The 288,358-nt window shown below is 41.7% G+C and overlaps 13 protein-coding genes and 3 long non-coding RNA genes across 27 annotated transcripts; 14 read left to right on the top strand and 2 right to left on the bottom strand.

The window, feature by feature from the left end:
- Window positions 1–58,337: 58,337 nt before the first annotated feature.
- krt222 (keratin 222) lies at window positions 58,338–67,167 on the top strand. The gene is made up of 6 exons (XM_062989810.1): window positions 58,338–58,503; window positions 60,479–60,583; window positions 60,939–61,159; window positions 61,460–61,632; window positions 65,697–65,799; window positions 66,187–67,167. Exons 1-6 carry the CDS (start codon window positions 58,360–58,362, stop codon window positions 66,398–66,400), a joined length of 960 nt encoding a protein of 319 aa, XP_062845880.1. The 5' UTR covers window positions 58,338–58,359; the 3' UTR covers window positions 66,401–67,167.
- Window positions 67,168–68,744: 1,577 nt separating this feature from the next.
- Window positions 68,745–71,529, top strand: mettl21a (methyltransferase 21A, HSPA lysine). Its single transcript, XM_062989770.1, has 4 exons — window positions 68,745–68,825; window positions 69,652–69,799; window positions 70,047–70,158; window positions 70,819–71,529. The coding sequence occupies exons 2-4, from the start codon at window positions 69,653–69,655 to the stop codon at window positions 71,214–71,216; spliced, it is 657 nt and encodes a 218-aa protein (XP_062845840.1). The 5' UTR covers window positions 68,745–68,825; window position 69,652; the 3' UTR covers window positions 71,217–71,529.
- A 1,100-nt stretch (window positions 71,530–72,629) lies between these two features.
- Window positions 72,630–95,384, top strand: dpp4 (dipeptidyl-peptidase 4). Its single transcript, XM_062989284.1, has 26 exons — window positions 72,630–72,656; window positions 78,630–78,714; window positions 79,342–79,437; window positions 79,535–79,629; window positions 80,419–80,493; window positions 80,570–80,622; window positions 81,023–81,092; window positions 82,544–82,664; window positions 83,340–83,494; window positions 83,897–83,994; window positions 84,550–84,679; window positions 85,012–85,050; window positions 85,168–85,266; window positions 86,026–86,096; window positions 86,277–86,330; window positions 86,534–86,661; window positions 87,168–87,218; window positions 87,893–87,991; window positions 88,479–88,548; window positions 88,925–89,119; window positions 90,761–90,815; window positions 91,134–91,233; window positions 91,639–91,697; window positions 91,856–91,928; window positions 93,229–93,302; window positions 94,120–95,384. Exons 1-26 carry the CDS (start codon window positions 72,630–72,632, stop codon window positions 94,210–94,212), a joined length of 2,265 nt encoding a protein of 754 aa, XP_062845354.1. The 3' UTR covers window positions 94,213–95,384.
- A 1,033-nt stretch (window positions 95,385–96,417) lies between these two features.
- Window positions 96,418–103,275, top strand: gcga (glucagon a). The gene is made up of 6 exons (XM_062989731.1): window positions 96,418–96,443; window positions 96,691–96,791; window positions 98,702–98,857; window positions 100,017–100,133; window positions 102,483–102,623; window positions 102,918–103,275. The coding sequence occupies exons 2-6, from the start codon at window positions 96,700–96,702 to the stop codon at window positions 102,931–102,933; spliced, it is 522 nt and encodes a 173-aa protein (XP_062845801.1). The 5' UTR covers window positions 96,418–96,443; window positions 96,691–96,699; the 3' UTR covers window positions 102,934–103,275.
- Window positions 103,276–105,787: 2,512 nt separating this feature from the next.
- On the top strand, window positions 105,788–115,701 carry pcyt2 (phosphate cytidylyltransferase 2, ethanolamine). The gene is made up of 13 exons (XM_062989491.1): window positions 105,788–105,943; window positions 107,083–107,171; window positions 107,755–107,916; window positions 108,347–108,413; window positions 108,545–108,629; window positions 109,072–109,113; window positions 109,982–110,120; window positions 110,578–110,660; window positions 111,085–111,162; window positions 112,888–112,953; window positions 113,257–113,322; window positions 113,817–113,905; window positions 114,864–115,701. The coding sequence occupies exons 1-13, from the start codon at window positions 105,837–105,839 to the stop codon at window positions 114,970–114,972; spliced, it is 1,182 nt and encodes a 393-aa protein (XP_062845561.1). The 5' UTR covers window positions 105,788–105,836; the 3' UTR covers window positions 114,973–115,701.
- Window positions 115,702–118,115: 2,414 nt separating this feature from the next.
- On the top strand, window positions 118,116–144,700 carry gnav1 (guanine nucleotide binding protein (G protein) alpha v1). The gene is made up of 10 exons (XM_062989395.1): window positions 118,116–118,290; window positions 121,002–121,157; window positions 121,564–121,655; window positions 128,225–128,317; window positions 130,359–130,519; window positions 136,757–136,885; window positions 140,362–140,491; window positions 141,021–141,092; window positions 142,511–142,598; window positions 142,711–144,700. The coding sequence occupies exons 2-10, from the start codon at window positions 121,028–121,030 to the stop codon at window positions 142,899–142,901; spliced, it is 1,086 nt and encodes a 361-aa protein (XP_062845465.1). The 5' UTR covers window positions 118,116–118,290; window positions 121,002–121,027; the 3' UTR covers window positions 142,902–144,700.
- A 1,007-nt stretch (window positions 144,701–145,707) lies between these two features.
- npb (neuropeptide B) lies at window positions 145,708–149,739 on the bottom strand. The gene is made up of 2 exons (XM_062989394.1): window positions 149,454–149,739; window positions 145,708–146,423 (listed from the first exon to the last, which is right to left on the bottom strand). Exons 1-2 carry the CDS (start codon window positions 149,727–149,729, stop codon window positions 146,295–146,297), a joined length of 405 nt encoding a protein of 134 aa, XP_062845464.1. The 5' UTR covers window positions 149,730–149,739; the 3' UTR covers window positions 145,708–146,294.
- A 1,319-nt stretch (window positions 149,740–151,058) lies between these two features.
- Window positions 151,059–155,609, bottom strand: sgsh (N-sulfoglucosamine sulfohydrolase (sulfamidase)). Its single transcript, XM_062989519.1, has 7 exons — window positions 155,386–155,609; window positions 154,245–154,405; window positions 154,024–154,129; window positions 153,206–153,540; window positions 153,036–153,117; window positions 152,029–152,232; window positions 151,059–151,869 (listed from the first exon to the last, which is right to left on the bottom strand). The coding sequence occupies exons 1-7, from the start codon at window positions 155,474–155,476 to the stop codon at window positions 151,310–151,312; spliced, it is 1,539 nt and encodes a 512-aa protein (XP_062845589.1). The 5' UTR covers window positions 155,477–155,609; the 3' UTR covers window positions 151,059–151,309.
- A 2,216-nt stretch (window positions 155,610–157,825) lies between these two features.
- On the top strand, window positions 157,826–165,344 carry slc26a11 (solute carrier family 26 member 11). The gene is made up of 16 exons (XM_062989282.1): window positions 157,826–157,840; window positions 159,011–159,334; window positions 160,298–160,490; window positions 161,145–161,230; window positions 161,339–161,418; window positions 161,507–161,649; window positions 161,976–162,154; window positions 162,521–162,593; window positions 162,923–162,973; window positions 163,145–163,205; window positions 163,669–163,724; window positions 163,870–164,010; window positions 164,110–164,237; window positions 164,502–164,601; window positions 164,721–164,854; window positions 164,995–165,344. The coding sequence occupies exons 1-16, from the start codon at window positions 157,826–157,828 to the stop codon at window positions 165,097–165,099; spliced, it is 1,869 nt and encodes a 622-aa protein (XP_062845352.1). The 3' UTR covers window positions 165,100–165,344.
- Window positions 165,345–167,164: 1,820 nt separating this feature from the next.
- Window positions 167,165–183,556, top strand: tspan7b (tetraspanin 7b). Of its 2 annotated transcripts, none has more exons than XM_062989461.1 (8): window positions 167,165–167,245; window positions 178,860–179,048; window positions 179,450–179,524; window positions 179,626–179,721; window positions 179,801–179,956; window positions 180,414–180,497; window positions 180,798–180,876; window positions 181,417–183,556. In XM_062989461.1, the coding sequence occupies exons 1-7, from the start codon at window positions 167,165–167,167 to the stop codon at window positions 180,864–180,866; spliced, it is 750 nt and encodes a 249-aa protein (XP_062845531.1). In that variant the 3' UTR covers window positions 180,867–180,876; window positions 181,417–183,556. The 2 variants fall into 2 exon arrangements, with proteins under 2 accessions (XP_062845531.1, XP_062845530.1); XM_062989460.1 differs by having other exon boundaries at window positions 181,413–183,556.
- A 1,458-nt stretch (window positions 183,557–185,014) lies between these two features.
- Window positions 185,015–190,313, top strand: LOC134304143 (uncharacterized). Its single transcript, XR_010007767.1, has 2 exons — window positions 185,015–185,103; window positions 187,597–190,313. It is a non-coding gene; the product is annotated as an uncharacterized LOC134304143 (long non-coding RNA).
- A 1,566-nt stretch (window positions 190,314–191,879) lies between these two features.
- On the top strand, window positions 191,880–198,167 carry LOC134304170 (uncharacterized). The gene is made up of 2 exons (XR_010007772.1): window positions 191,880–191,966; window positions 196,151–198,167. It is a non-coding gene; the product is annotated as an uncharacterized LOC134304170 (long non-coding RNA).
- An 837-nt stretch (window positions 198,168–199,004) lies between these two features.
- On the top strand, window positions 199,005–202,791 carry LOC134304081 (protein PFC0760c-like). Its single transcript, XM_062989629.1, has 2 exons — window positions 199,005–199,451; window positions 200,082–202,791. The coding sequence occupies exon 2, from the start codon at window positions 200,227–200,229 to the stop codon at window positions 201,379–201,381; it is 1,155 nt and encodes a 384-aa protein (XP_062845699.1). The 5' UTR covers window positions 199,005–199,451; window positions 200,082–200,226; the 3' UTR covers window positions 201,382–202,791.
- A 1,534-nt stretch (window positions 202,792–204,325) lies between these two features.
- On the top strand, window positions 204,326–206,960 carry LOC134304250 (uncharacterized). The gene is made up of 2 exons (XR_010007791.1): window positions 204,326–204,446; window positions 205,623–206,960. It is a non-coding gene; the product is annotated as an uncharacterized LOC134304250 (long non-coding RNA).
- Window positions 206,961–224,974: 18,014 nt separating this feature from the next.
- LOC134304334 (keratin, type I cytoskeletal 13-like) lies at window positions 224,975–236,639 on the top strand. Its single transcript, XM_062989943.1, has 9 exons — window positions 224,975–225,050; window positions 231,814–232,333; window positions 233,151–233,233; window positions 233,378–233,534; window positions 234,383–234,547; window positions 234,642–234,767; window positions 234,906–235,123; window positions 235,930–235,982; window positions 236,119–236,639. Exons 2-9 carry the CDS (start codon window positions 231,938–231,940, stop codon window positions 236,232–236,234), a joined length of 1,314 nt encoding a protein of 437 aa, XP_062846013.1. The 5' UTR covers window positions 224,975–225,050; window positions 231,814–231,937; the 3' UTR covers window positions 236,235–236,639.
- Window positions 236,640–239,825: 3,186 nt separating this feature from the next.
- cep70 (centrosomal protein 70) lies at window positions 239,826–264,958 on the top strand. Of its 11 annotated transcripts, none has more exons than XR_010007723.1 (17): window positions 239,826–239,920; window positions 243,332–243,390; window positions 244,296–244,392; window positions 244,688–244,811; window positions 247,011–247,191; window positions 247,719–247,867; window positions 251,159–251,288; window positions 251,376–251,464; window positions 255,240–255,312; window positions 255,701–255,850; window positions 257,504–257,672; window positions 257,811–257,910; window positions 262,005–262,090; window positions 262,188–262,266; window positions 262,862–263,025; window positions 263,177–263,512; window positions 264,750–264,840. XR_010007723.1 is itself a non-coding variant. In XM_062989383.1 (16 exons), exons 2-15 carry the CDS (start codon window positions 243,382–243,384, stop codon window positions 263,015–263,017), a joined length of 1,602 nt encoding a protein of 533 aa, XP_062845453.1. In that variant the 5' UTR covers window positions 239,826–239,920; window positions 243,332–243,381; the 3' UTR covers window positions 263,018–263,025; window positions 263,177–263,269. The 11 variants fall into 11 exon arrangements, 8 of the variants coding, with proteins under 8 accessions (XP_062845453.1, XP_062845452.1, XP_062845458.1 ...); XR_010007722.1 differs by having other exon boundaries at window positions 244,293–244,392; XM_062989383.1 differs by lacking the exon at window positions 264,750–264,840 and having other exon boundaries at window positions 244,293–244,392; window positions 262,005–262,095; window positions 262,860–263,025; window positions 263,177–263,269.
- Window positions 264,959–288,358: the final 23,400 nt, after the last annotated feature.

Here is a 288,358-nt window from a genome sequence, read left to right as displayed (position 1 = left end):
GAGTTATATTCAAACAAAAAAATTCCAATAAACCCAAATTTTTAAGGCAGCGCTCCCCAACCTTTTTTGCACCACGGACCGGTTTCATATAAGATATAATTTCAGGTGGGAGGATTTAAAATAGAATAACTATAGAATGGAAAATCAGTGTGAATCCTGAGCTTTTTTTTTGCTGCAAAGAGACGCTGCTCCCACCTAGTGGTGATTGGAGACAATAACACTCGAATAGTTTTGGAAAAGTAATTGCTCTTGCAACGATCTCTAATTATTTATTCTTTCTGTGCAGCCCAGTAATAAATGACCGGTACCGGTCTGTGGCCCGATGGTTGGGGACTACAGATCTAAGGGATCAATTTTCCTCCCAATCTAGTCATATCCAATTACCTGATTGCGTTACGCTTCATCTCTACTGAAGCTGATCTCCACTTCTGATTGAGGAGAGCGAGACTGACACACGCCCCCTCTGCCCCAGCCGGATGGCAGAGCTAGGTGTCGAACTGACAAGTTTGAAATGTCAGCTCTGGTGTGCTAGCGTGTTTTACCGGTGCACCACCTGAGTGAGCGCTGTCTTTGGATTTCAGTAGGATTTCATGATTTCTGTAACTTTTTTGTGAGTAAATGATTAATACAAATTTTAGAGAGTTAATTCAGACAAATGTACGTGTATATAAAAGAGGAACACTTCACCAATCACAACAGCACGTGCACAAATGAAATAACAAATAATCAGATCAATACAATAAAATACACCCATGTCTGATTAATTTTAGTACGATCAGCAACTCTAGCTTCAAACAGCTAGAGGAGAAAACGAGAAAATGAGCGAGATTAAGAGACTAAAGCAACAGCGCTGTGTGTGTGTGTGTGTGTGTGTGTGTGTGTGTTTGTACCCCTGTGAGCTTCTTAGCCCCTGAGGCGTTTTGTTCCCTGTCCCCGACGTGGCCCTCCGGCTTTGCTAATTCTCTCAAGACACGCGGAAGCGCACACACATAGCACTGACGAGGCCCCGAGACATACCACACTGCTGCTTATCTCCACACTCCACTGAACTCCGCCACACACACACACACACGGGCGCGCGCTAAGCAGCGGAGCCGAGCGCTGCGGCGCTCACACTTAGCTAGCACAGCGCAACGCTGCCTAATCTTCCGCTCAACACTGATGAAGAAATTCACACCTGCAATTTGTGACTCTTGGGAGAAATACACAAATTAGCATTAGCATTGTTTGTACATATTGTAATTACAGCTGGAGATGGAGCTGTAGTCAGAAGTTTACATACACTGTGTAAGAGACGTGTACGTCATGTCAGTTCTGGAATTTTAAATGCTGTGTGTTAGGTGGGTAGCACTGTCACCTCACAGCCAGAAGATCCTGGGTTCGATTCCCAGGTGGAGCGGTCCGGGTTCTTTCTGTGTGAAGTTTGCATGTTCTCCCCAAGTACAATGTAATATGAAGTCCTGTACAAAGAACTGAGTTTGAGGGCGTCGCCCAGTGGCCCGATGCTGGCAGCTTGGCTGGGATGTGGCTTGAATCCTCAATTTTCTGATTAGTAATCTAGTAGGGCGGCACAGTGGCTTGGTGGGTAGCACTGTCGCCTCACAGCAAGAAGGTCCCGGGTTTAATTCCCAGGTGGAGCGATTCGGGTCCTTTCTGTGTGGTTTGCATGTTCTCCCCGTGTCATGACATGCAAGTGAGGTGAATTGTAAATTGAACTGGGTTTGACACAAGACTTGAACTGATGAATCTTGTGTAACCAGTAACTACCTGTCCTGTCATGTATGTAACCAAAGTGAAGGTTTTAAAAAAGACTAAACAACAAGACTAACTAAACAATAAGAGCCCTAGAACAGAACCTTGTGGGACACCATCTTGCAGACCTTTAGACTCTGAGGAATTTTTAATGATGAGAGACGTTGAAACTTGTCTGTCTAATTTGTGTTACACCATGAGGGACTGGTAAAAAGTGCAGAAACATTTTGAAGAACCCTCGTACATAGACCAGGTTTGGGGTGGGATGCACAGTGCCGCCAAATGCCAAGGTCCTAGAACCAGCTTTTAATCACTGTGTGTGAGGTTTGGTATGTTCTGTGTTCTGTCCATGTGGTGTTCCCACCAGGAACTTCCAAAAGTCCCCCTCGTTCGTGTGAGTTAATGTGTGAGTGTGTGATGGGTAGCTCAGTGGTTAGGGTACATGACTAGTAATACGACGGTTGCTGGTTCAAGCCCCACATCTGCCAGCTTGCCACTGTTGGGCCCTTGAGTAAGTCCCTTAACCCTCAATTGCTTCTGTTGTAAGTCACTGTGGATAAAGGTGTGTGCTAAATGCTGAAAATGTAAATGTGTTCCTGCAGCTGCCCGAACCTTCCACCTAGTGGTTCTGGGTGGTGCCCGACTCGACGTGACCACAGCTGGTCAGTTTTGCAGGCAGTTCTGGCTGAACTGGAACAGTCAGAGAAAGTGGATTAGCCAGCAGATGATTAGTAATAAACATTCAAAGCTAGCAGTTTCATGAAGCACTTTTTTCAGAGATGTCAAACAGGATGAGATCTGTAGGATTGAATTAGAGTCATTAGGGGTCAAAGTTTAACTCTTCTGTTCAGTGGATTCAGTAAATGAATCAAATCAATTTGCTGGCAGATTAAAGTGGCTGATGTTTAGATCCTGTGGCGATTCTGAAATGAGCCTGACGGTAACTTTAATTCACCCCTTCAACAGGATTTCCGAGGAATCTTAGCGTAAATATAAATAAAGCGGCCATGTGGAGATCAGATTCCGAAATCCTAAGCCTCAGCTCACACACACACATACACACACACACACACACACACACACACACGGAGGCACGTACACACAAGCCCTCTGTACGGTCCTCAATTAAAGTCTTGGCACTCTTTGTGCTATCCCATAATCCTCTTTGATGTCAGGAGTAAAGGTCAGAGAAGGGTCATTGCCAGGGCAAATACGCCCGCACACACACACACACTTGCACGCACATGCAAGCAAACACTGGAGATTTATTACTCCTGCACTTTATGTGACCGATCGAGGCTGTTTTGCCTTTCACAATCATTTCAGTCTCTCTCGGCTCTTTCTCTTTCACTCTTCCTCGCTCTCGCTTTCTTCTTCTCTCTCCCTCTTTTGGAACATCTGTGTGCAATTGAAGCGGCACATAAATTATTCCTCCGCAGCGCCACGTCTTTCTCTTTCGCCCTTTTTACCGGTTCTACCCCTCTCTCTCTCTCTCTCTCTCTCTTTCTCTTTCTCTCTTTCTTCACTTTGTCTGCGAATGCACGCTGCTTCTGCCGGCGTGCCGTTCGTTAGGAGCCAGAACGACAACAAACGCTGAGGCTCGTCAGCTGCTCACGTTGTTTTGGGTGCACACACACACACACACACACACAAGGGTGTAACCATAACCCATATTAATACGATCCTTAAACCCACCTTCCCAAAACTGGGCGGCAATACAATTACAGCAAATCCAATGAAGTTAGTGGCTCCCCCACACGACATCATAATTGTGAGACGTAAAAATTAAATTAGGATATAAACGCGGTCAGATTTGTTGTATAAAAATGTTGTGTCCTGGAACTTTAAACCAGTGTCCCAATACTTTTACGCTCCTCTTTTACAGCCTCGACCTGTCAAAGAAATCAAGCGTGGATCAGGATGTAAGGCGCTGTAAGCTGGCTCAGGCAGCAAGCAGAACCCTGCAGTTCCAGGTATGTTTAGCTTTTCTGTTTATTGTTTATTGTTGTTTAAACTTTAAACATAAAGACTAAGTAAAATAAAAAGGTTTTAGCGTATCTGTTTTTAGGTCCACATCACCTGTCACCAAAATAAAAAAACATATATTTGAGGACGGGAGGTTATATATACACACCAGTCAAAATGTTTACATGTGTGTCCACTCTTGTGTACTTATTTACCCACTCCTGTCCACCGGTCTTTTCCTCACATTTTATCTGTCAACAAACCACAATCCACCTGCTACACCCCCCACCGCCACCCGTCAACAAACCTCACAGCCTGACACTGAATATAGACACGGCACTGATTAATTAGAAGTCCAGATTTTACCCAGTTCTTTACCACGTTTCTCTTGTGTTCAAGTTGTCTATACAGTGGGCTGTGCACCACCACACCCAGAGTCTGTTCTCTATCTAGGTGTTTATAAGGTCTTTGTATAGGATTGGAGCACAACCCGAAAATTCTGCTTGCAATGTAACAGCATCTGTTCTCTGTGACAGACAGAAAGGCAGACAGAAACAGAGACAGACAGAGACAGATTGACTGACATAGACACAGACAGAGACAGACAGAGACAGGCTGACAAAGACAGACTGACTGACCTACAAACAGAGACAGACAGAGTGACTGACGGAGACAGACAAAGGCAGATTGACTGACAGACTGACAGTGACTGACTGACAGAGTCAGACTGACAGACTGACAAAGACAGACAAAACTGATAGGGACAGACAGATACAGACTGACAGAGACAGAGCCACTGACTGATAGAAACAGTCAGACTGACAGAGACAGACAGACAAAGATTGACCGACAGATACAGACTGACAGAGACGCTGACTGACAGAGACAGACAGATACAGACTGACAGACAGAGACACTGACAGACAGAGACAGACAGACAGAGACAGGCAGGCTGGCAGAGACAGACTGACAAAGACAGACTAACAGACAGACCGACAGAGACAGACTGACTGACAGACAGACAGACGTGTATTTTCATGTCGACTGCTGTGGAATTCTAATGTTTATGGACTCTGGTCTGAAATGATTGTTTTCCGTCACCTCTAAAGTAAAAGGGACGGAGGCTGAGATGATAAATCCTCTTCCTCATAAATACATTTCATCCTCACTCAGAGAGGCTAACGCAGCTGCCTGATTTAAAAAATACTGACAAACACATGCAGGTCAACAACTGACTGATTGTGATCTACAGCTGATCTGATCCCTGCATTAAGAATCTCTGAGTCTGTCGACGTGTCCAGAACGAGAGACAGAAACAGAACTGCCAGCGTGATGCAGACTGAGCCCGACCGCGACCGTTTGTCTTTGTTTCCCACTGTTTTCTCCCAGTCTACTCATTCACAATTCCTGATTGTACCTCCTGTGCTGCGGGCACCGCCCCGCCCTGACCCAGAGCTTGTGCGCTGTTGCCAGCTGCTTGTTTTTACTTGCCGGATTCTCACGTACGGAGAGTTCCTTTATTCCCTCCAAACCGCCACTCAAACAAGTGCCTGCACCAGCCAGCAGGGGTCAAATTTGCAGCGGCAATGAGAAACCCAGTCGACCTCTCACCCTCAGGCACTGCCAAATGTGCCTGATAGATGCCCGGCCAGGTTGATAGCACAGCTGAGATTCGAACTCAAAATCCTAATGTATAGAAATCCTAATCTAGTGGTATAAGTAAACTTTTGGCATTAATTGTAAATTGGCAGGGCAGGTTGGTATACCTTTGCCAGACTGGCGTTTTCAGGTGTGTGTGTGTGCGCATAAGTAATGAGCCAGCAAGCATTTGAGTCTGCGTTTACTGCCTCTGCGAGCAACCCAGGACTAACAGTACAACCCAGCTAATGAATATTTAACGTGTGTGTGTGTGTGTGTGTGTGTGTGTGTGTGTGTGCGTGCGCGTGTGTGCACGAGCACTGAGTAGCTAGAATCATTTATTAATGCCGGCTGAGGGAGAGATGAATAGATCGGCTGTGTACTCAGCGCCAGGGCTGGGCGGATGGCGGCTTAGTTCTGTGTGTGCACCATTTCACACTGGCAGTCATGCGTCACTGTAGGCCTTTGTTTGTCTGGGTGAGCCGGACTTTGTGTTCGCGTTTTCGGGTGTGTGTGCGTGCGTGTGTGTGTGTGTGTCTGTGTGTGTGTGTTGCTGTGGCGGCTATGCTGTATATAGACACGCATCTATTATTAATCACTTCATCCAGCATTGATGAAAGGTGTACCGTCGCCTGAGTAACCAGGCGCACCAAACACACACACACACACACACTTTTACCATATACCGGGTACATACACCATTTTTGGTTGCTTTGTACACACATCCAACCACACCCTCTATCACACATCTGAAAAAAACGCAAGGTAAAATGTATGTAGCGCTTTATTCTAATTGGTGGATTTGTTTCCTTTAACCACGCCCATTACCAACAGGTGCATCAAAGTAAGCATGCAGCTCTGCAGCCCTGCAGTCTCTGTTTACACACAATGGCAGTCGCACGTTGTAGTAAATATGGTGCTGTCATATTTTACCAAGCTGCAGAGGTGGACAGCTGTTAGCCTGAAGTGAAAAAGTCCTGGAGCAACAACAGCTCAGCATGAGCAGGACCACCTCATAAAATCCGTCCGAAAACCGAGTGATCTCTCTACACAGACACATCTTACGTCATCCTTCACTTTCCTGAGAAGAGGGCATGTCTAAATTCTTTGATTCCTTAAAATGCTGCCTTATGAGGCGCCTTAATTCTGAGTGATAATCTGACTGAATGACGAGGGAGCGTCCGATGTTTCCTTAGCGCTGAAGGCAATCCCAGCATTCAGTGCGGCACGACTTTTCTCACAAAAATGACAAACATGGCGGACGAATGTGAATGCAGAGCAACCAGCGGAGTTCTCGTATTTGTATAAAAAGTGTATATAAAGTGTCGTTTATTTGTAAATTCAGGCTCGTCAGGGACAGTCTAACCGTTTATGGTACACTGAGGGATACGTTAGCTGGCGTGCTAGCGGGTTGTGCCGCCTCAGCCCATTGGTTTGAACGGCCTGAGGCTAACCGTGTGACGTAATGTAGTGTGTCTAAATAACCTGCCTTATGAGTTCGATTCGTCGTCTTATTAGAATCCTCTTCTTTTAGGCAGCTGCTCAGGTAGGCAGTAGGCAGCAGGGCAGCTCACTAGGTTTTCGGACAGACCCTGTGTGAATAGTTTGCTTGCACCTTTATTTGGGACTCTGCGTACTTGTATGAGCACAGCAACTGAGGTCCAGAAAGAAGAGTCAGTTGTCGAGGAACTTTACCCCAACAACAGCTTTGTGATGGACTTGAAGACCTCACACTAACGGGCACACTAAGGGCCTAATTGCCCAACATTACCTTACTAATGTTTTTGATGCTAAGCTAAAGCAAATCCCCTTAGTCATAGTAGCCTGGTATAGCAGATCTATAGGTGTGGAATAAGTCCTGGTTCCTGTATGGTTTCATTCTTGGTGAAGTTGGTTTTTCTTACCGTCGCTATGCTGATAACACTCGGCGAATCCTGTTACTTCCTCTCTCAGTCACCCAAGTCTCAGCTGGTGTCTCAGCATGTCTGGCACAGATCTCCATATTGATGCCAGCTCATCATCTGAAACTTAACCCCAGTAAAACCGAGCTGATACAGGCCCTAACCTTTAACCTTTGTCCATGCCAAGATCTTGTGGTTTTAACTGATGACTCTCCAGTCAAACCCTCTGACAATATTTGGAAACATGGTGATGTTCTTGGTGGAGAAGATCCAGACGTGTCCAATTCCTGATTTTATTTCCACTGCCCCTGCACCACCTACATCCTGGACATGGAAATCCACAGATTATCACCCTCTACGCAATCACCGACTGCTTCTTATCATCTGCCAGTGATGGCTTCTCAGTGATGCCCTCCCCCCCTCTTCCCACACACACTCACGCTCTTGTGCTGGTGCCCAGACTAGTCCGGGAGATTGCATATCGCAGCGGCAGCAAGGAGAAACCCCATCTGACCTACGCAATCGTGTCTGATGGACGACCGGCCAGCTCGTAGCACTGCTGAGATTTGAATTTGGGAGCTAAAACACTCTGCAGCGGTGCGCTAGCGTGTTAGATTGCTGCACCATCCCGGCGCCTCTTGGTTTTTAATCAAGCCCCAGCCCGAACGCTGGCACATCACTCCACCTCCACCGCTGCGCTCTCTTTGCTCGCTTCCTGCAGCTCTCCCTTCAAGCCACAAGTCTGGCTCATCTTGTTCCCTCCCTTCCCCCGAATACATAGCCAGTCATGTCTGTGTTGATGCCTGACTGGCTGATAGCACTGCACACATTCGAACCCTGGTTCTCAGCAGTAGTGGGCTGGTGTATTTTTCCGCTGCATCACCTGAGCATCCTCAAACGTTTAATTCAGAGGCAAAAGGTCAACTCTTGCTCAAGGGAATGTCATCTAAAATTTAAACAAGAATAATAAAGCTGAATAAATGTTCTTCAAATAAAAATATAATACAAATGCACCCAGGTGACACAGCGGGATATTCTGCTAGCACACCAGCGCAGAGATTCTGAACTCCTCGGTTCAAAAGACGACATTGCCACCGGTCGGCTGGGTGCCATCTAGCGGGCATAATTGGCAGTGCCTGCAGGGTGGGATGGCCGGACTATGCATAAAAAATATAATAAAAAAATATATAATACATTTAGCTTATATAAATTAATTAATATAAAGTAATTGTAAACTGTTATTACTCACCTCTGGTACTGGATTACAGATTGATACGTGCTCTGTAGACGGTGCAGTCCTGTACACTCGTATTGCTTTGCGGCGTAACGTTCACCCATAACCACGGAGCGCTACAGTAGTCCGGGATTTTCCCTTTTTACCCCTGAGAGAGAAAGTGTGTGTGTGTTTGTGTTTATGTGTGTGTGTTTATGTGTGTGTGGAGGTGTGACTGAGTCATTTCAAACCAGAGAGAAGCTGATGAGTAAAAGTGAGAGCAGGAACAAGTGCAGCTGCAAAAGAAGAAAAACAAACTGCCGTCGAGGCTCCGTCCATACAAATACAAACAGTTTTAAAAACGTTACTCTCACAAGCATGCATTTCGTTTTTCTATTCACGTAACACAGTCCGGCGTGGAGATTTAGGAAGAATTTGTGTTGCCCTTGTTTTCTTGTGGATGGGCAAATCACAGCATTTTGAAAGCGCTAATCACACGGCATCAGCTTGCTCATGCCCACTGCTGTTGTTTTAAATAGTGTTTTTTTTTTAAAACCACTTTTTGTGTGCTGGAGGACAAGCGGTGTACGCGCTTATGTGTGTGTGTGCCCATGTGTGTGCGAGGCCAGTTCTTGGCATAGGCCAAACATGTCCAAAGTCCAGTTTGGGACCAAATACGGCCTGCGGACGGATTTCATCTGTCTGTCTGTTATGATACTGGCGCTGTTGCCTCACAGCAAGAAGGGCCTGGGTTTGATTCCCCGGCCAGCCAGCTGAGGTCCTTTCTGTTTGGAGTTTGCATGTTCTGTGTGGGTTTCCTCCGGGTGCTCCGGTTTCCTCCCACAAGTCCAGAGACGTGCAGTCAGACCAGTTGGAGCCACTAAATATTGTTCTTAGTGTGATTGTGTGTGTGTGTGTGTGTGTGTGTGTGTCTGCCCTGTGATGAACTGGCATCCTGTCCAGAGTGTTTACTACCTTTCGCCAAATTAATCAGACCCACCACAACCCTGTGAGTTCAACCATGGCAGCCAAACACCCACAGGCGATAATGCCGCTGCCGGTGTGAACACAGTGATGTGCGATCAGCGATTCGAGCATCAAGAGGTGAGAAGTCACTGCAATGTCTGCAAACTTTTGGCCATGTACTGTAGCCTCATACTCTGGACGGCTGACATGCGGACACCATTAGGTTGTTGGACATCTGGTTCCAGAACCGTGGACGTTAATATACTTGGATTATAATGGATTATGATGACGTCATGCACTAAAGTCCCAGTCGCAGCAGCTTTTTGGATGTTAAGTGCATTTATAGAATCGTGCTCCTGAAAGCACTGAGTCGCTGAGGCTTGCTAATGTTCGTACTGAAGAATTTTTCACATAACGTGTCTGCCTGGATATAAGACAGTAAATTAAAACAAAAAACATCCACTAATGAGGATTTTATTAGTCATTTCTGACGTAAGCAGTGAATAGATTGTAGCACGTTTGTGCGTTAATACTCGGGACTTGCTGCGGCACGTGACGTGGCGTCGTTTCCATTTTTGTTGGAACACGAGCGCTAAAAAGACGTGAATATCTGCGATCTGCTCCTCGCGCTGTCTCAGCTCGCACGCCACGTTTCTGATAAATGGTTGCATTTGGGAGTAATGGATTAGCGTCATTATGCGGATGAGTGAAGCGCAGGATGGAGGGGAGGAGGGTGGGGTGTCGACGCAAAGCCTGCTAGATCCGTGCGCTCGCGAGTAGCGGTAGCGAGAGAAAGGAAGTGAAGGAAAATGTGTGTGCGTGCGTGTGTGTGTGTGTGTGTGAGTGATGAAGGGAGGAGGTGTGCATGCTGGGAGATTAAGGAGAGCCGTTTTGGTGGAGCTCCGCTCGCCTCCTCCCCCCCGCCGCGATGTTAAGAGTTGCCGCTGTTGCTCAGAGACGGCGCTAGCGCTGCACGAGGTGCTTTTCCGCCTAAAATACTGCACGCTTTTTTATCAACTTTAGCTGTGAGATCTGGATTATTATTATTTTTTTGTTGTATTTTTTGCTGTGTCATTTGTTTGTGTCCTTAGCGTTCACCCAGGTGCTCCTTCTGTTAAACGCAACTTAAATATCTCAACAACAACAAAGTTATAATCTGAATGAAGGACGTTGGCATTACAAAAACGAATATAACGTCACTTTTCCATCGCGCGGTACCCTACAGAACAACACGGTAAACATCCGTATTCAGACGTCTCCATGCCGTATCTAATGTGCTATTGTGCTTTTCCAGTTACACAAGGGTACTCGTGAAATCAGAAGGAGTTTACTGAAGGTGAGGCTGTGACGCCTTCTACAAAGCCGCCTCACTGAGCGCAAACTCACCATGGTAACCGAAAGCAACAGCACCTCGTCCCGCGGTGGTTGTTGTGGTGCTTATGTTTGTGTATTTATTTTAGTTTATGCATGTTCTCCCTTTTTCTCCCGAATTTTAGCGTACCTAATTACCCGATTGCATTACGCTTCCTCTCTACTGATGTCGATCCCCGCCCTGATTGAGGAGAGCGAGACGTGTGCAGTAGCAGACTGCATCTTTTCACCCGCACGAGGCGAGTTCATATGCGACTTACTTATCCAAAGCGACTTACAGTTGTGAATGTATACAATCTAAGCAATTAAAGGTTAAGGGCCTTGCTCATGGGCCCAACAGTGGCAACCTGGCAGTGCTGAGGCTTGAACCGGCAACCTTTTGATTACTAGTCCAGTACCGTTACCACTAGGCTTCCACTGCCCTGTCTATGTACAGTTTATTTCTTACTTTATAAACTGTCTCTGTGCTGTCTCACAGTGTGACGTCTTTCTCTGTGCTGTCTCACAGTGTGACGTCTTTCTCTGTGCTGTTTTACTTCTTTGTTTTAGTTTCTCTGTGCTGTCTACACAAAATCTGGATTTTCTCTGTGCTGTTTCACTGTGAGATCTTTCTCTATGCATTCTCGTTTATTTTTTAGTCACTGTGCTGTCTCACAGTGTGACGTCTTTCTCTGTGCTGTCTCACAGTGTGACGTCTTTCTCTGTGCTGTTTTACTTCTTTGTTTTAGTTTCTCTGTGCTGTCTCTACACAAAATCTGGATTTTCTCTGTGCTGTTTCACTGTGAGATCTTTCTCTATGCATTCTTGTTTATTTTTTAGTCACTGTGCTGTCTCACAGTGTGACGTCTTTCTCTGTGCTGTCTCACAGTGTGACGTCTTTCTCTGTGCGGTTTTACTTCTTTGTTTTAGTTTCTCTGTGCTGTCTCTACACCAAATCTGGATTTTCTCTGTGCTGTTTCACTGTGAGATCTTTCTCTATGCATTCTTGTTTATTTTTTAGTCACTGTGCTGTCTCACAGTGTGACGTCTTTCTCTGTGCTGTCTCACAGTGTGACGTCTTTCTCTGTGCTGTTTTACTTCTTTGTTTTAGTTTCTCTGTGCTGTCTACACAAAATCTGGATTTTCTCTGTGCTGTTTCACTGTAAGATCTTTCTCTATGCATTCTTGTTTATTTTTTAGTCACTGTGCTGTCTCACAGTGTGACGTCTTTCTCTGTGCTGTCTCACAGTGTGACGTCTTTCTCTGTGCTGTTTTACTTCTTTGTTTTAGTTTCTCTGTGCTGTCTCTACACAAAATCTGGATTTTCTCTGTGCTGTTTCACTGTAAGATCTTTCTCTATGCATTCTTGTTTATTTTTTAGTCACTGTGCTGTCTCACAGTGTGACGTCTTTCTCTGTGCTGTCTTGCTTCTTTGTTTTAGTTTCTCTGTGCTGTCTCTACACAATACCTGGATTTTCTCTGTGCTGTCTCACTGTGTGACGTCTTTCTCTGTGCATTCTTGTTTATTTTTTTGTTTCTCTGTGCTGTCTAACTATATGTCTCATTTTCAGCATTAGACCTGAGAGTCAGTAGCTTACACACCTAAAACACACATGTACACACACATGCACACATACACACACACACACACAGAAACAATGGAGTCAGCAGCTGTCAGTGGGTGTGTTAATAGAGGTGGAGGGGATGTTGTTTTTATTGGGGGGGGGGCACTTTTCCTCAGACGTGTGTGTGTGTATACATATATGCTAAGGGCAGAAACATGTGAAGAAAATTGCCTGTGTCAGAGCGTGACTGTTGCGCATTAGTGATTAATAAGCGTGTGCGTGTTTGGGTTTATATGTGATTGAAAGAAGGATGGTGGCGCTCTGCGTACGTGTTGCTTAATTTAGCAGGCGACGGGTTTCACAAGCCCTGTTTAGTGAGAATAATCTGCAGCACCCGAAAGAGTGGAAGAGAGAGCGCAAGAGAGAGAGAGAGAGAGAGAGAGAGAGAGAGAGAGAGAGAGAGAGTGACGGCGGGAATGCGAGTGCAGAGAGACAAAGCGGTGGGGAAAGAGGAGTGGAAGCTGTAAATCTTATTTGCGTACTTTTCCTCAGCCGTGGGAGAGCACAGAGGCAGAAAGAAAAAAGGAAGTGATATTTTCTCCTTCCTGTCTGTAAAATGTTGTAAGATGCTGCCGTGTATTATTTTAGATCCATTTAGGATGACTTAGTACCCGAGTTTTTAATCTTATCTCCCTGTAAAATGTAAATCTTTTTAGATATACAGCGTTACCTTGAAACTTTTCCAGGAGTGGCATTGATTTTGAGTTTCAAGGTATTTCTTCCCATAAGGATGTATGGAAAACCTGTTAATGCGTTCCATGGTCCCATAGAACTGCATATATTTTAGGCTAATGTAAAATAATGAGGTTGTTTTAGACACTTATACACTGAAAATAACACAAATATAATAAAAACACTGAAATAAAAATCTGATTCTCACAATTACTCAGAAGCTCGAGCTGTAACACAAGTTTAAAAGTGAAACAGTGAGGAGAATTCAGATAACGTGGAGATAACACAGATACACGTGGAGCTTTCAGACTGGATTTGACGGTTATTCCACACAAATGCAGATTCGTCTCATATGCACACTTTGATGATGTTGAACTGCACCGCATCTTAATTTCCCTTAAACTATGAGCATAAATGATCATCACAGCTGTAAACAATGTTTAAATTTTGTTTTCCTGTTTGAATAGTTCAAACTCAACCGAAGCCTTTTAATATTCCTGATCGATCCTGAAAACTGCTCCATGTGCCAGGGGTGTGGTTTTACATCCCAGGTGAGTGAATTTGATTACATAGCAGGTAAAATGAAGTAATGTTAGGTAAACAACAGCGATCAGACTAACCGCGATTATCTCAACTGTTACTACTTAATACCAGATCCTAATGAATATAAATCACTAGTGTGTGAGTGAGTGAGTGTGTGAGTGAGTGAGTGTGTGAGTGAGTGAGTGAGTGAGTGAGTGAGTGAGTGAGTGTGTGAGGGTTATTGGAGTGTTGAGGTTCCACACCTTTGGTGCACAACATGCAACTGCCTCCTATTTGATTTCTCTGGGTAAGTCCTAACTCTCTTACTCACTCACTCACTCACTCACTCACTCACTCACTCTCTCTCTCCTACACACACACAGAGGCACAGTCTTACGCTGCTGATTAGAAAATACATTATTCATAACATATCTGTGGCCCTGAATGAACAAGTAAGAAGAGAGTGTGTGAGAGAGTGAGCGAGTGAGTGAGGGGGTGTGTGAGAGAGTGAGTGAGGGGGTGTGTGAGTGAGAGTGAGAGAGTGTGTGAGAGAGTGAGCGAGCGAGTGTGTGAGCGAGTGAGTGTGTGAGAGAGTGAGCGAGTGTTTGAGAGAGTGAGCGAGCGAGCCAGTGTGTGAGAGAGTGAGATAAAGAATTGAAGTCTGAATGGTACAGCTATCACCTGTTATTGGAATCAAATCTTTGGATGTAGCACTGGACCCACTGTGATCTTGACCAGGATAAAGTCAATTGAGGAATTGAGGAGAACTCAATGTAGTTACATGAAATAAGGCAACACAAAAATGAATACTGGCATGCGTGGTGTGTTTGTAGTGTTCGTTGGGAGGAGTGTGTGTGTGTGTGTGTGTGTGTGTGTGTGTGTGTGTGTGTGTGTGTGTGTGTGTGGGTTGGAGGTGTTAACCCATGTGACTGACCCCGGTTCGCTCACACCCCCCTCCATCCGACATAGGAGATTCACTATAACTAATTGCCTGGCAACCTGACTGCCTGCCAATCACACGCTTACCCACCTGGTGATATTCACAACAAGTGTGTGTGTGTGTGTGTGTGTGTGTGTGTGTGTGTTGGTGGTGTTTACCCGTGTGACTGACCCCGGTACACTCACCATTCCTCTCTCCTTTCCTGACATAAGAAAAATCACTACAGCTAATGGCCCAGCAATCGCCTGCCAATCACATGCTAACCGACCTGGTAATAGAGAGTGTGTGTGTGTGTGTGTGTGTGGGAGAGACAGAGAGTTTGTGTGTGTGTGATAGAGCATGTGAGTGTGTGTGAGTGAGAAAGAGGACCATGTGTGTGTGAGAGAGAGAGAGTGAGAGTGAGACCATGTGTGTGAGTGTGTGAGAGAAAGAGTGTGTGAGAGAGAGTGCGTGTGCGAGAAAGTGAGCGAGAGCGTGTGAGTGTGTGTGTGAAAGAGAGAGAGCATGTGTGTGTGTGTGTGTGTGTGTGTGTGAGAGAGAGAGAGAGAGAGAGAGAGAGACACGTGTGTGTGAGAGTGTGAGCAGCGGGCGTGTGCACAAGCGAGGGCAGAGCTGCGATAGAGCACGGAAAACCCGCCGGCACAGAGAGACCTTGACTACTACCATTACTGACCTTCTGTCAACGCGCGCACACACACACACACACACACACACACACACACACACAGAATTGAAAACATTCTCTCTCAGGGCTGCGCTCTGTTTTGGCACCCTAAGTGGAAAAGGTTACGTCAGTAGATACGCGTGGTGAGGATTTCGGCCCCGTGCTTCCTGACTGTGTGGGTTCGTTCTCTGGGTGACATCCGTATTATGGAAATACCTGCGTTCTTTCAGGTTGCCAGATTTTTCATGTGTTGCACGCTTGACGACATTCTTGACTTTTTTACAGACAGACCTGGGTCACTTTTAGAGAAGAGTGGGGGCGGCATGGTGGCTCGGTGGGTAGCACTGTCGCCTCACAGCAAGAAGGTCCCGGGTTCGATCCCCAGGTGGGGCGGTCCGAGTCCTTTCTGTGTGGAGTTTGCATGTTCTCCCCGTGTCTGCGTGGGTTTCCTCCAGGAGCTCCGGTTTCCTCCCACAGTCCAAGGCCATGCAGATGAGGTAAATTGGATATATTAAAATGTATATGACTTTATCCTCAAAGTTGATGTTAGAAGCAGGAAAAATGGGCGAGTTTGAGGATCTGAGCGGGTTTGACGAGGGCCAGATTGTGATGGCTAGACGACTGGGTCAGAGCATCTCCAAAACTGCAGCTCTTCTGCGGTGTTCCCGGTCTGCAGTGGTCAGTATCTGTCAAGTGGTCCAAGGAAGTAACAGTGGTAAACCAGCGACAGGGTCATGGGCGGCCAATGCTCATTGATGCATTGCTCAATGCTACTGTAGCTCAAACTGCTGAAGAAGTTCATGCTGGTTCTGATAGAAAGGTGTCAGAATACACAGAGCAGCACAGTCGCAGGGCTGATTTGGCAGCAAAAGTGGGACCAACACATTAATAGGAATAGGTCATAATGTTATGCCTGATCAGTGTAATAAACTGTATTGTCAAAGGTTTCTGCTCAGTTGGCCACGTGCTTGTTGGACGCCCTGTTTAAACCGTGAGCGATCATATGGATCTGAGGCGGCGTCCACTCATCCGGAAAGCTTTTCCCAGGATTTGAGTCTGTTAGGCTCAGCTCACACGGCACCATTTTAGCTCTGATTTTACGCTCGCTCGCCGACAGACACGCCAGCTCCGAGGCAAATCGGCCTCCGCTCAGGATCTGTAAGATCGCCTCTGTGCGACTGTGGGTCTGTCTGAAAACATAGTGAGCTGCCTTGCTGCCTACTGCCTACCTGAGCGGCTGCCTCAGTAGAGAGGATTCTAATAAGACGACTGATCATACTTATGAGGCAGATTATTTAGACACACGACTTAGACGGAGATTATTGCGATTAAGTTAAAGCTTACTAAGCCAATACAGTTAGCCTCGGGTCATTCAAGCCAATGGGCTGAGGCGACACAACCCACTAGCACACCAGCTAACATCTCCCTCCGTGTACCGAAAACTGGTTTAATGTGCCAAAAGCCACGCCCCTTACACGGCATTGAGAACACCACCCCCTTTTAGTCCGGGCTTTTTCCACCCAGCAGACTAGAGGCCGGTTTATTCTGCTGCAGGCACTGCCAATTATGCCTGCTAGGGGGAGCCCAGCCGACCGGTAGCAGAGCTGAGAAGAGTTTAGAATCCCAGAGCTGATGTACTGCGTCCCTGTGCACCCGTTGGTTAGGTAATATTGTACTAAATTTTAGTCCCTACACTGGCACAGTACTTCACTGTTTTTTTAGTAAACGGTGTATAAATGTGAAGCTGTCTCCAACACCAGAAAATTATAATAGAAAATTATAATAGCTTCTTGCTAATTGCTCCAAATCTTACGTTGAAAAACTTGGTATGACCGGATTTTACTTACACGCGCACACACACACACAATCTCAACCACATGTCAGTGAACTCACACGTTCCATAAAGCTACTAGACGGAGAAATTTTCCACACACACACACACACACACACACACACACACACACATAAACAGCCACAGACCGGCGGCTGCTCTGCGGGGAAATAATGACATCATACTCATGGCAGGTTCGTTGGCAGTGCACGCTTCAGATGTGGGAGGTGAAGAGGAAACACGGCCGTTGATGTGTGTGTGTGTGTGTGTGTGTGTGTGGCTGCGGGTTGGTGAAAGGAAACGCTGCTGTTTATGTGTGTGGGATGGATTAAAGAGAAGAACCGCTGTGTGTGTGTGTGCGCGCCTGTGTGGGTGTGCGTGCCTGTGTGTGTGTGTGTGTGTGTGTGTGTGTGCGCGCCTGTGTGGGTGTGCGTGCCTGTGTGTGTGTGTGTGTGTGAGACAGTCTGACGCTGGGTCACCTTTCTATGGCGGCGGCTGCCTGACATTTTAAGAGCACCAATTAATCTAGAAGTACTCAATACACACACACACACACACACAAGCGTTGCGGGCATCGTCCTCGCACACAGGTACGGTATGTCTCACAGTCTGGCACACACAGATAGTCCAGAGTTTTCTCAGTAAAAGAATGACAGTGACACACACACACACACACACACACACACACACATGATTTCATATTACTTTTTCACTCTGGTTTCCTAACCAGATATAAAACTAGGAATCTGGATGAATGTGATTTGTTGTCTAGGTCATGACCGATGAGACCAGACCATCTAGTCCATGACAAACGTTCTACAGCGGCCAACTTGTAACCTAATCCGACCTATTTTGTTACCCAACCAAGCAGTCCGTAACATTAGATTTGGCGTGCATCAACAAGCTCTCGCAGCCACCTGAGCTCGGGACGATATGGAGTGATCTGAACGTAGAGGGATATATGTAGGGCCCTACTAAATTCACAGGGAAATTCACTCATAAATTAAATGATAGAATAAATGAAAGCTATAATACACAGCATAGCATTACCTTAACGGTTGAATGTAAACATAGTGCGAGGCTCTATCTCAAATACTAAAATACTCGTCCGTGTTTTAACAACCAGATTACCTGAGTCGTGTTTTTAGCTGCTTTACACTTCGACATTTTGACTAACTGATTGCTAACTGAATTGCCGTAGGATCGCTAGGATCACCTCATACTTAAATCGCTAAACACAAACACAAAGCAAATTGCATATTACACGGGAAAAGGCTCGTTCCACGGCCCATGGCGTGATTTTCCCAGCCGTGAATTAGGTAGGGGCTTATATGGTATCTATATGATAAATGTATTCAATATTTAATATAATTACTCAGCAGCAGTGCTCACACTCACACGAGCAGCATTTCACACAGTGAACGCTCATGACTGCAGTGATGAGACCCCTAATGCACTGATTATACATGATTATTTAGTCTGGCAGTATGTGGTATAAAACACATCATGGTGATTTAAGACAACTACAGTCATTGACTGACCATTCAACTGGGATCAATACGATTTCAAGCATGTTTTAAAACAAGTAAATCAAATCGTTTCTTCTCTATATGAGAGAAGCCGAATGAGGAATTATATTTTGTACTGGTAGAAAGGAAGCATTTCTCCTTATGAATCCCCTGTCGTGGTGCAATGCCATCTGTTATAGAAAAATAACGTCTTCTTAATGTGAGAATCAGTCTCGGCTCCTGTACGTGAGGCCTAATTTAAGAGACGGACTCGAGGAATGGCTGCTGTCCTGCTTATTGGTCAGTGGAGTTCTGATATCAGCCACAAACCCTGAATTAGACTTGTCCGGTAAAGGTGCTTCGGTTTGTATTGTGTGTTTCTTACTCGAATCTCAGCCACCACAAGCAGCATCCTTAGTATTTATTTATTTCTTTATTCAAAGGGCCTTAGCTGTATAATACAGAGCTGCTCTCCGCTACTTTTTGGACACAGTCTATGTAAGAAATTTAATAAATGTCCTTCTCGTACTTCTTGAGGTCTGTGGATGTTTTTCTCACTCCGGCCGCTCCCAGTCGTCCCGTAGTAAACACGACATGACTGATGAGTGCTAGTCTCACGTGCTGGAAACAATCTTAGACTCGACAACTGATTGGAAACCGGAGAAATCAGGTCAGCGAGCCGCGCGCAGGTTGAGACAGACTGAACTGCTGAACTCCGGTGGGCCGCAGCTGCGTCTGTCTGCAGAGAGAAAACCACTCAAACACACAGTGTGTGTGTGTGTGTGTGTGTGTCCCAGGCTGTGTCACAGCTTTTGATTGACAGTTGTGATAAGCAGTGAGTCAGGCGGCAAACACTGCCAACGTACGTCACGCTCGGCGCCCTCAAAGAGAGAGAGAGCGTGTGTGTGTGTGTGTGTGTGCGCGCGCGTTTGGGAGCTTGTTTTTGAGGCAGCCGTTGCAAACTGCCAACGTACATCACGTTCCTCGTGTTGGCCTCCTACCATGCAGCTAGAGAGCAGGGGAGGGAAAAGTGCTGGCAGCTTGCGAGAAAAACAGACAGAGTGAATCAGAGAGTGTGTGTGCGCCGTGTGTGTTAGCATTAACGTTTGTGTGGTGGGGGGGCAGACTGCTGGGAAAGCACAGCGGATAGAAATGAGGCTGAGAAGATGCCAGACCGAGAGAGGGAGGAACGCTAGGAAATTGGTTGGCCGAGGCGTGTGCATGTGTGTGTCTGTGTGTGTGTGTGTGTGTGTGTGTGTGAGACTCTCAGCAGGCCAGTTTACTGCCCTTCACCTGCAGGCTGTGGGTTTTCCCAGGAGCCTTTGCTCGACCACATCACACCAGTGGGGAAGATCCCTCTGTGCGTGTCATTAATTTATTTCCACCAAGCGCTTGGTCAGTGTCACTTGTGTCCAGTCAATTATTTAGAGCAGCCAGTCCAGTCCACCTTCTGCATGTGTTAGAAAATAGGAGGAAACCGGAGAACCTGGAGGAAAGCAATACAAGCGTAGCAAGAATGTGTGAAATTTTACACGGTCAGTGACTGGAAGCCTAAATCAGCCTAAGGTCCACAGGATCTATGTGCAGCATTCACACTTGCACCAGTTATTTAGGGCACGTGTTTGCCTCCACACAGTCCCTTTGCAGTAATAACTGGCTTGTTTGAATCTATTTATTTATCTATCAGGATTTTTAACGGCATGTTTTACACTTTGGTTATATTCCTGACAGGACAGGTAGTTACTGGTTACACAAGATTCATCAGTTCTAGTTTAATCTCAAACACAGTCATGGACAATTTCGTATCTCCAGTTCATCTCACTTGCACGTCTTCATACTGTGGGAGGAAACCAACGCAGACACGGGGAGAACATACAAACTCCACACAGAAAGGACTTTGAGCACTCCACCTGGGAATCGAACCCAGGACTTTCTTACTGTGAGGCAAAAGTGCTACCCACCGAGCCCTATTTAAAATCTGATTCAGGCCACTAAGTGCGAGACGTGGCAGTGAAACCTGGCACTGAGCAATAGCTTATCAAATTTGGATGCGTGGTAATTTCTTCAGTCATGCTTTTCTTTTCTGCCTCAGAGAGTCGCCAGGCCTTGGCTTTTGCCAGCTAGTTTCTCATACGGCTTAGCAGGGTGATCCCAAAGCATTCAGACGATCCTGCCAACTCACTCTTGGTTAGATTTGTTTTGGTTTGAGGTTTTATTAATAGCGAAGTAAGAGAATCACTCACAAACACACATGTAGAGGAGGAATCATGAATCTCATATCGTACTGGTTAAAGCTCCAGTGCTGATCAAGAAAAACCGGCACAAGAAAACAAAAGCAGTTTGTCACCAGTTTCCTTCACCATTATCATGATGTCCTCCATGTCACAGAGTGAAGATAATTTCATAACATGATTAACGTTAAATATGTAGGGCAGTGAGAGCTCAGTGGTCAAGGCACTGGACTAGTAATCATAAGGTTGCCGGCTCAAGCCCCACCACTGCCAATTTACCCCTGTTGGGCCCCTGAGCAAGGCCCTTAACCCTCAATTGCTCAAAAATGTGTTCAGTCATGACTGTAAGTCACCTTGGATAAAAGAGTCTGCTAAGTGCTGAAAATGTAAATATGCAATTGTTTAATTCATGTAATTATATTCAGTAACAGCTTTATCCTGTTGAAGGTAAAACACGCTAGCCTATCAGAGCTGACGACTGTAAATCGGGGGTTTTAATCTCAGCTCTGCTAGGGTCAGTCCGGGCGAGGGTGTGATTGCCGGAGTGGATTCCACATAACTGCTGCAGTTACGACCTCTGCTGGCTGATCGATGGACGGGGGGTAATGGAGATCAGTGCGTGACTCTCCGTACGTGATATGGATCTCCATACTGACCTGCCTTGTGCACACATGTCTGTGGGGGTGTGTTAGTCACACTCATCGGTCAGGAGTGAAGGTCTGCAGCAGTAGAGGAACGACGAGATCAGGAGGAAAATTGGGGGGGGGGGGGGGGGGGGGGGGATGCATATAAATGATCACAGGTCATCATGCACTTTCATTTCCATTCCATTCTGGCATTTAGCAAATGCTGACAGTACTGTGACAGTATATTGTCTGAGCAATTGATGGTTAACAATCTTTTGATTACTAGTCTTAACGACTAGGCTACAAGTGGCTACACTTCCATATTTACATACATCTTAAGGCTGTTTAGAGACATTTATGACAGTGAGAGACTGTAGACTAGGTTTAAACACAGGTCCCCAAAACCCTGAAATGAATGCTGAACATACGCTTTACCCTATTTTTGTATTCCCCTCACCTCAAGAGGCCAAAGTACAATAATATGATTTTCACTGGTATCAGTCATGGCTGTGTGCGCGTGTGCGTGCGTGTGCGTGCGTGTGCGTGCGTGTGTGTGTGTGTGGTGTGTGTGTGTGCGCATGTGTGTGTGTGTGTGTGTGTGTGTGTGTGTGTGAAAGGACCATACACTTCCACAACCATATGCACATTTCTGCATGGCAACCAAATCACAATAATTAAAATTCAGCGGTGGCAATGTGGCCTCTGTGTAGATAAGAGCCGAGCGGAGGGGACTGATGAACGACGACTAACCACCTGTACACACACACACACACAGCCTAACCACACACTGACACACACACACCTACATGAATTTAAACATAACAGACAGGTAATATGTGAATTAGGAAAACAGTTCACTGTGTTGAGTGTCTGTCCTGCTTTTCTTTCTCCTTCCGTCCAGACAGCGGTGCACTGAGATCTGTTCACGGTTAGAGGGACAGTAAGACAGGTGAGGTGATCAGTGAGATGTTCCAGGCAGGTATCGGGGCAGAATTTAGGAGAGGTGATGAAATAAGAGAGATGATCAGGTGACGGACAGACCGACTTTAAATCAAACAAGGCCTGGTAGAGAGGCAGACAGGTCAGTGCGAGCTGGACGAGTAGTGAGGCGTATACAGATTAGAACAGAAGCAGTGAGAAGTAACCAGGTGTGATTTTGATAAGTGCTGGACAGTCTAGCGGTCAGAATACATTACGCAGGAAGACAAAATGTAGGAGGTAGGAAGGCGAATTGTAAGTAGTGGTCAGGAGGTCAGTGAGTCAAGAGAGATACTCGAAGCAAGAAGAATGTTAAAAAGCGAGACAGGTGGAGAGGTAGAGAGGAAGTAGGGCAGGTGATTAGTGAGGTAGAGGCACTTTTCTCTTTATTTTTGCACATTTGTCTTAATAAATTGTTTCTTTTTTATGCATTTTCACCTCATTTTCCCAAACAATCTAGTCAAACCAATCACCTGATTGCATTTATCTTCCTTTACTGCTGCTGACCTCCACTTCTGAGGCGAGTTCATACGGAGATCCGTATCGCGCACTGAGATTTACACACTGAGATTTACACACTGAGATTTACACACTGAGATTTACACACTGATCTCCATTATCCCTCGTCTCCGTGCAGGCACATCACTCAGCCAGCAGAGCCGCAACTGCAGCAGTACTCATTATAAGGAATCCATTCTGGCAATCCCATTGTCCTGTATAGGTGCCTGACCACGCTAGTTCGAGATGTCCGCTTTAGTGTGCTAGTCTCAATGAATCATTTCAGATTGTTGAGCAAAATTTACCACTGACCCTGTGGAATTAATAGTCTGGGTTATTCAATCGATTAATCGAAAGATGAACTGATGGCAAACTCCTTTTGTTTTGAACTTGCTTGTTTTCTTGTGCTGGTTTTTCTTGATCAGCACTGGAGCTTTAACCAGTACGATATGAGATTCATGATTCCTCCTCCACATTTGTGTTTGTGATTGACTCTCTTCCTCTGCTATTAATAAAACCTCAATAGATAATTGGATTTAAATTGACTTGACACACCCAGGCTTAATTACTTAAATACAAAAGTTATTTGAATATATCATCCAAGAAATAATATTTCTAGAGCTCTGTGGATCCAGTGAACCACAGTAAGTGACATATCTCTAAACATCTGCAGGACTTTTATGATTCCTCAATAAGAAAAAGACCAAAAATTGCGAAGAGACAGCTGCTGCTTACCAAGAGGAACATAATACTGTCTCACATCTGGCAAAGTAGTATTTTGGTGACGCCCAGGCGTACTGGAATAATGTCCTGTGATGAGGCAGCATATCAAAAGTCAAACCTGGTGATGGTGTGATAGTGGGAGAACGTCTCACTGCTTTAAAGCCTGTGTGAATTCTGCTCTCAACCAAAACTTTCTGAAGGAATATGTCCGGTTATCAGTCATGTGAAGCTTAAGAGCAAACGGGTTCTGCAACAAGACAGCAATCCAAACCACAGAAGCTGTTCCACCTGTAAAAGACTCTAAAGGAACAAAATGTGGTTCTTGGAGTGGCCAAGTCATGATCTGAACCCTATTAAGATGATATGCTGTTTATGCTGGAATGCCTTTCAGTGTGGCTAAATGAAATCTATTTTACTGACGTTGTCTTTATCTTATACGGGTAAGTTTAAAGATCTGAAGTGTGTAGTATGATAAACAGGGCTAATATTTTCCACAGCGCTGTAGGTTCTCAGATCGTAAGACCTGTACTTAGACAAACAGTGAGACCTGCGTGCAGCGAAACAGGTTTTCAGTGAACGAGATAAGCACACGGACAGGTAAGCACAGGAACAGAGCGGTTATATACAGATAAAGACAGACAGGTGATCAGGGCGACGTCCGAGCAGTGAGACAGGTATGCTTTCGAAAGGAAAGTGTAAGATTAGTGCTGATGTAGTTGAGCAGTAAATGGGGGTGTGTGGAGGGTGTTGGATTGAAATAGGTGGACAGGTAGAGAGGACAGAGTGAGACAGGCTACTTGTGACAGGTTAGTTATTTTCATTTTCTTTTTCAGCATTTAGCAGACGCTTTTATCCAAAGCGACTTACAGTACAGTTACAGTATACAGTCTGAGCAATTGAGGGTTAAGGGCCTTGCTCAAGGACCCAACAGCAGCAGCCTGGCAGTGGTGGGGCGACCTTCGAGTTACTAGTCCAGTACCTTAACCACTAGGCTACGGCTCCAGGAATGGGAGGTAATCAGTGCGTCAGAAGATGCCGGTGCAGACATGACAGACAGTGCAGTGTGTAGTTTGGTACGCACTGAGTCAGAAGACAAAAAGTCAGACAGGAAGTCAGTAGTCTGAATAAGTGATGGACAGGTAATCAGTGAGTCATGAAACGGAGATCTGGGTAGTAATCGACCGAATGTGAGGCAGAGCGTACGGCCGGTAGTCTGCAAACTAGACCATCGGGTAATCAGTGAGTCAATATCTGAAGCAGGTAATTCTGGGACAGCTGGAGAGATGAACTGTGAGACAGGTGATCAGCGAGGTAGATCATCATCATAGAGACAGGTGTGCATTCAAGCAAAAGCAGTAAGACAACTGCTGAGGTACATGAGACACCAACGTCCACAGAATCGGTTGGGAGTTTTCCAGGCTCGGTTCCCTGAGTCGTGTTTTAGCTGCTGTAGACTTCCACATCTTGGGCATTTTGACTAACTGAACATTTTGCTAACTGAATTGCTGTAGGATTGCTAGTGTAACAGACTTTTCTGTGTTTGATGTGTGTGTTTACGTATTGAGTGCATTTTGTCCTTTTATGGATTCCATAATCAATGGAAAAGAGTGCTTCTCTACACACGTGATCATCTCTGTGCTGTGCCTCAAAAGAACAAACAAGTAAAGTTTTCTGCTCCTGATAGTTTGTCTATGTTCAGTTTATTTCTTACTTTATAAACTCAGGCAACTCTAAAGATGTTCGGTTACACTAGAACCGCCTTATTGTACAAATTAACCAGTAAACCTGAGGCACTTAAATGCTACACGAATACAAAATGTTAAATCTACACGGTAAGCGGCTCATTTCACGGTCTGTGACGTGATTTTACAGTCGTGAATTAGGTAAGACCTTACACACAGGTAGTTGGTGAACTAGATAGCTCAGACAGACAAATAATGAGAGAGTATGTGAGACGAAAAACGAGAGACAGGTAAGACATGCTGGACAGGCAATCTGTAAGTCAGGCAGAGAGACGAAATATGAGACAGGGAGTCAGTTTAAGAGAAAAATGATGTGCGGTTGATGAATAGGTCAGAATGTGGGAGATACTGGCATTGGACTGGTAGGCTCAGTGATAAATGCACAGCTGAGCGGTGAGGCCCGGTGGTAGAGAGACAGGTGATGATTGAGGTACATAAACAATGGTAGCTAACCATGGGGACAGAAATGGTGAGACAGGTAGGTAAGCACTGAGACGTGCACAGGAAAGAAAGTGACGAGAAGTGAGGTAAGAGACAGGTGATCACTAGGGTGAATTAACAGTGAGACAGGTGTGACAGTAAGACAGGTGTGGCAGTAAGATAGGTGTGGCAGTGAGACAGGTGTGACAATGATTCAGACAGCACAGTAAGACAGGTGTGACAGTGATTCAGACAGCACAGTAAGACAGGTGTGACAGCGGTTCAGACAGGACGGTGAGACAGGTGTGGCAGCGATTCCGACAGGATGGTGAGCCAGGTGTGACAGTGAGACAGGTGTGGCAGCTATTCCGACAGAACAGTGAGATAAGTGTGTGAGTGAGACAGGCGTGACAGCGATTCAGACAGGACAGTGAGACAGGTGCGACAGCGATTCAGATAGGACAGTGAGACAGGTGTGAGAGTGAGACAGGTGTGACAGTGAGGCAGGTGTGACAGCGGTTCAGACAGGACGGTGAGACAGGTGTGAGAGTGAGACAGGTGTGACAGCGGTTCAGACAGGACGGTGAGGCAGGTGTGACAGCGATTCTGACAGGATGGTGAGCCAGGTGAGACAGGTGCGACAGTGATTCCGACAGGACGGTGAGACAGGTGTGACAGTGAGACAGATGTGACAGCGATTCAGACAGGATGATGAGACAGGTGTGACAGTGAGACAGATGTAACAGTGGTTCAGACAGGACGATGAGACAGGTGTGACAGTGAGACAGGTGTGACAGTGAGACAGATGTGACAGTGAGACAGATGTAACAGTGGTTCAGACAGGACGATGAGACAGGTGTGACAATGAGACAGGTGTGACAGTGAGACAGATGTAACAGTGGTTCAGACAGGACAATGAGACAGGTGTGACAGTGAGACAGGTGTGACAGTGAGACAGATGTAACAGTGGTTCAGACAGGACTATGAGACAGGTGTGACAATGAGACAGGTGTGACAGTGAGACAGGTGTGACAGTGAGACAGGTGTGACAGTGAGACAGATGTAACAGTGGTTCAGACAGGACTATGAGACAGGTGTGACAATGAGACAGGTGTGACAGTGAGACAGATGTAACAGTGGTTCAGACAGGACGATGAGACAGGTGTGACAGTGAGACAGGTGTGACAGTGAGACAGATGTAACAGTGGTTCAGACAGGACGTTGAGACAGGTGTGACAATGAGACAGGTGTGACAGTGAGACAGATGTAACAGTGGTTCAGACAGGACGATGAGACAGGTGTGACAGTGAGACAGATGTAACAGTGGTTCAGACAGGACAATGAGACAGGTGTGACAGTGAGACAGATGTGACAGTGGTTCAGACAGGACGATGAGACAGGTGTGACAGTGAGACAGGTGTGACAGTGAGACAGATGTAACAGTGGTTCAGACAGGACGATGAGACAGGTGTGACAGTGAGACAGGTGTGACAGTGAGACAGATGTAACAGTGGTTCAGACAGGACGTTGAGACAGGTGTGACAATGAGACAGGTGTGACAGTGAGACAGATGTAACAGTGGTTCAGACAGGACAATGAGACAGGTGTGACAGTGAGACAGGTGTGACAGTGAGACAGATGTAACAGTGGTTCAGACAGGACGATGAGACAGGTGTGACAATGAGACAGGTGTGACAGTGAGACAGATGTAACAGTGGTTCAGACAGGACAATGAGACAGGTGTGACAGTGAGACAGATGTGACAGTGAGACAGATGTAACAGTGGTTCAGACAGGACGATGAGACAGGTGTGACAGTGAGACAGGTGTGACAGTGAGACAGATGTAACAGTGGTTCAGACAGGACGATGAGACAGGTGTGACAGTGAGACAGGTGTGACAGTGAGACAGATGTAACAGTGGTTCAGACAGGACGATGAGACAGGTGTGACAGTGAGACAGGTGTGACAGTGAGACAGATGTAACAGTGGTTCAGACAGGACGATGAGACAGGTGTGACAGTGAGACAGATGTGACAGTGAGACAGATGTAACAGTGGTTCAGACAGGACGATGAGACAGGTGTGACAGTGAGACAGGTGGGGCGGTGCTTTACCTGCTGTACCTCAGACAGACGGTGTGCTTTGATGATTCCCCGGCTGTATTAAGTGGAGAAGCGTGCTCGCTCTTCTGTTTTTCTGGCTCCGCGTCTCCGCCCCTCTCTCTGTTTCCTGTCTACACATAAAAGCTAACGACCCAACAACGAAAACAAACAACGCCGGTGGCGGGCACCGTCCTGCCCGCGCGTATGTAGCGCATGTGGAGTGGGAGGCCGGACGCGCGGCTTCGTCCCGCTCCGTGGCCTGATCCGGCTGTCTCTCAGAGCAACGGAAGCCAATTACCGAAACAGCCGCGTGACCTTTAGCATGCAGATGAGCGCTTCCCCTTTTATTACTTTTTTTCCCCCGTAGCCTGCCGGTAAACGGTAACGGCAGAGTGAGCGTGTACAAGAGGATGGTCATAATAGCGCGTGGATCGTTAGGCGCTCATTAGGGAGAAACGAGAGCGCAGATATTAAAGAGCAGTTAGAAACCGAGAGCGGCCCTGCAGTGTGTCACACACACACACAGAGCACGCTGAGCCGGGGATGAAATGCTGTGCACGGGTGCCGCCTGTGTGCGTGTGTGTGTGTGTGTGTGTGTGCGCTTGTGGAGTCCTTGCACGAGCTGTCATTAGTATTCAGAGCATGCTCTCCCCCCTCCATGCCGCCTGAATTAATTTTCCACTCTGAGCGCGTGCGGGCATGCGAGCGCGCGAGCGTCTGTGTACGTCTCGGAAAAAGCACTCGAGAGGCAGCGCTGAACGCGCCCTTCTTCCCTCTTGAACTCGCACACTCCCTTTTCCCCAAATTCTCTCTGTTCTGAGTGATAGATTAGACAGATAGGTGTGTGTGTGTGGGGGGGGGGGGGGTGATGTTGGGGGTTCGGAAAGTATTCAGACCCCTTTGACTTTTTGTGCAATTGTCTGGTGTTTTATGGTGATTTGAATTAAAAATGCACATAATACAATTAATCACTAATATTGATAAAGAGTTTTTGGAGTTAAAAAAATAAAAAAATTGACATCTCATATTTCTTGTTGAAGTGCCTTTGGTAGAAATTACTGCTGCAAGTCTTCTGGGATTTGGGGTTTGGGCAGTTTATCCCGTTCTTCATGGCAGATCCTCTCACACTGTCAGATTGGATATTGAGCATCTGTGAACTTACATCTCCAAGTCTCTCCACAGAAATGTAATGGGGTTTAATCTGGGCTCTGGTCGGGCAGTCAGAGGACTTGTTCTGAAGCCATTTCTTGGGTCACTGTTGTGTTGAAGGTATGTGCTCTGGAGGACGTCCTCTACAATACTGTTTCAGTATTCAGCGTCATCATGCCCCTCAACTCTTACCAGATTCCCCGTCACTGAAAAGCCCCCACACAGCACGATGCTGCACGCTGATGGTGTGAGTCAGGTGATGTTCAGTGCCTCTGACCAGACAGTTCAGTTCTTATCTCATCAGACCAGAGTCCTTCACATGCCCTTGGCGAACTCTAAATGGGTTTTTGCATGTCTTTTACTCAAGAGCTTCTTCTTCTGTTTCTAAAGTGAGGCCTGAGAGCACTCAAAGTCTTATTATTTTATATAACATGGTAACAGTGTTTTTTTAAATTAATTTAAATCCCAACAACACTGCTGCACCTGATACGAGTACCAGAACAACACACACCACTATGACTACAGTCATTACTGTGTTAGTGTCATTGCAGTCCATTGGATGGATGGATGGATGGATGGATGGATGGATGGATGGATGGATGGATGGATGGATAGATAGATAGATAGATGGCCTATGAGTGGTTATAAAGTTTTGACTTGTATGTAGAGTTGTTAGTTGTTGTTCTATCTAATTGGTAGATGGATGGATAAATAGACGATTTGTAGATGGTTGGATGAATGGATGCATGGATGGATAAATGATTTATATATGGACGGATAAACGATTGGTAGATAGATGGATTGGGTGGATAAATGGATGGATGGATAGATAGATGATTGATAGATGGATGGATGAATAGGCAATTGTTGGGTGGATGGATGAATGGATAGATAGACGATTGGATGGATGGATGGATGGATGGATGGATGGATGGATGGATGGATGGATGGATGGATGGATGGATGGATGGATGGATGGATGGATAGATAGATAGATAGATAGATAGATGGCCTATGAGTGGTAATAAAGTTTTGACTTGTATGTAGAGTTGTTAGTTGTTCTTTGCTAGATTTTTTACTACCAAAGTTTTCATTGAAGAACTAGTTTTTGGGCAGGAGCGCTTCATCAGCCTCACAAGCACAGCACTTCCAAAAGTTCACCCTGCTTTACTCACTAAATTCGTCTATATATAGAACGCAATATTCTGTCCGCCAGCAGATGAACAAAAAAAACTAAAAAATCAAATAACACTAGTGAGGAGTGAAATGCACTATCTGTGAAATAACACGTAACGCTTTAGGATAAAGACGCTAATTTATTATCACAGCCGATAAGTGTCTCATTTGTAGTGGCGAGACTCTTCAACAGCAGTGGCTATAACATTAATGACTTTGCAATTAGCATTGCTTGTTGTTGCCATGGCAGTGATTGAAGTAAAGGAACTTTACTAGACCTGGCGTGTGGACACGCTCCTCGTGAGGAAGCTAGCATGAACTTTTGTCATGTACAACTTTGTGTACGTGTAGTTACATTTAATTCACACGCGCGCACACGCACACACACACACACACACACACACACACACACAGATCCTCTCAGTCTCCATGTCTCTCCACACGTTCGGTGGGGCTTAAATCTGGGCTTTAATTGGGCCACTCGAGGTCGTTCAGAGACCTCCCAGAAGCCACTACGGTGGTGTTTTAGCTGTTCACGTTGGGTCATGTTGAAAGGGGAACTGTTGCCGCCGTCTGCGTTTGAGCTTTTCTTCAAGGATATTCCTGTATCTGCTGGTATTAATCCGTCCCTCAGTTCTTACCAGTTACCGCTGACCCTTCTCCTGAGGAACATTCCCACAGCCTGGTGCTGCCACTGGCATTTTTAACCGTAGGGATGGTATTAGCCCGGTGATGTGTAGTGCCAGTGTTTTCACCAGACGTTGAGCTTTCTGTTCTGCCCAGAGACTTTAATTCTCATCTGATCTGATCTGATCTGATCAGAGAACCTTTTCCTCAGGTCACCAGAGTCCTTTACATGCTGTTTAGCAAAAACTCCGAGCAGGCCGTCATACCACCGTCATGGCAGAGAGGCTGTTTACGCATTTTAGCGTCAGTTCTTCGCTGCTGGAGACTCCGGTCGTGTCTGAGGAGGGTATTTTTGCCTGCCTCACGCTCCCTCTGATGCATGCACAGCCCACCAACCCCTTCTTATTCACCCACCCGGTTTATTCACGCGTAAGGCCAGTATTCGTGTGTGGAGAGCCACCACTGATCTACCTGCTCCTCCACTTTCTGTACTAATAATGGGTGTACAGCGTTAAAGACCCCACCCACTATCAGTCCGGTCTGTTTCCACCCGGCAGACTTTTTAATGGCCAATTTTGTATGCTGCAGGCACTGCTAATTATGCCCGCTATGGAGCACTTAAACTCAGGGGAGTTCAGAATCCCAGCGCTGGTGTGCTAGTGGATTATCCCGCTGCACCACCTGGGCGCCCAATGGAAGTCATTTTTAAATAAAAGTCAGATTTCTGGAGTGCTGGAGGTGGTTGTTCACTCTGTCCCTGCCCCCGAGAAGCATTCTCTTATCATGATGCTTCCGCCATCAATTTTGAATCTAGGGATGAAGTTAGCCGGACTGAGAGCGCTTGCTGTTCTGCCCAAACAATTCAATTCCACTCTTCTATAAAGGCCAGATTTACAGAGTTCCACCAAGGTGGTTGTCTATCCAACAAGTTCTCCCATCTCAAAGTGACCCTTGGGTTCTTTCGTCTTTCTTTGCCAACCTTCTTGCCCAGAACGCCAGTTTGACTGGACACCCAACTCTAGATAACTTCTAGGTTGTCCCAAGCTTCTTCCATTTCAAAATTCTTGAGGTCACTGTGGGTCTGTGGAAGACTTAAAGCCTTAGATGTTGTTTTCTATCCTCGCTATGATCTCTGACTTCCACAGTTTGATCGATCCACACAGATCCTTGAAGTTCATCGTTTGGTTGTTGTCGTGACAATGCAGTGGAAATTGTGGGACCTTATAGATCAAGGTGTGGGCCTTTGCAGGAATTGTGGACGCTTTTACTCAAAGTGACTTGGGGGCCTTGTTTGAGGGCCCAACAGTTGCAGTTTCTGATCTTTGATCTAGAATATTAGCTGCTGAGCTACCACTGACGTTTAAATGTTGGGTTTAGTGCCACACATGGCCTTCGTTATTTTTTAAATGTATAAAATGAATCGAATTCAAACTAAGTTCTACAGTTTCACACGTATGAAATTCACATGTAATTAAGTTAATTTTTTAAACTAAGACCACATTTTCACGTACGCTGTTTTATCATCACTGCATAATTTTTGGAAACGCGCCTTTGCGTTTGACATACCATTTAACACTTGTTTAGTATGCACAGCCCGCAAATACATCATCGTGCAAATGTGTGGGATTTTGTATTCTCCACTCGCGCACAGCGCGCCAGATAATTTGGCCCCCCTTCCACCCCCTCTTCCTCTCATTTTGATATATGCCGCCCCTGAGTCAGCGCGCCTCCACGGACCCGACGCTTTTATTGCGCTCGCGCTCTCTCTCCTCGCTGGTCTGTGCAGTGAAATGCCTTGTGGAGCGCACATTATTCATTCGGCTGCCGGTTGACGCGAGAGCGGGAGAGAGAATAATGAAAGGAATGGTGATTCCTCCTGCGCTCTCTCTCTCGCTCTCTCTCTCTCTCTCGCGCGTTCCTACTCTTCCTCCCTCTCTCGGCTCCGTGTGATTGAAAAGCTCCGGCGGATCTGAACACCGCCGGCTAATTAATTGATCGATGCGGCGCGGGTGCGAGTGCGGCGCGAGGCCCCGCTGTCTCGTGCTAGCAGAACGCAGGGAACGCGCTGATTGAGATTCCGCGTGCGTCCGCGCTTCATCTGACTGACGCTCTTCCCTTTTTTCTCGGCGGTTTGTTGTTTTCCGACGCCGGCTTTATACGCGTGTTTGGCGGAAGAGATTGAGGGATAGAGATTTGTCGCGCCCACCCCCACTCCCTCCTCCTTGTCCTCCCACGTGCCTCCGTGCAATTGATTTATGTGTCATGGGGAGCAGCGAAGCGTCTCTCGCGCGGATTAAACGGCGCCTGTTTGAAGACGGGGAAATGCTTCACGGTTAGGCGCGGATTTAATTTGGCCTTAATTTCTCTGGCACAGCTCGGTTTCTCTCCCTCCCCCCTTCATATCCCACCACCCCCAACCATCAGGCACTATTAGCACCCCGAACCCAAGTGCACGAGAGAGAGAGAGAGAGAGAGAGAGAGAGTGTGTGTGTGTGTGTGTGTGTGTGTGTGTGTGTGTGTGTGTGTGTGTGTGTTTATGACCAGTTTAAGATTGTAAGCCCATTTGGCTCGTGCCACGTCCTCATAAGTAAACATGGGTGGCTTTATTGGGAGAAAGGTGATTAGTCAGGCATTACCAGGTGTCCAAGAGAGCATAGCTGTTCTGTAGCGGTCTGTGGGTGGTAGCAGTTTGAGCCCTAATGATTCTATAGAAGTGGTGGGCAAACTATGACTGCTTAAACATCCAGGCCCGTCCAGTATTTACAGAATTGTCATTCATTTCACCTTTTTCCTGCGATACTCTGCGTTTCAGTTCCTTCCACTAGATGGCGCACTCCAAACACTACCGAGAATTGTGAGAATTTATTTTTAATGCATTTTATCCCCTTTTCCTCCCAATTTAGCATACCCAATATACATCTGTGGACCCCGACAACGTCCAAGGAGGGTGTATATTCGCCTGACACTCACTCCCTCCGACGTGTGCGTAGTCCACCGATCACTTTTTATTCTCCCCTCCCGTACTTCATTGGATTTGAATGAGAGGTCGCCTTCGCCTATCGGAGAGCCACGCCCTGATATCTGTTCTCCTCCGCTATCTGTACAGGTGCGCTGGGCAATCAAGGTCCTTACACTGCAGTGACAACCCCACCCCTTAGTCCGGTCTTTCCCACACAGCAGACTGAAAGCCTATTGTGTCTGCTAGATGGCGCCCAACCGACTGGTAGCAGAGCCGAGATTCAGATAGCGGATTATTAAGTAAGAATTTATATTAGTTTATCTTTTCATCTGCTTCTGGCCTGGCCCGCCAGTCATATTTTAAAACCCAGCGTGGCCCTTGAGCCGAACAGTTTGCCCGTCCCTGTTCTATAGTCACCTGTGGCTGGGTGTTAATGAAAACATAAAGCAACACTTTAAACCAAAGTGATTTAGTTGCAGTTTATGCTCAGGAGTCCAAAAGAGCATAAAGAAGCAAATTGGAACCTCTGTGATTCCATATCACTCCATAGATTGTAGTCCACGAGAGTTTAACGATATAGTTTTAACCCTAAATGATTCCAAACTAATCCGGTCCAAGAAAGTGATACGATTGGTCATTGTTTAGATTTTCCATCACTAGCCACAGTGAGAAGTTTAGGAGTGAATTAAAGCAGTTCAGGATTTATTTATACTGAAACGATTCATGGCTGAAAGTCTAAGAGAGCATAAATTAGAAGTTTGAGGCTTAAAGATTTATCGACTACCAGTTTGAGTCTCAGTTAGCACGTAGTCATTCATGATCGAGTGTGCATGAAAGTGTTAAGATGCAGCACGAGCCTCAATGATTCCATGACCAGGAGTCCAAGAGAGTGGTCCGGGTGATAGCACAGATTAGCGCTGGAGATCTCAGTGGTGGTGGGTTAGCGCATTAGGCCGCTGCACCACTCGAGCTCCCCAAGCAATTAGATCCTTAATGATTTTATAGTCACCTGCATTCAGGAGGCCATGAGAACATGAGGAAGCAGTTCTGCCGTTAATTATTCCACAGCTCAGAGTTTATAAGAGCCAAAAATGCCACGTTAGCATCATTGATTTCATAGCTGTCTGTTTTTGGGAGTCCAAAAGAGCATAAAAAGCTTTTTCAACCCTTATTATTTTATAGCTATTTTCATATCAATGCCTGTGAGTCCAAGAGAGCATCATAAAGCGCTGAAGGTAAACATAAAGGAAATTAAAAGTCCTTCAAAAGTCCAAGAGAGCATAAAGAAGCAATCTGAGTCGCATTGATCACGTCCTGAAACACTGGGTTGAGTGGGTGCCACGCGGCACTGTGTTCGCCTGCAAAGTGACTGGAGACGGTTCAGTTTTGCATGTTCGCATGTTCCCATGTCTTGGTTTGCTTAATAATTAAAAAGAAATATATTAACTAAATAACAATACGTGTGTGTGTGTGTGTGCTTGCAGAAGAAGGCATAATAATTCTTGGCTTAGCGCTTAAACATTCCACGTGTCGCCCCACACTGAGAGTTCAGCCACTGGGAGAGATAAAATCAGCCATGTGAACGTGTGTATGTTGATTTATACTTCTGCATTCACACATCCTGTCCCTATGAGGACACCACAGTGGTGTTACAGGTGGTGTAAATGCCCCAAAGCACCAAAGCTCTGGAGACCTGTGTCTGATTCTCCACCCTAATCAGGATAAACTGTGCTGTGCATCAAACAAGTTTAGATGTGATAAAGAGTTTAAGAATTCCTGAACAAAACAAAATAACGAAAGCCGCGGTGCGATAATATCAACAATGGTCACGCCAAGCAGTGATCTTAACGTGGTGAAGCCAAGTGATGATTTGGGTATGTTCATACCTGGCATTTTTCTAATGTGGTCAGTCCTAGCAGTGGTCTTAATGTGGTCAGTCCTAGCAGTGGTTTGGTTCTTATGGGAAACGGTGGCCTCTGTGTGGTCACAGTGTGCGGTCGTCTCTCTGTAATCGGACAAAGCAGTAAACCTGATGTGATAGCACGGTCACACCAAGCAGTCGTCTCTGTGTGGTCACACCATGCAGTCATCTCTGTGTGGTCACACCGAGCAGTGGTCTCTGTGTGGTCACTTCAATCAGTCCTCACTGTGTGGTCACACCAAGCAGTGGTCTCTGTGTGGTCACTTCAATCAGTGGTCTCTGTGTGGTCACACCGAGCAGTGGTCTCTGTGTGGTCACACCGAGCAGTGGTCTCTGTGTGGTCACTTCAATCAGTCCTCACTGTGTGGTCACACCGAGCAGTGGTCTCTGTGTGGTCACACCAAGCAGTCCTCACTGTGTGGTCACACCAAGCAGTGGTCTCTGTGTGGTCACTCCAAGCAGTCATCTCTGTGTGGTCACACCAAGCAGTCCTTACGACTTCTGCTGGCCGTTTGATGGCGTCTGGTAATAGAGATCAATGTGTGACTGTGTGTGCGTGTCAGGATCCCCATATGAACCCACCTCGTGCAGGTGAAAAGCAGTCGGTACTGCACAGGTGTGTTAATTACAGCCCTCGTCGGTCAGGAGTGCAGGTCAGCAGCAGTACAGGAAGTGAAATACAGTCGGGTAATTAGATACGACCAGATCTGGAGGAAAACTGGGAAAATGCATTAAAAGAAAAAGGAAAATTACTGGGGCATAACAAAGAAAATGTGTGTGACTGATTAAACTGATCATCAAAGATAAACAGGTATTTTACACACACACGCACGCACACACACACACACACACACACACACACAGTTCTGAGGGGCAGGTACGTTCATTAAACAGGCTGATTGTGCTGAAGGCAGCACAGCAAGTGCATGGGGGTCGAGGGGGGCAATTAGTGGCAAATTAAATTTAACTTATCATGCTTTGAGACTCATAAGAGCTTAAATGCCAACGCTGTCATATGGAAAATTACACAGGTGTGTGTGCGCGTGTGTGTGTGTGTGTTGTTTGTGCGTGTGTGTGGCCGCTGAGAGAGAGTGAGAGAGAGTGAGAGAGAGTGAGAGAGAGTAGGAGAGAGCTTGTTTGTTGTTTCCTTCAGCCTCCAGAAACGTCCTGAAATGTGTGTGTGTGTGTGTGTGTGTGTGTGTGTTGAGGACTCTGGCAGCACTGATTTCTTTTGGTCGGCTGCTGGAAAGGATTTGGCAGATTCACTCACACACACACACACACACACACACACACACACACAGATAATAATTCACATAGATCCAGGCGTTCCTCCTGCAGACACCTGTGTTCCATTGGTGTGTGTGTAGCATTGCTGTGTGTGTGTGTGTGTGTGTAGCATTGGTGTAGATTAGATCTTGTCCTGTTCTCGACCCCCTTTAGATTAGATCTTTAGATTAGATCTTGTCCTAGACTTAACCATCTTTAGATTAGATCTTGTCCTGTTCTCGACCTCCTTTAGATTAGATCTCGTCCTGAACTTGACCCCCTTTAGATTAGATCTCGACCTGGACTTAACCCCCTTTAGATTAGATCTTGTCCTGTTCTCGACCCCCTTTAGATTAGATCTCGTCCTAGACCCGACCCCCTTTAGATTAGATCTCGTCCTAGACCCGACCCCCTTTAGATTAGATCTCGTCCTAGACCCGACCCCCTTTAGATTAGATCTCGTCCTAGACCCGACCCCCTTTAGATTAGATCTCGCCCTAGACTCAACCTCCTTTAGATTAGATCTTTAGATTAGATCTTGTCCTAGACTCGACCCCCTTTAGATTAGATCTCGTCCTAGACTCAACCTCCTTTAGATTAGATCTTGTCCTGGACTCAACCCACTTTAGATTAGATCTTGTCCTGGACTTAACCCCCTTTGGATTAGATCTCGTCCTGAACTCGACCCCCTTTAGATTATATAATTAGATTAGATCTTGTCCTGGACTTGACCTCCTTTAGATTAGATCTCGTCCAGGACTCAACCCCCTTTATATTAGATCTTTGGATTAGATCTTTAGATTAGATCTTTAGATTAGATCTTTAGATTAGATCTTTAGATTAGATCTTGTCCTAGACTCGACCACCTTTAGATTAGATCTTGTCCTAGACTCAACCTCCTTTAGATTAGATCTTGTCCTAGACTCGACCCCCTTTAGATTAGATCTTTATATTAGATCTTTAGATTAGATCTTGTCCTGGACTCAACCTCCTTTAGATTAGATCTTGTCCTGGACTTAACCCCCCTTAGATTAGATCTTGTCCTGGACTTGATCCCGTTTAGATTAGACTCAATCCTTTTTAGTCTCTGTCTCGACTCCCTTTAGTCTTGAATTGAACTTGATCTTCGTTAGACCTCATCTTTGCTGTTGGACTCGTGTTAGAACGAAATTTGGTCTCGACTACATTCCTTGAAAAGAAGGACAGTAAAGTCGTGTGTGTGTGTGCGTGTGTGTGTGTGTGTGTGTGCGTGTGTGCATGTGTGCGTGTGTGTGTGTGTGTGTGTGTGTGTGTGTGTGCGCGTGTGTACGTGCGTGCGTGTGTGTGCATGCATGTGTGTGTGTGCGTGTGCGCGTGTGTGTGTGCGTGTGTGTGTGTGTGTGTGCGTGTGTGTGTGTTAAGCTCTTATCCTGGTAAGTCCCTCGCCAATTGCTTATTTACCTGTTGGCAACCATGGGATTCATTTCCTACAAAGCCTTGCTATAAGGCACTGAAGGTGCCAACTTCTCTGTGTGTGTGTGTGTGTGTGTGTGTGTGTGGGTGGGTGGGTGGGTGGGTGGGTGTGTGTGTGTGTGTGTGTGTGTGTGTGTGTGTGTGTGTGGGTGTGTGGGTGGGTGGGTGGGTGGGCGGGTGTGCACGCATATGTGTGTTTGTGTGTGTGTGTGTTTAATCGATAATCAGGCTGGAGGGCAGGCCTTGGTGTAAATCTCATTATTGATGCTTTGTTTTAACGGCCAGAGATTAACACGACCCGCCGACCTTATACACGCGCACACACACACACACACACACACACACAAACGCTCTATCCGACCCCTCCCTGACCTTTGTGTGATTGATAGTGAAAGGCAACTGCCCTTACCATAGGGATGCTTGAAAGAAGCGGTTGCCGTGGGGATGGGGCGAGGTGGGATCTTTATGCCATCCAGTTCGTGCAGCCTTCCTCCACACACACACACACACACACACACACAGGCGCAAGCTAAGGTGTGAGGGCGAGCGTGCACTGTTGTCGATGCACAAATCGATGGAGCGTCTCTTCGCTGACGAGATAGATAAATAGATGAGTGGAGCAACAGAGCGGAGAGAATCATTTAACCCTGGGGAGGAGAGCGAGAGACTGACGTTTAAAAGAGAGAGAGAGAGAAACGACCGTGAGGAATCAGACCAAACCGCCGTCCTGTGGAATTCCTTTTATTTCCTCGCTCCTGTTTTCTGACTCCTCAGTCGGGTTGCCACGGCTTTAGAATCTAAAATGTGAAATTTGAGGCGCCCAGGTGGCGTAGCGGGATTACACTAGCACACCAGCGCCGAGATTCTGAACTCCTTGGTTTGAAATGAATTGGCCACTGTGTCTGCTAGGGCGGGATGACCGGACTATGTGGGTGGGGTCTTCAAACGCTGTGTACGGACCCTGATTAACAGATAGAGAGGTGAAAAAGGGTTCCGCTAAGGGCTGCGCGTGGGTCGGAGGAGGCGTGAGCAGCAATATACCCACCTCGACTGTGACTGTAGCTCTGTGCCCATATAAATAGGACTAACCACAGTCACTAATGAGGTATTAGGAAGCCCGGCCACCAAGATAAATCATTTTATATCATTTACTGGGCGGCGCCGCGGCTTGGCGGGTAGCACTGTTGCCTCACAGCAAGAAGGTCCTGGGTCCGATCCCCAACTGAAGCGGTCCGGCTCCTTTCTGTGTGGAGTTTGCATGTTCTCCCCGTGTCTGTGTGGGTTTCCTCTCAGGAGCTCTGCTTTCCACCCACAGTGAAGTGCTTGTTCTTAGGAGATCAAGCTGTGACACACACACACACACACACACACACACACGGTGATCAAAGTTAGCAGGGATCATGGCTTGGTTGCCAGGTGGACAAGAAATGCACGAGGGACTTGGCAGGAAAAGAGTTCAACATGTACACACACTCTCTCTCTCTCTCTCTCACACACACACACACACACACACACACACACACACACTGCTAGCTAGGTTATCACTCTTCTTCTCAGTCGCTGTAGTCCAACATAAATCCCAGACCACAAATTTACAGGCTTCACTTACACGCACATGCATATACACACACACACACACACACACACACACACACACGTACACACACACACACGCGGTTGCTAGGGTTGGAATGCAGGATGGACGGGACAAGGTGTTGTGCTTCCAATTCCAAATAACATATTATACACTGATTTATTCACTGTCTGTTTTATCTCGGCTTTATCCTGGTCAGGGTTGCGGTGGGTGTGATTCATTGGACAAAAGGCAGGAAGCGCCATGGACAGGTTGTCAGTTCATTTCAGGACACACACACACACACACACACACACAATCACACTTAGGGAAATTTTAGTATCTCCAGTTGACCTGACTGCACGTCTTTGGACTTGTGGGAGGAAACCGGAGCACCCGGAGGAACCCCACACTGCCACAGGGAGAACATACAAACTCCACACAGAAAGGACCCAGGACCTTCTTGCTGTGAGGTTATAGTGCGACCCACTGTGCCAATGTTCACGAATGCGGGCGGCGCAGTGGGTCAGTGGGTAGCACTGTCGCCTCACAACAAGAAGGTCTTGGGTTCGAGTCCCAGGTGAAGCGGTCCGGGTCCTTTCTGTTTGCATGTTCTCCCCATGTCTGTGTGGGTTTCCTCCCACAATCAAAATTGTCCATGACTTTGACATTAAAGACTTGAACTGATTAATCTTGTGTAAGCAGTAACTACCTGTCCTGTCATGAATGTAACCACAGTGTGTAAAACATGACGTTAAAAACCTAATATAAATAAATAAATAAATAAATAGCAAGGCTTGGGATCAGCACTGAGAAAAATCAAGCATCAAGACTGTGGACAAGTGACCATGCACTTGAAGATGACCACTCGAATGATAGAGGATGTCAGCAGTCCAAGAGGTTCTGAACGGGACTTATAGAATTTTATTCATCAGCCTATCTGCTGTAAAATTGTGTGTGTGAGAGAGAGAGAGAGAGAGAGAGAGAGAGAGAGAGAATGCATGGCGGGTAAAGCTCTCGGCCGAGGCCGCCTCCATTAAACCCGACCACTTTTCACCAATTAGACGAAGACAGAGAGGGAAGGACGAGAGAAAAAAATTAAGAATGAAGAAGAGCTGTAAAGCGAGCGTGCCAGCCATGCAGAAAATTCAGGAAATGTGAAGCACGTGAGAGGGAAGATAATGCAGCAGGACGGAGTGAAGGAGAATTTTTAAAACATCGTTACAGATTTTGTGCTGTATTGATGCGTGAAATATACAAAACTGGGGCACGGTGGCTCGGTGGGTAGCACTGTCACCTCACAGCTAGAAGGTCCCGGGTTTGATTCCCAGGTGGAGCGGTCCGGGTTCCTTCTTTTTTTCTCTCTCTATTTTATTTATGCATTTTCTCCCAATTTAGTTTAGTCAGTTTATCTTCCGCTGCTGGTGGATCCCTGATTGCAGTCGAGGAGGGTATATTACTGCTCACGCCTCCTCCCACCCGCTCGCAGCCCTTAACGGATCCCTTTTCACCCATGCATTCTACACAGGCGCCTCTCTATCTGCTAATCAGGGTCCTTACACAGCGTTTGAAGACCCCACCCACACAGTCTGGTCATCCCGCCCTAGCAGAAAAGTACTGCCAGTTATGCCCGCTAGATGGCACCCAGGCGACCTGGGCGCCTGGTCTGGGTCCCTTCTGTGTGGAGTTTGCATGTTCTCCCCGTGTCGGAATGGGTTTCACAATGTACAAACATTCACTGATTTTCTTTGAAGCCACACCTACTGTACAGATTGTGTGGTGTGGGTATACAATAACTGACTGCCCCTATATGTACCCCATTTATAAATCAAAAGGGACCCCATAGGACCCCCATTGACCAGATGATGTTTGGGTGGTGGAGCGTTCTCAGTACCGTAATGACACTGTCGTGTGTGTTGTGCTTGTATATGTGTAGCAGGTGTAGCAGTGTTGTTGGGACGGTCAGTGCTGAGAGGATAAGTGGACACTGTTTGTATATGTAAAAAAATACTAACTAATAAATCTACAAAGCAACAGATATTTAAATGAATGAATGAATCATTAATATTCTGTAAATAAATGTAAACAGAATGTGATATACAGGTCAAAAATGGCTTAAAGCAATGCATCATGGGAAGCGTGGCGTCTCTGTCAGAGCGCTAAGAGATAACGACAGCGCAGGCTCTCGTTCCTTCTTTCATATTTCATCCTGCGCTCTAAAACCTGTCTGATCTCCCCGCACGCTTACATCAGTCTGTCTGATACCGCTGTGTGTGTGTGTGTCTGTCTGTCTGTCTGATACCGCTGTGTGTGTGTGTGTGTGTGTGTCTGTCTGTCTGTCTGATACCTGTGTCTGTCTGTCTGTCTGTCTGATCTCCCCGTACGCTTACATCAGTCTGTCTGATACCGCTGTGTGTGTGTGTGTGTCTGTCTGTCTGTATGTCTGTCTGATACCACTCTGTGTGTGTCTGTCTGTCTGATACCTCTGTGTGTCTGTCTGTCTGATCTCCCAGTACGCTTACATCAGTCTGTCTGATACCGCTGTGTGTGTGTGTGTCTGTCTGTCTGATACCGCTGTGTGTGTTTGTCTGTGTGTCTGTCTGATACCTCTGTCTGTTTGTCTGTCTGTCTGATCTCCCCGTACGCTTACATCAGTCTGTCTGATACCGCTGTACCGCTGTCTGTCTGTCTGATACCGCTGTATCTGTCTGTCTGATACCGCTGTGTGTCTGTCTGTCTGTCTGTCTGTCTGATACCCCTGTGTGTGTGTGTGTGTGTGTGTCTGTCTGATACCGCTGTGTGTCTGTCTGTCTGTCTGATACCCCGTGTGTGTCTGTCTGTGTGATACCACTTTGTGTGTGTGTCTATCTGTCTGATCTCCCAGTACGCTTACATCAGTCTGTCTGATACCGCTCTGTGTGTCTGTCTGTCTGTCTGTCTGTCTGTCTGTCTGTCTGTCTGATCTCCCCATACACCTACATCAGTCTGTCTGATACTGCTCTGTGCGTGTGTCTGCCTGATACTGGTGTGTGTGTGTCTGTCTGATACCGCTGTGTGTGTGTGTGTGTGTGTCTGATACCACTCTGTGTGTGTGTCTGTCTGTCTGTCTGTCTGTCTGTCTGATCTCCCCATACGCTTACATCAGTTTGTCTGATACCGCTGTGTGTGTGTGTCTGTCTGATACCGCTGTGTGTGTCAGTCTGTCTGTCTGTCTGATACCGCTGTGTATGTGTGTCTGTCTTTCTCTCTGATACCGCTCTGTGTGTGTGTGTGTGTGTGTGTGTGTGTGTGTGTGTGTGTGTGTCGTCTGTCTGTCTGTTGCCTCCGCTCACACAAAGACAGTCAGAGTATTTCACGGACATTGCGTTCCCCCTCACACACACACACACACACACACACACACACACACAGCGGTATCACACAGACACACACACACACACAGGTACATACACACACACATACACACACACACACAAACACACACTGTTCCAGCTGTCTGATGATGTTACCCACAGTTTTCACTGTGAAAGTCATTCATACGTTTATCACTTAACCACTTTGTGCTGGTCAGGGTTGTGGTGGGTCCAGCATTACTAGACCCACCACAACCCTAGGCACACACACACACACAAAGCACTGCTGTGCTATCACCCCACTGCTGTCATAATCACCCCACTGCTGCCATAATCACCCCACTGCTGCCATATCATCCCACTGCTGTATTATCACCGCATCGCTGTGTTATCAGCCCACTGCTGCCACATCAACCCACAGATGCCACATCACCCCACTGCTGTCATAATCACCCCACTGCTGCCACATCACCCCACTGCTGCCATATCATCACTCATGATATGAGAAAAAAATGACCTACCTGTGATTTAGAGTGAGCTCTGCTTAGGAAAAGTCTGGTAAACTCGGGAGGTAACGACTGGTCTGAACATGGATTACGCAGCTGTGAATTTTAAATACAGCTGTTTACTCTGTTTATCTGTTGAGAGATTTTTAAAAAAAGAATTAGGATGTAAATTTATCCTTTACTGTGCTGTGAAAAAGTAATCACCCCCCTCTGATCTGCTGTTTTACATATTTATCACAGTTTGTACGACTTTAACATGATCTTACACAAACAGAACTTGAGTGTAAAACACAATTAGAATTATTTAAGAGACTAAGTGTGTAAGTTGTGTTTTTAAACTTATGCGAGACTCACATTACTCCTGTCAGAAAGTGGTCGCGTCCTGATCTAAATAATCCCAGAAGCTGTGGGAATCATCCGGGTGCTTTTCTGCACGTGTCAGACGAGTGCTGTCAGACAAGCTCTGATGTTGCTCTCGGTTATTCCTACGCATGAATTCCGTTTCATTCTGGTCTCTTTGAATTTTTCCGCCGTATGCTAAGGTCAGTGTTCACGACTCCACAATGCGATGCTAAGAAAGTACGAATTTTTTAGATCTTTTTCTTTTTCTGACTGTTATAATTGGCATCTCATGATTTCCACAGTGCGTTCCTCGTGCTCTCTGTGAATCTCTTTCATCTTCTACGCTCCTCTTTTTTTCCCCTCGTTTTCCCCCTATCTCTCGTGTTTTTAACTTACCTCCTCCCTTTTCACTCCGCTCTCGTCTCCCTGCATTTTCCGTGTGGAAAATTGCTCCATTTAAATACGTGTTTTGGAGATAAAAGCAGCCGCAGAGGTGTGATGATGCACCCTGCTCTGACATCAATTTCTGTATTGCATTGTTTGTGGGGACCGAGTGTCAGTGGCTTTGTGGGGACCTTTGTTTGTACTTGTGTTTTATTGTATTTGAATAAAGAAAGTTCTGTTCTGTTACTAATGTTTAAAACATACATTTGTTGTCTAAAAACAACTTTAAGCAATAAGTCGTTATACAAATGAGTCATGAATCTCTTAATTAAGGCTCCTAAGACCAATTCATGACCCTGAAAATCATGTCACAGACTTAATTCACTGTAAAAATTCAAACTTTAAGGTTTGTGTTTAGCGATTTAACATTTTTCATTCGTGTAGCGTTCAAGTGCCTCATGTTTACTGGTTAATTTGCACTATGAGGCGTCCTAGCGATCCTATGGCAATGTAGTTAGCAATCGGTTTGTCAAAATGTCCAAGATGTCGAAGTGTAAAGCAGCTAAACACGACTCTGGTAACTTACTCTTGTACGCAGGATTGAAATTAGTAGGACCCTAATAATAAATATCATCAGTTTTTTATTTTGCTCTCTACCAAAAAATCCTGACGGAGAACGTCTGTCATTAGTCTGTGATCTGAAGCTCAGCTGGGTTTTGGAACGGGGCGACGGCCCACTGTGGTTCAGAGGTGGACTTTTTACAAGATTTTGGAGTGTGTATGTGAAGATTTGTACCCACTTGTGAGGTCAGGCACTGGTATAGAATATTATTCCAGAGGGGGGCCGAGGACGGGGATCTGTACTGGAGTTCCTACACACCAAACTCATCAAACCGTGTTGTTGTGGTCCCTGGAGCAAAAAAGGCCTTCCCCAAATTGTTTATAGAATTGATTGTATTCATGGTAAAAATGGGCGTGGCTACAAGTGAAATTAGAAAGTGTCCTCACCAAGTCACAAGTTATTGTTAATTAGTTCTGATTTTAATCATTTTAATTTTAAATAATTTTAATTGTCTGTTCTAAGGTCTCTGTCATTCACTCATTCACTCTGTTTTATCCCAGGGCGGGGGGTGGGGTGGGGGGGTTGTTTTTAGGGATTTTTTGTCTGGACTGCAGGCAGGCCAGTCTATCACCAACTCTCTCTGACGTGTTGAATGTGACTTTTCGTTGTTATAGTACAAACGTCCCTGAAGAAAGATGCCGTATGGAAGGCAGCATGTTGTGTAAAATGTGCCACGGACACAAGTACCCCTCAGTACCATCACAGACTCTGGCTTTTGTACTTTATGCTAGTACATTAAATCTAAAATGGTCTGCTTCTTTTTTGGCTAAGAAACCACAAGGTTCATTATCCAAAAGGTCAGCTCCTCAGACCACAGCTCACGTTCTCAGTTCATTTCAGGAGAACTTAAGCTCAGAGAAGTCAGCGCTGTTTGGAGAAGGTTGCACTGTGCATTTTACATTCTTAACCTGCATTTCTAGATGCACAGTGAGGAAGATTGTTTTAACTATAGAATTATTTGTTGACTCGCTTTGGCAGTGACGTGGTAACCCTTGACCCATCGGATTGCTGGGCACTAAGCCTTTTCTGGATGCTTCTTTTTAAATTCCTGGTCTTTAACTGGTCTGGTCATTTACAAATCTCTGCTCTTTATCTGAATTTCACATACGGTCCCAACTCCTCTGGAGCTGAGGTGTGTAGATGGAGAAAGTGCGTATCTACTGCGACCCCGGACAGGATGAAACGTTCGTTCCTTGGCCAGGGACAAAATGTTTGTTTATGTGCATAATCAAAAAAACAAACAAGAGCAGGTATTGATCAACACCTTTCAGTGTAGAAGTAGTGATCGGGAGCCCCAGTGGATTGTGGGTTAGGAGTGCCAGACTGAACGATTAACCCCGCGTGCTGAGGGTTTTTTATCTCCACACACGTCACTGAGTCGCTCTCTTCGGCAGGGGATCCGTCAGTGGGATTTGCGGCCCCTGAGCCTCTGCCCTGTTCACTGACCCCAGCGCACACAGTCTGCCCCCTTCGCAGCGCTCCTGGTCTCTCCCCGCTCTGCCCGGCCTACATGCCCTTTCTCAAAGCGTGTGTGTGTGTGGTGGGGGTGAAGGGTAGGGGGTGGAACAGTCCACGGCTTTGATCTGCAGCTGAAGGGCACTCGGAGGCCACATCTCCAACTATGTGAGAGTCTGCAGCCCAGCTGGAACACCAGAAGACAGCGAGGGAGGGGGAATTCCTCTGCTGCTCTGGGAATTGGGACGCAGCGGCTCACGCTATTAATATATCGAGAGCTGTAGACCCCGGAGAGAAAGAGCGGTGGTGAGAGAGAGAGAGAGAGAGAGACAGCGAGCACGGGAGTGAGAGGGAGGAATGGTGGGCGTGATTGATTTTCGCAGCGCAGCTAACATTTCCGCACATCATCAATACAATCGATAGCTGTGATTAATGCCACTGCCCCTATGTTTAAAAGAAATGTGCCTATGTTCCCTAAAAAAACCTTTTCTCTGTCATCATGATGTGTCAGGAATTTGCTGAAAACTGTAAATGATTTAATTTCACTATTCTGATGAACAGGATGGGTTATGTTCAAATCATTTTAAATACAGAGGTAACATTAGGCCAGTGGTTTATTTAATAGGATTGTGTGCTTGGACGCAGCATGTGATGGGTTCTTAACCATAAAGCGAATCCCAGAAATGCTCGGCTGTATTTTTGGACTGTTGTTTGGGACTTATGAGATAAAACGTTTTTCTGAACAATAATCTGGACTAACGAAGTAGACCGGTACAACAGCCCACAATCGCCAAGGATCAACGCTCGAGTTTGAGATAATATGACCGTGTCTGAAAGAGTGGAGGCCAGATGTGGATTCGCTTCCTTGCTACTGGCTGGTCTTGGTGGAGAAATGTGGGGGTAGCGTGTTCCTCCATATGTGCTAAACCTCTGTGAACATGTCACAGGTTGTTAGAGATCGGCTCAGTGGCTTCACATGGGTTTGAGGAGAGCGGATTCTAGACTGGTTCTAGAGGGGTTATAGACTGGTTCTAGATGGGTTACAGACAGGTTCTAGATGGGATATAGACTGATTCTAGACAGGTTCTAAATGGGTGCTAGACAGGTTCTAGACTGGTTCTAGACAGGTTCTATACTGGTTCTGGTAAGGGTTATAGATGGGTTCTAGACAGGTTACAGACAGGTTCAAGACAAGGTTCTAGACTGTTCTAGACAGGTTCTAAATGGGTTCTAGACAGGTTCTAGACTGGTTCTAGTCGAGTTATAGATGGGTTCTAGACGGGTTCTAGACTGGTTATAGGCGGGTTGTAGATGGTTCTAGGTGGGTTATAGACTGGTTTTAGACTGGTTTTGGATGGGTTTTAGATTGGTTATAGACAGGTTCTAGACGGGTCCATCTCCTTTGCAGAGCTGTTTTACATCGGACCCACTGCTGGGTTTTCAGACACACACTGCTCACCACTTCATCTCTACTCGGTTGAGCTCAGGACTTTTGTTTATTTCCAGTCACATGAACGTTCTTGTACTTGTCGTTCTGCTGAATAATCAAACTAGTTCTCAGCTTCAGATTATGAGTAAATGACCCTAAATGATTGAGAGTGAGATTTATTCTTTCTTAAAAACCATGAACACCTGTAATATTATGGAGTCGCTCCACTCAGTAAAAATCTAGCAACCTTGGAGGCACAAACTGTGTAGAAACCAGCACATTTCCTCTAAAGTGAAGAACTTTAACAGTGATGTTGGTTTATGTTGTTGCCACATTTACAGATTCTCAGACTGACCGTGTGATTAAAAGAGGTGAGAAAACCAAGTTAGAAACTATTTTTTGTCACCACACTTGTTTGTGCTTAACCAGAGAGAGAAAGAGAGAGAGGGAGAAAGAATACATAGAGAAGGGGAAGAGAACATGAAGGAGAGAGAACATGAAAATGAATAGGGCGTAATAAGGGTGAGAGAACATGGGGAATAAGAGAACACGGAGAGGAAGAGAGAACGTGAAGAAGGGTGAGAGAACATGGGGAATAAGAGAACACGGAGAGGAAGAGAGAACGTGAAGAAGGGTGAGAGAACATGGGGAATAAGAGAACACGGAGAGGAAGAGAGAACGTGAAGAAGGGTGAGAGAACATGGGGAATAAGAGAACACGGAGAGGAAGAGAGAACGTGAAGAAGGGTGAGAGAACATGGAAAAGAAATGTAGAGAAAGAACATAGAGAGAGAACATGGAGAGAGAACATTCAGAGGGAGAGAGCGGGTAGTGAGAGGACGTAGAGAGAGAGAACATGGAGAGAAAGAGAACGTGGAGAGAGAGGACGTGGTATGAGAGAGAGAGAGAGAGAACGTGGAGAGTGAGAGAGAGGACATGGAGAGAGAGAGGATGTGGAGAGCAAGAGAACGTAGAGAGAGAGGATGTGGAGAGAGAGAGGATGTGGAGAGAGAGAGGACATGGAGAGAGAGAGAGAGAGAGAGAGGACGTGAAGAGAGAGCGAGGGCGCATGAGAAAGATGAGCGCATGAGAAAGAGAGCGCGAGAGCAGGCGAGGGATTTGGCTCTTTATCTCGCCGCCGCTCTGCTTCGCCAGTAAGCAGGATTAATGGGGCTGTCTGAGCGGCAGCCAGGTACACACACACACACACACACTCGCACACACACTCACACACACACACATACGCACACACATAGGCACTGAGACAGCCTGCAGGCTGACACACGCACCCATACACACATGCCAAAAGTGTGTGCGCGCGCACACACACACACACACACACACACACACACACAGACTTCAGGCTGATATACACACACACACACACCACAAACATGTATACACACAGTACTGTCCAACCAGTGTCTCACACACACACACACACACACACACATTCTGGACCTGAACCACTACACCTCAGGTCTGGTCCATTTGGGCCAGTTTGTCCGCCACTGCTGGAGACCCTGATTGCGCCTGAGGAGGGGATATTTGCCCGACACATGCTCCCTCAGACACGTGCGCAGTCCACCGACCCCCTCTAATTTTCCCACACTTCACTGGAGTTGTGCATGAGGCCAGTTTCACGCATGGAGAGTCACGCACTGATCTCCGCTTTCCTTTTATTAAGCATGATGGTCTCCAGGGTCCTTACACAGTGTCGAAGACCCCACCCTCTTTAGTCCAGTCTGGTGACTGAAGTTCAGGTATGGTGACTGAAGTGGCTCGGTGGGTAGCACTGTCGCCTCACAACAAGAAGGTCCTGGGTTCGATTCCCATTTGGAACGGTCTGGGTTCTTTTTGTGTGGGGTTTGCATGTTCTTCCCGTGGCCACATAAGTTTCGTCCGGTTGTGCAGTCAGGCTGTGTGTGTGTGTGTGTGTGTGTGTGTGTGTGTGTGTGTGTGTGTGTGTGTGTAGGTGTGTAGGTGTGTGTGTGTGTGTGTGAAGGTGTGTGTGTGTGAAGGTGTGTGTGTGTGAAGGTGTGAATGTTGGACTGGTGCCCTGTCCAGGGTGTTTTTATTTGTGCCTCCGCCCCCAACCTTAATTAGGATAAGTGGTTTAGAAAGTGAGTGATTGAGATCTGGTGACTTTAGAAAACATAAAGAAATCTTTATTATTATTATTATTTGATTTATTATTATTAATATTAGATTACTACTATTGTTATTAGATTATTATTAGTAGTAGTATTAGATTATTATTATTATTATTATTAGATTATTATTATTATTATTATTAGATTATTATTATTATTATTATTAGATTATTATTATTAATATTAGATTGTTATTATTATTATTAGATTATTATTATTATTATTGTTATTAAATTATTATTATTATTATTATTATTATTATTGTTATTAAATTATTATTATTAATAGATTATCTTCTTAGATATTAGGTTCTTCATTTTATTCTGTTGTATGTTTGTATTTTGTCTTTGTGCTGCTCAGTGTGTTTGTATTATGTACATACATGGTAACAGAATCTACATAATATAAATACATTTATAAATATACGTAATAATAAGTGTTGGGGAGCTAGGTTCGATTCTATACACACACACACACACACACACACACCAACACTGAGTGAAACACGGCAAACGTACATTTAGCATAAATAATCTTCTTTTTAATTCAGAAGACATAAAATTGTATTTAATTAATTTAAAAAATCATCAGCCATTAAAACCAGCAGCCGTGTGGGTGTGGGTTAGGATGGATAAGGTTGGCTCTGTGTGTGTGTGTGTGTGTGTGTGTGTGTGTTTTAGAGGCTGTGTACACCGATGCTTAGTCCTATCAATAGTCTTCCAGCTCTGTCTGGTATGGATTAGATAACCACCTTTTCTCTCTCGTCCTCCTTCTCTCATATTTCATCGATCGTCGCCTTTAGAGCACACAGCGACAGAATCAGCACCCGCTCAGAGATTTAATCCTCGCGACTCTCTGCGTTTCCTTCAGCGCTATTAGCATAGCTGGCACACCAGCACACTATAAAATGTATAGAACAGCTCAACAGTACCGAAAGGTTCGGTGCAACACACACAAGCATTTCAAAAGTCAGGAACATCCTGAACTCAGAGCATAAATCTGACGTCTGAAACTGCATAAACAAAACCAAATTTATTAACAGAATGTTTAGCATAGCTCAGAAAATTGCATTAAAAATTATTAAATCTTAATCTGCGGTGTTTTGATGAATGCAGTTCTGAATTGTTGATTAATTGTTTTTGAAATTTGGATGTAAATGATGAAGAGTAGGTGCAGTGGTCGCTCAGCGGGAAGGGATCTGGGCTGTTAATCAGAAAGCTTGAATTTTCTATTACAGGCTCTACCAAACAGCCACTACCCGAGTACGGTTCTTGACGCTTTCACCTTTAGGGACTCTGTATAGGGGCAGAAACTGCACTGTGACCTGAGTTATTTTATTTATTAGGATTTTAACGTCATGTTTTACACACTTTGGTTACATTCATGACAAGACAGGTAGTTACTGCTTACACAAGATTCATCAGTTCACAAGTTTAAATATCAAACACAATTTTGTATCTCCAATTCACCTCACCACTTGCATGTTTTTGGACTGTTGGAGAAAACCGGAGCTCCCGGAGGATGGGGAGAACATGCAAACTCCACACAGAAAGGACCCAGGACCTTCTTGCTGTGAGGCATTAGTGCTACCCACCGAGCCACCGTTCCGCCCCTTGTGTAAGGCTTAGAGAGAGGGGTTAGGTTTGACCCATTTTTCTGTCCAGTGTATTCTCAATCTTCTCAGCATCGATATGTAGCGTTTAAAAATCACTCATTCCCATGAACCTCATTAAAACGAGAGTAATTCTCTGGATTGAACACGTGTGTGATCCGGACTGTACTGGTGCAGCGGCGTCATGATCAAGCACGGACTGGAAGAGGAAAGAAGATCTGTGAGAACAAGCAGATGAAGTTTGAACTTTCACTTTCACTTTTGCTTCTTCTCTTTAAAGTTCATATCAAAGATCAAAAGGACGTGATTCATCACACCGACTCCCTCATCTAATACTGAACTGTTCTGACAGATGTCATGTCCACTGCGGTCCGGGTCCTTTCTGTGTGGAGTTTGCATGTTCTCCCCGTGTCTGCGTGGGTTTACTCCCACAGTCCAAAGACGAGCAAGTGAGGTGAATTAGAGATACTAAATTGTCCATGACTGTGTTCGATATAACCTTGTGTAATGAGTAACCCGTTCCTGTCATTAATGTAAACAAAGTGTAAAACATGACATTAAAATCCTAATAAATAAATAAATACTGAATGTGTGCAAGGGTATGAAGGTTTGTAGGAGTTCGACAGCTAATAAGCACACTTAGGTCTGGGGGCACCTAAACACTGGATACAAGGCAGTTATAACCTGGCGAGGGCACTAGTTTATCCCAGGGTACCACTTGTTGCTTTGTGGACTCCACCCCAGAGCCTACATTAGTACATTGTTTCACCTAATTACAGCTAAACTATGCAGTCATGCTTTTATTTATTTATGTTTTAGCTGCTCCTGTATTTAGGGGTCTCCATAGTAGATCTGGTCAGCATACCAGGAAACAGACATGAGGAGAACATGCAAACTCCAGACAGAAAGGACCCGGAGCGCTCCACCTGGGAATCAAACCCAGGACCTTCTTGCTGTGAGGCGACAGTGCTACCCACAGAGCCACCGTCCCTCCCCGAGCCTGTGTAGTTCACGAGAGGGCAGGTGTTTGCAGATTTGGGATCCAAGTCTTACAAGTTCCCTGACCCGGGTCTGTTCCTCGCCCCCGGTTGCTCTTCGTGAGTCCCCGAACTCCCCCTATTTGTGAGTGTGATGCCCTTTAATGGCTTCCAGGCCTGTATAGGATATAATCTGGGTCCTTTCTGTGTTTGCATGTTCTCCCCTTGTCTCCATAGCAGATCTGGTTACACGAGGAGAACATGCAAACTCCAGACAGAAAGGACCCGGAGCGCTCCACCTGGGAATCAGTGCTACCCACAGAGCCACCGTCTTGCCCCGAGCCTGTGTAGTTCACGAGAGGGCAGGTGTTTGCAGATTTGGGATCCAGGTCTTACAAGTTCCCTGACCCGGGTCTGTTCCTCACCAACCTCTCCGTGAGTCCCCGAACTCCCCCTATTTGTGAGTGTGATGCCCTTTAATGGCTTCCACGCCTGTATAGGATATAATCTGCTTTGCCCCCGAGCAGGGTGGACAAGCTACTGAAGATGAATGGATGAATAATTATAAGCACATGAATCATGGATGTGTGACTGGCTGGATGAAACCATAGCCAGACCCCCCCTCTCGCTCTCATTAATCTGATGACAGGATGAAGGTTTCACAGGCAGCTGGAATTTCATCTCCTGCTGCCGTCTTTATAACGCGCGCACGCACACACGCGCGCTCCGTTTATTACGCACCCCTAATCGCTTCCTCGCGGGTAACCCAACACCACGCGCTCACAGCAGCACTTCAACACCTCACACACACACACACACACACACACACACACACACACACTAGTTCGTGCGTCACAGCCACACACACACACACACACACACACACATCCTTTCACTTGCATGCACACACATGCGCGTATTTCTCTCTCACACGCACGTACACATCACGCACACACCGAGTCCCCGACTAATACACAGCGGATTCTGAGGCAGGATGGTGGTGGCGGTGGAGGGGGAGGGCGGGTGGTGCGGGGGTTGTCAGCGGAGTGATAAAGAGAGGCAGACAGACGCTCGAAGCGAGCGCGAGTGCGAGATCGTGAGCGCAGTAGAAGCGGAGCGCCGGATGATGATCGGAGAAGAGCGGCGCACCAGCTCCTCCTGCTGCCGAAAAACGGAGCTGCAGCACCGGCCTCGCGCGTCCACGCACCGACCCGTGGTGTGCAAAAGTTTAGACCCCCCCGGTTAAAAAAGATGGTGCAGGGGGTGCAGGTGTACTGGAAGTCAACCCCCCACTGAACTGCCTCCCCCATTGGCTGCACTCGCCAGGTTGTTATCATTATATTACAATATTTTCGTATCATGATTTTGCTGAGCGCAAATATATATATTTAAATTTTTTTGTTGCACTGGGGCCCATGAGCTCCTAGTTACGCCACTGTTTAGACATTGTTTGCAAACAACAAAATTCTGCACATTTTAATGCACAATTACTGATTCATTCCAGGTTTGGCAGTTACAAAACGTTCATTCATGTATTCACTGTGAGGAAGCATTTCACTATGATCTGGGTCTCTGTGGGTGTTGAGCCACTTGCAGTGCACTCACCTTAACTCAACTCAGCTCAAAAGAAGCTTTATTGGCATGACAAAATAGGACATTCGTATTGCCAAAGCTCAGTTACAGAGAAATAAAAAATAAAAATAACAATAAGAACAAATATATACAAAACAGTTACAATAGGTGCAGTGCAAATAATAACAATTAAAAAGGTAATATTTACAATATTGAGGTAGTAAAAAAACTTTTGTTGTGTGTGTGTGTGTGTGTGTGTGTGTGTGCATGCGTGTGTGTATGAGACATGGTCACCCACTGTCCCTCACCTGGTGGCAGGTGTGTGTATAGAGTGCTGCTAGTGTGCAGCTCTCTCTGTGCTCCCCCAGTAGGTGGGGCAGTTTGTCGGGGTCTGGGAGGGAGGTAAAGTCGGGGATGATGGTGTTAAATTTGGGGAAGAATTGGGAGCGGGTGTGGTGGTACCTGGTACACTGGGTGAGGAAGTGCAGCTCCGTCTCTACTGTACTGAGAGTGCAGTGCTGGCAGCCAGGACCGGGTGTGTCGCCCCGTCTCCACGGCCAGGTCGTGTGCGCTCAGTCTGTACCTCCTCACTCACTCTTTCTCCATTTCGTTCAATCTTTCTCTTAGGTGCTCATTCATTCATTCACTTACTCACTTACTCGCTCACTAACTCACCCACCCTCTCTCTCACTCACACTCACTAACTCCCTGTTACTCTCGCACTTACTCACCCTCTCTCTCACTATTTCCATTTCTCCCTTTCGTTCACTCACTCACACTCACTAACTCAATCCCTCACTCACTCACGTCTTATCTCTCTCCCTTTCACTTACTCACTATCTCACTCACACTCTCTCTCTCCATTACACTCACTCGCTCAATCCCCCACTCACCTCTGATTCCTCTCTCTCACACTCACTCACTCTATCACTCTCTCTCTCACTGGCTCACTTACTTGCTGACTAACTCACCCACCCTCTCTCTCACTCACATACTCTCTCACTGACTCACTTACTTGCTGACTAACTCGCCCACCCTCTCTCTCACTTACATGCTCTCTCACTGACTCACTTCGCTCACTAACTCACCCACCCTCTCTCTCACTCACATACTCACTCACTTACTCGCTCACTAACTCACCCACCCTCTCTCTCACTCACATACTCTCTCACTGACTCACTTACTCGCTCACTAACTCACCCACCCTCTCTCTCACTCACATACTCTCTCACTGACTCACTTACTCGCTCACTAACTCACCCACCCTCTCTCTCACTCACATACTCTCTCACTGACTCACTCGCTCACTAACTCACCCACCCTCTCTCTCACTCACATACTCTCTCACTCACTTACTTACTCGCTCACTCACTCACCATCTCACTTACTCTCTTCCTATCTCTCTCCCTTTCACTTACTCACTGACTCACTACCTCTCTCACTCACTCACTCATTCACTCACTCTCTTTCTCTCTCACTCACTCTCTCACTCACCCACTCTCTTCTTATCTCTGTCTCCCTTCCACTCACTCTCTCACTCACTCACTTCCTATCTCTCTTACTCACTGACTCACTATCTCTCTCACTGACTCACTCACTCACTCACTCACACCTATAGCACAATTCGTTGTTGTCGGTTCACCTTTTTCATGTTTTGGAAGGTAAATTACAGTCGAAGCCTAATAGGCTATCAGTAGAGAGATTGTTGGTTCAAATCCAGGTTCTGCTATGCAGCCACTGTTGGGCCCTCGAGCAAGGCCCTTAACCCTTTCTGCTCCAGGGGCGCCATACAATGACTGACACTGCGCTCTGAACCAATCTTCCAAACAAGCTGAATTTCAGACCAATTTGCTTTTAAAATAAAAGAAAATCTAATATGGCCCATTTTACCACATGACACATTTTACTGGAACCCACCCTTTTTATATTTAAGTGTGTGTGTGTGTGTGTGTGTGTGTGTGTGTGTGTGGTTGTATTGTTTCCTCACTGCTTGGTCCCGTGGACGCTGTGTTCTGTGTGTTCTCGGTTGATTTTGGGCCGTTTGAACCTCTGGTTTTGGTTCTGAATGTTTAACGAGCTTTTGATCAGTGTGATCTATAATCTCTTAGCGCTGCAGGGTCTAAGCTCAGCTCGCGCTCCGCTGCCTGCGCTCTCGTTTCCTGCTGAATGGGGAAAAGTGCTCCACATGGGGATCATTAGACTGAGGAGTGTAATTAGATCAGACAGCAGGATGTGTGTGTGTGTGTGTGTGTGTGTGTGTGTGTGGGATAGAGACGGCTTTATCACTGTGTGTGCGTGTGCGCACAGCACTTCTGGCTAAATTGAAATCGTAGGTAATACCGCAAGCTTTTAGCACGAGCATGGTCATAACGTCAGGGTTATATATGCTGTGTGGCTACACGTATGTGTCTGTGTGCATCGTGGGTGTGAGCAGCACTGATGTACTTACCTTTTGTGTGCTTGGAGAATTACATTTACACTCCACTAGAGGACAGAACAGCACCAAAACCTCCTGTTCACTAGGGGTAAACATCAGACTGCATTTATGTGGTCATGCTCTCATGCTGTCCAACACTCACAGGCACTTATCGGGTCTGTCCGAAAACCTACTGCCTACCTGAGCAGCTGTCTCATAAGGCAGATTATTTAGACGATGGTTGACCAGGACTTTTTTCGAGACGTCTTCGTGATTCTTTCTTACCTCCCTGACTAAGACCCTTCTAACTCAAATGCCTTGGGTGGCACGGTGGCTCGGTGGGTAGCACTGTCGCCTCACAGCAAGAAGGTCCTGGGTTCAGATCCCTGGTGGGGCGGTCTGTGTTCTTTCTGTGTGGAGTTTGCATGTTCTCCCCGTGTCTGTGTGGGTTTCCTCTGGGAGCTCCGGTTTCCTTCCACAGTTTATCCAATTAGGGTTGCGGGGGGTACTAGAGCCTATCCCAGCTTTTCAATGGGCGCAAGGCACACAGTAACACCCTGGAGGGGGCGCCAGTCCATCGCAGGGCAGACACACACACACCCACCCATTCACCTATAGGGCAATTCAGTGTCTCCAATTAACCTGACTGCATGTATTTGGACTGTGAGATTAAACCCACGCAGACACGGTGAGAACATGCGAACTCGGCACAGAAAGGACCCGGACCGCCCAGCTTGGGGATCAAACCCCTGGGGATCAAACCCAGGACCTTCTTGCTGTGAGGCAACAGTGCTACCCACCGAGCCACCATGCCGCCCGTGAGGTGAATTGAAGATACTTAATTGTCCATGACTGTGTTTGATATTAAACTTGAACTGATGGATCTTGTGTAAGCAGTAATTTCTTGTCCTGTCATGCATGTAACCAAGGCGTGTAAAACATGACGTTAAAATGCTCAATTTGGCCATACGACCAAATCTAGAAAGGTTGTGCCAAGCTTATTTTTCTATTTCAAAATTTAAGTAACACCCAAAGCCTTAAAAATTGTTTTATAATCTTGACCTGATCATAATCTGATCACAGAGATCCACAAACTCAGGTGTATGTGCATTTTCAAACCACGTCCCATCAATTCAGATGAGAATAGATTAATTCCAATTACGTTCTACACACATCTCAGGGATAATTAAGCAAACAGGCTGCACCGGACCACCATTTGGAGAGCCACAGCAAAGGGGTGTGAATACTTGTTCAGCTCTCTCTTATACACTTGCATCCCTGCAGTTAAAGTCTCCAGGTCCCATGTTAGCGTTTACGTTAATGCAGCACTACTGAAATATTGAAGGTGGGTGAATTTGCTCTCGGCACTTAACAAACAAACCTGGATTCTCATCCAGCGCTCAGGCTCTCTCCCCTCCCTCATTATTTTTCCTCCGCTCTCTCTCTCACTCTCTCTCTCATGCGCTCTCTCTCTCTCTCTGGTGTAGTTGCGAGTGCCACAGCAGCAGCACAGCGAGAGTCAGCAGTAGGGGAGGATGGCAGCGGAATGGAGCGCCGGCGTTTCGGCCCAGCAGACAGTGACCCCCGCTTAGCAGGCGTTGCAAATCGAGTACCAGGATTTAGGCCTGCATCACTCGGCAGACCATGGCGGGGTACACCAATGACGAACAGAGATGAAGAAGCACCACAGGTAACACCGTCATGTAAATAAGCCTCGTTCTCGATTAACGTCGTTCATCTGTTTTTCTGTTTAACATACGTCTCGTCTTCTCTGTGTGTCTTCATCTGTAACCCTGATGAAGGGTGTCCACTGCACAGAGCACTGCAGATAAGTGTGTGTGTGTCTGTGTGTGTGTGTGTGTGTGTGTGTGTGTGTTTTAAGATTGTTTAGGAACACATGGTAGCTCTTATTTAAATAATACACCAATCAATAGCTATTGTTTACTGATACTGGTGTTTTTGGAACTCGTTCTCTCTCTCTCACACACACACACACACACACACACACACACAAACACACACGTATACTGCATCAAACGATTTATGCCCTGGTACAAGAAACTGGCAGCAGGCCATGTGTGTCATCCGCACCGGACACTCTTAAACAATGGAAAAGATGAAATACACCTTTGTCCTCTAGCTGTACTGTAGCATCTTATCAAACCTTTAATGGTCTCACCAAGAAAATCATTTTTAAAAATGATTTATTTGCATTTCTTGGTTTCCTGGGACTAAACCAACAACAAACAATTCATATTTTATAGTGCGTTATTTTTTAATGAGCTTTAGAGTGTTGGAGGAAACCGGAGCTCCCGGAGGAAACCCACACAGACACGGGGAGAACATGCAAACTCCACACAGAAAGGACCCGGACCGCCCCACCTGGAAATCGAACCCAGGGCCTTCTTGCTGTGAGGCGACAGTGCTACCCACCAAGCTTTGTATTAAAACTATATTTAATGATGTATTTCCTGAATGAATCCAGAACTGATTGTCAGACCAGACTTAAATTTAGGATTGACCCTGACAAACTGGAAGTCTTTATGTACAATCAAAAAGAGTAAGGGATCTTTTTCAAATTGGGTTCTAAATTGGGTAAGTATTCATTATATCTTATTTTAAAGATCTTGTTTTAGATGTAAAACCTCGTTCTGTATTTTTAAAAAGAAAACTAAAGGACTCTTTCATTTTAATTACATTACACTAATTAATCCCACCTAACAGCTTGATTTACATTCAGACCGAGTCTTTGCTAGTAAGGCTTAGACTGCAAAATCTCGGGCCAGTCAGGGGTCGACACCGAGCGAACGGCGCGGTACACACCATTTGTTCAGGCTGGTCGAGGTGAATCAGAGTAAATCAAACTATTGATTTTTTCAGCCGGACACTAAAGGTCGTCTAAATCCTGTTATGGACCGTGTGATTTCAGTGGTCGTACATGATTATAACATGTCAAACTGTATATGACCGGTATATGACAGGTATAACATTGTAGCCAGATTTGTATAGCAGTTTGTGATCATGTAAAGTTCATCTTAAATTCTATAATGGAGATTTTAGATTCCGGTTTATTTCTGATAATGTTGGGTAAACAAAATCAGTGGAAACATTATTCATAAAAAAAAAACGTGACTGAAAGAAGAAGAAGAGTTGGGCGCATAGGTGGCACAGCGGTAAAACACGCTAGCACACCAGAGCTGACATCTAGAACTCGTCGGTTCGAATCTCAGCTCTGCTATCCAGCAGGCTGGGCGCCTACACGAACGACGATTGGCTTATGCAATTACAGCCTCTGGTAGCTGATTGATGGCGCCTGCACAGAGACGAGGGATAATGTGTTGATCAGGGTGCGGCTCTCCATACACAAAGCTGATCCACATATGAACTCTCCTTGTGCAGGTAAAAAGATGCAGACGGCTACTGCACACGTGTCGGAGGGGGCGTGTGTCAGGCGAGTGGAGATCAGCATCAGTAAAGAGTAAGCGTAATGCAATTTGGTAATTGGATGCGCTAAAGTCGGGAGAAAAAGGGGAGAGCATGCATAAACAAAATAATTAAAAAATATATATATTAGGAATGTCATACATTAGTCCTCTTTTTTGGATTTTAATTGGAATAAAATCTGTAAATGGCTGAAGTCTGTGTGTGTGTGTGATTGTTGGCAGGTGAGTTGTGGTGACGCGGCCTTGCGAGAGGCGAGGGCGGAGCTTACAGAAGTCCGAAAACGCTGGCAGACTTTCCAGGTGGAGATCGAGTCCCTACATGCCGTGGTGAGTTTACAAACACTCATACACACTCTGGTGGAACTATCGACCACAGCAGTGACTGGGATCATTAACTGCACCCTTCCATTTATTCTATTATTTAATTTATGAGTGTAATTTAATAACTGCCGTGAAACGTGACACTTTTCTCAAAAAATCTGTGAAATCTGTGATTTCGGGCAAACAAGGTCCGTGAAATTAAGCACATTTTACCATGAATTTAGTAGGACCCTGATTATAGTGAATTATGAGCTACAATGTACTCTCCTCTGAACATTAATGAGTGACGTGAACCTAGACTCCTCCACCCCAAACCTAGAGCTTTGCTTATACACCACTGACCGTGTGTGTGTTGGTGCAGGAGCGCAGTCTGCAGAGCTCTCTACGACACACACAGCGTCAGTACTCACATCAGCTGAGGGATCTGTCCCGATCTGTGTCCCAACTGGAGACTGAGCTGGAGGAGGTGCGTGAAGGACTCGCCACTCAAAAACAACACCACAGTCAGCTGCTTAACACCAAAATGAGGCTGGAGACAGAGATCGCCACCTACAGGAGACTGCTGGAGCATGAGGAGGGCAGGTGAGGAACATTTAACATCTTTATATAGGATGGTAGAGTGGTAGTAGTTAGTGGTAGTACTAGTAATGTCTAGTAGTTTTAGCAGTAGTAAAAGAACCACTCCTAGAACCAACTGACGTTGAGTTTCAAGGTACCACTGTAATTCCTAATTGACTCAGTAAGCTATGGAGGTAGAGCTTTGCTGAAACATAAAGACAAATGAACAGTTTTTCATTTGTAACAGCCTCCAAACTGTTCCTAGCACTGAGCCACCTTCGACTTGTGCTAGCTCAGTAAAAGTCCTGTTTTCTCTCTCGGTAGGTTCCTAAGTGTGGACAGTCAGGCACAGAAGCTGAAGCCCTGGAGACCCTCGACTCAGCAGAATGGGGTTTGTAACGGGTTTGAGATGGATGTCGACCAAATCACCTTCACTGTCAAATCAGCCAATCAGAGCCCATCGTTGCACCGCCCGGACGGTCTCGTCATCCGCACAGGTCTTTACTCGCACACATACAGTCCCTGACAGAAGTCTTGTCGCGTAAGGACATAGTAACTTAAAATGGTATATAACTTTATTTGTAATCAATCAATTGTTACAATAAATGGTTCACTTTAATGTCAAGGGCTTTCACATTAATAACTGGGTGCAAAATGAAACTGTCAAAAAGTGTCCTGATGTCCACAGCTTGATAAAGCCCATAACATCTGTTACGACAAAGTCTTGTCGTGTCTTTAAATGATTCAACCAATCACAGATTAGAGCTTCACCTGGGACAAATAATGTAATTAACACATTCCCAGGTGTGTATAAAAAGAACCCCAGCACACCAGACTTTCATGTGAAGTGCAACCTGACCTCTGACAACATGCCAAAGATTCAACCACAAACCAAAGTGCTGATCATCAAGACCTTAAAGACCAAGTCTGCTGCTGAGGTGGCAGACATCTTTAATGTATCCAAACGTCAAGTGGAGAGAATAAGAAAAAGATTTCAAGAAACTGGGGACGTTCATGACAAGCCCAGGTCAGGCAGACCCCTTAAGACAACTGTTCGAGAGGACCGTTTGTTGCTTCGACAGTCTAGGGCCAGCCCTTTTTCAACTGCAGCGGAGCTACATGAGAACTGGTCACCAGAAAATGCTGTATCTACAAGAACAGTTTGTCGAATTCTTTCACGCAGTGGTCTTCATGGCCGAATTAGTGCTCAGAAACCAGCATTAAACAGAAGACAACAAAAAAATCGTGTCGCATTTGCCAAGGCCCACAGCTTGCAGAAAGGATGGACAGTGGAAAAGTGGCAGAAGCTTGATTTTTCTGATGAATCATCCATTGAACTGCATCCCAATCGCCGCAAATACTGCAGAAGACCTGTTGAAACCCGCATGGACCCAAGATTCACCCAGAAAACAGTCAAGTTTGGTGGAGGAAAAATCATGGTTTGGGGTTACATCCAGTATGGGGGTGTTCGAGAGCTCTGCAGAGTGGATGGCACCATCAACAGCCTGAAGTATCAAGACATTCTTGCTGCCCATTACATTCCAAACCACAAGAGAGGGCAAATTCTGCAGCAGGATGGCGCTCCTTCTCATACTTCAGCATCCACATCAAAGTTCCTGAAAGCAAAGAAGATCAAGGTGCTCCAGTATTGGCCAGCCCAGTCACCAGACATATACATTATTGAGCATGTCTGGGGTAAGATGAAGGAGGAGGCTTGGAAGATGAAACCAAAAAATGTTGATGAACTCTGGGAGTCCTGCAAGACTGCTTTCTTTGCCATTCCAGATGACTTCATCAATAAGTTATTTGAGTCATTGCCAAGACGTATGGATGCAGTCCTCCAAGCCCATGGAAGTCATACACAATATTCATTATTTTTTCCAAGGCACCATGACTTTATGTTCTAATGTTATTGTAGCATGTTTGTGTATTCAAAATAAAGTATATGTATAATTTCAACATTATTTTTGTATACGACAAAACTTATGTCCAAGCAAAATCTGACCTTTCTGTCCTAATTAAATGATAAAACTCAATGAATGATACAAAACTTTCTTTTGGTATAATAAGCATAATCTAGAGGGCTTTGCCTTTCATATAAGCCAGTTCTGATTTCAATTGACCAACTACAAGTCAAGTTATTATTTGTTGTTCCTACAACTTGGATAAGCGACAAGACTTCTGTCAGGGACTGTACAGAGATTATTTATACAGGGTGCTTATAATGCGTACATAAACAGTTACACATTACAAGCCTTGGACGCTCCCTCGTTATTCAGTCGTTATGCAGTCAGATTATCATTTTGAAATAAGGCACCTCATTAGGCAGCATTTTAAGGGGTCTAAGAATTCTTCGAGAGAGAGAGCACAGAGAATGGTGTAAAACGCATCTATGTAGAGAGATCACCAGGTTTTCGGACACACCCCGGGGACACTTATGTTGCTTGTACACTGGATGTTTTTCTGAAGTCTCTGGTTCGAATCTCAGCTCGGCTGGGCGCCCTCTAGCAGGCACACAGTGTGTGCATCAGACAACATTGGCTTCTAATCTGATGGAAGGCAGCATGTGTCAGGCAAATATACCCTCCTCAGATGAGATCAGGCTCCCCAGCAGCGGAAGACTAATTGGATATGCTAAACTGGGAGAAAAAGGGAGGAAATGCATAAATAAAATAGCAAAAAAAAAATTGATTTTAACCTGCATTAGTATAATGTTTGGAATAGTGTGTCCTAAGTGGACAGTGAGTGTATTTTACTCTAATTAATAAACAAGTGTATTCATTCTTTATACAGGGGTATTTCATTGACATTTTAGCCAGAAAGTGCTGCTAAAATGACTTTCAATTTATAAAAATTTAGAAAAAAAATGTTTACAAGTGGAATTAGAGCCTCTTTCCATCGGCTGGTATTTTACAACACAATATGGTACGCATCCAAATCCAGAACTAGCCGTACCCCACCTAATGCGCTATTGTTCGTTTCCAGTTGTGCAGGCGAACCCGTGAAAGTTCCCTGAAGGTGAGGCTGTGATGACGTTCTCCACCAGAAGCTGAGAGCAAACACACCATGATAACTGTAAACAGCAGCAGCCACAACAACAGGACGGTTTTCAGTTTGCCTCACTGGTGCTGTCTCACTCCAACGCTGATTCTCTTTGACCGATCAGTGGTCTGCCCTGTTCCTCGCCCTATTTATACAGCCTGCTTCGGTACACTTGTTCCTTGGTCAATAAGGCTAACCGAATTTAGCACAGGTACTTGGGTACAGTACGGGTCACTGGACAGTGGAAACAAGCAGTAAATGTGTGATTAGGGATTTAAACCCTTGCCGTAGCAGAGTGTACCGTTGTTTTCATTTTTTTAGAGTTTAGCTCTTATACTCTGTATGCACGAAAGCCAATTGCTGACAAGCATCACTGGCTGTGTCCCAATCTACCTTATTCTTTAGTAAACCGTTGTTATTGTACAAATGACAACACACAAACAAACTCCATCCTTTGTCTACACAATCACCTTCTGATGCATTTTTCCAGCGTCGTACCAACTTTTTAATGCCGTCAGCAAAAAATGTTTTTGGTTGAGCGCGTAGCAACTGATGCAGCGCTGCTTTCACATCATCGTCACATTATAATCTTCTTCCCTCTAAAGCTTCTTTATTACACACAAATACACACATCAGACCACACAGGGCTACAGAAACTCCAGGATCACCCTTCATAATATTATTACCTCAAACACACCCACACACGGTTCACTGAAAAGAAAATAACAACACACAGTTATTTATATTTCAAATAATCAAGCTGTCAACACTAAACAGCATCATAAATATATACAGATTAGAAACAAAGACAAGATACTTCATCAAATTAAATCCATTCAGGTCACTAACGGGATGCAACATGCATAATTAAATGAATTCAACTAAAAATCAACTAATTAAATTAAACGTTGGTGCATTATCAGTTTCACCGCAGGCTCACAGGCAGACTGGATGTAAGGGCTGCTGTCTTACCTTTAGATGTATTTTCTTATTTTAATAGACTAGAAATATCCTACATTAAAACCATTTCTATTCAGGCTGTGTTAGTGGCTTTGAAGGTAAATGAAGACTTGTGGGTACACTGGTAGCAGACAGGCTGATGTAAATTTGCAGGGCTGTTAGTGGTGCCTCTACCAGATGTTTGTAGTTTTACACAAAAATATTAGTCGTAATAATGAATAAATAATAATACTTCACTGATAATCATTTTGTTTCTGTATGAGCCACGTCTTTAAAATCCTGTTTAGAAAGTGGTGAGACCCACAGCCTGAAGATCCTCCATCCTCGCTCCACCTTTCAATCATTCAGCAGTACTGGACAGCTTACCTTTCCTCCTCAGCCAATCAGCAGGCTCCTGTGTGTCTGGTCCCACTGGCTTTATTTATATTAAATCCTTAACTTTAATTCACCCACACACACACAGGTCTTAGCTCTCACACAAGCGGTACCGATAGCTTGATCTGCAGATACTCCTACCCTAAAAAGTGTGTGTGTGTGTGTGTGTGTGTGTGTGTTCTAGAGCCGATAGAATGCAGTAATGGTGAGATCAGCACAGTGAAGACCAAGGAGATCGTGAAGGGCGATGTGGTCCAAGAGAGTGCAGAGGGACACGGGCGAGTAGAGTGAGTAAAACGCATCCTAAATACTATAGTACTTACCTATGTTACTGTCATATACTACACATCACCTTACTCAGTTAGTGTAAAATACTCCCAATAGCTGGGCGGCACGGTGGGTCGGTGGGTAGCACTGTCGCCTCGCAGCAAGAAGGTCCTGGGTTTGATTCCCAGGTGGAGCGGTTTGGGTCCTTTCTGTGTGGAGTTTGCATGTTCTCCCCATGTCTGCGTGGGTTCCTTCGGGAGCTCGGGTTTCCTCCCACAGTCCAAAGACGTGCAAGTGAGGTGAACTGGAGATAGTGATATAACTCCAAAAAATGGCTGAGGTACGAGGGTTTAGTAAGTGCTAATACTGTATAATAAGTGTGTCCACCTTTTCTGTTTATGTAACAGGACGGAGAAGATCGATAAAGTGATTAAACAGTGGGAAGGATCGTTTTTTCAAGGCAACCCCAAACTGAGGAAGAAATCGGTGTCTCTGCGCTTCGACCTCCACATGGCCGTGGCAGATGAGGGACGAGCTCAGAGTGAACAGTACAGTTTACCAGATGTAGAAGTTCGTCTGGTGATGAAACGATCTCGGAGCATCCCTTCTATAACACAGTGACCTTATATAGAAAGCCAATGGGGTCAAAATGTGTGCAGGTTAATATCACGTATACTTACACACCTGAATCGTGTGTGCCAATGTGGGAAATGTGTTCGCCTAAAAAAAAAGAACCTGATCATGTTACACTTGGGTTTTATGCCTGTGTATGGTGGCAAAAAAAAAACCTTCAGTATTTATCATTAGGACGAGAAAAGTAAATCATTCAAGTACATCGAACGACATGCTGAAAGGTTTATTTTTTCTGCCTGGCCGCAAAACGCCACCATACCGTGCAGTTCCACCTGACATGATGAGATTCTACTGGAGGTTATGAGAAATACTGACTGTTCCTTCCTACAGTGCAGTCTGATACTGTAATATTTTATTAATGCTTCAGCTTTTGTGTTGTAGGTTTTCATTTAAAGTCGCAGCCGGCGTGAGTATTATGTTTCTGGTTTGCTTATAAGTTGTTTTAACCAAAGAGAAAATGAACATGATTGTGCATCTGTTTATTCTAACAGCAAATCTGCTAAAGCTATTATATGGAAAGCCATTGGGGTCAAACTGTGCAGAATTATCCATGTTGAATACAGATACAGACGCGTGTAGCAGTTAGGACTGGATATATGTGCTTCTTATGCCTTATACATATCAAATATAATTAGGAAATGACTTCTCACTGCAGAATAACGTCTTGGATGGCAGGACTTGACTGTGCTGTGTCTGATTACATTTTGACTCTTGATTGTAAATGTTAATGGCAATATTAAAATTAGCTTTTCAAATCATAAGCCGCATTCTTTTTTTACGCCCAGTGTTTCCCAGGACCCGCTGCAACCCTGACCAGGATAGAGGTAGATTAAATAAAATGAAAATACATGTTTTGTGCTACATCATATTCTGTCAGTTTATCCTGCTGACCTGCATATAAGATGTGGATTAAGACATTACAATTAATATCTGAATTTATTTTCTATTAAAAAATAGTAAAAAATACTTAATTCTGGGTCACCTCTCACATTAAAAACATCAGTATTATTTACTTAACATCAGGTAGGTACTTTTAAGATTTTTATCATATATAACATGACATATTTGTCTAATAAATTGCATGAATTAACAGTCGATTTATTCTTAAAATTCTAATAATTTTTTAGCTTTTTTTAAATTGGAATCTTCACAGAAACTGTCACTTCATTTAAAATGAATTGTACAGATCGTGGGTATCTGAGCTGATTAGTCGGTGCTTTAGTCAGTGTTTGAATTTAATAATTTAGACCGTTCCATCTGCTTGGTAAATGACAAACTGTGACCACCCCAACTACAGAATCTGCATGAAAAATCAGGAGACAAAGCCATGTCTGCAGAAGTAGAACAATTGCACCCCAGCAAGGAGCTTTTCTAGAGCCTGTAAGGTGAGTTCCATAAACATTTTAATATGAACATATGAGCAATTGATAGATCAATTACATCAGGATTTTTTATTTATTTATAGGCCGTACACAACAGAACTAAGTGATTCATTTATTACAGGATGATTATTTGTCTGTAGCATTATAATAATCATTAGAAATTAAGCTGATACTTAGATTTTTGCAGACCAGAGAAATTAAATACATACAAATTAAAATATATTTGTTTTACATAAACAGATGGGGGGTAACTTTATTGTATGGGGGTTAATTTTATACTTATGTTCACTGTGCTTGTAAATTTGCTGTTATATTATTATAGGGATTTTTATTGTGGTGTACAGACTGCACACTCAGTCCCTGGAGCTCATCACACATTTCTTGTGTTTTAACGCCATCTGGTGGCTCTGATTGGAATTCCAGTTTAAGAAAAAAAACTCGTTTATGTTAATACTGGGTAGAAAAGCCTCTATGGCGTGAATTCTACTGTACAAGATTATGGAAACATTCTCTTGTCATTTAGTTCTGGATGGATTATGCCTGGCATCCCAGTGTGGCAACAAGCCACGTTTTGAATAGGACATAGTGTTAGTAAAGGTAAATGAATGAATGTTATTTTGTTAATATCTAAAATATTGATGATGTGTTTACTTGGTTTGTAGTTTTTGTGGTAATACATTAGATTCCCCACATCCCCTAGTCTAAACTAATCATGATGTTAAATCTAGCAATCGTATTTAGTGTAATAATTCATGAGTTTCTGTATGAATTTGCTATTAAATATTTATACAGTATATTTATTTATTTACATATAAAATTATTTATATATATATATATATATATATATATATATACCGTATGTAGTTACATTAGTTACATTAAATTAAACGTTTTCTTCCTCCTGACCGCTAGATGGCGCGCATGCGCTTTAAGGTGCATTGAAATGCACTATTTACTACACGTTGTTGTGTTGGGACACATTGAGCTTCTGATCTAAACTCGGACCCTCCAGTTTACCTTCTGTTTTACCTGTAAGTGCAGTAAATCAACTAATCTGTGTAATAAAGTTGTTTGGAGTCCAAACAGAACGTGTAATAATCATGTATAAAGCGGGATTTTAACCGACACGCTGGATTCATGTTGAATAAGACTGGTAATGATGGTCTGCTGACTGTTCAGCTGGTCTGACCAGCGATTAAACCCCCTGCAGAGCCACCAAAACCAGTCTATTACCAGCTAAACCAGCTTGGCTCATGCAAAAGTTTTAGCTTCAATGGGGTGATATGATAATAACATAATACCAGTATGTCAGTACATGGTGGTACAATTCTGGGATTGATTTCCACCATGTTTTGGAACAAGACTGCTGGGATTCACTTTTATTAACCGTAGAACATTAAGGAGATTGGATACTGTTGTTGCATATATGATCTGGTCACTGTCAAAGTCTTTATTCGAGTGCTTCAGTGTCCAGTAGTGGTGTACTTTACACCAAGAGTTCTCAACAGAAATCCTAAAGACCATAGCTCAGTTCTGTGCTGTGTCTCTTTTTTGTTGCCGTTATTGAAGTACTGACACCTAAATACACTTACTAAAAATGTACAGTAATGCTTATATTAGAGTATTAATTTATATCAGTTCTAATGAATCTATTCAAATATATCATAGTGTAACTAACTGCATAGTTAAATTACATATGAAATTAAATTTTCATATTTCTACTTTACAAGGCTACGACAATAAGCATTGTGGGATATTAGAGGGATCCTGGTTACTGTCCAGGCCTTCAGACCCAATTTCTAGTCATGAAACTTCACAGCATCTTCACTCATGTAGTCTAATTGATTTTCTTTTCAGTATGGCGTTGGTGCCTTATGATGAGAACGTCCTGCCTCCTCTCCTCAAACTCCACTCAACTTCAGCCGAGTTCTCGTTTGCCAATCGCCAAATCCGATTAGTTCAAGACTGGAGCAGACTGGGTGTGGCTGCCGTCGTCTGGGATGCGGTGAGTTGAAGGTTAATGATTAATATTAATGATTTATAAAATAAATTATATAAAAAAGTAAGGTGCACTTGTACACATCACATATAAAAGAACTGTGGATAAACGTTGAAATTAAAATGTTTACGTGCAGATCTTGTGTGCAGGTTTTATTTAGAATTTGCACCAGTAGCTACAGTGTCCTGTGCTCATATGTGTTTCAGTTCTTCAGTCTGACTGATGAATCTGTTTCTGTCTCGTCGTCTCTCAGGCGGTGGTCATGTGCATGTACCTGGAACTGGGTCACGTGGATCTGAAGGGCAAAACTGCCATCGAGCTTGGAGCGGGCACAGGACTAGTGGGCATTGTTGCAGCGCTACTTGGTGCGAGCTTTTTTTTTTTTTTTTTTTTCATTTTTGTAATTGGGACGTTGTAGCCTAGTGGTTTAGGATTTTTGTATTGGACTAGTAATCGAAAGGTCTGATTAAATAAGGTACTGCTATTGACCCCCAGTGCCCAACCTCCTGATGCTCTGAAGTGTGTAACGGCGTGTTTGGAGGAACACACTGCTCTCTTAGTGTTCTTTAATCAGACAGTGGATGTGGCTCCTGAAACAGCAAGGATGTGATTCCCAGTCTGTCCTTCCCTTCCTCAGGCGCAGTCAATCGTGCCAGTTAAGTGGTGGGCTAGAGCAGGAAACCCTGGGTGGGTCGCAAGCCAAACAAAATGAGTCGCAGAGAAAAATAATAATAATTAAACAAATTAATTTTAACAGGAACTTTGACATGAACACCCCCTAGTGGAGGCTTTACATTACAACTTGTAAACAACAGTGGGACCAGATTGCCGCCATTGTCATTAATTGAATATATTTTGTTTTGTGTTTCGTTTTGATAAACAAAATGTAGGTTGCTTGAAAGAAAGTATTAGAGTATTAGACGGCTGCACCCCATGAGACCTCAGAAAGTTATTTTAATTATGTGAGTATTTAATTGCAGCCCCTTTTACAACAAAAATGTATTTTCACCGTGCCTGTGTTTCAGGAGCTGATATAACGATCACAGACCGGAGGCCAGCACTCGAGTTACTGGAGGCTAATGTAAAAGAAAACGTTCCTTCCCACCGGCGCGTGGCGGTTCAGGTATCCGAGCTCACCTGGGGAGAGGGATTAGCACCCTACCCCTCGGGAGGTTACGACCTCATCCTGGGAGCGGACATCGTTTACCTGGAGGAGACGTTCTCCGCCCTGCTGCGCACTCTGGAATATCTGAGTTCGGAAAACACGGAGGTCCTGTTGTCGTGTCGAATTCGGTACGAGCGAGACGAGCGCTTTCTGAGCATGCTGGGTAAACGCTTCTCAGTGCAGGAGGTTTATTACGATTCACAGAGGGACGTTCACATCTACAGAGCTGTGAAACTGAAGATCAAGACTGAACTGTAAAGATGCAAAACCATTTAATATAATGATCACGGTGGCTCGGTGGGTAGCACTGTTGATTCCTAGGTGGGGCGGTCTGGGTCCTTTCTGTGTGGAGTTTGCATGTTCTCCCTGTTTCCGCGTGGGTTTCCTCCCACAGTCCAAAGACGTGCAAGTGAGGTGAACTGGAGTTACAAAATTGTCCATGACTGTCTGATATTAAACTTGAACTGATGAATCTTGTGTAAGCAGTAACTACCTGTGCTGTCAGGAATGTAACCACAGTGTGTAAAACATGACGATAAAATGCTGATTAATAAATAAATAAATAAATTCAGTGCTTTGGATAACTGCCCATTATGTCTCGGCTTAGGCTCATGGACAGATGATTTTCCATTTTTCCTATGAATCCTCTAGAAGTGGAACTCATTGTTTACTGAAAGATTCCACAATAATCAGCCATTGTTAGATTGTTTTATCAGCAGTATAAATGAGACGTTGTTGTGATCAAATATGATCATATTTTTGATCAATAAGTATAAAATTGCCTCATGTTTGTTGACTCATACAAACCATCTAATGTCCACAAGATGGCATACTTTACTATTATGGGCACCAGGCACTAAATCTGTATGGTTGTAGGAAATATGGGGAAAGCTGATTCATAAGACCTTGTATTTCCATTGCTTAGGGGTCCAAGTTTTGTGCTTTTATACCATTATTGCCATGAATTCCAACTTTTCAGGGGTTCAGTTGTGTGGTCCAGTTGTGTGATTCAGTCGTGTGATTCAGTCGTGTGATTCAGTTGTTCGATTCAGTCGTGTGATTCAGTCGTGTGGTTGCTCTTGTGGCTGTGCTACTTTTGGTGCATTTATTAACTACCCTCTATAATGATTTCCATTCCTTTCATTGAACTTTCACCTTTACTCTTTGCTCATGATGTTTCTCTGTGGTTTATTTGTGACCTTTAGATTTAAAAAGCTTTCTACACTTGTCCAACACTTGTATTAGATCAGGTTGTAAATACCCAGATCAGTGCTAGGACCAAGTCTAAGATTCTTATGTAGACCAATAACATGCATTTACATTGTTTGGTTATCTGAGCTGTTCAAAATACTTAAAAATACATTTAAAAATCAGTAGCCATCCTTGCAGATGTAGTTTGACCTCATGGAAACTCTAATCCAACAGTGTAATGCTCAAAGTAATGAGCCTTTCCTTTCCTGGCAATGCCAGCACTGTTTGTGCGTTCAGTCAATACCGTGATAAGACGTATGAAAGTAACACCTAACACCCCGACAACTAAACATTAGCTTGAGCCAGAAACTCAATAACGGTGTTTGGAACAGCACCTTCCACCTGAAGACACACGTCCATGAGCAGTATGACATGACGCACTAGACAACCACGAGTGTGCGTTTACAGAGGAAGTCCGCTATGGAGAAGATGAGCCCGGACAAGATCGTAAAGACTTGCCACACTATTTGTTGAGCTTTTAACAGGCTTTTAGTCACCGTGTTTCATCCCTTAAAGGATCAATAGTCTTTCTACCTGATCTCACCTTTACCTCAGTGTCAAGTTCAGAGAAAAGCAGGAAGAAAAACTTCAACATCTGTTTCCACATTTAGGTCAAAACAAAATTATCATGATTCTGTTTGTTCCCATAGAACAAAACGTGCTGCAGTTTCAGTCTGTGGAGGTTCCCTAGATAGGGCAGTAACAATAACCTTCTCTACCTTATGTAGTGTTGACGTGGTGGTGCAGTTGTTATTATGGCTGCTGATTTGATTTGGAATTGGTCCCTTTTGGTCGATCCATTCTAAGGCAACTCTGACTCGCCTATTTACTTACTAGAAAATGTATTCCAGCCAATCCACCTTCTGTATTGTTCTGAAGTGAGAGGAAACCCACATGGACACTTTTTTATCATTCATTTTTACTGCCTTTGTGTTATTAAAATGACAAATGAAATATAATCAGTGTAATAAAAAGCCCTAACCATACATCAAGGACTTGCTTTTGAGAAGCTCTTCTAAGACGAAAAGGAGTGAACTTCTGTAACTTGCATACCAAAGCAGCACATCATGCCCAGTCACAGCCACATGAATTACATCAGTTCACAGGAAGGAAGAAAACAGCCCAACATATGGGTGTATTTTGTTTTCCCTATTTTGTAATCTTAGTCCCTATTGCCCCAGACTAGCTCAGATGTTGTTGCTTGGGGTGACTAAACTACGTTCAGATATTTCCATGCACGAATGACTTTTGTGTTAACCAGATTGAAAAGAACTTTAATTATTGATAAAATACAACCTACAACATCGAACAAAAACCTCTCACCGCAGACCTGCACTGATTCCGATGATACGAGGAATTAAAAAAGACTCTAAACAACAAAACAAGTTGAATGAAATGAATTTCTTTTGAGGGCGAGGTTACTATTACACATGGGTTGGATTTCCACGGGTGACTCAGAACATCTGGCGAACGTATTGCATTGCTGGATCCTGATTCAACGCTGCCCTTTCAGCAGCTGGATGAGGCGAGCTGTCCTTGCTTAGCTGGTCTCCCTGACGTTATGCTTTTTAAAATGGTCCTTCAGTGGTTTGATTCGTATCACGTCTTTATGTTTTGTCCTGAACAAGCTGCAGCCATGCAAAACCTTTACCTTGTCTTGTTAAGACGTCCAGATTTAGTTTCTTGGCTAACAGGGTGAACTTTTCCTCCTGTGATGTAATTGTTCATCTCTGTTTACATTTTATTTGGTGAACAGAGAATCGGCCCAGTCACTGATTAAAGGAAAATGATTCTGCTGCAGTTTGTTGTGTTTTGTATTCTGTGTACATGTTGTTCTTGATGCTTTCGGGTTGTCCTGCAATTCGTGACCACTTGTCAATAGTGTGTTTGTTGTGTTTAAAGGGGGCTAACAAAGCATGCAGAGAAACAGATGGACTACAGTCAGTAATTGTAGAACTACACAGTGCTTCTAAATGGTAAGTGGAGCTGATAAAATGGACAATGTGTGTAGGTGGTTTAATGTTATGGATGATCGATGTATAAAGCCCTTGTTGAATCTCTCCAGCCCTCAGGAAAGGTACAGCACAGAACTAAGTTTTTGAGATTGAGCAACGTTACAAAAGCATGCACAGGAACACACGCTGGTAAAAAGCCAGTGCCACATGACTGTCATAAACAATTACTAAATCCGAAGTTATAGGACTTATAAACATTGCACTTGCTCCTCTGCTGCACATAAAATGTCTAATTCGACCCGTTATTCAAAATAAAAGTATAAATAAATGAGAAATGTTAAAGTAATACAGGATGAGGGTGAACTCCTGCACACACATGCATGCAAACTTCACTCCGACACGTGGAGCTTTCAGTGTGTGCGTGCATGGTTCTGGATCCTGCGCGCGGCTTTGGTTTGGTCAGAGCGCGCGGGCGCACGAGCTTTAATCAGCTGCGCGTTTTATTGTCCCACCATACGGTTTAGGACGAGCTAATATTTAACACACAGAATTGGAACTTCACCTGTGATCGTTAATAGATCCGCTCAGTCAAGAGGAATAAACACACACACACACACACACACACACTCTGTGCTCGCGCTCGCGGGATCCACTTCAGAATCTGCGCTGTTACCGAGCAACGGATCAGGGACGTTACCGCGCGCGCAGGAATGGTCAGTACTGTACCTCACTACTTATTAAAGCTGCTCATGGTGGCACCTGGTGCATTCCGAAAACTTCTGTGTGCATGTGAGTTTGCATGTTCTCCCCGTGTCTGCGTGGGTTTACTGCGGGAGTACCGGTTTCCTCCCACAGTACAAAGACGTGTAAGTGAGATGAATAGTGTGTATGTACATAAAGAACGCTCTCCATGGCTCATATTGAGATACATTTCGGAGTCTTGCGACAAAGTTAGGAACTCCAACAATCAAATGTAATGTTTGATGAGTTTCTTAGTTTGGAACAACCGTAAACATGACAAAGAGCTCATTGGCCCAAGTGCAAAAAGAAATTTTGGGGCCCCTCAACAAATGTCATATATATATATATATAGTTATATATTATGTCAAGCTAAATAGGAAATATATATAGCAAACACACACACACACACATATATATATATAGTTATATATTATGTCAAGCTAAATAGGAAATATATATAGCAAACACACACACACACACACACATATATATATATATATATATGTTATAAATGGTTTATTTCATATATATATATATATATATATATATATATATATATATATATATATATATATATATATATATATATACAGTGTATCACAAAAGTGAGTACACCCCTCACATTTCTGCAGATATTTAAGTATATCTTTTCATGGGACAACACTGACAAAATGACACTTTGACACAATGAAAAGTAGTCTGTGTGCAGCTTATATAACAGTGTCAATTTATTCTTCCCTCAAAATAACTCAATATACAGCCATTAATGTCTAAACCACCGGCAACAAAAGTGAGTACACCCCTTAGTGAAAGTTCCTGAAGTGTCAATATTTTGTGTGGCCACCATTATTTCCCAGAACTGCCTTAACTCTCCTGGGCATGGAGTTTACCAGAGCTTCACAGGTTGCCACTGGAATGCTTTTCCACTCCTCCATGACGACATCACGGAGCTGGCGGATATTTGAGACTTTGCACTCCTCCACCTTCCGCTTGAGGATGCCCCAAAGATGTTCTATTGGGTTTAGGTCTGGAGACATGCTTGGCCAGTCCATCACCTTTACCCTCAGCCTCTTCAATAAAGCAGTGGTCGTCTTAGAGGTGTGTTTGGGGTCATTATCATGCTGGAACACTGCCCTGCGACCCAGTTTCCGGAGAGAGGGGATCATGCTCTGCTTCAGTATTTCACAGTACATATTGGAGTTCATGTGTCCCTCAATGAAATGTAACTCCCCAACACCTGCTGCACCCATGCAGCCCCAGACCATGGCATTCCCACCACCATGCTTGACTGTAGGCATGACACACTTATCTTTGTACTCCTCACCTGATTGCCGCCACACATGCTTGAGACCATCTGAACCAAACAAATTAATCTTGGTCTCATCAGACCATAGGACATGGTTCCAGTAATCCATGTCCTTTGTTGACATGTCTTCAGCAAACTGTTTGTGGGCTTTCTTGTGTAGAGACTTCAGAAGAGGCTTCCTTCTGGGGTGACAGCCATGCAGACCAATTTGATGTAGTGTGCGGCGTATGGTCTGAGCACTGACAGGCTGACCCCCAACCTTTTCAATCTCTGCAGCAATGCTGACAGCACTCCTGCGCCTATCTTTCAAAGACAGCAGTTGGATGTGACGCTGAGCACGTGCACTCAGCTTCTTTGGACGACCAACGCGAGGTCTGTTCTGAGTGGACCCTGCTCTTTTAAAACGCTGGATGATCTTGGCCACTGTGCTGCAGCTCAGTTTCAGGGTGTTGGCAATCTTCTTGTAGCCTTGGCCATCTTCATGTAGCGCAACAATTCGTCTTTTAAGATCCTCAGAGAGTTCTTTGCCATGAGGTGCCAAGTTGGAACTTTCAGTGACCAGTATGAGAGAGTGTGAGAGCTGTACTACTAAATTGAACACACCTGCTCCCTATGCACACCTGAGACCTAGTAACACTAACAAATCACATGACATTTTGGAGGGAAAATGACAAGCAGTGCTCAATTTGGACATTTAGGGGTGTAGTCTCTTAGGGGTGTACTCACTTTTGTTGCCGGTGGTTTAGACATTAATGGCTGTATATTGAGTTATTTTGAGGGAAGAATAAATTGACACTGTTATATAAGCTGCACACAGACTACTTTTCATTGTGTCAAAGTGTCATTTTGTCAGTGTTGTCCCATGAAAAGATATACTTAAATATCTGCAGAAATGTGAGGGGTGTACTCACTTTTGTGATACACTGTATATATATATGTATATGTGTGTGTGTGTGTGTGTGTGTGTGTTTGCTATATATATTTCCTATTTAGCTTGACATAATGCATGCATAAAACCTGCAGCCAATGGGTGGGGCAGTGAGGTGGGTGGTTGAGTTCATGTCATGGAGGGGCCCCCACTGCCATGGGCCCCAGTGCACCCGCCCCCCCTGTAGTTACGCCACTGATGGGAAAGGAAGGAACTGTGGGGATACTCTGACACCCGCCACATTTCTCCACTGTGTTAAAATGTTAGTTGTTTTTATTAGTGCAAAGTTGAAGTATCTGGAGAACAGAGAACAGCTGCTGAACAACTACTAAAACAATTATTAATTATTAATCAAACTACGTCAATAATAAGATAAGATTATCATCGCGGGGTGCTTACATTCCTTTCCTTTACCACAATCAAATCACAAACGAAAACACAGCAGACTCCTGTGCTAAATAAATCCTGAGCATCTTATGACACTATTAAGTGTGTAACATTTGTCACACTAAAAGATTTTAGATCAATAAACAAAACACAGATTGTAAAAGCAGACACTTTTATTTAAAGGGATTTTAGTGTAAGCTTTTAAGGATTAAAAGTCTTGCTCAGGGGCCTAGCAGTGACAGCTTGGTAGTGGTGGGGCTTGAACCAGCGACCCTACAATAAATAGTTCAGTATCTTAAAGATTGAGGTAACACTAAGCTGGTTTCTCGGAATATATCTCCATTTGATTACATTTATTGTCAACATGTGGCAGTTATTTATGGGTTTCATTTATGATCTTAGATTTATGGCAGAGAAAACGGCTGTTTCAAACTGGGCTTAATTATTTATGACTTAACTTGTCTGATACACACAACTTGTGTATAATTTACCTCACCATTATTTACTCAGTACCATGTACTAACCAACACTTGTCTCTAGTCTCGTCTTCCTTTACTTATTTTAAGCATTCTCGTATTAATGTGATGTCGTCTACCTGCACTGTACTGTACTGTCTTACACTTTGTTCTATGTTGCACCTTGGACCTGGAGGAACGTCGTTTCGTTTCAATATGTCCTTGTATATAGCTGAAATGACAATAAACCTCTCTTGACTCTTGACCAACTCAAGACAGTCATAATCAGAATGCTACAAAGTGAAATATAAAACTTTCTACACCACCAAATAAATCATGTAAGAAGTTGTATGTGAATAGGTTTATAAAACACATGAAAAATAATAATTAACAAACGTTTTCTAATTGATCAGTTACAAGAAACCAGAATGTTCCAGGTTAATGTAAATAAATAACAGGACACAGCAGATGCTAGACGAGGCAACAGGTTACTTGTATGCACTAAGCTGACATTCAATCATGTGTGTTGTATACATTTGACATTGTGTGACTTTTAACAACATGATATAAAATAACTAGATCAGGTTTCCTTTATTTTTGTCCAGATGTACATGCTCTTATAATAAAACATTTTAATTCTTCTTTCAGCATGTTGGGAAGATACTCCTCGCTGTCTTCGGTGCAGCAGTGGTGATCACCTTAATAGCCGTCCCAACAGCTATATTCCTCAATGGTATGTCTCATTCACAAACGATAGGTTATTATTAAACGATCTGGTTATTATGGCCAAGTAACTTAATCTTTGTTTTACTTAATCACAGAGATATCTTACAGTTTTTCTCCTGGTCCATTTGATCAGTAACACACTTCAGTCCAGTTGAAGGTGCTAATTTCTTGGATAATTCATGAAAGATCTGATTTTTAGGGATTCTTGGATCACAAGAACTCCAACAATGTTGTTTTTAGCCTCAGGTTTGAGTTCTTCCCAATTTAACAAAGCAACCACTGTTGTATGTACCTTGTACTTGTTGTCAGTTGTTTGTACACATCCTGGGACCTAAATATCTTCAGAAATGGTTCCAAAAGACTTTTCTGTTTTCCAAAAATCTGCTTCCTGAGACCTGTACTGAGCTTTCAGGACCTTCTGATTGTAACCCTATTTATATGAGCACAGAGAAGTCACCAGCTGTTATCCATAATCATCAACCATAATCATTAGTCATTCATTAATCATATTTGTGACCAAGACATACTTAGTTTCATTTATAGCAAATCCATTAAATACAAGTGCGCATAAACTTTTACCTTGTGTGTGATGTTTGTATTCAGTTGTGTTTTAAAACTCTTTATGGTTTCACAGAAAAGAAGACAGAAGACCCCAAGAGGACCTTTACACTTCATGACTACTTCAACAGCACCATCAGAACCAGATCCTACAACCTGCGCTGGCTTTCTGGTGAGCAAGCAATGTTCAAATCCCCCAGTGCTCAGGTTGTACGGTGTGGTCCTGAGAGCTGAGGTCAATAATCACATTCCTTTGTTTTGTTCTACAGATAACGAGTATCTACATAAGACACGAGAGGGCTCTGTTTTTCTCTTTAATGTGTCCTCAGGGACTGGACAGGAGTTTCTGAGCCGTGAGCTGTTTGTAAGATCAATTCTGTTCTGTTTGTGTTGAATTGCAGCACAAAGTATATGGCCAGAAGTATGTGGACACTTTATTATGAGCTTACTGGACATTCCATTCCAAAACCATGGTCAGGAATATGAAGTTGATGACCTCATAGACACACAATAACAGCCTTAATGATTTGGGGAAAGTTCTTCACAAGATTTTTTGCTCATTTTGTCAAAAAAGCATATGTGAGGTCGGTCACTGATGCTGGATCGCAGGGCCTGAATAACAAATGAGTTTCAGTTCATCAGTTCAATCAGTTAATTCCAAAAGGTGTTAATTGGGGTTTAGGTCCGGGCTCTGTGCAGGTTGCTGTAGTTCCTCTACACCAAATTTGTCAAATCATGTCTTTATGAAAGTCTTTTTGTGCGCAGTAGACCAGTCCTGCTGGGAGAGAAAAAGGCCTCCCCACTGTTGTCAAAGCATGTAGACTAAAACACCTAAACCCAATAAGTAAAAGGGGTGTCCACATACTTTTGTGTTTGTAACTGAACAAAATGGTGTATTTATGAGCATAAACAAACGATATTTTACTAAACAAAGAGGAAAATCAATGGAAAAGTGAATAAAAAAAATCATACAGAGCCTCTACAAACACTTTAAACATCCATGTTCATACAACAGCTTTTGTTAATCTGCTATTAAAAACCCCCACAGAACCACTAATAATCCCTGGAAAGCCTCACATCTTTGATTTTCAAATTTCAAATGCGAGATGTAAATAATGGCCAGATCACAGCAACAATGCTTTACTCTCTACAGGACTCCGTCATGGCCATAGATTACATGGTGTCAGCGGATCACAAGTTTGTGTGTTTGCTGAATAACTACAGAAAGGTGAAGTGCTGAATGCAATCATTATTCATCTGTAGCTCCTGCACTTTCTTCATCTGTGTTATCTGTTCTCCTTCAGGTCTGGAGACACTCATATACCGCGTCTTACCAAATCTACAACCGCGAGAACGGGTCAGTGACTGTTTCAAACAGATCTGATTAGGCTCACTAATAATCGTCAAGTAATTAAATGTCAAGCAACATTTCTACAAAAGCAATCAGTTTGTTTCAAACCATAAAATTCATTAAATTCAGAGAAGTTGTAATTAGGTTTGAAAGTCCAGTGTGTTTATTCTTTTAAATATGTGATCAACAATCTGAAGTATGAACAATACTTTGATTTTAAAATATATAGTATTAATATAAAGGTAATAAAAGCTACATTAGCTGTTACAGAACACTGGTGTTAATTCACTCGTCATTTTATCTCGATAATTTTGTGATTAGAAAGTGTCCACTATTTAAAAACGTACTTGTTAAATACTTGTTTCCTCTCACTATACCTGTTACGAGGGTTTTGCTCTGTGTTCAGGAGTTTCATCACTACAGATATCCCGGATATGGTTCAGTACTTGGCTTGGGCTCCAACTGGCCACAGTCTGGTAAGCATCACTAAAAATATTAACACTAAAAACATTAATATAGATTGTAGATGTTAAGCATGTGCTAATATTTAGTCATGCTTCATGTCTATAATATTTAGTGATTTATTTAAGGTACAAAAATCACACTGAACATGTAACAGATGTTGAACCTTTAAGTCTGTTTCCATTTATATTACTTTTTTGTTCACCTTAATAGTGTGGTGTCAATTTGAGGTGCCATAAAGGCCAAATTCCAATATTTCTATTTTTTATATACGAATATTTTTTACCTCTATAATTAAACAATGACTGTAAAATAGCTACACAACTGAAAATGCCCATATACTCTTGGAGCAATACATAGAAAGTTTACAACAACATTTGCTGTAATTAACTTGCGAAGAGGATACAGAGGATGATAAAAAGGTCAGATAAAACAGAAACATTACACTGTAATGGTGAACACAGCACCAGTCAGGAAGACTTTGCTTCACATGTTCCATGTGCCTCAGCTCCTCCCATAACTGTAGTGCTGTAAAGGTTAAAGATCTTTACGATCGTTCCTAGTACAGACGTTATCTCCGTTTGTGCTGACTGCTGACCTTTAATCACCCTCATCAGCTACAGTATATTTATCCTTATCAGTGTGTGAATAATCTGTCACGGACTTCCCACATTATAAAAAAACTGAAATATCTCACCTCTCTGGTATGTATGTGTGTGTGTGTGTGTGTGTGTGTGTGTGTGTGTGTGTGTGTGTGTGTGTGTGTGTGTGTGTGTGTGTGTGTGTGTGTGTGTGTGTGTGTGTGTGTGTGTGTGTGTGTGTGTGTGTGTGTGTGGCAAATCTGCACATTACAAGTAACATGACCAGAGACTTCTGTCCTGTAAAAGGGGGGGTAGAAGCTGTATTTGCTGCTTTAAATTGCCCATTGGATGGTGTGTGTGTGTGTGGTGCCTTGCCCCGGGTCAGTTACTCTCTTGAGCCCAGTGTACGCTTATGGCTGGTGGACTCTGACCAGTATAAAGTGGATAGAGAAAATAAAGGAACAACGGATGTTTGTGTTTACTTGATTTTTATACATTACTTTTTTAATTCATTTCTTTATTTAAATACCTGACAAATGAAATAATATGTCTGAGATTTGTAGTAAAATATTACTATACCATAAACACTACAGCACAATGAATGAATGAATGAATGAATTAAATCATAATCATGCTCCTCCCTCTTTATTGCTATAACTGCCTTCACATCCTGCTGGCAAAGCTGGAGTTAATCCACACCAAACTTTTCGAACCATGACTTTTATTTTGGACCTTCAGAAAATGTCCTCAAGTTTAAAACATATAAAATATTAAATATAAGGGATTTTTTAAAGTCAGATTGTACTTCTTAATGTTGATATTATGTAGATTATATAAATAAAAATGTTGTAATATTTATTTTCTTTATTTGTCTTTAATTCCAGGCGTATGTATGGAAGAATAATGTTTATGTAAAGTCCAGCCCCACTTCACCATCAGAAGAAGTCACAGACAAGGGAGCTGAAAATCTGCTCCTCAACGGCATCCCTGACTGGGTGTATGAGGGTAAATAATGTGTATGAGGGTAAATAATGTTAGTGTAGCTGTGGGAAAAAGTTCTGTACAGATCTACAGCACACAAATCTTTCACTAAAACATTTATTTGGGACAGATTAATTATTACAGTGAAAGTAACATTTTCCTTTTTTTAAATCAGGTCAAAGAAAACCAAATCATGTTTTAGCTTAGAAGTGATGTGACTGAGCTCCACAACTTTCAAACAAGACCAGTAGGTCCCTGAAAAGTCTGGTGCCGGTTATTTAACCCTTTTGGACCTGCTTCTTCCTCTGTTTGTCTGATTTCACTTTTCAATTCGTCTTGTTTATCATTCTCAGTCGGGTGTTTCTAGCAACAGGATGAATGTCTGAAAGCATTTCCTCTGTGGTGGTGCCGGTATAGATACCATCAGCTAGCTAAATACATTTCATCTATAATTTCCTCTAAAATGTAAATCATTTTGGTCAAAAGAGTCAATGTACAGTATACTGAAATACAGTGCTGTGAGTATTTGTCCCCTCACACCAAATGGGTTTAGATTCTTATACAAAGTGTAAAATAAGACTAGAGCACACAGATAAACAGTACTTTAATAGTAGTGTGTATGTGTAATGTAAGTATTTGATATACCAACAGAATGTGGTGAATCAGAACACTGAAAGTCATGTTTTCTGTAACCAACAGAGGAGATGTTTTCCACCAACCATGCCATGTGGTGGTCTCCAACAGGAAAATACTTGGCCTTTGCCGAGTTTAACGACACAAATGTACAAACCATCGAATACTCCTGGTATGGAACAGGCCAGTACCCTGAAACAGTATTCATCCCGTATCCCAAGGTAAGACCGCAATTTATAAACCAGATTTGTTTTTATTTCGTCCGGTAAGATGCTTGTGCAGCAGGCAGGGGTCGCCAGTGTGCACAGAGAAATAAAAAATAGTAAAATTTAATTGAAAGAAAAACATGTAAAAATAAAAATGCTTAACCAAGAACTAAACAATGTGGATGAATACAAAATGATTGTTTATATAAGTTATATCAGTTCATTTTTAAAATAAAGGTTTGAGGACTACATGGTGCATAACTGGTCTTAAATGTGTGTGTGTTTTTCCAGTAAAGAGATTACTGGCATTAAAAAAAGCACCCAGCGTCACAAACCTAACCATAGAACATACCGATTTGTTTTTAACTAACTGACCTTCATTTTTTAAAATGTTTCTGTTTTTGTATTTTGTTCCAGGCAGGAACGCCAAACCCAACAGTGCGGCTTTTTGTAGTAGACGCATCAAATGTATCCAGAATTATGGAAATTATTGTGCCAAGTCCTCTTGGCGCAGGGTAATATGAACAGAACACGTGCTTGTGGTTTATGGTTTACCGGATCTTTTTTGAGTCTTATGCAAAAGTTTGGACATCCCTGGTCGAATACTGTCATCATTTCCCTTCACCAATCCCCCTTTTATTTGCTTAAAAAACATATTGAAAATTATGTTGTAAAAAGATAAGGCATTTGTGAAATTTATGGCACAATTAATATTGAATATTTTGTTTTTGTAATATAAATGCAATATAAATGTAACAATAACCATGTAAACTCGTGAAACATTTCTTCCAGCATGTTGACTTCTTTTTTTTTCATTCTGGTGACACTTGTAGCCTAGTGGATGGAGCTTTGGGCTATCAGTCAGAAGGTTGTGGGTTTAAATCCAGGCTACTGTTGGGTCCTTGAGCAAGGTCCTTTACCCTCTTGGCTCCAGGGGTGCTGTACAATGCCTGACTCTGTGCTTTGACCCCAGTGGCTTCCAAGCTTTTGCATAAGACTGTACAGAGTTAAAATTTGAATAAGGATTGATGGGACTTTTGTTGACATTATTATTGTTATCCTTTTGTTAGAGATCACTACTTGAGCACCGTGACATGGGCCACAGATGAGAGAATCGCAGTCCAATGGCAAAACCGGACTCAAAATTATGTGGTTCTGCAGATGTACGAACTCGATGGAGACTCCTGGAGAGAAAGCTCAGTAAGTGTTATGTAGTGAATCTAGTGTTGATAACTGGTAATGTAAGGGTGTTCGTATGGCACTCTGTTTTGGGTGTATACTGCCCTGTGTACAGTCAGGCAAGCTTTACATGGACTGGGCTTAGAGGCTGTAGGTTGTTACTCATCTCATAAATAAAGACAGCAGCATCTAAGTCCATACAGCAATGTACCCATATTTCAGCAGCTTTAAATTTAAATCTATTTGGTTGTTCTTGATTTACTGTTGCTATACACCTCTGATAAATTGGTAATATTTTTCTTTAATATACTTTATATAAGTTTAATATACTTGTTTATTGCTGTTTTTTTCAGCCAATAGTTTTGAGGAGCACTACAGGTTGGGTTGGTCGGGTATGTAATGCATTTTCTCTAGCTTACAGAATCCTTTTCTTTTCTTTATTATATCTTATTATATCTTTCTCTTTTTAAAATGAAAAACTCACATCTTTGTCTTTTTTCTTCTGTTAGTTCTCTCCGAGTGACCCAGTGTTTCGGCCTGATGGTTCCAGCTGTTACTACATTCTGAGCGACTCGAAAGGCTTCAAGCACCTTCATCACATCAGTGGAGTGAGTTATCAATGCTTTATTCACACAGTTTAACACGCAGAACTCCGGTGGCGCTGATTTTAAATCATTGTGCTGCTGTTAATGATGGTTGGATTGACAGGTGGGCTGTGTGGGACTGCTGATTGGCTGGGAGGGAACAGAGGATGTTAATTGCTTTATTATATTTATTTATTAAGATTTATTTATTAAGATAACATCATGTTTTACACTTTGGTTACATTCCTGACAGACACGGTAGTTACAAATACACAATTTACCTTAAACGTCTTTGTACTGTGGGAGGAAACCCACACAGACGCAGGGAGAAAATGTAAACTGACCTTGCTGCTGTGAGGCGACAGTGCGAGCCACCGAGCCACCGTGCCAGTGACCAGTAAAAAGCAGATTTAGTATCGGAATTAAAAATGATTTACATTTGTTTTAAATGCTTTTTTCATTCATGAGAATAAGAGTAGATGGTTTGGTTTCGAGATTGGGGTACACATAGACAAAATGCTGCCAAAGTGTGGACACCTGCTTGTGATCCTATTCAAAACAGTGAATTTAAAATGGCTTTACTGTTTCCCTCACTTTTTAAATGGCTGCAATTCTGGTCATTTGTTTTTCTTTTAAGATCTCTAATTACTTACACTGTGTCCTTGTTTTTGTTCTGTTTCCAGATGTTTTTTTTAATTTCTTGCTTACCCATTTACACATTAATTAATGAATGTACGCACATGATGTACTTGAATGCCGTTAATTAGTGACTCTTTGTTTCAGAACACTTACACACCCATCACATCTGGAGAATGGGAGGTTACTGACATCCTTAAAGTAACCAAAGATACCATGTAAGTTTACACCTCATTTCTAAGAGTAAAAATATGTGTACAAATCTGACAGCTTTAGAGAACAAGTACAGGACTGAACAGAGGCTCTTTTGGGCTTTTGGGATCAGAACTAAGGGAAAACTTTGACTGCTGATCTCTTACTGATTATATTTACATTCATATTTTTGTATTTGTTCACAGATACTACGTAAGTAATCAGCACAACGGGCATCCAGGGCAGAGAAATGTTTACAGGTGAGACGGCAAATCTCAATCACAAGATATCTTCACTTTTATCAGGTCATTCTGTAAAATCAGGGTTAATAAAACATCATGTATCAGTTTTTATGTATTATGTATCATGTATTATTTTATAATCCCATTGTGACATCATTAATCATAACCAGCTGTTTTCATGCACTTCAGTGATTATTGTGACTGTGTTTTGTCTTTTTTAGAATCACTCTTGATGGTGCTGATTATTCCCAACCCGTCTGTCTCACCTGTACACTGATGGAGAACAGGTGTAATTATAACTCCGCCTCCTTCAGCACAGACGGTACCTACTACCGGATGGACTGTTCAGGTACGTCCTGATGCACTTATACTCATCTACACCTCAACAAGCTTAATAATCTGAAGTTATGTTTGCTTTAATAAGTATGTAAGCTGTGTGCATTTCATGAACTGCATTACTTGGACAATAAAAACCAAGAAGCAGTGCAGGACACTCTGTTTAAAATATGATCAGCTTAGTTTGTTAATGCACAAATTAAAAAGCTATAGAACTGTGACGTCTAAATAATTTCCCCCTCTTTTATTTATGCACATAAATACCCACATGAAGTGTACAGTATGTATGCACTGGGGTACACGACATGGCCAAAATGGGCCATGAGGGGGCAGCCTTGTAGTATCACTCACGGTAGTAAAATTGGATGCCCAACAGGTTCAGATCAGAACACTTTAGGTCATGTAGACAGAAGTGGTTGAATATAATCCATAAAAACATCTGTGTTTAGACTTTAGAGACCTGTCACTAATATGTTACCTTCCTGTTACATTTCTTATTTTATTTTTTTATTTTTGAAGGTCCTGGACTGCCTTTGTACACTTTAAGAGACACTCGAGGTGCTGGATCAGGTAAACTCACTTTAAACCAAATAAATAAATTTCATTTTACATTGTACCTACCCTGTTTACGAATAGAGTGAATAGAGTGTCTTGGTGGCAAAGCAAGAAATTAAAAGTGCCACACAGCATCACTTGATCCTCACCTATGATTACTGGCTTTAGGAAGTTTTGGATGTTCTCCCCATGTCTGTGTGGTTTCTCAGTGTGTTCATGTGGGTCTTCGCCAGTTACTTGGAATTTCTCCCAGTTTTCAAAACCATGAAGAAGGTGAATTGACTTTTCCAGATTGCCACCAGTTGTGTGGGTCTTCAAGGACATAATTGGCTATGTCTCAATGCTGGCCGAAGCCCTGCGATGGATTGGTGCCCTGGTATTCCTGCCTTGCGCCCAGTGTTTTCCTGTGTAACAGGACCTGCCAGGACCTGAACCAGAATAAAGCAGATGATGGCCACTATGTTTTTAAAATCATTTGAAAATAGATATGGGCCTTATTGCCAGCAGGCTGCACAGAATGAAACAATTCTGTAGTACTACAGTATACTATGGTTTGTGACACAGCCTATCAGTTCATTTTTATACTCTGTTGTAGACATACTGGACGAGGAGTCAAAATCTTTTGGCTCGTCGGTGTAAAATACAAGCGTAGTAGTCAAACGTGTCTGTAAAAATGGTTTCTTTTTCAGAGGTCAGGGTCCTAGAGGACAATAAGAATTTAGGACTGATTCTTCAAGATATCGCCATGCCAGTGGTAACACATGGCAAGCTGAAGATTGGCGAGTTTGGTGAGTTTACATCTAATAAAGTTTGTGTGTGTGTGTGTGTGTGTGTGTGTGTGTGTGTGTGTGTGTGTGTGTGTGTGTGTGTGTGTGTGTGTGAGAGAGAGTTCTATCAGTGAAGTGAAACAAGTATTCAAAAACATTTGTTTTTTTAATATACTTGCAGTATCAGTATTTAAATGAACGTATTAACACTTTTTTGGCAGAGAAGTTTTTATGCAGTTCATACTCTTAGTACTTATTATTCACTGTGTAACTGTTGTTCCTGCTGCTTTCTGGTTGACCTGCAACTTTTTTCAGACTACTGTTGTTTTCTTTTACCTTTCTTATCATTAATGTAACAGGACATTGTAAAATCTTACCTGAAGCACCTGTTAGAGGACTGTTTATGGTTCCATAAGCTTGATTTCTGCACTGCAAGTATATTCAGTAAAACAAATGTGATTTTTTTACTTGTAGATAACGTTACTGAACTTTAACTATTTTACCTTAGACCTCTGGTACCAGATGACCTTGCCTCCTAACTTCGACAAGTCTAAAAAATATCCCCTTCTTATTGATGTGTGAGTAATTTTAATATTATTTTATCTGTTATAAATATCATTAAGTATACTAAGTCAACCACGCCCTAAAATAGCAGCAGCTTTTAGGAATCTGTTTCTAACAGGGTTGTTTTTTATTTGCTAGTAACAGGTACGGTGACGTGCTCATGGCTAAAAGTATGTAGACACCCAAACAGCTACTCTATAATAAAGCCTCAGTGAGCTTTATTACCCCCCATTCTTTTCAAAAAGCATTTCTATAACTAAGCATTTTAAAACTAGACTGTGGGAATTTGCTTTCATTTAGCCCCACAAGGTCACTAATGATGGGCAACACTTGGCGTTACAACTGTGTCCACTGGTGTTGCCATCTAATATCTTGGCTTGTCATTGTTAGCTACGCAGGTCCATGCAGTCAGAAGTCAGACTCACGTTTCCGGATCAGCTGGTCCACGTATCTAGCCAGCACAGAGAACATCATTGTGGCTAGTTTTGATGGCAGAGGCAGCGGGTATCAAGGGGACAAGATCATGCACTCTATTTACAAACGCCTCGGTACCTACGAAGTGGAGGACCAGATCACCGCTGCCAGGTAAAAAATACCAGGATGTTATCAGAGTGCATCAGAGTTGTGTTGTAGGTCATACTAAATAGTCATATTAACGTAGTGACTTATTTAATGGCTTAGATTTCAATAATACTGCAAGTGTTCCTTCTGTTTTTAACTACATACATGGAAATAATAATAGTAATAATGTCCAAAAATTGGTTTATCATCAGTTTACTGTGGAATTAAAAAAAATACACTAGATCTACAAAAATATATCACCCATAAAGTAACAGTTTGTAAAGTTTCTCTTAATAGAGCTGTGATCATGATTTTTGGCCACTCTAAAAGCTTATTATTAGTATTATGTAGCCATTCCAAGCCATCAACTTTCTGCACCCAACCAGTTTCAGCAGCAGCAAAACAGCCCAGAACTTGTCGGTGTTAGCATTAAGTGGCACATGTTTAAGGAGTTTATATTAAGGAGCCTTTAATTGTAGATTTGAACAGACAAACATAAAGTATGAAACGTGAAATCTCTCGCTTTCTTAAGCAGAGAAAGTGTGATATATCCACACATCTCCACACATCTGTGTCAAGTATTTCAACTATTTTAAAAATACGTAAAGCATCTCAAACGACTTCATCATGACGGCAGGTTTACTCAACAGAGGGATTACGTATAGATGTTCTTGCCCTACATGGTGATCTTATGGAGGAAACAGAATTTGAGATTCAGCCACAGATGTAGATGTAGAGCATTACTGCCCACCTTTAAGCATTTCTCATCAGCTGAAGCACTTTGTTTGCACATGAAACGGTTCTGGTGTTAAATTTGGAAACTTAAATCACTGCTCATAAACTGACGAGTGTTGAAGAGCTCAGTCATGACGCCACAGATCAGAATAATGATAGCTGAACGCAGGGAGATGTAGGATAAAGGTCTTCGGTGAGGAATGGTACAGATATTAAGTTTAAGCTTATATACAGCTGAATCTTAAGATTATGTAGGCCTGTAATGTACCTTTAATGATTTCTGCCAATGTTCTTATTCTGTTACTGAATGTCTGTTACTTAATGGTGAGAAACCATTTCCAGTTCCCAGATGTTCCCAGTTCCTTGTCTGCTGCCACACCTCTGCTTTGACTGAAAAGATCTGCGAGGTCACCAACCACTTCTTTTCACCCACCAGAGATAGAGTCTCACAGAAAGCCATATTGTATACAGCCACGCCCTGCTGTCTGTGAATCTGTAAATCACAGAAGTAATCTTACTTCATAATACCCCAGAGCGTAATATTACCACCACACATGCTTGACAGGAGGTACAGCATTGTAAAATCTAAATGCATTACATTACCTTTTATCCTCCAAACACTGTTCTGTTTATTGTGGTAATATATTTAAATATGTATTTTGTCTGACCAAAAAACTCTCCCTCGGAAGGCTTTGTCCATGTGATCAGCACCAAACTTTAAACATGCTTTGAGACGCTGATTTGCTTGATGGTGGGCTGTGAGCACTGTACAATTCATGACAGAATTTATAAAAAGAAGTGCAATTTAATCTCTCAGTCACATATAGAAAAGCTTGAGGCAGGGTTTGAACCCAGGACCCTGGTGATGTGGTGTTTTAAAATCATTTGTTTGATTTTATTATTACATTCTATTATTGTTCCTATTTGCAGACGTTTCATTGATTTTGGCTACGTTGATAAGAACAGAATTGCAATCTGGGGTTGGGTAAGTGCACAAATATGCATATACTGTAGCTGCAGACATTCAACCACTTTATTGTTGTTAATAAATATACTGCATATATTTATTTCAAATATTCAAACAATACGTTTTGATTTTGTACTGAACAATTGAACAGTAAAGTGTGTACTTATAAGAATTCATAAGTGTATAGTGGGATTACTTGTTTGGTAATCACCAACCTGTGCTCATTTTAGGCTTTTTTGGTGTGTAATTGGTACTGTTATAGATTGTTATATATTGTGTTTATCATAATGAAAATGTCACAAGCTCACTATTACTGATGGTAAAACTGTGTTTCAGTCCTACGGTGGTTACGTCACCTCCATGGTTCTCGGAGCAGGTAGCGGCGTTTTCAAGTGTGGCATGGCTGTCGCACCAGTTTCAAAATGGGAATATTATGGTATGGAATCGATATAACAATATACTCAACCAAGTCGTGTTTTTATCTGCTTCAGACTTCCTCATCTTGGACATTTTGACTTACCGATTGCTAACTGAATTGCCGTAGGATTGCTAGGACGCCTCATAGTGCAGATTAACCAGTAAAATGAGGCACTTGAACGCTGCACGGATAAAAAAATATTTTAATTGCTAAACACAAACCTTACATTTTCAATTTCACAGAAAATTGCATATTACATGAGAAAAGGTTCGTTTCATGGTCCGTGACGCGATTTTCACGATCGTAAATTAAGTAGGGCCTTAATTATAACCCTATGAATCGATGCACATCAGACCGCAGCACTGCTGATTATTTCTACACATTTGGTTTATTTCTGTATTTTGTTCATCTTTTGCTAAACAGACTCCATTTACACCGAGCGCTACATGCTAACCCCGGCGGAAAACCTGGCCTTCTATCAGGTACGTTAGCACAGATTTATGTTACGCAGCATCAGATTTTCCCAAACTGACTCTGTAGAGAACGTGAGTCAGCGTGGAGCTCGGGGTTCTGATTTATACACTAGTACTTCTGCGTTCATGGTTGATAAGTGTGTATAAACGTGTTGTGATCTTTACAGAATTCCACAGTGACGGGAAGAGCGAAGAATTTCAGCTCAGTTCAGTACCTGCTGGTACACGGCACAGCTGACGGTGAGGCTTTTCTCCTATACGTCACACATACACACACACACACTTCCATGACAGTCAGTTACAATCAACACTTTTGTGTAATACATTCTTATTTTCAGATGCACACAAACACGTTTACGGGTGCACACACACACACACACATACATGCTTATTTATTGATTCTCACTTACAGCTGCATCCTGGTCAAGATCCCTGTAGATGTGGTGCTGTCTGGAAACACTGGGTGCAATGCGGGAATCCACCCTGGGCAGACTCACACATTTACTCACTTGCTCACTCACTCATTTAATCACTCACTCACTCATTTAATCACTCACTCACTCACTCATTTACTCAATTACTTATTTACTTACTCATTCACTCACTCACTCACTCACCCACTCACTCACTCACTCACCCACCCACTCACTCACGTACCCACCCACTCACTAACTCATTCACTTATTAAGGGGCAATTAGGAGCAACCAATCTAACTTCTGCATGTTTTTGGAAGGCAGGAAGGTATTCTGTTTGAATAGTAAAAACCAGTCTGTGTTTGCAGCACATCAGCTTGGGTCCTGAGGACCTGGGTTTAAACCTTGCTATTTGGTCACCTTCTGTGTCCATGTATGCTGCTCCAAATTGCCCCCTGCAAACCTGACCAGAGAGAAGCAGCTAGTGGAAATGAATTGTTACTTATGGTCAAAAATGACATTTTTATGATGTGATTACCTCACTAAAACACTCAGACTATTAACTGGCGACTACTTTTGTAATTACTTACAGAGGAGTGATCATCGGCCACATTCCTTCATCACCAAGTTTTTTACTCTTACTGGCATTTCGGCGGTAACACCAGAAAACGCAGTTTATGACTTGATTGTTTAAACAACTGAGAGACTGAGAAACTGTTACTTAGGCAGAAACCGCTGTATGTACTGTATTTTTGTAATATTATTATGATGAAAGGGGTTTCTTCTCTATTCTCGCATAAATAAAATTAATTATAATTTTAATTTTAAATGATAAGTAAGTGATGTGCTTCCAACTGTATGGCAGTTATCTGGGAAAGGCCATTTCCTGTTCCAACATTTCTATACCTGTGTGTGCAAAGTTAACATCAGTGCCTGACCGCTCGGATTTTAACTAAATGGGCACACATGTACACAGACACATTCCAAAGTACACGTTACACATAAACTGTTAGTCAAAGCGTTGTTCTGTTATGCATGTTGCAATAATCAGTATTTATACTGCAGACACTTAATAATATCATGTTTCTGAATATATTAATCCTAATTATTTTGTATCTTTTTACAGATAACGTTCACTTCCAACAAGCGGCGCAGATCTCCAAAGCTCTCGTTGATGAACAAGTGGATTTTGAGTCAATGGTAAACAATGATGAGCCACAAATACATTTTTAATATGCACTTACTGGTCACTTATTAGGATCACCTTAATAATACGGGGTAGGGGCGCCCAGGTAGAGCAGCGGGGTAATCTGCTACCACACTAGTGCCAAGATTGACCAGCCGGCTGGGCGTCCTCTAGCAGCAGACAAAACTGGCCTCCAGTCTGCTGTGTGGGTGGAGTGGAGTACATTTACATTTACATTTTCAGCATTTAGCAGACGGAGTGGAGTGGAGTACATTTACATTTACATTTTCAGCATTTAGCAGACGGAGTGGAGTGGAGTACATTTACATTTACATTTTCAGCATTTAGCAGACGCTTTTATCCAAAGCGACTTACACAATGAGCGGAACACGATGAGCAATTGAGGGTTAAGGGCCTTGCTCAGGGACCCAACAGTGGCAACTTGGTGGTGGCGGGGCTTGAACCGGCAACCTTCTGTTTACTAGTCCAGTACCACTGAGCTATCACTGGCCCTGGAGTACTGATGGATTACTGATGGATTGATTACTGTATTGATCCCCAAAGAGAAGTTGGGGATTAATAAAGTAATAAGATGCCACCTCCATGCCAACCATCTTTGTAAGAAGAAAGCATTTTGTTTAGTTACAAATCTACATGCCTTGAGTTTACTAGATGTAACTGTGAGTGGTTTATAAAGCTGGATGGTTTAACCAATAAAAAAAAACATCTGTACTCTTAAGATTCTACATTAAGGTGTTGCCAGTTCCTCTAGAATGGACCGTTTTAACTGATTAACGTTTGTCGCATCCCTTTTCTCCCTCTTTCTGTCAGTGGTACACCGATGAGGATCACAGCCTCGGAGGATCAGCCAATCAGCACGTCTATACCCACATGAGTCACTTCCTTAAAAGCTGCTTTGCATAAGATGAAGCTTAAAATGTTGAAACATCTTGACATGAGTCAGTTCCTGGAAATCTACTTCTCATGAGACGTCTATCTAATCAAAACTGATCTTTACTTGGATTCTTACCCAGACTGCCTTTCCAAAAATACAGCAGCCAGTAAATTCCTCCTCTGCTCCTTAATCCTGCAGGAATGCTTGTGCTTCCTTGTACAGTTAAGGAACATCTACGTCAGGGCAGTTCTGGAGTTTAATGATTGTTGCAACTCTTGTTTTTCTGTGATTAAATTATACTTATAAAAATTAAGTTAATATCTGTATGTACAACACAGTGGGAGTCTGAGTGACCTCAGAACAGTACAGTACAGATCTGAGAAAGAGAATTATAGACTTTCACAATTTCTAAGCAACTTAATGTTGCAAGATAATTTAAAACCAAGACATGTTTATGAAAAGTATGTGGAACAGTAGTCCATGTAGAGCCTAAAGATGTGGAAGGTTTGAGATTCATGTGCTACAGCCTGATCAAGTGATAAGGTGCTTAACATTGCCCTGTTTTCAATTTTTAAAAACTTGAAAGTTGCGTTTAAGTGCCTTGTCTAAGTATCCACACTCCATGAACATTTTGAAGTTGGAATTGAAATGACTTGCCTTGTATCTAGCTCCCTCCATGCTGCTTCAAATATCCCCACAACTTGATGCTGCCACCACTATACTTCACCTGCAGCAAGGCCAGTAAGTCTTTAACTTGCAATGCGTCTTCCATCTGGACTAAACTGTTCTGCTCTTTATTTTCTGATCTTTATTTTACCTCCCCAAACGACCACTTTACATGTTTGTGTTGTTTGTGTAGATTTATACATATAATTTCAAAACACTGATCAGTTTAAGAATTTACTAATTGCAATCCACAATCCATACTTATTGAGATTTTTGCCGTATTGCTTTACTGTATGGATTATTCAGCATTTCTAGGACATATTTTGTGTAAAACATCAGGATATAAATTCTGTTTGCTGTCGATATAATGTAAGAAAATCAAAGCCAACTAAATATCTATTTTTTAGTAGAGAAAAAGCTGGAGTAAGCATCAGTGTGAATGCGGGTCTGTGTATTTTTACAGAAGATCAACATTGTACATTTCTAAGTAAAATTATTTATTATAAAATATATGTGTGTCATTTTGCACAAATAATTTAATATACATGTAATTAAATGTATACCTACACCGATCAGACATAACATTATGACCACCTTTCTATCAGAACCAGCATTAACTTGCTTCAAATCAGCAGTTTGAACTACAGTAGCTCGTCTGTTGGATCGGACCACACGTGCCAGCCTTCGTTCCCCACATGCATCAATGAGCCTTGGCCGACCATGACCCTGTCGCCAGTGTACCACTGTTCCTTCCTTGGACCACTTTTGATATTTATGGTACTCGGTCAAATAGCAGGAGTTTCAAATGCCTAGACACAGGGGTTCATTTGTCTATTAATGTTGGAATGTTCTGGTGGACCATGGTCCATTATTATGAGGGGTCTTCAAAAAGTTTCCACACTTTTATAATTTGATTGGAAGCGGTGAGGGTGGGAGGAGTAGTAATCGGTCGTGTCTGAGAGAGCTTATAGTCTGGATTTAACTCCATCTGATGTCATCTTTTTAGACTCTCAAAGAAGCTTTAAGGGGAAGAAGATTTTCATGTGATGATGATGTGAAAACATTTTTTGCTGACAGCATTAAAAAGTTGGTACAATGCTGGGAGAATGCACCTGAAGGTGACTACGTAGAACCCTCGAATAATATGGAACTTCATCTGCACATACCTAAAACATCATTTAGGCCTTACTGTCTTCGTCAGCATCTGGAAAAGAAGGCCAACGAGGCCCTAAGTCACACTCACTACCCCTAATAAGCGGTAACACCAGGCTGACGAGTGTGTACAGTAGCACTTCGTTCTGTTTTTTCGCTTTCTTTATTTGCCAGGATGCTTTCCGACACCTCAGAAAAAATGCTTTATCTTCCTGTTTAAAGCAAACACTGAGACTTGGGTTGGAAGACTAAGAGCAGGGTAATGGATTGGGAGTAATGAATGAGCTGGAGCGTGCATCAGTGCACGTATAGAGTGTGTGTAGGGGTAAATGAGGGGGGTTGTCTGATACCACTATAAAAGAGGGAGGCAAAACCACCACAGGCCAGAAGAGAAAGCTAGAGGAAAGACGACGACGCTCACACACACTCGTCTACACACCCGGTGAGTACTGAGGACCTCGCACGACCTCTTGCACCCACACACATGATGCGTAACACATCTGTACTGAGGACCTCAGATAACTTCATACACACACAACTTTATACAACCTCACTCATGTACTCTCCCACACTAGTCTACATACAGGTCAGTACTGATGATCTCACACTACCTCACACACACAGGATATAAATATAAGAATTCAAAACACCAGCTATAATGCTCTCAATTTGTGTGTTTGTGTCCGCAGGTGGTCAAGATGAACTACACACACTTTGGTGCTGGTCTCATCCTCATCCTCGTCCTCATCCAGAGCAGCCTGGAGAACCCGCTACAAGACAACATGATCAGGTGAAACACTTTTAATGTACTAAAAATTACTACTCAGAATTAGATGAATCAGAATCATCAGAGTTCAGATATGTTTAATGCAGCTGTTTATTCTTTGTTAACCTGAAGCAAATACATTTGAATCATGTAAGGTTTGTTCTAGAATCAGAATGACAATCAGAAAAAGTCATCAGAATAGTTTTTAATTTTTTTTACTTGATAAAATGTCCTTATGAGGAGTTTGAATCAGTAATTGTTTGCATAAACTCAAAAAGTGTAGAAGGTAAAATTAGTATTAAAAAAGCTTCAGTAAGTAAAATTGAAAGTGTTTATGGGTTCACAGCTGTTTCATCTCAGCTGAACCTTGGAAAATCATGCTTAACTTCATGCTTAACAGTATCACTGATACCGGTATAACGTTCATTCTTGGTGGACTCTGAAGGATTTAGTAATAATAATTAAATTATTAATAGTAATTTATTAATTTATATAGATATATAATATAAAATTAAAAATTAATTTTGTGGCTTTAACAGCTGTTTGTTCTAAGCTATTGAATGTTTTATACCTTGTGGAACTGATTTATATCTAGAAATATCTCTAAATATGTGAAATGAAAAGAATGAAAAATTAAAAGAATAAAAAGATTTATAGATTTAGATAAAGATTTATTAATTTATATATATATATATATATGTAATATACACTTTTAAATTTTAAACAAATTTTGTGGGTTTAATGGCTGTTTATTCTTATATGTTTTAGACCTTGTGGAACTGATTTATATCCAGAAATATCTCTAAATATGTAAAATTAAAAAAATATATATCAGATGATTAGAATTTAAATCAGAATCATAAGAATTATATGTATGCCAGTTTAAAAGAACTGAAAAATGAAGAGTACATGTATTCATTATTTAATCGATTAAACTCCATGGTACCTTTTGGGGGGGGAATTACGAAGTACAAATGTTAATATAACAGCCCATCTGGAGAACTGTGGGTCACAGATGGCTGATGTAGTGTTTTAAAGCCTGAAATAATTGGACTAATTTGGACTAATAATGTTTATGAAGCCATATTTTTCCAAGTGTGGACATTTCATAAACCAGTGTCCAAAAATCATTCATGAATCGAGTCTTACTTGCAGAATTGTGTTTGAATTTACAATCTAAAAGCAATAAGTCTACAAACTGGTCTGGGTTTGATCTCACCTCGGAGGAGCTTTACTGGGGTTTTTGGTGTCCCTGTTGTTTTACCTCTGGCTCCTTGACTTTGGTTAGAGAATGTTGTTCATGTAAGTGTATGTTCATTAAATATACATTATAGACACAAAACCTGAGCACCTAAAACTAAATATTGAAATCATTTGTTCATCTGAACTCATTGATGTTTTACTGTTTGACGGGAGATCATTTAGGTTCATTTAAAGGTCATAAAACATCCTTCAAAACAAAGCAATGAACCGTGTGTTAGTCATCCCATTTTAGAAATAAGTGAAGGAGAAGCACTGAGCCTGAGCATAACCATAAAACTCTTACATCATTTCCTCATAAAACACTCAAATTTAAAGCTGTTGGTCATAAGAGCTACAAGTAAAACACAGAACATGCTTAATGTTGGTCAAGCTTTGCACTGGGTGATGGTTTTTAAGGTAATTGTTGATCTCTTAACATGTGTGAATATTTTCTTTAATAAAAAACAGAACTAAACTTGTATATTATGTATAAATGTAAAATATGACTTGATTATTAAGTTCCCATGTTCATCAGAATCCTAAGAAATTAGCACCATTACATCAAAGTAAATTGTTGATATGTACTTAAACACCCAGATCTGCTTCTAAGCACCACAGCACATTATTTACATTATTTAAAACTTATTTGGGGTTTAACGTGTCCCACTCAACGTATTTCATACTTTTTGTAGTTCAGAGACAGATTCGGGTTTCCTGGAGGAAAGAAAAGACGTGGCACGGGCAAAGCGGCATTCAGAGGGCACTTTCTCCAACGACTACAGCAAATACCTGGAGACACGGCGGGCGCAGGATTTTGTACAGTGGCTAATGAACTCCAAGAGGAGCGGGTGAGTGTGGGCAGATGTTTGTCCTGATGTTTAATGTCCGTTTCAGGTCATTCAGTCCAGTTAGAAAGATGAGAATGTAAAAGTCAGTGGTTAGGATGGTAAATCTATGGTAATGATGTCTGAGCAGGATGGATTGATGGTTCTGATTGATTTGGGGATTCCGGTTGCATCTATTGATTAAATATTATGTTCAAATAATTTGACTGATGTTTGTAGGAACTTGGCAACATGATACAGTAATTATTTAAGTAGGCAGTTGTACTGGACTAGTAATCAAAAGGTTGCTGGTTCAAGCCTCAGCACTGCCAGGTTTCCACTGTTGGGCCCTTGATCAAGGCTCTTAACCCTCAATTGCTTAGACTGTATACAGTCACAACTGTAAGTCTGGATAAAAGCATCTGCTAAATGCTGAAAATGTAAATGTAATTATTTATACTGTATTATAATTAATATATATTTTTAAAGTCTTCTAAGTATATTATTCAAGCCTGTGTTGTTCTCTTGGTGTATGTTAAACTTCTAATGAATATTAACATTATGCTAGTCACCGAGGGAATTCTGATGTGACATACAAATTGCAGTGGACACTGACATTATACACCTCGCCTGGTTGACGTCACTGGCGCTATACTCCTGGTTGCCAAATTCTGGGGTTTTCAGCCAAATTGGGCTTAATTCAAAATTGTTTTGCATAGTTTGTACCTACCTCAGAAATAAAAGGGCATTCATTATTTAGATAAATAAAAGATAAGCACAAATACAGTATTTTATTTTCTTTTTTAAGAGAAATAATAAAAGGAAACTTTGTCATCATCTGTCTTCAGTTTCAGTTTAAAAAATCAGGAAAAAATCGTATCGTGAACCCAGTCGTGGGTAGAGTGTTTCGTTACATCCCTACCATTATAACTAATAAAATACATCAAATTATTCACCAGTTTTGGATTTTAAATGTTTTTTCCAACCTGTCATGACATACGTGTCCCTTAAGTGTATGTAAACATTTGATTTTATCATTTCTCCATCTGTCTGTTATCCTTTAACCTCACACTGTTGCACATTGAGATCCTCTCAGCTCAGACTTTTATCCTCTCGAGATAAACATCTAAATGGGCAATAATATGTTCTAGATGAGATTTTACACTCCATTTTTTTTTCACAGCGGCCCATCACGACGCCATGCTGACGGCACTTACACCAGCGACGTCAGCTCCTACCTGCAGGACCAGGCGGCGAAGGATTTTATCACCTGGTTAAAAAGCGGACAGCCTAAATCAGAGTAGGCATCATCATCCTCATCATCACCTCGCCATCCACACCTACAGTGCCTTACGGAGAGAGACAGAGAGAGAGAGAGAGAGAGATTTACATCCAAAATCCAAATAAATCCTGCTTTATCGGTGCCTTTTTGATGATCCTATGCTAACCCCTTGCTAATAAATCACGCTGAATGAACCGTCCTCTCTTGTTTCTGCTACTCATCTCTTTTTTGGCTTCTCTGGGATCTTCTGGTGAAATGCTGCTAACACAAAGCAACAATAACACTAATCTTTTCTTTGGGTGTTCTGGTTTTGGGAAACTTGCTTCATTCACACACACATGCACAGATTCTTTGCTGTTACTCTTCTTTTGAGTTCTTCTATTTAAAAACACTAACTGAGATCCATCAGGTGCTTCACATCTAACACAAATATAGACTAACATAGTATTTTTGTTGATGATAACAGCATGTAAACGCTACTAATCTGCTAATCTTCTCAGGTGACCTGGAATCAGGGATCTGTAGCACCAGGCTTTTACACGACCTAAAAATCAGCTCTAATCAGCTTGAATTTTAATCTGGTTAGAAAGCGTAACTGGTTTGTAAGGCTAGCTAATATTAGACCAGCCACCAGTTGGCAAAACACAAGACAAGCTGATTAAGTATCAGATTTTTAAAACAGTTAAGGTAGGCTAGTAATCAGAAGGTTGCTGGTTCAATCCCACCACTGCTAGGCTGCTGCTGTTGGGGCCCCTTAGCAAGGCCCTTAACCTTCAATTGCTCAGTCTGTTTACTGTCACAGTACTGTAAGTCACTTTGGACAAAGGCATCTGCTAAATGCCGAAAATGTAAAACAGAAAAATATTGTCATTATTTTACTAAGGCAGTTGTAGCCTAGTGGTTAAGGTACTGGACTAGTTATCGAAATGTCGCTGGTTCAAGCCCCACCACTGCTAGACTGCTGCTGTTGGACCCTTGAGCAAGGCCCTTAACCCTCAATTTGGATAAAAGGGTCTGCTAAATGCTGAACATGTAAAGTGAAATGATTATCACACCTCAAAGGATGCTGTTTTTCTCTTGTGTATCCTATCCAATTACCCGATCCCAATTTCGCTACCTCTACTGGTACTGCTGACCTCCTCTCCTGGCCAAGAAGGGCTGCACTAACACACGCACCCTCCGATCCGTGTGCTGCAGCCAAATGCTTTTTTTACCTGCATGAGGCGGGTTCATATGGGGATCTGAGAGCACTGAGAATCATGCACTGATCGCCATTATCCCCCGTCTCTGTTCAGGCCAACGGAGGTCGTAATGAGCTAATCATCGTCCCGTATAGTAAGAGAATAGTTTGAGATGTCAGCTCGAGTATGATGCTGCGTTTTATCGCTGCGCCACCCAAACGCCCTCAAAGCTGATAACATTTTTTCTATTTATTCATGCATTTTCTCCCTTTTTCTTCCCATTTAGCATAGCCAATTAGTCCTCCACTGCTGGGGATCCCGATTGCATTTGAGGAGTCTATATTCGCCTGCCCCACGCCCCCTCTGACGTGTATACAGTCCTTCAACCTCTTTTTTTTTTTGCCCATGCCTTGCATATGTGCTTCCTCCACTTCTGCACAGGCGTCTCGGGCTGCTAACCAGGGTCCTTGCACAGCGTTTAAAGACCCCGCCCACTTATTTGTCCGGGCTTTTCCCACCCAGCAGACTAGAGGCCAATTTTGTCTGCTGCAGGCACTGCCCGCTAGGGGGCGTCAAGCTGACCGGAAGCAAAGCCGAGATTCAAACCTAATCTAGTTTTATCTGTATGAGGATTCTGCAGTCTGGATACTAAAGCAGTTTTAAAAAGTTTAAAAATTCTGTAATGTCTAGCCTTGTTAATGATTGATTGACTACTGTTGGTGTTTTTTACTCATATAAATAAGGCTAGTTTGGCTCAACTCTGTTGTCAGGAATGTCATTTGTAGCTATTTTAAGCAGTTTCAGTACTGAAATCATCTAAAAACATCGGTATTAAAAACCAGAAATGTCTCTCTATGCATGAAGAAACTTTTTCGCTGGTCAGATATGATCACCAAACCACAAAAATGCTCTGCCATGAATATGTTCAAACAGTCAAATAAACTTCACACCACCATGAGCTTAGAGTGCAAGTGACATTCCAGACTTTATGACAAAACAGAAAAAGTGCAGATGCAGAATCAAGCCTGCCCTGTATAAAATGTACATACTGTAAATAAAAACACATGGTCACAAGCACATAGCAAAAATCTTATGTGTTACATCAACAAACAGTGAGTAAAGTTTAAATAGCTGCAGGCGTTTCAGATTTGACGATGCTCGTGTTCTGTGTTCTGCACATGCTCAGTGGTGCTGGTACGAGAAGCATAGAAACAATTAACAGGAGACACGTGGATGGAAGCTTCACCAGTGACGTCAACAAGGTGCTGGACAGCATGGCTGCCAAGGAGTACCTCCAATGGGTCATGAACTCCCAGTCATCAGGAAGGTCAGTTCTGCTAAACGGTTGAATACATTTGAAAGGAAGTATTCCTACAGATCAGATTTAAACTGTTGTTCATTGACATCTTGATGGTTTCATTCCTACAGCGGTATTATATAGATACATAAATTAGGTGTAAAATCAATAGTAAAATGTACTTTAAAATCAAGTGAGGTAAGCAAAGCACTGCACAGTTACGTGTTTCTCTCATTAAAACACTCATGTAGCAGTACAGTCTCTGTTAGCAGTGATTTTATATCCAATCTAATTGAAATGTTTTTATTTTTTATTTTGTTGCAGTGGGAAACGACACTGAAACTAGGAGAAACACACAGTGCTTCCTGACCAGATGGATTTTATATTTTGGACATTGCTCTCCACACCAAATCTTCAATTCAAGCCATACATATGTGTTTTGTTTTATTGTTTGTACTGATTATTTATTTACCAGAGATCTGTGCTATGCCATATGAGATGATAGATATTTTTCTATAGATTTAAGCTCTTTTATATATTTATGATAGAGTTAAGTTATAGAGAAGGTTTTTTTGACACTCAGGAAAATGTTGCATACTCTCAGGTTAGCGAGAATGAAATTAAGTATCAAAAATATATAATGTACACGGTGCCCTCTACAAAATAAATCTTATGTTCAGTAGGTTGTTTGGGTGTTTTTAATGTCTGCTGATGCTTTATTCAATTCTGTTTACATATTGGATTGATCACACACTTCACAGCACATATGACAGTCTGAAAATCCCAGGTCTTTTTTAAGTGTATTTAAATTTTGGACTTTAACTGTATGTATGGATTTTCACTGATCAGCTTAGTTGTATTTTGTAACGTAAACAAATGTACAATTTGACTTTTGAAACATTCAAAAAGGTTGGGACAGAGGCATGTTTACCAACTGAGAATATAAATTGTTGCAGTTGTTTTACTTCTTTTTATCATTGGCAGGTATTTCTATAACTAAAGATATTATTTAAGAAGTGTTTTATTTAAACAGAAGATTTTTGCCCTGTACATGTCAGTGTTAAATAAAGGTCCCAGTTCAGCAAAACACATTCAGCTAAAGGAGAGAGAGTTCATCAGGTAAAGACCAGGTAACACAGATGTTACTGCTGCAGAGGGAGATTTTGCTTTTTACACCACGAAGCATCACAACAGCTACAGATCAACGGACTGCAGCACGTCTGCCTTGTTAAAAAGTTTTTCTCTGATTCTGAAACAGTGTAAACATTTCCAAATTAGATAGAGGTTATTGTTAACGCCGTGATAGCGCCACATTCTGTCAGAATAGCTCTACTGATGCACTATTTTATTTGTTGTTGTTATTGTTTAGGGCTAAACGCTGAATTGAAAGTAATAAGATTATCTGACCATAAATGCTTTTGTTAGTTGTCTTGTTAAAAAGCAGCTGTTTATTTCTTAAAGTTTAAAAACATAGATGTATGGTTACTGATGCAGCCCACACTGCCATCCTGTCAAGTGTCCTTTTTTTGAAAACCAAACTATGGTCAGACTATGTAAGCTTGGAGAAAAGAAGTAATATTGGAATAAATAATTTAATATACACTTAGAATGAGAACTTATAAAGTCGATTAAAGTCATTTTTGTGCTTCTATTTTGTCAAGCACGTGTTGGGAAGGGCTGTTACGTAACGACGTCAGCACGTATTTTGGAAGGGGTGGGGCCATGCACAGGCTGTGAACCAAACCCCAAACACCATCATCACTGAATGGATTGGACTGGAATGGAGTGGATTTGAGCACCACCCGTGGCGTGGTTAGCAGGTCTGGGAGTCCATTCAGAAGAATCGGTTATTTGATTCCATGCTTTAGAAATAAACATTCTGTGTGATTCCGTGATGCTACTGATAAAGTGGGTGCTTCACAGCAATGTCATCTCAAATGTCTGTGAGAGGTTTTGCATGTTCTCTCTGTGTGTATGGGTATTCTCCTGACACTCCCCAAAACATGCTTGTACCCCTGTCCATGGTACATTTCTGCTTTAGATCCAGTATTTTATCCTTATTGGTTACAGATTCACTGTTCACCTGATCTGGATAATTAAGTGGGTTTTATAAATGATCAGGCCAATTTCTGTCATGTTGTAGCCTAGGGATGTTGTAGCCTAGTGGTTAAGGTTGGATTAGTAATAAGAAGGTTGCCAGTTCAAGCCCCACCACTGCCAGGTTGCCATTGTTGGGCCCCTGAGCAAGGCCCTTAACCCTCAATTGCTAAGATTGTATACTGCCACAACTGTAAGTCGCTTCGGGAAAAAAAGCATCAGCTAAATGCTGAGAATTACATGTAATGTAAATGTACTTTAGTTATAGAATGGTGCCACAGAAGTTCAACAGTTGAGGTACTAAATTAGTAATCAGAAGGCCACTGGTTTAAACCCTTCAGCCAATTTGCCACTGTTGGGCCCCTGAGCAATTCTTACTCAACGCTTTTTCTGTTGAAACCAGTCTGGCTGCATGTGCACAACATATTCAGTTAATATTCGTTTTTTTATCCTTAATGAGTCAACAAAGTGCATGGCAGGAGGGGAGATCATTTATAAAGTGTACTTAGCTTTCCAGATCAGATAAGCAGTAGTCGGCATCAAGAACTTTCCAAGGAAATACTGGATTTATGGGTGCAACTAATCTAGGGCCAACTGTAGCCTAGTGGTTAAGGTACTGGACCTGTGATCAGAGGGTGGCTGGTTCAAGCCCCACCACTGCCAGGTTGCTGCTGTTGGGCCCTTGAGCAGGCCCTTGAGCAAGGCCCTTAACCCTCAATTGCTCAAACTGTATACTGTAACTGCAATGTAAGTCGCTTTGGATAAAGGCATCTGCTAAATGCTGAAAATGTAAATGTAAATTTGCTGTATAGCAGCAAACAGACTAGGGCAGAAGATGGCAGAAGCTTCCGTCTCCCGTCTGTCCGGATTACTTGGAAATGACTCCTTCATTCGATTCAATACCAGAATAGGAATTAGAGTCGATTCAGGAATCGAGTCAGGAATCGAACAGCCCTGAGTACTAGCAAGCAGTTTGGGACGGAGCCTCACTATGGGCGTGAGGAGGCGGTGGCTCGGCTTAGCTGCGCCTTCAGCACTCGTTGCCGGCCGGCAAGAAGACACAGTCGCGTTTTAACTAAATAACTCATGTTATTATTTATTTTATGAAATTTTTTAATCGACTTGTCTTTCGGTTGAGCTTTAAGAATGATAAAAAACGGACATCATGCCGATAAAGAGTCAGAAGGAGGCGAGTCGTCTAAACGAGCTTCGGAGAAAAGGAAGCGGGTAGTGCGGGTATGGTGTGACGGCTGGTACGTACTTTTACATATTTATAAACAATAATACTTTATGAACGTTTTATGAAGCGTAATAGACTGATTGTGTCAGGAACGACATGTCTTGCTAACCAGTATGTCAAAACAGCGCGACTTCTTAAAACTTCTTACTGTTTGTATATTTAGTGTAGCATTATCTGACCTTTAGGATGTGTCTAAAGTGCCACCATACTCCCTTCGTAAGTGCACTATGTAACGTACAATGACAATCACTCTCGGCGCCTTTCTAGTGCACTACGTGATTACAGCAGAGGCATTTGTAATTGTTTACGTTCCTTAAGGGTCAACAAATAATTCCAAAGGCCAAAGCGGTTTAATTTACATTTTTGGATTTGGCAGACGTTTTTATCCAAAGCGACTTACACTATACAGTCTGAGCAATTGAGGGTTAAGGGCCTTGCTCAAGGGCCCAACAGTGACAATCTGGAAGTGGTGGGGTTTGAACCAGCAACATTCTGCTTACTTGTCAAGGCTAGACTGCTACAACTGCCATAACATATGTATATAAGCACAGTGGAAGCAGATACGGTGTCCCTAAACTGTTTAGTACTAGTTTAAAGACTTTTACTGAGGTTATACTTAGTTATGTCAACTATTATGGGATCAAGCCTTTGGTTTGACATTCATTGTTGTGACATGCATTATTAAACAGTAGTGATCAATTCACTATATTTTCTGATATTAGAGTGGTTACAATGCTCCTTTTTCTTTATTTTAATTCAACTTAACTTGTAATGAGTGAAAGGTTTTGTTTTTATTAAAGCAGTTCGGTTAAAGAAAGGGGAGTGAAGGAATTTTTGTGGCTGGGGACTGACAGGAGAAAACTAGTCAGCAGACCTGCTTTAAATATGATATAATTTAGATATTGTTTCTGCCTGATCACATTGTCCAGATGTTTTGTCATTTGTATTAATACTAATAAATTATCAACTAGTGCATCTTTAAAAGCCATCCAGCTCTACTCTGCTGCAGATTACAGAAGCAATTACAGATGAAACATATTAATAATAGCATGCTGATAACAAACAGAAGGCAGAATATAAAATCTGCCAATTAAGAATGTTTCATTAATATTGATAAAGATCTCTTATATTCTCTCTCTCTCTCTCTCTCAGCTATGACATGGTTCACTATGGTCACTCTAACCAGCTGCGCCAGGCTAAAGCGATGGGTGATTACCTGGTAGCTGGAGTGCACACAGATGGTAAGAACTTCACAACTTCACAGAACTGGATTTTTTAGACTGCGTCTCTTATCTTTTACCTTTTTAAAAGATCACTAGAGGTTAAATTAACAAACTTATTGTAAAAACAATATTTAGTCATTATTAATTTAAATATCTGATTATAGTTTTTACATCTTATTTTATTTTAGAGCAGTATGGTGAACAATGCTGCATGCTTTGAGTTTTTGGGACCATGATATGATCATCCAAAGTATGTTTGCGAGCAGCATAAAATGTTTAATGGCTTAAAGCTTTCATCATTCATTAAACAAGAATACATGTTGAAAGCACAACCTAGCCCTTGTAAAGGTCATTTGGCCTGAGTCTTAAAAAAGGGTAGTTTTAAAACCTATATTTACATTTAGAACATTTAGTAGACACATTTCTTAAAGTGACTTAGTTGTGACAGAATAAAGCACAAGCAGTTGAGTGGTAAGGTCCTTGCCCAGGAGACCAACGGTGACAACTTGGCGGTAGTGTGTATCTTGAACCAGGCAATACAGACTAGAACGTTACTTTCAGAACTACAAAGCAGCTCACCTGTCTCACTTGTCTCTCTCAGAGGAGATCGCGAAGCACAAAGCACCTCCGGTGTTCACTCAGGAGGAGCGCTACAAGATGGTGCGAGCTATAAAGTGGGTGGATGAGGTAGTGGAGGGAGCGCCTTACATTACTACACTGGAGACGCTTGATAAATACAACTGTGATTTCTGCGTGCATGGAGGTAAGAGCCAGTAAAACACATCTTCATAACTTTTCTAAAAACAAACTTTGCATATTTATGTGTTTAAATATTCAAGATTCCTCTGATTTTATTATAAAATGTGTTAATATTTGCTTTGATCAAATTAAAACTACATCCAAATCATCTTGTTAAAAGATAAAATGGAGATAATCTGACTTTTCATGACACGACTTTAAACCTGTGTAGTGGTTGTTTTTTCCAGCAGGACAGGTACCTAATACAGTAGAATAAGTTAACATTCCATTTCTCTTATATTTAAGTGTGTGTAAAGGACAGCAAAGGCATTTTATGACCTTTTTTAATCATCTCTTCCAAGTGTGCTCTAAATTCCAGCCCTGACTGTAGGCAGGTAGGAAAGACGTATGTACAGCCGAGTTGCTTTTCTGAGTGTATTCATGTGCTTTTTCAGATGATATTACGTTAACGGTGGACGGGAAAGACACATATGAAGAAGTGAAGCGTGCAGATCGGTACAGGTGAGGTGTCAAAAACACGATACACAGCCAGCTGTGCACATGTGGTTCATACAGAACAGGTCACCTGCTGCTTTTACCTCATTGTCTGACTGTGTGTGTGTGTGTGTGTGTGTGTTTTTTTTACCCTACAGGGAATGCAAACGCACTCAGGGTGTGTCCACCACAGACCTTGTGGGTCGCATGCTGCTCATGACTAAAACTCATCATGCCAATATGGTGGGTGTGTGTATGTGTGGCAGTGAATGAGTTAGAGATATCACAGGGCATTAATAATTTTTCTAAAGTAATTAAAATGATCAATGGTAGGTTCAGGTTTGTAGTAGTTAATATGTAAGGTGGCGTTCCGCTTACTACATGTGACTTTATTTAGCATTACTGCATTGTTGTCGTTTTGGTTCTTTATGACATCTTTATGATCCTACATTTTTTGGGATCTTTTTTTTAGTTCTAGTTCAATTATAACTTCCTCTGCTGCTTAAAATCCCCACTTTGACCAAAGAGTGCTAAAGACTCATGCAACATACATACATACATACAGACAACATACTGTACATACACTCCACCACTAACAACGTGCCAAGGTCAAATGGAACATTAAATAAAGCTTTTGACTTGCTTCTGTAAAGCTGTATGTATGACTCTACTATTTTTCTTTTAGGATAACTCTGAGTACCAGCAGCATGCAGATAACTTTGGAAAGGTGAGTGTGTCTCTTGCATATGACATTTACTGTATATGAAGTTTAAACACTGACAATTGATGTAAATGATTAGTAGTTAACCAATAACCAACAAAGAAGGCAATGTTTGAGAGCGAGAGTTCACACTGTCAATGTGAGACTCACCCCTACATATACATGAATATGAAACTTGTTGGCTAGTTGTTAACTGTCAACTAATGACGGTCAGTTACAGGTAGAAAGGAGTCCCACATCTGTGTAAAAATCTGGTTCATATTTACATTTTTATATAGTCCAGTGGTCACTAGAGGGCACAATTGAGCTGTATGTGGTACAATAACTGGTTCCTTTTAGAGATGTAAGGTAGGGTGAATGATCTACCTGCCATGCTGCTTTACACTCTGACTGCTCCATTCTGAAGTCATCATGAAGGCTACACTCATTGTATAGATCTGTGGTTCTCAAAGTGAGGTCTGTCCACCCCTGAGGGTTCCTTAACATGGTGTTATGAGGTTTAGTGTTTCCTGAATCAGAATGCATGCAGGAATGAGCCAACATAGACATGATAGGATACACACATCACTACCAAGTATTGCTTGAATGCATACATGGCAACATTAGATAATGTTTTACCATATAAATAAAGTCCACTCTCATTCATTTAGTTACATTAAGTACAACGTGCTAAAATCGTCCCTTTCCAATGATTGTTTACCTTATTTACATAAAAAAGTAGGAAGTATTTAAGAAGTAAAAGCATCAAGACTTATCAAAAAAATACTAGCTATGTAAAATGCACGTGTGTTTTTCATGCACGGAATTAACAAAAATAGTCTGAATATTGCAACTCCATGCCCCTCTGTTATCTGATCATTGGTGTTTCTCTCAGGGTCCGAAAGGCCACAGTCCATGGACCGGTGTGTCTCAGTTCCTCCAGACATCTCAGAAGATCATCCAGTTCGCGTCGGGTAAAGAGCCGCAGCCGGGTGACACCATCATTTACGTAGCAGGAGCGTTCGACCTCTTCCGTATCCTTTACAACACCACCACGTTAACCACGTCACCACAGTTTTCACTTACTAATCTTACACAGATAGGCTCAGGCCATTTAAACCAATGAGCTGAGGCGACACAACCCTCCGTGTACCCAAAACGGTTCAACTGTCACTGACAAAACCGAATTTGCAAATAAAAAACACTTGCACACCTTTTACAAATCACTGAGAATTTATTTACATTTAAAAAGAACTCCCTCGTTATTCAGTCAGATTATCACGTATTGTAATAAGGCACCTCAGTAGGAACATTTTAAGGGATCTAAGAATTTAGACATGCCTTCTCGTGTGGGATGGCGTAAAATGCGTCTGTGTAGAGAGATCACTAGGTTTTTAGACAGATCATTAATATCATTAACACATTAATATGATTTGAAGCACAATGTGTTAGTGTTGTGTGTGTTTGGCCTTAATGATGTGTTACTGATAGACATTGGGCATCTGGATTTCCTGGAGACGGTGTTTAAACAGGCTGAGAAAGCTTACATCATTGTTGGACTGCACTTTGATCAGGTATAAGAAAACACACAGCTTTGTACAACAAATCAACAAGCGTTCAACCACTTATTTATGTTACTTGCTAACCAATGGCTAGGTGAAGACAAAATCATTACAATAACACATCAGTACATACCGAGATGGTTAGGCTAAAAATAATCCACATTTCTGCAAAAAGCTGTTTTATTATTACTGTAAACTTCTCATAGACCTAATTACTAACACAGACTTTGTACCAAACATAATTCTGATTTTTTTTAACAACAGTTTTTAACCATATTTTTGTTTACACTCGCACAAAAGTGTGTATTTATTGGTTTAAGGTCAAAAGACATAGTGGGGGTTTTGTCATTTTTATTTTTCTGGTTTGTTTTGTGCTGTTATTGTTTCAGTTTAATTGCATTGTGGATGTTTGTTTTATCCTGCGTATGTTTAACAGGAAGTGAACCGATACAAAGGGAAGAATTACCCCATCATGAACATCCACGAGAGAACTCTGAGTGTGCTGGCTTGTCGGGTGAGCAGGAAACGCCCTCACACAAACATAAATACGAGGGTTCTTCAAAAAGTTTCCTCACTTTAACATCATCACATGAAAATCTTCTTCCCCTTAAAGCTTCTTTGAGTGTCCAAAAAGGTAGAAATCAGATGGAGCTAAATCCGGACTATAAGCGTCTCCCAGTCTCTCAGACACGACCGATTACTCCTCCTACCCTCACTGTTTATAACCACTATATAAAAGTGCAGAAACTGTTTGAAGACCTCTCATATGTATATTCATAGACACTTAGATAACATGTGATCAGTATTCATACACAGTGTCTCCTAACATATCACTCCTAACATTTATGCGACTGACATTCACTAGGTAACCCCGCACGTTTAGTTAACCTGTGTATATATTTTATGCCTGACCTTGTATTAACATGTGTGTATATGAAATTGATCTATATAAACGGCTTGATGGATCCTTTTTAATGGTTTGCACAATATGATGCAGTTGCAAAAAGTAAAGGCGGATTTTAAAAGACCAAAAAATAAAAACCTCATTCCAGAGGTCTGTAACTGTTAACTGCCAACAACAGCTTTACAATAAAGTAACAACGTTACCCGACTGGTAAATCCACATTCCACTTTAACCTAGACAGATTTCTCTTCCAGTTGTTTCTCTTGTTGAATCTATTCACGTTCACAGCATTTACCTTTTATCTGACTTACAAAAGTGCTTTGTGTGTTTAACAGTAAACATTTTCTTACTACAGTACAAACAAACCAAAGTATAACCAAATAACACAGTTTTTTAAATACAGAAGGAGACATTAGTAAGTTTGAGGTTCGTTTCCATTAAAGAACTTAGTGAAAAGGTGGACATTACAACAAAGATTCCTGATGCCTTTCTTTATTGAGTCTTATACAGTTGATCAAGCTCAGTAATTCAGTACCAGACATTTTACAGCAGTTGATTTTAAAAAGGCCAGTAGAACACGATCCCAACAGCAGAGCCAGTCTGACAGGATTGATTACAAAAGTAACTGGAGGTCACTGATCTTTGATTTGAATATTCCATCTTGAATATGACAGGCGCTCGTGCTTTACAAGCTGTAAGTCATGCGGCATTTAACCATAAAACTGCAACACTGAGCTACAGATTTAGAATCAGAATCTTTATTTTATCTCCTCTGATTTAGTCTGATCAGTCCAACTTTAATAAAGGGTGTAACAACGTTTAGACCATTTCTGTCTAAAAAATATCATTCCTGTCTGTCTGACAGATGTCTATCCTAACCAACAAGGACTCATCAGCATCTCCTAGATTTCGCCATAAGCGTGGGCATTATTATAACATGCCTTTCCTCCTACACTGAAACCCACTGCTCTTTCAAAAACTAAAAAAAAAAGTATAGACCACATGGATGAGCAATTATCAGTGTGGTGCTTTCAGCCATCGCAAACATTCTGTAGCACAATGGATCAGTGTTCTCAGAGAGCGAAGCTTGGACAAGTGCACACTATGCACATTATTCCTACACCACTCTTTGTGTACTGAACTGTCAAATACCTGGAGTTTCGAATGGTAGAAACATCTAGAATCAAATGCTAATGAAACAGTTGACTCTGTTGGCCATTATTACATGTTATAATAAAGCTAATTCTTTATTTGTATCCCATTATACTGATATTAATATTGCATTTATGTTTAAATTGAAATGTTCTTTGTTTGTTCTCTGTTTTGGGTTTTCAGTACGTATCAGAAGTTGTGATCGGAGCCCCTTATGCTGTAGACAAAGATCTTTTGGATCATTTTAAGGTAATTTCTTACTTTCACCACCAAATGCATTACAGCCTTTTGTTTTGTGATTATATAATTAGTACAATCACTAGCATTTGAAACACAATTACCTATATTATTTATCTATATATGAGTGTAAACGGGCTCTCAGGTGGTGCGGCAGTCTATTACGCTGTAAGCCACCACCACTGAGTTTTAGGTTATTATCTCAGAGGTGCTACCAGTGGTGCTACCGGCCGGCCCAGACAGACGGGCCCTGTTAATGTGACTGTAAGACAGATAAACACTCATCAATCTCACTGTTTGGCTGTCTTTTTGTAGGTCGCCCTGGTATGTCATGGAAAATCTGAGGTTTTCCCGGATAAGGACGGCTCCGACCCCTACGCTGTAAGTGCCGACGTGAACTTGTGTGGGATGAAGTCTTACTAGGATGTGACTAAACTGATGTATTAGCACATTTCTGCCTCCTGAAAGAAATAGTTGTGACTAAATAAGATTTGGACGTTGTGCAGACACCATACTAAATACATACTCAGCTAAGTTATATGTGATAGCGTAGTGTACCTCTGTCGACCAGATAGTCAGCATTGTTACAGTGTTGTATGTAGAAAGCTGTCGTTTTCGCTATGTTTGATTACATTTGCTACCTTTCAGACTCTGATCTGGGTTTCTAAACTCTATTATAACCCTATTTAACCACGGTAGGACGTTGCTTTGAACAGACATTATGCAATGCATTAAAAAATTGCTTAATTACCAATAGGATAGTTACGTATTATGGAGCACACAGGTTGAAAATAACTCATGTGTGCGATGTAAACAGTGTCTTGGATTTGAGCTGTTATTGTTTATTGTTTAATGGGTATTAATGCTGTGTACAGGAACCCAAAAAGAGAGGGATATTTCGCAGCCTGGACAGTGGGAACGGCCTGACCACTGACGACATTGTGCAGAGAATCATTGCCAACAGGTGTGTGTTTGTGTGAGCACGTGTATTTACTCACAGAGCACTTTATTATGTTCTCCAGTCTGTTATATTATTTTATAAGCTACACTTAAAATTTAGATAACCATTGTGGGTATACAATTACAGACTGTAGCTCATCTGTTGCTCTGTTGCCCCAGTTAAAAATCAGAAGGAACCCCCATATGGCACATACTGACTGAATGTTCTCAGCACTGTAATGACACTGACATGGTACTCTGTTTAGTTCAGGTATGGGTGTAGCAGGTACAGGTGTGTTGTTGGGATTTTTAAGTACTTTTTAATCTTACTGGCTTCTTTATTAGGAGCATATACCACGTTATCATCTGATGTAGGTGTACAGTTAGAGACACAAGCTATTTTATTTTTTTAATCCATTCAACAGATATCAAACCACTAATACATTTTTACATCAAGGAACTGAATGGAACACCCACCCAAACGTCAATATTAAACCAAGGACGACGCCTAGACCAAGTTATACATAAATCCTTACACAAGACAAAACAAGAACAGTCTTAACCTATTTTGCAGATATTAAAATATAAATATAAAATAGCCCAAGAGATGAAATACGCAGACAGAAACATAATAAAACATGTTAAACATGGCATTAAAATCCAAATAAATAAATAAATGCACAATGTGTGTTAATCTCCCTCTAGTCCTTTATCAGTGGAGACACTTTCTGATCACATGACACTGTTATCTTATAACTGGGGGATTATTTTAATCTCAGCTTTGACACTGAGGTGTTTAAAACTGCTGCACCTGATACACTCACACAAGTTTTATCACTTCTGTGTTATTAACATGTTGGTGTCACTGCAGTGCACAAATGCACATCTGGTCAGTATAAATAGTGGACAGGACAGGGCATTCAGAGCAACAGATGTGCATCCCCAACACTAACGGTACCTGTTCTGTTCTCACGTCCTCTCAGGTTGCAGTTTGAGGAGCGGAATCAGAAAAAGGAGGCGAAGGAGCTGGCCGTGTACGAAGCACTCAAGCGCAAAGAGGAAGAAGCCAAGAGTCAAACTGCCACTCAATAACCACCAAAAAAACCCCCAAAATAACAGACAAAGCAAGACGTACACTCCTGTATTTTAACTCTTTCTTTTTCTTTCACCTCTTTGTTCTGTATGTTCCCTAAATACTGAAATTTCCTTCCGCCAGTGCCAGTCAGTGATTTTTTTTTTTAAGTCAGGAATTCCTGGCACAGCAGTCACGGAGAATACTATTAGTTTGTACATGCTAATATGCTGAGTTCCGTTAAAAAGAACAGGTGAACACACAGCCTCTATTAGCCTTGACATGCTAACACAGCTCTGTTGGCAAAGATAGCCTGTTTCTCCTAGCCTGAAGTTAACTAGAGTAGCCAGGAATGCTAATGCCATGTACCAATATTTTTAAAAAGCCGGAAAATGAATTATTAGGCTGATTTGCTGGTCAGTGAAGTACAATACAAAGCACTCTTTTTAATACCTGTTAGCAAGAATGTGCCGGTCCAGAGCTCTTACTAACACTGAACTCTTTAGCAAAGCTCCATTAGTGAGAATGTGCAAGAATAACGGTGCTAACTTTGTTAAAAGGAATTTACCATAATGTTCCAATATTTCTGACTGGACTGAGGACAGCGCTACAGCAACTTAGCTAACACAGATTACTTTGTTAGCCCAAAATGACCAGCACAAAGCTAATCAGAAAAGGTTTATAGGGATTTCCTTTCTTTACTGTCTTTACTTACCAATTATTAGCTATTAAATGGTAACACAAAGGTCCTACCATAGCTGCCGGTAATGTTCTGTTGGGCGGATTTATTGCTTTATTGGAATCGGTGGTGTGGGGGGTAAAACCCAGGGCTAAATGATCATAGGTGATCATGAGGTGGACGAGTTTTATTATTTTCTTGTGTTTGGTGCATGATGAATTAATTTATGATGCAGATTTGAATCTCTGTCAGGGATGTTTGTAAACCAGATGCTTTTTAATCATCATTTTAACTGTTTTTATAACAGCAGCCACTTCATGAAGAACACGCTGTCTGTGTAGAGAAGGAAGATTGATTTATGCATAATCATGAAAGGGTGTGAAGTGTGAAAACTCACTCACTCACTTTCTTAACCGCTTATCCAATTAGGGTCACGGAGGGGTGCTGGAGCCTATCCCAGCTTTTCAATGGGCGCAGGCACACAGTAACACCCTGGACGGGGCGCTAGTCCATCGCAGGGCAGACACACACAAACACACACACACCCATTCACCTATAGGGCAATTCAGTGTCTCCAATTAACCTGACTGCATGTTTTTGGACTGTGGGAGGAAACCGGAGCTCCCGGAGGAAACCCACGCAGACACAGAAAGGACCCGGACCGCTCCACCTGGGGATCGAACCCAGGGCCTTCTTGCTGTGAGGTGACAGTGCTACCCCAAACAGGAAACTAAAACCCTTAAACAAGAGCAGCACTCCACACAAAGCGTCATTATTACAGTTACAATTAACTGATAAAATGAACCATTCACTAAAGATGGAAGGTAATAGAGGCTACTGTGATTTTAAATCATTTTAGCTTATTTTATTTGATCTGTTACTGTGATATTTGACTTCTCGCGTCATGCTACCATCCAGACTCTTCTGAAACATAATACAGGTTTTACAGTCTCGTTGTACTAAAGTCTCAGAGCTCAGGAATGTAAAGTGTCTGTTTTTTGGTGGCTGATTAATAATCCACATCTGAATAGAAATCTGCATTGTTCACTTGCCAGTATGTTTCTAAAATCGGGAGAACAGTTTTACTCTTTCTTTGTTTGTTTGTATACATTTAAGTTCTGAGATTATAAACCGATTTAAAATAATACCTCGACAGCTTTGCATTTTAACTGCTGAAAAGGAACTATAATGCTATCGAGCATTAGATTTAAATTGGAATAATTTTTAATAGCTTAAATGATTAGGAGCTAACGTGGTTTATTAAGTTGGTTTGTATATTTACACCAGTGTGAATGGTCAGTGTGTTATTTAAAGAATTTTGTCTAATAAATATACATCTCTATACATTTGTCATATGCTGTTCTACTTCTTTCAGATTTGATTTCTCATCTCTGTACCAAATGTCGGCCGGTTTGTTTATTTATTTTATTAGAATTTTAATGTCATGTTTTACACACTGGTTGCATTCATGACAGGACAGGTAGTTACTGGTTACACAAGATTCATTAGTTTTAGATATCGAACAAAGTCATGGATAATTTTGTATCTCCAGTTCACATCGCTTGCACGTCTTCGGACTGTGGGAGGAAACCGGAGCTCCTAGATGAAACCCACACAGACACGGGGAGAACATGCAAACTCCACACAGAAAGGACCCGGACCACCCCACCTGGGGATGGAACTCGGGACCTTCTTGCTTTGAGGTGACAGTGCTACCCAATTCAAATGTAAAAGCACTACAAGCAAATGTTTATTTCCTCTCAGTTGTACCCCAGTAACAATTTTATACCCAAATAATCAGTCAGGAGATGTCAGAGATTAGTCTCTTCTCTCTTTAACCAGGCCAGCACCTGCAAGAACGTCTTTCTAACAAGCTGGTGAATGTAAACGTGTGTGTGTGTGTGTGTGTGTGTGTGTGTGTGTGTGTGTGTGTGTGTGTGTGTGTGTGTGTGTGTGTGTGTGTGTGTGTGTGTTAATTGCGGTCCTTTAGAATTGGAGTCTAATAGCCCTAAACGTTTTGCCCTATTTATATGGGCACAGACAAATTACTAGCTGTAGTCATAATATCATAATGACTATAATCATACAAGCTGTGGCAAGTCATACAAGCTGGGACCCCCCAAAGGAGTTATTTGATTATAAGTAAACATGGGCAAGTATGGTGGTGCAGCTGGTGTGGGGACTTGGGGTTTTGAGTTCGTTCCTTGGTCTTTCCCTTCATTTCACCTTACAATCAGACAGAAGGTGAATTGGCTGCTTTAAATGGACCCAGGTAAATAAGGTGAATGTGACTCTGAGACCCTGACCAGGACCTGTATGGGGTGCAGAGGAGCGTGCGCTCAGGTGATCAGGTTCTGCAGAGATGATGTCACTTCCTGTCGAAGCCTGCACCTTCCATAGAAACAAACTTCACCGTGATTCGCGTCTACAAAGCGGTTTAAGTCACCCGGTTCTGTTTTGAGCTGAACCACACGGTGCTGAGGGGATGTTTACATGATGTTTTGATAAACAGTTTGTGGATAAAGTCGTGTAAAGGACCCGGGGACCGAATCTAGAACTTTTTGAAGCTGTTGGAGCTGAGAAGATCTCACAGCGGATTCCTGCTTTCTCTTCTGGCGTCGGAGCTTCTGCCCACAAACTGCACTTTCACTCCGGAGTTGTGAGTTTCATTTAAATGTGACGTTTTGTTTTGCTTGACAGTTGTTTTAAGGACGCAAAAAAACACAAACAACAAACAAACATTCACGCGCAGGACTGGAGTGAATTTGAATCGGAGCGCGCGATAGTTTCTGCTCGGCTCGCGCAGCTCTGCAGTTCATGAGTGTGTGATGGATCAGTGTGTATGTGGGCATGAGTGTGTGATGGATCAGTGTGTATGTGGGCATGAGTGTGTGATGGATCAGTGTGTATGTGGGCATGAGTGTGTGATGGATCAGTGTGTATGTGGGCATGAGTGTGTGATGGATCAGTGTGTATGAGGGCATGAGTGTGTGATGGATCAGTGTGTGATGGATCAGTGTGTATGTGGGCATGAGTGTGTGATGGATCAGTGTGTGTCAGTGTGTATGTGGGCATGAGTGTGTGAGGGTTCAGTGTGTATGTGGGCATGAGTGTGTGATGGATCAGTGTGTGTCAGTGTGTATGTGGGCATGAGTGTGTGATGGATCAGTGTGTGTATGTGGGCATGAGTGTGTGAGGGTTCTGTGTGTGTCAGTGTGTATGTGGGCATGAGTGTTTGAGGGTTCAGTGTGTATGTGGGCATGAGTGTTTGAGGGTTCAGTGTGTATGTGGGCATGAGTGTGTGAGGGTTCTGTGTGTGTCAGTGTGTATGTGGGCATGAGTGTTTGAGGGTTCAGTGTGTATGTGGGCATGAGTGTGTGAGGGTTCTGTGTGTAAGTGGGCATGAGTGTGTGAGGGTTCTGTGTGTGTCAGTGTGTATGTGGGCATGAGTGTCTGATGGATCAGTGTGTATGTGGGCATGAGTGTGTGATGGATCAGTGTGTATGTGGGCATGAGTGTGTGAGGGTTCAGTGTGTATGTGGGCATGAGTGTGTGAGGGTTCTGTGTGTGTCAGTGTGTATGTGGGCATGAGTGTTTGAGGGTTCAGTGTGTATGTGGGCATGAGTGTGTGATGGATCAGTGTGTATGTGGGCATGAGTGTGTTAGGGTTCAGTGTGTGTCGGTGTGTATGTGGGCATGAGTGTGTGAGGGTTCTGTGTGTGTCAGTGTGTATGTGGGCATGAGTGTGTGATGGTTCAGTGTGTATGTGGGCATGAGTGTCTGATGGATCAGTGTGTATGTGGGCATGAGTGTGTGAGGGTTCTGTGTGTGTCAGTGTGTATGTGGGCATGAGTGTGTGATGGTTCAACATGAGTGTGTGAGGGTTCAGTGTGTATGTGGGCATGAGTGTGTGAGGGTTCAGTGTGTATGTGGGCATGAGTGTGTGAGGGTTCAGTGTGTATGTGGGCATGAGTGTGTGAGGGTTCAGTGTGTATGTGGGCATGAGTGTGTGAGGGTTCAGTGTGTATGTGGGCATGAGTGTGTGAGGGTTCAGTGTGTATGTGGGCATGAGTGTGTGATGGTTCAGTGTGTATGTGGGCATGAGTGTCTGATGGATCAGTGTGTATGTGGGCATGAGTGTGTGAGGGTTCAGTGTGTATGTGGGCATGAGTGTGTGAGGGTTCAGTGTGTATGTGGGCATGAGTGTGTGAGGGTTCAGTGTGTATGTGGGCATGAGTGTGTGAGGGTTCAGTGTGTATGTGGGCATGAGTGTGTGATGGTTCAGTGTGTATGTGGGCATGAGTGTCTGATGGATCAGTGTGTATGTGGGCATGAGTGTGTGAGGGTTCAGTGTGTATGTGGGCATGAGTGTGTGAGGGTTCAGTGTGTATGTGGGCATGAGTGTGTGAGGGTTCAGTGTGTATGTGGGCATGAGTGTGTGATGGTTCAGTGTGTATGAGGGCATGAGTGTCTGATGGATCAGTGTGTATGTGGGCATGAGTGTGTGAGGGTTCTGTGTGTGTCAGTGTGTATGTGGGCATGAGTGTGTGATGGTTCAACATGAGTGTGTGAGGGTTCAGTGTGTATGTGGGCATGAGTGTGTGAGGGTTCAGTGTGTATGTGGGCATGAGTGTGTGAGGGTTCAGTGTGTATGTGGGCATGAGTGTGTGAGGGTTCAGTGTGTATGTGGGCATGAGTGTGTGAGGGTTCAGTGTGTGTCAGTGTGTATGTGGGCATGAGTGTGTGATGGTTCAGTGTGTATGTGGGCATGAGTGTCTGATGGATCAGTGTGTATGTGGGCATGAGTGTGTGAGGGTTCTGTGTGTGTCAGTGTGTATGTGGGCATGAGTGTGTGATGGTTCAACATGAGTGTGTGAGGGTTCAGTGTGTATGTGGGCATGAGTGTGTGAGGGTTCAGTGTGTATGTGGGCATGAGTGTGTGAGGGTTCAGTGTGTATGTGGGCATGAGTGTGTGAGGGTTCAGTGTGTATGTGGGCATGAGTGTGTGAGGGTTCAGTGTGTATGTGGGCATGAGTGTGTGAGGGTTCAGTGTGTATGTGGGCATGAGTGTGTGAGGGTTCAGTGTGTATGTGGGCATGAGAGTGTGATGATTCAACATGAGTGTGTGATGGATCAGTGTGTATGTGGGCATGAGTGTGTGATGGATCAGTGTGTATGAGGGCATGAGTGTGTGATGGATCAGTGTGTATGCGGTGGATGCGTGTGTGATAGATAAGTGTCTATGTGAAAAGTAGATGTGATGGAATATTGTGTGTGTGGAAAGTAGATGTGATGGACTGTGTGTGTGTGTGTGTGTGTGTGTGTGTGTGTGTGTGTGTGTGTGTGTGTGTGTGTTTGTTTGTGTGGTAGATGAATGGACTACCTGAGGAGCAGACATGGGTCTGTGTTTGGGCTCAGAGGTCACAGAGGAGGGCAAGCAGGCGAGACTGCACAGTGCTCAGATTGACCGGGAGCTGTATGAGCATGCTCGCAAAGAGATGAACGTGGTCAAGGTCCTGCTTCTTGGTGAGTCCAGCTTTCATTACTCTTTTGTTAAGTAATTTTATTAACCACTTTTACCTGGTTGGGATTGTGGTGGGTCTGGCAAGGAATGAATACACCCTAAGCAGGGCACCAGCATCAGGACCATGTTGATGTATCTTCTTTTTATCTTCACTAATTTACTAGTATCATAGTAAAGGTGGACTGGCCATTGAATGAGTGAGTGGTGACCTGGCCAGGTAGAATTTCTGTTTTGCATTGTTTTTCTATTGGGCATCGGGCCCCACCATAAGCCGTACCAGGTTAACCTGGTTATATACTGTATGTATATATGTCACATGCACAGTTATTACGGAATAGGCATTGGCGTGCACATTTTGGTGATGTTGTTCCTGACCCCCCACCACCTTTGTTCCTATTATCTATTTAGGAGCTGCTGAAAGTGGTAAGAGCACGCTGGTTAAACAGATGAAGATTATTCACAGCAATGGTTTCACCAAACAAGAGCTGGTCAGTTTTAAGGTGAGCAGCTTCCTCTTACACACACACACACACACACACACACACACACACACACACACACACACACACCTTCTACTTCAGCATTTCCAGTATGTCTTTTAAAGCAGGCTTTTTTTATACCAAAAAATTACTATAATTAAATAAACAAATGTTAACAGGCACAAATACGAAATGAACTTGTACATGAACGCCCCTTGTGGAGGCTTTATATTACACCTTGTAAACCACAGTGGGACCAGATTGCCATCATTTTTGTTAATTAATTATATTTCGTTTTGTGTTTTGTTTTGATGCGTTGTTTGTGCTGCCTGGGTCGCGGTAAAAATAATGGACAACATGTGGGTCAGTTTGAAAACCCTGTTTTAGAGCATGCAGTGGAGGGTTTTGCTTGTTACAGAGATCCAGGTTCAGGGTTGGGTGGGTTTTAACCAAAATTCTTTTCAGTCACTTGGGAATCACCCCCTGCCTGTAGTTAAATTCCATCCATGTGTTTCTCAGCCAATCAGAGCTAATGGTGCCGCTGGACAGATCAGTAACACAGAGACGGTGTTAGGAAAGCTGACTCAGGAAAATTGCTTGGTTATCTGTGTAATACAGAGTGATTTAAATGTTTACACTTATGACAGTACAGCACGTAGACCTGTAATAGGAACATTCATTCATTCAACGTTTTGTATTCATTTTTTACTTTTTAATTTGCCTAGTCTATATATAAAGTTCCCGGCTCAGCACTTTAAGGCTGCGTGAATGTGTGTATGTTTTTGAATGAAATCTGAGAGGGAGAGAGGAATGAGCAGGAAACGTGAGTACAGTAACATGCACTCGGCTGTGGGAAGAGGAAAAGAGACCCAGATGTGTTTGTGCTGTCTTTCCTGAACAGTTGGACTTTATATGTATAGGGGGTTTTCTTCCTCCACAACCCTTACACAGCCTCCCTTCCTGTCTGCTACACTTTTATCTGTGTAGTCTTGCTGATAGAGTTACGCTCAGTCCTCCTTGATATTAGTGTGTGTGTGTGTGTGTGTGTGTGTGTGTCCAAGGTCTGTTAATATAATGTACTTCTGCTGACTGAAGCTTTCAACAAATATCAACAATCTCACATTCCTCACAGTATCACAATAACTTTCTGTTCATTTTGTTTCATTTTCATCAACCTCTTTATCCTGGTCAGGGTCTTGGCGAGTACGGTATAACTGGGAAACTCTGGGTACTTGGCAGGAACACCCTGGACAGGGTGCCAATCTATCACAAGGCTTCGGTCATCCTTTCTTAGATATAGCCAGTCTGTGTAGACGCTCGGCTGACCCATAGCACCTCTAGCGGTGATGGGCTACCATGATGGGCCCGATATCTAATTAAAGTAAACTGTATGGAACAATCTCAGTGGGTAGCACTGTTTCCTCACAGCAAGAAGGTCCTGGGTTTTGTCCTTTCTGAGGGAGTTTGCATGTTCTCTCAGTGTCTGCGTGGGTTTCCTCCAGGGGCTCCGGTTTCCTCCCACAGTCTAAAGACCAGTAACTACATGTCCTGCCATGAATTTAACCAAAGTGTGTAAAACAGGATGTTAAAATCCTAATAAGCTAAACTTCTTCGACACCCTTCGTTGAAAAATTTGTACCCTTAAACTTGCCTTGTTCCTGTGGAACATATTAACATGTTTCCCATACATCCTTATAGGAAAAAATACCTTGAAACTCAACGCCACTCCTAGAACCAAGTGACGTCAAGTTACAAGGTACCACTGTATTTTCAAAATACTATAGTTGCCTGGAGGCAGTGTTTAGGGTTGGGAGCGTACATTAGAGCCTTGGTCAAATTTGACTCATTAGACAAAACAATCGGTTTATAGTCGGGATAAAAGCACTCAGTGATTCTATAATGGAATTTTCCAGAAGCCTTTGGGAAAATAACTCCCTACACCCATTCTCATACCGTCACATGTCTTTGATGTGGTGACCTGTGTGTCCATGATAACATCATCGCAGGTATATCTTTTGCCACCATGCTTTCCTCTTTGTGTGTGTGTGTGTGTGTGTGTGTGTGTGTGTGTGTTGCCCAAATGATGTAATCCATGTGATAGTGTAACTGCTCTGACGTCCTCAGGCTTTTGTAACTGTACACTCCCTATGCTCACACAAACTTGTTCTCTTTGTTTTCTCTCCCTGTTTAACCTCCTACAGGCCTTTTGCGAAAAACACTTTCTCACCTCTGGATTTATTTTTGTTTTTATTTTCATTATTGTTCTTTTCTTTGTTTACTGAGTTTCCATCCTGATTAAATCAGTTCCTTCTTAATTAGGCCTGTTTTATGTTTATTACCTCGTTTTTTAGTCCTGTGCTTTGCTGTTCTGTGTTTTGCTCAGATATGTTAATGTTTAAGGTGGTTCACATATCTAAGACCTCCGTAAGCTAACGGTTCAGCCTTGGCCTCAGGATAAGACTCGTGTTTGTGGGCGCCCAGTTGGCGCAGCGGGATTTTCCGCTAGCACACCAGAGCCAAGATTCTGAACTCCTCGGTTCGAAGCTCGCCATTGCCACCGGTCAGCTGGGCGACATCTAGCGGGCATGATTGGCAGTGCCTGCAGCAGACACGGTTCTGCTGGGAGGGGATGACTGGATTATGTGGGTGGGGTCTTCAAACGCTGTGTAAGGACCCTGATTGGCAGATAGAGAGGCGCCTGTGCAGAATGCATGGGTAAAAAAGGGTCGGAGGAGGCGTGAGGAGCAATATACCCACCTCAAATGCAATCAGGGTTCCCTCAGCAGCGGAAGACAAATTGACTACACTAAATTGGGAGAAAATGGAAGAAAATGCATGAATAAAATAGAAAAAAAGACTTGTGTTTGTAATGACTGTTATTCGTGTAATCTGTCGTGTCATAGGGTCTATAGTCTAAGTTGTGAGGTTTGCCTGACCTTGGCAGTGTGGCTGAGTTTTCATATTTTCTTCACAGATTTAAAATGTGAACATTTGTCAGGTACACTTGTATAAACAGCATCAGTTTGTACCAGCATGATGGGTTCTGCTCTGCATGAACCTGATCGTCTGCGCTGGTCCTTCTGCCTCTAACAAAGTACTCTGTAATTATGGCCTGTAGAACAGGGTCACGGACTTTAAGTCAGTCTGTAATTAGACGATTTTGGCTTACTTTAATTGGGAGGGAGCTGGAACTGAAACACAAGAGAAGGGTGTGGTGATTTTTGTGTGGATTGTATGTGTGTGGCTTTTTGTATGTGTGTGAGAGATCACTGGGGAGTCTGTTCTAACCTGTAGACCAGGGGAGTAGTTCTAATCCCTCTTCCGTTCCACTAATCCCATCTCTTTTCTTCTTTATTCTATTTTTTCTAACCACCACATCCCTCAGTCATTTCTGTTGCTTATAATGTTACAGCATACAGAACAGTTCTTTGTTTTTATCCTTCACACACATTTAATATAGAAGTCTCTTATTTTAGTTTTCGTGTGTGTGTGATACCTGTGTGTCTCTCTACAAGTGGCAGTACAGTGCAGGTTTTACCACAAGAGTCACAGCAGCGTTAAGCAAACAGTTTGGTTCTAACCCAGTGATATCTTTAAACAGTAGAGGGCTACGCCTCCTTTAGTAGGACTGGCTGGCACAGAAGTCTCGTTCATTTTCTAGGACTGCCTGGCACAGAGGTTCTGCTTCCATAACTAGGACTAACTGGCACAGAGGGGACAGCCTCCTAATTGGAAGAGATTCTAAAGCTTATAGAGAGTAGATAGCTCTATCTGCTGTGTCTGCTTGCAGCGGTCACATACACAGACGATCCATTTATGCACTTACTGACCAATCACTGAAGCTCTGAGGTAGGTGGAGATGTTGGGTGCCTCTGGTTTAGAGAGTGATTTATCCAATACAGCCACAGAGACTTCATCATGTTCACCAGCATTGATGGTGGAGAGTTTAATTTGTCGTACGGGTAAATTCCATAAAATTAAGCTATTAAGCCTAATAAGCTGTGGTATGTCTTCCCTTACATGACATGTCAAGCATTCCAGAACAAAAAAAGCTGCTCTCAGTCCTTCCACATCATATGGAAAAGATTAACTCCAGACTGCACACTCACCTCCGACCTGTGAACCCTGACTGTGATAGAGTAAATAACATCATGTATAGTTCACTGGCTTCAGCACAGTTAGGGTGCACCATATAGAGTTCGTGAATGTTCACCTTGACTTTATGTTTTGTTGACTTGATGCTCATCACATAATATAGATAGATAGATTAGATAGATAGATAGATAGATAGATAGATAGATAGATAGATAGATAGATAGATAGATAGATAGATAGATAGATAGATAGATAGATAGATAGATAGATAGATAGATAGATAGATAGATACTGTAACGACTATGCATGAGGTATAGTTTCAGTATAAAGAATAAATAGGAATTAAATTATTAAATAGTAAAGTGACGTGACATATTTCACAATGAGTTGGGCCAATATAGCCATATGTATACATATACATATGTTCACATATGCAAATACACACACACACACACACACACACACACACACATACACATATATATACATGCATGTGCACATAATGTCCTTAAGAAGTGCTTTTGGATTTAAAGTAGATAGATTATCTTTTTACTTCAGCACAACTTGTTTGCTTCAAGCCATGAAAAATACAAGGTGGACCTTGATCAAATTAACACAGTGATATTGTTGGACCGTTCTCCTGAACTCGCAGCTCTTGTTTGTCCAAAGCAAACACACTCGCAGCCTTTCCGATGTTTTTGTTTTGCTGGACGGGAGAGGGGGCCGGGAGTGCTCTCATGAAAAAAGCCTTTCTTTGTTATTCCAGAGCGAAGGAATGCTTTATTGCTCACCGACTTTATCATCCTTTATTGATTTTGTGTCTCCACTAGCTCATACAAGAATCTGTACTTTAGAGATTTCGAATCCAATTCCCACTCGAAAAGGTATTTTTGCTTGTAGGATTCCAGCCAGCAAACTGGGAGGGTGAAGGAGAAAACGTACGTCCATTAAATTACGTCCTTTTGTAATAGTAATGAGTCTAGTTGAAGGCAATTACAGGCTTTATTACTGCTTCATCTAATTTAATTACACTCATCCTGACTTAAGGGCATCACAGTTAATCACTGGACTTATTAACAAACTTGATAATCACTCTGCTTATTAAAAGTGACCTTAATAGAATGTGCAGATTGTTTAGAGCTTCTCATCACTGGAAAGGTTTATTTTAAATATTGTTTAGATTAAACAGGGCTGCACTAATCAATCCTGTGTGTCTAATGTAATTAATCCCAATTATTCATCACATCTGGTTCAGTGACTTCTTTAACAGGTGAATATTCTTTGGTTACACAGGACAGGTAGTTACTGGTTACACAAGATTCATCAGTTCAAGTTTAATGTCATGCAGTCATGGACAGTTTTGTATCTCCAATTCACCTCACCTACACGCCTTTGACTCGGGGAGAACATGCAGACTCCCCACAGAAAGGACCTGGGGATCGAACCCAGGAGGCGACAGTGCTACCCGCCGAGCCACCTACAGAATAAATGTTCAGTTTGATCCGTATCGAACACAAGTATCCATTCGTGCAGAAGTGATATCACAGGATTTACCGTAAGCTGGCGTGTGTGTTCAGTTAGATAAGCCCTGTCATCATCATCATCATCATCTCCCAGAGATCTGGTGACGTGGCACCGCCTCCGAGTTTTGACCTTGTAATTAGCGTGTAAGGAATCGACAGGCTCCTCAGCAGCCGCTGAACGCGGGACAGAGGCTGACGGCATCGGCGCGGCACTGTCACTCCATAATCGACAGGTAATTGGAGTTGTGCCAAGCTGATGGGATTTTGATGGGTTATCTTCACCTTACACCCACAAGCACCCGCACGCACTGCGGCACCTGTCTGGTTAAAAAAACATGAGAGTAATGAAATCTCTCGTCAGGTGTTCGACTCAGGCTTTGCTCTGCTCTTGTTCGGCTGCTTCACAAGTGTTAAAACCATAGAAACTTCAATTATTATAGACATGGCTTGGAAATAGTTAAGCTGGAACTGGAGGCTTGCTAATTTCACTGTTTTACTTCATTAATTCTGTTGTTTTGGGCTTTTATACTGATCTAAACCCATTTTCTTTACCGTAATGTCTTAATAAGCTAAAATGGAGTGGCTCGGTGGGTAGCACTCACAGCAAGAAGGTCCTGGGTTTGATCCCCAGGTGGGGCGGTCCAGGTCCTTTCTATGTGGAGTTTGCATGTTCTCCGGGAGTGCCAGTTTCCTCCCACAGTCCAAAGTCGTGCAAGTGAGGTGAACTGGAAATACTAAATTGGCCATGACTGTGTTTCATGTTCACGTTTTAACCTTGTTATTGGTGCTTTGGTGCCAGGTGTATAACTTTTGACCTTCCTGTCCCCTAATGGTATATGATCACTTCACTTGTCAATATGATGTGTCTAAATATGGAGTTAGGACACAGCCATTAACTCTTTAACCTTAGCAGTTTCATTGAGAGTATAAGGGGATTTATTCATTTTTATTTATTTTATATGTGTATTTTAGCCAGCTGTGTTGGACAACCTGCTGACCTCAATGAAGTTTGTGCTGCATGGGATGGGCGTACTTCGAATCAACCTGGCCAACAGCAAGAACAAGGTATTCATTTCACGTTTATAAACGTCTGTACGTGTCTTTCTGTGGTGTCTGTATTCACATCCACATGCTGCTGGCTCTGATGGAGGAAAGCTACAGACTAGTATGCGCTCCCTCAGACGTGTGTGGCATTGCTGGCCACTTTTTTGGCTATGTCCTCTGTCAGTCGTCCACCAACAGAGGCTGCATTTGTATTGGCAATGAGGAACCATAGCCAACATAGCCAATTGTACCTGTTAGACGCCCTTCCAGGTTCAATTGCACAGCACACTAGACCTCTGTTTTTAACATAAATGTTCAGTATTAATGATTAGCAGCCTATTGCTAGATCTTTGCCAGTATCCTGACATCATGCATGCATCCTACCTGACCCCCACTGTTGAGTTGAGCCCGTATGTCAGTATCTTGGGTATATCTAACATGCACTCAGTGGCTCCAGACTTCGCCTACCACCCAGATTCAATAGCCCAGGTTTAAAGAAATCAGCTGCAGTTTTGTAAAAGCTCACTAGGTGGCAGCAGCCTTTTAGGGCTGCAGGTTTATCGTCTTTTACACACACACACACACACACACACACACACACACACAGGTGCTGATGTGTGTGGTTTTCATTTCTAGTTAGGTCACTCACATTCTGCTAAAAAGTCATTTAAATCATTCAGTTTGTTTGTATTCGTTCAATTAGGTGAAACAACTCAATCTGGCAACCTGATTGTTTGTTGTTAATCCCTCCTTTTAAACAGTGATGTTTAACAGCAAGTCAGAAACTGAAACTGTGAGGGATCTTCAAAAAGTTTCCACACTTTTATATTGCGGTTATAAGCGGTGAGAGTGGGAGGAGGAGTAATCACTCGTGTCTGAGAAACTGAGAGACGCTTATAGTCCAGATTTAGCGCCATTTGATTTCCACCTTTTTGGAAGCTCAAAGAAGCTTTAAGGGGAAGAAGATTTTCATGTGATGATGATGTGGCTACGCACTCAACCAAAACATTTTTTGCTGACGGCATTAAAAAGTTGGTACGGCGCTGGAACAATGCATCGGAAGGTGACGATGTAGAAAAGTGATCTAATATGCTTTTAAAATTCTTAAAAAAGTGCGGAAACTTTTTGAAGAACCCTCATAATTAGTGTTTGTGTTTTCATTTTGGAAGCCAACGCGCATTCATTAATTCACTCACACCCAGTAGGCAGTGGAAGCTCCCTGAACATGAAAGAACACACCAAACTCCACATAGACAGTACCTAGAGACAGGCCAGGTTTCAGGACCCATGTAGCTTGGCAGCGCCCACTTCATCACCTCCTCCATCATGTTCTTTGTTTTCCAGTTGGTCCACTGTTTCTCTCTAAGGCAGATCCACAGGACCTCCAGGTGCAGTTAAATGCTACATCACTGTAGTGTCATCCTGCTCCTGTTATTACTCACTGATTAGCATGCGCCACAGCGGTGGCTAATTACCTTGTCACGGTAACAGTCCTCCAGATGGCTCCCTGTGTAAACCACCCCGCTTTTAGGCTTTGTAAGTTTTAACAGCATTGCTTTTTGTTTATTCGTGAGTGACGTGTAGATTAGAATTAGAACTTCTCTCTCTCTCGTCACTGCCACCGCCCTCCACCCCCGATCGAGCAGAGTACCCCCTCCTTTGTTGGACACGCTGCACCTGATTGCTTCTTTTTTTTTTTCCCAAAAAGGTCCTGGGTTTGATCCCCAGGCGGGGCGGTCTGGGTCCTTTCTGTGCGGAGTTTGCATGTTCAAAAACATGCAGTCAGGTTAATTGGAGACACTGAATTGCCCTATAGGTGAATGGCTGTGTGTGTGTCTGCAATGCGATGGACTGGCGCCCTGTCCAGGGTGTTACTGTGTGCCTTGCACCCATTGAAAAGCTGAGATAGGCTCCAGCACCCCCCCCCCCCCCCCCCTAATTGGATAAGCGGTTAAGAAAGAAGTGTGTGTGTGTGTGTGTGTGTGTGTGTTATGTGGTTTATGAAAAATTTCAGCATGTAACACAAAATGGTTTGATGTTTTTTTTCTGTGTGTTAATGCAGGTCCACGCTCACTCTGTTCTCTCATGTGGGAGGTGCTTCGATGAGGAACAGGTGATCTTTCCGTTTATCGGACACGCCCTTTCTTGTCTGTGGGCAGATCAGGGGGTGAAGACTGCAGCAGCCCGTGGGTACGAGTACGAACTGAACGACTCGGCACTCTAGTGAGTAAAAGACGTTTCACAAACACCTATAAGGGTCGATGATAAGGTGTAGCAGTATGTGCAAAAAATCATAAATTAAATGATAAAGCTACAATACACGGCACAGCTACATTAACGGTTGAATGTAAACCTAGAACATCCAGCGACGGTGCAAGGCTTCATGTTCTGTCTCAAATACGAAAGTACTCCTCCGTGTTTTGACCCCCTCTTTGCATCCACAAAATTGCTTGTTAGTTTTCCAAACTCAGTAACTCAAATCATGTTTTTTTTTAGCTGTTTTAGCTACGTCTTGGACATTTTGACTAATCCATTGCTAACTGAATTGCCGTAGGATTGCTAGGACTCCTCATAGTGCAAATTAACCAGTGAGGAACATGAGAAACATGAGGCACTTGAACGCTGTGTGAATGAAAAAAGTTAAATCGTTAAACACAAACCGTATATTTAGAATTTCACAGCAAATTGCACATTACACGGTCCGTGATGCGATTTTCATGCCTGTAAATTAGGTTGGGCCTTATTAATGATAAATGGACTGTAGTATAGAAGTGTGTGTGGCAGGAGGACTGCTGTGATGGCAGGGCTGGTTTATCTGTAACATCAGACGCATGTGTTTGATATTTTTTACTGGTGACATTTTATTCAAATCCTCATTCGAGCTTCATGAGGAGATCCATTAACTCCTGCTTGTCTGAATGAGGCCACATTGAAGGACATTTCAAATCCATTACTTCTGCATATCACATTCATGTATTTAGCAGACACCGGACAGACAGTGATTTAGAATAGATCATTGGTCTCTAATTGGTCGATTAACCCCGGCGGTCGGCTCTGGCTTTGTTCCCGTTTTAATGCATATTTTATCAGGAAGACTGAAAGATGTTTCTTGTTTGCAAATCTATGGTCTATAAATTTTTTTGGTCATTTATGCATTTGGTTACATAGTACTGGCTGTAAAGCTTTATTCAACATCATTGTAAGGAATAGTTTCACTCAAAAACTATGATTGTTTTTGTTCCCTGTTCTACTTTTCCTACATTTTCTCCCAATTTCTCTCCAAATCGATGTCAATAGAACTGGTGAGATTTTAACCTGGACCTTGCGGTGGTGGGCTAGTACATTAAGGTAGGGTAGGGTAGGGTAGGGTAGGATAAGGATAAGGATAGCCTTTTATTATCCCACAGGGGAACATTTGCAATGTTACAGCAGCTTTTAGGAATATACAGATATAAAAGTGTTTATACATATATTAAAAAATAAAAATGTAAAGATATATAAAGAGTTTAAATAGGTTGAACAAATATTGCACTATTTTAAAAGGTTTTGCACATGATTCAGGTTTACTTTAATTATTGTGATGGTGATTGTGCTTGGGACGGTGCTGGTTATAAAGTCTTATATATAATATAATCAGTAGGAAAGAAGCTGCGATATCTCTCCTTCAAGCATAGCAGGTGGAAAAGCCTGTCGCTGAAGGAGCTGCCCAGTGCTGCCACTGTCTCACACAGTGGGTGAGAGGTATTCTCCATTAAGGATGGCAGCTTGGCCTTCATCCTTCTTTCCCCCACTGCCTCCACTGAGTCCAGGGCACAGCCCAGGACAGAACTCGCCTGGTTCGCCTGATCAGTTTATCCAGTTTCTTACTGTCTGCTGTCGTAATGCCACTACCGCAGCACTCAGCACCATAGAAAATGGCTGATGCCACTACAGAGTCGTAGAAAGAATTGAGACGGGCCCACTGTATGCTAAAAAAAACTTTTTGTGTTTCTGTTCTGCTGCAAAACTCAGCTGCTCCTCAGCTTTAGCTCACGGACAGACGCCGGTCAGTGACTATTGTTCCAGGTTGAACTAAAAACAGTTGTGTTCTACATAGTTATTCTGAATGTTGTATTTTGTAACTGAACAATCCCACATGTAGGTTTATATGAGCAGTTTATATGGTGTGTGTGTGTAGTGTGTAGTGTGTGTGTGTTGGGGGAGGGGGGTAGAATGGATGGGTGTGTATGGATTTAATCTAGTTTTTGCCCTGCATGTGTGACAAAGGCAGAGAGAATCACCAGGAGGGTAATTATTTTAACTAGGCGCCCCAGGTCCCCTGTGTGGCGAGAGTGTGTTGTACGTCATTGCAAATGAAGATCCAACTAAAAGGTGTGTGTTTAAGTGTGTGTGTGTGTGTGTGTGTGTGTGTGTGTGTGCTTTAAATGCCAATTAGTGCTGTGCAGTTGTGTTAAGGCTCAGCATGGAGCTGCTGGATTTACTCTTGACCAGCTTAGCGTACTGAACACCAGAGCAGCTTAACACGCAGGGCTGGGCGATGAAGCCAAAATCCTTGATGAGGGTTTATGTCATGGTTTATAAACATGACTTAGGTAGTTCTGACCCTGCAAAAAATCTGCACCATACTTGTAATACTCCACCCGCCACCATCACCCTTGCACTTTTCATTTGCTAGTAGTTTGGTAAAATCATTGTGGTGTCTGTGTTCTACATTCTGAATGCTGAACTGCAAGTCAAAACAACACATTTCAATAAACGATTTACACCAATCAGCCTTAACATTAAAACCACCTCCTTGTTTCTACACTCACTGTCCCTTTTATCAGCTCCACTTACCATACTCATCTATTGCTGCTGTTTGAGTTGGTCATCTTCTAGACCTTTATCAGTGGTCACAGGACGCTGCCCACGGGGCAGTGACAGTGAGGTGTTCAAAAACTCCAGCAGCGCTGCTGTGTCTGATCCCCTCATACCAGCACAACACACACTAACACACCACCACCATGTCAGTGTCACTGCAGTGCTGAGAATGATCCACCACCTAAATAATACCTGCTCTGTGGTGGTCCTGTGGGGGTCCTGACCATTGAAGAACAGCATGAAAGGGGGGTAACAAAGCATGCAGATTGATACAGATAGCTCCCATTGATTCCGTCATTCAATTTATGAGCATATAATAAGTACAGTTAAGTTACATGATGTTGTGTGTGTGTGTGTGTGTGTGTGTGTGTGTGTGTGTGTGTGTGTGTGTGTGTGAAATTTTCTCCACTCTGTTCCCCCATTTCTTGGCAATAACGACTCTGCGTCTCCTATTCAGTCTTCACTCTTGTCAGTTTGGTTTGTTCAATCACAAAGCTGTATTGCATCTCGCTCCACCTCCGCACGGACCCAAAATGGCACTCGGATCTGTGATTTGTGACAGATGTTACAGACACTCATAACATCCTTGAGCCATCAAATCATTCCAGCTCCAGCTGCATCTGGCTCCAGACTTTATATGAAGTGTTAGCTGTTGTTCGTTTCCGTACATGCTGGGATACTTGGAGAAGAATTTCATTGTACTGTGCACGTGTGTGTGCACATATGACAAATAAAAGCATTCCACATGTAGCAGCAATTGTGAGTCATTTGCAAAAGTCATTTGCTGGTGCTTAGTTTGGGTCGAAGCTCTCACTGTGGTTCAGTAGAGTCCAAGACCTCTTTACAATGGCTTTGAAATCCTTTTCAGACTGATATATTGTACTTGACGTTGACAGTAACGTTTAGGGTGAGTTAAATTATAGTCTACAGAGCTGTTAACCAACATTCTGGACATGCTGGATGTGTGTAATTAGTGGTGATAGATTTTTAATAGTTCATTGAGTAATTAATAAAGCAATTTCTTTTTAGAAGGGTAATGGGTGTTGGATAATCCCGTTCCATAAAACATGATATTAAGCAGAATGCAAGAGAATGCAAGTCAAAACAACACATTTCAATAATCGATTTATTTGTGATTTATCTGAAATAAGGGGGCAATTACTTTTCTCTCCACTGTGAATGTCTTTTCACGTATTTTTATCCTCTGATTTTTCCATTTCCTTTCTCTGAACGTTTTTCACACGTACACACACCCTCTCTCCTCTTTCCTATTTCTAAAAGGTCAAATCTATCACAGGACGTTTGTTTTTTCCACCTGAGGTTTCAAGAGACCACTATCACTATGTCACTATGCTCCAATCCCTCTGAAGGGTACACCCTCTGTAGTGAGGGGGTTCAAATTAAAACCATTTGGAGTGCTCTTTAAAAAAACAGCTCTTATTTAATATATGAATGAATGAGTGTCCAGCTTTTTTTGGCGACGTGTATTAAGGTTGTGGTGTTTGTCATCAAAAGTTGAATGTTTTAACCGCCCAGCAATGTGGCAGTAAGTGGAATGGCTGCTCGAAAAGGCTCTTGGGTGTCAGTAAATAGTGAGTGTGTTGGTATTCCCGTCTTGTGATTGTTTCTGGCTAGGCTTTGAAACTACAGCCACATGGATTGGACCAAAGCCGTCAATGAGAATCAGAATGAAGAATTGAATGGACATAGTGTGCACTAGGCTTTTGGAGAAGGAACAGGGGGAATCCAGGTAGATGTCACTTCCTGCTGGGAGCTGCTGAGATCTTAAGGCCAGTCGAGCTTCTGTGGCTGCTGCTGCAGGGGGTTTATCTGATCAGACTTCTACTGGAATGTCAGCAAATTGCTTTGGCACTTGTGTTCGTTTTGTTTCTGGCTGGCAGTGTGTGTGTGTGTCTGTGTGTGTGTGTCTGTGTGTGTGTGTCTTTGTGTGTGTGTGTGTGTGTGTGTGTGTGCGCTTACTGGCACTGGGACTGATGTTAATACTGAACCTAGCAAGCGGCATTGATTATCAGTTAATCAAATTCATCGCTCTCGATCAGCCTGTAGTTTTGGGCAGAATGGCCAGACTGGATATATCAGCAGTTCTGTTTGACCCTCATTGAAAGGTTAACGTGCACTTACACACACACACACACACACACTTGATTTCAGGGTTCTGGATGTGTTCGTGTTTGAGAGCAACTGTCGATGTGATGTGTCAGATGAAAACCCTCAGGAATGCTGAGGATAATCCCGCTTATGCATCCCGCTCATTACGCATTTGCAAATCCTCCCTACGTTTTCTAACTTTCTGCAGTATGAATATTCAGTGTTAATTAGCATAAGAATATAATATTAGTGCCCCTGTGGGCTCTGGAATCACTGCCTTTCCTTTAAACCTCTTTTTACCCTCAGACTCAGATATAAATGCCCTGGTGACACACCCTGGCATGCTCAGCCGAACTGAGATTACGGTATCAATATCAGGCTTTAAATTCAGTTTAAACGATTTGCTTAAAATAAATAATCAGATGTGTGTTAGGCGGTATTAGAACAGCTGTCATCTAAAGATAGGAATTCAGGAAAGAGCATCACGAGTCCTACATGAAGATGGAAATCCCATAATTCTTTTAATCAGACAAGTATTTCTTGTATTTTTATTTAGTTTTTTCATGTCATATTTTTCCACGGTGGCTCGGTAGGTAGCACCGTCGCCTCACAGCAGCAAGGTCCTGGTTTCGATTCCCAGGTGGAACGGTCCAGGTCCTTTATGTGTGGAGTTCTGTGCATGTTCTCCCCCGTGTCTGTGTGGGTTTCCTCTGTGAGCTCTGTGCATGTGAGGTGAATCAAAGATACAAAATTGTCCCTGACTGTGTAACTGGTAAATCTTGTGTAACCAGTAACTACCTGTCCTGTCATGAATGTAACTTTTACATGTTCAGCATTTAGCAGACGCTTTTATCCAAAGTAGTACTGTGACAGTATTTTGTCTAAGCAATTGAAGGTTAAGGGCCTTGCTCAAGGGCCCAGCAGTGACAACCTGGCAGTGGTGGGACTTGAACCAGCGACCTTTTGATTGCTAGTCCAGTACCTTAACCAGTGTAAATATTCCCCCTAAAATGTACACACACATTTACACATTTTTTACTTTGGATTGTAAATTGTAAAGCCTGTTTTGCTTTGTCCTGGTCAGGGTTTATGTGGCTTTCTAGTTTTATAGAAAAACATTGGGTACAAAACACAATAACCCTGGACAGGGCGTGAATCCATCACAGGGCTCTGGCCAACCCAAACCCACCTTTGTCAGACATGGCCAATCATTTATGTGTACATGCACGGCCAGCCGATAGCACAGATAGGTCATGTGTTAGCGCAATAGACCCACCGAGTAAGTTCTTTATTTATTACATTAAGAATGAATACATGTGGCCACTGGGGTGGCCTAATGCGTTGGTGCACATTGTGATGCGCAAATATCCCAGTACTCTTCAATATGCAGTGACACCATTTCATATTATTAACATGAAATATTAAGAAAGTAAAAACGCAATAAAAGATTGCGCTAGCTTTATTAACTAGTTGTCTGTTTTCTCTGTGCAGTTTTTTTGAGAACATGGCTCGGATCGTGGCGCCAGACTACGTGCCCACAGAGATGGATGTTCTGAGAGTGAGAATCCGGACTACAGGTGTTATTGAGACCCAGTTTAAGATCAAACATCTGGTGTTCAGGTAAAAACCATCATACTGTTTTATTTGGATGTGTATGTTTAAAATCAGAACAGTCATTTCCTGTTTGAGAGTTAACGTTTGGGTTTAAAATAACCATTAATAGTTTTTTATAGAACCGTCTCAGTCTGGATGATTTGTAGATCCTTCTAAATGATCAGTTGAGTTTAATGGCATCGCTTAAGTCACACTTCATTTCAACACTGACGTCACTTTATATTCACCAGGCTAATATTTGCTACCTCGGTCACGTTTCAGATTTCATTGCTGTCAGACACCATCACCGGACGCCGTATAAAACAATCCAAGTGTGGGAAGAGAATTGTGGGTCATTTTCTGCCTTCTGAGTCATTTAAATGTTAATAGCCACGTTTATAGCCACACTTCATTTTAAACCTGTGGAGGATTATGGGAGATTTGGGTTATGAGAAGTTAGTGCATCTCTCCATCCTGAGACTTCTCTTCAGTCCTGTCTGAATCAGTTCCCTGTAGATCAGCTCTGCTAACCGGCCTGTCACGCTGACTTACATAATGATGAATGTTTTTATTTCTGTGACAGTTTTAACCTTATTGCTCTCAAGCAGATTCAGATTCACTTTAATACATGTATGAAGCGTTGAAATGTCTGAGATGGGTGCTGTGGTGCTTCATGTTTCTCCTTGGAACTTTAAACTAGTATGTGGCCCTAGTAGCACTTCTGTAGTCAAGTTACCAGAACTGGTGCAAACATGTGGCATAAGAGCCATGCTGCTGGTAATGGTAGTGTCTGAGTTCCAAGGGTTGAACCCTCGGGCTCGGCTCACAAATACAAAAAAAGACCTAGCCTTTGGGGGGAGCGCATATATCAGTGCACAAGTCAAATATGTGGCCCAATCTACTGGGGCGACCAGTGTTCCCCAGTGGAACCAGACTTGCCGTGACCCCGACCAGGATAAGCAGTAAATGAAAATGAATTGAAATTAAAGAATTTGTTACCTATTTATTTGTTAATCTTATGAATATGGCCCTACCTAATTCATGGCTGTGAAAATTGCGTCACGGACCATGAATCGAGCCGTTTCCCGTGTAATGTGCAATTTGCTATAAAATTTAGGGTTTAAGGTTTGTGTTTAGAGATTTAAAGTTTTTCATTCGTGCAGCGTTCAAGTGCCTCATGTTTACTGGTTAATTTGCACTATGAGGCGTCCTAGCATTCCTACGGCAATACAGTTAGCAATCGCTTAGTCAAAATGTCCAAGATGTCGAAGTCTAAAGCAGCTAAAAAGATACTCCCAACCAGTTCTGTGGTTGCAGAGGACGGGGTGTTAAAACACGGACAAGTAGTTGTGTGTGAATTTTAAGGGTTAAATAACTGAAGTAAGCAAACACATTTGATGCATCATCATTTGTATCGGATCCAGAAGAAGATTTCATCCGAGCGATCAGTCTCGTTTACCTCACGGACTCCATTAGAATCAGAACCGGCTCGTGGAACGGCTTTAATTTAATATTATTGATCTGATTCGGCAGGTATTCAGCATTTCTATTGGCACTCCTCAGAAGATTGTGCTTTCTAGCCCTCCAGCTGCTGCTAAAAGATATGACTGTGTTATTAGAAACCTGTCAAAGCCCGTCACCGATCCCTCCGTTTCTGATCGTTCTCTTCCGTCACACAGTAAGGACTTGATGTACGAAGGGGACCAGACACAATGCAAAGAAGTCGGCATCAAATCTCTTCACACTGGTTTTGTGTATAGATTTGCTTTTTAAAATGTATAACTGACCCTTAATTCTTATGAATTTCTTACCAAATCGTTTAGCTGCAGTGCATCAACACAAAATACTGTCCACTGTGCTGAGACACTTGGTTCAGGGCACCAGTCCATCACAGCGTGGCAAACTCTAATGTTCACACATCTAGGGGCAAAAGTACCCAGATAAAACTCAAAAACTCTTAATTCAGTTGAGTCATTTATACTTACTGTACTGAGAGGACTTCTTCACACTCTCAGACTTCATAACTAAGCGTGATTAGTATAAACGTGTGCTTGTTTCAACAAAATTGGATCCAAACCCACATGACTCACAATCCCTCTCAGACAGGACAGACTCATTAGCAGGCTGCTGATTACAGAAATAATGAACGGTGAGTAAGAGAAGATGTCACAGGGGGACACGACTATCATTCTGTCGCTTCTCGTTGACCTTTGATTCGTTGATCTTTGAACTGCTGGCATGTCTGTAGTGACGGCAGCTTTACCTTCATGTTAGAGCATCTTATAATTAACCATAATCAGCACAACACAAACTGAATAAAAGCAACAAAAATAATTGACTGTATTAGATGGTGCTTTGTTTTAGGTCTCCCTGTTCAGCAGTTGTGTGTGAGATTGAAAGACTTGATCATTTGTTTCTCGTCATGGCAGACGTGTGGAGGAATTCTTCTACCAAATACAAGAGAATGATGAGAAAATGAAATCCTACGCCCGAACGTGGGGGAGAAGGGGAGGGGAGCGGCTCAGAAACACACTCTCAGTGGAGAATGACCTTTCCACACATGCTCACCTGTTTACCTGTCAGCTGGGATATTGTGTTTGATATCTGCGCTCTTGTTTAGCGCTGGTCTCCGATTGGGGGCGAGGGATGAGTGGCCTGATGACACTTGTGGGATTGAATAGATACAGAAAAACATCTGTGGAAAATATGAGTCAGACGCATCACTGCGTTTATTACGTATGAATTTACTTTCTGACTGAAAGGTGTCAAATGCTCAAGAGAATACACTGATTTTTCTATCTAACTTTGTCTAGTTAAAGTTTCCTTTGTTTACCCATGTTTCCCTAGTTCTTACATTCATGGCAGGAACTTACAGATCTTAATGTGGCAAAATGCATCCAAAGCACAGATTTTTATTGACAGGTGAAGAGACTGGCCGTCTGATCCATTTATTGCAGCACTTTTTACTAGTGTTTGGTATTAGTTATTAATAATCACAGTCTGTGTTGTTTATAGTTGTAAATTATATCACGGTTTCATGCAGATTACTTTGTAATGTTTACATGCAGCTAAGCTAAATATTATCAGATGATTCGTGAGTAACTAGAAAAAAGTTACTATTGTTAACAGTTACTGCAAGCTTGAGCACCCTGGTTTAACTAGGCTGTTGCTAGATGGTTGCTGTATTGTCCAAATTACTGACAGGGTGAAACTAAGCAGTTACTATGACAATCCAGTTGGTCACTATGATGTTACTTTGGTATTTCAGGTTTTAGGTAGGATGTTGCTTCTAAAATGGTCCATGTAGCTGGTTGCTATGGTATTCCAGGTGGTTTCTAGGTTGTTGCTGAGAGTGGTGTTGCTAGGCCTTTGCTGCGATGTGGTGGGTTGTTGGTCGGGAGTTGCTATGCTCAGCTTTGGGTTTGAAACAGACTCTCACTGATCTCTTGGCCTTTTTCCTTTTCCGTGACGATTTCTTCGTTGCTCTCTTTGTGTCTCTTCAGGCTGTACGATGTGGGAGGCCAGCGGACGGAAAGGAGGAAGTGGATCAGTTGTTTTGAGGACGTCAGAGCCGTGCTTTTTGTAGTCGCTCTGAGTGGCTATGACATGACACTGGTGGAGGATCCCTCCATGGTGAGTGCTACTCCCACTACAAGTGGGCCAGAGTGGACCTCTCAGTTCTACATAATTATCTTCAACCTCCATTTCCATAAAGACCTGAATAGACACGTCTGTTTTGTTCCTGTGGTGTGTGTAGTACGAAAATTGTACTGACACCTAAAAATCTGCAATGTTTTAACCGGAAAATCACATAAACAAATTAAAACTAAATAAAATAGGGGGCATTTCAAATCTAATCAAGTATTTTACTCTCTGGGGCCTCAATTCCCACATGAATATATAATTTATTTTATATAATTGATTTTAAAATACAAACACCTGAACTTAGTAATTAGGAGGGGTGTCCACATATTTTTGGGCATATGGTGTGTGTGTGGTTACATTGATAACACTGATAAACACACTAATCATTACAGCCAGTTGCACGATTTATTAAGTATGAGTGTAAATCATGTCTTTAGCTCAAGCGTATGCTTAAACTCCTGTGCCCTCTTTGGTTTAATTGGACGTCTGTTCCATGCTTTTGTGTTTGAACCCTCAGAATCGGCTGCAGGAGAGTCTCAGGCTGTTTTCTTCAATCTGTAATAATGTGTTCTTCAGGAGCACCTCGATGGTAAGAGCTCGCTTACACGAATGGAACACACGCACTACAGGAAAGAAGGGAGCACAGAGCAGATGGGACCAGTGGGAATCAAATAGATGTGAATTCTTTAGTCCTTTATGGCTGTATAGTTTTCCCCTGAATTTATAATTGTGTATAAATATAAACAAAACTATTAAATGTTTAAAATGTTTAGCAGGTAGGTTTTATTCAGTGAAAAGAAATTTAATAAATGAACAAGAAATGGTTTTAATGAGAGATTGGATGAACTGACAGGTTGATAAGCATAGTGATAAATGGCTAGATAAATGAATAAAGAAAGTGATACATGACTGGATGGACAGATGGAAGGATGAAATATTGGATGGATTAATCAATGGATGAACACAGTGCTGGATGAATAAACATAGGGATGGATGGATGGATGGATAAACACAGTGATGGATGGATGGATGGATGGATGGATGGATGGATAAACACAGTGATGGATGGATAAGCGTAGTGATAGATGGCTAGATGAATAAATAGATGGATGAAAGATTTGATGGATAGATGAAGGAATGGACATATAGATAGATGAAAGGATGGATGGATGGGTTAATAGTTGAATGTAGTCATAGATGGTTGAATAGACAGGATGATGAATGGCTGTATTGCTAGTGAAGTGAATGCAAAGGTTGGATGGATGGATGGATAGATAGGTGTGTGGGTAAATAAGTAGACGCATGTATGAAGGGGTGGTTGAATATTGTTGAACTGACTGATGAGTAGACAGCCGTGTATAAAAAGCTCTTGTATGTCTTTAATAATCAGTGCTTTAGTTGGACATGTCCATTAGTTTCAGCATTTGCTTTATTTTAGCGGGGAAGTCACCCTCCATGGCTTCCAGCTTCCACACCCACCGTATTATTACAGTCGTTTTGTTTAACAAGCTCGTTTACCTGGCCTCGTTAAGCCCAGTTCACTACAATGCATCACTGCATTGATCACGGGCTTGTGGTTCTGAAATACAATGGAAAATGAGCACTGATCATTACAGGCCTCAGTTGTTAATGATATCATTAGGACTGTTCTGTTGGACAGAGCTTGATCCTTCTACTCGCTCGTCGCCTTATTTAAACCCCCCCCCCTCTGTGTGTGTGTGTGTGTGTGTGTGTGTCCTGCTGATAATTTTTAGCTTAGGTTTATTATTGGAAGATGGTGAGTGGGTGCACATGTACACAATTAGCGGTCGGAAATGAACACTTATCAAACTTTTAATTGTTAACAAAACATGTATTCATTCATTTGTTTCAAAAATAAAAATCACACCTTGATAATAAACCATCAATGAAGATTAATCCTAGTATTATTTTTAAATAAATGGTTGTGTATGTATGTATTTGTATGTACTTGCTTACAGTCTTTCTCACATTCTGATCATTTTGCAGATTTTATTCTTGAACAAGATCGATCTTTTCCAAGAGAAGATCCTCCATTCTAATCGTCACCTCAGACACTACCTGCCTCTCTACAAAGGTGAGTGATCTACAGCGCTTTTAAGATGCAAACGTACTCGACAAACGGACAAACTGTCACCAATCAACTTTTATTTGTATTTTTCTTCCGTCTCTCCTTGTTCTGTGTGCAGGTGCTGACTGTGATGTGGATGCCGCCGCCCGCTATATTTCCTCCATGTTCATCTCTCAGAACCTCTCGCCCAGGAAGCTGATCTATCATCACTTCACCACGGCAACGGACACCTCCAACGTGCAGGTGGTATTTCAGGTGGTGATGGACACCATTGTGAAAGAGAACCTGGAGGCTGTGTCGCTGCTGTAAGATCTGAGTCCACAGACGTGCACACGCTGATCCTGTACCAGTGTGATCATCAGCACCTCATACGGCCTTCATGCAGGTTCTCACACTATTATTCTGGATGCAGGACCAAGAGTTCGGTACATTTGAACATGTGTGAAAGCTAAAATCCTGCACTGAAACTGAAAGCAGGGGTCTGAAGTTCACTAGTGATCTGGTTCTGGGGTGAATCATCTGAGAACATCAGTGGTTAAGCTTTTCATGTTGTTTCCTGATTCAGGTTTTGTCTGAAGGTTCTATAACTGAGAGATCCAGAACTGCACAATTCCTGAGTGACTACAATCATTAAAACTGGGTAATATTTCTGTTTAAAGCTAAGAGCTTTAACTGAACAACATGGAACGATGTATGCTTTGGTATTGCAACAAAACATGGGACTGAGGCTCCTGTCTGACTGGTGCACGGAATAGTCTTTGCCCGGACCATTCATCCAGAGGTCACGAGTGTGAATGCCATCTGTGCCATGTTTTCTAAATGAAAGGAACATTCTAGTCTCTCCTGTCATTTAGGGCATCACCAGTCAAACTTGAAAGCTGAGGAAGAGAAGTCAAATAAATATAATATTATTTATGTTAAACATTTTTCATCCTTTGCTGTGGAAAACTAAAATCATTATCAAGCTTCATTCTAAACTCTCAGTGTTGCATTGGGACAAAGAAGATTGAGGGCTGTTTCGTCCTTAAAAGTCCTTAAATTCTGGAAGCCTCGCTGAGATATAAGGCATCATGGACTTTATGAAGTACCAGAAGATTTAAAATGAAGGTCAAAAGTGTAAGACTGGATCATGGTTGGAATTTTTACTTCTTACTACTATCAGTAACCCTGTGCCATAATCATGTGGGCTCAGATAAAGATGGGAGTCTTCAAGAAAGGACCTAGAAGGCTGGAGAATCGGAGTCTCCAGTCTTATCAAGGATTATAAAAGAAGACTGTGCACAACATGCAACCATCAAGAGCATCAATAGTTTTCCTGAGACTGTTTTTATATTAAATAGAGGCATTTTTTCATAGCCTTTGATACACAGCATGACCAAGAGTGCCAATAATTCTGAAGTTGACTATATGAAAGAGAAAAAGGAAGGGTTCGAGACAGAACAGGATCATTTTGCACAGTTGTTTGTACATTTTGCAGAAGTTTGCGTGTGCCGATGCTCAGCTCATCTGACTGTGGTGTTTTTCACATCACTACCTGCCTGAGAAAGAACTTCATGTATGTGAGAGTTAATGATCAGCGTGCTAAATGTGTGTTTTCACACTCTATTCTGTCTTATCACCTTAGAAACGCACCGCAATCCATCCGTCCCTCCATCCATCCATCCATCCCCACAACCGTTCATACATAGAACAGAATCGTGGTGTGTTGTGGACTAAGCCGAGTGTTGAAATATGTACAAATAGACATCGTGATTTATCATGACGGGTCTTTTTAGGACTGTGATGTGCTTTCTTGAGACTGGAAATCCTGCAGTTTTTGTTGTTTTTTAGAACAGTAACTATATTCAGTGGTCCATGAAACGAGGGGACGAGCTTAAATCTTTAATGCACTGGTTCTTTACGCTGGACTGGTCTGAAATGAGGGTCACAGGATAATTATTATAAAACCATTATTAATACAAACATTTAAGCAAACAAATATAATGGCTTTTAAAGGTTTTCTAGCATTCTGTCATTTCGTTAACTTGGGCTGTTTATTTAATATAAAGCTTGAGCTTAAGTTGAATCTTTGAAGTGTTTTGTGTTTTTGCAAATGAAGGTGTTTGTGTGCGTCACACTTAATGTTTGTATCTTGATTGTTATTGTTTAATCTAAATTGTTGTATGACTTATTACATCTGATTTATGATTAATGATGCAGTAACTGTAGCTTTATTATTTTGCTTTAATAATTATTCTCTTTCAAATTTGTCCAGTATGACCAACGACAAAAAATGCCTCCAAAAAAAGACAAATATTTGTATTTAAAAATACAAATACAGCAAACTACACTGTTCATTTGATGATGTAAAAAGGTTCATTATCCTAAGCCACATACATATATATGTGGAACCCATCTATACAGAGAAGAAATCAGAAATCAAGTCCCAACTCGGTCCCAACTTCATCTGTACAAACAAATGGAACAGTGGTCTTTTTGCCAAGGTTAATGGTGCTCAATAAACAGTTTGTCTGGATGTCATTCAAGACCCATAAAAACAGGCATGAAATGGATTACACAGTGTTGAAACACAGGTGACTGTCCACAGTCAAGCAGGCTTACATCACTATGGACTTAGAGGCTGCTGGGCGTGGAAGACTTTGTGCTCTAAATCCAGCACATTAATACTGAAGTTTGTTGCTTTTTTTCAAAACAAGCACCATCGATGTTACAGCAGCTTTTAATCCAGCCAGCTTTTAATCTTTCCACTCATAAGAAGCTGGTGGTTTGGGTTTTCTTGCCGACCCTGGCAGGAGACCATTATTTTAACCATTATTTTTAGTTTTTAAAAAGCCAGTCACTCTTAGAATTAGGACGTAAAGCCATTAAGGAACTTTTTACACCATCAAATTGATCAGTAGGATTGCAGTATGTGTGTTTGTGGCTTAGGAGATTAAAAAATAAACACAATGAACTCATTTTTGGACACACTAAGCCATGATGTGTTACAAACATTCAGTACCAGAACAAGAACAGCTGTATGACATTCTAGCTGCATGTAAACTTTAGATTTTTGTTTGTGTTTCAGCTTCATATCTTATAGCAAAAAAAATAGCTTCACAATCAGTGGTGTGTATCGAGAGTTTAATAAATAAAATAACTTTAAACATTTATTAAACAAGTTAATAAACAATTCATACATTTGGCTACAGAAATGACACGTTTGTTTTCCTCACAAAATGCTTTCAACACTTGGGGTTTAATCCATTTTTGTCACATTTTTGTGTTGTAAAGCTGCTCTTTTTTACATGGTGGAAAATAAGTACATATCTGTGGGTCAGAAACAGAAATGGACTGTGTCCTAAACAGCAGTACTAAATTCTTAAAATAACTGACTTTTATCATCATTGTTTTCTTATCCTGGCCTCATTTTCACACATTCAAAGCTGGTGCATTGTTAGAGTACTTCTGGGTATCAAACCCAGATTGCTGGTGCTGTACAGCCACCAAAAAAGTACTGACCTACTCTATTAGCTCACTTAGTAGAAAGAATTACAGTTTGGGACACAGCCATCCTTAGTTTCTCCCAACCAGAAAGTCTGTCTGATCTGGCTTTTTACACATTGTTCTGTTTAATACTGCACGTTTTTTGGACATGTTCTAGTTTGGTGCGTCATTAAAGGCGGGTTCATGTTAAAGAATGTATTTTGAATATGAGAAATTTCACGCCGACAGGCAGTCGAGTGAGTCGAGCGCTATCAGGACGTCTGCTCTGCACCGAAACGTGTTCCAACCGTCCTGCATGGGCTCACAGCTCTGCAGATTTGGAGAGATGTCTTTGATACAGATAGCCTACAGGAAAAATAATAGATTAGGATTGTATATTTACACGTGAAGTTTTTATACACCTGATACTGATCTTTATGTGTACACTTAAACAAATCCACAAATTTCAGTTTTATAAGTTTATTATGGATGTTGGGTCTAGAATATACAAACATTTACTTATACCTTTAATTTGGTGGTAAGGAAAGTAATCATACAAACAAACCATCCATTTTTTAACATGAAGAGCTGCATTAAGGACCAAGAGTTTCATCTGACAGTTCTAATTTGTAACATGTATCCTGATCATATTTGTGCTTTTTTTTTTTTTAGCAGATGAGTTTTGTGCTGCTGTACTTTGCTTATTGTTCTCTGTATAACTGTTTTCCTGATGTTTTCAGCTTCCTCTGCAACTCTTCATGTGACTTTTGGATTTTACCTTGTTGTAAAATCATCTGTGTTGCACCGGTTTGGGACGATGTGTGGTTTAATGAAATGTCGATTGCCACTTGTAGATTACTGAACCAATAACCAGTAAGATGCTTATTAAGGATTAAGGATCCAGCATTTTGATTCGATGCAATGTGGGTAATCATTTTTACCTTTCCTTACTATGATTGCTACTCATTGTTTGAAATCCTCCTAACCAATGTTAACATCCTTTATTATGAAACCAGGTGAAATTTGCACAAGATCACTTTTATTGCCACAGTAATACCTGGAATTACATTTATTTTTATGTATCCATCTTATATACTATTACATGCCTATGTATTTTGTATTCAATATAAATGTACACAAACAAAAGTGGTTGAATACTTGTTTCACTGACTGTGACTGTGGTATGGTGAGCTTAATAATTATGAGGGGTGTCCACATACTTTTAGCTATTTAGTTTGAGGTTACGTTTCTTGCATTTAACAAATAATTCTCTTGTGTGAATGAATCGGTACATTGTAGCTCCACAGGATTCTGAGGTTCTTCTACAGCTTCTTTCTCTTATTTTGGGCATCTCTTAGACTTGTAACATAATTCACTTATGGTTACGGCAGAAGTTTTACCTCAAGTGGGAGCTGTTGGCACTAAGTCACAGTGCTGATAAAAATATGTTGTTTGCAGTTCATGCAGTGATGATTTACACCAGTTGCCATGTCGCATCTTAGATTTACTGTCATTTATTAGAAATTACGATTATAATAGTATATAAGTGTCTCACTCTGGTTTTAATATCCTAAAGTAACGTTTTTATTTCTTGCAATTATGACTTTATGGCTTTACTCAGCACTCTGCTTTCATTTCTGACTCATTAATTCTGTAATTTCTATTTTATTTCTTGTAATTATGATCTGAGAACCTACGGTGCCAAGGTGTCCCGAAGCTTAGACCTACAATTCTGACTGCATTTATCATAAATTTGTGGATTAAACCTAAACTGGGACTAAAATGTTCTTTTTGTGAAAGATTGGGTCTATTTTTGTTTGGGAAATGAGCCGAATAAATCAAAGCAATTTAAAGGTTTTGTTCCTCATTACTTTACCACTTTACAAGGTGGTGGCAGGAACTAGGAGGTGTATGATTTAGAAGTCAGTGCAGTGTGGAAAAAATCCATAGCTAAGTTTTATTTCCCCTGCGTATTTCAGCTTAATTCGACCTTTTGGTATCATGCTGACTTTCGTGCTATGAAAAACTAAATTACTAAAGCGAACATATTCCAGGTTTTATTTCATATCACAAAATTACTTCTAATTTCGAATTAAAATCCTAATGTTAGATTTTATATTTTAAAATTGCAGTAGTCCTTTTTACAGTTGTTGTATCTTAGAATTGATACCTCTATTACTTGGGCTCCTTTAGTCCTGCATTTTTAAATATTTGTATAACAGTGGTGAATTAAATCCTCTATAATATTGTGGATTTTACGAAGAAATATAATTTTAATTAAAGCTTATAAATTATGTAAGTTTTATGTACAGTATATCACAATATCAGATCCGGAACAAAGCTGATCGTTTTTACTTGTTTTACGCGCGTGTGGAACTTTTCCAATCTTTCTCTCCAAGAATATTTTAGGAGGCTTAATTATTCACCAGACTTGTCAGCTGTATTCTGTTTCAGGTATTTTGTCCCTGGTTGATTTCTCAGTTTTATTAAATCTTAATAAGGATCCTAAGTAAAATGGGAAGATATCATTCATCTTCAGTTTGAAATATTTGTGAAATATAGCTGTATATGAAACATTTGATTTTAAAATCCCACCTTTCCAGCATTTATAAATAGTGCATAAAAGTCAACAGGTAAAAGAAACGCAACATTTTTACTACCCTGTTATTAATGTCTAATGTTAAGAGTCTGAAACCCAGGTCAGGTAAAGTCTGTAGTTTTGAAAAGGATTTTGTGTTTTAAGGTGTGCATTTTTAAAAGAACAAGCTCAGATAAAAAGTTGTAATTCTCCCTTTGTTTTGTCACTCTAAATGCCTAAACGATCTTTAAGAATAACTTATACTGTCAAATGTATACTACAGGAGTCAGTTCAGGATTTAAATCAATTGTTAATTATGTTTTTAAAGTATTAGATCTTCTAACGAGCGCTCGTTTTACGCATTGAGCGCAAAGTATTAGCCACGATTGTTAAATTAAATGGCAACAACTTATTTGTTTTTGTGTTTTGTTTTTTTTAGCTGAGCTGAAGTTACCCCTGATTTCACTTGTTTTATTAATTGAAGTTGGTCTCAGTGTTTTAACAAGCTCGCATAATTAATTAAAGAAGTATCAGATGATTCTATGCTGTAAAAGTCAAGATCCTTAAAATCGCAAAATAGTTAAATATTCTGGGTGTTGCATTAACTAACATTTGCCCAGTAAAATCAGGATTAAATGAAACTTTTCAAACCCAGTACTGAGTATAAAGTAGATTTGTATTTACTCTAAATAAACAATAAAAAGTTGCGCATTTTACGCACGGAAATGTTCCAAGCTCCAAATGTTAATTCTGTTGTTATAAGCTGGACGTGTATAGAAGTACTTTGAAATGAATGCATGAATATGGTTCATATTTACCATGTTTTTCAGGACAGGCGTGTGTCGGGGGCTGAACTCGGGCATCACATTGTTTGATGTGCTCTCTCCTCCGTCCAGCACCGACTCCGTCTCGGACCTGCGGACATACGGTGACCTCCGGATGCCGGACAGCAGACCCGAGGCTCTGCCCACAGAGTAGTAGCTGGGTCCGGTGGCCTGTTTGTACCACGCTTCTGCTGGACTGCATGAGAGCAGCATTACAAGCACAGCCAGCACCAGTGCAGATCTACCGGACCTCTCCATAGCGCACATCATCTATAGCTCTCTCTACCTGCTCAGCTCCACCGGTGAGTTTCAGATGTTCTGCTTTTCTTCTGAACAGAACTTTGTGCTGAATGCTCCTCACATCCACACGCTTTTATACAGAAACCCAGAGTATCAGAGTGGCGCATCAGTGTGTAGGAGTTTCAGGCTTCTGCTCAAGAAAATCCTCCAATCAGAGTTCAGAGCGTCAAACTCTTCATCTAAGTGACTATTGACGTGATATTCCGGTCCCACATCTCAGAAGTAAACACGTTTAACGTCTTAAAACACCCTAATTAAACTTAATCTATTTTAAAGTAAGAAACCTTAACCTTAATCCAGCATGAAACATGTATTTGATTATTTATTAAAAATAATAATTTAGATGTCAGATAGCATGCCAATTTATTTACGTATCATTTGAATTGTTTTATCATTTGCATTATTTCAGTGCAAAAACACCATAAATAAGATGACAATCCATCCCAGGGATCCTCATAGATTCACTCACACACTCATTTGCACCATGGTGTTGGTAGAAAACCAGAGTACCCAGAAGAAACCCACATAAACACGTAAAGAACGTACCAAACTTCCTACACAGTACCTGTAGGCAAGGATCAAACCCAGGTTCCCAAGCCTTTATTCAAAATACTGTAAAGGTCAAATGTGTAAGTATACTTGTATATGATTAATTGAAATGATTCAGTTTCTTGTGTAGAAATGATTATAAAATTGTTTGACTCACTCCTGCTTACCGACTGACTGTAGCTGGTGACTTCTATGTCTATATAAATAGGTCTAGTTTGTCTCAAATGTGTGATCTCTCTCTGTAGCCTTTCTCTGCTTTATATACCTTAATTAGCTTCATTCTTAGATTCTAAATTATCTGATTGGATGATGGTGGAACAATGAAAATGAAGGGTCTGAATTTCCAAACAGATTTTCTTTACTTACGTAAAGAACTTGACATGCTGTCTAAATAATAATAAATAATAAGAATCAAATACATGTTTGATGCTGGATTTAGGTGTTATCTACAGTTTATTACAGTTTTTCTTACTTTAAAATAGATTGAATAAATCTAATTAGAGTGTTTTAAGACGTTAAATACATGTTAAAAACGTGTTTACTTCTGAGATGAGTGTTTCTAAATTGTCAAGGGTTTCCAAAAGTTTGCTCATGCTATTTATTGTTGCTGTTTTAGAATTTATCAACTATAAAGTAGTACAATAACATCTGCAGAAAAATATGAGTAGTTTATTTCTTATTACTTAAAAAACAATCAAATGAAGAATCTGGCCAGGAGCCCCCAAACATCTGTCTCGCGTGTGTTATTTTTCCACCTCCTGGACAGTCCAGTGTTTTTAGGGTACGTTCTGAACACATTACGCCCCTAATCCCTTATCAGAACAAAATTATACACTGGAGTTACTGTACACTGTTTCCCAATTTCAGTTTTTCTCCATGTTGACGCATACATGAGGAAATGAAATGGAATTAATAATGAGATGGTAGTGAGTGTGTATTGAGTCAATTTTCTCCTGTCGTCTGTCTAAAACCGAACAGAACTCGTCCTCAGTGATGACCGGCTATAGCTCGTTATATAACGGCCTGCACTTTGGCTCCATCTTGTCCTGCAGCACGGCATCTGGGCTGCAAACCCACGGATCCTCCGTCTGCCACTGCCACTTCACCAGCTGCTCCTTCAGAAGCTCGAAAACAGCTTTATAATGTGGATCTGATGCCAGGTTCCTCTCCTCGCTCGGGTCCGAGTGTGTATCGAACAGTTCCCAGCGCTCTCTGTAGTAATACTGTCTCAGAGTCTTGAACCAGTGTGTGGGCTGGCCCGCCTGTGTCCGGTTCAGAAGGTCCTGGAAGGTGGGTGACACGTACAGGTCCTGGTCGATGGGGAAGGGCGAGCCGTAGTTTAGGTTGTGTAGCAGCAGATAGCGTCCACTTCGCATTGAGCGCATGGGGTAGTACATGGTGACCTCGTGCAGGCTCTGGCTCCCGAATGCAGTGTCCCAAACTGGCTCGGAGGAGAGAGCGGGGAGTAGGGAGCGGCCTGTGAGCTGAACTGGGGTTCTGCTGCTGAGGGTGTAGGGTGGATAGGGCACCGAGAACCAGTCCAGCAGAGTGGGAGTGATGTCTGGAAAGGGAAGAAAGAAAAGAACACCTAGTGAGATTCAGACCTGGATCTCAGCTGTAGAAAGCTTTTGGAGCGACTGTTATTAGTGACAATGATGCCACCTTGTGACCACATACAGTAATATAAAGCACAGATATTCAGTGTGTGTGTCTGTCTTACCCAGCAGACTAACATAGGCCTCACTGGTTTCTCCCCAGCGCTGTCTGTGCTCAGGTGAGGAGATGATCATGGGTTCAGCCACACCCGCGCTATACAGGTTTGTACGTCCGTTCGGAAATGGAATACCGTTATCTGAACTGTACATCACCAGAGTGTCGTTCTCGAACCCGGCATCTCTCAGCTCCTGCAGCACCAAACCCACACCTGTACAGAACAAGCATCAGAATACAGACTGAGATCAGCCAGGTCCTGAAGGTGAGGGTGAGTGTGTGATGCTTTACTTGATTGTAAGGATATTCAGTTCTGAATGAGTGAATACTGGTGTGATCTACAGCTGATCTTTATAATATTCTTTTATTATTATTTGGCCGTTGGAATCATAATAATACTTCTGTGTCACTGATCACATCGACCCCTTTCTGTAACTTCTGGATGATCCTTAAAACTTCTTTCTGACTCTTACTCTCATTGCGTGACGTCTTTATCAATGGATTTTTATCTGCTGTTATTTGAACTCACCTTGATCCTCCACCCAGAACTCGAGGAACACAAGCATCAGGGCTCTTTTCTGTACAGATTTAGGAAATGTTCACTGTGGAAGCACATCTGTAAGTCGCTCTGGATAAGTCTGGATATCATCAGGCTGGTTCCTACTGGCAAACCTGACTGCCACACTAAATAATCTCCACATTTGATGCATTTACCAGCTTAATCTCAAGCCCACGCTTAAGTTTTTTTACGGTTAAGTAAAAAAAAAAAAAACAGAAACCAGAAACAGAAAACTGATTCAGATCTTTATCATTTCTAAAGGTGATGCATTTAAAAAAAAAGTTTTAATCCAGTTTCTGAGGGAAAATTTAATTATTATGTTTATTTATTACAAATAAACTAAACAGGATGGAAACTGTACAGGATTAGGAACAATGTTCTGAATTAACAATACTACAGGCATCAAATCTTACTGTAAATATTTATTCTTCCCTCCTACAGATGAGGAACCGTCTTACCCTGGTCTAGTCGGCTGATGGTGGTGTACTGAGCTGCGATATCTGCTCGAGCGGCCGGCGTGTCCTGGATGAAGTACGGTACCTGAGAACAATCACCAACAATCACCAGATCATTTTTTCATGCACAATTACAAAATGTACATGCACCAGCTACATTACACATCCCTCACCTTGACCTGATCAGGTGAGTAGTGCTGTGGTTTCCAGTCAGGAATTCGTCCCATCCCACTCTCACCATTGCCGAATTTCTCACAGAAGGCTCCGTACTGGGGCTGAGAGTGGCCGCAGCGGTGAGGGTCATGAAACGCTACGTACAGGAGGAACGGCCGTGCTTCTCCTCTATTCCGTTCCTCTTCCTCCTTCTGTTCCTTTAGAAACTTGCGCACAAGCAGTTTGATTCGAGTGATGTTGCGGCCCACTTGCAGGACCGAGCCGTTCTCCTCTGTGTAAGCAAAGTCGAACGGGTAAACGAACTCCGGACCCACGTGCTTCTTCCCGATGATGCCTTAAAACACAAATATAAAAAAATTACCTGTAAAAAGATCTTATAGATATTGTAGATTTCATTTCCATGTTTTACCACTGCTCTGTCCAGGTCAGGGTGGAGATCGGACATAGCCAAATATTTCTGTATGTAGACACCTGACTGGCCTTTAGCACCCCTGGGGATTCGATAAATACATTCTGCCTTGTGCCCAGTGTCTCTGGGTGTCATGTTTAGTTTTACATTTACGGCTTTTAGCAGATGCTTTTATCCAAAGCGACTTACAGCTGTGACTATACAATGTAAGCAGTTCAGGCTTATGGGTCTTGCTCAAGGTTGCCCAACAGTGGCAACCTGGCTGTGGTGGGGCTTAAACCTGCAATGTTACTATTCCTGTACATTAACCACTAAGCTACAACTGCCCTGATTTAAAAGGATGCTTTGGACCTTTTGACATTTTGTACAACTCATTATTCCTGCAGTTTAGTGGCTGCATCTTCTTACCAGTACGAATGTTAGCTTGTTTCAGGAGGAGGGGAAGGCTGCGTACTCCATCGAAGGAGTTAAAGTGGTGCACGCCCTGATGAAGCCCGTACATGCCGTTCTGATGCTGTGGATCGAATCCCAGGGAAAAAGGTGAGTAACACAGATGTGCTGTGCTGTTTTAAATAATATGCAGCACATTTATTATTTATCATGTATTAGAAGTGGCAGCTGCTGCGTACCTGTGGTAAACCAGTGAGGATGGTGGAGCGGCTGGGTGAGCAGCTACTGACAGAGGTGAAGGCGTTCCGAAAAACCAAACTGCGCTGAGCCAGAGCTTGCAGGTGCGGAGTTCTGACCACTGTGTTGTTGTAGACCTCCGTTTCGAACCCGGCATCATCACCTGTAAAGTAAATAATCACCAATCTGAAGTGGGTTCTGACTCACTAGCAGAATTTGGGTATGAAAATTATATTGGTCAATCATTTCTAATATAAATAATACAATAAACTTGCTCTATTCAGCAAATAAGTAAATGCAGATATAGTTTAGAAGCCTGAGGAAGGGAGTAATCAGGACTATTTAAATATATGTGGCTAGTATATGATATAACACACTAGTCCACCACCTGATGCTCTAGCTCACCACAGATCTCAAGCTCTTGACTTTAGATCTCAGGTGGTGCTATCCACCTGAGTTGGCATTTAAACAGGCACAACTGGCTGTGCCTAGTGGAGGGAGGGAGGGAGGTCAACCGGGCTTCATTGCCATGGTTCGATTGCGACCCCTGTTTGTAGCGTGTCTTTCTGTTTGTGGCAGGCTTTTTTTACTTTACATTTTCAACATTTAGCAGACGCTTTTATCCAAAGCAACTTACAACTCTGACTGAATTCAGCTGAGCAATTGAGGGTTAAGGGCCTTGCTCAGGGGCCCAACAGTGGCAACCTGGCAGTAGTGAGGCTTAAACCTGTAACCTTCTGATTACTAGTCCAGTACCATACCGTAAAGCACTTTTCTCCTTCCAGTCTTGACAACAGTGTTTTTCCCAACAACACTGATGTACCTGATACACTCATACCAACACAACACACACTACCATGTCATTACCATGTTATTATCACTGCATTGCTGAGCATGGTCCATCACCCAAACATCATCTGGTTAGTGGAGGTCCTATGGGGGCCCCCTTGTTAAATAGGGTACAGGGGGTAACAGTCAGTAATTGTATACCCTCAAAGTTCATCTGTATGGTGATGTTCCTACAGCATGATTTATTAGAGTCATGTTAACTTTATGTTAGCTTTAATACTGAACCATATTGTTTACTAATGCAGTAAAATAATTGTATAGTTTCAATAAAACATAATTTAGAGTAAAAGTTACCGATAATAAGCAGCGCGTTTCTCCTGCTGCTCTCAACAACTCTGCACCAAAACACCAACAACAAACAGCACCATCTCACACCTACAGTCATCTTTATTCTGCTGTTTTAACCTTTTACTACATTAAATACGTTTATTGTTATTTCTATTCCGTCTCTGTTCCTCTTTCTTCATCTATTTAATAACATTCTTACTTTTAAACTCCTACAGTTCATAAACACAGGCTAGTTCCGCCTTTGTGTCACGTGACACCATTCACATGACTGCCAGATTGGTAAAAGTTAAGCGTTTAATGCCACACTATTAAATAAATATTTAAAAGTTTGGACACCACTGCTCAAATGCCATGTTTAGTTAATTTAGATTTTAAGTTAAAATAATTTAGTACATACTCATTATTAAGTATTAAAATGCTTCATTGCTTTTTGCTGAATGTATTCAAAATATAAAACATGCAAAAGTTGTGACACTTTTAAAAATTTGTGTGCCTTGATTTGCAGAAATATGTCATTAAAGCTTAGTTTTATGCCATCATCCATACAGGAATTACATTAGTGCATTAAAACACATCAGAGAGAACTAAATTGAATAGTAAGCCTAGTTTTGAAACATTCATTTTAAAGCTATAAGTTGTTCACCAAAGTAAGACACACTAATGTTTGCGTCGGCCAATGTTAAGTAAAATGTTTGTTTTTTAAGCAAATTTCCTGCATGTCAATTGCAGATGTACTTATGTACAGTATAGGTCACCTAGCATTGGCAAAGTAGATTGAAAGTTAGCTGTACATGTGGATCGTCAGTGTCTGGCACAGCCTCACCTTTAGTGAACTTGTACTTTCACAGGTCCCCTTGTGCAAGAAACAGCAGCTCATTAGGTTAGTCCTGGATTTGGATGCATACTGTATTGTGCTGTAAGACACCTAATTGTAGATACTTATATGCTCTATTTATTCTCATTCATTTAGCCACTTTTATTCACCTTTTATTACACTGTAATTATATACTAGTCTATACACTGTACATTCAGCATTACCAGTTTAATATTCTTTAACTTGTGTCTCCTCATTTCACTCATCTGGTCACTTCGGCACTTCAACTGTATTATATGTAAATAATGTTTGTCTTAGTATTTAATCTAATAGTATTGAGTCTAATCTAATCTACCTATATGTTTACTAAAATACACACACATACATATTGCATCACAAATAGTGGAAAACGCATTGAAGATGTTATTGATTAATATCTGTGTTTGATTAATATTTGTGTCCAGACTGTAAGGAAACCCTGTATATTGGTAACCGGAGTTCCATATCCTGTTTGTGAAGAAGGAGTGTTTAGTCCAATCTGGCAACCAACACCGTGTGTTAGTTAGAATGAGTGTGTTGTGATAAGAATAAACCGCAGACTGAGCTCAGCTGTTACAGCTTCAACTGATTTAATGTTTTTATTTATTTTTAGTTATTTTTTGACTCCGAGTGAAATTGATTCGTAAAGGAAAAAGGTTTGTTACACGTTCTTGCTTGTATGTTTAGTTAGCAGAATGCTAATTTACTGAACTACAGAATTGTATTGGATCTGTTTACTGTGGGTACAAACATGACTTTTAAATGTCTTTATATAATGTTTGATTTTTAGATTGCAAGTAACAGAAAGTGCAGATTTTCCTCTTTGACATGCAGTAAACTATTTTATGTGTAATCATTTTGTACTCTCTTCTTTGTTTCCAGACCCCAGACACCAAGTTTAGATGGTAATTCCTTAATTCCTTCATTGGATGATGCAGTGACATTGTAAATTACAGGTATATTATAACAGATTTGTGATAATACATACAAAAACCTAAATAATTCCCCACTGGTGATTGATTGTGGTCAGATTTAACTCAAGAATCTAAACTCAAATTCATAAGTTTCAATAGTTTTTCTTTTTTGGACAAAGAAGTTTTGTGCTTCAATTATTTGGGCACAGTGAAAAGAACAGCTTTAAAAGCATGACATTGCAATTCAACTGTGTGAACTGAGTGGGTTTAGTTGACTTTTAATGTTAAAGATGACAAAAAGAAATGTTTATAGCCTTATCACCTTAGTAAAACACTTTTTGTTGGTTTTCTATTAATTTGTCATATATTTGTATGTGAAGAATAGAGAGTAGAAATCATAAGGGATTACACTAATGATCATCTGTTTGGTAGGAAAATATCCTCGCTATGGCATCCATGTGGGTACAGTCATATGACATTGTATAATGACAGAGTAGTGAATCTGTTTACTCTTCAGTATTGAGAGTGTAGTGTCAAGTAAGTTATGTAGTTTTATGATTAAATAGTGGATAATTGTTAACACATTGAAAATCTTAGTACTCGATTGAAACAGTATTTACAATTCTCTTTACATGATTATTGTGATTTATGATTGTTTTAAATAATCTGTTGTATCAAAATGGCATTTGTACTGGTAAACAATGATTGTCCCCCAGACACTGAAGGACATAACTGCAGTAATAAGCTTTCTGTAGCTTTCAAATCAGATGTTTACACTTCACTATTAGCTTGGCTCTTCTTCAGTTCTCTCAGGTTTAATAAGTACAAACTATGAGTTCATATATTTAAAGTAAAATGTCATGAATTGTAGTTTTTACAGCCCATGTGAGGGAGCCAATTAAGCAACCCCAAAACAACAACAACAGTAAGCCTCCTCCATGCTTCATGGCAGAAATTCTGAAACTGGTCAGTTTTAATTGATTACCAAGGCTAATGCAGAATTAAAGCTGTAATTCTGCTGACATATTTGTGGTTTGGTTAAGTCATTTTGCTTAATCTACTACTTAATCTATGGATGGATGGTAATTTAGTAAATAATTAACAATTTATTTATGTTTTTCTATTTCATCTAAGCACACTTAGCACATCCATTAATTTTCTTACACATAGTACACAGTCCAGGAGGCTGGAGACCAGAATCTTTACCTTTAGTTACTGTCTCTAAAGAACTTCACGATGAATTGCCACCCTGTTTACAGTTTTTGCCATTCTTGTTTCCAGTTTTGCCCTGGACCCTCCCTAACTTTGCTCAATACACAGCATTCAGTGAAGATAAATAAATATATGTGTGTTATTATTGTGTGCACTGTTTTTAGATGGAGGATCCGTGGTGGCATGTGGAAGCGCAGTGAATAAAATCCTTGATACTTTTTATGATCGACCACACAACCACATGACGGTTCAACATCAAATAAATAAGTAAGTAAAGTTAATGCTTTTTAGTGAATGTGAGGGAATATTATTTATTCTGTTTTATTAATCTTGCTTTAAAGTGAGTCTGAGCTTTATTACATGATTGGACAATTTTTTCTACAAATTCTTTATTGTAATCCATCTCTGCCCTGTTAAAGCTACTCTGTTGTAAATTGTGTAATCTTCACACACACTCGCACTCATGATCATTCCAGTTTCCAGTTTCATTCCAGGTCAAATTGAAACTGTATTTAAAAGAAAAATATAAAACATATTGTATAGGCCCCTAGCTAAATCCAAACCATGTTAAGCCATGTACCTGTACCATTTACTTGGTGTATGTCACACATAGTGAAGGGTATTTTATCTAATCATATCATTTTTCCCTCAGAACTGCTGCAGTTACGACCTCTGCTGGCTGTTTGATGGCACCTGCTCAGAGACTGGGGATAATGGATATCGGTGCGTGACTCTCAGTATTTTCTCAGATCCAGTCTGCTGGATGATGGAGCAATTTTCTGGCTCTCTGGTGCACCGACTGAAGGTTCGATGCTGTTCTGTCAGTGCTTGGCGCTCCCGTTTGCCCATTCTTATCTGGTTGCCGGCGTACAACCTGGCATGGCTAAAAATGGACATACTGGCTGGACTCACTGTCGGATTGACTGTTGTCCCTCAGGCTCTGGCCTACGCTGAAGTGGCTGGGTTGCCTGTGCAGGTATTTACACTTACACGTTTCATATCTTACATCCAAGTCTAAGATTAGAGTGGTTCAATATGTGCATACATTATTCATACTAATTAATGAGGTTACAGGGAATTAGGTAAAAAACTAAGGTGTGATTTCCTTGTTATACACTTGCAAATAACATGTTTACATTTTATTTTAGCTTGAACATTAATTTTATGGGCAGTGTGACAGGCTGTGGTCTGTTTTACAGTGATCATCACTTCGCCTCGAACATGAACCGTAGTAATGAAGCGTTTACTCAGAAAGGGAAAATGGGAAGTACAATACCCTGATCTGAAACTGACGTTGAGGCCTGAAAGTTATTTATTGAATTTTATAGAACGTCTAGAAACACGACCTCTAAAGTTATGATTAGTGTAGATTGGTATACAGCCTGAGAGATTCAAAATAGAAAGTAAATGAGATTTAGTTCTACTGTTTAGCTACTGGAATTTGCTGACTCCAGTACAATCAGAATAAGGAAGTTATGTGGAGCATAATGTCGAGCATGTGACCAGATCTTCAAATTATTACAGAAATACAGAAATATTTACATACAGATTTATTTTAAAAAGCCTAAGAACTTATGATTGCTTTAGTTTGTACACGTGTACGAGACTTTTGAATGCTCAGATAGTCACTTTTATCAGTTTTAGTGAAAAGCTTTTTAGTGAAAATGCTGTGTGCATTAATGTGGCATTTTTCTTTAGAATATCATCACTTTGTTGATGGGTTTGATGGGCAGCTAAGAAGCTCCTGCAGTAAACGCACCAGTGCTCTGGGAACACACTATTGAGGAAGCATATTGCAGCCTTAAGAAAGATAAATATATATATATATATATAGATGGATCAATCCCAATGGTGATTAAGTGTTAATTCAGTAGGACCACTATTAAAATAAGTAACTAATTCTATTCTCCTTGCTCTTGTTCTTTTTTTTTTTTTGTAGTATGGGCTGTACTCATCTTTCATGGGTGGTTTTATCTACTTCATGTTTGGCACATCAAAGGACATCACTCTGGGCCCGACCGCCATCATGTCTCTGCTCTGTTCCTTCTACATAGGAGGAGATCCAGTCTATGCCGTTATATTAGCTCTGCTGTGTGGCATCATCCAGGTCTGCATGGCATTTCTCAAACTGGGTAAGCACACTGGAAACTGTCGACGACCCTTAACAGTCCCTTGGACTTTTTTTTTACTTATTATTATTTTAAGTTGTAATATTTATTCCTAAACTGAATTATGAATGAAATGAGCAACTTTAAACATAACTAACAGAAGAGCACAAGCTGAGCAGGAAGTGGTGAGGTTTCATGCTGCAAAGACTTCGCTTACTTTGATTGCTTCCTGTAGTACAAACTCACCACCCTCACTAACCACACGCACTACGACATGCCTACTGCTGTAAGTAATCAGGTAGACCAAGGTAAATAGAAAACTACTGTATATAGATGAATGAATAGCCAGAGGCTGGACAGTCTGAATGATAAAGGAATTAATGAAGTGAAATATGCAGCAGAATGGAAAGATAGACCGCGTGATGGATAAATATTTAATGAATGGATGAACAGATGGATAAGGAGAGATCAATGAATACATAAAAAGTAAATGGACGGATGGATGGATGGTTAAATCACTTAAATGCGATGTGTAATCTAATGCACACTATTGTTCTGATTCCCCTTCACTCTTTTGCAAAGGCTTTCCACAAAATTATAGTGTGTCTGTGGGAATTTGTGCCTGTTCAATCAATAAAGCATTGATTTGTTATTTATTCTTGTTTGATTATTATTTAGGCTTCCTGCTGGACTTTATTTCCTATCCTGTAATAAAGGGTTTCACCTGTGCAGCAGCCGTGACCATCGGCTTTGGACAGGTCAAGGTGAGCATTAGGAAAGAAAATTCACATTTTCTGTTTCATTCGTTCATTTGTGTTAATCCAGTTCTGTTACACTGTTAAAAAAGTACTGTGTTGTGTCTGTGCATGTAGAACATTTTGGGTCTAAAGAACATCCCTCAGCAGTTCTTCCTGCAGGTCTACTACACCTTCCACAGGCTAGCTGAGGCACGGTGAGTTTTTAATAATCATCTTTCTATACCTACAAACACAAAACTATAAGACTGTTAGTGAAACATCTCTCCTCTTGATCTTGTTCAGGGTCGGAGACGTGCTTCTGGGTCTGTGCTGTCTGTGTTTCCTGGTGACGCTGACTAAGATGAAGTGTTCTCTGGGTTTGGTCGAAGATAACCCAGCTACTTTGGTAAATGCTGCTAGGGGTCTAGTGTGGACTTTAGCTACAGGTGAGTATACAAATGAATACACTTTTAATAAAATCTAGTTTAGTTAGTCCAGAGGGGTGACCTGACCTAGGCAGTGTAGCTGTAGTTTATTTCCCGTATTTTCTCCAGGTCTTTATAATGGATGTTATGTAATATGTTTAGTCTTAAATGTCTCTCCAGACCTGTGTTTCTCTATGATTTTGCAGGCTTTATTTATTTGTGGACAGTTATATTAACTCCTCAGTTTTACCTTTGAAATATATCCCGTCTTTGACCCACACTTCACACCACGCATTTATCACTTCACTCGAGCGCAAGCTAAATTATTGCTTTATTTCTGTGTCTAGTCCGAAATGCCCTGGTGGTGATTGCTGCGACATGCGTTGCGTACTCTGCTGAGGTCACCGGTCACAATTTTTTCACCCTCAATGGGAAAACAGCTGAAGGCCTGCCACCATTCTCACCCCCGCCCTTCTCTGAGACGACAGCCAATGGCACTGTCATATGTTTTACAAACATCGTACAGGTCAGTCTACAAACAGTAGTATTACACATGATAAGGCTTAAGGGTTCTCCTACTTCTGAGACTAGACATTTGAAGCAAATGATGAAGAATAATCCACCCAGGGAGGTTTAACAACTCCTACCTTTAGAACAAATAACCAAAGTAAAGGGTGGAGTAAATATTTGATATTGTACTGCTTTGAGGATGTATCTTAATATATGATTAAGCTGATTAGGTGGGTCTGATTTCCCCAAATCACTGAGTGCTATTATTATTATTATTATTGTTATTATTGTTATTATGTGATCATAATTACTGCCTTCTGTTCATATCAGACTTTCATATCAGCACGTACTGTGTTTAATTAATTTTTCTGTTATTTTTCAGGATTTGGGAGGTGGTTTAGCAGTTATATCGTTGATGGGATTGCTGGAGAGCATTGCTATTGCTAAGGCGTTCGGTAGGTGTTTTTTTTAGTGCACATCACACACTATTATTTCACTGACTGGTTCGAAAGAGCAATTTACTAAATACACTTATCATGTATTTAAATACATCATTAATTTTTGCTGGTGCTCTGTAGTTATTTATGCAATAGGATGTATTAGTTTTCCTCATTCCTTCATACTAATGAACTAATCTAATTCTAGGCAACATCATTAATTTAACAATAACTGATTAACTATAAATTGGCCATAGGACAAAACACACTTTTTAAAATCATTAATTTGTCAATTTACTCAATTCATAACAAATGAACCATTTAAAACAGATTTTTTTGTCTTGCAGGAAGTAAAAACAATTACCGCATTGATGCTAACCAGGAGTTCTTTGCTATAGGTGCGTACCTGCTTACCCTGTTTTACTGCCTGATATTCAATGCACTCACACACTGTGTGTGTGTGTGTGTGTGTGTGTGTGTGTGTGTGTGTGTGTGTGTGTGTGTGTGTGTGTAGACTTTGGTTTTAATAGAAGTAGTGAATATGTTGAGTGATGTGTGTGTTTGTGCAGGTCTTACCAATATCTTGGGCTCTTTCGTCTCGGCGTACCCAATCACAGGAAGCTTTGGGAGGTTCGTTTTGTTTATTTATTTATATGTGTGTGTGCATATAAAATCTCTAAGGTCTCTAATAGGTTAGTGTTTTCATTACATATGTACACTCTTATGCAAGCAATGTTTTGCTTCGATAAATTGACTTACCAGTTAAAGTCAGTGTTTAAGGTTAAATTCCATGTTTTGTTGCACTTTAAAGTGAGGATAATTTAACCCCACTGGAAACCAACTTATATTGTAACTCCTCACAAAAAAGCCATAGTTCTTTGCTGAATTTAAAAATATTACTTAAATAAAGGAAGAATAATATTTTTAATGTTCCAGATCTTGCATTTGCCATCCCTGTGTGTATTCAATCTTGCACAATAACAGTAATTGTGCAGACATGTTTTGTGTTTTGTTATTTGACCACTGATGTCCACACTTGTTACGGTAGATTTGTCCAGGTTTAGCAATAGTAGCATTTTTTTATACTTTACAGAACTGCTGTAAACTCTCAGACTGGAGTTTGTACACCTGCTGGAGGGGTCATCACAGGTAACCTACACACACACCTTCAATAAAAATATAAGCATAATAAAATTTCACTCTTCCGACCTTGTGCTAGCATCTAACCACCTTAAACTTTTCTAAACAGCTGAGTATCTAAAAATTAGGCTAACCAATGTCTTTTTATTTTTAGGTGTGGTGGTGCTCTTGTCTCTGGCCTTCCTCATGCCTCTATTCTCCTTCATTCCAAAAGCTTCACTAGCCGCCGTTATTATCTGCGCCGTTGCTCCTATGATCGACTTTAGTGTTCCTCCACAGATCTGGAGGGTCAGAAGTGAGTTCTTATGTTCATTTTTATTCAGTTATACTGTATATAATACGATTCTGAAGGCGACCATACAAGTTTTTGTTAAATTTTTATTGATTTTTTCAGAGCTGGACATGTTTCCCTTCTTGGTCACCTTTCTGATGAGTTTCTGGGAGGTGCAGTATGGAATTGTGGGAGGTGTAGTTGTTTCAGGGTTCATGCTGCTCTATCAGGTAGCCAGACCTGAACTGAAGGTACGTTTTAAATAGTGGATTTTCATCTATAGTCACCATGACAGACGCATTGCTCAATATTCAGTTGTTGTATTGTTGAAAATAAGGTTCAGCTATTTTCAAACAAAATAAATACAAAAATATAAGAATTAAATTGTTACTGATTGTTACTAATTGAAACTCCTGTGCAGTCTTGACTGCTCACAAATGAAAACATGATAGACTAACTGCTGCAGTGTTCACATAGTCAAAATTTTTCCAAATGCACTTTTAACTGGGATGCAGGTATCTGATCACGGCGTGTTGGTGATGACGTTGGGAAGTGGACTGCATTTTCCTGCCATAGAGCATCTCAGTAAGGTTGTCCGTAAACAAGCTCTAGACGGTAAGTCACACATACAATTAGGAATCTCTAATAGGATAATATAATATATTATAATTTGAATATTTGTCCTGCTTTATGTAAATAATTGTAATGTCTTGTAAATCTCTTTGTTTTTGCAGTTTCTCCTCGATGCTCTGTACTGTTAGACTGTCATCATGTCAGTAGTGTAGACTACACTGTAGTGAATGAGCTCCGAGATCTTCTAAAGCAGTTTAAACTACATGACGTCTTCCTCATGTTTACAGGACTGAAGGTGAGTCGATGGCACATTTAGATGTTTTGCAAATAAACAGTAATTAAGAAAAAAACCCTCTGCATTAGACTGTACACGAGGGCCTGACGACAGGTACAGAGCAACAGATTGTGTGTTATTTTTTGGTGTGTTTTACCCAGTGCTCTGTACTGGAGGTGTTATTAGCAGCAGATCTGCCAGGTTTCAGACACGCAGACAGTGTGGAGGAGGGACTGCAGATCCTCAACAGTGCTGATTATGACTGACACCCTCACCGTCCAATCAGCAGAACCGATATGATCAGTGACTACAGACATAGTAACACACACTAAACACACCTGTGAATGGATGCATATAGTAACCCGATTACAGGGTCAGATGTTGGAATAGACTCTGATTTTCTGTAGCTCACTCATCTTTCTACACATCATGACCAAATAATTTCTACAGAAACACAAACTAAGTTTTATTGTGTTTGTAAGATTCATATAACTGACTCAGGATACTTTCAACTGCACTTTTTAAGAACTGTTTAGTTTTTTAAGTTTGTTAAGAAAAAATGTTTAGATTTTTTAAAGATAAAATGTACAGGGCTTCTGGTTCTGTTTTGTACTTGTTATAACTAATGCATGTTATAACTACATGTGTAAGTTATATCTATTACATGTTAATGTAGCAATACAGCTACATTTTGTTTGGTTGTATATTCCGGCAATACATTCCAATACTGTTTTATTTTTTTTATTTTTAGACATTTGTTTATACTTATAAATAAGTAGTTTTGTTTATATGCACAATGACCATAACAAAAATGATACATTTAAAATGGATTAATGCACTAAATGTACGTATATTACATATTGAGCTAAGGTGGTTGCACATTGTATTTTTTTATTTAGTTGTTTTACTGACATCTATTTTTGTCTGACTCCTTTAAAGCTGGCAAAAGAGAATCGTAACACTTAATGACAGTGTGCATGAAGTTGACTGGGTTTGATTGGAGTAGATGTAAGTCATTTATTGGCCGCTAGATTTCACTAGATTTTAGTATTTTAGATTTTGGAAGCTTATTTTTAGTTTGAACCCTGTCAGTACATTTATTAATTTCTTTTGCTTTTTCTTCCTACATCCTGTGTAGGTTTTTTCATGCACTCTGGTTTCCTCTCACCTAATAAAAAATATGCATTGTTAAGTATTTGGATTAAATTTTTGGTATCATTTATTGTAGATTCTGTGGCACCTTTGCATAGACGTTATGGCACCCACTTTGGGAATCACTGCAACAGACCTGTGATAGTTCTGCAACCATAAGGAAATTAGACCACTCATCTTAAAGATGCTGGATCAAGTAAAGTATAGATGCTTAATCTGACAAGGTTTAGTTGTGTGGTTGATGAGAGATCATCTAAACTTTTTGCTAACGTTAGTGTATTGTGGACTTCTCTTTTTCAGAGCCTTAGCGTTATCAGTAACGGCTGCATTTACAATAGGTTGTAAATTTAGAGCTGCTGATGTGGTGCACCAGTGTGCCAATTTTTAAGCAAAAGTGTGAACTTATTTTGCACAGCACTGTTAGACTGAATGAGCCTACACACATATCTTTCTTTAATTGCAAAGTTTGTGTTTTCTGAACTAGACTTTGCAGAAAATAGTGGACTTTTATTAATAGTGTCTTATTTTAATCAGATATGTCATGCACATTACCAGTTTTTCCTCCTGCAGAAGGTGGACCGATTGCTGTTAATTGCGCCTTGTGTTGAATACTGTGACAGGAAACTAGTATTTAAATCATTTTTGTTTGTGTTACTTAATATACTTTGAGGCTTCTGTCAAGTATGAGGTTTGTGATACAGCCTAGATCTGTATTAGTGTACTAGTCAGAAGGATAGTATTAGGTAGGTGGATTAGTGTACTAGTCAGAAGGATAGTATTAGGTAGGTGGATTAGTGTACTAGTCAGAAGGATAGGATGAGGTGGGTGGATTAGTGTACTAGTCAGAAGGATAGGATGAGGTAGGTGGATTAGTGTACTAGTCAGAAGGATAGTATGACGTTTATGATGTAGTTTAGAGGTGGATTAGTGTACTAGTCGGTGGGATAACATGTTGGTCGGGGCAGTATGCCGTTTTTCTGCCCCTCTGATGCCCGTGCACCTGCCCTCGCTCTTGGTGCTGCAGACCCTCGTCACCATCACGTGATCTTCCAGCCAGTGCGATATGGCGTCGTGAGGAGGCGGGACTTGCATCTGCATCTCGCTGTGTGATTGGCTGAGCGCTTGAGAGCGGCGGCGCAGTGAGACGGGGTGCAGCCGCACAGCTTCGCTCACTGTAGTATGGCACCGAGGAGAATGGAGACCAAACCCGTTATAACGTGTCTCAAAACCCTGCTCGTCGTTTATTCCTTTGTGTTCTGGGTGAGTCAGGCTGGACTTTACATGCTGTGATATCTGATGTGTTTATGTACATTGTGTGGGTGGACATTTATTAGTTTGATTATAATAAATTACCGTTATAATCACGGGGTCGCGCTGCTGCAAAACAAGTGCGCGTCGCTCCAGTCCAGAGCGATTTTCTTTCATAAATAGCACCTTTTCTTTATTCATCTTTGGCTTTATATAGAATTAAATGCATGTGTTGTTGACATTTAAGCTTGACTCTTTTTTTAATATGCATCAGCATCATTCGCTGCACATAAATGCATTTAAATCCCGCTGTTGTGCGCATCCCCAAATCCCCCTCTGGTCCCTTCATTAGTGCACTACATAGCCTATAAAGTGTAGTCCAGTATAGTGTCCAGGTTCCTCTACACGGTGCAATTAACTCAGGGGTGGGCAAACTTTTTGGCTCAAGGGCCACACTGGGTTTTAAAAATGGACAGACGGGCCGGGTGGGTGGTGGGTGCGGGGGTTTGGAACTAATATAAATTACATGTAAAACTCATGTGAAATCTAAAGTAAAGCTTGCCCACCTACCTTATTCAGTTTCAGTGGGAACAGTGTTGTTGGTCACCCTTTCTTGCCCATGTATTGAATTTTGGTGACATTCAAACCTTTATTTTCGTGATTAAAGGATGAATTTTTGAATATAAATGAAATGCCAGACTCATGATATTATGTGCACGTTTACACATGCGTGAATGTGATTTTTAATGTATTTTTTATTCTTTTTATTTTTGTTTCTACTTGGTGTGTCGCCGTCTAAACAACAAAACCAATTCAGTGTTTAAAGCAGCAATTTCAACATAAGTTAATGGTTTATGTGTGACGTTTTAAACCAACCAAGTGGTTAGATCACACTGGCACGATAGGCAACTACAGAGGGGTACCAGGGCTCAGTGTGATGGCAAATATGTCAAATGAATATGTAGACCACATAGACTCGGCTTTAGCAAAGGTCGGTAGTGTTTGGCGTGCGCCATCTAGTGGAATCAATTGAAACGCAGGGAAAAGGTGAAATGAATGCGGTTTTAGGACAATTTTGTAAATACTCAGCGGGCCGGATTAAACAGCCTGACGGGCCGTAGTTTGCCCACCACTGAATTAACTGCATGTTTAAAACGAAGTAATTTGGGACTTTTTATTTTATAATCGGTTTCACTTATTTATTAGTAAGGAGGATAGTAAGAGGTTTGGGATACAGCCTAGCTCTATATTAGTATATTAGTTAGAAGGATGGGATGAGGTTTGGGAGGTAGTTTAAAGGTGGATTGGTATACTAGTCAGAAGGACTAGTGTATTTATGCAATGAGGTTTGGGATAGAGCCTAGATCTGTACTGGTATACTAGTCCGAAGGATAGTATGTAGGTTTGGGATAAAGCCTAGATCTGTATTAGTGTACTAGTTAGAAGGATGGGATGAGGTTTGGGATGTAGTTTAGAGGTGGATTAGTATACTATAAAGTGTAGTCCAGTATAGTGTCCAGGTTCTTCTACACTGTGCATTTAACTACATGTTTAAAACCAAGTAAGTTGGGACTCTTTATTTCATAATCGGTTTCATTTATTTATTTATTAGGATGTATTAGGGACATCATGTTTTACACGCCTTGGTTACACTCATGACAGGACAGGTAGTTACTGGTTACACAAGATTCATCAGTCCACAAGTGAAATGTCAATGGACAATTTAGTATCTTCGGACTGTGGGAGGAAACCCACACAGACACTGGGAGAACATGCAAACTCCGCACAGAAAGAACACGGGCCGCTCCACCTGGGGATGGAACCCAGGATCTTCTTGCTGTGAGGCGACAGTGCTACCCACCAAGCCAACGTGCCGCCCCCATATTTGGTTTACTCCGGTTTCCACCCACTAGATGCCGAAGGTGGACTGATTGCTTTTAATTGTGTCTGGTGTCGAGTACTGTGACGGGAAACTAGTATTTAAGTATTTCGTTTGTATTATGTAATATACTTTGGGGCTTCTGCTTCAGATTTACAGACAATGTCTTTGACTTATATATCTATATGGCCGTGATGGAGAAGAGTTAAAGACTTACTTCATTAATAAACCAGATTTATTATTATTCAGCACTGATCGAACACTGTTTAGATCTGGATTACCCAGTTTACTCTTATCCTCCTGCAATCTGATCTACTGCAGTAACGGTTTGAATGTGTGTGGGATATGAACTGAGCGACAGCTGATTTCAGAACTTCCTGTGTCCAAGACATTTGAGTATCACACAGCTGGTCTGTGGATTGACTGTTCTGTCTGCTAAGCTTTCCAAATATTTATGGACCTCTTGGTCAGTGATATAATGATATTCTTGACTCACCTTTAATGCAGTTGATATCTGATGTACAACATTGATAATTATGATATTCTAAAGCCTCTATAATGACAAAATGTTCTATTTAGAAGGAGTCCACCGGGGTAGTCAGCATTTCTCAGAATTTGAGCTCCCGAGTTTGACCCTCATGGATAGCAGCTGTCTTCTAAAGGTCCTCAGTCGGCCACAGTTCTACTCAGCAGTGTTTTTAAAGGAAACAGGTCAATGTAACCGATTATTGCATAACCATAATTAATTCGCACTAACGGTCAGCCCAGTCTACTGCAATTGCAATCTATCTTGCAGTTCTCATGCCACCTCTACCACCCCCACACTCTCACAGAGAACCGTGCCACGCACTGAGAGCCACGCCGAGAGCGCTGCAAACACTCCACCATTAGTGCAGGCGGCTCAACCAGACAGCAGAGCTCACAATTCACAATTGTACATCAGTAATAAAACCTGTTCGACTTCCCTCTCTTAGGTTAGGCATGTCCCCTTGTGCCTGTTTGGGTGCCCAGCCAGGTCAACAGCACTGACTGGGATTTGAATTTGAGAGCTCAAGATCTCAGCGATGACTAGCATATTAGACAACAGTGCCACTCGAGAGCCCCAACTCGGGTGTAGTATAAAGTAGCCAATCCACCTTCTAAATGGTTTAAACCTTGGTCCCCAGTTCCCATGTGCGGCACCCACTCTACTCTGCCACTGTGCTGCCCAAGGTGCTTTTATTTGTGGAAAAGTATTAAAATGCGGTTTAACCTAAGAGGACACAAAGGCATGGCATGCTTGTATCCACTATGATGTACAGGATTCTACAGATTGAGTCGCTGTATGTGTCGTAACGTCTGTGTTATAAAAATATAATAATGCTCTGATTGTTACACTGCTGATATTTAAACGTTATTTTTATTGAGATGAGCATCAATATGTGGGGTTTGTAGGATGCTTAAAATGTCCATGCCAATGCTGGTTTGGTGTCAGTATGTTTTTTTGCTCAGAAAAGCCTGGAATTACAGCACAGTTCACTCCCATGTTCCTCTCTCTAATCCTGACCCCCTGTTGCATCTCTCTGGTGTCTGCTGACCCAGATTCTGTTTTCCATCGTTCCTGTTCGCCGCCGACCTAGTGCGATCATTTTTGCTGTGTGAGCAACTTGGCCTCAGAGCTCGATAATGCACGACATGTTTTTGTAAGAATTAGTTTTTCATTTCCCTTTACGAGCTCAGTTCAGATTTCAATTACAGACTTTAAAATCACTGTGTTAAAGAGAATAATCAGGTCATTTTAACATGATGGGCTTAATGGGATGGAAGAATGCCTAGGATGTATCAGTAAGCAGGATCTTTCGGGTATACGGAGCTCACTCCCACTCCGAGATGTTAATTGTGTTTGCTTTGCTTTGCTGTAATGTTTCCCAGCAGGCACGACTGGCACACACAGCCCCTTCTTTATCTGCTCTGCCATACAGAGACACTTTTACCTTCCACTGTCACTCATTATTAAACCTGTGTGAAAATGACATTCCCTCTTGACCAAACTTTACCGTTGGTATAGTTCATTTTGTTATTCCCCATTTATTACCCTGTCAGGTTGTAGGAGAAATTGTATACTGTGCTCCACAGTCTAGAGTCAGTGTGCTTTATGCCTCTATATTAATGTGCAACGTTGTTCATGGATTTGATTGTGAATAGTCTGAATTTTTGGAAAGGTAGTGTGTAAAGATATCACTTATAATGTGTCAATCAGAAGGCAGCTTGCTAGGTAAATGATTTGGAAATCATTTTAGTGGTCTCTTGAACACAAATGGTGTTGGGAGTAGCTTTGAGAGACCAATAACCAACAAGCATATAGCGTCCCATTAAAACATCACCAAGTTTCATATCAACAAGTCACACATGAGTTATTGATTTAAAAAACAGCTTGTGGAACAGAAAGATGAACATAAACACTGTGAGCAGACCCGTGAGCATTTGCCTTTATACTGAAACATGATGCCAGATCATCCACATTCACCACATGTGCAGAGTTTAACATGCACTCAGATTTCATACTGATGCAAAACAGCTTCTGTTTGTAATATTAATGAAAAACAAATGAATATAAATGCATTAAGAGTAGTGTTAATATTCTGTTCTTGATGGAGCCCAGTGTGTTTGATTTCACACCTCAATCGCATGGCACACCCTCTGGTCAGCTGTCGGTATGTTGTTACCCAGAGCAGTGAGGGCAAAATGTCTCGAGTCTAAATTAACACCGAGATTGCAGAGCTCTCCCCTCGCTCAGATTCCATACCGACTGATATTACAGAGAACGCTTATGTAAGCTAACACGATCCTCCTGGGAATATTTAGCCCTCCTTGTAAACACGTTGCAGGCATGTTTTGGTCAGTGCTGTCATCGAGATAAGACTCGGAAGTTCCTGAAGTAGCACACATGACAGTTATTATATTGCAATATTGTTGTGTGTGTGTGTGTGTTTATTTGTTGACTTCACCTCCTGTTTCTAATCCCGAGCATTGAATCACATCTGTGACGGCTACGCTCTCTGTTGCCATGGTGTGGTGCTTTTATGGAAATGTTATAACAACTTGTATAGTATTAATCTCTATTCATTTTATTAGGGTTTGCTCACTAATGCACATTGTAACATTATAATTGCAGATTTCCTAAAAAGTAAACCTGTTGTTAATGCTTTACATGGTTTTCCAAGAATAAACAACTAGTGGAAAAAGAATAATTGCAATAACATAGAGACAAATGCTGCTGATTTTAAATACAGATCTTTATGTAAATGTTTGTTCACTAGGATTATCCGGGTTCATCTGACTAAATTAAAAGCACCAATATGGAAATTCTGGGCCAATGCTGATGTCTGATATTTGTCATGTGCCGATGCACCAGTACTGATATGTACAGATGTCCAAAATAACTTATACTGTTAATATTAAAACAGTAAAAAGCCCCAAATTATTGGGTACGATGTAAAATACATTTGATTGTTGATGCAGGATAATCAAAACTCCTGCTACAGAGAGTGCTATGAAGAGTGAGAAGTAGCGGTATGTGTTTGTGTTCAGCGGCAGCTCTTTGTTTGTGCTTAAGACTGTTAAATGCTCATATTCCTCACATTAACACATTAAGGCTGATGGCTCATTGAGAAAAACATTAGTGTTAGTGAGCATTTATGTAGAGTGTTTGCTTTAGTGTAGCATTAACTGGATGTAGATCGTTCTCAAACCATGGTGGGTAAAATATGGATCAGAACGGAACCTCAAATGTTTTCAAGATAAAGCATGTTCAGCTGCCATTATTGTGAAAAAGTCAATCACATTAATGATTTCTTATAGACTCATTAATCAGAGCACAAGCAATAGGTATTTAAGATGTGCCACCTGTGTAGGGTACCTGTCAGGGGCAGTGAAATTCAATTTCCTTGACTACTTAAAAACACTGCTGGACTCTTGAGCAAAATGTACAACCTTCAGCTGGTAATATAAGGAGTATAGACATCTAGAGAAAGATTTAATGTGTAGCCCTAGATGTGGTGTAGTTTTATATACACTCTAGTATGTAGAGATATTATAGATGTATCATACTGTTTATCTCAGCCTTCAATCTGAAAATCTGTTGTGGTTGTCCCATTAACATTATGGACGGGCTTTTATTTATAGAAACAAAGATCTGCATGGATTTAAGGTTAATTTACTTAAAGGGAATGTCTATTAGATTTTAATTTTATAATAAATGTTTATATATCTTCATCAAATGGAAAAATGGAACTGGATTGCCCAGACAGAAAGAGAACTCAATTCCTAAAAATCAAACAGTGACTCTATTGGTCCATTTGTTGTCTTGTATTGTTCAAAAAATCTACATAGTTTCTACATTACAAATCTACAGATTTACTACAAGATAAGGCCCAGATATTAAATATATGAATGTCTTATTAAATAGGCTAAAGTTTTGTCTCAAAATAGTGATCACAGAGTTAGCAGAAAAATATCTCATTAGAATTTCTGTTTCACCTCCTGAAAGGTGTAAAGGTCAGATAAATCCACAGATGACGCTGCTGACCCTGTAATTAGTCAGTATTTGTGAAATCTGTGGTTCAGGAATGTGTGAGTGGAAAACGCGAGACCGTATGTTAACAGTAGCGCTAACATCTCCGTGAGTCGAGTTTACATTGCTCTGCTAATTAAAGAAGGATATTTTTGGTCTTCTGTTTACACTCAGGTGATAAATACTCAAACACCTCATCATTGTGACGAGTAGCTTTGGGGTTAACGTAAACACGGTGTTAGTGCTACTTTTCAGCATTTCAGTTTTACTCTTCTCTTGGACGTGTTTGAATTTGGTAGAAAGAATCGAGCGCTTAGCACCTACGCCGTCCTGACTCACTAACTGTGTGACTCACAACTCAGAAATACAAAGCTGTGTTCACAGGTGTTAATGATGTTGACTCAGCTGTTTTTATTTGGTGCTTTTTATTGGTCATTGCATTTTACCCTGTTTTAATTAAGCCAGCTAGACTGTCGTCTATTGCTTCAACATTTACCCAGGCACCTAGTCACCATGTGAGAATCCTAAAGACATTCAGATATGGATAAATGAATTAAAGGATTAATGAACAAGGACTGATGGGAAAATGAATGGATATAAGTTGGTGTAATTGGTCAGCTCTGTTTGTGTGTGTTTAGTGAATGAATGAATGGTTTTCTGGGTGAATTGTCAATGACATTGTTTGGCTGGCTGGATGACTGAATGAATTTATGGATGTGGTAGTGGTAGTGTAGTGGTTAAGGCTGAGTAGTTTGAGTTCCCACTGTTGGACCCCTGAGCAAGGCTTGATTGTTAGCATTTGTAAGTTGCTGTGGATAACAGCATCTGCTAAAGGCCATAAATATCTGATTGCTGTATTGAGTTCCAGGTTTGCGCACGTAATGTTTTAGGTTGTTTTACTTAAATCATACATGAGGCAAACTTTTCCCCTTTTTGTTCCTGTATATTTTGGCTGCTGTTCTTTAAAGCTCATCTTCGATCATGGCTGAAGAACTATTCTCACCACCCTACATCCTATTAACTTCAGCTCTGTTATCTTCCACTATTTGTCTCCAGATTTAAAAAAAAAATGTAATTCCTTCTATTAAATCTTCCTATTTAACGCATTGTTACTTTTGCTTTCTCTCGTGTTCGTCCACGTCAAGACAAACTGTGTGGACTTTATGGGTGTAGTAACATTAGTTCTCAGATCACTCGCCTTTCTCCAGACACACTGCACATTTTCCTGGAAGCCGCCTCCTGCTTTACTGATCAGGAGAGATGTTAAAAGCTTTTACACATGAGAAGATGGTTCAGTCGGCCAAGAAATCACAGGTAATTACCTCCCTCCATCTCTCCACAGCATCCAGAAAGGAAATGCATTACTGAAAACTGTTAGAAGATCGGATATCTTCTCTCCGCTTAATAAAGTCTGAGGACTCACATACTGTAGATCTGGAGTCCTTTCATGTATTATTAGAACACTGCATTTATAGAGAAAGGAAAAAACAACACTTTAGCAAGACAACAACCCCAAACATGCAGCCCAAATAACTCAAGACTGTTTCTAGGTTTGGCACTTATTCACTCGATTTTATCATCAAATAGATGTAAAGACGCAGTGACGCATCATATCACAGACACCTGAGCGTGTCCAGAACCTCCTATTGCATTTTATAATGCAACCTATAAGAAAAAATGCACTGAAAATCAGTCAGTGCTGAAGAGCAGCAGGCTTTAATCATGTATCAGTCATTCAGTCACAGACAACTGCACAGTTAGATGAGGGAGTGAAATGTGGACCTGTAATAAAAATAACTTACTGTGACTCAGAAACCACAGAATCAAGAATCATCTGTCCAGTATTCACTGTTAATATTTAAAGTAAAGTTTACCTGAACAGAGAGATGTTTAAATAAAGCTGGTAATGCTGAATGACATCTGTCTGTATGTGTCTGTCTGTCTGTATGTGTCTGTCTGCGTTCATCTGTCTAACCATCTGTTTGTTTGTATGTCTGTCTGCCTGTGTCTGTATGTCTCTGTCTGTGTCCATCCATGTGTCCGTCCATCTGTGTCTGTCCGTGTGTGTCTGTCTGTCTGCGTCTATCTGTCTAACCATCTGTTTGTTTGTGTGTCTGTCTGTCTGTGTCTGTATGTCCATGTGTCTGTGTGTGTCCGTCTATCTATATGTACCTGTCTGTGTCTGTATGTCTCTGTGTTTGTCTGTCCATGTGTCTGTCTTTGCCTTTGTGTGTATCAGTTAGTCTGTCTGTCTGTCTCTGCCTGTGTGTTTCTCTCTTTGTCTGGCCGTCTGTGTGTGTCTGTGTGTGTGTGTGTGTGTGTGTGTGTGTGTGTGTGTCTGTGTGTGTGTGTCTGTGTGTGTGTGTCCGTGTGTGTCTGTCAGTGTCTCCGTGTCTCCGTCTCCATGTACCGTGCGTGTTACCAGACGGAGGTTAGACCAGGGTTTTAAGGTAGTACTGTTGCCATGGATACGAGCTTCTCCTATGACTAAATGATGAGTTCTGCCTCTTTGTTTCCGCAAACTGCGTATAAGATGAATTTAATGATGACATTATTTTCATCTCTCTCTCATCTCTCTCTCATCTCTCTCTCATCTCATCTCTGTTTTTCTTTCAGCTGCTCCCATATTTAGCGGCCGCAACACAGTGGTTCATTCTGGTCCGTCGTGTGCCCGAACTGGCACAGTTTTTACGCCAGATGCCCTTTCTGATGCAAACCCCCTTACTGACGTATGCACCTCATGATGATTAGACTGTTCCGTCACCCTTTCAGACATAGTCAATCACGTCTGTGTTGATGCCTCCCCGGCCGTTAGCACATCTAGTTTTTAACTTTTTGAGGCCCTTTCCTGTTTAAGCATGACTGTGTTCTTGTGTGTGACGCGAGGGCCATAAAGATGCGATTTGACAGGTTTAGAGTGGAACCCCAATTGGTCATACAGGCCCTGCTCTCATCCTCATTACACACATTTAGAATGAATTGGCATGTAACCTGTGGTAAATGCTTTATTCAGTGATGCAGGCTGCGTATTTTGACCCAACAGTGGCTGCATGGCAGAGCTGGGATTCGATTAAATAAGTATTATTTAACTTATTATCCTTATAGCTGCTCTGCATCCTTCTTACTTTGTGTCACAAGTGGCAATGTGCTTTTCAGCTTTTTACCCAAACCTCCTTGTGTGGACAGGCTTTACACTGCTGTATTCTCATTGATCTGCAAAGTGTGAAGTAACAGGTAATCACCAGTACTTTAAAAGTCTATATGGGTGTGTTAGGGCAGCGGAAATCCTAACTGTTTAGTGCAGGGCTAGTCCGTCTTAGCTTAAGGATGCAACCAGATAGCGTCTGCTTCCTTGCCTGAGAACCAAGATCTGCAAAACTCTGATTTCTTGAATCGAGATTAATCCTAGTTACCATGACTCCTGTGTCTGGTGATGTAATATAATGCTGTTTCCGCCAACGGGTGGCATAATTGATTTTTTTCTGAACATGTGCTGTGACTTGCATAACACCGGAGGCGTTACTGAGTTGTCAGAGATAAAAATGCTGTTTTTTTTCCCGAAGAGACGCTGCGGAGTGGCAGTTTTGTAATTGTAAATGAAGTAATTCATTTTACCATGCTGAAATGCCATTACAGGTCTTGTAGAGGGTATGAAAGAGACTGTGTGGAAGTCATTTGATGCCAGCTGAATAATGCCAGTTGTCAGGTAACATCCATCAGCGGTGAAAAGTATCGGCGGTGGATCTGAGCTCCAGATTAGTCTTTTATCTTTTCATCTCCTGTGTAACACAGATTTACAGACAGCTATACTGTGATGAGGGCGAGAGGATTGGCTGGCCTTCCTTTTTAATTAATCTCTGCTTAACAAGTCTATTAGTTCTGTTGGTCATTGGCCGGTTACCAATGTAATTACCAGCTCTGGACTTTGACTGCACTTATTAAGCAAAGGTGAAGCCAGTGAGGTGGCACCAACAGCCACAGAGATGTCATGAAAATACAGTTCCACCCTGGCCACCTGTCTGGTTAGCCTCTGCTTAAATAACCAACAGTTGTGTGTGTTAACTAAGTAACCAACCTAAGGTGTTCTGCTTCTTCACAACAAATCTGAAAGGAGGCATTTATTTTTCAGCACTGTACATTTTAACAGGTTGTATAGTGTTATTGTTTTTTCCTATCCATAATTTGTAAAAATAGTAAAGAAGTTCTCGGTACGCACCAACAGTCTCTCACACACATCGTTTTCACACATTAATTAGCACCTTCATGGTGAAGTCAGAGCTGTTAGTGCCAAAGCGAAAATTGCACTTACCAGAATAGTGAAGAAGACAGGTAGACAGAGGTTAAAGTCGTTTTATTATACATCAGCAGTTCTCATTGTTGGGGTCAGGACATCATATTGGATGTCTGGAATGCAGATAAGGTCACAGAATTTTTCAAAAGCTATTAATTACGAATTCTGGCTAAGATTGGTTGGAATACGCACTTGTTTACAGGATTGCACTGAAAAAAATAGCCTATGAGGTCAAATGTGAAGTTCTGATGAGCATGAAAAAATGAAAGAACCCTCATGGCATAATTTACAAAGCGTAGCACTGTCACCTCACAGCAAAAAGGTCCTGGGTTCGATCCCTAGGTGGGGCAGTCTGGGTCCTTTCTGTGCGGAGTTTGCATGTTCTCCCCGTGTCTGTATGGGTTTCCTCCAGCAGCTCCGGTTTTCTTCACACAGTCCAAAAACATGCAGTCAGGTTAATTGGTGACACTGAACTGCCGTATAGGTGAATGGGTGTTTCTGTGTGCCCTGCGCCCATTGAAAAGCTGGGATAGGCTCCAGGAACCCCATCTTGAAGGTGTAATTGACAACAACAGTGTCATGATGTTGTTTAAACATCTTTGTTTATGCTATTAAAAAAAATTTTTCAGTTTAAATGTTAAAGTACAAAGTCAGTATAGATTTTGTATAGATGTGAAGGGCACACTGGAAGTACACTACATTTTCCAAGGTTTGTTGGATTGTTGCAGGATTTCTCTCAGCCCTGGTGTTTCTGGTCTTTATGTTTTGTGTAAGTCTTGAGCGCCACCTGCTGCCCACACTGCACTAGTGTTGGTTTGTGTGGGCATGAATTTACTAGTAAGGTTTTAGATGGGAGGAGTGAAAGAGAAATATAACATATATGTTTGTTTTTGTATTTGGACAGATCACAGGGGCTATCCTCCTGGCTGTGGGACTATGGGGGAAGTTTATGCTTGGACCGTACATCTCTCTGATCGCTGAGAACTCCACTAATGCACCCTACGTCCTTATTGGAACTGGTACAATCATCATCGTCTTCGGCTTGTTTGGATGTTTTGCCACTTGCAGGGGGAGCCCATGGATGCTCAAACTGGTAAGAGAGATAACAGGAACCATCAGGAACCATCCTAAATGGCTCAGTATAATTATTCCTTCAATAATTCATATATATTATATCATTAAGTAAAAACACAGGGTTTGGGCCAGACTGAAGGTCATTAGTTGATGCTTAACTGCATTTCTTGTCTGTTTTATTCAATTATTTTCACATGCCTGATAACTAACACTCTAAATAAGCTAAATAGGCTTATCAAACAACTGTTTCATCTGGTATCCTAAAGCTGTTCTCAGTGACACTGGTTTAAATAACAATACAAATGAATCATTTGTATTACACACACAAATCCACATATGTAAAGTGTACTACTGATGTTAACTAGTTTCCTTGTTCAGGATTTAAGTAGGAACAAAATCCAACTGATTATTTCTCTTTAGTATGCAATGTTCCTCTCGCTGGTGTTCCTGGCCGAGCTGATTGCTGGCATCTCTGGCTTTGTTTTCCGTCACGAGGTGAGAAACAGACACACACAGTCTCCACTCATGGCATTAAGTCTGAAATCCATCTGTTTAAACCAGGAGGAGATAAACCATGTATTTGTGTGTTGGGGTAGATTAAAGGAACCTTCCTGAGGACCTACAGTGAGGCGGTGCAGAACTACAATGCTCAGGACGAGAGGAGTCTGGCTGTGGATAACGTCCAGCGGAGTGTAAGTGCACTGACCCGTTAGGTTACTTAACAAGTTGTATTAATTTGATTGAATATTCTTTCTTTTTCTCTATCTGTAGCTTCGTTGCTGTGGTGTGTTAAACTATACAAGCTGGTTCAACAGTGTGTATTTCCCGACTAGTGGTATTCCTCCCAGTTGTTGTGCCAACGTCTCTGACTGCCACGCCTCAGATCTGCGTAACGCCACTATAGCAGCTACCAAAGTTTACCAGCAGGTAAGATAAACAGCTGTGTACTGTATATTAATAATAATATGTGGTATTTTATGGTTAAAGTTAAAAGTTACATGCGTTAAATGTATTTTATGGCACTTTTGCTGTCTGTCAATAAAAATATTCTTACACATTAACACACATCAAGTAAAGATAGAATTTAAACTAGATTAAACGTTTATCGTATTATTATTATTATTATTATTATTATTATTGTGTGGTCATTAGACCACAAGAAATATAAAAGCACATGGTCTTAAATTCACATTAAAAGGATTTTAATAATATTATATTTTTAGTGCATTAAAATTAATCCAATATTTTATTGCATTGATTTTTTTTAACTTGTTTAAAAAGGTGAAATTTACATTTGTCAGCCCTTGACTATAATAACACTAAATGCTAACATTAGGTGTCACCTAGAAATGTTTTGACTGTATTGTCCTTTATCTGTTCACAGGGTTGTTATGAACTGGTTACTTCCTTTATTGAGACTAACATGGGCATCATTGCTGGGGTGACATTTGGAATTGCCTTCTCACAGGTGAGAATGCACATGCACATGTGTACCTGACATACATTTTGGATAGTATTGCAGACACAGTATTGCCGGATGGCAAAGGGAGAACACATTTTTAAAGGTGAAGGTGCTTGCAGGACCTAGCCTATCACCTGACTTGAATCCTATTGGAAGTTAATGATTTCCTAAGGGTCTCGATCCGGGCTTTGAAAAACGCTGCTCTATTGTACTATATATATATTAAACAGTGGGTTCCTACAAATAAAACTAGTATGTTCACTGAGCTATAGAAATGATGTGTGTTTGTGTTTATTCCTTCCACAGCTTATCGGGATGCTGCTGGCGTGTTGTCTGTCCCGGTTTATCACTGCTAACCAGTACGAGATGGTCTAGCAGAGTACAGGTCAGTCTTGTACACCCACAGTTAGGGGCAAATAATTATATACACTTCGAAGGGACATGAATGTCATGGCAGCCTTGGCATTTTTTTTTTTTTTTTTAACACATGTAAGAAACTTTAAAAAACACATCCAGTGAGCAGCAATTCTGCAGACAGAAAAGCCTTGTTGTTTGGAGTGGTCAGATAAAGATGACCAGACTGCGTTAGAAGAGTTTAATTACAAAATAACACTAACCACATTCACCTCCAACCTTCCCATGTGTCTTCTGCCACCTTTGTTAGAAGAAGCTGACAAAATAATAGGTTGTAAAAACAAAAAGTCCAGGACCTTTTTAAGTAATCATCCTTTCGAGCCACTAGTCTCGCACGACTTGATCCTCCACCCACGAGCATCAAGGCTCTTCTCTGTACCAGCACCCAAATGGTGGAACGAGCTTCCCTTGTCTGTCTGAACATCTGAGTCTCTCACTGTCTTCAACAGACTATTAAAAACCTTCATACAGAGACTAATGACGTTTGTAATGTTCACTGTTTTCCAGACAGGTATGAAGAGGGCATCCATCAATTCAGAGACCTGAGGAGGAAACCCAAGAAATTAGCACACTCCATTTTACTCTTCGTTCTTTGATTCTCTCTTTATTTACTCTGACGTTTTCTCTGCCCTGCTCTTGGTAGTGTATCATTCCTGATTGTGCATTTAATGCCAGCTTTTAGAATTAAAAGGTAAAGTTTTACTTACTGCGCTCTGTAGAAAGCCATGCATGCGCAAGCAATTACATTTCTTTGCTTAAAAATCAACCTCCATTTTAATCAGCAACCTAAATCCAACTGATTTCATGCGTTCTAGCTGTACTTCTTTGTCTAAAAAGGTTTTAATAGAAAAAATCTATATATATATATACATATGATAAAAGAATTAATACAGTTTTTGTTGTCGTTGTTGCTGTACGTAAGCTTTAGTGCGGTTTTTGGTGGAGAGACATCTCAGAAAGGTTTTGCTTTGTTCAGTTTGTTTTATTGCCCTCGATTTCTGAATCTCGCCGAGTCCCATTTCTATGGAGCTGTACATAGTTTTTCTGCTTGTGCTGCCTTTTAGAGCTTGTTCTTTTTGTCCAAGGTTGCTATAGCTAGTTTGCACTAGCGATGTGACAATACATATAAAAGATGTTTAACTGTGAGAAGGAAATCAAATATAGTTCTGTTATCACTGTTATGCTATTATGTGAATAATAGCTATAGCTTTGCTCTTTCAGTCCGAGATTTCAGCCAGGTTGTACTAGAGGTTTGTTGCAAATTTTCTTTAATATTAAGCTGTGTAATTATATATAGTAAAATTATTGTTACATTTTGAGCTAAATATCTATTTGAAGGAACTTTATTGCTAGTTTTATTACTAGTAGATTGTATTTATATTAAGAAGAACAATGTTGTGGTCAGTTTGGTGCGACAATGCTTTGAAACACTTATTATTGCTAATGTGTCACATGAGCGTCCACATGTTGGCATCGTCACTTTAGCTAATCTGCAAATAAGATAAACAGGAATCTAGGTCATTACTGGATTACCTAAAAAGTGAATTTAATGACAGCTTTGCTTGCCACTCTGTGTCTGTTCGTCAGCTGGCAAAAATGTTAATTGGTGCTAGATTGTGATGCCAAACCACCACTGTTTATCAAGTGCTTTTGATATTGACATTTTTATGAATCAGGATTAAAATGCATATTGTAAGCCGTTCCAAATTACAAAGGATTTACAGTAAGCATTTCATTTCTAATTCCTGGTACCTTTAGCTCCTACAGAAATCAGCTTGCTGTGAGATACCAAGTGGCAAAGAAATGCTGTTCTTAAACGCACCTTAGTGAGAGGTGTAGCATATGACTGTAAAATATAGCCACAACACATGAAACTTGAATAGTATGTTGCTGTTTAATTTGCTAAGCTAGTTGGCTGACTGGTTGAGTCTTGCAGGGGTTTGTTTTGGTTAATGTTTAGTATACATTCTTGATGATCTCAGGCTCATCTCTTATCTAGATCTCTTAGTTTTTAAATGGACTAATACACGAGGAATACAATGTGAGTGAGGTAAATTATTTCAGTCATTTTATAAATAAAATATTGGGTCACGTAGGATTTTATACATCATGAAATGTAAAGACAAATACAAAAGTTAAACAGCTAATCTAAATCTAAACACTGAAACAAATTCTGTAATGAAGTTAACAAGCAAAAATGAAGTCATGGAAATGGTCGGAATGAGCAAAATGTTGCTGAATCTCGGACTGAACTGAACTGTGAATGTCGTAGTTCAGGCTGCTAGCTCCATATTTTGTTCTCTGTGAACTATTGAATTTTGTTTTGTTATATTTTACTGTATTTTTTATTTATTAGGATTATTATATATTATATACAGTAGTATAGGATGGATTTGCTGAATTCTATTTTACAGCTTCCCCTAGTTTTGGTGGCTCATTCAGTATTATTACCTGGTGGTTGAAGTCTTACGAGTACGTTACAGATCAAACCACATAATGCGAAAACGGACAAGTAAACAAATAATAATCACACTTTGTATTATAAAAATGTAACTTTTTAAACCGCATCACCACCTAGCATGTCAGCAAATATGTACGTTGATATTGTAAACGACTGTGATGTCTGTTAATAAAATGTTCATTTCATCATTCACACTTAATATTGAGTTGTTTCTTCTGTGATGCATCAGCTGATTTTTGAGTATGTAAGTAAACAGTTGCAAGGCAAATTTTGTAAAAGACTGACTGTTTGATATTTTAACTAAATATTAGACCTTAATTATCTTTAACCATATTTAAACCAATGTTTGTGTGTGAATTTTTTCATGTTTTCATTGGGGCACTCGGGTGGCACAGCAGAAAAAATGCTTTCCTATTACTCCAACAGTGCTATCAGCCGGCCGGGTATCTACATACAGATATTTTTACTATTTTTGGTGGTGGTATGAGGGTGGGTTTGATTGGACAAATCAACACTAACAGAAGACTCCAAAGCTTAACTCAAGACTGCCTGTTTATTAGAGAAGGTGCCAGACATCGTAATGGGTTCTAAAATCACTCTATGTAAAGTTTTTAAAGTTATCCCTATTTAAACTTGTTTTTTTGTTGAGTATTTTCATTTCCTCCTGTGTGAATCATCTTTACACAGATACATTTTATGATCATCAGGACTAATTCACCCAATAAAACACACAGCAACACTGGCTGAGAGACAGTGGGTAACCAATACCCGGCTCCCCTGAAGCTCAACTGCTTCTATATAACCAACCACAAATTGTTTTATTGTTTTACATTGACATCCACTGTCAAGACAAGATCCCCGACACTGAGGTCCTGCAGGGCTCCGGTATGCCCAGCATCTACACCCTCCTGCACAAGACGCAAGCTAGATGGGCCGGTCATGTAGTCTGCATGTCTGACAGCCGGCTCCCCAAACAGCTCATGTACAGCGAGCTAAGACGGGACAAGCGGAGTGTCGGAGCACAGAGAAAGCGGTTCAAAGGCTCTCTCAAGACCAGCCTAAAAGACCTGGGAATCAACCACTCGGGTTGGGATGACCTTGCCCTTGACCGCTCCAGCTGGCGCTGTGCTCTCTCCAAGGGAGCTTAAGAAATCAGAGGAAAAGCGAGCCATGAGGAAGTCCCCAAACCCTCACGTGTGCCCCACATGTTGGCGGTCATTCCAGGCCCGGATTGGACTCTTCGGGCACCTCCGGACCCATCCCTTGTCATGAAGCCATGGTCATCATCGACCACGATGGACGAACACCATATACTGAGTATCTGAGTACTCAGAGATAAAGTGATAATATAAAAGAAAGACAATATTCATCACAACAGTGTGTGTACATTTAAATAGTAGAATAAGTCGTTTTATTGTGTTTTTTTATTATTATTTTTACATGGCAGCACAAATGAATATGAATGATCACATATTCCAACACAGCAGTTGAATAACAGCCTCGGGTCTTGTTGAAGGGGGCGCTGATCCTACACACTGAACCCCAGTGGTAAAAGCAGGAGAAGAACAAAAACTGCACGGTAGTGTTGAAGCCTGCGCAAATTCGGCGCACCATTGACATGCACGAACAGATCAACTCCATACAGGGTCTGGTTAACAGTTTTGTCGCTGCCACCTTAACCTTTCGGACTCGACCAGAATAACTAGTCATCGAGGACGGGGTGCTGTAACACACCAGGTAAGCTGCTGATAGTTGTATCCCGGAAGTATACTCACTCGTTTATGCAGCGCTAACTAGCTAGTCGGATTAGCTCGCTATGTCTGTGAATACACCAACAAAGAGCAATTGAACTACATTACTTCGCAAGGGAGTCTTTTAACCACTCAACTGGTTTTTGTTGCATTTATTCAAGTATTGTCCTGCTAAACGTGGCCCTGTTGATAAAATAAACATGCTGGGTTTTATTTCTGCAGCAGTTGTGATTAATCTGAAGCAAATCGAGTTAATGAGTGACTGTTACATTAAATCAGGAAAATCATTAACACTGCAGTAGGAAACAGTTTGGCCTAAAACTGCAGTACAGATTGGAGACTAAATATAAATAAATATATATAGTTTATAGGTGCAGAATATATATAACAGATTTATTGCTGCCTAGATTTTTAGACTGTCTATGTAATTACTTAAAACACTCCTGCTATCATCATCAAATTGATTTAAGCATGATAAATACATGATGTTCAGGGCAGTTGTAGCCTAATAGGTACTGCACTAGTAATCAGTAGGTCGCTGGTTTGAGCCCCACCACTGCCATGTTGCTGCTGTTGGGCCCTTGAGCAAGGCCCTTAACCCTCAGTTGAAGGGGTAGCACTGTCGTCTCACAGCAAGAAGGTCCTGGGTCCGGGTCCTTTCTGTGTGGAGTTTGCATGTTCTCCCCGTGTCTGTGTGGGTTTCCTCCGGGAGCTCCGGTTTCCTCCCACAGTCCAAAGACATGCAAGTGCGAGTGAGGTGAACCGGAGATACAAAATTGTCCAGGACTGTGTTGATATTAAAAGATTTGAACTGATAAATCTTGTATAACAGTAACTACCTGTCCTGTCATGAATGTAACCGAAGAGTGTAAAACATGACATTAAAATCCTAATAAATGAATAAATAACCCTAATTTGCTCAGACTGTTCACCGTCACACTACTGTAAGTCGTTTTTGATAAGGGCATCTGCTAAATGCGAAAATGTAAATGTTCTTCCTCAGGACTAAATTAGTAGTGCTTTAACAAGACACTTTTACAGGTTAAGATCCTGTAAGATTAATAGTCCTGAGGTTGCAAGTCAGTAATCTTAAATTATAGTTCAGTCGTATTTAAATGACCGAACAAACCTCTTGATGCATGCTCAATAATCCAGTCCTGAGCCTACTAAAATTATTTGGCAGGACCCTAAACCTCTGTGTCCTTTCCAGTTATTAAAAACTATTGGTTGCTGTTATTGCTACCAAACCATCTTCCTTCAATCAGTGAAATGATCATTTTAAACAGCTTTGCTTTACTGTTTTCTCGTGGTTTGTATGAGGATCTGAAACCATTTGGTCTGACAAATTTGCAAAAATAGAGGAAATCCAGAAGGTGGCAAATACACAACCATATACCCTATTACAGAAGTTATATTACTCTAAAAATATGCTGTATTTACTATATAAATAGCAAAGAATTCGGGTCTGGTTTTGTATGTTTTAAATCTTTTAGAAATCAATTCATTCTGGTAGATAATTTAGTGTTTTAAAGTAGTTAAAGTAGATTTTTTTGCAATTAAGGTCTTAGATCTACTGAAAAACGTAATATTAGACAATGACAACATAAAGTAACACTAAATGTAGTTCAAGATCTCGTATTTGATGGGAAAAAGAAGTTATACAATGCAGGATCCCTAACTTAAGTGATGCATGGTTGTGTCACCAGAGATCAGTCTGTGGATGAATTTTTGGCCAAATCGTCTTTGCAAGTTGATTTTCCTCTGCGTCACTGGAGTGCTTTCAAGCATGAACTGTTTAACTTCCTGCCACAGTAATGACTTTGACTCTACCCAGTCTCTTTTTAAAATTGGAATAATGGGAGCTGATCTCATTTGACAGGAGTTAAGACTGTGTTTCATAGATGTTGGTTTGGGTTCTTTTGTAACTTTGTGAATTGGACGTTAGGACACTCTTGGGTGCATTTTGGTAGGTAATTTATTGGTAAATTAAGTCTTTTTAAGTTGGATTTAGTGGTTCCTTGGACTTTCAAAGCTTAAGAAGTGGCTTTGTAACTCATTCCAGACTGATATGGTTTTATTCCTTTTTTTCATCTTTTCTTAAATTTATTTAGATCACATTAAAATGTGCTTGTTAAGGCATTTACTGAAAAAAGTTCTATTACATTAAATTGTACAGGGCTGCTGTCTAGTGCTTAGTTATTTTGTAGTATAATCCATGTTGTTTAAAGATTCGAAACTATAAAGTGTGACAGGTTTACAAAAAAAAAGACACATATATAACACAAATATTTTTTTCTCATTACTGTATTAAGAACGAGTTTGAAAAAATTGGGTTGCTAAGTTAAATTAACATTTCAAGTCACTAAAAGATGCTTCACTAGATGGTGAGCTTATGTTGTTTTTGCTGCTGCTGCAAGTTCTTCATTAAAAAGATCATTAATTTGCTTAAATATAAATAATCATGTTTCTGTTTTCGCAGTGATGCTGTTTGGTTTACAACCGTTGACATCCAGATCAGAATCTGCTGCAGATAAATGTTTGGTTGCATCTCCCGTGAGTGAACAGTTCATTGCCTTTCCAAGAGCCACTTCCAGTTCCTCGGTATTTAAAAAGAATTTGGGACATGTGCATTGTTATTAAGCAGGACAAATAAAGGATCCTAAAGTTGTCCAAGTGTTGAAAAGGTAACGGGTATCTTGAGCTGTAAGAATAATTAAAATTTGGTGTTAGGATATTGTTCATCTGTTTTGGACCAGTTGTTTCAGATTTGTGCCACAATGCCGCGGTCCAAAGAAATTTCAGAAGACATGCGCAGAAAGGTCATCGAGATTCACCAGTCTGGCAAAGGCTACAAACTTATTGCCAAAGCTTTGGGTCTCCAGAAGTCTACGATCCGATCCATTGTGCACAAATGGAAACGGTACGGGACAGTCTTGACCCTTCCCAGAAGTGGCCGCCCACCAAAAATCTCTCCAACGGCAAGGCGAGAAATCATCCAGGAAGCCATTAAAAACCCCTGTATGACCGCCAGGGACTTGCAGGCCACGCTTGCTTCATCAAACATCCACGTTTGTGATTCCACCATTAGAAGAATACTGGACGTGTATTTAAGACCATCTTTGATTTATGTCGAGGGCGGTATGGGGTTGCCGGTGTCACATTCAGTAAAGGAACCCAACGTTACGGCTACAGCTGGATCAAATCAAGATGTAAAGCTGGAAGGGATTAGTGACTCTGAAAGTAAGACTGATCATACTGATGCCAGGCCAGATAATGGTGACAGAAACGAAGCCGGTTTGCACACGGATAGTGGTGGACAGAATAAGAAGCGTAATGATTATGGACATAACAGTAAAGCTAATGATGTAAAAGACATTTATAAACTCGACCACACGGGTGAGCCTGATGTTGGTTCTGTCACCGGTTTTAAGGGTGATGTCTGTGACTACAACGGTAAAGATACGAGTAAGGGGATTAAAATCATGACACTAAATACGCTTTATTGAGAACATGCTAATGTGTAGCATGTGAGGACCATGACGAAAATAGAAATGTATTTATTAAAGTTAATAAAATCACCAGTTTATTATTACAACCAATTCAGGCAAAAATAAAACTGTAAAACCAATCAGAATGTTACATTATCTGACCTTAGAATGAACTAATTAGCTAAAGATTAGTGTTGGTTAATGTAAGATTATGAACAGGTTAATAAAACATACTCCCTTTCATGTATTCAAAATAGGAAACAGCATTTTGGCACAATTTGCAATGCAGCCTTTTATCCACAGTTAAAATTTATAAAGTTATTTGAGAATGAATTTGAACTTTTTTATTCTGAGAATATTTTATTGGCCAAAATTAACACCTACATGTACATTAAATGTAGAACTTGCATAGTTTGTTGCCTGTATGGCTCTATTGCCAGCCTTCTGGAGAAGTTAGCTAAGCTAACCTGACATCCATAAATAGATAGCACAAAGGTAATTCCTTAAATTCATTAAATCCAACTTTGTGAGTCACTGTTGACTGTTAATACATTTTCATTTAAACATTTATAGTCAGGTTGGGTAGTATTGTACAAAATATGTGTAACTACACTGCTAAGCTTAGGATCTACTTTTTTTTTACAATGTTAAGCACCTCTAAGGTTAACACAACAATGTGGTTAGTATTGTTTGTCAGTGATATTGATTAGGCCAGGTTCACCAGGTTTTGCATGCTGATTTTATTCAGAACAGAAGCAAAACTGTTGAATTTTTGTGAACCGAAATATGGCTTTGATTGGAATGTAAATAACATGGCTCTCTCTACTGCTAGCTGGTAGTTTACACCAAACTCCACATTAAACAGGTGGTTGTTTTACATCTAAATGCTCATAACTATCTCAGAAAAATACCAAAAATGTCATTAGTTCTGTCATTGATGATTATAGACTGTTATATCAGTGATATCCTAGTGTAGCATTAAAAGATTTTTGTTTGTAGCATCTTTAGCGTTCTACTTTAAGTGCATGTGTAATTATTGAAAGATTTGGAGGAAAAATGTTTACTTGAAATTTTTCTTTCTCTGATTTTTTCTTTCTCTCTTTTCTGATGGTTTAATCGATTTATTTGGTAGTTTCAGTGTTAAAAGTATTTAAATGTGCGAGTTTTTTGTGTAAGACAAATCTCTGAAGACTGTTGCCTTATGTTTTGTTGTTCAGAAGGAGTAAAATCGCAGGTTTGGGACTAAACAATTGTTATAGTTATTTGTTATGGCCTTTCAGATCTGGATCGGTCAGTGTTTTACAATACATAGTCCGGTCTTAAATATAAATATTGTGTATTTGTTGTTCTTGAATGTACTGACCACTGAGGTGAAGTAACAGTAACTGACTTCTGTTTCTAAAGCAGAAATAGATTAATGCTTCTTTCTATTCATATACAACATGCTAATGTTCTGCACATCAGTAAAGTGTTTTTTTTCTTATGCATATAAAACAGCAAGTTTTGTTCCGTCTTGTTTAGTGTGTATGTTTTACTTTTACATATATGCTGGTAAAAATGACTGATCCTGGATCGGGTCATCTAGATGATCATAATCTTTAATAAGTATATTTCTTTTATAGTTTTTGTGGTTTGTTAAAAAAAACTGCTAATGGTATCCACAGTTAAGTTTATGTTATAAAGAGAACAATAAAATTCTAAAATCATTTATCCTTTTATTGATTCATTTTAACGTACAGCTTTATCTTGATCAGCGTCAGGTGGGGGGTGACACCACCCAAAAACACGAGATCCTGGATAAAGCACCATTCCATCAACAGGGCAAGACATGCTCCCACATTTACCTACTTATATCTTGGGACACTAAACACCTGTGCAGCATCCACACTACTACTGCAGATAAATAATCATGAAATAACTTTTAAAATCCACATCAATGCAATAATCCTGGTTTATCATTTATATATTTTACAGATGGTTTTGTTATGGTTTTGTTATTGTGTTTTTTTATTATTATTTTTTAGGGCTGTCGAAGTTAACGCGATAATAACGCATTAACGCAATCTCAATTTAACGCGATAAAAAAAAATAGTGCCGTTAACGCAAATTCTATACAGGAAAAATTTACCTATACAGGCAGTAAGTGCCATGTAGAATTACATCACGAAGACCCGCATTGTTATGTTTTGTACTTAACCACGAAATACAAATGACACTAGTTATGTGGAGAACGTGTTTGTCTTTATTGCTTAATCCTGGAGCATCACACTTAAACATAACACGCCGTTACCCGCTGCTCACCTGATGCACATATCAGCTCAGTGACGTACAACACACAGTGGTAACGTGATACGCAGGTCACGTAAATGATATATATCACACGCACGATAATAATAAGCTTTTTTCTCTCTTAATTTTCCCTGACAAGTGAAAAACCAAAATATAGCAACCTTAACATTATGAGGAAGAATTTCAAAGATATTCCTTTGCAATACTTTATCATTTCAAGAATATGATACAGACTGACCAACACTATTAAGCCAAATCAGCATTGAAAATTGACTTTACTTTTAATATCCTTCTACAATGCTGGTGCTTCTTAAAACGGAATATTTTCTTTTAAACAGACGTGTTATTTAAATGCTATTAAATTGTTTTCCAACAAAATCAGCCCAATTTGGCGGATAACCGCCCAATCTGGCAACACTGGAACGCGTTATTATTATCGCGTTAACTTCGACAGCCCTAATAAAAACGTATTCTGATATCCAGTTAGCAGCGTAGGGTTTATATAGCAGCAGGTAGAATAAGGTGAGAATAAGGTGCAAAAACAATACAATATTGTGCAAAGATGCAGGTAATATAGTCACTAGTATGAGTTGTCAGAACCCAGGGAACAAGACTGTGTTGATTGTGAATGAGTTTTTGTGTGTTAGTGTATGTACACCGATCAGCCATAACATTAAAACCACCTCCTTTAAAAAAAAAAAAAAAAAAAAACGATTAATCGCGATTAACTATATGAAATTCTGAAATTAATCGCGATTACAATTTTTAATCGTTTGACAGCCCTATTATTTTTACATGGCAGCACAATTGAACATGAATCGATCACATAACAGCCTCGGGTCTTGTTGAAGGGGGCGCTGATCCTACACACTGAACCCCAGTGGTAAAAGCAGGAGAAGAACAAAAACTGCACGGTAGTGTTGAAGCCTGCGCAAATTCGGCGCACCATTGACATGCATGAACAGATCAACTCCATACACGGTCTGGTTAACAGTTTTGTCGCCGCCACCTTAACCTTTCGGACTCGACCAGAATAACTAGTCATCGAGGACGGGGTGCTGTAACACACCAGGTAAGCTGCTGATAGTTGTATCCCGGAAGTATACTCACTCGTTTATGCAGCGCTAACTAGCTAGTCGGATTAGCTCGCTATGTCTGTGAATACACCAACAAAGAGCAATTGAACTACATTACTTCGCAAGGGAGTCTTTTAACCACTCAACTGGTTTTTGTTGCATTTATTCAAGTATTGTCCTGCTAAACGTGGCCCTGTTGATAAAATAAACATGCTGGGTTTTATTTCTGCAGCAGTTGTGATTAATCTGAAGCAAATCGAGTTAATGAGTGACTGTTACATTAAATCAGGAAAATCATTAACACTGCAGTAGGAAACAGTTTGGCCTAAAACTGCAGTACAGATTGGAGACTAAATATAAATAAATATATATAGTTTATAGGTGCAGAATATATATAACAGATTTATTGCTGCCTAGATTTTTAGACTGTCTATGTAATTACTTAAAACACTCCTGCTATCATCATCAAATTGATTTAAGCATGATAAATACATGATGTTCAGGGCAGTTGTAGCCTAATAGGTGCTGCACTAGTAATCAGTAGGTCGCTGGTTTGAGCCCCACCACTGCCATGTTGCTGCTGTTGGGCCCTTGAGCAAGGCCCTTAACCCTCAGTTGAAGGGGTAGCACTGTCGCCTCACAGCAAGAAGGTCCTGGGTCCGGGTCCTTTCTGTGTGGAGTTTGCATGTTCTCCCCGTGTCTGTGTGGGTTTCCTCCGGGAGCTCCGGTTTCCTCCCACAGTCCAAAGACGTGCACGTGAGAGTGAGGTGAACCGGAGATACAAAATTGTCCAGGACTGTGTTGATATTAAAAGATTTGAACTGATAAATCTTGTATAACAGTAACTACCTGTCCTGTCATGAATGTAACCAAAGAGTGTAAAACATGACATTAAAATCCTAATAAATGAATAAATAACCCTAATTTGCTCAGACTGTTCACCGTCACACTACTGTAAGTCGTTTTTGATAAGGGCATCTGCTAAATGCGAAAATGTAAGCGTTCTTCCTCAGGACTAAATTACAACCCCTGGCAAAAATTATGGAATCACCACTCTTGGAAGATGTTCTTTCAATTGTTTAATTTTGTAGAAAAAAAATTAATCACAGACATGCCACAAAACTATCATTTCTCAAACTGTCAACCCTCTGGCATTAAGAAACAATAAAAAAAGAAACAAATATAATAGTTGTGGTCAGTTACAATTGCTTTTTTTTAGATCAAGTAGAGGAAAAAAATATGGAATCACTCAAATCTGAGGAAAAAATTATGGAATCATTAGAAAACACTGCACCATTATTACTTTGTTGCACCACCTCTGGCTTTTATGATGGTTTAAACTCTCTGAGGCATGGAGTTAACTAATGACAAACAGTATTCTTCATCAATCTGCCTTCAACTGTCTCTTGCTGTTGCCAGATCAGCTTTGCAGGTTGGAACCTTGTCATTGACCATTTTCTTCAATTTCCACCAGAGATTTTCAAATGGATTGAGATCCGGACTATTTGCAGGCCATGCCATTGACATTATATGTTTTCTTGAAGGAAAGTTTTCACGTCCTTTGCCCTATGGCAAGATGCATTATCATCTTGAAAAATGAAGTCATCATCACCAAACATCCTTTCAACTGATGGAATAAGAAAAGCGTCCAAAATTTCAATGTGGACTTTGGCATTTATTGAAGACCATCTCCCCTGTGCCTTTACCCGACATGCAGGCCCATATCATCAACAACTGTGGAAATTAACATGTTTTCTTTAGGCAGTTATCTTCATAAATTTCATTGGACAGACACCAAACAAAAGTTCCAGCATCATCACCTTGCCCAATGCAGATTCGCGATTCATCACTGAAGATCACTTTTATCCAGTCACCCACAGTCCACGATTGCTTTTCTTTAGCCTACTTTAACCTTGTTCTTTTCTTTTTAGGTGTTAATGATGGCTTTTGTTTGGCTTTTCTGTATGTAAATCCCATTTCTTTTAGGTGATTTCTTACAGTTCAGTCACAGACATTGACTCCACTTTCCGGCCACTTGTTTCTCATTTGTTTTGTTGTGCATTTTCTGTTTTCAAGACATATTGCTTTAAGTTTTCTATCTTGATGCTTTGATGTCTTACTTGGTCTACCAGTATGCTTCCCTTTTACAACCTTCCCATTTTGTTTGTACTTGGTCCAGATTTTAAACACAGCTTACTGGGAACAACCAACATCTTTTGCGACATTCCACAATGATTTATCTTCTTGAAGGAGTTTTATAATCCTCTCATTTGTTTCAACTGACATATCTTGTGTTGGAACCATGATTCATGACAATCTGCTTTGTGCAACAGCTCTCCGAGGTGTAAGCACTCTTTTTAAACTGAAGAATAATTAGCAAATCTAATCTGCTGCAGATGTTTTGTTTTTAAACTGCAAATTACAGAGTGATTCCATAATTTTTTCCTCAGATTTGAGTGATTCTTGATTTGAGATCTTTTTCTCAAAGCGTCTTTGAGTATCTTGAAAAGCGCTATATAAATAAAATGTATTATTATTTATTATAAATCTGAGGAAAAAATTATGGAATCACTCTGTAATTTGCAGTTTAAAAACAAAACATCTGCAGCAGATTAGATTTGCTAATTATTCTTCAGTTTAAAAAGAGTGCTTACACCTCGGAGAGCTGTTGCACAAAGCAGATTGTCATGAATCATGGTTCCAACACAAGATATGTCAGTTGAAACAAATGAGAGGATTATAAAACTCCTTCAAGAAGATAAATCATTGTGGAATGTCGCAAAAGCTGTTGGTTGTTCCCAGTAAGCTGTGTTTAAAATCTGGACCAAGTACAAACAAAATGGGAAGGTTGTAAAAGGGAAGCATACTGGTAGACCAAGTAAGACATCAAAGCATCAAGATAGAAAACTTAAAGCAATATGTCTTGAAAACAGAAAATGCACAACAAAACAAATGAGAAACAAGTGGCCGGAAAGTGGAGTCAATGTCTGTGACTGAACTGTAAGAAATCACCTAAAAGAAATGGGATTTACATACAGAAAAGCCAAACAAAAGCCATCATTAACACCTAAAAAGAAAAGAACAAGGTTAAAGTAGGCTAAAGAAAAGCAATCGTGGACTGTGGGTGACTGGATAAAAGTGATCTTCAGTGATGAATCGCGAATCTGCATTGGGCAAGGTGATGATGCTGGAACTTTTGTTTGGTGTCTGTCCAATGAAATTTATGAAGATAACTGCCTAAAGAAAACATGTTAATTTCCACAGTTGTTGATGATATGGGCCTGCATGTCGGGTAAAGGCACAGGGGAGATGGTCTTCAATAAATGCCAAAGTCCACATTGAAATTTTGGACACTTTTCTTATTCCATCAGTTGAAAGGATGTTTGGTGATGATGACTTCATTTTTCAAGATGATAATGCATCTTGCCATAGGGCAAAGGACGTGAAAACTTTCCTTCAAGAAAACATATAATGTCAATGGCATGGCCTGCAAATAGTCCGGATCTCAATCCATTTGAAAATCTCTGGTGGAAATTGAAGAAAATGGTCAATGACAAGGTTCCAACCTGCAAAGCTGATCTGGCAACAGCAAGAGACAGTTGAAGGCAGATTGATGAAGAATACTGTTTGTCATTAGTTAACTCCATGCCTCAGAGAGTTTAAACCATTATAAAAGCCAGAGGTGGTGCAACAGAGTAATAATGGTGCAGTGTTTTCTAATGATTCCATAATTTTTTCCTCAGATTTGAGTGATTCCATATTTTTTTCCTCTACTTGATCTAAAAAAAAGCAATTGTGACTGACCACAACTATTATATTTGTTTCTTTTTTTATTGTTTCTTAATGCCAGAGGGTTGACAGTTTGAGAAATGATAGTTTTGTGGCATGTCTGTGATTAATTTTTTTTCTACAAAATTAAACAATTGAAAGAACATCTTCCAAGAGTGGTGATTCCATAATTTTTGCCAGGGGTTGTATATATCACATATGGGGGGTAAATATTTTTTTTCCCATTACTGTATTTAGAACGAGTTTGAAAAAATTGGGTTGCTAAGTTAAATTAACATTTCAAGTCACTAGATGGTGAGCTTATGTTGTTTTTGCTGTTGCTGCAAGTTCTTCATTAAAAAGGTCATTAATTTGCTTAAATAAATAAATAATCATGTTTCTGTTTTCGCAGAGTGATGCTGTTTGGTTTACAACCGTTGACATCCAGATCAGAATCTGCTGCAGATAAATGTTTGGTTGCATCTCCCGTGAGTGAACAGTTCATTGCCTTTCCAAGAGCCACTTCCAGTTCCTCGGTATTTAAAAAGAATTTGGGACATGTGCATTGTTATTAAGCAGGACAAATCCAGGATCCTAAAGTTGTCCAAGTGTTGAAAAGGTAACGGGTATCTTGAGCTGTAAGAATAATTAAAATTTGGTGTTAGGATATTGTTCATCTGTTTTGGACCAGTTGTTTCAGATTTGTGCCACAATGCCGCGGTCCAAAGACATTTCAGAAGACATGCGCAGAAAGGTCATCGAGATTCACCAGTCTGGCAAAGGCTACAAACTTATTGCCAAAGCTTTGGGTCTCCAGAAGTCTACGATCCGATCTATCGTGCGCAAATGGAAACGGTACGGGACAGTCTTGACCCTTCCCAGAAGTGGCCGCCCACCAAAAATCTCTCCAACGGCAAGGCGAGAAATCATCCAGGAAGCCATTAAAAACCCCTGTATGACCGCCAGGGACTTGCAGGCCACGCTTGCTTCATCAAACATCCACGTTTGTGATTCCACCATTAGAAGAATACTGGACGTGTATTTAAGACCATCTTTGATTTATGTCGAGGGCGGTATGGGGTTGCCGGTGTCACATTCAGTAAAGGAACCCAACGTTACGGCTACAGCTGGATCAAATCAAGATGTAAAGCTGGAAGGGATTAGTGACTCTGAAAGTAACACTGATCATACTGATGCCAGGCCAGATAATGGTGACAGAAACGAAGCCGGTTTGCACACGGATAGTGGTGGACAGAATAAGAAGCGTTAATACATTTTCATTTAAACATTTATAGTCAGGTTGGGTAGTATTGTACAAAATATGTGTAACTACACTGCTGAGCTTAATCTACTTTTTTTTTTACAATGTTAAGCACCTCTAAGGTTAACACAACAATGTGGTTAGTATTGTTTGTCAGTGATATTGATTAGGCCAGGTTCACCAGGTTTTGCATGCTGATTTTATTCAGAACAGAAGCAAAACTGTTGAATTTTTGTGAACCGAAATATGGCTTTGATTGGAATGTAAATAACATGGCTCTCTCTACTGCTAGCTGGTAGTTTACACCAAACTCCACATTAAACAGGTGGTTGTTTTACATCTAAATGCTCATAACTATCTCAGAAAAATACCAAAAATGTCATTAGTTCTGTCATTGATGATTATAGACTGTTATATCAGTGATATCCTAGTGTAGCATTAAAAGATTTTTGTTTGTAGCATCTTTAGCGTTCTACTTTAAGTGCATGTGTAATTATTGAAAGATTTGGAGGAAAAATGTTTACTTGAAATTTTTCTTTCTCTGATTTTTTCTTTCTCTCTTTTCTGATGGTTTAATCGATTTATTTGGTAGTTTCAGTGTTAAAAGTATTTAAATGTGCGAGTTTTTTGTGTAAGACAAATCTCTGAAGACTGTTGCCTTATGTTTTGTTGTTCAGAAGGAGTAAAATCGCAGGTTTGGGACTAAACAATTGTTATAGTTATTTGTTATGGCCTTTCAGATCTGGATCGGTCAGTGTTTTACAATACATAGTCCGGTCTTAAATATAAATATTGTGTATTTGTTGTTCTTGAATGTACTGACCACTGAGGTGAAGTAACAGTAACTGACTTCTGTTTCTAAAGCAGAAATAGATTAATGCTTCTTTCTATTCATATACAACATGCTAATGTTCTGCACATCAGTAAAGTGTTTTTTTTCTTATGCATATAAAACAGCAAGTTTTGTTCCGTCTTGTTTAGTGTGTATGTTTTACTTTTACATATATGCTGGTAAAAATGACTGATCCTGGATCGGGTCATCTAGATGATCATAATCTTTAATAAGTATATTTCTTTTATAGTTTTTGTGGTTTGTTAAAAAAAACTGCTAATGGTATCCACAGTTAAGTTTATGTTATAAAGAGAACAATAAAATTCTAAAATCATTTATCCTTTTATTGATTCATTTTAACGTACAGCTTTATCTTGATCAGCGTCAGGTGGGGGGTGACACCACCCAAAAACACGAGATCCTGGATAAAGCACCATTCCATCAACAGGGCAAGACATGCTCCCACATTTACCTACTTATATCTTGGGACACTAAACACCTGTGCAGCATCCACACTACTACTGCAGATAAATAATCATGAAATAACTTTTAAAATCCACTTCAATGCAATAATCCTGGTTTATCATTTATATATTTTACAGATGGTTTTGTTATGGTCCAGGGCCACAGAGAAACACTGGGGGCAAAGTGGTAACACCCCTGATGAGTCTCACCCACTTACTCTCTAATTTTAATCTAGGGAAATCTTCAAGCAAACAATCCACCTTCTGCATGTTTTGGGAAATGAAAGCTTTTTGGATTAGGAGAAAACTCTCACACACATATTGGGAGATCATTTAAAACCCCACAGCGACTGGAGGTGAGAACTGACCTATGCTATATTTTATATTTATGTAAAATATAGAAATATTGCCATATATTATATTTTTATATAAATATATTATTATATATATATCATTTCTCAATGTTATATTTCATTTTTCAATGTTAAACACAGTACCTGTGCATTAGGGTTTGTTCTCTGCAGAAGGTGTGTTAATCTTTTACTTCAAAAATCAACAAAACATGGAATTTGAGCAGGGTGTCCAAACTTCTGTATAAGGCTGAACATGCAATGCTGTGCACTTTGTATTATTTACCCATCAGTTGCCACAATTCATATCAAACAACATAAAGCAAAAGTTTATTTCTCTTTATTTGATGTGAAGGGGCGGCACGGTGGGTAGCACTGTCAGCAAGAAGGACCTGGGTTCGATCCCCAGGTGGGGCGGTCTGGGTCCTTTCTGTGTGGAGTTTGCATGTTCTCCCCGTGTCTGCGTGGGTTTCCTGCGGATGCTCCGGTTTGTGAGGTAAATTGGAGATACAAAATTGTCCATGACTGTGTTTTACATTAAACTTGTGAACTGATGAATCTTGTGTAACTAGTAACTACCGTTTCTGTCATGAATGTAACCAAAGTGTGTAAAACATGAGGTTAAAATCCTAATACATAATAAATATTTGATGTGAAATCAGAGTAAAACTGTTTATGGAACATGAGCGAGTCTTCAGGGGAGAAAAAAAACAACAACCCTGAAATCCTGCGCAAACTGGACGCACGGTTAACGTGCATGAACACACTCGTCTGGTTATCGGATTCGGTGCCGTTAGCAGAACTTGGTAAGTATCACATTAAGTGTACACAAGTTTATAAACGCTTTATAGTGCACTTTTAGCTGAATAATTATTAAAGAACTATTGTGCTTTAACACAAAATATAAGATGATAATATGTGTTTCGCGGAGTTGATCCGACTTTATTTGGATTATAGAGCTCTGATATGTTAGCCAGGTTAGCTTAGTGTGTGTAAATACATAAACAAAGGGCTTCGACCCTGTCACAACAGTGTGGTGCTGCACAAATCATCTATCTGGGGTTTTATCCACCTAAACGTTTATTTATGCAACATTACTGAGTTGTTAAAGTGCACATTATATATGTATGTATGTGTATATATGTGTATATATATGTGTGTGTGTATGTATATATATGTATATATATATATATATATATATATGTGTGTGTATATGTGTGTGTGTGTATATATATATTTTATATATATATATATATATGTGTGTATATATAATCCATTTACTTATAAGGGCAATTACTTTGTACACTATATGTGTAACTGGAGAACAAACAGTCTGTTGTTAACTACTGAACTAAACATTAAACGTGTAACATAAGTCTCAAGTTAATTTGAATATTGTAAAATAAACCTAAAATCGACTTTTTGTATTTTTACAGGCTGGTGCAATTTGGTTTACAAGCCAGAAATGATAAACTGATGGTGTAAGGCAGTTAAAGTCAGGATGTGATCCAGCTGTTCCACATAAGTCTCAAGTTAATTAATCCCTTGTGCCCAGCCTCGGCACTTACAGTCACACGGACAATGCCGCGGTCCAAAGAAATTCCAGAGGACATGCGGAGAAAGATTATTGAGGCTCATCAGTCTGGCAAAGGTTACAAACTTATCGCCAGTGCTCTGGGCCTCCAGAAATCCACAATCCGATCTATAGTGCAACGATGGAAAATATTCGGGTCGGTCATGACTCGGCCCAGGAGTGGCCGGCCTCCCAAAATCTCTTCTAACGAACGGGAAAAAATCATACAGGAGGTCATGAAAAACCCCTGTATAACGCCCAAGCACCTGCAGGCTACCCTTGCCTTAGAGAATATTCAAGTTCACGATTCCACCATTAGAAAAATACTAGGAGTACATGGAAGACCATCTTTGAGTTCGTATAATGGTGGCAGGGATTCTCATCGAGAGGAGAAACAGGTCAAGGAAGATGAGCAGGTAAAAAAATACTCAGGCGCTGAGCCTGATCATGTTAATGACAGTGACTCTGATGATGTCAAAAGTCCTAATATTTGTGAGGATGTTGACGTTGATGAAGCTGGAGATGGTAACAAAGATAACATGGATGATGATGATGATGGTGCTGGTGATAACGAAGATAACATTGATGACGGTGGTGGTATTAAAGAAGATAACATTGATGATATTGGCAGCAGCAATAATAATAAAGAAGAAATCTTTGACAATACTGGTGCCAGTAATAACTGTGAGAATATAATTAGTAGTGGCAGTGATGAAGATGATGACAATACTGGCAGAGCTAAGAACACTAATGAAAACATGGACTTGAATGTGACTGGTAACGATGATGAAGATAACCTCGATGATAATAGCTCTCATGATCAAGGTGACGACGATGAAAAGAAGAGCTGCAACGTTGGTGGAAATGACATCAGCAGTAATAGCGGTGGTGATTCTGGAGGTAATATCACTGCCAATGATAAGTCTAATGATGATGGACATCAAAGCGGTTCTAATGGTGGTGGTGATGACAATTATAAACATAACAACTGGAGTGGTTGTGACGTAGATTACACCAGTGGTTTCGGCTGTGATGTGTACAGTGAAGAAAATTGGAGCGAAAGCATCGGATGCGAGATGGGTGGTTTTGATGGTGAATTCTACAATTATAATAGTGAAAACTGGAACAGTGAGACGGGGGACAAAACACTCAATTTCTCTTGAGGAAACTGTAAGCTAACTGACTGGCTGAACCAAAATTGTTAGAGGTACCAACCAGAAATTCAAAACCTACAAGAGACATGAGAAAAGCTAACTGTTGGTCCAGATCCTGTATGTTTTTAATCATAATGAATAAAAAGATGATTGTAACTTTCCTTTAGTTTACGCTATTTATTTGAGGAAATGTTATTTAATCATGAAATCCCGTTTATGTGTTTGGGAGATCTTTGTATAAGTCTTTCAGACATCTCTCATCCTCTGGCGTTCCCTGGTTGTCACTCGCTTGTTTTCCAAAATTCGTAGTCTTCATTAAACGAATAATGGTGAACCGGGCATGCGCAGCTTTAAGCTATCATGTTTTTCATCAGCTAGTCTGAATTCCAAATTTGCTTCCATGACCATTGAATTGTTTATCATGTAGGTAATATATAAATATATTATAAAAGTACCCGGTATACTCTCAGTAATGCACTCAGCACTAATGTTACCGTCTTCCAGTCCAGCTCTACCTCTGTATTCGTTTTGAGATTTATGTTGATTTTACACAAGTGCCTGTTAACACCAAGTGCTATTTCGGTGTGTATGTATATACAGTTATATAAAATAAATGATGTGCTTCCAACTTTGCAACAACAGTTTAGGGAAGGCCCTTTTTGTTCCAGCATGACTGTGTCTGTGTGCACAAAGCAAGCTGAAAAGCTTAGGAATGAACTGGAACATCAGTTGAGTCTTTCCTGACCAACGTCAGTGCCCAGCTATACAAACTCTGTTTTGACTGAATGGGTACAATTTCCCACAGATGTACTTTAAAGTCTCATGGGAAACATTCTCAGACGAGTGGCTGTTGTTAGAGCTGAAGAGATCACATAGTTTAATCACTCTATTTTAATACCATTTGTTTTTGAATTGGGATGTCCAACAAGCTCATGGTCAGGTATTTAAATACATTTGGACATTCGGTGTATGTCATTATTGGTATTAGAAACTATGTATGTGGGAACTGATGTATAGTTCAGAGAGTAAAACACAGATTTTGCAGTATTCAGTATTAACAATAATACGAATTATACCAGAGCAGAAAGAAATGTAATTATTTAAAGCCAAAAAACTGTCAAATGTCATAGTGGTTTCTCAGGAAGCTTCAGAGTAAGTTTAGTAATCAGCATGGCTGTTTAAATAGGTGCAAGTGTGTGTGATTACTACCTTGATTTAGTGTGTTCCTTTGTTGTGTTTATAATTTTTATTTTAATTGCTTTTTAAATGCATTTTGCTTTAATCTATTTGGTATAATATGTTTGCAGTTTTTCCTGACCTTGTTGCCCTCGGCTTGTTCATTAAGGGGTTTGTAAACCTGGAATCTGTATAGATACTGTAAAACAATGTCTGTTGTGAAAAATAAATGTGACTCTACTATTCCTGCTTTCTGTCTTTTATGTTTTCCAGATGTGCTTCAGATCCACCATATAGAAAATGAATACATGACTTAATACTTTTTATTTCTGTTGTGGTCTGATGTTTGATTAGAAAGGATTAGTATTTTTTAAGGCAGAATATGTTGAAAGTCAACTACCTAGTACTGTTGGTAATTTTCCTCTGATGTGTACATCATCTGACCCTTGTTTGGCATTGTCTCAATGGCCATGTGCAAATTCCAGGTGCACATTTCTGTTTGGCAGAGGAGTTTTGTGTACAGTGTACAAACAGTAATGACATATAATTGCTTATTATTTTCTGTGAAACTGTCGTTTTTGGTGTTTGTTTGTTTATTAGGATTGTAACGTCATGTTTTACACTTTGGTTACATTCATGACAGGAACGGTCGTTACTCATTACACACAAGATTCATCAGTTCACAAGTTTATATCAAACACAGTCATGGACAATTTAGTGTCTCCAATTCACCTCACTTGCACGTCTTTGGACTGTGGGAGGGAACCGGAGCACCCGGAGTAAACCCACGCGGACACGGGGAGAACATGCAAACTCCACACAGAAAGGACCCGGACCGCCCCACCTGAGGATCGAACCCAGGACCTTCTTGCTGTGAGGTGACAGTGCTACCCAGTCGTTTTTGCTGTATTTAGGTTGTTTTGCATCCTTTTTTACCTTCTATAATGTTGAAGCAAGCTGTAAAATCTTACGGCTCAACACTTTAGTCCTCAGGAATGTGAAAAAGCTTCTTCACTGCCATGATTGCTGCTTATTGCGTGAACTCTTTCAAACCAACGGTAAAATGTTTGTAATATAACCAGTCTGATTGATTTGATCTGGGTCCTTTCTGTGTGGAGTTTGCATGTTCTCCCCGTGTCTGTGTGGGTTTCCTCCGGGAGCTCCGGTTTCCTCTCATAGTCCAAAGACGTGCAAGTGAGGTGAACTGGAGATACTAAATTGTTCATGACTGTGTTAAAACCTTCTTTAACTGATGAATCTTGTGTTACCAGTAACTACCTGTCCTGTCATGGATGTAACCAAAGTGTGTGAAACATGACGTTGAAGTCCTAAAAAATAAAATGTTGTTTCTTACTGTTTTGGTCTGATGTCTGATTAGAAGGGGTAAGTATTTCTAAGGCAGAATATGTTGAAAGACACTGTCAGGGGTTACAGATGTATAATGTTTAATATTTTAATCATTTCCATGTACAGTAATGCGACCAATTTAAAATCACCTCCGAGTCACGTGTCTGTTTGTTTACCTTCTGCCTACTGCCAGCTACTGTTGGCTGCTTAATTCCTGCGCAAATGATACGCACAACATACAGCGCATAATAAGCCAACATAATGTAAGTTTGTGAATGTAATATTTCGCATGAAAGATGTTTATTTATTTTTAAATGTATCGCATATAAGTTACAAACCCTGCACATGAGAAATGAGCCATTTTCAAAGCGAGGTTCAAAGCGCAAACTGGACGCATTGTTGACGTGCACGAACACACAGGTACAGCCTGGTTCTGGTTAGCAGGTTTGGTGCTGCTAGTAGAGCTGGCGTGATCATCACATCAGTGTATAATAATCCACTAAAGAACAATTAAAGAACTAATAAAGAACTGTTGTGCTTTAAGACAACAGGTAAGATGTTAACATGTGTTTTCCAGGTGTTAATCCCACTGGATTTGGGTTATAGAGCTCTGATATGTTAGCCAGGTTAGCTTAGTGTGTGTAAATACATAAACAAAGGGCTTCGACCCTGTCAGTGGTGCTGCACAAAGGATCCCAGTATTTATTTTTATTTCCAAATATGTGAAAAAGAGCTAATCTTGTTACTAAGCGATTAAACGTAGACTCTGTGACGTAAACAGTGGTGGGATTTAAACCTGTAACAGTCTGATCACTAGTCCTATACTTGAATCACTGAGCACCACGTGATTACAATGTGGAAACGATTCAATAAAATAAAATAATACATGTTGATCTCAGGTTCTGCTGTACTTGATTTATTATAAGCCAATATTGGACCAGTACTGGACTCGGACTTGTAATCAGAAGGTTGCAGGTCCAAGCCCCACCACCGCCAAGCTGCCACTCTTGGACCCCTGAGCAAGACCCCTAACCCTCAATTGCTCAAATTCGTGTACTTATTAATATGATAAGAACATGTGTGTGAGTATATATAAGCACAAACATAACCTTTAAAATGAATATAGAGAAATTGGCCATGTGCAAACTCCATGTGCAGAGGGGTTAGTATACTAGTATATAGTAGCTTATTGTTCTCTATGAAACTGTAATTTCTGCTGTATTTAGGTTGTCTTGCAACTTTTTTTTACTTTTCATAATGCTCAAGCAAACTTTAGTCTCTAGGAATGTAAAAAAGCTTCTTCACTGGTAAAATGTTTGAATATAACCAGTATGATTGATGTGCATGATGTTAAAGCTTTAACTTAATCCAGGGTCGGGCTTGGTGGGTAGCGCTGTCACCTCACAGCAAGAAGGTCTTTGGTTTGATTCCCAGGTGCAGCGTTCTGGGTCCTTTTTAGTGTGGAGTTTGCATGTTCTCCCCGTGTCTATGTGGGTTTCCTCCGGGAGCTCCGGTTTCTTCCCACAGTCCAAAGACGTGCAGGTGAGGTGAATTGGAGATACGAAATTGTCCATGACTGTGTTTGATATTGTTGATAAAAACTTTCAACTGATGAATCGTGTGTAACCAGTAACTATCTGTCCTGTCATGAATGTAACCAAAGTGTGTAGAACATGATGTTAAAATCCTAATAAATAAATAATCCAGGGTTTTTCTTATTTTTGCAGGTTTTCTGCTGGTAGGTTTACAAGCCGGAAACTGTGGAATAAAAGTCGGTGAGGACATTTTTAACCTACTTGCTGTCAGGATGTAATTTACCAAGCAGCAGGACCAGAAAGTGAAATATTGTTAGATTTTTTTTCCCCAACTTTGCAACTTACAATTTGAGAAACATTTAAGGCACAATGCCACGGTCCAAAGAAATTCCAGAAGACTTGCGCAAAAGAGTAATCGAAGCTCACCAGTCTGGAAAAGGCTACAAACTTATTGCTAGTTCCTTGGATCTTCAGATTTCCACGATCAGAGCTATAGTGCGTAAATGGAAAACGTTTGGCACAGTCATGACGAGGCCCAGGAGCGGCCGGCCACCCAAAATCTCACCTAAAGAGAGGGACAACATCATTGGTGAGGTCCGGAAGAACCCCTGTACAACTCCTAAGAACCTGCAGGCCACCCTTGCCTCAGCGAACATCCATGTTCATGATTCAACCATTCGAAGGATACTGGGAAAACATCTAAGACCAGTTTTAATTTCTTATGACGGTCGTACGAAAATTTATAAAGAAGAGGAACACGGCACTGAGGCTTCAGGTGAATTAATTCAGGATGTAAAAGTTGAGAGTATGGAAGAGTTCTCCAACATTAAGACTGATCACGCTGATGCTGTTGCTTCTAATGTTGCCAGGAACAAACAGGGGGATGATGGGGTAGATAAGCCAGGCGACGGTAATAATGGAGATGATAACAGTGGCAATAACACTGACGACGTGGGAGCTGTTGACCAAAATAACACTGATGACAGTGGCAACGGTGATAATTGTCAATGAGAGTAATATTCACAGTAATGATTATAATAACCAGAGCTGTAATAATATGAGATTATTTTATGATTTTTCCATCATGACTTGAGAGATAAATAGCTAACGTTGACAATATTAGTCTCGGTGACTATTAAAATGGTAAGTCTAATGATAATGCAGTTCTAACAGTGGTGGTTCTGACATTTATAAACAACCACTGGAGTGGTTCTGACATTTGTTAGACTAGTAGGTTCAGTATTGTTGTGTACAATGGCCCAGTGGATTTATAGACATTACCACGGCTAATCACTAAAAGTAATACTTAGTTTATTCAACTTTTTTCTTCTTCTTTACTTTGATTTTTTACATTATTTAAAAGTAAGTGGACATGGGCACAAGTAATACGTTTTATGGTGTTTAAGTTTTAATTATTATGTTTTTGTGCAAAACAGCAAATGTTTGTTTCTCTAGTGCTTGTTCAGATCAGGGGCTAAAACACTGTCACAACACGTTGTTGCAAAAATAAAGAGATTTGTTGCACACAGATCTGAAGGGCTTTTCTTTCTGCATGGTAACTTGCTGGCTTGACGGTGGACTCGTGTTCTAGCTTCTACTTTATGCCAGAGCTGTTTTTCCTGAGTTTTTAAAATGCATCTGACTGTCCAGACGAATGAGGGTTTTAGAAACATTGGTTTGAACTGTTGTCTGTGAAAAGTTTGGCATATTCTCCTTGTGTATATGTGGATTTCTCTTTCACCTTCCAAACGAAACACGTAAGAGGTGGGTTGGCTGGTCTAGATTTCCCCTAGGTGGGAGTAAATGTGTGTTTATTTCTCTTGCATCTATCAGGATAAGGCAGTTAATCAATACGTGTTTGTAATCTATAAAACTACTGTATTAGGTTGTTAATATGACTGTTTATTGTTTGTTTACAGCTAGTAGAGAGCGAGAGCTACACAGCACACGTGTCTACATTTGTAAACTGTGTGTTTGCCATGCACAAAAAAATAGAGCCGAAAGGCGACGACTCTGAGACTGTGCCAAAATCTGGATGTAAGTGTAGGACATGTACTGACTGATGGGAAATTGTATTCGCTTGTATGCCAAGTCATACTCATAACTTACAGTACCTTACTTCAGATCTGTCACGGCGATAATGCACGACCGAATCTATTATTCAGTGTAGTATTGGGTTCGGCTAGGTGGGCTACCGTGTTAGACTTACCGAGAGAAGTGCATTCTTATTTGGACTTACTGCCGAGTATGTGACGTTCTGTTGGACCTTTGACGAGGTTTTGTGTTTGCTGATGTGTTTGGGCAGCAGGTTATGAAATAATTACACCAAATGATGTTGAGTGAACTTTCTATAGCTACATAAAAAGGGTTTGAAGAAAGTGACTTCAGCAGGTCGTGTGTTTTATTACTTATATTACTCTTTTCCTCAGACTAGCTCTGAGCAGCAGACTTCAAGGTACATGGAGATGCATTACATGTGCACGCCAGACAATGATCACATAAATACAAGTACTTCTGGAAGCACACACACCCACACACTTAACACATGTACTGTACATGCATAGTCATACAGAGATAATGCTAATAAATGTGCATACACTGATGAGCCGAAACATTAGGACCGAACAAAGATATGAATGGTAATGTTTACTTTGTGAATTTTGTGCATGTAATGTCAGGGATCTATGAAGTGTTGACCAGAGGGACCCTGGTAAGGGTCAGATCCTTATGTACAGATAACTGGGTTGAAATATCTCAAGGCAGCTGTGGTTGGATGAGGGACAAGCCACCATTGACCATCAGGTTTGTGAGCAACCAAGACTCATAGTTGATAGAAGACATAAGGACTATGGCGTCTGGCATCCTGGTGATCAGGTGAGTGTGTCACAACACGGTGCATCAAACCCTGTGTGTGAAGCTGTGTAGTTCTAGGTCAGTCAAAGTGCCCATTCAAAAGTATCCACAACGGGCATGCAGGCATCAGAACTGGGCAGAGAGGCATGAGAAGAAGGTCAGCTGGTCAAAAGAATTCTGTTTTCTCCTAGATGATGTGGACTGCCAGGCATGCGTGCATCGTTTGCCCGAGGAAGAGACGGAATCAGGATGTACAGGTACGTATATTCACATTAACACACACACGGAATGTAAACATTTGCCTGCATGTTTGCACATTTGGTGCAAATACACACAGTCACATTTGTGCTCATGTGTAGATATGTGCAAATATACTATAAAGCCAAAAATATGTAGACACCTGACTAGCACACCGACATAAGCTTGTTGGACGTCTCATTACAAAAACGTGGCTGTTAAAATAGTCTCCCCTTGCAGTTATAACAGTCACTTTTCTGCGGTCTGTATTTTGTTGTTGCTCTGTACACTTGGTCACCACCCTGTGCTCTATTTATCAGTCTGAAGGGACCCCTTACAATGCTGGGAGGAGAGTAGAGCTCCAACCAAAAATACAAAGCCAACAGCGTCCTGTGGTCAGAATGTGTCCACAGATGAAAGACTAGGGGAAAAATTTAACACATTGTGCATAAAAAGAGAAAATAGCTCTTGTCTTTAACTGTACACGTACAAGTTCCACATGGTATGTGGTCCTAATAAAGATGCCAGTAAGATTAAACAGTATTTTAAAGTCCCAACAACACTGCTGCACCTGATACTCATATAAGAACAACTCACTGTACGAATAGTCCACCACCCAAACATCATCTGGTCATTCAGGGTTCTATGGGTGTCTCTTGCAATTGATAAATGATTGATGGTTGATATAAGTGGACAGAGCAACTGATAATACAGTCAGTAATTGTATACCCACAAGGTTATCTTCTGTATGGTATGTGTAGCTTATAAAACAATCAATGAATGTCAATACTGTAGTACTGTGTTGTGTGTGTGTGTATCATCCCACTAGAGGGCGCAATTAACCATTATTCTCGTTATAATTAATATTAAAAACGTTTTACGAGCACTTTTAAAGACAGATTAGCTCTTCTACAGTAAAATGTATAAAGAAAAAGAGTTTATTTTAAATACAGTATGATGAAAAACGTTAAATACTAGTGTTAACATGTCCTGGTTTGAAATGACCCTACTGTCAGAATATTTATGAAGGTCACAGTTATCTGTACAGTGCTCAGAGTGTCTTACATTCAGTTTACCTCCTATATTTGTATATAAAGTATATTATAGTCAAGAAACAACACTATACACAGTTACACAGACAACAGTTTGCTGGTATAAAGTGCGTTTTTATAAGGAATATTTTGTGTACCCTGTGACATTCATTATATATTAATTTTAACAATACACATGTTTCAGACAGTGAAGAGATCTTTGGAAGCTGAAATCACAGAGGAAAGAAAAACCAGAGCTTGAAATGAAGGTGAGTTTCTTACACAGAAATTAAAACTATTAGTGGAGCCGCTGGATCATAATACTAATGTGTATTTGCTAAAAACTGTGGAATTGTCCCCGCACACACACACACACACACACACACACACACAGTACTGCACTGAAAGTAAGTTCACTGCAGGTTTAGCTTTTTATCCCTATTAAGCAAAATATACCCCCGGCAGTGACCCGTGCATAGAAAGTGGATTTGGAAAAGTAAACATTAACAATTCACTGTGAAATTACAAATTTATTTCATTAAAAGTAATTCTGCATTATTAGCCACTAACATTGGCTTATTTATGACTTTTATTACTTATGTCTGTCAGTGCTCTTAAGAGTCACTACCCATTACTGCGGAGGTGTCGAATCAATTACAGAGAGGGCCAAAATTAAAAACCGGAACTGTGTCGAGGGCCGAACAGGGTCAGCATTTATTAAACAGGAGAGCAAGAGCGTAATTGACTACTGACCTCAAATGAGGGGCAGCTGTAGCCGAACATGTAAATGTAAATAAATGACTGTGCAACAGAGTGGGGGGAAAGGTGCAACTGGGCCTTCAGATGCAGTGCATGTTGGGACTTGTACTATCGACGGTGTGCGCCCTATATTCCGGCGGGCCGGATATGATTGTACCTCGGGCCAGATGTGAGTTTGACTTGTCTGCTGTAAAGCTTTCAGAATAATGAAGTGTATCCGTGAATTGCTCTGGATTACAGTGTCTGCCAGATATCATAAAGTAAATGTAAATCACCATGGACACAGTCAAACACTAACAGATAGATGATATACTATTTATTCAGCCTTTGGATTAGCGGGATGTGATTTGAGGGAGCACGAACATGACCTCGTATTAAATGTGCAGTCCAATTTCTTACAGGTGCAGCAGCTGGAAAATTAAAACGTTCCAGACGTCAATAAAAAGTGAAAGCTATGCAATCATCATGATCTTTCCGGAGCTATAAACAAGAACCACTGTGTGCATGTGTCTGGTCTTGTCTTGAAACTTCATTGGAAAAAGCAATTCAATAGAATCCGCTTATCGATAAATACACAGCAGCTAACTTTAATGGGGTGGGTTTTTCCAGCAGAAATAGCTGCCGCTGCACATTTTCAGGCTACTGGGGACCTAGGTTCAGACCTCGCCCTGGGTCACTGTAAGAACTTTGGCATGTTTTATCATGTCAGTATGGTTTTTATTCCCAAGTTTCTTTTACTGGAATGGCTACTTTTTGTTTTCCCAAGGTGTGAATGCCGCTCTGTGTAGGGTGCGTCCCCTTATGCGCCCAGTGGACCCATATTAAGTTTAATCAGGATAATACAGTTACTGCAGTATAAACCAGTGCAGTTATAAATCAACGTTTTTTTCCTGAAACGTTATGTACCTGTGACTGTGAAAACAAACACAAAAACGACAGTTTTAAAATGACACACCTTAACAAAAACATTTGTCACAACCCAACCTACTTAACACAAACTGTCAGAAGCTCATAAGGTTTTTTTGAAGTGTTGATTTGTTAGTTGAGGAGTGGCAGCGTACAGCAATTTTGAACTCTAGCCACAGATGTTTGATTGAATTAAAACCACTTAAAACTTCATTTAAAACTTTAAATGAACATTACACAAATCCACATCTGTCAGACAGGAACGGTGGACTGGGGCTACAGATTCTAAAAGCTTTGACTGGTCTGATGAAACCTAATCATTAATGCAGCATGCAGATGTTAGGGTCAGAATTTAGTTGAAACTGAATTAACCCATGGACCTGAACTGTATTGTATGAACAGTTTAGGCTGCTGGTGTTGTAATGGTGTGAGGAATGTTTTCTTGGCCTCAATACAAGTCAAACCATGGTTGAACGTCTTGGCCATCTGAGTGATGTTGTTCACCATGTGCATGTGTTATAGCGGTTACTATTGGCATGATAATGCACCATCTAACACAGCACAAGTCATCAGTGTAAATATCATAATCTGGAGTTTATTACTTCAGCGGCCTTACAGTAATCAGATCTGAATCTAACAGATCACTTCTGTGATGCGGTAAAACACTGAATTGCCAACATGAATGTGCAGCGGACAAAGCTTCAGCAATCACGTGATGCATTTATGTCCGCATCTGTATAGTAGAATCCATTCTGCAAAACACCCTAATAGGTCAGTTTGTTTCTGTTAAAATGACTAGTGCGAGTAATTCATGATCATGACAACGAACTTAATGTTTGTTTATTTATTTATTTATTTATTTATTTTTAGTTTGGAATATGGAATCAGCAAGTAGAATATGCACCAAGATTTTGGAAACCTCGAAGATACACAGAGAAAACGGTAAGAATGCACTTTTGCTTTTGTTTATTGTTTTATTTGTTTATATGTTAGTGGCTAAGTAAATCTGCTTAATTATTCTATCTATAAATCTATGTTCAATGATCAAATATATAAAATTAAACACATTAAAATATGTTGGATCCTTTAAGGACACAAATTCTAGCTAATAATATTTAGCCCCGGTTAAAGGTTTTTTGACAATTTATTTTATTAAGACTATAAAAACAAAACACAAACAAATAAGGGTTTAGTTCTGGGTGTTTTTTATAAACCCTTACGGTTCAGTTTAAAGGAACTGGTGTGAACTAAATCAAACGTCCCTTTACTTGCCCGTATCTCCCAACTGAATAATTAATCTTTGCATTGTCACAGTTTCCAGTTTTTCAACATTACTTCACAGATGGTTGGAGGTACTGAGACTAATCGGTCTAAAGGTTTTGTATAAAACATGAAAACTGATTGTGTTCTTTTCTACACACACAAACACATCTAACTGCACACCAGCACCAACAGCCAAATGGACACAGTGTTATGTCATGTATATGATGTAGGCTTTTCGATTGTATTCATTTCTGTGCACACAATTTAGTTTAGACACTTTCACTTATCAAGATTATATTTGTAAACATATTTTATATTATTATTAATACAGTGGTACCTTGTAACTCGAGTAAAACGTCATCAAAGTGCGACTATGAGACAAATCTGCATTTGTGTGGAATAACCATCAGATCCAATCTGAAGGCTCCACATGTATCTGTGTTTATCTAGATTATAGTGGAGGTTTGTCTGGTCAGCTGGTCATTTGTACCTTTCTAGCTGTAGAGGCTATACAGTGTAAAATTTTGCATTTAAAATCAGCAATAACTTCTAGCAAGAATATTTTGCATGTGGTAAACTAACAAGAGTTTATTTTTGTTTATTTTATTTCCTTTTCCAGTGGTAGGTTATTTTGTGGAGGCACATGGATCAAAATGTGTTTTGTATTTTATTAGGGTGGGGCGGCACGGTGGCTCAGTGGGTAGCGCTGTCGCCTCACAGCAAGAAGGTCCTGGGTTTGATCCCCAGGTGGAGCAGTCCAGGTCCTTTCTGTTTGGAGTTCGCAGGTTTCCTCCCACAGTCCAAAGATGTGCAAGTGAGGTGAATTGGAGATACAAAATTGTCCATGACTGTTTGACATGAAACTTGTGAACTGATGAATCTTGTGTAACCAGAAACTGCCTGTCCTGTCATGAATATAACCAAAGTGTGTAAAACATGATGTTTTTGTTACAGGCGGCAACATACGTGAATCGTAGTTTCTTTGGTACACTGAGCACTGAAAAGAACAGATGCTAGTGATAATTTCTTTTCTGTGTTCTTTTTTAAGTAATATATTTAAAGGCAGAATAACTGACACATCTACACATCTTGGGCAGAAAAAAGCCTAAAAATGCTAAAGTGAACAGAACGACAGTAAGTGTGTACGTCCCCAGATAGCACTTGTAATAAACACAATTTATGTTTTACTGTACAGGCCTAAACATGACAGCAGGTGTATAAAGACTTAAAATGAGTGATGTGTTTGCGTTGGCATGCTGCGAAAGTTTATTCAACTGTTGCTCTGGAACTGATCTCTCGGTATTTTTGCACGCAATGCACACACATGCCAACAAACGATGAACCAAGCGGCCTGTTGCGCCAATCTCTCTCGTTATTAAGTCCGGAGGTGGAAAGTAACGAATGACATTTACTCGCGTTAATGTAACTGAGTATTTTTTTGTGTACTTGTACTTTTTAAAGTAGATTTTACAACATGTAACTTTACTTTAACTTAAGTATGTTTTGTATTAAAAACTGTAATTCGCTACGTTTTAAATAACATCCGTTACTGGGTAAAAAAAAAAAAACGTCTAGTGAAAAGTCGCATTTAGTGAAAGCCACAACACTTGTAACCTTGACTTGTTTTGAGTTATGGATTTGCACTATGACTGTTGTTTGGTATTTGTTGGTGATAAAAGAAGGCTGGTCTATAGAATCCACAATTAATGCTAACTTCAGTGGTTATACAGTTTGAAAATGTTTTATGGGATGGTCTGTACTAAACTGACACATTACACGTCCCTAAATGTTTTAAATGTTGTATTTACATGTTTTTTCTATTATAGTTTAATTAAAAACAACTATTGTGTGTCCACTTGTCTTGTGTGCGTTACACAGGAGACACACCCCCTCCGTCTGTTAAAAAAGTAACTAAGAGCCGCTCAGGTGGCACAGTGGTAAAGTACACGAGCGCACCAGAGTTGGGGTTTCGAATACATCGTATCGGATCTCGGCTCTGCCTTCCGACTGGGCTGGGCGGCAGCATGAACAACGATTGGCTGTTGTTCATAAAAAGTCGGATCATAGGTCCTCATAACCGGTGCGACTGCGGCCCCTGCTGGCTGACTGATGGTGCCTGCACAGGGCTGAGGAATAATGCTGATGGCGGTGTGGCCCTCCGACTCGTGCAGGTGAAAAATGCAGTCTGTACTGACTGTACGTGCCGGAGTAGTACTCTTTCCACCTGTAATTAAGTCCTATCTATTGCTATTTTCCAATCTTCTCCACAGTCACCCCACTTAGTCACCATCATGACGCTATGTATGGAAAAACGGTAGTGTAACTGAGCCTGTTCATTCATGTTAACCTTTGGCGTGTGCAGAATGACAGCACTGTGACATGACTGGCTGTTTAGCTTTTATAAAGTTGAGGTCAAGTTGGTAATCTCACAAAAATCTTTAAGCACAGAAGTGAAAGGCATGATTAATATTCTTCTTTCATCTATTGAATGGGATGTTGCTATTGTCCTGGCGAAAAAAACGTAGAGATGCTAAATAAAGTAGCTAAGCAACTAGCACAACAAATAGCACAACAAGGCGACTACCTGCATGCACAGGGAAATATATCATCTTTAACAGCATAAGCAGTATTAATGTAGTTAAACAGGTCATGTCATTCTTGATGTATGTAGCTTCAGTGCAGTTTAGCATAGTTGCATCAGGCCCCTGCCTGTCTAAAAAACGTTTGCATTAAACCTCATTAATCTTTTCGTTATCTCTCCAGAACACGCTTATAAAATGTTTGACTCGTTATCTACATCTGTGTGCGACCTATTAACATGTTAGTAATCAGACTGAAAGCTCAATCCTAATATAAAACGGGATGCTTTTACCCAAAGCGTCACCTGATTAAGGCCAGTTTGAACAGAAGAATTTTCCCCCCTTCGGCTGCTCCCGTATTCAGTAGTTTCCACAGAGGATCATTCTGGTCTGAGTACCTGATCCAGCACAGTTTTCACACCAGACACACACCAACACATCATGATTTCTGTACAGGTTTTACAAGTAAAATCAACCAGATTCAAATTTTACATGGCTTTTCTTCTGCTGGGGCTTTCAGGTGGCACAGCAGTAAAACACACTAGCCCACACTACCGCTGAGATCCAGGGGTTTAAATGTCAGCTGTGTTGTCAACTAGGGCTCAATATGCTTTGGAGAAGTTGCGCTATACGATACGATATGATCAAAACCTTAACAAAGTATAATGTTAAAGGATCAGAATTTATTTTTAACACCAAAAAGAGTGTGATGTATTTTAACAGTACTTATCAAACTGTATATCTACGGTATATTTAAAATAATAATAATAATAATAAACGTAAGACAATTGTCCATCCAGCATACAGCTTGTAACTTAAGTGAAGTCGGTAGCCTCCAACATAAAAACAATTCTGTAGGCCCTATTTAAATATAAAGTTGTTTTAGTTGCAATGTTTTTACTACGTAATTTTTTTTAACAAACATGTCAGCAATCAAGGTAGATTACAAATTTTAAAAAATTATCTGATTTAATAAAAGTCACAGCTATAATGCTAGATCATGGATAAATCCTAACTGCACCAAAGTCTGGAATAGAAAACCTTTCCAATGGTGTTTGAGAACATTTAATTCTTTTGGTACTTATGTTAGGAGCCCATCATCCTTCAAAAAAGATGGATTGAATCCAGGTTCCAGAATTGAGGCCAGGTTCCCAGGTCTTATGATGCTCTGAAGCACCTACTCTAGCTGTGTCACAATGTCGCCCCAGACATTAGAATGTAGGGGATTAAAAAAGATGTATTAATGATTTTAGGAAGCATAAGTGCTTTTCTAAAAGAGCTTTAGTTGGTGTATGTTAGATAATCCATCAGATTGTTGTGGAGTTTGTGTGAAGCTGTTGTGTGTACTGTGTGTTGTATGAAAACACTAGACCTATCCCATGGCGCTTGAATACTTGTGCATGAATCATGGTAAATCATCCTTATAATAACATGGTCGATGTGAACCGGTTATGCCATGTGGTGACAGGTGGGGCATCTAGACAGTGTAACGATTTTTCCGTTCAAGTGGTTGGCATGTGAAGTTAAATATTTGCATGTCGGGTGTTGGGGAGAATATTAGGGAGGAGGAAACATCTGGCTGAAGCATCAGCTGATTTCTTTTATAGGAACAGGCCACAACTGGTATATAGTTATTGCCAAAGTTGACCTTTCTATGAGTTATGGAAGAGTTGGGAACTTGGTTCTCTCCACAACTGTGCTTTACTGACTACATTTTTGAGTCACGTAGTGAAAGAGAAACAACAAAATATTAAAGTAATGTTCAAGTTCTTTATGAGTTTATTGTGGGTTTCCTAAGACAACAAGCTGCTGGTTCAAAAATAAAACCCAGAACTCTTAATATTTTATTGTAAATGAGCTCTTAGTGCTTCTGGCACAAATCACTGACCGCAATATCCGTCAAATTTGAAGTTTAAGGCCGCTCAGGTGGCGCAGCGGTAAAAACACACGCTGGAACCAGAGCTGGGATCACGAATACATCGTACCGAATCTCAGCTCTGCCTTGCCGGCTAAGGCTAAGCGACCACATGAACAACGATTGGCCTGTTGTTCAGATATGGGTGGGACTAAACCGGATGGGGTCTCTCTCTCATGACTGGTGCAATTACGACCTCTGCTGGCTGATTGATGGCGCCTGCACAGAGATGAGAAAAGAGTTCTCTCAGGGTGTGTCCTCTCCGTACACAACGCTGAGCTGCACTGCACTCGTCAAAGTGTAGGTGATAAGATGCATACGGCATGCTGCCCACGTGTCGGAGGGGGGCGTGGGTTAGCTTCGTTCTCCTCAATCAGAGCAGGGATCGGCATTGGTGGACAGGAAGCATGACGCAATCTGGCAATTGGACGCGCTGAAAAGGGAGAAAAAGTGAAAGAATTCATAAAGAAAAAAAATGGAGGTTTAAGTAAACAGGTTGGCACAGATTTGACTTTTCAGTTTCTGATTAGCGTCTGACCCACCGTGACTCCGATGAAAAGGAAGCAGTTATCGAAGATGAATGAATAAATAAATATTTAATACAGATTAGTTAGTGCTGACAGGACTGTGTGTTGCCTCAGTAGGGCAGTATTAAGTGACTGATTACCCGCATCAGCTTTATCTGTCGTCAGGTCATGGGTTAAATCACACTAGACTGTAATTGCACTGTAAAAACTCAGTAAAAGTAAGACTTGTTAGTTTTAGCTCCAGCCCGTTCTTCGTGTCTGTTTCTGTGAGGCAGGTATCTCTTCACCAGCCCAATCACTTGTGTGATCTCAGTGACACAAACACTCCACCCAGACACACCTGAAGTTAGCATAGTAGTCACGTTAGGCATGCGACAGGCTGGCAGGTAAGCAGGCAGGTCCCTTCGAATGCCAAGAATGCTTTACATGTCGCAGAATCCGCCCTGATAAACACAGTGGGAAACTTACACAAACAGATAAAAAAAAGGACATGATGAAACAGGACCATGTTAAGTCATTTATTAGTGTTATGTGTGTAATGGTACACCAGTATGACTGATAAACACAGATATCTGTGTTGGAATTTGCTCGTGTGGGGGCATCGGAAAGTTTTGCACCGTCTTAAGCGTCAGTCACACTAAATTCTTAATGCAAAAATCTACACAGAATTATTTATTAGGATTTTATGTCATGTTTTACATTTTGGTTACTTTAATGTCATGACAGGTAGTTACAGGTTACACAAGATTCATAAATGCAGGTTCAATGTCAAACACAGCCACGGCCAATTTTGTATCTTCATGTCTTTGGATTGTGGGACGGAACCCACGCTGACACAGGAAGAACATGCAAAATTTGCACAGAAACTCAGACCTCTCCACCTGGAAATCAAACCCAGGACCTGTCGCTGTGCTACCCAAGTGTGTGTTTCAAGTGCGTGTTCAGCAGACTTGGAATCTGTTGAACTTTGACCCACAAATGTACACAAATCTGTACATGCGCTACTAATAGCCCAACTGTGCTGCTGCACTGACCACTGAATATGTGGTGCATCACAGTTGTGATTTCAAATAAAAAATATATATGTGGTTTATTGTTAATAGTGGTCGAGTGAGATTAACTTTGCTGACAGGCGAGACAGATTGGCAACAAGCTTTAAAAAAAACGTAAAAACATGTTGTATATTAATTTATAAATGTCGTGTTGTGTTGAAAAACCCGGCAGAACCGAGATAAACTTTATTATTTGTGGCAAAATTTCACATTTTCAAATCCAAGTGCAAGAAAATTTTGCCCTTCAAACCAGGAAATGTTCAGATTTGCTGATTATTGAATTTGTACTCAATCTGTATAATCTACAGGAATAACCTGATGCAACCTTCCATTGTTGCTCCAGACTTCCACACGTAGCTCTATACATTTTACATCTGCGGTTAATAAGCTTGTAGCCAAAGTGCTATGCTATTATTTGTGATAGTTGGCAGATAATGTGAGGACAGGAAGAGCACGTCCAAAAATGCTAATAGGGGGTTATTAAATCTTTAATTTAATTTAATTTAATTTTTAAAAAATATTAGCAAACAAACGGCAGGGTTATTCAATAGGACAGAACAGTGGGCGTCTATACAGAACACAGTGTGCTTAGCAATTACCTGTATTTGCAAGGATCTGCTGCTGTTTAACAGTCGTCATGCTAGTCACGCAGTTACAATTGTTCAGATCAAACAATGACAAAATCCAAACTATGCATACAGAAAGTGTAATTATGGATTTGGTGGTGTAAAAAGGTGGTGTAATTTGCCATTTAACTAGATGACGTAACCTCGATCTCTTTTCAAGTTTTTCTCTTTTCAAGACCAGGCCACTTCAAAACCGTAATTGTGTTTTCGTTTAAGCCATTCAGAGGTTGACTTGACTCTCGTGCTTCGGGATCCGTTATTGTATCGGTTATAGAATAATCCATTGTAAGTCCATTGTTAGTTTGTTGGCAAGCATTATATTTTTTAATATGGAGAGAATGCAGCAGTGTGGTGAATCGGAGAACTTGGGTTGAAAAACGATTTCTCTGTCGTCTGCATGGGTTTGATTGTAAAAGACCTGACGGGAGAAAGAATAACAGCGAAGGACAAATTCTTTGTACTGTGCATCACACCAGTTAGTGAAAATGTATCTACACGAGCTGAAACTTATGTGTTTTTAACTGGAAAGTAGATTTTAAATCTGACTGACTGAGTAGATCCACTCCAAACTGTGGTTCCCAACTGTACGTTCTGCAAAGAACAACGGCATAAAATTTCACTTCCAAAAAGAGTAATATCAAATAAAAAAATAGTTTAAATACCATCAACAAAGCTGTTGCGACCTGCTTTTTTAATTTAATATATGTAATGGTAAATTTCACTTGTGTAATATCATGCATTGTTTAATTATTTAAACAATAATTTTGAATAACGGTGATAATACAGACAATACTGGCTTTTGGAACTCCACATGGCTGTGTGATGGTTCTTTGTTAGAAAGTAACTATACAGTAGACCTGAGGTCATATGAATTCCTTTATATATAGAATATATGTCATTATACAGCCTTAAAAGATTATGCACCTATTGCTAATAATCCCAAGACTTAAGGTTTGCACTTTGTGTTTTAGTGATGTAAGTGCTCAGGAGCCAGGGGTGTGTCCATCAGCGTTTGGGAGACACGGGTACAAAGCGGCCACTCCCAGACTGAGTGTGTCTCTCGATAATTCATTTGTCCTCACCCTTTTCTCCTATAGGTTAAATGAATTAAACCTCCAAAAGACTACCTAGAGCATGTGGAAAGTGTTCTCAAAGGTTTGCTTCAGTTAAGAAGAATTTAAGCCAAATATTGCATTGTAGCGGTAATTATCCAGGCAGCTAAGGTTTACGGATTTTAATCGTGGCATATTGAGAGGCTTTTCTATATTACGTCAGATTTAGAATCACCTTTAACCCAAAAATCTTTTCATTACAATGTGGAATCCCATTGTACGGCAAAATCTAGTAGAGATGATTAGGAATCTATCCAACATACATAAAGCTATCCTACAGGTCCAGATGCACCCTATGGTGCAAGGCTTTGTTACTGGCTTTTATTGGCTGCTCCCACTGTTCCTCCAAAAATAATTCAGTGGTAGCTTAATGAGCACCAGGATAAAGCCAGGTATCATTACTGGCCTCCCCAAACTCCTCATCTAAACATCGTTCAGTATTTATGGGAAGTTCTGGAGCGCAGACTGTGAAGTCGACCTCTTTTGCATTAATTCGTTAAATTATGGTAACACTTGTGTTATCATGATACAAGAACATACATCAACCTTTGATATGTGGCTTTCCCTTCACAGAACTGAGTTTCAGGTTGTATTTGTTGATAACTTGAAACTGATAAGGACAGCAGATTAGTGAAGTACACAACGTGACCCATCATTGCCTGCTGAGACTGAGTCGTTAGTGGATCTTTTTTTTATCCAATCATGAATTCACCTGCTTATTGTGAAAGGCTTTAAAATGGTCTTAACTTAGATATTGTGTTAACTTTGTGTTGCAGGCATTACATTTAAAATTAGTTCATAATTAACAAAATACAATGAAGCTGGTCACCCAAAACATTAAATGTATTTCATTTTACATTTTACCTTAGATAATGGTGACCAGTGGCACAGTGGGTTGTGTGGGTACCGTGCAGCCCCATGGTTCTGGGGATCATGGTTTAAACCTTGCCTCCAGTCACTGGAGTTTGCAAGTATTCCAGTTTCCTCTATTTTGCCAGAAGCATGCAGAAGCTGTACATGAATGAAAGAAAGCCATTCATTCTGCCCAGGGAGAATTCCTGATCAGAATAAGGTCCTTAGTAAAGAAAAACAAATATACATACGAGGGATCTTTAAAAAGTTTCCACACTTTTATATTTTGGTTGGAAACGGTGAGGGTGGGAGAATTAGTAATCGGTCGAGTCCGAGAGACCGAGAGACGCTTATAGTCTGGATTTAGCGCCATCTGATTTCCACCTTTTTGGAAGCTCAAAGAAGGTGAAGAAGATTTTCATGTGATTACAGCATTAAAAAGTTGGTACGACCCTGGGAAAAATGCATCTGAGGGTGACTATGTAGACAAGTGATGTCATTTGTTCCCCTCATAGTAAGAAACATGTATACGCCACATGCGTAATATGTCTGATGATTCAGCATTACAGTGTTTTACTCAAGCGATCATTTCCAGAAACACCTGCGTGTTGAAGTGCCCTGATCATGCAATTTGCCCCATGGGGAATGACGGCTGTGGGAGTAATCTCATGAATAAAAAAGAAATGACAGTGTAACAGGCGGTGCTTGCTTGGTGGTCCAGCTGGTCCATTTATCACATTCCTCAACCCACACAGATGTAAAGGTCTGCAATTAACTATTGTGTCCCACTCAAGAGATCATGTTTAATTTTGCACCTAAATACCTTAATTATCAACTATCACCTACGCACACGTCTTTTAGTCTTCGTGTACACACTTTACAGTAGGATCGTTTCAAGTAGTTAATGATGGGGGAAGATTTTAAAACACACTGCCTTTAGAAGCATTAAGCAAATTACTTGATGTACAATGGTTGAAAGTTTACCTTACAAAGGCAGCATGTTTTACTAGGTTAACAGGTACTATTAGGTTTAAACAAACCATATTTAACTGATATTGTGCAGAAAAATGATGAGGATTGTAAGTTAGGCAGAACTTTGTCAGAAATAGTGCTGCACACCAAAACCTTGCTTTAACCAGGATGTTACAGTCAATAAGCCAGAACATATAACTCATTAACAATCTCTCTTTTAAAGAATCTAAGATTCTGTGGCATGACGTAGAAAAGGCAGTTTCTTTCACTATTGTAACAACCTGTGTTAACATTGCCAAGACCCTACGACTCCCAGGTCTGTATGTTTCGAAACCATTTGAGTACAGGGACACGAATCCAAGGCTTCTTAAATGAGATAAGTGGCATGTTTAAAAGGTTAGCAGAGGATCTATAGTAAAATAAAAATCCAATAATAATTTTCATTACTTATGTTATACTGCCCATAATCACACTTAACCAAACAAAACAGTCTTAATGTCGAAGCAATCATTTTATGTCAATATTATGTGCGCAGTCTTTACCTTTAACAGAGAGATGAACTTTACTTATAATATAAAGTGTAAAAGTGTTCTCTGCGATTCACACGACTAAAGTCATATCTGTGTGAAACAGATTCTGTAGAATTCATGTGTGCTTAATTACCGGTCTTGTTTACCAGTCTAAACAGTTATCTTTTCATCCGCATGTCAACTTTTCACATTTTCACTCCTGCATATTTGTCGGTGTAACACAGATTTATCTGATTAGAACCACGACAAACCTTGTGCTTCAGGTATGTGCCCATCCTTACCATTTTGAAAAACCATTGGTACCACGCCCGTTGTAATTGTTTTCTGAGAAGCAGCGTCTATGTTCACGCCCGAGGCAGTTTTTTGTCAAAAGAGATCAAAGTGAAGTAATAGTTTCTCTCTCTTTGCAGAGATTTACAATCCTTAGACTGAAAGATCCTCCGAGATTAATATTAATGCAATACATAACCTTGTGACTTACGGGCAAGGACTAATTTGTTTTCCAAAGAAAAACTGACATCAATATCTGTCACAGAGTCATTAAATTTTGGGAGTGTTGAGTTTTAATTTGTGTTGCTGTAAACTTTAATGTAATGTCTTGGCAGATAAATGTATAAAGCCATAATTATGAAGTGAATAGTAGTGCATGTCCACTTCTGCTGAAACAGAATAACATTAGCATGATCACTTTCTAAGGTAATACAGTGATACCTTGTAACTTGACATCCCCTAAACTCGAAATCTTTGAAACTCGACGCACTTCTTGGACAAATTTGTACCCTTAAACTCGACGTTTTCCTTAAACTCGACGTGTGTGCGACCGCCACTTTGTTCAGCTTTTTAAATAATTTCCATTTGTAGATTTTAAATGACCAATGAACAATCGCTTTGTTTAGCGCCTGGCTTCCTGGATGGCTTCCTGGGTGGCTCAGTGGGAAGCACTGTCGTCTCACAGCGAGAAGGTCCTGGGTGGAGCGGTCCGGGTGTAGTGTTTGCACGTTCTCCCTGTGGGTTTCCTCTGGCTACTTCGGTGTGTGTGCGTGTGCCCTGTATTGAACCGCCGACCTGTCCGTGATATTTTCTGCTTTCCGTCTTATGAACAAGACTCACCGCGACCCTGACTAGGATGAAGCGATGCTAAAACAGACAGTGAGTGTATAAATAAATGAAAGGGATTCTGCATTTAGTGCAAGCTCCACCCAGAGCAATTTTTACTTTTATGTGAAAGTGCTCGTAATTATGTCATATATAAATGACGAGTCTTAGAAAATTGTCTCTTTTTTTAACATCTCAAGCATTTGTATTGGTCTTCAAAACCATCACCATAATGGAATTAATTTTAAAAGAGTAATAATAATAAATGTACTGCTCTTTTCTTCAAGAATTATATCAATATAAGCAATTCAAGTCGATTTTTAAAATGCTAACTCCTTCTACGCCTGATGTGCTTGCTTTATTGACTTTACATTTAATATAACTGGCATGTTTAAAAGCCCAGTGACTGTCCCAGTAAATTAATATTAATGACCTGTCACATCCAGCTATGCTAACGTTTCTCCGGCGCACTTACTTAACGAACCTGTTCTGCTTGCTAGAGACTGTGTAGGCTAACATGAGCACAGGCATTTTTGGCATTTCTGAAAGCTGTTGAAATATGCAAAGTAAAACACTTAGCTGTGCTTTTTAAGGTAAAGGTACATACATGGTATGGTTTGAAATGTGTATGTTAGCCAGAAATGCTTTTATAATAATCATCAACAACAGCTCAGGCATGGAGAAATAATATAATATGCCAGTAATCGGAAGGTCACAGGTTTAATTCCTGAACAATGCCCCTAGATGTAAGCATCTGCTAAATGCTAATGCTGCTCCCTTTTCCATCCACCTAACACATCTGTACTTTATAGTGATTAGTTAACAGAGTTTTTGGTAAAGTCCTACCTGTTTCTGTCAGCAAGCCCTGTTGATACTGTGTACCAAACTTTGTTTGGCTTGGACTGTGTATACTGCTTGTTCACTTTGTGTATTGTAAATAAAATGCAGTGAACTCACAACCTTGTGACTTCCTGAAAGCTTTTCTGTTGTGACACTTTGGTGCCAAAACCTTTCCAGCAGACAGACCAAGGACTCTGATCAGAATTAATGGCACTGGATTAACTGGGTACCCAGATATACTGTCTAATGAATAATATGGATATGATTGTCACCATAATACTTAATAAAACAATGAACATTGCATATAGATTCAGTTAATACAGCAGTTATATAAATAAATATATAAAATGTATATAGAGGTTTTGTTTCTAACCAGAACTGTTTCTGCAGGTCCTGTGTTCTCATGGTGTTTTCGGGGTTTCTTCCAGCTACCTGTAGATGGTGAACTGGCTGCTGCAGATTGCCCAAGGTGTAAGTATGTGGACCGAATGTATGGAAGTGTGTGTTGGCCTAACAGTGCCATCAAAAAATGATGTGTTTAAGAGATTAATAGCAATTGAGACGTGGGGGACTCCACTTTACACAGGCAGTAAGCAAAAGACCCCATCCGACCCTGACCAGGATAAAAACGTTGGTTTGTAAGTTTTTTTGTACCTCACTTATAATAATAATAATAAGTGACAAACCCAGGCCAAGTACCTACTCCAGCTGCTTTGAGACTAATAATTTTAATGACCTTTAATTTTTGCCTCACCTACATTTACACCCAAAAACTACACATCATTTAGCAAATGGGAGTGTTTCAGGTGGGGTCTGGTTCAGACTAAAAGTAATTATAATAAACCATTTGACCTGAATTGGCCACTTCAAAATTTTATGATCCTTTCTGATTTAATTAAACAATCAAGAACAAGGTCACCCAACAGATAATAGTACTAAATGAAATATATAATTTGATTAAAGCTAATATATTTTCTGTGGAAATAAGAAATGCCTGGTTTAGTTTTGATTGTGTTTTAGTGTGGTTGTCAGTTTTTCTGAGCTGTTACATAATTTAGTCAGCCATCAATCAATGACATTCATTCTGTTTATTTGGCCACTTTCTCCTGTCAAACTGTCTCACTGTTCGTGTAATTACAGTCAGATTTTACACAAAGCTGAAAACATGCAGTGTTTATTTTTACACAGGTGAGTTAACAGCTTTGGAATCAGCTCTGCGTTCTTCACATTCACAATTTGCAATTGGGTTGACTTATAATTGGAGGTATAATTAGAAGCATAATTTCATGTTAACTTTCCAACTTTATATATTTAAACTAGAACATTTCACAATAATAAATCAACGTTTAAATAACAATGTTATTCGTCTGAATTGCATATGAATAGAAGTTTATAAGTATAATGTTTGTAGTTGTTTTTAACCGTTTGCAGAAAAGCAGGTCCCATTCTGCAGAATTGCATGCAATCTTTTGAAATACATCATCTTTGCAGCATATCTATCTAGAATTTAAAAAACCTTCTTTATATGGTGTACAGAATTCTTTATCCCAATTCGGTCATTTTTTTTTAACGCTTATAATTTTTTCAGAGTGGGAAGTCAAAAGTACACTGTTTGTAAATTGCATAAACGAGGTTAAACGTAGTGGAGATAACTTAAATAAAAATATCAACGTTGTTAAATCATCATTTGTACAAATAGTTTTGGAAGAAGGAGAGAATTTGGACAAGAATTTTAGTACATCATAACAATGTGTACGTAATGTTTTTCCTTTCAGAACCGAAGGCCGTTGTTGAATTTAAATATCGTGGCTCTTTATAGTGTACACACTCTTTATTTAGTCTAAACAACCGTCTTGAATGTGGGTCTATTTTTAACTGTGATATCAGACTGACGTGTATTATTATTACCTGTGTACTGTCAGGAGGAAATTATAAAAAAAATAAATCATATATATATATATTTTATAGCTAAATTATTTGTGCCTCATTTTTTGGGGTTATTTATTAAAGTTGCAATGGTAAGTTCAGTTAATTCATGTCAGATTTGTAATATTTTCCTAAGACAATGGTCCTGAATACACACACGTACATAGTTAAGTGAAAACGAGTTCATTCCTCTAGTTTACTACTTGGTTTATGGTATTTAAATGCCTCTTTATTTGACAAAAGTACAAAGTTCACACCTATAAAATCCAGGTGATGTGAGTGGAAGGTAAAGTTTGAGTGGATTTACGATGTGATTAACAGTACAAAAAGGGTCATGATGGCATGCATGCTTGCAAGTGTTCTTTAATCAGTATAACACTGCAGCACATTAAGAGGACCATCATAATATTAAAATATTGAAACACATATTTTCCTCAAGAGGTTACCTGTTAAATAGCCACTGTGTATAATAATCAGAAAGCAGAGTTAACGATAACGTTAGCTCAGTGATAGAACTGTATCACGATATATAGCGGAGGTCAGTGATAAAACAGTTCATCTTTGTTTGATTAATGCTGCCGGTTAAAGAGGTCGTTTAAATTAGATACCAACGGCTGACGCTTTAATTGAACCGAGCATGTGAGACTGCTGATTTGAGACTTACCCACCCTCTGTGCGCATGCGCCAGCTTTACAGAATCAAGCGCTGCCGTTCGGAAACCAATCGGAAGGAAAAAATTAATGCATTTGTTATTTAAATCTCGATGACACTGTTAAACACTAGGACGCTTCACATCGGTGTGGAGTCAGACTGTGTGTTAAACGCTGCACATGTAGATTTGTGTGGATCCTACACAAAAAGATGTCCCAGTATGTCTGTGATACAGTGCTTATCGTTACACTACACTAATGTTGGCAGTGAAAGCTTTAAAATGTCGCCGGAATTTAACTAATTGCATGTTTAGTGAGCGTTCGTGATGAACTACAGTGTATCACAAAAGTGAGTACACCCCTCACATTTCTGCAAATATTTCATTATATCTTTTCATGGGACAACACTATAGACATGAAACTTGGATATAACTTAGAGTAGTCAGTGTACAGCTTGTATAGCAGTGTAGATTTACTGTCTTCTGAAAATAACTCAACACACAGCCATTAATGTCTAAATGGCTGGCAACATAAGTGAGTACACCCCACAGTGAACATGTCCAAATTGTGCCCAAATGTGTCATTGTCTCTCCCTGGTGTCATGTGTCAAGGTCCCAGGTGTAAATGGGGAGCAGGGCTGTTAAATTTGGTGTTTTGGGTACAATTCTCTCATACTGGCCACTGGATATTCAACATGGCACCTCATGGCAAAGAACTCTCTGAGGATGTGAGAAATAGAATTGTTGCTCTCCACAAAGATGGCCTGGGCTATAAGAAGATTGCTAACACCCTGAAACTGAGCTACAGCATGGTGGCCAAGGTCATACAGCGGTTTTCCAGGACAGGTTCCACTCGGAACAGGCTTCGCCAGGGTCGACCAAAGAAGTCGAGTCCACGTGTTCGGCGTCATATCCAGAGGTCGGCTTTAAAAAATAGACACGAGTGCTGCCAGCATTGCTGCAGAGGTTGAAGACGTGGGAGGTCAGCCTGTCAGTGCTCAGACCATACGCCGCACACTGCATCAACTCGGTCTGCATGGTCGTCATCCCAGAAGGAAGCTGACGCACAAGAAAGCCCGCAAACAGTTTGCTGAAGACAAGCAGTCCAAGAACATGGATTACGGGAATGCCCTGTGGTCTGACGAGACCAAGATAAACTCGTTTGGCTCAGATGGTGTCCAGCATGTGTGGCGGCGCCCTGGTGAGAAGTACCAAGACAACTGTATCTTGCCTACAGTCAAGCATGGTGGTGGTAGCATCATGGTCTTGGGCTGCATGAGTGTTGCTGGCACTGGGGAGCTGCAGTTCATTGAGGGAAACATGAATTCCAACATGTACTGTGACATTCTGAAACAGAGCATGATCCCCTCCCTTCGAAAACTGGGCCTCATGGCAGTTTTCCAACAGGATAACGACCCCAAACACAACCTCCAAGATGACAACTGCCTTGCTGAGGAAGCTGAAGGTAAAGGTGATGGACTAAACCCAATCGAGCACCTGTGGCGCATCCTCAAGTGGAAGGTGGAGGAGTTCAAGGTGTCTAACATCCACCAGCTCCGTGATGTCATCATGGAGGAGTGGAAGAGGATTCCAGTAGCAACCTGTGCAGCTCTGGTGAATTCCATGCCCAGGAGGGTTAAGGCAGTGCTGGATAATAATGGTGGTCACACAAAATTTTGACACTTTGGGCACAATTTGGACATGTTCACTGTGGGGTGTACTCACTTATGTTGCCGGCTATTTAGACATTAATGGCTGTGTGTTGAGTTATTTTCAGAAGACAGTAAATCTACACCGCTATACAAGTTGTACACTGACTACTCTAAGTTATATCCAAGTTTTAGTTCTATAGTGTTGTCCCATGAAGAGATATAATAAAATATTTGCAGAAATGTGAGGGGTGTACTCACTTTTGTGATACACTGTATGTGATGTTATATATTATGATGAGACGATATATATACTTGTTAACTGTTAACGGTTAACTGTGTAGTCATGACGGTCGGTTATCGATTAAAAGACATTGGCAAAATATGTATCCCTGACGATATATCGTCATACCACCGTGTCACAACACTGTGTAACCAAACAGAAAAAAAAACCTGCTACGCCTGATTGTTGCCCCTTCTCACTTTGTCCCGTTAAGCAGGTTATCACATTACTAGTGCCACCAGAATGCGGGGTTCTCCCCTCCCAAGCAGGCTGTTTGGTAATCACATCAAGCTAAAAAACAAGATTCGGCTTGTAGAAAGTGCCTGTGAACTGATACCGCACCCCCCCACACCCATTAACATTTTTGATTTCATATCATCTTTCCGTAAACAGTCTGTTAAACTTCATTCACTAGTATGATCATAACTGGTTATAAATTGTTGAAAAAAACAAGTGACGTTTTTATTGCCTTGACTTACTTGCTCTAATCTGTGAGATCTTGATGGCTATCTTTGAAAACTTGAACCACACAAGCCGAACAGATTCTATTCATACAGAAACAAAAAATTTACCTTTTATATTTATTGTACTGTATTTTATATATGTGCACATTTAACATGTGTGTGCATAGTTTATATTTGCACACGCTTATCCAAAGCAAATGACAATTGTTACAGAGCATAATGCATCGATTGAGGGTGAACCACCGACCTTCCGAAATACTCCATTTATTTTTTATCTGTGAATCCTAGAGGATTCTACATTGTGACTATATTTCCGGTATGTAAGTCTCTTGGTGGCAGTGAAATATACTGTATAAATGAGACCTATTTCAGGACTTCTCGTACATTATTTGAATCATGTGTATAAAATAGGCAGTTGTAGTCTAGCGGTGGACTAGTAATCAGAAGGTTGCTGGTTCAAGCCCCACCACTGCCAGGTTGCTGCTGTTGGGCCCTTAACCTTCAATTGCTTAGACAGTGTACTGTCACTCAGCTGTAAGTCGCTTTGGATAAAAACTTTTGTATTTGGTTTCACTTACACCCACCCTGCCAATACTGACTAGCCGCACCCTGGACACACCTCTGTCTAGGAGACACACCTCATCTAGGAGACACATACAGTGTATCACAAAAGTGAGTACACCCCTCACATTTCTGCAGATATTTAAGTATATCTTTTCATGGGACAACACTGACAAAATGACACTTTGACACAATGAAAAGTAGTCTGTGTGCAGCTTATATAACAGTGTACATTTATTCTTCCCTCAAAATAACTCAATATACAGCCATTAATGTCTAAACCACCGGCAACAAAAGTGAGTACACCCCTAAGAGACTACACCCCTAAATGTCCAAATTGAGCACTGCTTGTCATTTTCCCTCCAAAATGTCATGTGATTTGTTAGTGTTACTAGGTCTCAGGTGTTCATAGGGAGCAGGTGTGTTCAATTTAGTAGTACAGCTCTCACACTCTCTCATACTGGTCACTGAAAGTTCCAACATGGCACCTCATGGCAAAGAACTCTCTGAGGATCTTAAAAGACGAATTGTTGCGCTACATGAAGATGGCCAAGTCTACAAGAAGATTGCCAACACCCTGAAACTGAGCTGCAGCACAGTGGCCAAGATCATCCAGCGTTTTAAAAGAGCAGGGTCCACTCAGAACAGACCTCGCGTTGGTCGTCCAAAGAAGCTGAGTGCACGTGCTCAGCGTCACATCCAACTGCTGTCTTTGAAAGATAGGCGCAGGAGTGCTGTCAGCATTGCTGCAGAGATTGAAAAGGCGGGGGGTCAGCCTGTCAGTGCTCAAACCATACGCCGCACACTACATCAAATTGGTCTGCATGGCTGTCACCCCAGAAGGAAGCCTCTTCTGAAGTCTCTACACAAGAAAGCCCGCAAACAGTTTGCTGAAGACATGTCAACAAAGGACATGGATTACTGGAACCATGTCCTATGGTCTGATGAGACCAAGATTAATTTGTTTGGTTCAGATGGTCTCAAGCATGTGTGGCGGCAATCAGGTGAGGAGTACAAAGATAAGTGTGTCATGCCTACAGTCAAGCATGGTGGTGGGAATGCCATGGTCTGGGGCTTCATGAGTGCAGCAGGTGTTGGGGAGTTACATTTCATTGAGGGACACATGAACTCCAATATGTTCTGTGAAATACTGAAGCAGAGCATGATCCCCTCCCTCCGGAAACTGGGTCGCAGGGCAGTGTTCCAGCATGATAATGACCCCAAACACACCTCTAAGACGACCACTGCTTTATTGAAGAGGCTGAGGGTAAAGGTGATGGACTGGCCAAGCATGTCTCCAGACCTAAACCCAATAGAACATCTTTGGGGCATCCTCAAGCGGAAGGTGGAGGAGTGCAAAGTCTCGAATATCCGCCAGCTCCGTGATGTCGTCATGGAGGAGTGGAAAAGCATTCCAGTGGCAACCTGTGAAGCTCTGGTAAACTCCATGCCCAGGAGAGTTAAGGCAGTTCTGGGAAATAATGGTGGCCACACAAAATATTGACACTTCAGGAACTTTCACTAAGGGGTGTACTCACTTTTGTTGCCGGTGGTTTAGACATTAATGGCTGTATATTGAGTTATTTTGAGGGAAGAATAAATTTACACTGTTATTTAAGCTGCACACAGACTACTTTTCATTGTGTCAAAGTGTCATTTTGTCAGTGTTGTCCCATGAAAAGATATACTTAAATATCTGCAGAAATGTGAGGGGTGTACTCACTTCTGTGATACACTGTATATACCGGACTCCCAGTGCCATCACCACTCGCGGTGCCTCTTTCTTCGGTTCTCCTGACCACTTAAGCTACAAGGATCGGTGTGACATGATGAGCAGCGCCTCCGTGATGAACTTCTCCAGCTCCCGCCACGGCAGCTTCTCCTCAGCATCTCTGGGCGGAGGGATGCAGGCGAGACGCGCTCCCAGCGTGTACGGCGGGGCCGGCGGCCAGAGCGTGCGCGTCTCCAGCGCCTACAGCCTGAGCATGGCCGGGATGGGCGGCGCGGGTCTGAACGACGGGCTGGACGGACTCGGAATCAGCGAGAAGGCCACCATGCAGAACCTGAACGACCGTCTGGCCGCCTACCTGGACAAAGTGCGCTCGCTCGAGAAAGCCAACGCGCATCTGGAGCTGAAGATCCGCGAGTGGTACGACAAGCGCAAGCCCGTGACGCGCGACTACAGCCGCTACTTTGCCATCATCAACGAACTGCGTGAAAAGGTAAGCGAGCAACACTTTTATTTTCCTTCTAAAAGCACACTTTTTGTTCACGAAGCACATTTGCTCTTGATGTAATACACGTGTTTGTGTTTAATTATTGGACGTATCAATAAAAATTACGCAAATTAATGAAATAAAGAACACAGTATCTAGCCACTGTTGGGTCCTTGAGCAAGGTCCTTAACCCTCTCTGCTCCAGGGGCGTCGTGCGACGTCTGACCCCAGCTTCCAAACAAGTATATCTTCTTTATGAGTTTGGTAATCATCGCTTTGGCCAGGAATGGTCAAACGGGAATGCTCGGACACGGTGGCTCGGTGGGTAGCACCGTCACCTCGCAGCGAGAAGGTCCCGGTGCAGCTTCGATCCCCAGGTGGAGCGGCCCGGGTCCTTTCTGCGTGGAGTTTGCATGTTCTCCCCTTTGCATGTCTGTGTGGGTTTCCTCCAGTAGCTCCGGTCTCCTCCCAAAGTCCATAGACGTGCAAGTGAAGTGAATTGGAAATCCAACATTGTCCATGACTGTATGTGGCATTAAGCGACTACCATTTCTGTCATGAATGTAACCAAAGTGTGTAAGACGTGACATTAAAATCCTAATGAATAAATTAATTAAATAAACGATGTAGGCCACCTGTTGCTATACAAAATGTCAGCACTTAAAACCATCAGCGACCAACTCTAACTCACTGTATGATGAGACATTCACAGCTAAAAAATTGAACAAAAAAACACAAAAGACGTTTGAAAGTAGGGAGCGAATAATTCTGCCAAACAGATAATGCATTTTATAACGATGATGATTTATTTATTTACTGGCAGATCAACATAGCCAGCAAGGACAACGCCAGGATCATCCTGCAGATCGACAATGCCAAACTTGCCGCAGAGGACTTCAGAGTCAAGTATGTGTCAGAACAACATGATATTAAAGATGAAATGCAAACTCATTTATTCTAGAAGTATAAACGACAATAATAACTTTGTACGGCTGCAAAACATAAAGCTGCTCTGACCATTGCGGGACTCCTTTGTTTTCCCCCACGCAGGTTTGAGAATGAGTTGGCACTGCGTCAGTCAGTCGAGGTCGACATCACCGGGCTTCGTCGCGTCCTGGACGAGCTCACCATTACCCGGTCAGACCTGGAGATGCAGATCGAAGGCCTTAAGGAGGAGCTTATGTACCTCAAGAAGAATCACGAAGAGGTACGCTGGGACACACGCACACTCGTGAGAAAATACCTAGCTCGTTAACAGAAGCAACTAAACTATTGCAACATCGAAGTGAGGCAGGTCTTCCTGGTAGGGAGTGTCCAGGATGAGAAATCTCTGGAGTCATCACTGTTGGCACCCAGGTGCAACGTTCAGAAAGATAAATCACGTCATACAGATCAAAGTTCAAAGCACTCTTTCATCTCCTAAAGCCTTGACCAACAATGATGCACTCTGAATGAATGAATCAAGGTCGAATCAGGGAGTTGTGGGACAAATAACATGATGTATTATAAACCTGCGGGCGTTTAATAGAGGTTTATTACGGTCGTAGACATGTCAACATCGTAGATGCATTGTAGTGATTTTATATCACACGCTGTGATCGGCCCACACTATAGGAAACATTTCGGTAGCGTGCCGCGTGCCGGTCGTCAGCCCATGAAGGCAGCAGTGCGTGTGGTTCTCTACAAGATTTCACCGCTTCATCCCGGTCAGGGTTGTGGCAGGTCCCATTCCACTGGGAGACGCTGGGTCCGGGAATGGCAGGAACGCTTCTGACAGGGCACCAGTACACCCCATATACCTCCAAATACATGCTGACATGCTGTAAAAAGGAAGGCTTTCTACCAAGGCTAAGAAAATGGTTTTGTTAGTACGCTTACATGACGTGGGACCAGCACAATCGGCCTACGCCGCATACAATACTTCATGTTCATCAGAAAGCATGTTTACATAAATATCAGTGTAGTTAGACAAATTATAACCATACAGTACTGACAAGGACATAAATTGCATGATTGATAATTCAGCCCCTTTTTTTCCACTGGATTATTTCGCAGGAAATGGCATCTCTGCGTGCTAACATGTCCGCCAGCTCGGTGAACGTGGAAGTGGATGCCGCTCCTCAGCAGGACCTGAATCAGGCCATGCAGGAGATCCGGGCGCAGTACGAAGGCATTGCCGAGAAGAACCGCAGAGAAATGGAGGCGTGGTACAAGGTCAAGGTGAGGTGCAACACACGCTGACGCTCGTATACAGATGATGCCGTCTAACATAATAATAGACATGCTCTAACCTTCGTCTCTCTTCCTCTGGCAGTTTGATGAGCTGAATAAGCAGGTGAAGAAGAGCACAGAGGTCATCGAGACGTCCCGCAGCGATATCACAGAGCTTAAGAGAACTCTGCAGGCACTGGAGATTGAACTGCAGTCTCAGCTCAGCCTGGTACACACACACACACACACACACAGTTTACTCACACTGTTGGACATCTGCTTAAAATACTCCCAGATGTTGTAACTTCACAATTCAAACTTCTTCCTTTCCTCTCCTTTTTTTTCCCTTTCTTTTCCCGTCGGTTAGAAATCGGCTCTGGAGGGCACGCTGCACGACACGGAGTCCCGTTACAGTCTCCAGCTCAGCCAAATGCAGGTCCTGGTCAGCAACTTGGAGTCAGAGCTCGCACAGGTCCGCACAGACATCGAGAGACAGGGCAACGAGTACAAAATGCTGCTGGATATCAAGACCAGGCTCGAGCTGGAAATCGCCGAGTACAGACGCCTGTTGGACGGAGAACTGAGGTAAGCCTGTGGCGACACTACCAGCTTAGTTTAAAGATATTTAATAATATAGAATTAGACAATTAAAATTATAATACTATTAAAGAAATGAATATATATATATATATATATATATATATATATATATATATATATATATATATATATATATACAGTATATATATATATATATATGAAGAATGATAAGTGGTGCAGCAGGTTGTACGATATGCCTTGCAGCACTTATTATTATTATTATTATTTATTATTTTATGTATATATTTTAAGGTGCAGGCCCTTTCTTGTGTGTTTAAGTGGTCGCTAAGAATACTCACCAATAACAGTATAAAATAGCATTGAAGTGGGGTCAGTGGCCAGTTTCGCAGGTTAATTCACCAGCACATGTAATCTCCTGTAATTGGGTTCTCTGATTTCTCACTCATTTTAGAAACAACATACAGAAGGTGGATTGGACTCTAAATTATCACCAGGTTTAAGTTGAATAAATGAGATATGTTCAGGGGTGTGTGTGGGCCTGTGATGAACTTTTTCTCCTAGTCCAGGGTGTAATTCCAGCCTTGGGCCCGATGATTCTGGGTGGCCCAGGACCCAATGCGATCGTGACTTGGATTAAGCTGTTAGTAAAATAAATAATCATAATAATAATAAATGATTCAAATAATATAGTTAAAACATTACATCCTTAATAAAAATATGGGAAGCTGTTAAGCTACCGAACCAGTGATTCAAAGTTGATTCAAAAGTTGTGATTTGATGAAATCATATGAAACATATTTAAAGGCATTTTCTGGACATTTTTTCAATAGTAAGACTACAGTGACCAAGACAGTTGAAGTAATCAAGACTCCACCTCCTAAACGTAAGTTATTAAAACCATCATCTTGAAAAGATTTTTATTTTAGTTTATTTTACACTCTTCTCGTTGTTCTGTGCCCCGGCTTAGCAGAACACATTTTGATATGAATCTCTCTTTGGTTTTTCCATGTCCTCTCCAGCCCAGCCCGTGGTGACCAAGCGCGTGCGCACTGTGATCGAGGAGGTGATCGACGGCAAGGTGGTCTCTCGCACAGAGGACGTGGACGTTGAGGTCCTGAACAAGGATAAACTATGAAACGCTTAAGAAGTCGAACCGGATCGCCGAAATCTACCGCTGCGTTCCAACACTTTTGTATTTTGGCAGTAAATGTGCAGGTGTAAAAAAAAAAAAGCATTTTATTTTTTTAAGCTTTAAATTGTAAAGAAGCTCTATTCAAAGTCCACGTGTTAACTGTTTTTGAGTTTTGTTAACTAATTTCTGGAACCCTTGGTGAAAACATTCCACCTGTACATTTTAATAGGGTCGTTTAAAGATCTGTTGTCCCAAAAACATACAAATTTAATTAAGTATAAAAGTAAGTGAGTGGATAGATCTACATTCCCTATTTCCAAGATGGAAAGTGTGTTTCCGGTTTGAGCGCTGCCACTCTGACCAGAATGATGACGCTGTTGATCAAAATAAATAACTCAAATGAAAAAATGGTTGTGCTTTGTAGTGTGGATCATTGTTTTGGTTAAATCTTCTTACGTGCAGTTCGCTTGAATCATAAGGTCAAGTTGTTTCCTTTATGAATGGCATATTAAGATTCTTTGTAGAAGTTATTTTTGTTCTCTTTTTATTAGTTGGCGTTATTTTTATGTAGTCTCTACAAAACCTTCACATTTAATTTCCTTTTTTCTCTGCTTCTCAATAAATTAACAAAGTACACATTTTCTCAAACATCAGAGACACTTTGACTGTTGGCTATTTTCTGGTCATATAATGCACTTCATAACGGCGCCGACCTGTTTAATAGGAGACGGGCCTGGACTCGTAGGCAGTCCAATCACACAGTTCGGTGTGGTAAACCTTAATCCTCATCCCAGCTCGTAAACGTAGCCTTTCATTCATAGATCTCTTACACCCAGTCATGATGGCGTCGTCTGCAAAAAGACAAAAAACAACAAGCCTTTAAACCCAGGCCTTCGATTCACGCAGTAAGGCCAAGGTCCTTACTGTATAGAGCTGGCACGTTCTTCCTGTGTCTGCGTGGGTTTCCTCCGGGTGCTCCGCTTTCCTCTTACAAGTCAAAAGACATGCGGTCAGTTAGATGTTATATTTATCTGAACGATGCTCGTAATACAGGTTGTAAAATAGGTTCGTATTTTTCGTATACAGCTCGTAAAATAGGTCAGTAGTCTTAGCATTACGCAATGCTCACTCATTACATATAAAGAGCTGATTAGGGGTGATTGTAGGAATAGTACAGTTTTTTCCTTTTGTGTATGTCGGTCCAACTGGTATAGCATCAAAGACAATAGCGTACTCTCTGGGAGTAAAGGACATTTTAAATTCTGAAAGAAATCATTCATAAGTAAATAATAATCCACTTTTATTTAATAGCCGACTAACAAGAAGAATGTTATTGTAAACCTAGGGCTGAGCGGTATGACCGAACATTTTTATCACGGTATGTTTTTTTTTTGCATTACTGGGACTTTTTATATGTCCGTGGCTTACTCTACTGTCATGAGTACATAGAATATAAATAGATGTAATTTTACCATGTATATAATAAAGCAATAAGCCACGAGAGGCCGTGCATTACTGTGATTTTCATCAGTCATATCGTAACAGTAACGCACGGTCTCGAGTGGCTTATTGCTTTTATAAAACGGCGGTCAACATAAAATATAGTAAATACAACAATGTTTAATTCATAAATGTATTTATCGTGTATAAACTTACAATAAAGCGTTCTTCCGCGACGCAAAATAGTTCGATTAACGGTGTTGCTAGGCAACACGAGGGCGAAAATAACATTAACTTTTGTATTCAGTGGCGTATTAATATGGAATGATGCGAGGTGGTCCTAGGTGTGCGTTTATCGGGGATTTTACAACGGCTTCGAACGCGGCTCAGCCAATAAGATTTTAGGACCGGAACTATCCGTTTTATAATGAAGGTTTTGAGTACTACAGGCTTTGCTCGGCCCCACCAACTGACACAATATACAGTATAATGGAATCAGTACACGTGAAACAGTTGCAATAAATACAGTTCTTATAGTTTCTTTGATATTTAAGTATTGTACAGTTACCCTTACAAATGAAACGACGTTCGCAAACTCCACTGTACAACTTGCGGAGTATTTTTGCCACGGAAGCCAATCCTGGAATCCAGCGTTTTAATTACTGCTCTGAAAGCTTTTTTTCTCGACTGTCTATAGAGGAATATTATACGATTTGCTAAAATTGACCATGCTACGGTATGGCGGTATTTGAAAAATCCATACGGTATGAGGAATCAAAGACGGTATACCGAACGTACCGTCACACCGCCCGGCCATACGTCAACCAAACTCTTAACGTACGGGGTGTCCCAAAACGAACTGACATTTTAAATTGGCCGCCATTTTTTCGCGCCAAAACCTGAGTTAGGCTGTCCGGAATCGCATACTTCCATACTCGATAGTACGCGAAATGAGGACGCGAGAGCGGTCAGTATGTCCGAATACATAGTATACACAATGAGGTACGCGAGAAGTACCCGGATGACCTACTTATTGGGCAGCCATGTTTGAGTATGCAAGCGATGCACACTTGCGGTCCGTTAATGTATCCCATAATGCAACTGGAGCTGCGTAGGCGTTCGAAGCGTAATAAGAAACAAGAAAGATAGCGGTCCTCTGTTTACAAGTGTAAGTAAGATAAATAAAATAAAACATTTTAAAGACGAATTAATAACAAAAACATGATAAATATCCCAAAATTTGGCGAGTGGGGTTTGTAATGAGTCTGTAACCATGGTGATATCACGTCATCAATTGGCGTTGGAAAGATGGCGGATGTAGTGCGTAGCGGTGTCGTGTGCATACTGCATACTTCTGTACTGGAAGTATGTACTTTTTTACCGGCAGAGTAGTGCATACTTCCTCCAATCTAGTACGTACTCTCTAAGTATGCGATTCCGGACGCAGCTTTAGAGATTTTTAAATCGCTGTCATTAGTAAACGTTGAGGTCAAATCACGAAAAGATACACAATCGAACAACGCGTTAAAAACGGTGATGTGAATTGGCCGCCAAGATCACGTGACTTGACGCCGTTAGACTTCTTTCTTTGGGGTTATCTTAAGGATAAAGTGTACACCGACGAACCGCAATCCATCGAGGACCTCAAAGAAGAAATTGGACACGACATTGCTGAAATCTCTCGGCAATTATGTCGACGTGTCATGAAAATTTGGTCAAAAGAGTGATCGTGCGCTGCCACGGTCAAGGGGGTCATTCGTCAGATGTTTCGTTTCATACATAACCTCCATGTCTTTACTTTTAAATAAAGCAAAAGACATCAATAAAGTTCAAATGAAAAATGTGTTTTATAAAAAAATTCCAACGTCAGTTCATTTTGGGACACCCTGTATAATGTATTTGAAAGTAATATATTGGTTATTCCAAATATAGTATCTATGAGGTGAAAAGTTGTGCGAGTAAGACATCGAGCAACACAACAAGAGCTGTTTATTAAAGTTATGAAAGCTTTATATGAGATTTAGAGATGAAAAACTTCTCTAGTGGGACGCGAGAGAAAAGACTGGCGATGCTGACTAAAGTACCCGGATGTCGTTCCACAACCCTATTGGTCCACTAGGCGGAAGCTTTACGCTGTGTCGCTTTTGGCGACGATTTCGAACACAAGAGGAACCGCCGGTTTTGTTTTTATAAATAATCACATCAAAGTAATCAACAACACGATATTGTTTCTCCAGTTACAACCTGCGGTAGGAAATATTTCAGTTTCATTAAACTTTCCGGTTAAAACAACATTCAGAAGCGATGTTGACGCTAATTGTGGCTGCAGGTTTTCCCAACGGTTGTACCGTTAGCTTAGCATAACTCTTGTGCAATCCAGCGTTATTTAAATGGAATAAACCGAAAAGTGAACTTAGAAATAAATAACCACGCTCTCTGCTCTCAGTATAATTCCGATCCCCTGGTTAATAAAAGAGAATGAAAAAAAATACACGATTATAAATGAAATGTAGCTGTACGTGACACTGTCCCTATTTAGAAGGTATTTTTTTATTGACAGACAGACAGACAGACAGACAGACAGACAGACAGGGAGATAGACAGACAGGTAGATAGATAAATAAACACATAGATAGACATAGACAGACAGACAGACAGACAGACAGACAGACAGGTAGCTAGATAGATAAATAAACACATAGATAGACACACTGACATAGACAGATAGATAGATAGGTAGATAAGACAGACAGACAGATAGATAAATAAACAGATAGACAGGTAGCTAGATAGATAAATAAACACATAGATAGACACTGACAGACAGATAGATAGATAGACAGACAGATAGATAAATAAACAAACACAGACAGGTAGCTAGATCGATAAATAAACAGACAGACAGACAGACAGACAGACAGATAGATAGACAGATAGATAAATAGACAGACAGACAGGTAGCTAGATAGATAAATAAACACATAGATAGACACACTGACAGACCGATAGAAAGACAGATAGATAGATAGACAGATAGACACACAGACAGATACATAGATAGAGAGACAGACAGACAGATAGATATAAGTGCAAATAGTAGCAATATACAAAAAACAAATATCAATAATCGTATATATCTATGACTGATATAATAATTATATTATTTACTAATTATTTACATACATGACATCAGATCTGTATACATAGTAATATATACGTAACGATAATAAGCATAAGAATTGGAATAGCTAGGTATGTATACTACTATGTAATAGTAATAACATAGATATGTAAAATGTCTAAAACTACACATAGGGTCTTAATAGGTCTCAATAAAGTGCAAATGATAATTAATAATAGGTCCAGTGTGTAGTCCAGGGTGTTAGTGGTGTTAACTATTATTATAGTTATTATAATAGTGGTTGTAATTATTATTTATCATTTGCACCTGCACTTTACACAACCGTCATACATATACAGTATATGTATAGTTATAGTTATTTTTCACAATCCTTATAGTTATATTTACAGTTGTATAGTTATTATTTACACATCTTGTATTATTGTTACTGTTACTATCATAATGTATACCTAACTAATCTTTATTATTATAACTATTATAATGTATACCTAACTAATCTTTATTATTATAACTATTATAATGTATACCTAACTAATCCTTTATTATTATAACTATTATAATGTATACCTAACTAATCCTTTATTATTATAACTATTATAATGTTTACCTAACTAATCTTTATTATTATAACTATTATAATGTATACCTAACTAATCCTTTATTATTATAACTATTATAATGTATACCTAACTAATCTTTATTATTATAACTATTATAATGTATACCTAACTAATCTTTATTATTATAACTATTATAATGTATACCTAACTAATCTTTATTATTATAACTATTATAATGTATACCTAACTAATCTTTATTATTATAACTATTATAATGTATACCTAACTAATCTTTATTATTATAACTATTATAATGTATACCTAACTAATCTTTATTATTATAACTATTATAATGTATACCTAACTAATCTTTATTATTATAACTATTATAATGTATACCTAACTAATCCTTTATTATTATAACTATTATAATGTATACCTAACTAATCTTTATTATTATAACTATTATAATGTATACCTAACTAATCCTTTATTATTATAACTATTATAATGTATACCTAACTAATCCTTTATTATTATAACTATTATAATGTATACCTAACTAATCTTTATTATTATAACTATTATAATGTATACCTAACTAATCTTTATTATTATAACTATTATAATGTATACCTAACTAATCTTTATTATTATAACTATTATAATGTATACCTAACTAATCCTTTATTATTATAACTATTATAATGTATACCTAACTAATCTTTATTATTATAACTATTATAATGTATACCTAACTAATCCTTTATTATTATAACTATTATAATGTATACCTAACTAATCTTTATTATTATAACTATTATAATGTATACCTAACTAATCCTTTATTATTATAACTATTATAATGTATACCTAACTAATCCTTTATTATTATAACTATTATAATGTATACCTAACTAATCTTTATTATTATAACTATTATAATGTATACCTAACTAATCTTTATTATTATAACTATTATAATGTATACCTAACTAATCTTTATTATTATAACTATTATAATGTATACCTAACTAATCCTTTATTATTATAACTATTATAATGTATACCTAACTAATCTTTATTATTATAACTATTATAATGTATACCTAACTAATCCTTTATTATTATAACTATTATAATGTATACCTAACTAATCTTTATTATTATAACTATTATAATGTATACCTAACTAATCCTTTATTATTATAACTATTATAATGTATACCTAACTAATCTTTATTATTATAACTATTATAATGTATACCTAACTAATCTTTATTATTATAACTATTATAATGTATACCTAACTAATCTTTATTATTATAACTATTATAATGTATACCTAACTAATCCTTTATTATTATAACTATTATAATGTATACCTAACTAATCTTTATTATTATAACTATTATAATGTATACCTAACTAATCCTTTATTATTATAACTATTATAATGTATACCTAACTAATCTTTATTATTATAACTATTATAATGTATACCTAACTAATCTTTATTATTATAACTATTATAATGTATACCTAACTAATCTTTATTATTATAACTATTATAATGTATACCTAACTAATCCTTTATTATTATAACTATTATAATGTATACCTAACTAATCTTTATTATTATAACTATTATAATGTATACCTAACTAATCCTTTATTATTATAACTATTATAATGTATACCTAACTAATCTTTATTATTATAACTATTATAATGTATACCTAACTAATCTTTATTATTATAACTATTATAATGTATACCTAACTAATCCTTTATTATTATTATTACTGTTAGTATTATAATACATAATTCCTCCCCAGTGGTACGGTATTTCAGACGATCGCATTTTACAGACCGGTGCTCCTCTCTTTTATGTGGAATATCATATATATCATATTTAAGTGCTGCCAATTTGAGTTTTGACATGACATTCATTTTAGGAACTTCTCCATATCTGCAAGTCAGGGAAAAGATTCTCCATGACGGCAAGATGGTGACGGTGAGTCTGCTTTTGTATTTGTCATCATCTGCTGTTTGGCTAGGTGGTTTCCAACTTTCCCCATTGTAGATAAGAATATTATAGTGGTCACTGCTTCACGGTCGAGGCGATATGAGGTTTTTCGGCCGGGTAGGAGACGTGAACGCATGTCTGACAAACTCGACCGCAGACATTATTCCTGCCCGATCAAATCTGTAGCGTTTTATTAACTCGACTGTCAGTGTTTAGAGCACGTTTCTTCAAACTCTTTGTGTTTCCTTTATTTATTCCTATGCTTAAGAAAGTCCTAAGCCTCTGAAAAGTCCTCCTTCTCAATCCTAACAGTGTTTTATCGAAGGAATTCCTTTAAGGGCCAAGACGCATTACGAATAACCTTCATCTTTACTAGGATCTACACTTGACCTCAAGAGGGAATTTATGGAAAATGCCAACAATTGTAAGATCTTTTTAGAACGTCACTAGGATCAACTCTTTAAACTAGAAATATTTATGAACATGGTTAACTTTGTGCCTCAAGGCTCGTGTTTAAACTCACCTTTCAGTTAAGCTGTCTGTCAAAACGACAGCTCGACAGCAGGGGAGCGGGATCTCTCTTCATTTCAGTCACACCCATAGAGTCTAATGTAACCAATCTTACCAGAGGGTGGAGTTTGTCTAAATAGGGTCGGGGGAAGTAAGTCCCACTGATTGTTCTTCGGTGCTGACGTGAAGATAACTTGAGTGTTGAGATGGACGGGCGAACTCCAAACGTTTTTGGGTCTAGAGACAAAACGTATGTATTTCTCTGGACTTTCAGGCAATTTCAGGTACGAGTGTTTTCGTTCAGTAACGTAAAGTTGCCGGTGGTGCGCGTGTCGGTGTCGGTGATCGTGTTCAAACTTGTAACACGATAATGTTCACAGCAGGAGCAGACCGAGTGGGATGCCGTCAACAGGATGCTGCAACATCATGGCTTTAAGCCCGTTCGTTTTGCAGATCCGACCGAGAACAAAAACCTTGCAGGTATTTCTATACACGAATATATACTCTTAAAACGGCGGGGCTCGTTGTTAAAAGTTTTGTATTTTAAGCCCATAGGTCTCCTTTACAGTCTGTACAATCGGTCGTGATGTTTTGTAATGTTTTTGTCTAATAGGTGCAGTAACTTTTGTAATGATCAGCACTAGTATATATAGAAAAACTAAACAGTTGTAAGAAGCATGTTGTGTGGTTTGGTCAGAGATCTATATAGTTGAGTTTTTGTATTTTTAAGAGGAATTCTCTGTGGAATTTTGGCTCATCTCGAGATGTTTTTCAGACCTGGTCCTGCTGGAAAAGACGTCGGCGGCCGAACTGCTCGTCGCGCTGAGAACGACGTTGACAGATTCGGAGAGGAGACAGGCCCTCGTTCAGGAGCTCATTCGGTCCAACGCCGGTCTCAAGTGAGACGCGCTCACACTTCTAAAGTTCATCGCTAGCAAAGCAAGACTCTGTTCTGCATTGTATTTTAGGACACCGTGAAGTTTCCATTGTAATTTTGCTCTGCTGAATAATTGAACGAGTGACGACGTGTTGTGGATCTGCAATCTAATTCGCTCGTTTAATAATGCAGACCCTCGCACCGGCTCACGGCGTCGACCACCCGGTGTCATTTGATATCGTAGAGGGGGGTCGCCGTGTAAAAGTTGTCCTCCGCTTAGTGAACCGTGGCACTACTCGGCCTTTCACACGGACGTACTCGCAGCGCAGTCGTGTATGATAAGATCATTGTAATCGTCTAAACAATGACCTGTTGTCTGCAACCAGAGGTGGATGCTCTTAAACGTTAACTCAGACATCGCGACGTTGCTTTAACGGGGCTTTAATTTTGACCGTATGTGGTAGATGACCTGCAGTACATTATTAGATTGTAATATTCGACCCAACAATTCATGCTTCCTAATCGCCACACTCATCGTTCATAGTTCACAGATTCCGGGGAAACATTTTTTTACGTATGTCTTCAGTCTAACAAGGAAATTTACACTTTAAAATAAGAGATACAGCGGGGCCAAAAAGTATTTAGTCAGCCACTGATTGTGCAAGTTCTCCTACTTAGAAAGATGAGAGAGGTCTGTAATTTTCATCATAGCTACACTTCAACTATGAGAGACACAATGAGAAAAAAAAAATCCAGGAAATCACATTCTATGATTTTTAAAGAATTTATTTGTAAATTATGGTGGAAAATAAGTATTCGGTCAATAACAAAAGTTCAACTCAATACTTTGTAACACGACCTTTGTTGGCAATGACAGAGGTCAAACGTTTCCTGTAAGTCTTCACCAGGTTTGCACACACTGTAGCTGCTATTTTGGCCCATTCCTCCATGCAGATCTCCTCTAGAGCGGCGATGTTTTGGGGCAACACGGACTTTCAACTCCCTCCACAAATTTTCTATGGGGTTGAGGTCTGGAGACTGGCTAGGCCACTCCAGGACCTTGAAATGCTTTTTACGGAGCCACTCCTTCGTCGCCCGAGCGGCGTGTTTGGGATCATCGTCATTCTGGAAGACCCGGCCACGTTCCATCTTCAATGCTCTCACTGATGGAAGGAGGTTTTGGCTTAAAATCTCACGATACACGGCCCCGTTCATTCTTCCCTCAACACGGATCAGTCGTCCTGTCCCCTTTGCAGAAAAACAGCCCCAAAGCATGATGTTTCCACCCCCGTGCTTCACAGTAGGTATGGTGCAACTCAGCATTCTGCTTCCTCCAAACACGACGAGTTGAGTTTTTACCAAAAAGTTCCATTTTGGTTTCATCTGACCACATGATATTCTCCCGATCCTCTTCTGGATCATCCATAAGCTCTCTGGCAAACTTCAGACGGGCCTGGACATGTACTGGCTTAAGCAGGGGGACACGCCCGGCACTGCAGGATTCGAGTCCCTCTCGGCGTAGTGTGTTACTGATGGTAGCCTTTGTTACTTTGGTCCCAGCTCTCTGCAGGTCATTCATCAGGTCCCTCCGTGTAGTTCTGGGATTTTTGCTCACCGTTCTCGTGATCATTTTGACCCCACGGGATGAGCCCCAGATCGAGAGAGATTATCAATGGTCTTGTATGTCTTCCATTTTTTTACAATTGCTCCCACAGTTGATTTATTCACACCAACCTGCTTGCCTATTGTAGATTCACTCTTCCCAGCCTGGTGCAGGTCTACAATTTTCTTTGGTCTTGGCCATGGTTGAGTTTGAGACAGGTGTCTTTTATACAGATAACGAGGTCAAACAGGTGCCATTAATACAGGTAACGAGTGGAGGACAGAAGAGCTTCTTAAAGAAGAAGTTACAGGTCTGTGAGAGCCAGAAATCTTGCTTGTTTGTTATTGACCAAATACTTATTTTCCACCATAATTTACAAATAAATTCTTTAAAAATCCTACAATGTCATTTCCTGGATTTTTTTTTTCTCATTTTGTCTCTCATCGTTGAAGTGAACCTATGATGAAAATGACAGACCTCTCTCATCTTTCTAAGTAGGAGAACCTGCACAATCAGTGGCTGACTAAATACTTTTTGGCCCCACCGTAGCTGAAAGTGAACCACAGTGAGTCGGGAGCAGAATAGTCACTTTAAGCTATGCTGTTTGTTTTTTTCCAGACAGGAAGCGGAGCATCAGCGGGCCCGAGCGGCACGTCAGTCTCGGAGAGCGGAGGAGCTAGAAGGCGTTCTGTCTGGGGTAAAAGTCAAAGTTCAGGGCCTGGAAGACTCAATCATCAGTAAAGCAGCTCACAGGCAGGGTCAACTGCAACGACTCCAGCAGGACAAGAGAGACGTAGAGGTGAGGAGGATCACCTCGTACCGGCCAGTGTTGTTCCGGAGCGTCTTTTTTAAACTGACATTTAATTGGCCTTTTAGCTGTGGACGTACATAGAAATGGTACCTACCTTGTCTGTTTTAGCAGATTCCTTACCTCTAAAGGAGGTACCTCTAGAAAGGAGAAAAGTTGATACAGCTAGAAAGATTGTTCTATTGTGCCCGTCAGTGTGGTTCTTATGTATCCAAAATGACTAAGACGAAAATAAGTATGGAACTTAATGTTTCCCTGTTTTAAATCCTATTTAAAAACTTGCTGTGTTCATGCGTAAATAAAGAGTACAAAATATGAACAGATCTGAATCCAAAACATTGATTAAAAAATCGAATTATTCTCCAATTACAATCGGAAAAAAACTGTAACTGTCAGCAGACTGTGAAAAAGTACTTGGCAGTAAGTGCTTTTCTTGTGTGTGTGTGTGTGTGTGTGTGTGTGTGTGTGTGTGTGTGTGTGTGTGTGTGTGTGTGTGTGTGTGTGTGTGTGCGTGCCAGGCTTTGCAACAGGAGCTTAGCACGCAGAAGGAGCTGGTATCTCGGCTCCAACGAAAGCTTCACCAAGCTGCCAAAGAGGAGGAGAACCGTGTCGCTCGGCAGAACCGAGCTTCCCGACGGTTCCACCTTCAGTTACCCGGTGACCAGCTGTGAGTGTTCACACACACACACACACACACACACACACACACACACACACACACATTTTCCTTCCAAGAACCATGTTTGTAGTGTAATATGTAGGGATGCATCAATACCATTTTTTCCCAACCGAGTACGAGTGCATGTATTTTTGTACTTGCCGATACCGATACCTATTTAGAATAACGTTTTTTTTTTTTTAAACAAAAAAACACGTGAGAAGTGACGAGAAGTTTAATGATACCACGTCCAAAAATGCACGTCAACAAGTAGCGAGCGATCAAAGTGTTTGTGCGCTGACGTGATGAAATCAAGGAGGAAAAATAAATTAATCTGAGTGGATTTGGCAACACGAGCAGCACGGATCGTTCTGTAGTGAGTTGGAGGTTAATCAATATTTTTGCAATGTCGGTGTTTTGTAGAGAACGATCAGGTCAGAAATACTGTAAAACGTGTGTGTGTGTGCCGACGTATTCTGATATAAACTATATCATCCCCCTGTCCCACCTGTTTACACTCCTCTCCTGCGTCTCCCCTCACACCGTATCCTGCGTTCTCATTGGCTGTTCGACATGTCACTCATTCCCAGTCGCACATCTCAGATCAGATATCTGACGCGCTAGAAAGCTCGATCCGGTCGCCGAGCGAGTCGTCGGATAGTTCACACTTAGCGATCGAGAGCCGAGTTTCGATCGCCGAGCGAACGCCGAGTCGCTCCCGAGCCGGCAAATCTAGCGCCGACCGGCCGCCGAGCGAAAATCAGGGCAAAAATCGTGTAGTGCGAACCGGGCATAACGCAGCGACGTGCACTAGGCTCACGGTATCGGATGTTTAGTATCGGAGCCTCGTCTGCGAGTACGAGTTAACGAGCGCGGTATCGGGCAGGCAGATACCCGACACCGGTATCGGTACTCATGCATGTCTAGTAATATGTGAACGTGTTACCCGATCAAGCAAACATACTGGTGTGCTCTTAAAGAAAAGCCTTCAGAGAATACGAAAGGGGCACAAATGTGTGCTCTCGTTAAGTCTCCCTCGTGGCAAAATCGATTAATTGAAGGTGTGTGTTGCAACAGACTGGCACTTGGTTAGCATATACAGTACAATAAAAAGGTCAGGCGAAGTAATCGACAATATAATATTTGCCAGTGATCGTTAACATTTAAGACAATTCCAAAAACGAATAGCCGTCGAGTCTCGCTATAAGATGCAGAGTTAAGAAATGCTCGTCGTCGTCGTCAGTGTCATCATCACTGCTTTGAAATAGCCGTGTTTACAAACGCAACAGTTACGATGACATGACCTTTCACCTTGTGTATGTAGTTGCAAAGCCTGGAAGGCTCGAGTCAGTCGCAAATTATCATGTCACGAGTCACATTTAGGATCGCGTGTCGGGAATGCCGGCGGCCAGCGTCGTGTAAAAAACGTCGTCGCGTCGATTTATGGCATCAGAGGACAGGTCAGGTAGAGCACTCGGCACAACCCTTCAGCCTGCGGCCTAATAATGTACTCCGTTCGCCCGAAGGATCCCGGACGTGAGGTGCAATCACGAAACCCAGTCACGGCAGGTCCAAAAGAAATCGAGGTATGAACTTGTAACCAGCCCAAACTTTACCGTAAGGATGCAATCACTGCACACACACACGCACACACACATACGAACGCACTAATGTAACAATCGTAAGGGTCAGTCCTTGCCATTTTAAAAGATTCCTGCCGTATCAACGACTGTGTACAGTGTTCAGTTCATGGCTACAGGCTTGGCTTACTGTCGAAGCGAACCGTTCGCTGTGAGATTTAATGTGAACTACACTGCAAAAAATGATCGTTTGACTCAGTAAATAGAGTGAAGATTTTTGTACTTTGTACAAGAATACACTAGTACAGTCTTGCTACTTAAGAAATTCACACATTATTCAGTGTGTTAGTTGGTGTTTGTTTGTAACTATTAATCATCAAATACATTCGTAAATTATATTCTAAATACCAAAGTAAAATGTACTATGTTTTTCTTGGATCGAAGCGAAGCAAAACTGAAAACTGCTAGTAAATTTTGCTATACGTTCTACGCGTGCGCATTACGATTGCCTGGCTGGCGAGTCCGGACGTGTTTTTCGGTCGTCGAGGACATACTCTGGCCAAAGGGGACTGTTTTATGGTAAGTTGTCACTTTTCAAGCAAATATCTTACCGCGCCAGTCATGAATATTTAAAACGCGCCAAATCGGCGTCCGTTAGCGTCGCAGAATCAATGTTATGTAGTTATGTTCATTGTAATAACATGTTCCTTTTAATGTACGTGGACTTAAAATGTTGGTTCTAAAATAGTTCTTTTGTCTCATGATTATGAAAGGCCATTTTTGCCACATCTTGCCATAAATCTGTATGAGGCCGTAGTCCCGGGTCTTTGAAATACACATTCACATTATTAGGCGACCTTCGAGCAAACCTTGAGAAAGTAAAATTGAATGATGATGTGTAACATTCAGAGGTCTACATAAACTTCATAATCACTTTTTAATCTTCGTCTTAGGTGAACGATGAGTTCAGGAGGAGAACTACAGTCCACCCGGTGCTTGCATCTATTGTTATTTATTTTTTGCTGCGAGGCTTCAGAAAAAGTTTGAAAGATCGATAATTCTTTTGTCCTTACACTGTGACACTTTTATAGTTTGTTTTCCATTTCCATTGTTACTTTTGTGTAGCGGTGTTTGAAAGACAGTCTGTCCACTGTTTAAGTAAAACTGCATTTCCATTAAGTGAGCAAAACAATTAAAAAAGTTTGACAAAAATGTCGTCTCTCAATGTTATAGTGGCTTTCGTATATGGTAATCATCGATGTTAATCGATTCATCAGAAAATGAATTCCATAATGTAAACTATATTTGATATTTAGTAATCTAGCATTTTATAAGCCATGTTTTAATATAGTGCTGCATTGTTTGAGTAAAATCTACTAAGATACAGCTATTAAAATATACTTGAAGCAGCGTGTTGCGAAGTAACTCTGTCGAATTCTGTAGTGAAATCCAGATAGAACTGTGAGTAACTTTTACTGGAATATACGGTCTGTTAAATGTACTAGCAGTTTTTACATGGAAAAACTATCCCAAGTTATTTGAAGTAAATGTTACTCCACATTTTTTGCAGTGTAGGCAAATCACTTAATGTCTAGAGACAGTATCGTTTAAACGATCGATAGGTGTTGGCAATCGATTATTCGAAGCGAGACTCCGTAATCTGCCATCACCACAAACATACAAGTGTAGTGTAACGATGAAGGGTCTTTCCACCTGATAGTTGTACGACGTTCTCGATCAGCGACGGCGGTCAGAGATGCGGCTCTCGCGAGACGAGCGACGACTCGGACTCCTCACGGAACGGGGACGCCTCGGCCTCGACTCTGTCCAGTTATAAAGCTCTGCTCGAGGTAACTCTTTAGCATCGACAGTAGGCCCTTAGTCAAAAACGAGCCTCACAAATTTAGCAGTGACGATGTTTGTGTTCTTGCGCCCAGTCGTATCAGGAGCAGCTGAAGAAGATCGAACGTCGGCGCGAAGAACTGAAGACGGAGATCCGACGGCTGAAACTAGACCTCGAGTCCAGGTTCCTCGTTCGATTATTTAATTCCATCTAGATCCGTCAGTGCACTACTAAGCATTACTACTAATGCCAAATCCCCTTGTCTACACTATACTTCTGCTGATCTGCGTGACCTAAGAACTTTTTATCATCTTGACTCGGTGACTTACAACCTCTGTCGTAATGCTGGCATCTCTCGTCGTCCACGGTATGTTCATCGTGGTCGCAGGAGTCAGCGTAATGCCCATCATCCTTCTCATCCTATTCTCATCTATCAAGCATCAGCCTTAGCAATCCCGGTCATCTGGTCTACTGATCGTCGTCCCTGGAAGCGTTCTACCTGGCATCCTCGCGGCGCTGATCCTGGCGTATTACGTGCGATTTCTCGTACCAACAGCCCACCTGCTCTGACTCGGTCTTCTCATAATCGCTTGCTCACCATGGCACTATTTAACTGTCGCTCACTCACTGACAAGGCTGCTCTACTCAGTGATCACATTATTCATAATAACATTGACCTTCTTTTTCTGACTGAAACCTGGCAACAGCCTAATGATTATATCCATCTGAACACCGCTGCTCCGGCGGGATTTAAGCATCTTTCGTCCCCTAGGTCCTCTGGGAGAGGTGGCGGCTTGGCTGTGCTCTTCTCCCAGGCTATCAATCTCTGTATCTGTAACTCCCCTAAGGTTTCTTCTTTTGAATACATGGTGGTTAAGATCTTGTGCCCTAGTCCTACTCTCTTTTTACTCCTCTACCGGCCACCTAAAAATCCCATTGCTGATTTTCTGTCTGATTTGTCTGAAGTTTTGACGTCTGTGTGTGGTCAAACTTCGTCTGTAGTTTTGCTGGGTGACTTCAATATTCACCTAGACTCCAAAACCTCAAACTCTACTGAATTTCTGTCATTAATTAACTGCTTTGATTTTCAACAATATGTAACTTTTCCTACTCATAAACATGGTCACATCCTGGACCTTATCTGTTCCACTACTAATAATATCAGTAATCTTCAAGGACACAACATTGGTGTTTCGGATCATTTGTTTATAACTTCGAGTCTCTCACTGCCTGCCCTCGCTCATTCATCTAAGACTGTAATCACCTATCGGGACCTCTCCTCTGTTAACCCATTGTCCTTCTCTGCTACCCTACTATCCTCGAACTTTGTCTCTGTCACGTCTCAGCACTCTGTTAATCAGGCTGTGAATATATATAATCAGGCTCTCACAAATACTTTTGAGGTCCTTGCTCCTGTTAAAACTAGGGTTGTCCCCTCCTCTCACTCCTCTCCCTGGTATACTCCTGAGCTTCGAACCTTAAAAACCCAGGGCCGACGGCTTGAACGTCTGTTTAAAAAAACGTCGCTGCAGGTTCATGCCTTGGCGCTCGCGGACCACTTGGCCAATTATAAAGCGGCTTTAAATGCTGCTCGATCTAGCTACCTTCCTTCTGAGTTCAAAAAAGCTGGCAATAACTCGTCTAGACTTTTTTCTATTGTTAATAAGATTCTGTGTCCCCCATCTAACTCTGTCACCGCGTCGTCGGATCTCTGTAACTCTTTTCTCACTCTCTTTCAAGATAAAGTGTCGGGCATATATAGTGAACTTTCCACTTCGGAATCTATCTCCACTATATCTGGTTCTTACATTTCTCTATCCTCTTGCTCATTTCCGTGCTTCTCCACTGTCGACGCCGGTACCATCGAGAGAATTATATCTACATCGAAATCTGCCACCTCTTTCCTTGACCCTGCTCCTACTGCCCTTCTCAAACTCTGCTGTGCTACTTTATCTGTTCCCATCTCCCACATTGTCAATCTTTCACTTAGCTCTGGATTGGTTCCTGATGGCTTGAAACTTGCTGCTGTCACCCCTGTCATTAAGAAACCCGGTTTAGACCAGTCCATTCTCAGCAATTTTAGACCCATTTCCAACCTTCCATTCCTCGCTAAAATTCTAGAAAGAGTTGTAGCCTCCCAGCTGCTCGACTACCTTGATGCTAATAATTTATCTGAAATCTTTCAGTCAGGTTTCCGTTCTAAACATAGTACTGAAACTGCACTAATTCGTGTTATAAATGATCTTCTTCTTGCCTCTGACAACGGTCTTGTCTCTATCCTCCTCCTACTTGATCTCTCATCAGCATTCGACACAATTAATCATAACATTCTCTTGGCACGCCTGTCTGAGATTGGTCTCATGGACACGGCTCTCTCCTGGTTTAAATCATATCTCACCGGCAGGTGTCAATTTGTTCGTATTGGTCACCACTCATCTGCTACCGTTCCGGTTCCACAAGGTGTTCCTCAAGGATCGGTCCTTGGACCCCTCCTCTTCACCATCTACATGCTCCCTCTTGGCCCCCTTGTACGCCAGTTTGGTCTGAGCTTTCATTGCTATGCTGACGATACTCAACTATATATTAGCTTCAAACCCTCTGACCCTGTGCCTCCCCCCTCGCTTACCAGTTGCATACAAAAGTTACATTCCTGGCTTCATAATAATTACTTAATGCTTAACGCTCTGAAAACTGAGTTTCTTTTTATTGGTCCGAAATCTGCTGTCTCTACTCTCTCTGATGTGACTTTTAATATTGGTTCCACTGCCATCTGTCCCTCAAATTGTGCTCGTAATCTTGGTGTCCTTTTCGATTCTCACCTTTCCTTTGACTCCCACTTAGCATCGGTCTCCAAATCTGCCTATTTTCACTCGCGCAATATCTCTCGCCTTCGTCCTTTGCTTTCACAAGACTCTGCTGAGACTCTGGTCCATGCTCTAGTCACCTCCCGGCTTGACTACTGCAATTCAATTTTATATGGGCTTCCTGCCAAAACCCTCCGCCCTCTCCGACGTATCCAAAATACTGCTGCTCGGATCCTTACATTTTCCCAAAAATATGACCATATTACACCTGTACTGGCTAAGCTGCACTGGTTACCTATCTCTTTGAGAATTAAATATAAATTACTTATACTTACATTTAAAGCGCTACATGGCCTGGCCCCGGTATATTTAGCTGACTTACTAACGTATCACTCTTCCTGTCGCAGTCTTAGGTCCTCTGACTCTGACTTATTGGCTGTACCCAGGTTCAAGCGGGCTTCTATGGGTGGCCGTTCATTCACCTGTGCTGCCCCTCGCCTCTGGAATTCCCTTCCTCTGGCTCTCCGGTCTGCGTCTTCCCTCACTATTTTCAAATCTTTGCTTAAAACACTTGTCTTTACTGAGCTTTTTTCATAGTTTTTGTATTGTATTGTAAAAGTATTGTATTGTATTGTATTGTAAAATGTTGTAAAGCGTCCTTGAGCATTGAGAAAGGCGCTATATAAGTTTAACTTATTATTATTATTTATTATTATTACTGAGACTAAGTATCGCCGAGTCAAAATCCCCGAGAACCACCTGGAGATCACGTAGGCAAAGCACATTTTCTCGCGTCAGTGAGTTTCTCTTCTGGGGTGAACGGTTGCGAGCTCAGCCGCACACGCGAGGACCTCGATGGAACTGTCGGGACTATTATGTAAATATTAGTGTGTAAGGGATTTACGGGCACGAGAATCGAATCCCACAAACGCGAGGTGGATCGCAGAGCCGTAACCCTCGACGCACCGGTTATGTCTGGGTCCTATGGCATAGGCATGAGCGTTGAAGTGTAGCAACGTTAGAAAGCTGGGCTTTTTATTCAGACAAGAACAGCTTACTTCTGAAGAGTAGTAACCATGGTTGAGGAGCGGCAGGTCAGGGGACTCGAAATTACAAAAAAGTTATTAAAAATCACGAATAAAATATTTCCACAGGCCAGAAGACGCAGCAGCTCGGCGGGCCGAAGCCGAGACACGGCGGCTCGCAGACGATCGAAAAGACCTCGAGGTGAACGTGGATTCGTCGCTAAAGACACTGTTATTTTAACCTGTTACAATATGCCACGCTGTCACTACAGAGCACCGATGATTTGTTACCTCAAGATGGAAGGCACAACAGAAGTGTTTTTTTTTAGACCAGGGTTCACCAACACGTCGCCCATGGGCACCTCGTCACCCGCAGGGACCACGACGGAGCTCCATCTAAAAATTGTATTTGCGTTGCTGTTCTTTTTGAATGAATAACACTCGCATCGATGTAGATTTGAAAATGACAATACAGTACATAAAAGTTTGTGTGAACTTTGATCTCGTCTAGTAAAAAGACTAGTGGCCGTAACTGTGATACGGTACTCGTTGAAAGTTTTTTTCCCCCCCTATCTATGATCTGCTCATAGGATCTCCAGCGTTCTGTCGGCAGACCGACGCGGAGGCTTCCGCCTCGGCGGTGGGAGGACAGAACGAGCTCGCGTCCCGACCGCGTAAACGTGGAAGACGTGACGCGTACGGCGGACACGCCGCTGGAAGAGATCGCCGCAGACAGTGAGGTGCGTGTCAGTAATCGACCTACTCTGGACAACATGACGACCGCCATGTTTTGATGTATGCAAATGCAGATGCAATTTGTAATAAAAACGTTAACTCTGTGTACAGTGGTGTTGAAAAAAAGTCCAACACTATTAACCTGATAAATGGCTGTTTTTAGTAGAAATGCTGTTTCCACATGATTGACTTGAAAGTGTAGTAGAGTAACGAAAACTAAACCGAGCCAACAATCAGGACGTGCACGCCGCTCATTCCGAGTAATCGAAGCATCGATTGAAAGGGGGTCGTTCGAAATAATAGCAGCGAGGAGTTCGATCGGTGAAGTCGTTCCTTCGGCAGAAGAACGGGTGTCAATTTTGGCCCTTATTTAAGGTAGGAGGGGGGCAAATGTCGCACAGGTCGGTCATGGCACATTTCCTTATGAAATACTGGGTAAAATGGGTCGTTCCAGACATCGTTCTGAAGGACGGCGTACTTTGATTGAAAAGTTGATCGTAGAGGGGAAAAAACATACAGAGAAGTGCAGCAGATCGTCGGCCGCTCGGCTTAAACGACCTCGAACGCCTCGAAGTGACGACCGAGACCCGAAAGACGCGTAAGGAAGCGCGGAACTGCCGTTCGAAAGGATCGAAGCATAGCCAAAATGGCAAAGGCTCGGCCAGCGATCACCTCCAGAGAGATCAAGGAACACGTGGAGTTACCAGCGAGTACGGAAGATGATAAAGTGAAGCCGATTCACCGGCGAGAAGTCCTCGCAAAGTCCCGTCGTCGAGAAAAAGGCGCGTCCCGAACGGGTTCCGATCTGCCAAGGAACACGTCGACCGGTCCGAAGAGAAACGGCTCGACGTCTTGTGGACCGGCGAAAGCAAAGATGTTCTCTTTGGGTCTACGACCCCCGAGCACCGAATTCAAGCCCAAGTTCACCGCGAAGACAGTAAAGCACGGTGGTACAAAATGGCGACGCGGGGATGTCTGTCGTACCGCGGCGTTACGCCTGTCTATCGCAGACGAGGGATCGTGGATCGGCTGAAATATATCGGAACACTCGAGGAGATCGTGTCGCCCTGTGTCGAAGAAGAAACGTCCTCAAAATGGGCGTTTCGACTCGACGATGACCCAAAACATCTCGGTTACAGACAAACAAGATCGAGGTCATAGAGTGGCCAGCCCAATCCCCTGACCTCGATCCCATAGAGAACTTGTGGGCTGACATCTGAAGCGCCTTTTTTTTTTAAGGCAAAACCCAAAATTGCCGAAGAACCGTGGAATGTAGTCTAATCATCCCGGACCGGATAATCCGTTCAGAGGTGCCAGAAGTCGGTCGACTCCACGCGACAGAGATGTAGGAGACGATCGTTATGCCACTAAATATCAGTTCAGTAATTTGAAGTGAAGTGAAACCTCGAACATTTATTTCAGAGTATTTAAAGAAAAATGCTGCACTGCTATTTTTGTGAACAGCCTAATATTCGTTTTTCTGAACTTTCTGTAAAGGATGAACACAAACTGGCTAAACGGTGTTAATGTTTCGATTTGGAATTGAAAGTGTAGTATTTTCAGTGCATTTGCGTTTATGGAAATCCAAGTTATTATAATGATTTTGAGCTTTTTTGGCTCTTTTAAAATCACCGCTATTTTTTTGAACACCACTGTAGGTGTTGCAAAGTCCCACCAAACCCACTCTGCTGGCGATGGTGTCTCACTTCCAGAAGCTGTTTGACGCTCCGAGCCCGCGAGGCGTTTACCCACGCACGAACGAGGTTTACACCCGCCTGGCAGAGACGAACAACGCCATGAGGAATCTCAGAGACATCCTGGATATGGGTACGTGGTCGTCGGTAGCGTCCTCGTTTAAAAACGATGCTAGTCTGTCATTTCGGCTTCTTCTCTACGGCCAAAGAAAAGGGCGCGTATTCACGCCCATGACGTGGAGTGCGTCATAGTATCATGTCGTGTGTGCAGACGAGGCCGCGTCCCCTGGCGACGTGGTGAACGCGGTGGCCGGTGTCGCGACTGGACAACACAGACTGAACGCGCTGATCGAAAGCGCCGACATAGACAGGCGAGTAAAGAAAAATACATATATAAAATACATATATACATACATACACATATATACATACAGTGCCTTGCAAAAGTATTCAGCCCCCTTGAACTTTTCAACCTTTTGCCACATTTCAGGCTTGAAACATAACGATATGAAATTGTAATTTTTTGTGAAGAATCAACAACAAGTGGGACACAATCGTGAAGTAGAACGAAATGTATTGGATATTTTAAACTTTTTTTAGAAATAAAAAACTAAAAAGTGGGGCGTGCAATATTATTCAGCCCCTTTACTTTCAGTGCAGCAAACTCACTCCAGAAGTTCAGTGAGGATCTCCGAATGATCCAATGTTGACCTAAATGACTGATGGTGATAAATAGAATCCACCTGTGTGTAATCAAGTCTCCGTATAAATGCACCTGCTCTGTGACAGTCTCAGAGTTCTGTTTAAAGCGCAGAGAGCATCACGAAGACCAAGGAACACACCAGGCAGGTCCGAGATACCGTTGTGGAGAAGTTTAAAGCCGGATTTGGATACAAAAAGATTTCCCAAGCTTTAAACATCTCAAGGAGCACTGTGCAAGCGATCATATTGAAATGGAAGGAGTATCAGACCACTGCAAATCTACCAAGACCCGGCCGTCCCTCTAAACTTTCAGCTCAAACAAGGAGAAGACCGATCAGAGATGCAGCCAAGAGGCCCATGATCACTCTGAATGAACTGCAGAGATCTACAGCTGAGGTGGGAGACTCTGTCCATAGGACACAATCAGTCGTACACTGCACAAATCTGGCCTTTATGGAAGAGTGGCAAGAAGAAAGCCATTTCTCAAAGATATCTATAAAAAGTCACCTGGGAGACACACCAAACATGTGGAAGAAGGTGCTCCGGTCAGACGAAACCAAAATCGAACTTTTTGGCCACGACGCAAAACGTTATGTCTGGCGTAAAAGCAACACAGCTCATCACCCTGAACACACCCTCCCCACAGTCAAACATGGTGGTGGCAGCATCATGGTTCGGGCCTGCTTTTCTTCAGCAGGGACAGGGAAGATGGTTAAAATTGATGGGAAGATGGATGGAGCCGAATACAGGACCATTCTGGAAGAAAACCTGTTGCAGTCTGCAAAAGACCTGAGACTGGGACGGTGATTTATCTTCCAACAAGACAATGATCCAAAACATAAAGCAAAATCTACAATGGAATGGTTCACAAATAAACGTATCCAGGTGTTAGAATGGCCAAGTCAAAGTCCAGACCTGAATCCCATCGAGAATCTGTGGAAAGAGCTGAAAACTGCCGTTCACAAACGCTCTCCATCCAACCTCACTGAGCTCGAGCTGTTTTGCAAGGAAGAATGGGCAAAAATTTCAGTATCTCGATGTGCAAAACTGATAGAGACATACCCCAAGCGACTTGCAGCTGTAATCGCAGCAAAAGGTGGCGCTACAAAGTATTAACGCAAGGGGGCTGAATAATATTGCACGCCCCACTTTTCAGTTTTTTATTTCTAAAAAAAGTTTAAAATATCCAATAAATTTCGTTCCACTTCACGATTGTGTCCCACTTGTTGTTGATTCTTCACAAAAAATTACAATTTCATATCTTTATGTTTGAAGCCTGAAATGTGGCAAAAGGTTGAAAAGTTCAAGGGGGCCGAATACTTTTGCAAGGCACTGTACATACACATACAGAGTATCACAAAAGTGAGTACACCCTTCACATTTCTGCAAATATTTCATTATATCTTTTCATGGGACAACACTATAGACATGAAACTTGGATATAACTTTGAGTAGTCGGTGTACAGCTTGTATAGCGGTGTAGATTTACCGTCTTCTGAAAATAACTCGACACACAGCCATTAATGTCTAAATAGCTGGCAACATAAGTGAGTACACCCCACAGTGAACGTGTCCAAATTGTGCCCAAATGTGTCGTCGTCCCTCCCTGGTGACAGGTTCCACTCGGAACAGGCTTCGCCAGGGTCGACCAGAGAAGTCGAGTCCACGTGTCCGGCGTCATATCCAGAGGTCGGCTTTAAAAAATAGACACACGAGTGCTGCCGGCATCGCCGCAGAGGTCGAAGACGTGGGAGGTCAGCCCGTCAGTGCTCGGACCGTACGCCGCACACCGCATCGACTCGGTCTGCACGGTCGTCGTTCCGGAAGGAAGCCGACGCACAAGAAAGCCCGCAAACAGTTCGCTGAAGACGAGCGGTCCAAGAACACAGATCACTGGAACGCCCCGTGGTCTGACGAGACCAAGATAAATTCGTCTGGCTCAGACGGTGTCCAGCGTGTGTGGCGGCGCCCTGGTGAGAAGTACCAAGACGACTGTATCTCGCCTACAGTCGAGCACGGTGGTGGTAGCATCATGGTCTCGGGCTGCGTGAGTGCTGCCGGCACCGGGGAGCTGCGGTTCGTCGAGGGAAACATGAATTCCAACATGTACTGTGACATTCTGAAACGGAGCACGATCCCCTCCCTTCGAAAACTGGGCCTCATGGCAGTTTTCCAACAGGATAACGACCCCAAACACAACCTCCAAGATGACAACTGCCTCGCTGAGGAAGCTGAAGGTAAAGGTGATGGACTAAACCCAATCGAGCACCTGTGGCGCATCCTCAAGTGGAAGGTGGAGGAGTTCAAGGTGTCTGACATCCACCAGCTCCGTGATGTCATCATGGAGGAGTGGAAGAGGATTCCAGTAGCAACCTGTGCAGCTCTGGTGAATTCCATGCCCAGGAGGGTTAAGGCAGTGCTGGGTAATAATGGTGGTCACACAAAATATCGACACATTTGGGCACAATTTGGACACGTTTACTGTGGGGTGTACTCACTTATGTTGCCAGCTATTTAGACATTAATGGCTGTGTGTCGAGTTATTTTCAGAAGACAGTAAATCTACACTGCTATACAAGCTGTACACTGACTACTCTAAGTTATATCCAAGTTTCATGTCTATAGTGTTGTCCCATGAAAAGATATAATGAAATATTTGCAGAAATGTAAGGGGTGTACTCACTTTTGTGATACACTGTATATATATATAGACATAGACATATAATTTTATAGTAACAATTGTATAAGATGTGCAGGTGTATGTGAGCGTGTATCGATTCAACGAATCAGTTCAGAACTTCTGTCCACCCTTAATGCGTTCTATAATCTCACACTGTAATTAGAAAGCAAATCCAAAAACATTAGGGTGAGACATTAGTGACAAAAATCTTTGAATAAGGCAAACCGAGACTCTGTCGAAGCTCCTCTTGATTTTATAACTGCATTAGGTCATTCTGGGTGGTAGTCCATCAGCATGACACATGTCGACTCGCTCCTCCTCGCGAACGAAGCCGGGTCTAATTTCGATCGGTGTCGCCGACTGTGTTGTTAATGCCTCGAATAAGGTTTTTGACCCTTCTGTTCTCGTTCGATACCTTTCTTTAATGACATCTGCTTGCGATGCTTCGAGGCGAGTCGCATCTACGTAAACGACCGGAAAGTCCTACTAGAAGAGCTGACGTCTATATGGGTTTAATCAGAGTGAAATGTGCTTGTGATTGCAGCATAATAATGAAGTTGAAGGAGCACGAGGAGTTCTTTCCTGCTTTCCGTACGCTGATCGTGGAGCTCCTGAGCGCTCTAGGTAACGTGCACCCTCCGACACGCGACACGCCTGAGCAGAGTGGTCTGTCTGGGGGCCAACAAAGTGTTTTAGGAGCCACGTGCTTGTCGAGGAGGAAACGCGTAAGCCTTAGTCTGTTGGCAAGCACTCAATACAAAGGTCATAGGTCGGTCATAAGTCGGTATCGTTTGTAGATGTGAATGAAATAAAATGTCAAAGCCCGTACAAATCAAGAAAGAGAACATCAAAATCGCAAGAACAAGGGTCGTGCAGTCGAGTGTCAAATATAAACATAAGCATATCGTTCATTGTGAGTCAGTAAGCCAAATAGTGGCGGTACAAAGGAAATCCTGGGAGACGTAAGGGGTTTGAATGGGTGAAGTAATACAAATAACATAAACAGCAGAACAATATGTGCTCCTTCTGTGATGTCACAGGAATGATGCACCTTATCATGCTTCTTTACTGTCATGTTTGCAGGGATACAGAGGCTGGAAGACATTTTACCCACAGTGAGAGCACTCAAGTCACACGACTGCTCTGGGACCTCGAGGGGTTGAATTGTCGTAAGGTTCGAATGTGTGACACTTATTGGTAGATGTAGACCCCAGTATGAACATTTGAAAACAATCCTTAATGCTGTACTATGTGTCACCGTTACAGAAATCACAATGGCAAAAACAGCAGCACAGAGACAGAGGCAAAGAAAAGACGGAGCGAGAAAGGAACCGTGTCAAATCGGGTATGCAGACTTTGGCAACATGTACAATCGGGAGCAGCCGAACAAGAAAAAGGACAATTTGTGTGTTTGTGGGAGAGAGAGTGAGTGAGTGAGTGAGTGAGTGTATCCTGTATGTAAAAGTGTTTGGGTGTGTTGGTCCGTATGATGTTTTTCTTTTGGTGGGTGATTATTCATAGGCAAGAAATACTCCTGAAAAGTGAGCTAGAAACTGTATAAAGAAACTGTGTAACGTGTACATGCTCTGGAGAAGAGGAGAAAACTTGTAGAAAAGGCTGGGGCGATCATCGAAACGTAATAAATCTTTGCTGTATCTACTCCCCCGACTGGTGTGTGTCACATTCAAAAGGCATCACGCACGCGATCCCCTCTTTCTCACTCGCGGCGCGTCCGATCGCCCGACGGCGTCGCGCTTCCTCTCTACCGACGCCGATCCCCGGTCGGACGGAGGAGAACGAAGCTAACCCACAGCCCCCTCCGACAGGTGGGCGGCATGCCATACGCGTGTCATCACCGACACTTTGACGAATGCGGTGCGGCTCAGCGCCGTGTACGGAGAGACACACCCTAAGAACATTTTTTTGTTTTTTCATGAGAGAGAGAGAGAGACTCCATCCGGCTTAGTACTGCACGTGGCCGAACGACGGGCCGATCGTCTGCTCCTACCACGATCCGCCGTCTGGGTTGTAGTCCAACGCGACAGGCGCAAAGATGTTTTTTTTTTTTACAAAGCCAAGCTGGAAGAGTGCGCTGACGGTCGACGTAAGTGTCATGCTATCTTTTGTTCATTTCTAAACCCTCCTCCTCCTCCTCCTCAACCCTCCTCCCCCCCCCCCCCCACACACAAATCTGCCTCTGTCACTGCTACTGACTCTGTAACCAATCTCACTCCTCTCTTTTCTGTCTCACTCAGAACGACCTCCACGATCCGTAGCGGTGTGGCTTGAAGGCGGCGCGTTCTACACGAACGGCTCTGGCGGCGGTCACCGAGAAGCTTGACGCGGCCGAAGGGGCGGAACCGCGGCGGGTCCTCGTTCTTCTCGATGTCTCTGCAGCCTTCGACAGGGCGAATAGCGGCATTCTCTCGTCTACCCTCTCCGACCTGGGAGCGTCTGGACCGGCACGGCGACGGACGGCCTCCTACCCGGAAGGGCGCTCGCACTGAGCGTCACGTGCACTCTCTGGACCGGTGTCCCTCTGGGCCATGTAGTGGGCCCACTCGTTATCTCTATGTACGGCTGCTCTCCGGGTAAGTTTGTAGCCTCTCCCCATGGCCTCTCTTGGCACTCCTGAGCCGGTGACACCGTGCTCGTCGTGTGTTTTCCTCCTTCGGACGCACGGGTGTCAGATCGCGTCTGGGCACGTCTGCGAGATACGTCACGACGGATGTGGGCTCGTCGCGTACGACTCGATCCCGGCGAGACGGAGCCGTCGCTCATGGCCGGAGATGAATATCCGAGCCTGGACCGTGTCGTCCGACGACTCCCAGATCAGACCGCCTGCTAAGGTGAGAAGCCTCGGGGCCTTCTCCCGTCGCGTAGCCGACAGGACGAGATCGTTCCGGTCCCTCTTCTACAACATACGTAGGATGTGGCCATTTGTCCACACGCAAGCTACTTAGATGGTGGTCCAGTCGCTTGTGATGTCGTGGTCGGAGTACCGCGACTCCCTCCTGGCAGGTGTTCCCATGTGTACTGGCGAACGCTGGCGACCCATCAGAAATGCGGCGCGATGGACTTGTAGAACGCACGTACGGTCACACGTCGCCTGTGGTCGTGTATGTGGAGGGCCGTGGCCTTCCAAAGCGACGAAGGAGAGATCACGTGGGTCTCGGGAGTTCAGGGGGGCCGAGTGGGATCTCGTATGTCGCCCTACGCAGTTCTATGTATGTATTTTGTTTTCGAAGGGGGTACTTAGACGTAGCTTTTTGTCGCTTGGTGTGTCTATCGTAGCTTCGGTGCTGTATCGTGTAGCGTAGAGTCTGTGGGTTTGCGTGCCTTCTGTCCATTTGTAGGTGCCAGCGGGGTCAGTCGTGGTCTTTCACCCTGCACCCACGTGTAGTCCGTCGACGAGCTTCGGTCGGCGTCGTAGAGATCCTAGCAGGTGGGCGAGCACTGTCGCGGCCTGTTCGGCGAGGTCACGCGTGGGTCATGGTCCTGGTCGGCTGTATATCGTGTGTCTGCGCGATCCAGGTGGAGCACGCTCTGTGACTTGCTGGCTGTCCCCTTCCTCCCCAGCCGAAGCGTTTGGGACAGTCTGTGCATGGTACGTCGTGTGGTTGGCACAGTGGTGGCAGCGACTCGAACGTCGACACGCGGCCGATCCGTGTCCGTGTGTGTCGGGCGAAGGGGTCGGTGAAAGTCGTGAGATATGTATCGGCCGTGACGAGGTCAGCGTGGGTACTTGTAGATATCGAGGCACGTGTAGTCACTGGTCGCGTCTGTTAGTGATCGTTCGCTAACGGGTCGTTCTTTCATATCTGTTAGGGGTGGACACCTGACGGTTCCCCGGCTGCTACGGAGCGTCCGGTGTGGCGAAGCTCTGGCTCAGATGACGGCAAAAGTGTCAATGTGTAGGAGGCTCGTCCGGCCGAGCGGACGGACGGACGGAAGAAGAGCGGCGAAGAAGAGGCTCGACGATGACGATGTGGTTCAATGTGTTTTGATGTGTGAATAAAGAAAGAGACTGAAAAGCGGCCCCTGTGTGACGGTGGTGTATGTGCAGCCGAGTGCTTCGCGTGGCCGAACGTGCGGTAGGAAGTGGAGGAGGCTGTCAGAAGGGACAGAGCTCCACCCACCCACTTAGCCAATCATCCATTCAGCCATCCATTCAGCCAGCCAGCCATTCATCTATTCAGCCATCCATTGAGGCAGCCAGCTATTCATCCATTCAGCCATCCATTGAGGCAGCTAGCTATTCATCCATTCAGCCATCGATCCATTTAGCCATCCATCCATCCATTTAGCCATCCATCCATCCATTCAGCCATCCATTCAGCCAGCCAGCACTTGACACTCTGTACGAGTGATGCCTAGCTAGTGGCATCTACAGGTGAGGAGACCTGGCCAAGGGCGGAGACCGAGGGCCTTATGAAGTGGTCCCTCCACCCAAGAGTCAGCTCATAGGGGGGTCTGACTCTCATGGTAAGGAAAGGGGGGGAGGTTAATGGGCAGAGCCATAGACAGGGGTCTAGTGGGTGTGATCAACCATGGAGAACCTAGAAGGAGGAGGAGGAGGAGGAAGGGAGGGGGGGGGGTGAAGGGGGGGTTTCCCCCCCTTCCCAGCCTCCCTCCAGCTGATTACCAGGGCAGGTAGACCAGGCAGGCAGCAGTTTGGCAGGCCCAGGGAAGGAGCCAGAGCTGAAGCAGCAGGAGCAGGGGAGCTGGACCCAGGCTTACCCCAGGCGAAGCAGCAGTGAAGGGGGCAGAAGAAAGAGCACAGCAGAGCCTGTCCTCGTCTGTTCCTCCCTCGTCTTCCCTTCCTCGGCTGACTCCCGCAGGCGGACTCCCAATGGCGGCTCGACGTCTTTGTGCGAGCTCGGTCTTAGAGGCGACCGCTCCAGGAGACTGCCGCTCCTAGCTGCCGCTTGGATGGACTGAGCCGTCTTTTATAGTCCTCGGTTGATGAGTTCCCATGATCCTCCAGCCCTGGACACACCTGCGACACATCACATTCGATTACTTGCGGCGATCTATTGGCCGGACAGTCTGACATCGTCCTATAGAACACCTTCCCTGCTCTGGTACTGACCTATCGGCTTCATGGATTAAGCAGAAAGCGAGCGATCTATTGGTCCGGCCACCTGTGGGCTCGCCCACACCGTCAGCATGACGTGTCAGAACTCGTCAAGAGCTTTGACAGCTCTCCTGGATGACACACCACACCCTCCCCTGCCTGCCTGGCTGGCTGTTATTGACTTTCAGCCATTATGTTGCCAGTTATTTCAATAACGACCTTCCCTTTTCGGCCTGCCCCATCATTGTTTGTTTGTTGGTTCGTTCCTATGGTAACCTCGCATTTTACACTTTGCTTACGTTCAAGACAAGATCGGTCGTTCCACGAGTCCAGATGCTTTTATTCAACACGCTCATGGACTATCTAGTCTCACCGCTCCTCCTCGCTTGCACATCTTTGGACTGTGGGAGGAAACCCACACGGACACGGGAAGAACGTGCAAACTCCACACGGAAAGGACCCCGACCGCCCCACCTGGGGATCGAACCCAGGACCTACTTGCTGCGAGGCCACAGCGGTGCCACCGTGCTGACCGGCTCATGTACGGCACTCTCGTGCTTTACCCCGCACACAGATACACACGTTTGGCCACACACCTTCTCTCGGGAACACTCCAGCGCTGCTCTTGAGCCCAGATTCACCTGTCGAAACACACACACACACCCACGCTGCTCTGACACTCTGCAAGCATTGGAATGGAGTACACCGCACTAGGTCGTCCACGCCACGGGAGCCGCATCTCGCTCCTTTGTCCGCGGCCACTGCTGGCGTCTGCCGCCTGTCCGCCACACGACTCTCCGCTCGTTTCGAGACAGATGATCCCTAGCGGGTGAGACACGGCCGTTACCACGTGCACTTCCCATCCGGCATCCACCGTAAGGCTACACACCTGAACGCTCACCTGTGCCGAGTAAAGCCGTCCCGCACGTTTTCGCCTACGCACGGAGCCGGCCACGAGGACGGATCCGCGGCGCCCCGTGGCATCGTCTCGCTCTTCGAGTCTCGGGACTTCCTTGTCGGCTCCTCCCCCGTCGAACGAGCCGAGGACCGCGGCGGCCGATGAGAACCCACTTCGGGTGACCTGGAGGATCGTTGACACACGTCGTACAGACACGACATTCTAACGGACCGACACTTATAACTACCACACGATAATAATCATCATGATGCTAATAATAATAATAATTGACATTCATATTCCACCCAGTCTGTAAAATGACGTCGTTGGCCGCGTATCCTCACACGTGATATGCATTTCTTTTGGGTCACACACACATCCGGTGTACTTACCAAAACTGCACTTGCTGTGTCTTGCAGTGCACGAGACATACAGTGTATCACAAAAGTGAGTACACCCCTCACATTTCTGCAGATATTTAAGTATATCTTTTCATGGGACAACACTGACAAAATGACACTTTGACACAATGAAAAGTAGTCTGTGTGCAGCTTATATAACAGTGTAAATTTATTCTTCCCTCAAAATAACTCAATATACAGCCATTAATGTCTAAACCACCGGCAACAAAAGTGAGTACACCCCTAAGAGACTACACCCCTAAATGTCCAAATTGAGCACTGCTTGTCATTTTCCCTCCAAAATGTCATGTGATTTGTTAGTGTTACTAGGTCTCAGGTGTGCATAGGGAGCAGGTGTGTTCAATTTAGTAGTACAGCTCTCACACTCTCTCATACTGGTCACTGAAAGTTCCAACATGGCACCTCATGGCAAAGAACTCTCTGAGGATCTTAAAAGATGAATTGTTGCGCTACATGAAGATGGCCAAGGCTACAAGAAGATTGCCAACACCCTGAAACTGAGCTGCAGCACAGTTGCCAAGATCATCCAGCGTTTTAAAAGAGCAGGGTCCACTCAGAACAGACCTCGCGTTGGTCGTTCAAAGAAGCTGAGTGCACGTGCTCAGCGTCACATCCAACTGCTGTCTTTGAAAGATAGGCGCAGGAGTGCTGTCAGCATTGCTGCAGAGATTGAAAAGGTGGGGGGTCAGCCTGTCAGTGCTCAGACCATACGCCGCACACTACATCAAATTGGTCTGCATGGCTGTCACCCCAGAGGGAAGCCTCTTCTGAAGTCTCTACACAAGAAAGCCCGCAAACAGTTTGCTGAAGACATGTCAACAAAGGACATGGATTACTGGAACCATGTCCTATGGTCTGATGAGACCAAGATTAATTTGTTTGGTTCAGATGGTCTCAAGCATGTGTGGCGGCAATCAGGTGAGGAGTACAAAGATAAGTGTGTCATGCCTACAGTCAAGCATGGTGGTGGGAATGCCATGGTCTGGGGCTGCATGAGTGCAGCAGGTGTTGGGGAGTTACATTTCATTGAGGGGCACATGAACTCCAATATGTACTGTGAAATACTGAAGCAGAGCATGATCCCCTCCCTCCGGAAACTGGGTCGCAGGGCAGTGTTCCAGCATGATAATGACCCCAAACACACCTCTAAGACGACCACTGCTTTATTGAAGAGGCTGAGGGTAAAGGTGATGGACTGGCCAAGCATGTCTCCAGACCTAAACCCAATAGAACATCTTTGGGGCATCCTCAAGCGGAAGGTGGAGGAGCGCAAAGTCTCGAATATCCGCCAGCTCCGTGATGTCGTCATGGAGGAGTGGAAAAGCATTCCAGTGGCAACCTGTGAAGCTCTGGTAAACTCCATGCCCAGGAGAGTTAAGGCAGTTCTGGGAAATAATGGTGGCCACACAAAATATTGACACTTCAGGAACTTTCACTAAGGGGTGTACTCACTTTTGTTGCCGGTGGTTTAGACATTAATGGCTGTATATTGAGTTATTTTGAGGGAAGAATAAATTTACACTGTTATATAAGCTGCACACAGACTACTTTTCATTGTGTCAAAGTGTCATTTTGTCAGTGTTGTCCCATGAAAAGATATACTTAAATATCTGCAGAAATGTGAGGGGTGTACTCACTTTTGTGATACACTGTACGATAAACACCATCCTGTTCGCACACCTCGCTCTCTCCTTAACACACACGTTCGTACCTGTAAACGTCGACGTGTGCCGTTCACATTGTGAGTTTCCAAAGGTGCGCTGTTTTGTACCATCTACAAACACTACAGAACGATAGGACATTATATACGTAACAAATGGACATGAACATCCAGCATATGCCATCACATGAATTACATAGACAGTTCTAGATGTACACATGTCCCGAGCGTCGACGCTCCGGTACCGTTCCCTCGCTTCTCTGCGGCCCGCTCGTTTGGGGCTCCGTCTGGGCTGGGCGTCGGCCCGACGCAAAGGCGCCGAGACGGCCGACGGCCGGGGCGAGACGTCTCGGTGACGACTTTCACTGCACGCTTCCTTGTCCTACAGGGCTTCCCACCAGGCCCGAAGAGCTCCCTCTACCCCAGACGTACATTTACGCTGCCCGCTGGTGCCGTGTAACCACCGCTCCCTCGCGTGGTTTAGCACGCCTGCCGAGGCCAGGTCCCGGGTACGGCGCTCGGAGCCACGTGTGAGAGAATTGAAGGACGGAGGAGGACCGTTGTACCCGTCCTTCCCGATCAGGAAGCGGCCGCCGGGTTGCAAAGATGCTACCTCCCCCCAAACAAACATACTATAACCGACCCTAAATAAACACATTCGACCCTGGTACTTTACTCTATTACTATAACGACACTACATAAACATATTAAACCCTGCTCTAACACTACATTACTAGAACCACCCTAAATAAACACATTCGACCCTGGTACTTCACTCTATTACTATAACGACGCTACATAAACATATTAAACCCTGCTCTAACACTACACTACTAGAACCACCCTAACTACACATATTACTAATAATAATACATTTTATTTATATAGCGCTTTTCAAGATACTCAAAGACGCTTTACATAAGACAAATAATCAAAACTAATACGTACATACACCATACAAATCATAGTACAAAATCAAAATAGTACATCAACATCAAGAATATTTAAGATAAAAACAAAGAGAGCAGCATAAGACAGTTCATTAAAAATTAGCTAAATTATGAGAGAGAACAACAAATATAGAACAATTTCTTACAATTAGACAGAAACCGGACAGATTCACATGCAATCAGGAAACTGAAAACTTTACACGTTTTAGGATCTAGGACTTCACATTTCTGTCGTGATCTAAGTATAAAAACTATTAAAAAGAATAGCAAAAATAAAAGCATTTATTTCGTGTTGTTACAAGTTAAATGCCTTTTTCAATAGATGAGTTTTGAGAAGTGACTTCTATTTGGACAGGTCAGGACAATCTCGTAGGTGTTTGGGGAGAGCATCCCATAAAGATGGAGCAGCTATGGAAAAGGCCCTGTCACCCCAGGTCCGGTGCTTGGTCCTAGAGGGTATGGACAGTAGGTTAGCCTCAGAAGAGCGAAGGCTACGGGAGGGAATGTGCTGATGGAGCAGGTCGGTGAGGTAGGATGGGGCCTGATCATGGAGAGCTTTGTGAGTGAATAGAAGAATTTTGAATTTAATGCGTTGAGCAGCGGGAAGCCAATGAAGTTTTTGGAGAACAGGTGTAATATGATCACGGGAGCGAGTACGAGTAAGGAGGCGAGCAGCTGAATTCTGGATATACTGAAGTTTTTTTTGGATTTTGTTACATGTACCATAAAGGATGCTATTGCAATAATCGATTCTGGATGTCATAAAAGCATGAATCAAGGTTTCGGCGGCAGAAAAGGAGAGCGATGGACGTAGACGTGCTATGTTTTTTAGATGAAAGAAAGTGGTTTTGGTCATGTGATTTACATGGCGGTCAAAAGAGAGGTTGCTATCAAAAATTACACCGACATTTCGGATGTTACAAGACGGAGACAAAGTGTCATTATCAATGGTAATTTGAAACTTTTTTGTGGTTTTCGCCAGGGTTGTAGGACCTACGATGATCATATCAGATTTTTCACAGTTTAATTTGAGGAAATTAGCTTTCATCCACAATTTCATTTCAGTGATGCAATTTGTCAGAGTGGAGTGAAGTTCAGTATTAATGGATTTGGAGGAGATGTAAAGCTGAATATCATCAGCATAGCAGTGGAAATGTAAACCATGCCGACGTATGATGTCACCAAGGGGGAGCATATAAAGAATCAACAAAAGGGGACCTAACACTGAGCCTTGGGGAACGCCTTGGGACAGTGGAGCAATGGCAGAACTACAATTGTTGATATTAACAAACTGTTGTCTGTTTACGAGATATGACCTTAACCACGAAAGGGCAGTACCAGTGATGTTGACAGAGGATTCAAGGCGGGACAGAAGAATGGAGTGATTAATGGTGTCGAAAGCTGCAGTAAGATCAAGGAGGACGAGAATATTAATTTGTCCAGAGTCTGAGGAAAGAAGGTGGTCATTTGTGACTTTGAGGAGGGCTGACTCAGTGCTGTGCTGGGGGCGGAAACCAGACTGAAATGATTCAAATAGATTATTGGAATTTAGGTGATCTTTGAGCTGTGAGGCAACAACACGTTCCAGTATTTTCGACAGAAATGGAAGATTGGAAATGGGCCGAAAGTTACTCATAATGTTAGAGTCAAGTCCAGGTTTTTTAAGTATGGGAGTAACAGCAGCCAATTTGAGTGATTGAGGGACTGAGCCAGAACTAAGAGAGGAATTGATTATCTCTGTGATAAGTGATGAGATAACTGGAAAACAACCCTTAACAAGTTTTGATGGAGCAGGATCCAAAACACAAGTGGAGCTTCGCATCCCTGTCAAGATCTCAGATAGGTCCAAATGAGACACAGGTGAGAACTGAGACAGAGGCTGGGTAATAAATTGAGGTGAGATAGGCAGAGAAACAGACATGACAGGGGAAACTGTCAGAAAATTGTGGATATTCTCAACTTTTGTTTGAAAAAATGAGAGGTAAGAGTTACACTTGTCAACTGTAAAGGAATCGGTAGTATTGTCAACTGGTTTGAGAAGTTTATTTATTGTGGAAAAGAGAGTCTTAGGATCTGTTGATCCAGCATGTATGAGTTCGGAATAGTAAGTGGATCGGGCTGCCGTAAGAGCGTCTTTGTAATGTTGAAGATAATCAGAATAAATCTGATAATGTACTGTTAGACCGGTTTTCTTATAAAGTCTTTCAAGCTGGCGTTTACGGGATTTCATTTGGTGAAGCTCGATTGTGTACCATGGTGCGGAATGACTAAATGAAACAAATTTGGTTCTCAAAGGAGCCAGCTCATCGAGACATGAGGCGAGTATGTCGTTATAGTAATCGACAAGGTCAGATGAATTACTAGACAGTACAGGACAGACAGACATCTTTTTAACAAGAGAATCTGAGAAAGCAGAGGGAGAGATATATTGAAGATTCCTGAAGGATATTTTACGTTTAGCTCTAGTGATGGGCCTAGTGACCTCAATGTCCATGATGATTGTCAAATGATCAGAGACAGTAAGGTCATGGCTGGACGGCTGATGAACTAGGACACCAGTAGAGCAGACAAGGTCAAGAGTATGACCTTTTTTATGAGTTGGAAAATGTATATGTTGTGTGAAATTAAAACACTGTAACAATTCCAAAAATTCCCTGGCAAATTTACAGTTGTTGTCATCAATATGGATGTTAAAATCACCCATAAGCAGTACAGAGGATGAGAGGGCACTAAGCTGGGTTAAAAAATCTGAAAAATCAGAGAGAAAGGAAGCGTTTGGCTTTGGCGGACGATAAACTACAGCGGTGACCAGAGGAGTAGGCCCTGACAACTTGAAAGCCAGGTGTTCAAAAGAAAGAGCAGCAGGAAAAGACAAAGTGGTTATTTTAATATCATCCCTCTAGACTGCAGCAACACCACCACCTCGCCCTTCCATACGAGGTTCATCAATATACGAGTATCCCATTGGCGTGGTCTGATTTAACGTAAAATAATCCAAGGGTTTATGCCAAGTTTCAGTGAGACAGAAAAAGTCTAGTTCACTGTCAGATATAAATTCACTGAGTACAGTACTTTTTGTGTCGAGTGAACGAACATTAAGCAATGCCATTTTCAAGTGGTATTTTTGTGTAGTTGGCTGTGAGGAACGAGGAAGAGAACGGAGATTTGCAAAGTCCACTCCGCGTTTCCCATCCCACTCCGTGTACAGCGTTGTCATGGAGACTACACCGCTACTGGTGTGCAAGGCAGCAGCGCTCTGATGACGTGTTTGCGGACCGACAGTGCGCACGGCTGACCAGAAGGATGGAATAGCGTTACCGTTTCGAAGATAAACAAGCTTTCTCCGGGAGCCCCTGTGAATATAACGAGGCCGGCGAAGGAGTCCAAGCTGTTTGATGACTGAAATACACGATGGAGTAGTGCAATTGTTGAACTTCCTCAGCTGGTCAACGGAATAGTTCAACATCGTGCCGATCCCAGGAAAACTCATCCACCGTTCACCACCGGCCGCAGACGCGATGTACAGTAGAAAGAACAAAAAGTATCAAAAGAACAAATAAAAGTATCAAAAGTAACATAAAAGAAATAGATCCACAAGGTGTGTAAAAAGATGCAAACGAAAAACGATAAAAATACAATAAAATACGGTAACGGTAGCGGCAGCCAAATGCGCCAGCGTCCACCATCACCATGGCAACTAAAACAAGTTTTATAATAAACCCTGCTCTAACACTATACTACTAGAACCACCCTAAATAAACACATTCGACCCTGGTACTTCACTCTATTACTATAACGACACTACATAAACATATTAAACCCTGCTCTAACACTACACTACTAGAACCACCCTAACTACACATATTAAACCCTGCTCTAACACTACATTACTAGAACAACCCTAACTACACATATTAAACCCTGCTCTAACACTACATTACTAGAACAACCCTAACTACACATATTAAACCCTGCTCTAACACTACATTACTAGAACAACCCTAACTACACATATTAAACCCTGCTCTAACACTACACTACTAGAACAACCCTAACTACACATATTAAACCCTGCTCTAACACTACACTACTAGAACCACCCTAAATAAACACAACCCTAACAACCCTAACTACACATATTAAACCCTGCTCTAACACTACACTACTAGAACCACCCTAAATAAACACAACCCTAACAACCCTAACTACACATATTAAACCCTGCTCTAACACTACATTACTAGAACAACCCTAACTACACATATTAAACCCTGCTCTAACACTACACTACTAGAACCACCCTAACTACACATATTAAACCCTGCTCTAACACTACATTACTAGAACCACCCTAACTACACATATTAAACCCTGCTCTAACACTACATTACTAGAACAACCCTAACTACACATATTAAACCCTGCTCTAACACTACACTACTAGAACAACCCTAACTACACATATTAAACCCTGCTCTAACACTACATTACTAGAACAACCCTAACTACACATATTAAACCCTGCTCTAACACTACACTACTAGAACAACCCTAACTACACATATTCAACCCTGCTCTAACACTACATTACTAGAACAACCCTAACTACACATATTAAACCCTGCTCTAACACTACACTACTAGAACAACCCTAACTACACATATTCAACCCTGCTCTAACACTACATTACTAGAACAACCCTAACTACACATATTAAACCCTGCTCTAACACTACACTACTAGAACAACCCTAACTACACATATTCAACCCTGCTCTAACACTACATTACTAGAACAACCCTAACTACACATATTAAACCCTGCTCTAACACTACATTACTAGAACAACCCTAACTACACATATTAAACCCTGCTCTAACACTACACTACTAGAACAACCCTAACTACACATATTCAACCCTGCTCTAACACTACACTACTAGAACAACCCTAACTACACATATTCAACCCTGCTCTAACACTACACTACTAGAACAACCCTAACTACACATATTAAACCCTGCTCTAACACTACACTACTAGAACCACCCTAACTACACATATTAAACCCTGCTCTAACACTACACTACTAGAACAACCCTAACTACACATATTAAACCCTGCTCTAACACTACACTACTAGAACAACCCTAACTACACATATTAAACCCTGCTCTAACACTACACTACTAGAACAACCCTAACTACACATATTCAACCCTGCTCTAACACTACACTACTAGAACAACCCTAACTACACATATTCAACCCTGCTCTAACACTACACTACTAGAACAACCCTAACTACACATATTAAACCCTGCTCTAACACTACACTACTAGAACAACCCTAACTACACATATTCAACCCTGCTCTAACACTACACTACTAGAACCACCCTAAATAAACACATTCGACCCTGGTACTTCACTCTATTACTATAACGACGCTACATAAACATATTAAACCCTGCTCTAACACTACACTACTAGAACCACCCTAACTACACATATTCAACCCTGCTCTAACGCTACATTACTATAACTACACGTCTTGGCTCGATACTTATATATTCTAGTACTGTCCGGACACTTGTTATAAAGCTGTGATATTGATATTATTTACAATAGCACTACAAAGGGACACAGATGATTACTCTATTATTATTAATATTACACATTTCATATTATTCATTACTATTACTAGTCATCACTACATAAAAGGGAAGGGGATCGGTGACTACATTGAACAATTTCTTCTATTTGTGCGTCTGTACGGCAGCACGGTGGCTAAGCGGGTGGCGCCGGCACGTCGCGGCGACGGGGTCCTGGGTTCCATCCCCAGGTGGGCCGGTACGGGTCCTCTCTGTGTGCGGCTCGCACCTTCTCCCCTCGTCCGCGTGGGTTTCCTCCGGGTGCTCCGGCTTCCTCCCACGGTCCAAAGACGTGCGAGTGAGGTGAATTGGACAGACTACATCGTCCACCGATACGTTCCATATGACCTCGTGACCCCATGAACCTCGTGTGACGAGTGACTACCGTTTCCTGTCATGAACGTAACCGAAAGTGTCGAACGTGACGTCACGCTCCTGATAAACGGACCGACGGACGGACTGTGTGTCCGTGTCGTACGTGGCGACGTAGGTGTAGCTACGGTGGAAACTATGACGATGCCGTTTCACACTTTGTCATGTGGGTACAGACAAGTGGACTTCAACAAATAACAATGGTTTTAGGGACAGACGACTACAAAAGTTCATCTTCTAGTAAAGAAGGAACAGAGTAAGTGTAGGGACAGACTTCACCCGGTGATGTGTCGACTCGAGTCGCAGGCTCCACCTCGTCTGGACTCCCGCCCTGCCGGAAGAACGATGACCGAGAACCAGGAACGACGACCGACAGCACAGGGAGGACATACGGGAGAAGCCGTCCGAATCGTTACGTTCTGGCGTTCCCGTCACTTCCGTGGCCACGGGTGTATAAGACCGAGCACCTAGGCGTGCAGACCGCTTCTACAGACGTTACCGAATGAACGGGTCGCTCTCGGTGGTACTACGACCCCTGGCAAAAATGATGGAATCGGCACTCTCGGAGGATTTTCTTTCGATCGTTTCATTTTGTAGAAAGACGATAAATCACACACGTGCCACAAAAATATCACTTTTCAATATTCCGACCTTCTGGCATTAACAGACAATCACAAAAAGAAACAGATAGAATTGTCGTGCTCGGTCACAATTGCTTTTTTACATCAAGTACAAGAACATTATATGGAATCGCTCGAATCTCAGGGAACGATTATGGAATCGCTCGGTCGTTTGCGGTTCTAAAATAAATACTTGCCGCAGATTACATTTGCTCGTTATTCTGCAGTTTGAAAACACTGCTCACACCTTGGACAGCTGTCACACAAAGCACATCGACATGAATCGGGGCTCCTACACGAGACGTGTCGGTTGAAACAAAGGAGAGGATCAAAAAACTTCTTCGAGAAGGTACATCGTCGGGGAATGTCGCTGGAGACGTCGGTCGTTCCCAGTCGGTCGGGCCTAAGATGTGGACCGAGTACAAACGGAACGGGAAGGTCGTGAAAGGGAAGCGTACCGGTAGGCCGAGGAACACGTCGAAGCGTCGAGATGGAACGCTTCGAGCCATATGTCCTAAAAAAAACAGAAAATGCACAACAAAACAGATGAAAAAACAAGGGGGCGGAGAGTGGACTCCGCGTCTGTGACACGACTGTAAGAAATTGCCTACGAGAAATGAGATTTACATACGAGCCATCATTAACACCTAAACAGAACACGACGAGGTTAAAGTGGGCTGGATGAAAGTCATCTTCTGCGATCGATGAATCGCAAATCTGCATCGGGCCAGGTGACGATGATGCTGGAACTTTGGTTTGGTGTCGCTCCGATGACATCTACGAAGAGAACCGCCCGAACGAAACGTGTACGTTTCCGCACTCGTCGACGATACGGCCCTGCGTGTCGGGTGAAGACACGGGGGACATGGCGGTCGTTACGTCTTCGGTGAACGCCAAAGTCTACGTTGACATTTTGGACACTTTTCAGTGGAACTTTCCATCGGTCGAAACGACGTTCGGTGACGATGACTTCATTTTTCAGGACGATCGATAATGCATCTTGCCGTAGGGCGAAGGACGTCAGATTTTGCCTTCAACGAAGACGTATCGTGTCCACGGCGAGGCCGGCGGACGGTCCGGATCTCGATCCGGTCGAAGATCTCTCCGAACATCTCTCGGCTCGGCGGGACGAGGCTCCGACCTGCAAAGCCGATCCGGCGACAGCGATGAGAGACGGTCGATATCGATACATGATACTGTTTGTCATTAGTTAGAGAATTCGAGCTGTTATAAAAGCCAGAGGTGGTGCGACAGAGTACTAACTGTGTTTTTCTCATCGTTCCATCATTTTTTTGTTCCTCACATTTGAGTGACTCCATATTTTTGTCCTCTACTTGATCTAAAATAAACAGCAATTGCGACTGACCACGACAATTATATTGGTTTCTTTTTTTTATTGTTTCTTGATGCCATAAAGTTGGAATTTTGAACGATGATAGTTTTGTGGCACGTCTGTGATGTATTTTCTTTTTACTACATCCGACAATCGAAACGACATCCGCCAAGAGTGCCGATTCCATCGTTTTTGCCGGGGGTCGTATGATGGAGTGGACGCCGACTTTCAGCACGATGCTAAGCTTCAGATGCGGCGGTGTAAAGAACGTCGCCGCCGGACTCCGGAGCGGTGGGCACGTGTCCTCTGGAGGGACGGATCGCGCTTGTCCGTCCGCCCATCCGACGGACGGGTCTGGGTTCGGCGGTCGCCGGGAGAACGGTACCCGTCTGACCGCGTCGCGCCGAGTGTGACGTTCGGTGGAGGGGGGATCACGGCGCGGGGTCGTTTCGCGGGGGTCGGCCTCGGCCCCTCGGTTCCGGTGAAAGGAACTCTCCACGCTTCGGCGTACGGAGAGATTTTGGACGATTTCACGCTCCCGACATCGTGGGAACAGTTCGGGGACGGGCCCCCGTCCTGTTCCGACACGGACGCGCACCGGTGCACGAGGCGAGCTCCATAAAGACGTGGACGGGCGAGTCTGGTGCGGAAGAACTTGACCGACCTGTACGGAGTCCTGACCTCCGTCCGATAGAACGCCTCTGGGACGGATCAGAGCGGAGACCGCGAGCCGGGCCTTCTCGTCCCACGTCGGCGTCTCACCTCACGGATGCGCTTGTGGGAAGACGGTGAGAGATTCCCATAGACACACTCCTAAACCTTGTGGAAAGCCTTCCCAGAAGAGTCGAAGCTGTTATAGCTGCGAAGGGTGGGCCCACGTCATATTAAACCCCGTGGATTAACGATGGGACTCGGGTCACTCGAGTTCATGTGCGGGTGAAGGCAGACGAGCGGATACTTTTGGCGATATGGTGTGACCGAGGACCCTTTCCGACCCAAAAAAGGTTCATCTACGCCTCCGATATCGTGATGTATTAAAATCATATCGAAGCGTACTCGAAACCAAAACAGCTCCACTAACTCCAATAGAAGAATCCGTAAACACACCTAGCTTCTGGGAGAACTGGAACACTTGAAAGCAAGACGATGATAAAGAATTAGCCATTCGTTCCAGATAGTGACACGTCCATCGATCGTCTCAACTCGCTTTACAAAAACGTTCGACCCGATTCCACAGACTCCTCGCGGGTGTCCGAAACACACTCGCGTACGGGAGGGGTACTACCGCAGATTTCTCAAACTTCACCCTGGACTCCCTCACCGACACCCAGAAACCGATCGTCTGTGGCGGCTCGGTACGTACTCGTACTCTCTCGCTCTCTCTCTCTCTCTCTCTCTCATGACCGGTGCGATTACGACCTCTGCTGGCCGATCGATGGCACCTGCACGCAGATGAGAAAAAAAAAGAGTGCTTTTAGGGTGTGTCCCTCCGTACACGCAGCTCAGCTGCACCGCACTCGTCAAAGTGTAGGTGATAAGACGCTTACGGCATGCCGGCCACGTGTCGGAGGGGCCGTGGGATAGCTTCGTTCTTCTCGATCGGAGCGGGGATCGGCGTCGGTGGAGAGGAAGCGTGACGCGATGGGGCGATTGGACGTGCTAAAAAAAAGGGGGAGAAAAAGGGGACGAGATGCATAAAGAGATATATATATATACACGTTTTACATTTTCTGCATTTAGCAGACGCTCTTATTCAGAGCGACTTACAGAAGTGCTTCCATAGTAAACATTTCATTTCTCAAGTTTTAGTAAACGACAGTCAAAGAACACGAATCTGCTGAAACCTGTTTTTTTGAACCTGAACCAAAGTTTTTTTTTTTCTTTTTTGGAAATGGAAAAAATGTTAGTAAATAGGTACAAGTCAGCTCAAGTGTTTAGTAAAAAGGTGATGAAGGTTTTTAATCGTTTTTTAAAGACAGCGAGACACTCAGAGGTTCGGACGGACAGAGGAAGTCCGTTCCACCGCTTGGGTGCTAGAACAGAGAAGAGCCTTGATGCTCGTCTTCCTCTGGTCCTGGGTGGAGGCTCGAGTCGAGCGAGACCGGTGGCTCGGAGGTCGCGTGGTACGGAGCGGGGTCTGATTAGGCCTCGAAGGTAGCTTGGGGCCGGTCCATTTTTGGCTTTGTAGGCGAGCGTCGGTGTTTCCGACCGAACGCGTGCAGCTACAGGAAGCCGGTGAAGAGGACGCAGCGGTGGGGTGACGTGGCGGCGTTTGGGCCGGTTAAAGACCAGACAGGCAGCTGCGTTTTGAATGAGCTGCGAGGGTTTAACAGTGGACGTGGGAGCTCCTGCCAGGAGGGAGTCGCAGTAGTCCAACCGTGAGATTACGAGTGATTCTCTCCGGGTGGCTTCCCTGGAGAGAAATGGCCGAATCTTCCTGATGTTGTACAGGAGGGGCCGGCACGATCTCGTCATGTGGGCTATATGAGGAGAGGAGGTCAGCTGGTTATCCGGGACGCCGCCGAGGCTTCGTACCTCATCGGACGGTCTGATCTGGGAGTCATCGAGAGAGACGACTAGGTCCTGGGTTTGAGACTGATCTCCGAGAATGAGCGACGTCTCTGTCTTGCTGGGATTAAGTTTCGGATGATGAGCCGACATCCGTCGTGAGATATCTCGCAGACGTGCCGAGATGCGAGCCGAGACTCGTGTGTCTGAAGGAGGGGATGACGGAACGAGCCGAGTGTCATCTGCATAGGAGTGGTAGGAGAAGCCATGGGAGGCTGTGACCTTACCCAGAGAGCGGGTGTAGATAGAGAAAACAAGTGGGCCAAGTGCAGAGCCCTGAGGAACACCGATCGAGAGAGTGGATGGGGGAGTTACGGATCCCCTCCGTGACACTCGGTAGGAGCGCCCTTCGAGGTAGGAGGCCATCCGTTGCCATGCTGAACCCGTTACTCCGAGGTCGGAGAGAGTGGACGGGAGAATGCCGCGATTCGCTGTGTCGAAGGCTGCAGAGAGGTCGAGAAGAACGAGGACCGACGACGGTTTGGCTGCTTTGGCTGCACGAAGCTTCTCGGTAACCGCTACGGGTGCCGTTTCCGTAGAATGCGCTGCCTTGAAGCCAGACTGGTACGGATCGTGGAGGTCATTCCGAGTGAGGGAGGCAGATAGTTGGTTATAGATTTTGGATAGAAAAGAGAGGAGTGAGACGGGTCTGTAGTCGTCGATGTCTGTAGTGTCTAGTGTAGGTTTCTTAAGAAGGGGAATGACCTGAGCCTTCTTAAAAGCTGTAGGGACGACACCTGATGTCAGGGAGTCGTTGACGATGGGTGTGATGGAGGGGATCAGGTCCTGCGAGATGTCTTTGAGGATGGTGGACTAATATCGAGGGTCGAGTGTGCATGTGGTGGGATTGCTGGATGAGAGGAGCCGTGTGACCTCGTCCGTGGTGAGTGGGGTGAAGCTGATGAGTGTGTTGGTGGGTTGAGGGTCAGTTGAAAGTGGTCAGTCGGAGAGAAGGATTGATTGATTTTGTCGATCTTGTCCTGAAAGAATGTTGCAAAGTCAGTAGCAGTGAGAGAGGCGGGTGGGGGAGGAGGAGGAGGAGGGTTCAGAAGAGAGGAAAAGATAGCACGAAGCTTACGTGGGTCAGCAGCGGATTGTTCGAGCTCGGCTTTGTAAAAAGATGTTTTTGCAGCGGTCACGCCGGACGAGAACCTGGACAGCAGATCGTGGTAGGAGTGGAGATCGACACCGAGCTTAGATTTCCTCCACTTTCTCTCAGCTGCCCTCAATTCTCTTCTGCTGCTGCGCAGTGCATCTGAAAGCCAAGGAGCAGGTTGAGAAGGTTTTCCTCGTTTCAGGGTAAGAGGACAGAGCCGATCGAGGGATGTTGAAAGAGAAGAGAGTAGAGTATTGGTCGCGGAGTCGAGCGGAAGGGTAGCGAGCATGTCAGGGTTCGGTAGTCAAGTTAGGATATTGGAGATCAGCAGGGAGGAAGATAAAGAGTGAAGATCGGGGCGTGTTTTAAGGGTGTAAGTGTGTCTGGAGGTAGAAAGAGTTGGGAGACGGAGAGAGGAGGACACGAAGTGATGGTCGGAGAGGTGAGGTGGGGTGACGGTGAGGTCCGGAACAGAAGCTGGACGGCTGAAGACCAGGTCCGGAAGATTGCCTCCTTCGTGTGTCGGAGGGCTGTGGTTAAAGAGGAGGTCGAAAGATGAAAGAAGAGGAAGAAGACAGGAGGACTGAAGTGTAGGGAGATTAAAGTCACCAAGAAGAGTCAGAGGAGTTCCATCTGAAGGGAAGAGACTCGGAAGAACATCCATCTCTTCTATGAAGTCTCCCAATGAGCCAGGTGGTCTGTAGATGACAACGATATGTAGAGTAATTGGAAAAGTAACAGTCAAGTCAAGTCAAGTCAACTTTATTTATATAGCGCTTTTTACAATATACATTGTCTCAAAGCAACTTTACAAAATCCAGGACCAACAGATACAAAAACCCCTACCCCTAAACAGTAATAGCATGAAATTCAAAGGATGAAATGTTAAGGTGAGAAAGGTTCACAGGAGTATATATATATACAGTTTATATACAGTATATATATATATATATATATATATAAAATAATAACATCAATAAACGTATAATACTTTTGTACTGGATGTGAATAAATCCATCACAGTCTAATGTGATTTTACGTATTACTGTCAAACTATTGCTCATGTGTTGGTCTGCTTTTATTTATTAAAGTCCAATTATTTTTACATTCGATCGTTAACGGCCCTCTTTTACTACTAACCTTAATTTGTGAACATATAATAGTTTTCAATCCATTTGAAAAATTATTTTAGCGTTCCAATAAATGAATCTATTAAAGTCTTGTATAATTTGACACGTCGACGTCAAACTATTTATTACACAAAAACACAAACGATGTCCCTCGACTACTACAAACATGACTGCTTTCAAATGACTTTTGTGTTTATTTTCTATTCGTTTTAAACAATCACTACATCTGTGATAATTATATGAATAGATCTATTAAAGTCTCGTATGATCGTTCTTTTATATTGGAGAGAGAAACATTTGAATGTGTTCATCTGTTGATGTCAAACTATTTAATGAAAACATCTGTATAATAATTTCACTGTGCAAATAAATAAATAAATAAATAAATCTTCATATCTTATATAATTTATATAAATATCATTTATAGACACATTCTACATTATTTTTGGAAATAATTTTTGTATTTCTTTTATAATCATTTTTATTGTGTAAACAGATACATCTATTCAAGTCTCATGTGATTTTATTTATTAACATCAAACTCATTTTATTATTTTGGAAACATAATTAATTATTGATCTAAACTAGAAGTTAAAATAGAATAAATATCTAAAATGTTGAAATAAAAAGGTTCGTGGTGTACGATATGTGGCATATGTGTGTGTGTGTATGAATCATAGTCTGACATCAACAAATGAAAACATACAAGACTTTGATAGATGTATTTATTTATTTCCCATATAAAATGATTATACATTTATTGATTTGAACTATTAATTCTAATAATTGAACAATAAAACAATGAACACAGTTTGTAGTACATGAGGAACATCAATGTCTGTAAATAAAAAAATCTAGTTGAGATGAATAATAGCACAAATACTAATGTCATAGTAATGGCTATAATATTACTACTACTACTACTACTAATAATAATAATAATAATAATAGCACATATACTAATGTAATAGTAATGGCTATAATATTACTACTACTACTACTACTAATAATAATAATAGCACAAATACTAATGTAATAATAATGGCTATAATATTACTACTACTACTAATAATAATAATAATAATAGCACAAATACTAATGTCATAGTAATGGCTATAATATTACTACTACTACTACTAATAATAATAACTACTACTACTACTACTAATAATAATAATAACTACTACTACTACTACTACTAATAATAATAATAGCACATATACTAATGTAATAGTAATGGCTATAATCTTACTACTACTACTACTAATAATAATAATAGCACATATACTAATGTAATAGTAATGGCTATAATATTACTACTACTACTAATAATAATAATAATAATAATAGCACAAATACTAACAACACAGTTTGTAGTAAATGAGGAACATCGATGTCTGTCTGTATATAAAAAAATATAGTTTTACAATAATAAATCACATTAAACGAGACTTTAATACATTTATTCATATCAAACGATCACAGATTTATTACAAACGTTCTTTCCAAAAATAAGCTCTGCAGTAGGTGTGGAATAAGGTGAGGAATAAGGTTTTAGGTAATAAGGTTTTAGTTACTAGGTTTTGAGCTTACACTATGTAACATGACTGATGTATGGACGCCTGTACGGAACACCGTTACTGCACACACACGAATCCTGAACGTCGTTTTTACCTGCGGAGATCAAATCAGATCAGATCAGCGCGCGTCTCCCTGCAGGATTCTTCATTATTCACGTTCTGACATAAAATCCGATCAAAACCGTAAACACGGTAAATAAAAATAACGATTCATCGTCCTGCACCTCACGCTCCAAACACACCGCCGACACGCACCTGCAGGCGAGGCGCCACTTCCGGTGACCCCCCGCTGGCGTCACCCACACGGTGGTGTTCGGAATCGCGCCGCACGCACTCGCTCCCTACAGCCCGGGTCCCTACCGTCCACACCCGCCTCCTGCGGTGGATCCGGAGCCGGACCTGGACCCGGAGTAAGAGGAGGACGGTAACAAATATGAATGACATCTGAAGAGCTATTTCTAAATATCATTTTGTATGTAGTCCAAGTAAGAGTGTCTGCAAGCACCTCGATCAGACAGCAGAGGGCGCTATAGCACTGCGGCAATGAGACCCGTTCACCGTTCACAATCAGACGGGACCGATCGTGCCTGTTTGGGCACCGAGTCTATTAGATTATAAGATGTGTGTTCATAAATATTAAAGGGCGGCACGGTGGCTCGGTGGGTGGCGCCGTCGCCTCGCAGCAAGAAGGTCCTGGATTCGATCCCCAGGTGGGGCGGTCCGGGTCCTTTCTGTGAGGAGTTTGCACGTTCTCCCCGTGTCTGCGTGCGTGGGTTTCCTCCGGGTGCTCCGGTTTCCTCCCACAGTCCAAAGACGTGCAAGTGAGGTGAATTGGAGACACTGATTTGTCCGAGACTGTGTTCGATATCACCTTGTGTAAAGAGTGACTACCGTTCCTGTCATGAATGTAATCAAAGTGTAAAACATGACGTTAAAATCCTAATAAATAAATAGATATAAATATTAACCACTGGAGAGTAAAATATCATGAGATATGCAGACACCTGACCAACTGATGGCACAGCTGAGGACCGGGGTAGTGGGCTAGCATATTCTATCGCTGCACCACCCAGGTTTATTATTTTTACTAATTTTGTTTACTTTTTTTATATGTTTTCATTTAAGAGTACATTAAGACATTTTAATAAAATAACATAAAAAATAAAATGGGCAAAAAAGGAAATTATAAAACAACATATACAAGCTTATATATACTGTATATGTATTGTTACTGTTGTGGTTTTACCCTTCAAGCACTCGAGCAGACTTGATATTAAAACAGAAGCACTCGGGAATTCTATTAAGTTTCTATAGTAATGAACAAAGACGGATTTGGGGATTTTTTGTTGGTTAAGCTGTAGAGATGTACCTGGGCGTGTATACTTTTATCCTTTGGCATCAGAGTACTAAACGAGCAACTATATTACATAATTTATTTTAATGATTTACAATTGCAAGTGCAGATACACTTTTTGACAGCAGAATGAATCTGATATGCAGTACAATGTACTAAATAAACCACAAAGATAATGCTGTCGTTAACATACGCTATGAAGCCGGTGAATTTGTATTTCTCAGTCCACCGGTCTGACCTTTATTCCTGCAGAGAATGACTGGTGTTGGAGTGTACTCCACGTCGGTGACCTTTACTTTGAGTACTGGTCAGGCGAATAGTTCGGTAAAAGACACACCTCACTGTAAATCTCAACGACCGTTCCCAGTCTGAACAAAGACTGTGCTGCAGCCAAACCCACTCGGAATGTAATAAAGCAGCGTGGAGCTTAGTCTGAAGGATGGGGAAACCGTTTAAGGGCATCGAGGGATATTTCTTTTACACCTGGTCTCATTATGTGCTCACAATCTCATCTTTTTCTGAGAGGAAATAGGAGCAGAGTGGTGCAGCGAGTCTGGAAAAGGCCGGGTCTGGCCTTTACCGTCCAGCGCACAGAAACCAATTTATGTCACCTTTAGGATTTGCCTACATTATATTTCTGCCTTTGTAATGCGGTCTGATCCTTATCCGAGTTCTAATAAAATAAATTAAAATAGAGTGGGTTATAGAGGTGGTCCGCCGTGTAAAAAAAAACGTTAAACAAATTCTGAGATTCTGAGCTCTTAAAGTTAAAGAACCTGGAAAACACAACAATGCACAAAACACACCAGTACAACAATAACAAAGGATTTTGAAAAAGGAAACAGGCAAGTCAGAGTCCAGAATTAGAGATGTTTACAATAAAAACACACAGAGCATTATATATAAAAAAAATCGCAGGAAATTTGAAGACTCTAGACTCCAAATAAGCCGGATAAGAGCTTGGGTGGCACTACCGCTGCAACCTAAGGTTAAAATCCCCAGTGGTGCTATCGGCCAGTCCTATCGACATGACTGGCTTTGTCTGTTTGTCTCTGGGGGGGGGGCACTTACCAGGATAAAGCAGTGGTAAACATGAAAATGCAGCCGGTTAATGTTACTATATATAGCACGTGTATGCAACAATACACTGAATTGTTTAATCCGTTCCATTTAGGTGCTTTGAGGAGTAAACTTGGCTGTAAAGTGAATCCCAGTACTTGTGTTCCTGCAATGATTTCTCACCTCACAACACCCATAGCAAGTCCAACTATTAAGCTGCACACAAGCTATTGCTGAGTAATGAAATTGTTCAAATAGGCCATAACCAGAAAAATATCTCTCTCTATCTCATTCTGTACTCTACTGAGGAAGCTGACGTCCCCCGTACACACACGGGCAAACCTGCGATCGCATATTCTGAGGTCAAGTTCAACAATTTGTCAAAATTCCATTAAGCTGTCGGTCTAAAGTTGAGCGTTTGGGTCGATCACTGGCAATTGTAGTGGGAGTCTCGTCAGATTTATCAGACGTCTGGCTAACGGGTTTCCTATCGTTTGTGCCCTCTGCGCCCGGGCTTGAGGTGTTTATTCAGTTCTCGGGAGTGTCGGAATAGCACGTGTGCTGCGGGGTGAGAAAGCTCAGCTCAGCCCGTGCGAGTGACTCGGTCCGATGCGTAACGAAGCGGCGGCAGTTCGGAGGCCAGACACTGACTGACCTGTTAAGAGCCACGGAGGGCGCGGGGCTGACACTCGCACGATATGCCCTCTCTCTCCACACCTGCAAAATAACCTCAGGGACAACGTGGCGCCATCGAACGCCAGGGCCGCCTTTTTCATTTTCACTTGAGCCCGTTAAAAGGGAACAAACCGCTCCGATTCTATCGAGTACAGGAAGAGGAAAGACTATTCACGGACAAATATTATTAAACACGCTCTGCTGTGGAGACTTTCCAGTAGCTTTTGGAACGGGATTTAATTAACCACAAGTGCATTCGTAAAATAGGCTAATGCACATCATTCCAAAATTCACCCTAGTGGTTAGATGGAGCCAATTTAGTGTTTAATTCAATTATTATATTTCTAGTCATACATTGGAAGGCCACATAAAAACATCAGAAAAGCTGCTTACATTTTCTTACTCACATTGTGTCATTAGCTAATCAGCGATGAGTAGGAAACAAGTATTTTATTTTTTGATGAGGTTATTTAATTGGGTGGTGCAGTGGTAACATACGCTAGCTCGCTACCACGAAAATCTGGGGTTATTATTAGGCTGTTCTGCCCTCCTTCCACAGACATGGCCAGTGTTAGATATTTTTAAGTGTCCGTATACTTATGGTGCTGGACGATTTGTCTTCATTACCTTTGAACACTGAATTGATAAGCAGAAAATAGACGATCTTTAGTGTTTGATTTTCGTATATGGAGACTCGGTGATGCCGAGGCCTTGTGAGCGAGTGTTCTGTCTGATGGCCGTTTCTGTGAAAGCTGCTGCGGTGCTGAGGAAGTAAGGTGTGATAAATCCACTTAGCACGCTGCTCGCACACCACCACCACCACCACCTCGCCGCCCTGATCCCTCACCGTCTTCTTCTCGTCTCCGCCGACCGAGAGACGCAGAGTCTGATGTCGGGGCGAGGCAGGTGATAATCTGATCGGTTAGTCGTTAAACTAAGTAACACGAGGTCAGTACGATGAACTACACGAAAATCCAGAAGAGAATGT

The sequence above is a fragment of the Trichomycterus rosablanca genome, chromosome 27, assembly GCF_030014385.1.
Source record: "Trichomycterus rosablanca isolate fTriRos1 chromosome 27, fTriRos1.hap1, whole genome shotgun sequence".
In the NCBI taxonomy this organism is placed as follows: domain Eukaryota; kingdom Metazoa; phylum Chordata; class Actinopteri; order Siluriformes; family Trichomycteridae; genus Trichomycterus; species Trichomycterus rosablanca.
Note: the sequence above shows the minus strand (reverse complement) of the source record. Positions and strands in the feature narration are given on the sequence as shown.

Coding starts and splice junctions, on each gene's coding strand:
- krt222 (XM_062989810.1), top strand. CDS start 58,360: ATGGAGCGCCGGCGTTTCGGCCCAGCAGACAGTGACCCCCGCTTAGCA. Junction 58,504..60,478: donor GAGATGAAGAAGCACCACAG/GTAACACCGTCA, acceptor GATTGTTGGCAG/GTGAGTTGTGGTGACGCGGC. Junction 61,160..61,459: donor CTGGAGCATGAGGAGGGCAG/GTGAGGAACATT, acceptor CTCTCTCGGTAG/GTTCCTAAGTGTGGACAGTC.
- mettl21a (XM_062989770.1), top strand. CDS start 69,653: ATGGCGTTGGTGCCTTATGATGAGAACGTCCTGCCTCCTCTCCTCAAA. Junction 69,800..70,046: donor CTGCCGTCGTCTGGGATGCG/GTGAGTTGAAGG, acceptor GTCGTCTCTCAG/GCGGTGGTCATGTGCATGTA. Junction 70,159..70,818: donor CATTGTTGCAGCGCTACTTG/GTGCGAGCTTTT, acceptor CCTGTGTTTCAG/GAGCTGATATAACGATCACA.
- dpp4 (XM_062989284.1), top strand. CDS start 72,630: ATGGAGAAGATGAGCCCGGACAAGATC. Junction 86,331..86,533: donor GGGCAGAGAAATGTTTACAG/GTGAGACGGCAA, acceptor TGTCTTTTTTAG/AATCACTCTTGATGGTGCTG. Junction 90,816..91,133: donor GAATTGCAATCTGGGGTTGG/GTAAGTGCACAA, acceptor ACTGTGTTTCAG/TCCTACGGTGGTTACGTCAC.
- gcga (XM_062989731.1), top strand. CDS start 96,700: ATGAACTACACACACTTTGGTGCTGGTCTCATCCTCATCCTCGTCCTC. Junction 96,792..98,701: donor CTACAAGACAACATGATCAG/GTGAAACACTTT, acceptor TACTTTTTGTAG/TTCAGAGACAGATTCGGGTT. Junction 98,858..100,016: donor ATGAACTCCAAGAGGAGCGG/GTGAGTGTGGGC, acceptor TTTTTTTCACAG/CGGCCCATCACGACGCCATG.
- pcyt2 (XM_062989491.1), top strand. CDS start 105,837: ATGATAAAAAACGGACATCATGCCGATAAAGAGTCAGAAGGAGGCGAG. Junction 108,630..109,071: donor AAACTCATCATGCCAATATG/GTGGGTGTGTGT, acceptor TTTTTCTTTTAG/GATAACTCTGAGTACCAGCA. Junction 113,323..113,816: donor ACGGCTCCGACCCCTACGCT/GTAAGTGCCGAC, acceptor TGCTGTGTACAG/GAACCCAAAAAGAGAGGGAT.
- gnav1 (XM_062989395.1), top strand. CDS start 121,028: ATGGGTCTGTGTTTGGGCTCAGAGGTCACAGAGGAGGGCAAGCAGGCG. Junction 121,158..121,563: donor GGTCAAGGTCCTGCTTCTTG/GTGAGTCCAGCT, acceptor TTATCTATTTAG/GAGCTGCTGAAAGTGGTAAG. Junction 140,492..141,020: donor TGGTGGAGGATCCCTCCATG/GTGAGTGCTACT, acceptor TTGAACCCTCAG/AATCGGCTGCAGGAGAGTCT.
- npb (XM_062989394.1), bottom strand. CDS start 149,729: ATGATGTGCGCTATGGAGAGGTCCGGTAGATCTGCACTGGTGCTGGCT. Junction 146,424..149,453: donor CGCCTGTCCTGAAAAACATG/GTAAATATGAAC, acceptor TTTTTCCTGTAG/GCTATCTGTATCAAAGACAT.
- sgsh (XM_062989519.1), bottom strand. CDS start 155,476: ATGACTGTAGGTGTGAGATGGTGCTGTTTGTTGTTGGTGTTTTGGTGC. Junction 154,406..155,385: donor AAACGCGCTGCTTATTATCG/GTAACTTTTACT, acceptor TTTACTTTACAG/GTGATGATGCCGGGTTCGAA. Junction 153,118..153,205: donor ACTCACCTGATCAGGTCAAG/GTGAGGGATGTG, acceptor GATTGTTCTCAG/GTACCGTACTTCATCCAGGA.
- slc26a11 (XM_062989282.1), top strand. Junction 159,335..160,297: donor TGGCTGGGTTGCCTGTGCAG/GTATTTACACTT, acceptor TTTTTTTTGTAG/TATGGGCTGTACTCATCTTT. Junction 161,419..161,506: donor CACAGGCTAGCTGAGGCACG/GTGAGTTTTTAA, acceptor GATCTTGTTCAG/GGTCGGAGACGTGCTTCTGG.
- tspan7b (XM_062989461.1), top strand. CDS start 167,165: ATGGCACCGAGGAGAATGGAGACCAAACCCGTTATAACGTGTCTCAAA. Junction 179,722..179,800: donor TGGATAACGTCCAGCGGAGT/GTAAGTGCACTG, acceptor CTCTATCTGTAG/CTTCGTTGCTGTGGTGTGTT. Junction 179,957..180,413: donor CTACCAAAGTTTACCAGCAG/GTAAGATAAACA, acceptor ATCTGTTCACAG/GGTTGTTATGAACTGGTTAC.
- LOC134304081 (XM_062989629.1), top strand. CDS start 200,227: ATGCCGCGGTCCAAAGAAATTCCAGAGGACATGCGGAGAAAGATTATT.
- LOC134304334 (XM_062989943.1), top strand. CDS start 231,938: ATGATGAGCAGCGCCTCCGTGATGAACTTCTCCAGCTCCCGCCACGGC. Junction 232,334..233,150: donor TCAACGAACTGCGTGAAAAG/GTAAGCGAGCAA, acceptor ATTTACTGGCAG/ATCAACATAGCCAGCAAGGA. Junction 234,768..234,905: donor TGCAGTCTCAGCTCAGCCTG/GTACACACACAC, acceptor CCCGTCGGTTAG/AAATCGGCTCTGGAGGGCAC.
- cep70 (XM_062989382.1), top strand. Junction 247,192..247,718: donor AGGACAAGAGAGACGTAGAG/GTGAGGAGGATC, acceptor TGTGCGTGCCAG/GCTTTGCAACAGGAGCTTAG. Junction 255,851..257,503: donor AGATCGCCGCAGACAGTGAG/GTGCGTGTCAGT, acceptor ACACCACTGTAG/GTGTTGCAAAGTCCCACCAA.